The sequence below is a fragment of the Mesoplodon bidens genome (assembly GCF_964165515.1).
Source record: "Mesoplodon bidens genome assembly, chromosome: 10".
NCBI classification, from domain to species: domain Eukaryota; kingdom Metazoa; phylum Chordata; class Mammalia; order Artiodactyla; family Ziphiidae; genus Mesoplodon; species Mesoplodon bidens.
The window spans coordinates 102,374,535-102,662,892 of NC_138172.1; the positions used below are offsets into that span (position 1 = coordinate 102,374,535).

General features: G+C 45.7%; 1 protein-coding gene across 1 annotated transcript; it reads right to left on the reverse strand.

Moving 5' to 3' along the window:
- Positions 1 to 11,457: 11,457 nt before the first annotated feature.
- CDYL (chromodomain Y like) lies at positions 11,458 to 145,185 on the reverse strand. Its single transcript, XM_081245388.1, has 7 exons — positions 144,777 to 145,185; positions 61,186 to 61,852; positions 23,249 to 23,505; positions 21,808 to 21,980; positions 16,389 to 16,599; positions 12,648 to 12,791; positions 11,458 to 11,813 (listed from the first exon to the last, which is right to left on the reverse strand). Exons 1-7 carry the CDS (start codon positions 144,798 to 144,800, stop codon positions 11,655 to 11,657), a joined length of 1,635 nt encoding a protein of 544 aa, XP_081101514.1. The 5' UTR covers positions 144,801 to 145,185; the 3' UTR covers positions 11,458 to 11,654.
- Positions 145,186 to 288,358: the final 143,173 nt, after the last annotated feature.

Here is a 288,358-nt window from a genome sequence, read left to right on the forward strand (position 1 = left end):
ATAGAATGAGTTTGGGAGTGTTCCTTCCTCCGCAATTTTTTGGAAGAGTTTGAGAAGGATGGGTGTTAGCTCTTCTCTAAATGTTTGATAGAATTCACCTGTGAAGCCATCTGGTCCTGGACTTTTGTTTGTTGGAAGATTTTAAATCAAAGTTTCAATTTAATTACTTGTGATTGGTCTGTTCATATTTTCTTCCTGGTTCAGTCTTGGAAGGTTATAACTTTCTAAGAATTTGTCCATTTCCTCCAGGTTGTCCATTTTATTGGCATAGAGTGGCTTTTAGGAGTCTCTTAGGATGCTTTGTATTTCTGTGGTGTCTGTTGTAACTTTTCCTTTTTCATTTCTAATTTTATTGCTTTGTGCCCCTCTGTCTTTTTCTTGATGAGTCTGGCTAATGGTTTATCAATTTTGCTTATCTTCTCAAAGCACCAACTTTTAGTTTTACTGATCTTTGCTGTTGTTTTGTTTCTATTTCATTTATTTCTACTCTGATCTGTTTGATTTCTTTCCTTCTACTGAACTTTGGGTTTTGTTTGTTCTTTCTCTAGTTCCTTTAGGTGTGAGGTTAGATTGTTTGAGATGTTTGTTTCTTGAGGTAGGATTGTATTGTTATAAACTTTCCTCTTAGAACTGCTTTTGCTGCATCTCATAGGTCTTGGATTGTCGTGTTTTCATGGTCATTTGTCTCCAGATATTTTTTGATTTCCTCGTTTGTTTCTTCAGTGATCTCTTGGATTTCTTCAGTGATCTCTTGGATTTAGTAACGTACTGTTTAGCCTCCATGTGTTTGTGTTTTTTACGTTTTTTTCCCCTGTAATTGATTTCTAATCTCATAGTGTTTTGGCCAGAAAAGATGCTTGATATGATTTCAGTTTTCTTAAATTTACTGAGGCTTGATTTGTGACCCAAGATATGATCTATCCTAGAGAATGCTCAGTGCACACTTCAGAAGAAAATGTAATCTGTTTTGGGATGGAATGTCCTATAAATATCAATTAAATCTATCTGGTCTATTGTGTCATTTAAAGCTTGTGTTTCCTTATTAATTTTCTGTCTGGATGATCTGTCCATTGGTGTAAGTGAGGTGTTAAAGTCCCCCACTATTATTTTGTTACAGTCGATTTCCTCTTTTATAGCTGTTAGCAGTTGCCTTATGTATTGAGGTGCTCCTATGTTGGGTGCATATATATTTATAATTGTTATATCTCCTTGTTGAATTGATCCCTTGACCATTATGTGGCGTCCTTCCTTGTCTCTTGAAACATTCTTTATTTGAGAGTCTCTTTTATCTGATATGAGTATTGCTACTCCAGCTTTCTTTTGATTTCCATTTGCATGGAATATCTTTTTCCATCCCCTCACTTTCAGTCTGTATGTGTCCCTAGGTCTGAAGTGGGTCTCTTGTAGACAGCATATATATGGGTCTTGTTTTTGTATCTATTCAGTGAGTCTGTGTCTTTTGGTTGGAGTATGTAACCCATTCACATTTAAGGTAATTATTAATATGTATGTTCCTATTACCATTTTTAAAATTGTTTTGGGTTTGTTTGTTAGATCCTTTTCTTCTCTTGTGTTTCCCACTTAGAGAAGTTCCTTTAGCATTTGTTGTAGAGCTGGTTTGGTAGTGGTGAATTCTCTTAGCTTTTCCTTTTTCTGTAAAGCTTTTGATTTCTCCATCGAATCTGAATAAAATCCTTGCCAGGTAAAATAATCTTGGTTGTACGTTCTTCCCTTTCATCACTTTAAGTATATCATGCCACTCCCTTCTGGCTTGTAGAGTTTCTGCTGAGAAATCAGCTGTTAACCTTATGGGAGTTCCCTTGTATGTTATTTGTCATTTTTCCCTTGCTGCTTTTAATAACTTTTCTGTGTCTTTAAATTTTGTCAAATTGATTACTATGTGTTTTGGCATGTGTCTCCTTGGGTTTATCCTGCCTGGGACTCTCTGCACTTCCTGGACTTGGGTGGCTATTTCCTTTCCCACGTTAGGGAAGTTTTCGACTATAATCTCTTCAAATATTTTCTCGGTCCTTTCTCTCTCTCTCCTCTTTCTGGGACCCCTCTAATGAGAATGTTGGTGCATTTAATATTGTCCCAGAGGTCTCTTAGGCTGTCTTCATTTCTTTTCATTCTTTTTTCTTTATTCTGTTCCATGACAGTGACTTCCACCATTCTGTCTTCTAGGTCACTTATCCATTCTTCTGACTCAGTTATTCTGCTATTGATTCCTTCTAGTGTATTTTTGATTTCACTTATTGTATTGTTCACGTCTCTTTGTTTGTTCTTTAATTCTTCCAGGTCTTTGTTAAACATTTCTTGCATCTTCTAGATCTCTGCCTCCATTCTTTTTCTGAGGTCCTGGGTCATCTTCACTATCATTATTCTGAGTTCTTTTTCTGGAAGGTTGCCTATCTTCATTTAGTTTTTCTGGGGTTTTATCTTGTTCCTTCATCTGGTACATAGGTCTCTGCCTTTTCATTTTGTCTCTCTTTCTGTGAATGTGGTACTGATTCCTTCTTAAGTGTTTGATAGAATTCATGAGTGGAGCCGTTTGGTCCAGGCCTTTTCTTTGTGGGAAGTTTTTGATTACTGACTCAGTCTTTTGACTTGTTATAGGTGTATTCAAGTTGTCTCTTGCTTGAGTCAGTTTCAGTCCTTTGGTTCTTTCTAGGAATTAGCCCATCTCACTCACTCATCTAGTTTGTTGGCGTGTACAGGTGCTCATAGTGCTGCCTTATGTTCCTTTTATTTCTGTAAGTTTGGTATTACTGTCCTCTCTCACGCCTGCTATTACTAATTTGAGTATTTTTTCCTTAATCAGTCTAATTTTTTCAAAGAACTAACATTTGGTTTACTTGATTTTTCTCTATGTTTATATTCTCCATTTTACTTATTTCTGCTCTAATCTTTAATCAGTCTAATTTTTTCAAAGAACTAACATTTGGTTTACTTGATTTTTCTCTATGTTTATATTCTCCATTTTACTTATTTCTGCTCTAATCTTTGTTTCATTTCCTTCCTTCTGCTTGCTGTGGGTTTAGTATGCTCTTCTTTTTTCTAGTTTAAGGTGTAATGTTATTGACTTAATCTGTTTACTTTTCTTTTTTTTTTTTTTTTTTTTGCATTACGTGGGCTTCTCACTGCTGTGGCCTCTCCCGTTGCGGAGCACAGGCTCTGGACGCGCAGGCCCAGCAGCCATGGCTCACGGGCCTAGCCGCTCCGCGGCATGTGGGATCTTCCCACACCGGGGCACGAACCCGTGTCCCCTGCATCGGCAGGCGGTCTCTCAACCACTGCGCCACCAGGGAAGCCCTACTTTTCTTTTTAACATAGGTGTTTTGTTATAATTTATTGAATGTTTTTCACTTTCATTTATCTCTGAATATTTTCTAATTTCTCTTGTAAAAGTTTTATTCTTTGTTTAGGAATTTAACCTTTTAATGTCCTCTTATTTTTTACTTTCCTAAATTTGTTATTGATATCTAATTTCATTCCATTGTGGTTGAAGGACATAGTTTGTATGACTTCAATCCTTTTTAAGTTCAGTTTTAGAATATGACATAAAATTTAGGGGGAAATAGGAATTAATATTAAAACTCATTAGACCTTAGCCTTTGTTTAGTACAGGCATTTGTTTAAAAAAACAAGTCACCTAAGGATATAATATGGCTCTAAGATCATAAAGTCAACTTTTAGAAAAGTTTAGTCTTTCAATCACAGCAAAACCAATGTTCAAATCATCCACTGCCATTTTTACCCAGCAGATATTTGTCTGTATCTTCAGAGACACCATCATAATGTTCCCTGGAGGACAGGGAGGAGTTTTCTGGAATGTTGTCAGTCCTTCCCCTGTTGCCAAGCAGTGAAGCTGTTTATTTATTTATTTTTTTTATAGAGGGGTGATTTTTTTTAAATTAATTTTTTTTGGCTGCGTTGGGTCTTTGTTTCTGTGCACGATCTTCCTCTAATTGCGGCAAGTGGGGGCTACTCTTCGTTGTGGTGCGTGGGCTTCTCATTGTGGTGGCTTCTCTTGTTGTGGAGCACGGCTCTAGGCACGTGGGCTCAGTAGTTGTGGCTCACGGGCTCTAGAGCACAGGCTCAGTAGTTGTGGCATGTGGGCTTAGTTGCTTCGTGGCATGTGGGATCTTGCCAGACCAGGGCTCGAACCCGTGTCCCCTGCATTGGCAGGCGGATTCTTAACCACTGTGCCACCAGGGAAGCCCTGTGGGGTGATATTTTATTTTCATTTTTTAAATTGAGGTATAGTTGATTTACAATATTATATAAGTTTCATGTAGACAACATAGTTATTTATAAATTTAAATGTTTAAATAACTTCACTTATAGTTATTATAAAATTGGGTATATTCCCTGCACTGTACAATATATCCTTGTAGTTTATTTTATACATAGTAGTTTGTGCCTCTTAAACCCCTACCCCTATCTTGCCCCTCTCCCCACTGGTAACCATTAGTTTGTTCTCTATATGTGTGAGTCTGTTTCTTTTGTTATGTTAACTAATTTGTTTTATTTTTTAGATTCCATATATAAGTGATATCCTATAGCATGTCTTTCTGTCTTATTTCACTAAGCATAATGACCTCCAGGTTGTTGCACATGGCAAAATTTCATTCTTTTTTATGGCTGAGTAGTAGTTCATTATATGCTGATACCACATCTCCTTTATCCAGTCATCTGTTGATGGACACTTAGGCTGCTTTCATACCTTGGCTGTTATAAACAATACTGCTGTGAACATTGGAGTGCATGTGTCTTATCCAGTTAGTTTTTTCATTTTCTTTGGATATATACCCAGGAGTGGAATTGCTGGATCATATGGTTGTTCTATTTTTAGTTATTTGAGGAACCTCCATACTTTTTTCCGTGGTGGCTGTACCAATTTACATTCCCACCAGCAGTGTATCGGGGTTCCCTTTTCTCCACATCTTCACCAACATTTGTTATTAGTCTTTTTTTATTTTTGGTTGTGCCATGTGGCATATGAGATCCTAGTTCCCTGACCCAAGGGTTGAACCGGTGCCCTCTGCAGTGGAAGTGTGGAGTCTTACCCACTGGACTGCCAGGGACATCCCTTAATGGTCTTTTTGATGATAGCCATTCTGACAGGTGTGAGATGATATCTCATTATGGTTTTGATTTGCATTTTTCTGATTAACGATATTGAGCATCTTATGTGCCTGTTGGCCATCTGTATGTCTTCTTTGGAAAAATATCTGCTCAGGTCTTCTGCCCATGTTTTAAATTGGGTTGTTTATATTTTTGATGTTGAGTTGTCCAAAATACATAAAAAGTTCATACATTAACCCCTTATCGATCATACCATTTTCAAATAATTTCTCCCATTCCTTTTGGTTGTCTTTTCATTTTGTCAATGATTTCCTTTGCTCTGCAAAAGCTTTTAAGTTTAATTAGGTCCCATTTGTTTACTTTTACTTTTGTTTCCGTTGCCTTAGGAGACAGATCCAGAAAATATATTGCTATGATTCATGTCAAAGAGTGTTCTGCCTGTGTTTTCTTCTAAGAGCTTTATGGTTTCTGATCTTACGTTTAGGTCTTCAATCCATTTTGAGTTTACTTTTGTATATGGTGTTAGGAAATGTACTAATTTTATTCTTTTATGTGTAGCTGTCCAGTTTTTCCCGCACCAGTTATCGAAGAGACTGTCTTTTCTCCACTGTATATTGTCTCCTTTGTCATAGGTTAATTGACTGTAAGTGCGTGGGTTTATTTCTGGGCTCTCTATTCTGTTCCATTGATCTAGGTGTCTGTTTCTGTGCCAGTACCATACTGTTTTGATTACTGCAGCACTGTATAGTCTGAAGTCTATTACAATTCTTCCAATTCTGTCCTCCTTTGTCAAGATTGTTTTGGCTATTGAGGATCTTTTTGTGTTTCTATACAAATTTTAAAATTATTTGCTCTAGTTCTGTGAAAAATATCATTGGTATTTTGATAGGGATAGCGTTGAACATGTAGATTGCCTTGGGTAATATGGTCATTATAACAATATTCTTTACATCCATGAATATGATGTATCTTTCCATATGTTTGTGTCATCTTCATTTTCTTTCATCAGTATCTTATAGTTTTCTGAGTACAGGTCTTTAGGTTCCTTAGGTAGGTTTATTACTAGGTATTTTATTCTTTCCTGATGCAGTTGTACATGGAATTGTTTCCTTAATTTCTCTTCCTGATAGTTCATTGGGTGTATAGAAATTCAACAGATTTCTGTGTATTAATTTTGTATTAATTACAAATTTACTGAGTTCATTGATGAGTGCTAGTTTTCTGGTGGTGTCCTTAGGATTTTCTATGTATAGTATCATGTAATCTGCAAAGAATGACAGTTTTACTTCTTCCTTTCCAATTTGGATTCCTTTTACTTTTTTTTTCTTGTGTGAGTGCTGTGGCTAGGACTTCCAATACTCTGTTGAATAAAAGTGGCAAGAGTGGGCATCCTTGTCTTGTTCCTGATCTTAGAGAAAATGCTTTCAACTTTTTACCACTGAATATAATGTCAGCTGTGGGCTTATCATATATGGCCTTTATTATGTTGAGGTATGTTCCCTCTATACCCACTTTCTGGAGAGTTTTTATCATAAATGAATGTTGAATTTTATCAAGTGCTTTTTCTTCCTCAATTGAGATGATCATATGGTCTTTATTGTTTAATGTGGTGCATAACATTGATTAATTTGTGGACATTGAAAAATTCTTGCATCCCTGGATTAAATCCCACTTGATCATGGTATGATCCTTTTTATTTATTTATTTATTTTTGGCGGTACGTGGGCCTCTCACTGCTGTGGCCCCTCCTGCTGCAGAGCACAGGCTCATTGGCCATGGCTCACGGGCCCAGCCGCTCCGTGGCATGTGGGATCTTCACGGACCGGGGCACGAACCTGTGTCCCCTGCATCAGCAGGCGGACTCTCAACCACTGCACCACCAGGGAAGCCCAGTATGATCCTTTTAATGTAGTTGCATTTGGTTTGCTAATATTTTGTTTAGGATTTTTGCATGTATGTTAATCAGTGATATTGGCATGTAACTTTCTTTTTTTGTGGTATCTTTGTCTAGTTTTGGTATCAAGGTGATGCTGGACTCACAGAATGAGTTCAAAAGTGTTCCTTCTTCTGCAATTGTTTTGGAATAGTGTGAGGAGGATAGGTGTTAAGTGTTTTTTTTAATGTTTGGAAGAATTCACCTGTGAAGCCATTTGGTCCTGGACTTTTGTTTGGGAGGCTTTTTAAAAGTTACTGATTCAATTTCATTACTGGTAATTGGTCTGTTCATAGTTTCTATTTCTTTCTGGTTCAGTCTTGGGAGGTTGTACATTTCTAGGAATTTGTCAATTTCCTCAAGGTTGTCCATTTTATTGGGATATAACTATACAGTATAGTACATACTATAGTTCGTAGTAGTCTGTTATCCTTTTGTGTTTATGGTATCGGTTGTAACTTCTCTTTTTTCATATCTGATCTTCTTGATTTGGGCCCTGTCTTTTTTTCTTAATGAGTCTGCCTAAAAGGTTTATGAATTTTGTTTTAAAAGAACTAGCTCTTAGTTTCACTGATCTTTTCTATTGTTTTTTTTCCTCTACTTCATTTATTTTATGATTTCTTTCTTCTGCTAACTTTGGGTTTTCTTTGTTCTTTTTCTAGTTCCTTTAGGTGTAAGGTTAGGTTGTTTGAGATTTCTCGTTTCCTGATGTAAGATTGTATCGCTATGAACTTCCCTCTTAGAGCTGTGTCCCATAGATTTTTGGATCATTGTTATTATTTTCATTTGCTAGTGGGCCGAACCGGGGCCCAGCTGGTCCCAGGACAGCCGCTGGCCTGCTGGTGAGTGTGCTGAGTCTGCAGGTTGAGGGGCTGTGGATGTCCTGTGTCTAGGTCTGCCTGCTGATGGGTGGTCCTGAGGCTTGCTGGTGAGCGGGGCTGGGGATTCTGGGGCCGGTACCTGGCCACTGATGGGTAGAGATGGGCCTTGGGGTCTCTGGCCGCAGGGCCCTGGGTGTCTGTGTAGTGCCCGTGTGCTGGCGTGTGGGGCTGGGTCCTGGGCCCTCTGGAGGGGCAGGGCCGTGTCCAGGGATGGCTGTGGGCTCAAGGGGGTCTTAAGGCAGCCTGTGTGTGCACCCAGTTAGTCGCGTGGCCTGACGCACCTCAGTCCTGGTGCCTGCAGGCTGGTGGGGGGGAGGGGCTGGGTCCTGAGGCCAGTAAGCTGGAGGGAGATCCAAAGTGTCACTTGCCATCACCAGGGCCCTCGTGAGGTTTCGTGTGGTCGGTCCGTTAAGAGTGAAGTCTATTTCCCCCGCCCTCTGGGACCCTTGAAAGCCCTGCTGCCCTCAAAGCCGAAGGTTCTAGGGGCTTGTGTTCCCGGCACAGACTCGCAGACTGAGGAGCCTGACGTGGGGCTCAGACCCGGTATCCTTTGGGAGCATCTCTGCAGCTGTGGTTCTCACGTTTGTGGGTGGCCCGCTTGGGGTGTGGGACTCGACGACGTCGCGACTCGGCCCTTCCTACCTGTGTCGCTCGTTCTTTGTATCTTCAGTTGTAGAAGATATTTTCTGGTAGGTTCTGGGCTTTTTCACTGATGGTGGTTCTGCAAGTAGTTTTGATTTTAGGCCTGACTGTGAGAGGGTGAGCTCAGGGTCTCCACTCCACTGTCCTGGCTGACCTCCTTGAGGATGTTTATTTCTACGTGTTAGCACAGAGATCGCTTGGTGAACTGGTCCAGCTCGTCCAAATGCAGAAGAGTTTGTGGACCATCAAAATTCTGGGGTAGGTCCAGCCTCTGCTTGAAAAAGCCCTAAATCCCGAGCTGCTCAGCAGCCTCAGTCAACCCCCCCACCCCCACCCACCACTTCCACGCACAGGATTGTGGGCTCCCAGGGTGCAGAATGGACTGGATTCTCCAGGCCAGCCTCCTGCCCATCCCCACTCCAGGCACAGAAGAGCCAAGCTACTTGTCCTGGGCCAAATACCCTAGATGCTTGAGTCTCAGCCCTGAGGTGCTGATTTAAATGGTTTTGTGGGCATCCAGAGTTTTCCAGGCTTTCCAGATGATTCTAATATGCAACAAAGTCCGGCAGCCACCGCTTTGCACTCCCCATGGCCCGTTTCTACTTCAGTTTGGTGTTGGTGAGTCAGGGTGCTGGGGGCGGAGCGGTGGCGTCTGGGGAGCATTAGCTGCTCCTGGGCCCAGACACTCACAGGCTCTGTGATGCTGAGCGAGCCCTTGCCCCTTCTGAGCCTGTTTCCTCACGTATAAAGTTGAACAAGTGGGCTTCCCTGGTGGCGCAGTGGTTAAGAATCCACCTGCCAATGCAGGGGACACGGGTTTGAGCCCTGGTCTGGGAAGATCCCACAGGCTGCGGAGCAACGCAGCCCGTGTTCCACAACTACTGAGCCCGTGTGCCTAGAGCCCATGCTCCGCAACAAGAGAAGCCACTGCAGTGAGAGGCCTACGCACTGCAATGAAGACCCAGTGCAGCCAAAAATAAATGATTAGCTTTTTAAAAAAAAAAATTTAACAGGTGCATGCAATGTCGCAGATTCACGATGTCACTCAAGTTCTGGGCTTTGCTCCAGGGCCTAAAGGCACTTGGAGGATTGTTTAATGTGCCTGGAGTCTCTCCCTTACCGTGGAGGGCAGGGCTGGGGAAAGCCGGTTACAGAAGGGACAGAAAGGTGACACAGAGGCCACCAGAGGGGCTGATCAGACTAGGCTTTGGAGGAAGATGAGGGCAGTGATGGACCCAGCAGACAAGAGCCCTGTGCCCCCCATTGTCCCTTTCTCGTGATGTGTGTCACTGCTGGGTAGATGCCAATTCTCTAACACACAGTTTCCTTCTCTTGCATATATATACCATTTGTTGGTATTAGTGTAAGCCAAGTGGAGGACGAGCAGGTTGGAGGCCCTGGCCCTGGCTCTCTGGGCTCCTGCTGGGCCTGGAGGCCCTCCCCCTCTTCTGCTCTCTGGCCAAGAGGGGCAGTGGGGTGGCCCTAGCCAGCTGCCCTCCACCTGCTTCTGGTTACATTGTGAGCGTGGGTTTCCCTTAAACTGTCAAATGTGACATGCCTGTGTGTATGTTTGACACAAAAAGTAAACGTCTCATGAGGAACTTCAGAAGTGAAGAATTATCAGAGAAACATTTTGAATGTGTTAAGAAATATTAGTTTTATTTAACCAGTTTTCACAGCTGAATATTTATTCTATAAAAACTTTACAGATTGTACAGTTTATATATAGTTCAAACTACTGAACGAAAAAAGTAGGTCCCACAGATGCAAAAATATGCACCAGCCAATCCATGGTAAAGGCAGATTTACACGCTGTACAGCTCTCCACGAGGCCGGGAGGTGGTCGGTTCTAAGTATAAACTTCAAAACTGTACAAAAATAAGGTTTTGATTTTATTTCGTTCTTCATACATTCAATATGATTGCAAGCTCAGAAGCCTACCGAACGATAGGCGTCTGGAATCAGGAATCAGTCCCCACTCCTGGCGGGAATGTGGACGTCTATTTACACAGGGCACTCTCGGACAGCATCCTGTACTTGGTATATCGTGTAGACATGAAAGCAGAGACCAAGAACATTAAACGTCGATATAAGGTAGTTCTTTCTCTTAAAAAGGAGTTTCTGCATTTAATAGTGTGCCAAAAGAATTTTAACTTATTAAATAAAATATATTCTAAGTGAACCTAAAAATTACACTTTATAAACATAAAAATACTTTATTTTTGGTGTAATACATCAATCATATCTGCAAATAGAAAACCAAAACTGTATATAAAGTAGTTCTCACCCAGTAACAAGAAGCACTTATACAGTTATTTTTTCAAATGGGTCAGAAAAACTAACTATAAACCCCCTATAACTCAGAGACCATATTTGCTATTCAGTGATTCGCTAATACTGCAGAACAAGCTTCCCCTATAGAGAGAGAGGCTTCTTCCTGTTAACTGGGTAAGAATCGGACACATTTAAGAAAGAGGCAGAAACAGCTGATTTCTCAGCGTGAAGCCTAGGCGTGTTTTCGTCTGGGGGTATATTCATCAGTGGGTGTTTAATCAGAAATACTTATCCTAAAAGAATAAGTCTTCCTTTCGATTGAGAGTTTTCCATCTCTGAGGTTTTGTACCTTCCTGGAGACAAGGGCATGCCTCAGATCTTTCCATATTTCTATTTGGGGGTGGGGCGGGGGTGGCGGGCTAACATTACTCTTTAGATTCTGTTTTCTAGAAGGAAAAAACAAGGAAAACAAACATTATTCCAGACTTTTCTGACACCCAAACCAGGAAAACACTTCTTTTTATACAGTACTAGCCAAAGGTAACAAAAAGTAGAGCCTCAAAGAGCAGCCCAGAGCTCACAATTATACTTTTATACTTGTGTGTGTATTAAGTATAAAATAATGACGTTTGGACAGAGGAGCTTTGTAGTTATTTATTTTAAAGTTACAGTACTTAAAACTCCTTGGTAATAAATAGCTTGGCTGTTTCAAGTCCTGCTTCCAAGCCTGAGCTCCACATGAACCTGTTTCAGGCTGTGAGGGTGGGTCCGCACCCCCGGGAGCCCCAGCCGGCCTGTGTGATGCGACTCCAGGGTCGTCTGGGGCAGCCTGGCCGTCAGAACTCATCTATCTTCCTCTGCAGGTACTTGAGCATGGAGTCCATGCCCTGGGCTGAGCCCCAGATCTTCTTCAGCACCTCGCACTCCCGCTCATTGGCCTGCTCCAGCTCCAGCTTCATGTTGCAGCGCACCAGGGCCTTGGATTCCTCCAGCACCTGCGCCAGACAATGAGCTGTGCGTTAGCGGGGACTGTGGATGCAAGTGCTGGCTCTGTGCTGCCCCCCAGCTTAAGGAGGCAGTTAGCAAACCTGAGGAGCCACCTGGTAAGAAGGTGACCAAACATCTCACGATACGTGTCAGGCCCCGATACAGGTATAATGTGTATCTCGTTCGCTGTGGATACTGGACAAATTCTCCACTTCAAAGGGCTGTTAAGCTAATTCACAACAGAGCTGTGCTCCTCTCCACTCCCCAGTCCTGCCCCAGCAGCGTGACCAGCCTTGGGCCTGAGCTACGGCTGCGGGGCCCTGCCCCCAGCGTGGACCCTGTCCATGCCTGGGATACTCATTGCGAATGCCTGCCCCGGGAGTTTTCTAACCTGAATTTAATTTCGGTAATGAGTTGTCAGATGCCAGGGACAGCTTAGATGGGAGTTGTGTCAGTTAATATGAAATAACACTTCACCCTGTAATTTGCTAAATGCAATTTTGCTAGAAGACTGTTACCCAGCACACTTATTAAACAAAAACCAAAGTCCACTGAGGGAGAAATAAGTGCGGTTGTACGAAAGGGCTTTGGAAGCAGTAAAGAACTTTAGAAACGTTGCTTTTTGCAGACTTTCACGGGACGCTTTTAAGTGACTGACTCTCAGCTTGAACTGCACTCCTTGGCTCCCCGGTGTCTGCAGAGGGAGGGCAAGGTCAGCAGAGGCCCGAGCCCGGCCTCCGCTGTCGCACATGGAGGCAGCTGTGGGCGCCCCCTGTGCGTGCCCTGCAGGGAAAGGTCGCGGTGAGAGCACTGACACGCGGAAGAGAAGGAACTGGACGTACGACTGGGTTACAGGAGGCAAGCTCCTTGATGCGGACCATGACTTCCTGGGTGAAGGTCCCAGGCCAGAACACCTGGGAGACCAGGCCTTTGCCGCACGCCTCCTGCGCCGTCAGCTTCCGTCCGCTGAGCAGCATTTCATTCGCCTGGAAGGAAGAAGAGCGGAGGGTGCGTGAGACGCGGGAGGTCGTGGACTGAAAACTCAGCCCCTGAAAGGTCAGACTGTGAGCGAGTAAGACACGGGAGGTGCCGTCAGCGGGGGAAGTAACCAGCGGCCGGCAAGCCTTCAAGAAGATGTAAAAGGAGGAACAGGATCTCCTGGACAGAACCAAGGAATCTAAGTTAAAGGAGGTCTCTCTGCTATAGATCTGAAGTTACTGGCCTGTCCCTCCCCGCCTGCCGCCGCCCAGTGCCAGCCATTCCCACGTGTGGACTCATTCAACACACAAACCGGTTTCCCAGGCACCTGAGGCGTAAGCAAGGCTAATGGCAATGTGTGGTTTTAGGGACCTGCACCAGGCACAGACCTGCTGTGCCACGTTTCCTATGTCAGAGGCCAACGCCTGACTGTCCTCAACACACCGAGCCAGGTTCTAAGGGCGGGGATGTTTCTGCTGCAGCATAACTGGGCAGCCACACCTAACATCCACATGGTAAAAATGAACTCTGCAGGACCTGGATGACCACTTAGTCTGCTTAAGAGGGTCTGACCACAGTTACTTCATAGGACTTGATGGAAGAAGTTCACATCTGCAGATGTTAAAATCAATTTCATACACGTTTTTTAAAAACTTGGTCATGGACTTAGGTCACTTTCAGGTCTCAACACAACATGTATGATTTTATCTCATTCGAACGACAGGCTCGGATGCTGCAATGAGGAGAAAGGAGAGAATCCATCTGAAAGAAACCTCACCCTGTTCTGGTGTGACAATTTCCTCTCCGTAGTTTAGCCTGAAGACTGATGGTCATGAAGGAGACTTGACCACGAGCTTCTAGGCTCTGGTAAAACATACTTTTTTCCAGAAGAGGTAAAACCCTTATGAAAGGCCCTGCTGTTACTGAGACGTCTCAGCTGACAGACCCGTGCACCTCCTGGAAACCACCGGTGAGGCTGGAAAGCAGATGCCTGCGGATCTCCTGGCCTTTCAACGTAGGGTGGGGAGCCAGGTCCCGTTTCCTAGCTCATGTTTCTATGCACTCCACTGCATCGTGCAGACAAGACCACAAGCCAGTCACTGAGCGTGGAGCACGTTCTCAAGACCGACTTGAACCCCAGGGTCTGAGCTCGGATGGTGGACGCAGACACTGTGGGCCCTGGGCCGTCTGGAGTGGGAGGGACAGGGCGGGCAGCCTTCAACTCCTCGCCGTCACTTCCTTGAACCTTGTTTTCTACCACGTGGAGGTCCCCCCACCCCGTTTCTCCTTCCCTCTTCTGGACTCCAGACGGCCAGTCGTGAGCTGTCCTTGCTGCCTGGCTTCCTTTCCTTCGCGAGAACGAGCCTGTCCCTACTGGCCTTCCTACTCCGGGGGGCGGGATGGAGAGGGCAACGCGGGGCAGGTCTGCCCTGACCCACAGGGGAAGTGCAGACACCAGAGAGCGCAGTGCCTGGCCCTACACGGCTCCCCCGGGCAGGCCTGGTTTTGCGGGGGCATCCACCACGTGAACCTAGTGGCCGGTGCAGCCGCTGTCCTGCTGTACTTCCAGCCGGACACCAGGGCCGAGCTGCCAGGTCCTGAGGAGCCCAGCCGCCGGTCCTCACTCTGGCCTGGGACTGTGCCCCACCTGCAGGGCCTCGGGTGGCCCCAGACCAGAGACCCTCCTCATGCCGGCCTCGGGGTCCCCGGCCCAGCCCCGTCCCACCCCTCCTGGGGCTACCGGCCTGGTGGTCGGTGGGTGGACGTGCACTCTGAGAGGACGGGCACTGGCCTCTGCGTCCCTGCGGGCTGGGAAACAAGGGGTGGAGGCCAGCACGGCCGCGGCAACCCTCCCTTCCTTCCTGCTGATCCCAAGGGGTGCCATCTCCCCTCCTCGCAGCTCTGGGTGCAGCTGGTCCCAGAGGGGCCACAGCTGCCAGCAAAGGTCCTGCCAGCCTTCAAGCCATGACGGCTGCCCGGGCAGGCAAGGGGGGCAGGTGGCCCCCCAGAGCCACACGGTCCTCCCACCTGACTGCACCCATCCATGGACCAGGGCGGCGGGCACAGGGCCCAGTGTCCCCACCAGGATGGCCACTGAGGGCAGCTGGGGTGGGGGGGCTACAGCAGGAAGGGAGACGAGGGGGAGGGGCCCTGAGACCAGATGTGGCCACGGGGGCTGCGGCTTGTCCCACGTAACAACTACTCTTTTACACGTTCTGTTTGGGAGTGAGTTTACACTTATGGGGAGATGATAAAGCAGCACGGAGTGCCCCTGGGCCCCATCCCCCAGCTGTGCCCCATCCCCCAGCTGTGCCCCATCCCCCAGCTGTGCCTCACGGAACACCTCGCGATGACCAAAACCAGAAAATTACCATCAACACAAGGCTCTGACGACTGAGCCACGAACCCTCTGCCAATTGTGCCAGGTTTCCCCCCCAACGTCCTTTCTCTGACCCAGGACCCCTGCCCTGAGCTGTCAGGCCCCCTCCAGGCTGCAATTGTTTCTCGGCCTTTCAGCGAGTCGTCTGACCGGGCGCCCTGGAGGGTGCTGTGCGGTGTTTGCGGGCGGTGCCTGCTGCCAGGGCTGCTCCACTGTTACCCGGGTGCCCAGGACGCCTACTTCTCTCAACTGCAGTTACTCTTTTTCCACCATCACTGATGAGCGGATGCAACATCCTTTTCCTCGTCAGCTGGTGGCCCCCCCGAGGCAGCACCCGTCTCACCCTCCTCTGCGTCTCCCCCAGGAAGGGGGGGGAGTCCTGCACCCAGGCGTGCGGCCCTGCACACGGGCAGGAGGGGGTGGTGCCCAAGGGACATGGCTGTGCCGCCCAGATCTGGCTGCCCAGCTGCTGGAGACGGTCGGCACAGACGCCAGGAGCCCTGGGGACCCTCTGCTGCAGGGCGACACCACAGCCCGAGCTCAGAGACGACAGACACGGCAGCCAGCTACTCCAGCCCACAGCAGGGTGCGTGTCCCAGGCCACAGGTGCCCCAGAGCTCCCCGTGGGGGTGAAGCTCTGCAGGGCCCGGCCTCCCCCTCAGCGTCTGCGCCTGCAGCCCCAGGCCGGGACCCCAGCCCGTGCCCGATTACAGCTCAAGGAGTGAGGAACACAACGTGAACTTTCTACAACCCACAAGCTGCATCGCAAACTGTCGTTACTGGTGGATTCAACAGCTAAGCACCCCCGCACTACCCTGGGAAAGGCCCTCATCCTAAGCAGCTTTGCTCCTTCGTGCTTTCCCTTAAAAGTGCAGCTTTCAGGGTATTAGGCCAAGAACCTGTTGATTGCGAACTCTGGTTCGTCTGGGTCACAAACCGGGTGCTTACTACTCGTGGGTATCAGTGTTAATTACACAGAGACAGAGATTCCTCACGGCAGGAGGGCCTCTTCCATAAACAGTCTATGAACCAAACCATGAAAACCTTCCACGAGCTCCTGAATTAAGAGTGTGATTTCGTGATTTAAGAACAAGAGCTGAATTACAAGTGCATTTGATGCAAAGTCCCCCCCGAATGACACCTTGTATATATTTAGAAAAACACTAACCAAACTAGACTTCTTCAGGAAGTTTTCTAAGATGATTCTTTAAAAAGAGCTACTCACAGATGCTCCTCCCATAATCTTGGGAAACATCACGGTGGAACAGCCATCTGGACTCTGTCCGAAGGTAGTGTAGGGTGTTTGGAACCAAGCCTTCTCATTGGCCCAAACCACGTCACAGAGAGGCAGGATGGATGCTCCTAGTCCAATGGCTGGGCCATTTACGGCTACAATAATAGGCTTCTTAAACTGAATGAAAGTATTCACGAAGTTTCTAAAATGGAAAATAAATGGAGTTACTCAAAACCCTGCATATTTGAGCAACAGAAGAATCTATGGAACTCAGTACACCAAGATGTGACCTCTGGGGGCATCACCGTGACTGGAAATTCGCTGATGGCCTTCTCCCTGCTGCTGGGGGCCCTGGGTTTATGTACCCTGTGCTGCAAAGGCTTAACGGTGCCCTGGACGCCAGGCCAGGGTGGCTGTTGCCACAGGACCTGTGTGAATTCTGTGGGAACAACACAGTGGAAGGTGCTCCCCCTGATGGCAGGAGGAGCCCAGGTACCACAATAGGCTTCCGAGGACCAGTCCAGCAGCTCTCCCGGAGAAGGCCTGGCCTGGGGTCACTGTGGTAGCCTGGGCTGGGCAGGGATGCAGGGCCTGGGGTCAGGAACCCCAGGGTTCCAGCCCCCAGGTCTGGACTTGGTCTGTGATTTCAGACAGCTCACTGATTAACTGGAAACACAGATATTGCCTGAGTTTATACAGAACTAGATAGAATGAATTGGGGGACGTAGGAATGAGAAGCTCACAGGCTCGTGTGAGATGTGAGACCCGATGAGAGCATCGCACGGCCCGGACACAGGCCTGCACAGCTTCTCCTGCTGCGAGTTGGGGAGATGGCCAAGCAGGCCTCCCAGGACACAGAGGGTGTGGTTCTCACACGGCCCAGCCAACACTGTTGGGACCTGCTGGAGGGTCAGGCTGGGAAGGTGGGCTGCTCTGCCCTTTGGTTCAGGGCCAGATGGTGCATCTCCCTCCCCCACACTGGAAGCTAACTATGAGCAGAGGTCGTGTCTTGTGAAGACTTAACATGGTGAAGAGAAGGACAAACCCACCCAAAATGAATACAAGATAACGCCTTTAAGGCCAGCTATGTTCTAGATCAGAAGTCCAGAACTCCAAATTCTAAACCTGACGACCCCCAGCTTTAGGGCCAAAAACACCGGTCTGGGTGCTGCTCCCTACAATTCAGCAATTTAAAAATAAGGCAAATCTGTTCAGATCGTCTCTGAAAATCACAACTTAGCATCTAGCCTCCCCTCCTCCCCAAATCCTGACACGAAGGGTCATGTCTTCTTTGGATGGCGGGCGGGGGAGGTTTGGAGGGAGGGAGTGTGTGTAAAGTGGAGAGGACCCCAGAGTTTGGCAGCCTGCAAGCCTCACTCTGGGGACTCCTCTCAAAAGCCCCTGCAGTCAGCACAGGCCTCAGCCTCCCCCCAGGTTCTCAATCCCCCCCAAGGTTGGGGGGATTGAGAATTAGGCCACTCAAATGAATGAGCTGCAGAGACTTTTAACCGAGTGCCTGGGGTGCTGTTCGGAAGATCACACTGGGTTTTAAGGACGCAAAGAGCCAGACAACCTTTACAACAGGTCCCTGAAATAATCCTAGACCACGTGCATGAAGCTACTTCAGTTCTGCCACTTTTTGAGGATTCTGGGTCAACGAGTGACAGAAATGCATTTTCTATGCTCAGTTACCACTGACCCTTGCGAAGGTAACCGCTGTCTCCCTGGTTTAAAGCAGACGTTTTCCCCGAGTTGCCCCACATTCATCTGCTCCCGTGAACAGGGGCGAAGTGGAAGCTCTTTCAGTGCTGACATCTGGAAACCATGGATAGGATGGTAGCTTAACATGAAAGAGGTGATCAAAGCAATGTAATAAAGGGATTCTATAGAGAAAAGGTACAAGGAATGAATCCTCCTGCTCTATGTCAGTATAAAAGAAAAAAAATCTGCTAAAATACATATTGCAAAATCAGGCTGGAGAAATTGGAACTGAATTTTTCCCCCCTAAGATGATTTTATTTTTATTTTTGCTTGGATTGATAATCTAAGCCCGGGGCTCGTTCTGGGAGGAGTATGAATTAACCGCCTCACTCTGGAGTGAAGACCATCGCCCCTTCTCAGAGGACCCACTGCGCTATCTGATGAGCTCTGAGACGCCAGAGTGAGCACAGGCCACAGAGAAACTCCTCTCGTGTGAAAATAAAACCAAAAACCCCAAACAGAAGTTCACAGAACTACTTTTCTGTTTTGTAGAAACTTCCCTGAGCCAAGAAGGCTTAGCCACACAGCAGCCAGAGGCAGGAGCTGCCTTTGGGCCCCAGGATGGCTCTTGGGGGCCTGGCAGCCAGGGACCGTCTGTCCACTGCTTTGCGGGGTGTAAAGCAAGTGTATTTTAGAACTTAAAATGCATGAACGTTCAAGTGTGCTCAATGCAACATACTGAATTTAAACTTCAGTTTCCTCTGGATTACCTATTAATTGAGTGAAAGGCTGTGCTGGGAACAGCAGGGAAGGAAAGAGATTATATTTGCCACAAAAAGACTATTAAACAAAACCGGAATTCTCTCCATTCTTTCGAAGAACATCTACTACCCCACAGACCTCACCAAGTTAGAAAAGCACCTAAGAACAACAGTCTAGGAATTGTTTTGGGGAAACCAAGAACGGGCCTCTTAAGGGCCAGTTCACTGCCATTTCTCAACTGAGCTCCCCCTTCACGAGAGTGTCTGGAGCAGGACTGAATGGGGAAGAGGTCAGGTTCCAGGGGACGTTTCCTCTCTGGCTTTGTTCCCTCCCCAAATCTCTGCTCCTCTCACCCCCATTTGGGGAGAGGAGGCTCCTGGTCCTTCAGACCCGAAGCAGCAGCTGTTGGTCCCCAAAGACTGCAAAAGCCTAAGGTTATAAACTGATCCCTGATAACTCTGTTTTTATCACTAACGTGCTGAGTATTTTTGTTACAATTAATCTGCAAACTGGTTACTGCCAAGAATCCCAGCAACGGAATTAGCCCCTACAGATACTTAAGAATCTAATAGTTTAGACCTGACCTTCCTATTTCCCACCTTTCTTTCGGAAATTTGCTGTGATGTTCTTTGCCCAAAGTTTTAAGGAATTTGAGATGAGACACCACAGAAACAAGATACACGCAGTAATAGCTTTATGTGTATAAGCCAACCTTACACACATAAAAATGAATTTCAATGCAAATGAGTAAAGGTTAAGTCAATCTGGTGTAACTATTTTTGGATCCTGCCTGAGTGCATTCAGAAAAATTCACATTGGCAAAAATGTATCATTTAAAGAAGAACTGATTTCCTAAAGCAAGATTTGGCTTTCCCCTAGGATACCAGTTCAGCCTTTTGTGGGGAGTGAGGAGAGTCTGGAGTTTCTGAAATGGAGTGGGTGGCTGAAGAAAATAAGCATTGAAAGTTACCTAGAAGTTCAACACGTGAGATCGCTCTTGATCTATCCTTCCTCTACTTTGTCTAATCCCAACAATACAAGCCTTTGCCCCGCTCAAGGGCAACCCCACCCTGGAGGAGCGGGCCAGCAAGTTTATTAGTGGAACTCAGGGAACCGTCTACAGGGGGGAGTGAGCCAGAATGGAGGCGACAAATCCTGTCTTCTCACTCAGCAGAGCCCCCAAATCACACAGTCAGGTGGAAAGTCAGTGTGATCTTATGGAAAATACACAAAGTCACCACCTGAGGCATAAGCATCTGTATTTTAAAAATGAACATTAAGTTCCTGTAATTCATCCTGAAAGGGTGGGATGGGTCAATAATTAGGACTATCTACAAGTTATCCTAAAGTTACTGACGACTTGTCAAGGAATTACATGCATTGATCAAGCAGTTTACTTTGAAACTGAATAACAAGATGGTCCCATCTAGTACACTGCAAGTTTGAAATTACTTAGGAAGCCAGAAGCAATGCTTAATAAAATCAGATTATAAAATTTCAAACTATTTTTGGAAAAACAACTACCCTATGATAGCCTAAAAAATAGTAGTAATGTTCAAAAAGATTAACGAACAGATGATGCCTTGTGTACATGCACACATGTATATACAGTATGAGAAAACATTGAGAATTAGTAAAAATATTCTAAAAGGCCAAGGCAATGCCCTATAGTCCCAAGGTGTGGGGTTCCAGGGCTCCTCTGATGGGCTGTTTGGGGCTGCGTCCATCAGAACCATCTGGGGAGATCTTTTGGAGAGAGATGCCCCGCCTACTCCAGGCCAAGACAGGAAAAAGGCTTCCACCATCCTGCTGTGCAGCCCTCGAATGGTTTAGGGACCAGAAAGCCCAGTGCCCTCAGCGTCAGTGCTTAGAGTTGCAGCCACATGGGGCCCAATAATTATCAAAAGCAGCTCAACTTCAACTCTCCAAATAACTAAGAATTTTGGAGAAGATTCAACCAACGTTATTGCCACTTTGCAAGCCTGCATCTCTTTAAATGACAAAGACACACAAAGGGTTCTTTGGGGTCCCTTAGGGATATGACACTTCTAGGGAGGTAGGCAGGGCAGTACAATAGTCTTTCTGGCTGGTGACTGGGTTTCATTCACTTCAGATAAAACTAACCTCTGAAAAATCAGACACTTCTAATTATGCTTATAGTGATTAGCATGAAATATATACAAAATATGTACCTGCATATGCTTACTGCAGAATCATGTGGTTCTAAAGAAAGCTTCCTGCAACGTTGTGTTATAGGAGTAGAAAATCCGAAAACAGAGGAAATAGAAATGTCGGAAGTTATACTGCTAAATGGGAAAAGTTGCAAAACAACACACAATATAATTCCACTTATTTGATAGAAATAAAAATACATCTGTATTATTTGTGTGTGTGTGTGTGTGTGTATGGAATGTACATCTGAAAATGTTTGAAAAGGGTTGGGGAAGACATACAAACAAATAGTGGATGCCTTGCGGTGGGTCAAAGAAAGGGAACTCCGTGCATCTAGTTTTGTGTGTAGCTGGAACTCAGGATGAACTTGTGTGTTGTACTGAAACAAACCTTCTCATGTGATGTTATGGAACTAGTGTGTCATAAAGTCCAGCCGATTTATTTTAGAGTCAAGCAAATGGTAAGTTACCACGTGAAAGAGAGAGTGTCTTTATTCCAGGGCTGGCGGCAGAGCACATGGAGCGCGGACGGCCGAAACCCCCGCCACGTGCCACCCTGCGCTCTGCCCCTGGAGCGCCCCCCATCGAGCGTGTGCGGGGCTCCAGCCAACCTTGACGTGCGTCATCTGCTCAAGGCAAGTGGCCCACAGCAGAGACAGACCTGATCAACTCTGCTACCAGCGAGTCTCAGGGGAGGAGACGCTCGCAGGCCCGTCCAGACCCGCCCCATGGGGCCTGGGTCACGCTGGCGTTCACAGCGGACCAGGTGTGCTTACCTGATGGCCTCGGCCATCTTCGTGCTCTCTCTCTTCCGGTCGTCCGTCAGGCGCCGGATGAAGTAGATGAAGTCAAGGCCGCAGCAGAAGACGCTCCCCACGGCGCTGAGCAGCACCAGCTTGCTGTCGTCGGCGGCAGCCGTGCTCAGGGCGCCCTGCACTTCCTTCATCACCTGAAAGGCACCGGGAGTCACGGGCGCGAAGGGAACGCTAAGAGCATCTTATCACCGGACCATCTCGATCCACGCAAAGTGCATTTACAGCCTGATATGTTGCCTGTACCTACCAAGTAACTCGCAAGTTTCTTATTTTCTGAAACCAGGGATTGGGAATAACAGGGCCAGAGCATCATCACACGACACATTACGCACGGAGGATAACTCGAGGGACGTGTGAACCTGAGTTACTCAACGGTCCAGTCCTCGCGGCTCTCGGTGGGTGAGTTACGTATTATATCCCCTTGGCATTTCTACAGTTTGGACAGCAGGTGGCACATGCAACCAGTTCAAGCAAACGACTAGTTTGGTTTCATTTGACACCAGCCTCCATACTTGGGACAGAAACCCCAAGTTTAGTGCGTAAGGGTAATAAGTACAAGCACGTCAGCATGGAGGCATTTTAGAAGGGCACAAACCACTTAAAATGGCCTCTATGAAGGACTTACAAATAACCAATGGTCTAACGACATACCGGGGACCAGCCCTGAGCTAGCCTGTCCCGTGATCCTGGCCAGACACACTAGCTTTCTGTGGTTTGGTTTTCTCGTCCAGAAAAGGCTTGACCTAGCTGTTCACAAGCAGGAAACAACTACCAGAACTTACAATTTTAGGCATGATACAGTGCAGGTTCAAACACTTTCGATTTTAGATACTTCGCAGAACCAAGTTTATGAGCCTTTGCGAGCACCAGTCTCCCTCGATCCTGGGAAGCTACCTTTATCGGGTAGGATCGGTAACAAATGCATTAGCATCACTGCAGCTGTAAGTTCCACTACGTGGAGTGCTGGGACCGACAGGGAAGGATGGTGAGATACTCGGAAGGCTGGACCTGGGGCTCTTTAATCTCGTCTGAACAGAGAGCTCTGGGACCTGACGAAAGCTACAGGATGGCGTGTGCACACGCTTTACACGTGACTTCAGGGAGGCCCTCCGTCCCCCCTGATGGATGAAGAGCTCCTGGCCGGGAGGTGGAAGCACAGGGGCACCACCGCCACCTCCCTGTTCACGGCCAGAGCCCCGAGCACGAAGCCGGGCCCTCGGCGGACCACACTGTCCCCGCGTATAACGGGGAGCAGGCCTGCCGTGCTGTGCTGACTTCCACCGTCGGGCGAAACAGCCCGGGGCGGGGATGGGGGATGAGAAAGGGCGCAGGAGAGCAGGGACCGGGCCCCGCAGGCCCAGAGAGACGGGAGGCCCCGAGCGGCCCCAGGGACGGCGCTCACCTCTGGGTTGAGAGAGTTGTTCTCGGACGACTTCGTGGACAGCAGGATGTGGGTGAAGCCGTCCTGCTTCCGGACGACGATGTCCCTGTACCTGTAGGCGCTTTCCGTCTGCCTCACGCTGAAACGCAGCCGCTTGTCGAAGGGCTGGTCTCGTCTGTCGTCGATGAATTTCCTCTTCCCGGCCGTCACGCCCGTGACTGACGTCTGCAGGTTGGTCGTCCCGTTGGCCGTCAGCGCGTCCATGAACGGGGAGGAACCTGCCAGGGGGCCGAAAGCACAGCAGTCGGTGAGGTGTTGCCGTCAGCTTGCCTTTGAATTAGGGAAAAATGCTTGCGACAGACCCAGGATCGACCGTGTTAATTTAAGAAGCTTAAAAAGTAGAACCTTTGGAGAGGCTACTTTGAAAGGCGTCCGTTTGCCTTCCAAGTCTGACGAGGAAATCGCCCTCGTACTGGTCCCGCCTGATAAAACAGAGATGGGAATGGGAAGGAACGTGCTGAAGAGAAGCTGCAAAGTTTGAGACTTTTGAGGAACGGAACTGAACTAGAATGGGTCTCATGAAGAGGACATAATCCGGGCTTGAGAAGTTGAAAGAAAAATGGAAACTGATTCAAAGAAATATCTTATTATTAGAGCCGAGCTATCTGCCATTTTAGCCGAAATTTCTTCTGGATGAAGAGCCACTCATACAGACTCATGAAGCAGCCCCCCCGTTTCTGCGGGTCCACCACCCCCTCGGGCCACTCTGTCCCCTGGTCCCAGTTCTACTACGTTTTCAAACAGCCTTTTCAATGGCTGGAGACGGCGCGCTCTCCTGCCACCCAAAACGTCCCGCTAACTCTCCCTCCTCTGTCGGCTGTTGTGTGTCAGCCTGGCTGCTGTGCTTCACTCAGCCTTAAAGACACGGCCTTCCGAACTCAGTGTTTCTTATTACGATAAAGTCAAGAGTTTGATACTTTCTTAAGAGTTACCAGGAAATGTCAGGCTAAGGGTTCAAGTGTTAAGGAAAATAATTATGCTCCTATTGGTGTGAACTGTCTAAATATTATCTAACCTGGTAATGAATGTATAGAGCCTTTGGGTGGAGGAAGAAAGGGAAAGAAATGCAAGGAACTGGATCAGGCTTTCCTAATAAAAGGAGCAAGGAGAGAATTTCTCTGAGGAGAAGAGCAGGAGGAATTACGAGTCAGAAATACTTCCTGCAAAGTGAGAGAAGATAAGCTGGAGCCGCTAGAGAAGACAACAGGTTGACTTTCATTCAGTTAGGAGAACTACTTTGGAGGTTTTTAGAATTCAAAATAAATTCATTTTGGGGAAAATCTGGGAGAGGTTCTAATACATAAATGGTACAAGACTCTGAGACTATAAAAAGGTACATGGTGAAAGGCCTCCCCCATCAGCCCACGACCCCCTGCCCTCCACAGCCACTGTGTCTGGTTTCCAGGTGTCTTACAGAGTGCCCTATGTGTATATCAGCGAATATGAATTTAAATGCTTCTCTCTCACCCGCCTTTAACAAACACAATGGTGGCACATTAGACACAGCGCTGTGGGTGTCTGTAATGCATTTTACCAGCGATTTTTTGATACTGCAAATGATGCTGCAACGCATAACCTTGGCTTGTGTTGTCCCTTCCAATGTGCTGGCCAATCTGTAGGACAAGTTTCTAAAGGAGCATTTGCTAAGCTGTTACCAGCGAGACGGCACTGCTGAATCTTTCTGAGGAAGCCGGCAAGGATTCTTTCTGTTCCTTTTAACCTTCAGCCTCTCCCCTACCAGGTCCCCCCACCCTCCCGCCTGTGTTTACAGACGTTCTCCAACCTCTTACCTCTTCCACCCTGTGCGCTCTGAGCTGCTCTTCCCAGCACTGCCCTCTCTTCTCACGCCCGTCACAGCCCTGCCTGGGCTGTCCTTGCTGTCCCCACTTCTCCCTCTGCCCATCGTCCCTCCACCCGTCTGCCCTGAGCTGGAGTCTACGTGAACGGACAACTTCTCGGGTGCAGGGAGGAAGGGGCCACGGATGAGGCTAAACCACCGAGCCTGGTGCCCAGGAGATGGGGCATGTGCAGGGGAGTGTCACAGGGAGATGTGGTTTTCTCCAGTCACTGCTGAAGTGAAGAGTGAAGAGGCTCCAGAGCCCAGAAGCGGGGCCTGTGGTAAGCGGAGTGGGTGTCCAGAAACGACAGCTGAGCGGAGAAGTAGAGGCAGTGAAGGAGAGAGGGAGCCGCGAGCCTGCCTGGGTGCGGGGAGGGTCACGCGCAGGGCCAGGGGGCTGCACAGGAGCGGGAAGGCGCCCCGGGCTGCCCAAGGGGAGGGGGCGGTGCCACGCGACGAGGCCGTGTTAACAGTGGCGTGTGCCACAGAGAGAAGGAGGGGAATGGAGAGGTCATGGGGCGGGGGGGTGGGGCATGAGAGGCCACTATTAAACCCGGGAAGTTGTCTCACTGGAGGGCAGAAGCCAGAACGCAGGATTCAACGTACGACAGACAAGAACTGTCATGCAAAAAACATAAATGTTCAAACCAAGAATTCGTGAAAATGCAGTTTTAAGGACCCCAGAAGAACAACTGTGGGTAAGCGGGACCGGTATTTACGTGACGGACAATGATGATTCCCCTGCCTAAAAAGAGGTCCCATCAGGAATAAGCCCGTGGAGAGGCAGGCAGGGAGGCCACCCGCCCCGGGTAAAGGCGATGAAGGAGAACGGGCGGCCCGGCTGGGGCTCCGGCCCTTTCCGGAGGAGCAGGTTCTTGGGGACGCACTTGCTGGTGTGTTTGGATCTTGATGTTACCAACCCTGAGTGAGTTAATAGGTGTGTGTCAAAGCAGCAAAAATGACCCTGGTGACATGGGGAAGCCCTCTGCGTGCTGGTTGCCCGCCGTCCACCAGGGCAAAGCCGCTGGCTTTGGATCAGCCCTTCCACCCCGACCTGCTCCTGCTTCGCAGGGTAAATAAAGCCACACATCCCTCAACTCTCCAAGAGTTTCCCTGGTGGCTTCCTTCCACAAAAGCAGGGTTTCTAGACTATGGGTCTATGTAGGCTTGATACGTGAGCTTTGGAAAAAGCTCAACATATCTGAGGCAGCAAGTCCCCCGGAGCTCTCCGTGGTTCTGCAAATTTAGCCGTGGATTTCTGTTGGCTCATGCCAGCCAGCACTGCTGACTTTGGCCTTCGTGTCCCTGTTAGAGCTCTGCTGATTGCACAGGACCTGTAGGACCCTGTTCAGGTGGAGAAGTGCTCACAGCAGGACTGCCCTCAGACTCGCAGGCGCCAGCACTGGGCCACGCCCCTCGTGACGTGCGTCCCCCGCCCAGGTCTGTGCTCCCCCTTCCCTCTGCCTACAACGTTCTGGCCCTAGGGCTCCAGACGGCTGCTTGTTTCCGCTCATCTGAGCGGCAGCTCCTCGGGAAGCCTCGGTCCCCACGCGTGCGGCCCTCCCGGCAGCACCCATGCGGCCCAGTCTGTTTCCCTCGCAGCGCTCCGCACCCAGCTCATCCTGTCTCACCCGACTTTTACTTACGCTCCATGGCTGGACGTCACCAAGATCCTGAGAGCAGGGTCCCCATCTGTCTCATTCACTGCCGCACCCCCGGTGCTTGGAACACGCGATCGCCACTGACCAAGCAGATGAGGGGAGGGGGCACAACGCCCCTTCAGCCCAGCCCCCTGCAGAGGAGGAGGCCTGAAGCCCACCCATCCTCGTGACAATCGGGGGCAGCAGTGCCACACTTCAGAGCAGAAGCCACTGCTAAGGACTCAACTAAGAGGCAAACACAGATTCAGGAAAAGGCGTCCTCCACGATGGAAACCATCATGCGACACGCAGTGTGACCCAGGCTCTGAGGGAAACACAGGAGGCAAAAGCTACAAGGAACCGGCATGAAATCCAGCTAAGAAAAACTCACTCAGCGTCTCTCCCGAAAAACGGTTTTCTTTTAAAACATTCTAAGAGCAAAACAGACACCCTCAGGGGCCTCCCTGGTGGCGCAGTGGTTAAGAATCCGCCTGCCAATGCAGGGGGACACGGGTTCAAGCCCTGGTCCGGGAAGATCCCCCATGCTGTGGAGCAACTAAGCCTGTGCACAACAACTACTGAGCCTATGCTCTACAGCCCCCGAGCCACAACTACTGAGCCTGCAAGCCACAACTACTGAAGCCCACACGCCTAGAGTCCGTGCTCCACAACAAGGGAAGCCACCGCAATGAGAAGCCCGCACACTGCAACGAAGAGTAGCCCCTGCTCGCCGCAACTAGAGAAAAGCCTGCAAGCAGCAATGAAGACCCAACGCAGCCAAAAAAAAAAAAAAAGATACCCTCAAACATGTACTGCTAACCTGTTAAAATTCACGGCTTCAAGGGACTTCCCTGGTGGCGCAGTGGTTAAGACTCTACGCTCCCGGACGAGGGGAAGATGGCGGAAGAGTAAGACGCGGAGATCACCTTCCTCCCCACAGATACATCAGAAACACATCTGCACGTGAAACAACTCCTACAGAACACCTACTGAACACTGGCAGAAGACCCCAGACCTCCCAAAAGGCAAGAAACTCCCCACGTACCTGGGTAGAGCAAAAGGAAAAAGAATAAACGGAGACAAAAGGATAGGGCCGGGACCTGCACCAGTGGGAGGGAGCCGTGAAGGAGAAACGGTTTCCACACACTAGGAGCCCCTTCGCGGGCGGAGACTGCGGGTGGCGGAGGGGGAAAGCTTCGGAGCCGCGGAGGAGACCGCAGCCACAGGGGTACGGAGGGCCAAGCAGAGAGATTCCCGCACAGAGGACCGGTGCCGACCGCCACTCACCAGCCCGAGAGGCTTGTCTCCTCACCCGCCGGGGCGGGCGGGGCTGGGAGCTGAGGCTCGGGCTTCAGTCAGAGCGCGCTGGCGGCGTGAACACAGCCTGAAGGGAGTTAGTGCGCCACGGCCGGCCGGGAGGGAGTCCGGGGAAAAGTCTGGAGCTGCCGAAGAGGCAAGAGACATTTCCTTCCCTCTTTGTTTCCTGGTGCGTGAGGAGAGGGGATTCAGAGCGCTGCTGAAAGGAGGCTCCAGAGACGGGCGCGAGGCGCGCCTGAAAGCGCGGACCGCAGAGACGGGCGTGGGACGCTGGGGCTGCTGCTGCCGCCACCAAGAAGCCCGTGTGCGAGCGCAGGTCACTCTCCACACCTCCCCTCCCGGGAGCCTGTGCTGCCCGCCACCGCCACGGTCCCGGGCTCCACAGACCACATCCCCGGGAGAACGCACGGGCGCGCCTCGTGCTGACGCAACGTCACGCCGGCCTCCGCCGACGCACGCTCGCCCCGCCTCCGTGCCCCTCCCTCCCCCGCGGCCTGAGGGAGCCAGAGCGCCCGAATCAGCGGCTCCTTTAACCCCGTCCTGTCTGAGCGAAGAACAGACGTCCTCCGGCGACCTACACGCAGAGGCGGGGCCGAATCCAAAGCTGAGCCCCGGGAGCTGTGCGAACGAAGAAGACAAAGGGGAATCTCTCCCAGCAGCCTCAGAAGCAGCGGATTAAAGCTCCGCAATCAACTTGATGTACCCTGCATCTCTGGAATACCTGAATAGACAACGAATCATCCCAAATTGAGGAGGTGGACTTTGAGAGCAAGATTTATGATTTTTTTCCCCTTTCCCTCTTTTTGTGAGTGTGTACGTGTATGCTTCTGTGTGAGATTTTGTCTGTATACCTTTGCTTTCACCATTTGTCCTAGGGTTCTATCCGCCCGTTTTTTTTTTTTTTGGTTTTTGTTTTTCTTACTTAAAAAATTTTTTCTTAATAATTCTTTATTTTAATAACTATTTTATTTGACCTTCCTTTATTTTCTTTTATCCTCTTTCTTTCTTCCATTCTTTCTTTCTTTCTCCTTTTTCTCCCTTTTATTCTGAGCCGTGTGGACGAAAGGCTCTTGGTGCTGCAGCCAGGAGTCAGTGCTGTGCCTCTGAGGTGGGAGAGCCAACTTCAGGACACGGGTCCAAAAGAGACCTCCGAGCTCCACGCAATATCCAACGGTGAAAATCTCCCAGAGATCTCCATCTCAACACCAAAACCCAGCTTATCTCAATGACCAGCAAGCTACAGTGCTGGACTCCCTATGCCAAACAACTAGCAAGACAGGAACACAACCCCACCCATCAGCAGAGAGGCTGCCTAAAATCATAAGTCCACAGACACCCCAAAACACACCACCAGACGTGGACCTGCCCACCAGAAAGACAAGATCCAGCCTCATCCACCAGAACACAGGCACTAGTCCCCTCCACCAGGAAGCCTACACAACCCACTGAACCAACCTTAGCCACTGGGGACAGACACCAAAAACAACGGGAACTACGAACCTGCAGCCTGCAAAAAGGAGAACCCAAACACAGTAAGATAAGCAAAATGAGAAGACAGAAACACACAGCAGATGAAGGAGCAAGATAAAAACCCACCAGACCTAACAAATGAAGAGAAAATAGGCAGTCTACCTGAAAAAGAATTCAGAATAATGATAGTAAAGATGATCCAAAATCTTGGAAGTAGAATAAATGCAAGAAACATTTAACAAGGGCCTAGAAGAACTAAAGAGGAAACAAGCAATGATGAACCACTCAATAAATGAAATTAAAAATACTCTAGATGGGATCAATAGCAGAATAACTGAGGCAGAAGAACGGATAAGTGACCTGGAAGATAAAATAGTGGAAATAACTACTGCAGAGCAGAATAAAGAAAAAAGAATGAAAAGAACTGAGGACAGTCTCAGAGACCTCTGGGACAACATTAAATGCACCAACATTCAAATTATAGGGGTTCCAGAAGAAGAAGAGAAAAAGAAAAGGACTGAGAAAATATTTGAAGAGATTATAGTTGAAAACTTCCCTAATATGGGAAAGGAAATAGTTAATCAAGTCCAGGAAGCACAGAGAGTCCCATACAGGATAAATCCAAGGAGAAACATTCCAAGACACATATTAATCAAACTATCAAAAATTAAATACAAAGAAAACATATTAAAAGCAGCAAGGGAAAAACAACAAATAACACCCAAGGGAATCCCCATAAGGTTAACAGCTGATCTTTCAGCAGAAACTCTGCAAGCCAGAAGGGACTGGCAGGACATATTTAAAGTGATGAAGGAGAAAAACCTACAACCAAGAATACTCTACCCAGCAAGGATCTCATTCAGATTTGATGGAGAAATTAAAACCTTTACAGACAAGCAAAAGCTGAGAGAGTTCAGCACCACCAAACCAGCTTTACAACAAATGCTAAAGGAACTTCTCTAGGCAAGAAACACAATAATGAACCCAAAACAATTAAGAAAATGGGAATAGGAACATACATATCGATAATTACCTTAAATGTAAATGGACTAAATGCTCCCACCAAAAGACACAGACTGGCTGAATGGATACAAAAACAAGACTCATATATATGTTGTCTACAAGAGACCCACTTCAGACCTAGAGACACATACAGACTGAAAGTAAGGGGATGGAAAAAGATATTCCATGCAAATGGAAACCAAAAGAAAGCTGGAGTAGCAATTCTCACAGCAGACAAAATAGACTTTAAAATAAAGACTATCAGAAGAGACAAAGAAGGACACTACATAATGATCAAGGGATCGATCCAAGAAGAAGATATAACAACTGTAAATATTTATGCACCCAACATAGGAGCACCTCAATACATAAGGCAAATACTAATAGCCATAAAAGGGGAAATCGACAGTAACACATTCATAGTAGGGGACTTTAACACCCCACTTTCACCAATGGACAGATCATCCAAAATGAAAATAAATAAGGAAACACAAGCTTTAAATGATACATTAAACAAGATGGACTTAATTGATATTTATAGGACATTCCATCCAAAAACAACAGAATACACATTTTTCTCAAGTGCTCATGGAACATTCTCCAGGATAGATCATATCTCGGGTCACAAATCAAGCCTTGGTAAACTTAAGAAAATTGAAATTGTATCAAGTGTCTTTTCTGACCACAATGCTATGAGACTAGATATCAATTACAGGAAAAGATCTGTAAAAAATACAAACACATGGAGGCTAAACAATACACTACTTAATAACGAAGTGATCACTGAAGAAATCAAAGAGGAAATCAAAAAATACCTAGGAACAAATGACAATGGAGACACGATGACCCAAAACCTATGGGATGCAGCAAAAGCAGTCCTAAGAGCGAAGTTTATAGCAATACAATCCTACCTTAAGAAACAGAAAACATCTCAAATAAACAACCTAACCTTGCACCTAAAGCAATTAGAGAAAGAAGAACAAAAATACCCAAAGTTAGCAGAAGGAAAGAAATCATAAAGATCAGATCAGAAATAAATGAAAAAGAAATGAAGGAAATGATAGCAAAGATCAATAAAACTAAAAGCTGGTTCTTTGAGAAGATAAACAAAATTGATAAACCATTAGCCAGACTCATCAAGAAAAAAAAAGGAGAAGACTCAAATCAATAGAATTAGAAATGAAAAAGGAGAAGTAACAACTGACACTGCAGAAATACAAAGGATCATGAGAGATTACTACAAGCAACTCTATGCCAATAAAATGGACAACCTGGAAGAAATGGACAAATTCTCAGAAATGTACAACCTGCCAAGAGTGAATCAGGAAGAAATAGAAAATATGAACAGACCAAACACAAGCACTGAAATTGAAACTGTGATTAAAAATCTTCCAACAAACAAAAGCTCAGGACCAGATGGCTTCACAGGCAAATTCTATCAAACATTTAGAGAAGAGCTAACACTTATCCTTCTCAAACTTTTCCAAAATATAGCAGAGGGAGGAACACTCCCAAACTCACTCTACGAGGCCACCATCACCCTGATACCAAAACCAGACAAGGATGTCACAAAGAAAGAAAACTACAGGCCAATATCACTGATGAACATAGATGCAAAAATCCTCAACAAAATACTAGCAAACAGAATCCAACAGCACATTAAAAGGATCATACATCATGATCAAGTGGGGTTTATTCCAGGAATGCAAGGATTCTTCAATATATGCAAATCAATCAACGTGATATACCATATTAACAAATTGAAGGAGAAAAACCATATGATCATCTCAATAGATGCAGAGAAAGCTTTCGACAAAATTCAACACCCATTTATGACAAAAATCCTGCAGCAAGTAGGCACAGAGGGAACTTTCCTCAACATAATAAAGGCCATATATGACAAACCCACAGCCAACATCGTCCTCAATGGTGAAAAACTGAAAGCATTTCCACTAAGATCAGGAACAAGACAAGGTTGCCCACTCTCACCACTCTTACTCAACATAGTTTTGGAAGTTTTAGCCACAGCAATCAGAGAAGAAAAGGAAAATAAAAGGAATCCAAATCGGAAAAGAAGAAGTAAAGCTGTCACTGTTTGCAGACGACATGATACTATACCTAGAGAATCCTAAAGATGCTACCAGAAAATTACTAGAGCTAATCAATGAATCTGGTAAAGTAGCAGGATACAAGATTAATGCATAGAAATCTCTGGCATTCCTGTACACTAATGATGAAAAATCTGAAAGTGAAATCAAGAAAACACTCCCATTTACCATTGCAACAAAAAGAATAAAATATCTAGGAATAAACCTACCTACGAAGACAAAAGACCTGTATGCAGAAAATTATAAGACACTGATGAAAGAAATTAAAGATGATACAAATAGATGGAGAGATATACCATGTTCTTGGATTGGAAGAATCAACATTGTGAAAATGACTATACTACCCAAAGCAATCTACAGATTCAATGCAACCCCTATCAAACTACCACTGGCATTTTTCACAGAACTAGAACAAAAAATTTCATAATTTGTATGGAAACACAAAAGACCCCGAACAGCCAAAGCAATCTTGAGAACGAAAAACGGAGCTGGAGGAATCAGGCTCCCTGACTTCAGACTATACTACAAAGCTACAGTAATCAAGACAGTATGGTACTGGCACAAAAACAGAAATATAGATCAATGCAACAGGAAAGAAAGCCCAGAGATAAACCCATGCACATATGGTCACCTTATCTTTGACAAAGGAGGCAGGAATGTACAGTGGAGAAAGGACAGCCTCTTCAATAAGTGGTGCTGGAAAACTGGACAGGTTCATGTAAAAGTATGAGATTAGAACACTCCCTAACACCATACACAAAAATAAGCTCAAAATGGATTAAAGACCTAAATGTAAGGCCAGAAACTATCAAACTCTTAGAGGAAAACGTAGGCAGAACACTCTATGACATAAATCACAGCAAGATCCTTTTGGACCCACCTCCTAGAGAAATGGAAATAAAAACAAATATAAACAAATGGGACCTAACGAAATTTCAAAGCTTTTGCACAGCCAAGGAAACCATAAGCAAGACCAAAAGACAACCCTCAGAATGGGAGAAAATATTTGCAAATGAAGCAACTGACAAAGGATTAATCTCTAAAATTTGCAAGTAGCTCATGCAGCTCAATAACAAAAAAACAAACAACCCAATCCAAAAATGGGCAGAAGACCTAAATAGACATTTCTCCAAAGAAGATATACAGATTGCCAACAAACACATGAAAGAATGCTCAACATCATTAATCATTAGAGAAATGCAAACCAAAACTAGTGAGATATCATCTCACACCAGTCAGAATGGCCATCATCAAAAAATCTAGAAACAATAAATGCTGGAGAGGGTGTGGAGAAAAGGGAATACTCTTGCACTGCTGGTGGGAATGTGAATTGGTACAGCCACTATGGAAAACAGTATGGAGGTTCCTTAAAAAACTACCAGTAGAACTACCATATGACCCAGCAATCCCACTACTGGGCATACACCCTGAGAAAACCATAATTCAAAAAGAGCCATGTACCAAAATGTTCATTGCAGCTCTATTTACAATAGCCAGGAGATGGAAACAACCTAAGTGTCCATCATCAGATGAATGGATAAAGAAGATGTGGCACATATATACAATGGAATATTACTCAGCCAGAAAAAGAAACGAAATTGAGTTATTTGTAGTGAGGTGGATGGACCTAGAGTGTGTCATACAGAGTGAAGTAAGTCAGAAAGAGAAAAACAAATACCGTATGCTAACACATATATATGGAATCTAAGAAAAAAAGTGTCATGAAGAACCTAGGGGTAAGACGGGAATAAAGACACAGATCTACTAGAGAATGAACTTGAGGATATGGGGAGGGGGAAGGGTAAGCTGGGACGAAGTAAGAGAGTGGCATGGACGTATATACACTACCAAACCTAAAAGAGATAGCTAGTGGGAAGCAGCTGCATAGCACAGGCAGATCAGCTTGGTGCTTTGTGACCACCTAGAGGGGTGGGATAAGGAGGGTGGAAGGGAGACGCAAGAGGGAGGGGATATGGGGATATACATATACATATAGCTGATTCACTTTGTTATACAGCAGAAACTAACACTAACATTGTAAAGCAATTATACTCCAATAAAGATGCTAAAAAAATAAATAAATAAGAGTCAAATTTAATACTAATATGTCCCTCTATAAAAGAGGTAGGGTCTAAGAGAATAGGTCCCGTGGAAGTGTTCAGTACTTCACAGACTTGTGGATCTTAGACAGGCAGCCAAACCTAGACCTGGAAGGAAGCCCACTCAAGATCACAGCTGTCCATCCAACAACCCCAGATGCGTAAATAATAAATGCTATATGTCACTGAGTTTTTTTGTTTTTTTTTTTTCGGTACACAGGCCTCTCACTGCTGTGGCCTCTCCCATTGCGGAGCACAGGCTCCGGATGCGCAGGCCCAGCGGCCATGGCTCACGGGCCCAGCCACTTCGCGGCATGTGGGATCTTCCCGGACCGGGGCACGAACCTGTGTCCCTGCATCGGCAGGTGGACTCTCAACCACTGCGCCACCAGGGAAGCCCGCCACTGAGGTTTTGAGATCGTTTATTACAGCATTATGGTGATAATGGGTAACTGGTATGTCCGATACACAGTATTTTTAAACTCTACAGCAAACATTCTTAATGGTGAAATCTTGAAATTTTTCTTCAGAAAATTAGGACAAAGAGAACAACAAACAGAACGTGAAAACAAAAATTTAAATGATACCGTTTATAATTTAAACCCCCAAAGGATCAACTAATGAAAGACATGCAAGGTCTCTACTCAGAAAATCGTAAAACACATGTACTAACTGTAAAGATGCCAATTTCCCTAAATGGTCAGAGTAAATGCAATCTCAATCCAGATCCCAGTGGAGTTCTGTTCTCCTGGGGAGTGAAAACTGAAAGCTGACTCTACACTGTATGTGGACATGGACGTGCAAAGGGCCAAGAGTAAACGAGGCAACTCCTGAACAAGAGCAAGGGGGAGGACTTTCTCTACCAGATACCAGGACTTCAAGATACTGCAATTAAGACAATGTGTGACTGGTAGGATAACAGAATAGAAACCTGGAGACTGACCTGTATAGAGACAGTCCCTGGGCTTACACCAAAGGTGGTTATGCAGCAGGCATGAAAGTGGTATAGAACTTGACAGTTACACATCCTCCAAGGCAAATTAGAGATGTAAACATGAAAGCTTCTAGAAGATAACATAAGAGAATGGGGTTGGAGATCAGGAAAAGATTTGTTAAACAGCACAAAAAGCAAAAGCAAGAAAAGACAGATAAATTGGAGTACATTAACAACTTCTGATCATCAAAACACCATCAGAGAAAAACAATCAATCACAGATTGGGAAAAGGCCTTTCCAACACCCCGGACAGAGGGACTGTCTCAAGGGCTGCTTAAAGAGCACGCAGGGCTTGTACGTAGAGAGAATTTTTCAAATCACTAAGAATAAGCCATTGGAATATCACTACCTGTCCTGTTGCTATAGATGAGAGACTGCAGGCAAAGTGAGGGAGGGGGTCAGAGGTGAGGGCCCTGGTTCTACGACACCAGACTGCACCCCTCCAGGTGAAGGGGTGGTGAGGACACAGGAGGAAAGGACTTGGCGACCAGCCCACGGGCAAGACCAGGGACCTGCAAACAGTGCCCAAGGGCCAATCCGGATCAGAACCCAGCTACACTGCCTGATCCCTGCTGTCGGTGGCAACTTTCATACTCAACGGTAGAGCTGAGTACTGTAGCAGAGACTGTCTGGCCCCAAAGCCTAAAATACCATCTGGCTCTTTCCAGAAAAAAATGTGCTGACCCCGAAGCTGGAGTGCCCTCCTCTGTCCCTGTATTCGCCTAGTAAGGAACTGAAGAGAGAATCCCCTGGAAGACTTGAAGGGGATCATTGTTCAGCATCAGGCATATTTCAGAGCCGAGAATTATTTTTTAAAGTCTAAATCTGTTTTGTCAGTTGTGCAACCAGACTTTGTGTTCTCTGTTAAAAGCAAAAAGTATGGCAATGTCACAGAATCACCAAAGCAAACTACTTAAGACACAGAATCATGGCTTGTGTTTAAAAACTCTTCACTGCTTGAAAGAAACCACATTTGCTCCAAAATAGATGCCTGTAACTGATCTCTTTTCTTAATCAAAGCAGAGCAAACAAAGTCAGGTGCCGGCAAGGTTGAGGGATGAAGCATCTCCAGCTCGGCAGGTAATTCAGTGCCGTGTATCTTGACACGATGCTGGCTATACTCTGCACACATGCCTATCTGAGGGCAGGCATAAAGTTCTTGTTAAAAACAATCCCCTGTCTCCTCCACAGCCCCGCACCAAGGAAGTCATTCCTTCTGACGTAATCCACCACTATTCCTCATTCTTTTTTTAAAAAAAACAATCCAGGCTCCCCTCTGAGTTCTCTCTTTCTTGACTGTATTTGAAACTTCAAAATTAATATCATGATTAAAAACTAATGAAAGCAATGGTAAACTTAGGAGAAAAAAAAGTATCTTGAAAACCATATAATTTTGACTTTGATCATTATCAGTGCCAATACTTACTGGGTCTGCTTACTTTCCATAAACTTAGACAAAAAGAAAAACACACAAAACAAACAAACAAAAAACCTGGCTCACGGGCAGCATTACACAGACAATTTTCGAAATCAAATACAGTTTTGCTGTTTCTCCCCAACAAGATTCTGATGTCTCCTGGGAACGGAATAACTTCTATGCTCTCAAATGATGAAAACTAACTTCATACTCAAGACTCGTATACATCTTCTGGAAAGCTTCTTCTTGTATTTCAACTTTCTACCCACATTGTATGTATCTTCAGAGCCCTCACCACCTAGATGTCCATTCCAGCAATCTTATGACACATCATACCTTCCAAAACACACTGTGGAAGAGCCAGGCTTCCTTTTTGTACACATGGAAGTGAGACAAATCAAATCAGTGATTGCTTACCTCTTGATATTAACAGGCATGTGACCTTTGAAGATACAAAACCACTTCCTGAAAACTGAAACTATGAGTCGGTTTGATGCTTAGAAGAGGCTCTCCCACACTGATTACTAATAAGGACTTCTAAGAAATTAGGTACATGTCAACATACTTTATATAGGTGGCTCTAAAGCCCACTATGACTGGATCCTTTGATGGTAGAGTTCTAAAATCAACAACTTTGATAGACAGGCATGGCCACTATGGAAAACCACATGGAGGTTCCTCAAAAACGTAAAAATACAACTACCATATGACCCAGCAATTCCACTTCTAGGTATTTATCTGAAGAAAATAAAAACACTAACTCAAAAAGATATATGCACCCTTGTGTTCACAGCAGCATGATTTACAATAGCCAAGGTAGGGAAACAATCTAAGAGTCTATGGATGAATGGATAAAGAAGATGTGGTACATATATAAAAGGGAATACTACTCAGCCATAAAAGGAGGGAAATCTTGCTGTTTTCAACAACATGGATGGACCCTGAGGGCATTATGCTCACGAAATAAGAGAAAGACAAATACCATACGATCTCTCTTATACGTGGAATCTAAAAATAAATACATACATATGTAACCCAGCTCACAGGTATAGAGAACTGATTGGTGATTACCAGAGACCAAGGGGAGAAGGTGGAAGAGATAGATGAACTGTTTTTGCTTTGTTTTAGTTTAAATAAATTGGCTTAAAAAAATACAGCTGAGGGCTTCCCTGGTGGCGCAATGGTGGAGAGTCTGTCTGCCGATGCAGGGGATGTGGGTTCATGCCCTAGTCCGGGAGGATCCCGTGTGCCGCAGAGTGGCTGGGCCCGTGGGCCGTGGCTGCTGGGCCTGCACGTCCGGAGCCTGTGCTCCGCAACGGGGGAGGCCACAGCAGTGGGAGGCCTGCGTACCGCAAAAAAAAAAAAAAAAAAAAAAAAATACAGCTGACCCTTGAACAACATGGGTTTGAACTGCTCTGGTCCACTTAGATGCAGACTTTTTTCAATAGTAAATTCTACAGTATGACAATATCTTCAGTGTAATACTGTAGAATTTACTATGCGCAGATACAGAAGAATCGCGAATATGGAGGAACCGTGGACACAGAGGGCCGACTATAAGCTACACGTGGATTTTCAACTGTGCAGAGGGTCGGCGCCCCTAACCCCCATGTTGTTCAAGGATCAACTGTGAATAAAAATAAATACCAACCACCTTGAGATACAAATGCGTCTACGTCATTGTTAGATTTGAAAAGATGATTTAAAGTTTTATGTAAGATATTTTTATGTTAAAAGCACACATCTAAACAATATTTTTAAAACTAGCCAACTTTAAGCTGAGGAGCATGGCAGGCAGCTACCCAGCATTTATTACTTGATTCCAAAGCCCCCCAAGTCTCACAGCTCCCTCCCCCACACATTTATTCTCCCCCAATTTCATGCCATGCCACGTTTTTGGAAGGGATTGTATCATTTCTACTTTATGGTTTCCAAAACCCCACCAAGTCCTGTACTAAAGGGAAATACCTGCAGTTAAACCAACTCTTCATTCATAAAACAGAGCAGCACAGTTAACTTGTCGTCCTCCGTGGTAACAGGAATCAGGCATAATGCTAAGAGCCTGGAAACAGGAAAATAAAGATGAGCCTCCCTCCTGCCCCACTTCCCTTCTCCTTACTCCTTCATGGTTTTGCGAAGGCCAATGCCAGCAGGACTGCGGTGGTGCCACCATGTGTACAAACACCGTATTGACTGTCTCAGTGGGCCACCCATGTGTGACATGCTCCCACTGCTTGTATTTCTTTGCTCCCAGGACCAGGGTCTGCTCTGAAACGTGGGCTTTCTGTTTCATCCAAGTTAACCTCGGGTCGGGGAGGCCCTTGGTGAATCCCGACCCACCGAGGCAGGCGGACCCCTGCCTTCTTGCTCAGAGCGCTCTGGCCCTGGTGGCAGAGGACCTGGCCTCAAGCCTAGTTCTGTCATTTACCAGCTCTGTGACCTCAGACACCTAAGGGACAGTAACATTTATAACATTTGCTTCACAGGGAAGCTAAGACTTAAACAACAAAACAAAAGCGATTCAAACCATACAGATGTCAGTAACTATCACCAATATTACTAATAGATACGCTCTTCTACAGAACAAGGCAAAGGACACAGACGTGACGATACAGGTCTGCATGCGCACAACTGGCCCCGGCCCGCCCGCCCGCCACTCCACACGCTCCTGACGTTCACAGCATTTCTAGCCCACCTTCCTGTCTGACAGAGAGGCACTGAAGAGCTGCATGAGAGTCCCTGAAACCACGGACTTACGTACAAACATGACAAGCAGCCGAGAGACACACGCGCTCCTTAAAAACCACCCACAGCAACAAACACAAAACCTGCCACCCTGCTGGGCTCAGCTCAGGCTCTTTTTTTTTTTTTTTTTTGCGGTACGCGGGCCTCTCACTGCTGTGGCCTCTCCCATTGCGGAGCACAGGCTCTGGACGTGCAGGCTCAGCGGCCACAGCTCACGGGCCTAGCTGCTCTGTGGCACGTGGGATCCTCCCAGACCGGGGCACGAACCCGTGTCCCCTGCATCGGCAGGTGCACTCCCAACCACTGCGCCACCAGGGAAGCCCAGCTCAGGCTCCTTTGCCACCATGGGAAACTGCTCTGGTTGGGACTTAGGACCTGCTTCTTCCCAACAGAGTGACTTTCTTTCGTCACATCAGTGAAATGGAACCTGGGTGCAGCTGTCGCTTGGCTTTTCAAAACGTGAAATCACGAAAAAGGCCGGGCTGGACGCCGGCCCTTCGCCCAGGTTCAGGCCAACCTGAAGTGTCCTCAGGTCCTCCCAGCAGCGCAGACGCTGATGCGGGCCGCTCCCGCCCCTAGCTGCAGGGCCAGCGCTGCTTCCGCGGGACAGGTGCTCCTTCCATCGCGGCGGGCCTTTGCGTCTCGCTGGGGGGCTCCTCAAAGGGCGCAGGCTGGCCCGGTGCGCACCTGCGCTAAAAAGCTCAGGGACCTATGGTCTACGTGCGGAAAACCCTGGGGGGCGAGGCTCTCTCCTTGGGAAGGCAGATCCCGGGGGCACACCACCGCTGAAAGAAGAGAATTCACTTCTCCACCACCCTTCCACCCTGACCCTGCAGGGTCTTCTGATGGCATAGAATATGGCTGCCAATTTATATTATTTGCATAATGAACACTGTACTTTTGCACATGTCATCTGTGAGACGGCTTATCTGGCGCTTTGCTCGACAGAAAGCTTTACGAGATGGCATTTAAGAACAGCTCTCAAATAAACAACCCTAATTAACAAACGAGGAGACGTGTCAGGGGCTGCAGCCACAGTGAAGGGACTTGTTCCCTCAGAGGCGTCTGAAGCTCTGGGGGTGACGGGCCTCCAAAGATGCGAGCAGGGCCCTCCCAAGTCACTCTCGAGGACAGGGAGAAACGTCTTTCCTCTCGGATGGCCCATGATGCCTGTTCCCATGTCCAGCCACCACCGTCAACAGCCTGGACCCTGCAGGCCCACCTCCCCCGCAGTCACTGTCCTCGGGGCAGTCAGCGATCAAGGTCAAGATGTGAGACAGTCCACAGGCTTCCGCTCCAGCCCCCACTGGAAAGGGGAGGATCCAGCCTCCCCGCCCTGCCCGTCAAAGCCGCACACGATCCAACTTCAGCTCCTCCGCCAGCACCCCCGGTCCCTTTCTGGGTCAGCAGGATGCTACTCGCCCCCCCGCCGAAAGCGGTGCTGCAGATGAGAGAAGACCCTCAAGGCCACATGTGGGTGATGAAAGCGTGGAGCTGTCTGAACAAACGAGAAGTGACCCTGCTATCATCTACCCCAGAAAGGATGGGTTGGATAAAATTCACCCCAACCAAAGCCAACACTTTTTTCTAATGGTCAGGGGAAAAAAAAAATCTCTAACTTGGAAACAGGCTAAAGGATGCCCACGTACCATCCCAAAAGCCACACTGGAGCTCTGCGGGGCGTACCCGAGGGTGCTGGCACTCATGACCTACTATCCAGCAATGATTAAGTATCTTATCACTCCGTCAGGGCAGATGTCAGCTTTAGAAAACTGATAGCGACAAAAAGGAATAGCATTGTGGCTCTACGTACAAATGATGCCTGTTCAGGACAAAAGGTAACAGTCTCACGGCCTGAAGGACATTAACCAGCCCTGTGATTTACCTTTATTCCGGATTCCTCCAGTGCCTCCACATACTCAATCTCTTGAATTTGCTTTGAACCAACTTTACCATCCTTTGATTTCTTGACTGAGTTAAATATCTGACATGTATTCATTCTGTATTTATGATTTTACGTTTTGAAAATGATAACTTGACAGATGTCCTGTAGCACCTACCAGTTTAAAACTAACAACCCTACATAGTAAATCACTGCAACTGGGAAGCTGCTCAGACATCACCTAACACTAAATGGATTCTTCCCTAAGACTGTATTTATGTCTAAGGTGGGCTTTTAGGGACACCATCCTCTATGACACAGAACTTTGCTGCCTTGAGCTCTCGTGTATCTTATGTCTCCAGGCACAAACAAACAGCCCCATGACCCTCACATTTATTGTGAAGAAGGTGGTATGGAGAGATCTTGTTGACTTAACCAAAATTAAGGATTTTGATGACAATCCAGGGGAAAATTCCCTTTTATGTCTTATCACTGTGGCTACCTGCCCTTTTACTGGGCAACGTGTGCGTGCGTGTGCGTGTACACGCATGTGCAGTCACCGTGGATCTGACTCACTGGTTCCTAGGATGTGCTAAGAGCCTGAAGCCAACCTGGTGGTCTAGCGGCATCACTGACGTCACGGTGGGCACCCTCTGCATCATCACACCCTTGGCTTCATCAAGCTTCAGTTTCCACGTGTCTTGATGTCTTCAATTGGGAAAAACCAACCAACCTACCAACTCTGTAGTTCCAGACTGGAATCTGCCTCCAGTTCTTTGTCATGTAAGGTCTGAGAGGTGTACAAACCATCAGCAACGGTCCACTGTTGCCTCCTGGACCTCTGCTCTGCCCTTTCCACCCAGACTATCTCCTGCTAAGCCTTCAGGCCCACAGAGACGCCTTCTTACTCTTCACAAAGCCAGGTGTGCTCTCTCCTAGACCCTCTGGGCCCCTGCGCTAAGCCACTTGAGGCACTGCACACCACTGCGTGTTCCAGCTTCTTCTGTAACTGGGTTGTCCTCATCCTGGGAAACACCAGCCCTTGCAGGACGGAGACTAGCCACACGTGTGTGCGTCACCGGCTGGACCTTCGGACACTCAGCACACAGTGTGCAGTGTGCTTATCAATCAAATTGAAGGAAGAAAGGATAAAGGTAAATGGGGGCTTCCCTGGTGGCGCAGTGGTTGAGAGTCCACCTGCCGATGCAGGGGACACGGGTTCGTGCCCCAGTCTGGGAAGATCCCACATGCCGCAGAGTGGCTGGGCCCGTGAGCCATGGCCGCTGAGCCTGCGCTCCGCAACGGGAGAGGCCACAACAGTGAGAGGCCCGCGTACCGCAAAAAAAAAAAAAAAAAAAAAGAAAAGGTAAATGGTCATTAAATGCCAAGCATCTGTTCATCACTGAGCACCTCCTCTGACCAGGAGCACAGAGACAGAACCATGGAGTCTGCCCTAAAGGCACTTCATCTGGGAGGAAGATGGAAAGTCAGAAGCACCATTTAACAAACGTTGAGTGCAGGTGGCCACAGCCGGGCACTGTCCAGGTGCTGAAGACACAGGGGTGAATAAACATATGCGGTGCCTGACCCCCTGCAACTTACATTAATAAACACACTGAGTGTGCAACTAGGCCATGGGCGTGTGCTAGAAAGTCAGAGAACAGACTGTACTTAAGATGGTGGGGGAAGGAGAGGGGAGGAAGTGCCATGTAGGCTGAGACCAGGCGGATAAGGAATCAACCAGATAAAACAAAGAAGTACACGTGCAAAACCCTGGGAAAGGAGAGAACTTGGCAAATTCTAGCAACTGGAAGAACCCCCTGCATCTGAAACAGAGTAATGAAGAGCCGGCCCTGCAGGTCACAGTTAAGAAGTCTGAATCTCATCTCAAACGTCAGAAGGATGGTACTATGTGGATTACAACATCTACAAAAAAAAAAACCCCCGGTGGCCAAGTGAAACTGCACTGAGAAAAGACACTGAAGACGACGTGGGGTGCTTGGTCTAGGTGGTGGCACGGCCAGGGGCCGGGGAGCAGAGGGACGGGGCACATCTTGGAGTGGAGCGAGGGGACTGGCGGCTTGCTGGACGGTCAGGGCGGGGGAGGGGCGGGCCCAGACGACCCCTGGAGGCAACACTCACTGGAGTGGGGAGCCTGGAGCCCCTGCCAGGATGCGGGGGGCGACGATGAACCCGGTGTCCGCAATGCCCGTGACGAAACTGACCACTTTATGAAGCCCAGTACAAGGACAGAGGCGAGGACGTGAGAAACGATCTTCTCTCCCACTCATATACTCGCTTCCCCTCGTTCTCGGCAGCTTCCTCGAAAGGCCTTCTCTGCCTCATGAAACCACAGACCACATGTCTTCAGGTGGCAGAACGCACAGCTCCCAGCTGGGAATCACGAGGCGCGGCCTGCGTCTGAGAGGGCGATGCTCCGGCACACGCGAACCCTGTACCTCTGCGCATGGCGTGGACACGCAAACCCACGTCTGGTCTAAGCACAGAACCTTTTGTACGTTCATCAGGAAGCAGAACCCAGCAAAGAATAGAGCATCTAGACACACACAGGACGGGACCACGTGCCCTGAAGGTGACCTCCAGTTAGTACGTGTCACGGTCTTAATGAACGATGCGCAGCTCACTTCTACGTGGATGTAAAAAGCTGCTGGTTGGAGGATTTATAGTGAGTCAAAATGTCAAAGGAGTACGTGTGGGTTACCTGGAGACCCTGATGGGAATTAAAGTTTCATTTTTTCAAGGACTGAGGGGAGAAAATGAGGAAAGACAGTGGTAACTCCACAGGCCAGGCACTGTCATTAGAGTACTTAAAAGTAGCACAAGGTTTTGTGCTTAAGAAAACACAGCCCAGGGACTTCCCTGGTGGCACAGTGGTTAAGAATCCGCCTGCCAATGCAGGGGACACGGGTTCGACCCCTGGTCCAGGAAGATCCCACATGCCGCGGAGCAACTAAGCCCGTGTGCCACAACTACTGAGCCCGTGTGTCACAACTACTGAGTCCGCGCGCCACAACTACTGCAGCCCACGCGCCTAGAGACCGCATGCCACAACTACAGAAGCTCGTGCGCCACAACTAGTGAAGCTCGCACACCTAAAGCCCGCGCTCTGCAACAAGAAGCCCGCACACCACAACGAAGAGTAGCCCCTGCTCGCCACAACTAGAGAAAGCCCGCTTGCAGCAACAAAGACCCAACACAGCCAAAAATAAATAAATAAATAAATTTATTAAAAAAAAAAAAAAGAAAGAAAACACAGCCCAGATCCTTGGAGAGCCAGGGCTGAAGGCCAGCTGACCCGTCACTTGGGCCTGCCATTAGCAGACTACCTCGGGGAGAGAAGCCCCGAAGCCGTGTGAGGCTGGGCCACAGGAGGACAGCTGCTGGGAGCCCCGGGGCCGGCCCGCAGACACCGAGCAGCCAGCCTGGGCCACAGAGCCGCGGGCTGAGCAAACTAGCATCTCCTAGAGCACACTTCTAAGGCCAACGTCTAGCTTTGGCCAGGCACTAGATGAGGGCTTCTCAAACTAGGGTCCAAGGCTGCACTATTCGAGTCTATGAGGTGAAAAGCCAAGTTGTGAATCCTGTGCTTTCACCCCGGTGACCACCCGCAGGGCCGATGGCCTGCCGTGCGGCTCACAGGCCCCTTTCCCATCCGGCTGGATCAGGCTGTTGCCAAGGAGCCCCTCTGGCTGCGATTCTTTACCCGCTTCCAGGGCAATGCCAGAGGCGGGACCACACCCACCTTTGCGAGAGACCCAGGTATTCACCACGCGTGGCCGGGCACGTGTCTGCCCTTTAGAGGGGGCCGCCGGTGCACACTGAAGAGGGCAGCCCAGAGCCCCTGTACGCGGGCAGGCGTGTGTGTCTCTTCACTGTGGACCCCTGGGAGGGAGGCCTGGGACACGGAACTCAAGGGCGAGCCAGACTCAGAACTGCGTGCTCGCCTTACACAGACCAGAACCACAGGCTGAAAAGCAAGAGATCAAGAGAGAAGGTTTAACCTGACACATCATTTCACAGATGAGGACAAGAGCTACTCAAGGTGTCAAGAAGGAAAACTGACCTCAGCACAACAGACTCAAAATACAAAGCAAACACCTGAAAAGCACAACCTGCTCAGTTACATAAATACTGTATAAAAAATAACAGTAATTTCAGAATCCAGCTTTGAACGTTAAGACTCCGTACTTCGAAACTGTACTAGGGCCATCAACTCCCATAGTCAGCTTTTCTCTCCGTTCTCCCCGGAATCGGGCAAACAGACACCACAACTGCCTTGGCTTTTTCTGCATTTTCCAGTGGCTCCTTTTTGCAGCAGGACATCTGGGCGACATCCCAGCTCTCAGGCGGCACCCACCTGACCCGCTAGAGCCCCGGGTTCTAACGTGGGTCGGATACGTGGTCATGGCTGTGGCTCTGAAGACCCTGCCAGCATCTCCCCAGCCAGCCCAGGACCACACAGGGGCAGACCCCAGGACACCCAGTGTCCCCCTGCTCGTGAAACACACGGCAGGAGCCCCCCGTGAAAACTGGATTTTACTCCGCAAGCGGGGAATTTACTGGGGTAACTCCTCCTCCCCCACAGGAAGCCAACAAAGCAAAACTCAGACTAAGACCGTGCACACCACTCCCGTTCGTGGCTGCTGGCAAGCTGGGGCGACTGTAGCCCATCAGGTGAGGCTGGGCTGCAAAAGCGAAGCACGGAAGTCAACCTCCTGACAGGAGGACGGAATGTTTCCACTCTCCCTCTGGAGTCCACGAGGTAGTGTGAGCGCCAGGCCACGGAAACGCCGCAGCTGCGGTCACACCCTGCGTGAGACGTCACCCGGCCCACGGCTGGCGTGGGCTGCGGTCTGCCCTCTTCCCACAACCTTTACACCCGTGCTGTGGCCGGTGAGACCAGAAGCGATGTGAGCAGAGCGCTGGCGACACGGTAATTAAACAGCACGCGCTTCCGTAACCTGCTGATTGTGTTCACGTTATCGTAGGATTCCCTCCAAACTAAGATGTCGTGTAACCTTCAGAGCTAATGCCAAGTACAGGAAACAGCTGGCCAGCTTTGCTGAAAGTGTCGTCTGGAGAAGAAACGCTACAGTCAGGATGCTCACAGGGGTGCGTGATTTACAACTGTATCAGCAAGACAGAAAATCATCGCAGTCCAGCAGCGCAAGAGCTTCAGGTGATAACGTGTTACATTTCATAAAAATCACATCACACGTCCGTGGGACGGGTGGACCCACTGGATGAAAGGCGAACCCTTCACCCCCCGTTACCAACATGAAACTTAATTAAAACTGCGGGCAGGCCTCCTCACATACCACGTCTTATTACTTTAAGATTTAATTAGAACCGGTGACTTTTTTTTAAGGCTCCAACCCCTGTAGAGTTGCAGGAATTGCCACGAGAATGACACTAGAAATGGTCCTGTGGGCTGGAGAGGAAAGGCCTCCATCGTAAGGGGCTCAGCACTTGAGCCGCCAGCCCTGGGCAAGTGAGGGGCTTCCAGACACGAGACGTGGTTCAGGCTCCATGGTCTTTGCCCCCAACCCAGACGGAGCCCAAGGCTTCACTGATTTAATTCTCAGAAACAAACCTCACGACTCCCTTTATCACCTCGAGATGACACAGCGGTTCACCCGCCCCCAGGTGGCTCCCGACTGCACACGCCCTGGATGAAGCACGCGCTGGGATACTGTCCTCCTTGGTGACAAATCCTGTTTTTCACAATCGGCAACTAGTTTAGGAGACAATCCGGGCTTGTCCTGGGGGACGGGGGAGGCCAGCACCCACACTGGCATCAGATCCCAAGGACTAAGACCTGGGACCGACCCTGACACACGGGCAGGGAGCTGCCAGAGACCAATCAGGACGGTGCCGTCCATCAGCAAGGACGCCTCAGTGGGCTTCACGTTCCTCGTCTGGGTCTTGGGGTTGCAGAGGGCAGAGCCCACCATGCAGACTCAGGGTAGTCAACCTCCTCATCATGTGAGCCCAGAGTCAGCGAGACCGGGATGCACCAGCATTTCCACAACCGTCCTCATGGGCGCACTATTTGCTTGACCCAGTTTGACTTCTGGAATTCAGGTGAGGCTGGCGGTGGGCTGGGCTGGGACAGCGGTAAAGCCTTAAAACTGCAGCTGAGGACGGGGTGGGGCCTGACCTCCTGGGGCAGTGGACGACACAGGGACTGTGAGGTCTGCTGGTGACCCAACGTCTCGCTTCTCGCGTGTGGACTTTGTGATGGTGACCTCTCAGCACGGAGGTGGGAGAGCTGCGTTTCTCAGGGGCTGACGTGGCCCTAAGGCATCCACCTCTTTTCTCCTGACGTAAGAAAGAACTGCCCTCCCCTGGCCCGCCTCGTGTCACCCACACGTAAAAGAGAACTTGAACTGCAGACAGAAATGAGAGATGACTGTGACTGAGATAACTGGCCAGAAAGGGGGTTGTTTTAAGGTATCTTGAGAACTTACTATGTCCCCATTAAAAATATTTTTAAGCACAAACTCTTAACGAATGAAGTAGGGAAGGCAGACGAGAGGTTACCATAAAGAAACCAGATTATGACGCGCATCTTCCCAAAGGCGGGGGCTGGAGGCTGGGGGAGTTGTGCCCAGTGAACAGGAGAAGGGGTAACAAATCCCCTTGCCTCGAGGAGCACGTACACAGTTCAGAACACGACCTGGGACAAAAAAGTCTTTCCGATGTCTCGGCAGGTCCTATTTATGGTTCTAGACTGAGAGGCAGTTACATTAGCCCCTCATCACTAGGGAAGACAGGGATTTGCTATACGAGGGTAACTGTTTCTTTTCTTTTCTTTTTTTTTTGGTGGTACGCAGGCCTCTCACTCTCGTGGCCTCTCCCGTTGCGGAGCACAGGCTCCGGACGCGCAGGCTTAGCAGCCATGGCTCACGGGCACAGCCGCTGCGCAGCATGTGGGATCTTCCCGGACCGGGGCACGAACCCGTGTCCCCTGCACCAGCAGGCGGACTCTCAACCACTGTGCCACCAGGGAAGCCCGGTAACTGCTTTTTAAACAGACTGTTTATCCCATCAGATGTCATCATTCCAGCAAGCGCAGGTCTGTGCAAGGCTAAGTTTATTACCATCTCCTTATCGATGGTCTGGTTTGCTGCTCCTGCCTTGAGGAACACCACCTAGACCCCAGGGCTCAACTTTCAACACTGCGGCCTGGCGGTGGCCGTGCTCTGGCTCCATCTATCCTGGACCAGGGACGGAGCTACTTCCTCTGTCAACTGCCATGCCATTCAACGGAGTCCCGTAGTCAGAAACGAGGGCTCTTTCACCAACAACTGTCCCTCTGGGCTACGCGCTCCTGGAAGTCAGGGGCTGTGTTTTATTGAGCTCTGAACTCCCAACATCCAGCACGGAGCCTGCACACAGGAGATGCTCACCAAGTGTGTGATGAGGAGGCACGGAGCCTCCAGGATCCCCCCGCCCCCGTGCGGAGACAGCTGACCGTCAGCACGGAACACCCTCAACCAGAAACTGTGTCTGACCCCGAGTGAGACGAACCCAGCACAGCCGGCTCCAGCTTCAGGGCCCACAGCCATGGAGCGGGGGAGGGGCAGGTGAGCCAGGAGCCCCCCGGAGCCAGGCCCCGGGAGAAAGCACACAGAAGCCTTCTCCTCCCCGTAGCACCCAGATGACGGCAGGCACTTTACAGCTAGAGGGAGCGCGCTGTCCTCACTGCGCTTGTTTGTTGAAGTTGAGTGAATTCTTTAATTAGGTTTTTGCCCAGACAAAACAATACTCTATTAATATTCAAGAAAATGTTAGTAATGAAAAGCCATGTTAAGATGAACCAGGAAAAAAGAAAATGCTTTTATCCACTCCACACATTCAGCTCCTACCATGAGGCCAGGCAGGTGGTAGAAAAAGTAGGACGGGAGTCTTGGTTCTTACTCCCCAGAAGTCCCCTGTCCACCAGGTACAGCTATGAAGAGGAGGGTGTCACCTCCATTTCAGGGGACTGGAGCTCGGCCTGCTACCTTGGCTGAGCTGGAAGAAGGCCCCCGAGTGTAGGCAGCAGGGAGTGCCCAGGCACCGGAACCCCAAGTGATGCTCCCAGCACCAGTAGCTGCTCCGAGAGGGTCCCCTTGATGGCCCAGCACACCAAACAAACATCCCTCTGCGAACGGGTACCACGGCGAACAGCCCCGGGGACCGTGCCACTTAAGGGGGCAGAAGAATAGCACAAAGGCAACGAGAAGAAAACGAGAGGTAAACGGTGAACAAGGAACAGCAGCGCTCCAGAACGAGTATTTTAAAAACAAAGATGCAACGAGCGCTGGCAAGGATGTGGAGAAATGGAAACCCCTGTGCACTGCTGGTGGGATGTAAAACGCTGTGGCTGCTACGTGGTCCTCAAAAAATTAAACACAGAATTACCACGTGATGCGGCAATCCCACCTCTGGCTATTTATCCAAAAGAATTCAAGCAGGATCTTGAAGAGATGTCTGTACACCTATGTTCATCGTAGCATCATTCACAATAGCCAAGGGGTGGAAGCACCCAAGCGTCCGTTGACAGATGAATGAAGGAAGAAATACATACACGCCATGGAATAGTACGTAGTCTTAAAAAAGAAGGAAATTCTGACAGGCTATAACACGGATGAGCCTCGAGGACATGATGCTCAGTGGACTAAGGCAGACACAGAAGGACAAATGCTGTGTGAGGTCCCTAAGGTAGTCAGTGTCATAGAAACAGACAGCAGGACGGTGTTGCCAGAGGCTGTGGGGAGGGCATTAGCGTTTAATGGGGACAGGGTTTCTCTCTGTGAGAGGAAGAAGTTCTAGAGCCCCGCTGTGTGACAAGGTGAACGCACTTAACATTTCTGAGCTACACGCTTAACGATGTTTCAGATGGTAAACTTAGTGTTTATGTGTTTGTTACCACACCTGAAAATGAAAACAAAACTAAAAGACGTGATAAGCCATACGAAACATGTCCTCCGCTCCACATAAAACATTAAAAGGCTGGAACCGCGACTCCGTGGATGGGGTGGCCAGAGGTCCGGGTGCCGAGAGCCAGGCCGAGGGCAGAGGAGGAAGGAGAGGACCAAGAACGTGGACTACACTCTCCACTGTGCGGCCCAGAAGGGAAGTGAGGATCAGGGCGGCAACAAGATCATTTTTAAGAGGTCAAACCCCGAGGAAAAGGGGTTGTGAGTCCTGACGTTCTCTATCAGTCCAACGTTGGGACAAGTACCAGCCACTGCGTCGTGAGGACCAGGGACGGGTGGATGGGATGAAGCAGGGGACTGGCCGCAGAACGCCGGGCTGGTGCTCTCCCGGGGTCAGAAGTGAGATGTCAGGCTGTGTCCTAGGGTGGGAATGAAGGTGTGAAGCCCGTCTCTGAGGGATGCTGGAGCAGGACCGGGAGGTCGGAGCATCAGTCAGTGACAGGGGAGAAGACACAGACCCGGAGGAAGCTGCCTGGCACCGCGGGCCCCAGAGCCTGGGGGTCAGCACCTCCACCCCAGAGCCGAGGGCAGGAGGCCCGGGGGCAGGAAGGCGGGCGGACATCCCCTCCCAGGAGGCTGAGGACGTTGGGGAATCTGTTGAGGACACAGCAGTGAACGCTGCTAAGCTGGGGGCAGATGAGAAGGGAGAAGCCAGCTCCACAGCGGAAATGCATGGAATTGAACGCCGAGGTCATTTCCACCTCGAAAGGACCTGGGCCCGAGGCCCAGGACAGTCTCCACTGGTCTGAAGCGCACTCTGGCGACCCGGGGTTCTGGAAGTGGGTGCATCTCGGGAGAGGCCTGAGTCATTACCTATCGAGTTGCCTCCTGCATGCTGTCATACAAAGTGAAATTATTCACCGGTGTTTTAAAAAAGATGTTCTACACCATTAACCTACAGATGTCTTCTTCAGTTTTTCCAGCTCGAAGAATCACCTCTCACTCCATATTTGCACGCAAGCTCCGAACCTGCCCTGGCTCTCACTTCCTTGGCAATCTCTCCCATCCCCCCTGACAGATCCGCTGTTTCTTTTTCACTCACGCTCTTTTTAGAAGACAAACACCAAGGATGAAAGTAGAAGAGACAAAAGTTCCTCCGGCAGCTCGTCCACTCACACAAACGTTCATCAAGCACCTCCTCTCAGTAAACAACCGGACTGGACGATACAGAAGATTCCAGAGGAGACTGAAATGCTTTCACATACCACCATCTACAGTTTTTTTTTTTTTTTTTTTTGTGGTACTTGGGCCTCTCACTGTTGTGGCCTCTCCCGTTGCGGAGCACAGGCTCTGGACGCGCAGGCTCAGCGGCCATGGCTCACGGGCCCAGCCGCTCCGCAGCACGTGGGATCCTCCCGGACCGGGGCACGAACCCGTGTCCCCCGCATCGGCAGGCAGACTCTCAACCACTGCGCCAGCAGGGAAGCCCCACCGTCTACAGTTTTATCGACTTTGTCCACCTGTTCTGGATCTTCCCCACCAGACTTTCCTCTAGGGAATTGGCTCTCCTCCACCCAGCCCAGGTTCCCGGGCCACTGAAGACCCCTCCGCCCACAGCGAGGGCGTCCTGGGGAACTCGACTCCTAGTAAGGGTCCTCCTTCAAGCGGTGCCTGATAAACTGACTTGTGAAAATCACCTTTCCTCATGTGTAATTAAAAATGTGACCGACTTTTAAAAGGTGACATCAAATTAGGAGGAGATACACACAGTGACAGCCCCCAAGACAGGACTGCGAGGGCCACAACAGGCAGAACAGCACCCAACTTACACACAAAGCTAGGAAGTGACAGGGCAGCTCGGGTCCGCTTTCACGGCAAGCAGCCGCGGCCGGCGGGGAGAGGGCCACGTCCGCGAGAGAGGGCCACCCAGAGGCCGGCACGGGACAGTCACCGGAGCTGTTATTATTCAACGATCAGTATTTAACACACACGATTTTCTGTAGCCGAGGAGAGCGGAGTTATATTTTAAACGTACTCAGTAATCTTAAATGTGTCGAGACTCTCGGGGGCTCAGCCCAGCTCCCGTTTCTACTGCTCGTCGGCTGGGGTGTTCCCTGGGGAGCCAGACTCTGGGTGAGCTGTTCTCACCCACTGGAACTTCTGGGAAGGAAGAGACTCTTCTCTGCCCGGTTTGCTGAGAGGGTCGGCACGCCAGCCCTCACCCTCTGGACGAAGCAGAGAGCCTGTGGCGGGGAGACGGGGTTCTGGGGGTGGCTGGATCCAGCTGTGCCTGGATCCTACTCTGACCCAATGGAGGCATTTTTGTTGGCTTGTTTAAACCGATTTGAGTCATTTCACTCACTGGAGACAGAAAGAAATCTCGACTATTATAGTATGGCCAGTATTGTGAATCATGCTTATAAAAAGTCCCTTGTCGCCCGTATGACAGAGAAGAACCAAACAGGAGTCAGGAGTAGGTTCTATCATGGACCCTCCTGTCCCACCAACTCTACCAAATCACTTTCTCTTTCGGAACCAGCCTCGTCTGTAACACGAGATGCTCTGGAAGCCGCAGCAGCAGTCTGGAGAACTTACGACAGAACGAAGGCGACAGAGGGCAGGCTCGGCGGTGAGACTGGGTGGGTGTCCACACGCAGCTGTGCACAGCTGTCCGTCAAGGGTGTCACTGGTAGCATATCCCAGAAGCCCAGTCCCCCGCTGCGGGTGACAGCAATAAGAATACAGGATACAGAAGATGCGTGGGGTTTGGAACAGGTGTTCAGCCCCACTAGTCGGCAGCAACAAGAGCAAACGTTAAAAAAAAAAAAAGGAATTTCACCTGAATATGTGATTGTTCTCCTTCTGGCCATGTACGGCTCAGTTACAAAGTTCAAAAGGAACAGGAACTGTAGTCAGAAAGCTTCTTTCTTTGCATATGACCTAAGGAATCCAAATTCTTCTAAAATTATAAAACTCCAAGTTAATAAAATAACACACTTTGGTACATTCAAACCTGGGCAACGACCATAAAATTAATGCAAATTAATTCGGGCTGTTCTCTTTAAACTGCTGTAAATATCCCTTAAAAGGCAGAGACCAGACAGGCCCGTTCACTCTACCCCCTGGCGTGGGAGCCAGGAGGACGGGCACACACAGTGGCTCAGACATGAGATGAGTGTGGTCCCCGGGCAAGGGTGACATGCACGTTCATGAAGTCTTCACACTTTGGAAAAGCTGAACCACCCATCCCTCCATCCACACACCGCCAACACCCCCCCTCCCCGCCCACTGCAAAACAGGCAAGGGCTATGTAAAGGGGACTAACAGAAAAATAAATGCAAACCAGCAATTATAACCTGTAAAAACAGAGTTTTCATGTTTTAAAATTAAAACAATGATACCATTTTCTACCTTCTCATTGGGCAGATATTTAAAGGTTGATTAAGAACAGGTCAATGGGCACCCAGTCTTCAAGCTTGTTTAGAGAGCAATTTGCTAACATCTGAATCTTAGGTCAGTCGTAGCCCTTGCACTTACTCTTGTTCACAGCAGCGTGCGTGCCGCCTCAAATGATGCAGGGTAACACTAGTGTCTACGCACGCGTGTACGTGCGGGTATAAATACACACATGCACGGGGCCGGGGGAGGAGAGAGCGAATGAGGCAAAACGCAGACAATCGGTGAACGTGGATAAAAGGGGAGACGGGTTTTTCATGTACTGTCCCCCAGCTTCTCCATAAGTTTGAAATAGTATCAAAAAAATAAAAATCAAGTTTATGACTTCAAAAGAAGTGAGGTAGAGATGTGAGTCTTAAAATACAAAGTTCTCCAACACAGGATGTCAAATGAAAAAGACAAATCCTAGAACACTTATGGAGGATGATTCCATGTCGAAGAGAACAGACACCCAGAGAAACGTCTGCAATGACACACGTCAAACTGTTAATGTTCCCTCTGGGGAAGGAAATGGTATTCTGAGGGGAGGCGGCCATGGTCAACTTTCCTGTTTCACTCAATGTACTTGTAAATTACTTGTGTCAAAATTCACAGTATTTCTGGATTACTTGTGTTTAAGACAGGAGGTACGTTACCATTTCTGGTGTTGTAGCATCAATTAAATTTATTCATTTACGGGGGAAAAACTCACAATGCCTATAGCTGTGGTTCTCACCTAAAGGATGCGCCCAGACACAGGCCCCTGCGGGAATGCAGGTGTGCTGGCAGACGGAAACACGACACACTATGCCTGAGGCCACTCTAGTGCCTTAAGGGCAGGACCAGGGATGTGAAACCAGGGGAGAACCCAGGCACAGGCGCCACAGTGCCCCCTGCTGAGAAGCACTGACATGAAATCACTGAGGCCATGCGATAAATAACCACGACATCTCTGAAAGAAGGGAGGAGGGCTGTTCACGTGGATCTGAAAATACAGCCAAGACGTATCATAAAAGTAAAAAAGAAACCTAGGTGGTAGAACCACACGACAAGTATGAGCCCACTGATGTACTGAAAAGATGTACATGTTTGTACAGTTTCTGGAAGGAAAAACCTGTTAGCAGCAGTTCTCTCTGGGGTGGGGGGGGAGGAGGAGGTAGGGGTTGGGGGGGAGCTTTTACTTTTCTTTTTGTTCTTTGAGATGTTTTAATTATTTTATGTTTTCCTGTCATTAAAAATGTTTAATTATTAAAGCATTTATTTAAAAATAATTTACAAATGCCTAAAGACAAGTTCAAACCAAGATCTCAAGAGCGAATAGGAACTAGATCTGTCTAACTATAAGAAAGTAAAATATACTACAAACACAAGGATTTAGTGGTAGATAGTTCGTTCCCATCTTGCTCTACAAAACCACAAACTTACAAGAGAACACAGCACAGGATGGCCTGAGAACCACCTGGAGGGTGTGCTGGGCCCACCTGAAAGAGAGTCCGGCTCGAGAGGTGGGATGGGGCCTGGGGGTGTGCGTTCCTAGCAGGTCCCCAGGTGCTGATGCTGCTCTGGGCACCGCACTCCGAGAACCATTGGAATAGGAAGAGACACAAAGACAGTGGGAACGAAGAGAGAAAACCAAACAGTCACAGGGCTCTGAAGTGGGCTCACTGGGCCAACGCTGCCCCAAGTCCCAAGCACTCTTGAGCGTCCCTAAAGCCTCGCGGAGGAGCGAGGAGGCGAGTCTCCCAGAAGCAGAGGTCGGAGCTCGGCAGTCAGGTCGGGTTCCTCCTGCGGGGACGCGGGCTGGTCCAGAGCCAGCTGGGTGACTCCCTAAAACATCTTAGGCCCGTTGAATCTGTCACGATCACACTTAGTTCATTTTACACAAGACAGGAGATATGATTACGAACGGTGAGCTGATGCTTCAAAGAAGACAGTGACGCTCTGGAAAGTATATACAGCGCACGGGTAAGAGGAATGGTCAAATCAGGTGTAAGCAAGAAAGTGGGAGGAATGAAAAATTCTAGGGCTGTGCACCCAGGCAGACCGGTGAGTACCTGAGATCGTGTCCACTTTAATGAAATCCGAACTGGAAACAGGAGAAGAGGGTTTAAGGGTGTGAGTCACACAAAACCAGTGGGTCCACGTGTAAAGAAAGAGGCTCGCTCTTCAAACAAGTGGCAAGTGAAAGCACCCCTTTAAAGGCCTGGGGTCCACATCGGGGACTGGCGAAGAACCGCCCATTTATAAGTTTTCAAGTAAAATGATGACGGCCTGTATGTTTTCAGAGACTCTTGGGGGTGACCGACTTCACCCCACAGGCTGCTGCTGCAGGGCAGAAACCTCTTCTCCGTGGGGCCTTGTGCCTACAACTCCACTGGAATCTGAAGCACATCCAGATTTGGGGGCTGCCGAGCTCAGCTCAGGAAGGAAACGGGGTGACTGCACCGTTCTGCGGGGCCACCTACCGTGTGCTCAGGGTGGGCAAAGCTGAGCGCCCGCGAGCTGCCGGTGGGTCATTTCCCCCTTGCAGCCTTTCCGCGTGGGAGACCACGACAGACGCTTGTTGCTTTCAAAGGGAAATCCTTCGTGGTGAGCCCTCGTACACACATTCAATTGACGGTCTGCTACAGTGTGGTTTCAAACGTCCTCTTGTCCAGCGGACACTTCCTGCTGGGGCCCCGCTGACCGGCGACTGCCTCTGGGCACTGGTCTCCTGGCCTCCTAACCTTCCCTGGAGGTAAGTTCCAATGTCGGCGCCTACACAGCAAGTGGCCCCAGGGCCCCTCCTGCAGAGGAGCTCTGAACCGGGAGCCCGGGCAGCATCTGCTTCATATTCTTACTGGGAGGAACTTATGCTGCAGTTCCTCCTCCTCCTCCGAAGAAGAAGCCAGCTTTTCCTGAAAACTTCTCCTAGGAACTTCCTCCAACTGAAATGCTCACGGGGTGGAAGACATGTGGTGTGTTAAGGTATTTCTTCCATCATTTTCCTCCTAAATCTGTTAGCTTTGACTTAAAATCCAGCAGCCAACCCTACATGATAACACTGATAAGGTTTAGACCTCATTTCAAAAAAACAGTTTTTGCTACTAGTATTTTCTCAAATGTCATACTTGTGGAATGGTGATCAACTATATATCTGAATTCACGAAAGAACAAAGTAACAATAATACAGTTTTTAAAAGCAATTGCTTCTTTTGTAGGATTAGTTCATCAGGCAATTAAAAGAGCATGAAAACAGTAACTTATTAATAAAAAAGAGTGGAAACACAGCTGCATTGCCTAAATTTAAGATTTTTTCTATTTCTGAGTGAATCAATATACTCCTCTTTTTTTTTTTTTTTTTTTTTTTTTTTTTTTTTTTTGCGGTACGCGGGCCTCTCACTGTTGTGGCCTCTCCCGCTGCAGAGCACAGGCTCCGGACGCGCAGGCTCAGCGGCCATGGCTCACGGGCCCAGCCGCTCCGCGGCATGTGGGATCGTCCTGGACCGGGGCACAAACCCGCGTCCCCTGCATCGGCAGGTGGACTCTCAACCACTGCACCACCAGGGAAGCCCTATACTCATCTTTTAAACCTCTGTTTCATACTTAAAACAGTCAAAAACCAAACACACATATGGTTAGTCTGTAAAAGTCACTGTATGTGTGTGTTAAAATTCTCCAGAAACATTTACTCTTTTGGGTAACAGACATTTAAGTATCTGCTGTGCTTGGTGGCAAAAATATCCCCCCTACTCGATTAATGTTTTGAATAGGAGATGGTTCATTTCCCAATGACTCCGCAAGTATCTGCTTCAATTAGTTTTAGAAAAACAAATCAGGGTTCTGGTGTGGCACTAAAATTACCGTGGAAGGTAGAAACAAACATCTGTGTTAAGAATGTACGAACGTGAGGGGGCTTCCCTGGTGGCGCAGTGGTTGAGAGTCCGCCTGCCGATGCAGAGGACACGGGTTTGTGCCCCGGTCCAGGAGGATCCCACATGCCGTGGAGCGGCTGGGCCCGTGAGCCATGGCCGCTGAGCCTGCGCGTCCGAAGCCTGTGCTCCGCAACGGGAGAGGCCACAGCAGTGGGAGGCCCGCGTACCGCAAAAAAAAAAAAAGAATGTACGAATGTGGACCAACCACCCAAGAGGGCCTCGGTCCTCCTCGTCAGGAGAGAGACACACTGGAGGCGAGGATGTGGTTTTCCGGAAGGTTCCATGCTCTGGACCACGGACCTTGTCTTTTCAACAGCACCCGCTCTCGTTTAGTGTGACCCAGTGACAGGGAGAAAAGGACGTGTCACACAGCCTCTTCTCCAGCAAGCACTGTCCTACCCAAATCACTCCCGCTACGCACAGGCGCTGCTCTGGCCGCGGGGAGGCTCAGCCCTGCAAGACAACGTCCCTCCCGAAGCCCACAGTCCAGTGGCAGGAAGAATGGAAGCATCTTCCACACAGGAGGGTGACAGGAAGCAAAGGCGCCCAGTGGCCCTGACAGGTGTCCGGGACCCCACTGCAGGCCTGGGTCACCACGGCCTTAAAGACATTCCCGAGGGGCTGTCAGACTTGCTCCCATCTAAGTGGGGAGGAGATTCTCAACCTGTATGGGACCCGGGTGGGCAGGAGAGAAGGGTGTTACTCTCACCCCAATCAACTACCTCCGCAGAACAAGATAAAATAATTTAAGATTTTACACTTACACGCCCCCTGTGGTTTTAACCACAGACACCCTTATAGACACTGAAAAATTTCTGAAATGGCTACGGGTGATAAAAAAAAGGAAGTCACCCACTTTTTATTTAAATAGAAGCCACAACCCTCCTTATATACAAAATTGAGGGCTTCTGCTGAGGGCAGCCAACTCTGCAGAACTGTGCTGAGAGCAGAATGTGGGAACTTAAGAGTCAAAATAGTTTTGAAAATTATGGGTCCCCTCCGGCCAGAAAACACGTATGTACACACAAGCTCTGTGGACAATCAAAGGGGAACCCCAGGATCTGAGGCCTCTGTGCCCCACCCCCAGGACCAAGGCTTCCCAGAGCAGGGTGAGCAAACTTCTTCTGTTAAAAGCCAAACGGCCCACCTTCAGCCTGCAGGCTACACAGTCTCGTCACAATGATTCAAGTCTGTCCCTGAAGCTGGAAAGCAGCCAGACTGTAGGTGAACAAACGTGCCTGGGTTCCAATAACCCTTTGTGGAACAGAAATCTGAATTTCTTCTATTTTCACGGATCGTGAAATATTATTCCTCTTGACTTTTTCAAACATCAGAAAACGCAACAACCATTCTTAGCTCCCACGCCACACAGGGCTGGGCCCGCGGGCTGTAGTTTGGCGGCTCGGGCCCAGGCCTCGTCTGTAGCACCAGAGCCCAGGCGGCACCTGGCCCGAGTGAGCGGTGAAGCAGGAGACGTTTCTTTCCCTGGTGAAGGTGGCCGGCAGTGGCGAGGAGAACACAGGGTGGAAACTAAGAGACGTGCTGATTCCCGCCCGGCCTGAGCATCCAGCCTCTCCGGACCCGACCCCCGTCTGTAGAGTGGAGTCTCCTATTAGCGGGCTGTCAGGCCTCGTCTGCCTCCGAGCCTCTGTGCCTCTTCCTCGCACCGAGGTCAGAGGGCTGTATCTGTGGGCAGGTCAGCCACACGAGAAGTCAGCTCTGCGGACGAGCTCCAGGCGAAGGCCAAAGGCAGGGCGGAGCAGCAGCGTCGGGGCAAAGCCCGTGTCTGGGAAACACTGGCGAGAGGCCCCTTTACTGTGCAAAGGGGACCCTGACCTCAGTCATATCCCCCCAAGCCTGCGGGATGCACCACAGCAAGACGGCAGAGCAGTGTCTCAGGGGAACACGTCTCTGGAGGAAAAGAGCGCCCCAAACCAACCAACATCACTTTTCCTCGTGTCGTATTATTCTACTAAGCATGGGCTGAGGGAGATGCGCACAGGTACAGAGACCGTCCCACTCCTGCAACACGGACGGCGAGGGGGCACGAGTGACAAAGGGACATGAGAGTGGGTGGCTCTTGGACCAGAAGGAAGAGCAGTGTCCACGAGGCGAAGAAGCAACAGGGCAGAGAAGAGCCGGCGCCCCGACGTGGAGAGAGAGCCGGACAGGTGGGGGTGGCCGCGTGCAGACTCGGGGCCGCCTGCCCACCAGGTACAGCAGCTGGCGACCGGGGATCGCGCCCCCGTCCAAGAATCACAGTGAATGGATGGGAGCCGCCAAGAGGCGGGGAGCAGGGGGGCCAGTAAGACAGCAGGCAGGTACACCTACCGTGAGGTGAGGCATACGTCAGAGAAGACGTAACAGAATTCTAGAAGAAGTGGCGGCTCGCCAGGCACAGGAAAAGGGCAGGGAAGGCAGCTGTCTGTGCTGATCCCCAGGTGTGCTGTCCTGGGGTCGGGGAGGCCACAGGATGACCACCCAAGCTGCAGAGTCCGGGTCAGGAACAGGGTAAAAGCAGAACAGAAAAGAGCACCCACACTGAATGCACTCCTGCTCTGAAAAAGGAATCCGAACAGTTGACTATTTTGGAGACCAATCGAGGTCCCGAAGGCTCTCAGGTCATCAATATCCTCCTTGAGAGGCACTTCCGGTTACTTAGATGGGTTAGCACAATGAGAACCATGACTTCTAATCAATACCGGTCACACTCAGAAAATTCAGATGGATTCCTAACATGAGACACAGTGCCTAAGAGATGCATAAAGGTAGAAACGAGCTGTAAAAAACCAACCAACCAAACAAACAAACAAAAAACCCAGCCATCACCTACTCAGAGTGGGACACTGTTTAAGTCAAGCCAACGTGGCGGTCCAGCCTGTGGACGGCCAATGAAACAGAGACAGCCAGTGCTGACTTCAGACGCCAATGTCAAAGGCTTCAAGGAAAAAAAGCAGGGGCTGGCGAAACCTCTCCGGGGTTCCCGCAGACAGACATGTGTCAGAAGCGGAGCCCGCAGGAGCCCCCGGGCCCACACCAGACTGCCCTCCGGGGCAGGGACCCCACGCCCCTCCAAGACCGTCACTCACCTTTCCCGTTCACGGCTAGCCCCGTGGCCATGGCCGCGGTCACGGGGCCCGACACCTGCGGCACCAGCGGGTGTATCCGGGGCCGGCTCCCCATCCGCGCCCGCTCGGCACCGGGGCCCAGCAGAGCTCCAACCGGCTTTTCGGCCGCCACCTCCGGCGCCACCGTGTCCTCCTGCCCCTGCTCGACGGGGTCCAGTTTCTCGGGGCTCTCGCTCTGAAAGCCGTCCACCGCGGTCCTGCTCTTGATGGGGCTCTTGGGCACGAGGATCTTTATGCCTGACTTGGCCAGGTCCATGTTCTTCCGGTTCGAGAGGGACGGGGCTGGGTTCCTCCTGAACTTCTGGCCGGCGGCAAACAGCGGGCTGGCCTTGGGCTCGTGTTCCTTGCCAACCACCAGAGATTTCGGAGAGGCCTTGGAAAAGCTGCTGTTGGTGGACCTGGAGATCTGCTTCCTGGCGCTGTTCGGGGAGGCCCGGCTGGCCCTGGTGCAGGGGCCCTCCCTCTGCTTCTCGGTGTGGCGCCTGTTGAAGTCGTGGATGTACTCCTCGCAGTTCACCAGGTGCTGCTCCGGTTCCCAGGTGTCGTCCTCGCTGTCGTAGCCCTTCCACCGGACCAAGTATTCTGTCTTCCCTTTTTTGTTCTTCCTTTTGTCAACGATTCTTTCAACCTGTTTACAGAGGAAGAGAGAAAAGTATAAACGCACTATCTGAAAAATAAGGTGCAAGCGTAATAACAATGGACCATCGAAAATAATAAAAACCCCAACAGGTGATGCGCGTGATCGCCTCTTCCCAAGCCAAACCATCTGAAAACAGAACAGTAGGGCTTCCCTGGTGGCGCAGTGGTTGAGAGTCCGCCTGCCGATGCAGGGGACACGGGTTTCTGCCCCGGTCCGGGAAGATCCCACATGCCGCAGAGCGGCTGGACCCGTGAGCCATGGCCGCTGAGCCTGCGCGTCCGGAGCCTGTGCTCCGCAACGGGAGAGGCCACGAGAGTGAGAGGCCCGCGTAGCGCAACAAAAAAAACAAAAACTAAAAACAGAACAGTAACAGAGCATTCGGGGTTTTAGCGATTTCCTTGAAATTAAGTCAAACAAAATGCTAAAATGTTATGCTCAGAATATATGGATGTGTTAGGTAGCTTATTTTTTTGTGATTCAAGAGAGGCTATTTTCTATATTGAACGCCGACCACCTGAGCTGGTTTTCATGGTCACAACTGGACCAGTGCTGGGTATCTCCAGCCTCCTGCCTGGCCATCCTGTTACCAAGAGCAGGAGCCCAAGAAACAGCACGGCTGTGGTCCAGGCCGAGCCCTGAGGGTGGCACCGGCCCACGCACTGAGGAAACAGGGTCGGTACTGACAGCGTCGCTTAGAAGCACTCGGTTAAAATGAAAAAGGTCCACAGAGGACTTAATGCTTTACTGGTAATAAATGGTGCAGAATGGTCAGGTTATTTACCTTTAAAACCTGGTTTTAACTAGTGTGAACCAACATCTTTAAAGGAAGATGCTGTCAGTCTTTGAATCTGATGATCAACACATCCCGTATCAAATTTATGAATTTACACAACCTTGGCATGAAACGTACTGTCATTACCGTGACAAATTCCACTGCCTTAATTGACATCCTAAGTGTAGGTGGGAGAGCGTCTATGACTCGTGGGAACAAATCTGTTTCGCATAATGCCCCCCAAGTTATTGGGGAAATACAATCTGTGGCTACCTCTCCAGGCAACACAGAAACCACCAGCCTGCTTCCCCAGGGGCAGCAGGTACCTCGTACCTAGTAGGCAGAGGCCTGGGCCACACGGCAAGCAGCTCTTTAACTAAGGAGACAGGGTCTAGGCCACTATCAGGGTCTTCAGCAAACTTCTGGCAAAGCTACAGGTTAGGCCAGCTGACACAACGGTGTACCTAGTTCTCCAACATGCCAAAATAGCAGAAGCTGAGTACAGCTGCAGACGCTGGAGGGGAGTGAGGAACACCCTACACCCCAGCATCTGCCCTACTGTCGAAATACCCCCCAAACTCGCCAGTATACCTACCTGGGGTGTAGAGAATGAAAGCCCTGAACTACAGAAGAGCCTAAAGTTAAATGCGCATTACTGCCTCTGGGCGACAAGGATTAGGGGAAGGAAAGGCCTGGTTCCAGCAGAAGGCAGGTTTCACGCCAGGCAGACCCCGCGTCACAGCGGTGTCAGGCCTGCACGGTGGGCCCTCATGGTCCAGGCTGCAGCGTGGGGTGCTTTCAAAGTGATTTTCTCCCATTCCTCTGCTTGTGAAGAGTTGCGTTTAAGGATGTAAGTATTTCCATTTAAAACACATGTTTCTGGAAAATTCCACACCAATCAATTTTACGGCAGAAATAACTTAAAAGTTTTAGATACAAGCGGTAAAGAAATTCTCTCTTAACAGCTAACAACGATGTTTAATCCTTGGTTTCTTTCTAAATCAACTTCCACCCCAGCAGCATGAGGGAGGCTGGACCAGGACGGCCCATCTTCCTTTCGCCCGCTTCCTTCAAGCTGCACAGGGCTCTGGTCAGGGAGGACGGATCTCCTCCCCCGACCCCCGTGAACGGCTGGTGCTCCCTGCAGGCCGGCCCCCCACGGGCTGCACTGCGTGTGCACTCGGCGGCCAGACCCCGCTCGGCCACTGAGAGGAGCGGGGACGAGGCACACACGGGAGACCCCGGGGCTTGGAAGGGGCCACCTGGGGCCTGGCCATGCCACTGCACCACTGGGCACGAGAGCAGCCACAGGCGCCACGGAAACAAGACTTACACGCACTGAACTGAGGGTTTTGTCGTTTTCACATGTCCTAAAATAGGGAACTTCTGATTTCCTTCAACTATTTAAAACCTGTGGAAACCATTCTTCCGGCTGGCCTGCAGGTCCCAGATCACAACCCCACAGCAGATGGGGAAGGAGCAGTGGGCACTTGGGGCGCACGTGCTGCTCTAACTCTCGTGGGGACGTGGCTGCAAGCTGACAACACGTGTGGCCGACACGGGGACACAAACACGAAGTGGCAGGTCTACGAGAGCCACACCGGGCACGGGACACACAGTGTGGGAGGTTCAGGCCCCTAAGACCAACTCCACACCAAGCTGGGACCCCCCCTCCTTCAAGGACAGACGTCCTCCCTCCTTTGAAAGCGTTAAAGTAAAAGTCCTGTTCATCCCTAGTCTGAGTGGCTAAATTAATCTCCCACAAAAAGGCACATCACCTGGATTCAACGTGATTTTACTGGGATATAAGTCTCAAGGGATTTCCAGAGCTCTCCTGTGATGAGGGAGGAAGACCTGATCACAAGACAACGCAGGAAGAGATCTTTCTCTGGGTCTTCAGTCCCTTCTGCTTGAGAGCCGCCCCGTAACTGGTTCTGGAAACTAGTATCGACAAACGGTCTTTCTTAAAGTATACGTGAGTATCCACTTCTAGTTACAGAATCTTGATGTAAAGAATTTTAAAAAACAAATTCTTCATAAAAGCACAGAATTACAGACAAAAGTTCTTTTTGTTAGGATTTCCTTCTAAAACTCAATCTAAAACACCCCAAACATGAAAGAAGTAAAACCAGGCTTTCCTGAACATAGCAAAGTCCTCTGATGGTTTCCAGAGAAGTAAAATTAATCAAAAAGGGTCATTCCGAACCCCCAACGCACTCCACCGACCTCGGAGCACGCCACAGTCTCGGGGCCCAGGAAGGTGCTGGGATGGCCTGGGGGTCGCACAAGACAGAAAGACGAGCACAGACGAAGGTTCACTGACCTGTGAACAAAAACCCGCGGAGAAACCCCCGCGGTTAAAGAGCTCGGCAAGAGGAGGAAGAACGTAACTTTGCTACTGCTGCAGTTAAAACACCGAGCAGCCTGAGAAATAAGGCATGCAAACATATCCGCTCACAAGAAGAGGACCAGCGTTGCACCATCATCAATAACTGTGCCAGCGGCCCTGCTGGTGGCTAATACTTGCTGTGATCCCGCCCAGAACAGGGGGCTTCCAGCGTAACTTTGCAACCAGAAGCAAGGCTGAAGGCTTTTCTCCGGTTTGAGTCGTACACCAATGCCTGGGTAACCCGGAACACCAGAGCATCACCATGGAAACAAGAATACATAAAACCCTGCTTATGTCAAAGAATTCTGGTGGACCTCTGAAGCAACAGAGGAGGACAGGTGTTTCACCAGTCAGGTGAAAGGTGTGCTAACTATTAAGAACAGGAAAAGTTGCCTTAACTACTAGGAACAGTTGTTAACTATTAAAAACAGAGGCAGATACATTGTTCCACTGGAAGAAAGAGAGGAACATACACATGACTATCTGACGACACTGGAAGGAAACCAAAAGCCCACAGAACCGAGGGGATTGGACCCTTGAAACAAGGGACCCCAATGGCTCGTACATCCCTAGAACTCGGCAGAAAGCACAGTCTCTCTCTCTCTCTTTTATTTTTTTGCCATGCCGTGAGGCAGGCAGGATCTTAGATCCCCCAACAGGGCTCGAACCCGTGCCCCTGGCAGCGAGGGCTCGGGGTCCTAACCGCTGGACGGCCAGGGAAGTCCCAGAAAGCACAGTCTTAGAGGCTCCAGGTGCCAGGTGGTGGAGTCAGGAGTGGGCGGGGAGGAGATCTGTACAGACAGGAAGGCCCCCCAGAAGGGGCGCCACCCACATAACACCCAACCCCTTCACACCCTGGGCAGCCTCCTGCTGTGCCACCAGGGAGAGCAACACCTGGTGTGCTGGGGAGCCTCCCCGACCGCCTCCACCGCAGAGAACACCGGGCCTTTTAGTGCCACCTCCCACTGGACCCGAGGTCGGCATGACAGTCAGCGCGAGGGCCACCTATCCTGCTGTGCCAAGTCCCCACTCATCTCCCAAGGGAACCACCCAAGGTCCTAACAACCTGCCTGCCTTCTGCCCACGGTGGTTGTGACCTTCCTCTTTTCACTCTGAGAAACACTGGGCCATGTGCCACCAAACTGGTGAGCACATCCTCCTGCCCAGAGAAGAATCGGCCACCAAGAGGGCCGTGCTGGCTGCTGTGTCCGCACAGGACCGGGTGGTGCGCAGTCAGTCTGTGACCGTCTCCATGTCTCCCCATCGTCAGGCCACAAAGCGGGGCACCGTTTATTGCCAGGCCATGCACTGGTCAACACAGCGAGCCACTGATCTCCACAGATTTTCTTCATATCTCACCAAGCGACCCATGAGGCTTGCATCCTCTCCTCTGAGAAAACCACATCCTTGTCAGTTTCCCATCATCGTAAGTGAAACTCAAGAACCGAGACGTGTCTGTGATTTCACCCCATCTGCAAGCTATCACGCGAGTCTGCACTGTTTCACAGATGTGGCAAAGGCAAGACCCCTGATCGCAGACAGAGGACTCTGTTCCTCAGCAGCTGCGGCAGCCAGAGGACCAGCATGTCCTTGCTCCAGTGCCCACAGGATGACACAGACGGCCAGGTGAGACCCATGCACACAACGGGTGATGTTACAGGACAGGAAGCCAGTCTTTTATGATGGGCCGTGAGCATGCCTGCCCCGACCTCTGGCAGGAGAGACTATGGCTGTCTTCTAAACAAACATCCTTGGACAGCCCTGAAAGATGTTCACGGCGGGGGAGCAGGGGGAGAGGGAAGGAGCAACTGGATGAAGGTGATCAAAAGGCACAGACTTCCAGTTATAACATAAATAAGTTCCGGCGATGTACAGCACGGCAACTGTAGTTAACACTGCTCTATGGTATATTTGAAGTTGCTAAGAAAGTAGACCCTAAAAGTTCTCATCACAAGGAAAAAAACACTTCTCTTTTTCTCTTTTAATCATATGAGATGATGGCTGTTAACTAAACTCATTCTGGTGATCATCTGGCAACATATGTAAGTCAAGTCATTATACTGTACACCCTAAACTTACATGGTGTTGTGTGTCGATTATATATGATACAACTTAAAGGAAAAAATGATGTTCATGAATTCAGAGTAAATATTGTTAAAAATTAAAATTTCCCAAATGTATCTATAGATACAAGACAATCCCAATAACAATCCCAGCACGATTTTATGTGGAAACTGCCGAGATCTGATCGTTTACATGGAAAGGCAACAAACCTGAAGAACAATCCTGAAAAAGAACTGACTGGAAGACTCATAGAGCCGTACTTCAAGACCCTCTCCCGAGAACCAAGAGATTCCCAACAGTGTGGTACTTACACAGGACGTACAAGGGCGTCAATGGGGTAGGGGAGACAGCGAGCCCAGAAGGAGACCCTCACTTGAACTGGCCACAGGATTGAGGGAGTGAGTGATGTTTGGTGACAAAGGCTTCCAGAGCAATCCACGTGTCTTTTCAATAAGTACTGCTGGGGGTTTCCCTGGTGGCGCAGTGGTTGAGTGTCCGCCTGCCAATGCAGGGGACACGGGTTCGTGCCCCGGTCTGGGAAGATCCCACATGCTGCGGAGTGGCTGGGCCCGTGAGCCATGGCCGCTGAGCCTGAGCGTCCGGAGCCTGTGCTCCGCAATGGGAGAGGCCACAACAGTGAGAGGCCTGCGTACCGCAAAAAAAAAAAAAAAAAAAAAAAAAGTACTGCTGGAATACTGGCTATCCTTACGCAAAAGAAGTGAACCACAACCCTCATCCCAACCCTTACACACAGAAATTAATTCAAGATGTATTTTAGGCCCAACTATAAAAGCTTTTCTATGAAGTTTCCATAGCAAAACACGGGACATCATCTTTGTGACTTAGGGGCAGGCAAAGGTTCTTTAGGTCACAAAAAGCAATAACCATGAAAGAAAGAAAATTGATAAATGAGACTTCATCAAAAAACAATGTCGAGAAAATGCATAAACACGCCAGAGATTGGGAGATAATATCCATAAAAAATATCTTCAAGGACTGGTCCCTAAGACTAATAAAGAACTCCTAGAATTCAATAATGAAAGGACCAAAATGTAATTTAAAAGCGGGCAAAGGATTTAAGCATACATTCCCAAAAGAAGATAGACAAATGGCCAGTACACACATTAAAAAGTGATGAACATCACTGCTCATGAGGAAATGCAAATTAAATACACAATGAGATACTACTACATACCCATTAGAATGGCTAAAATGAAAACACACCAGGGATGTACAACTGGCATATTCATACAGTGTTGGTAGCATTTTCAAATGGTACAGCCATTTTGGTAAAAGGTCTTACAGCATTTCATAAAACTAAACAAATAACTACCCTATGATGCAGCAATTCCAATCCTCATTACTTACCCAAAAAGGAATGAAAACATACATCTACAAAAAGACTTGTACAAAACTATTTATAGCAACTCTGTTCATAATGTACCCAAACTAGAAACAGTCCAAGTTTCTGAGCGACTGGACAAACCGTAGTACGTACATATAGTAATCTCAACAAGAAGTCAACTGGTGATACATACAAACACATGGGTGAGCCTCAAAACATCACACTGAATGAAAAAGCCCTACTCAAAAGACTACTCATTGTATGATTCTATTTAAATGAAAATTCTTGAACAAGCAAAAAAAAAAAAAAAAAAAACCACCCAAACTATTATTGAAAAAAACCCCAAAAACAAAGGTTGGTAGGGAATTAACTGGGAGGGGCATCAGTGAAATTTCTAGCTCAATAAGCCTTTGGGTTGCAAAGGTACATGCTTTGTTAAGGTTGGCAACCTGTATAGTACTTAAGACCTGTGCAGTGCATCGCTACAAAATGTTACATCATTAACAAATGATGTATAAACAAATATGGAATTCAAGTTAATGAACTGCATGCTAAATGAAGTTTACTAGGGAGAAGTGTCCTGATGTGGGCACTTACTATAAACTGTGTCAACAAGTGAGATGGATGGATGGATGGATGGATAGATGGATGGCAGGATGACAAACAGAAGAATCTGCAGGGGGCCTATGAATGCTCACTGTAAAATCCTTTCGACTTAGATGTTTAAAATTTTCCATAATTAAAAAATGTTGAGGAAAAGTCAGTATTTATTCTTGATTTTAAAAACTCAGAAATAAAGGAAGCTACAATAACTACTAGGAAAAATAAGCAAGTTCAGTAAAGTCACAGGATTAATAGTAGTATTAAATAATTAAAATGAAAAATTTTAAATCTCCATTTACAGTATAATCAAAAAGCAAAATATTAGTGATAAATTTAAGCAAAATGTCTAAAACATCTATGCTGAAAATGACAAAACATGGCTGAGAGAAATTAAAGAATACCTATAAACTGAAAGAAACACCATGTTTATAAATCGGTGGTCAGTTTTATTTAGTTGTCAATTTTTCCTAAATTGATACACAGATGCAACAGAATCCCAATCAAAAATCCCAAAGCTCTTTTATATAAATTGACAAATTAACTCTAAGGTTTTGTATGTCAAAGTTAAGAATCTAGAATAGCCAAAACAACACTGAAAGAGAAGCACGAAGTTGGAGGGCTTATATTACCTAAATTTAAGACTTATTATAATGGCTGAAATTCAGACAACAAGAGTAAATGCTGACAAGGATGCAGGACTAGTGGAACTCTCATACATGCTGGTGTAAAACACTACTGAACAGAAACCCCAATAGAAGACCAGCAGGGGGAGCGCTCACCCCTGCGACAACAGCCAAGCGCAACAGGAAGAAGAAAGACTCCTGTTCTTTCCTGCCAGGACTCAGCCAATGAAAAGTCAGGCTCTGTTTACTAAGCCCGCCCCCTCCCCTGTCCCCTCTATAAAAGCGTCTCCTTCCCTTGCCGTGGGGGGACCTGCACGTGGTTGCTTCGGCTGAGATGCTGACTTGCAATTCTCTGCTCATCCCGAATAAACCCATCTCTGCTGGAGAAAACCTGGCTGTCTATTTGCTTCAGATCAACACTGGCGAGTATGGAAAACTGTGTGACAGTTCCTTAAACATACAGCCGCCTCAGCAATTCTACTCCTAGGTAAATACCTAGGAGGAAACCCAAGAGAACCGGGAACATACGTCCACAGAAAGACCTGCACGAGAATGTTCACGGCAGCTTTATCCTAACGGTCAGAGACTGAGTCGGCCCAGGTGTCCATCAACAGGAAAGCAGATGAACAAGACAAAGTATATTCACACCCTGAACACTTGCCCACAATAAGACAGCACCAGCACTGACCCCTGCAACACGAATGAATGTGCATCATCATTGCGCTGAGCCAGTGAAACGAGATACAGACTGTACACTACGTGACTCCACTTGTCGGAGGGTCCACCAGAGGCAAAACCAATCTGTGGTGAGAAATCAGAGCGGGGAGTCTGTGGATGGGGTTGGGGGGCACAAGGAGACTGAAGTGGTGAAAATGCTCCATCTCTGTCAAGATGGTAGTTACAGCAGTGTACACATCTGTCAAAACTACCGCACACTTAACATCTATTCACTTTCTGTATGGAAGTCACACCTCACTCAGCAAACTCAACAGAAAAACTCCTAAGCAGCTCTGAGGCTAGAATGAACCAGGGGATGAAGAGATGCTCCTGGCAGATGACATCTAAACCGGAGCTGGGTCCTCAGAGACCTGCGTCCTCCCCGCGGGCCGAGCTCCCTGCAGCACACGGCCCACCGGTTCCCCTGGCCACAGTGCTGGGGAGCCGAGTGCCGAAGCCGAGCAAGGTGCACTGGAATGGAAACACGGAGAACGTGTGATACATGTAAAAACAGGACCAGCGCAAAGTAAAACCAACAAGCTGTGCAAAGCATGGACCAAGAGGCTACTCGTCTTACCGCATTAAAACCTCTTTCAGAGCTACAATAGAGCACGGCAAGAACTGAGTAAGCAATTCATGATAGAAAATACAGGCCACCACCACCCCATGAATAAGGTTTAACTCACCAAAGGGAGACACCACGTTCCATCTGGAAGGCTCCCGAGGGTGAGGAAACAGCCTGACGGCTGCAGGTGGGAGCTGTGTTAGTCATGGAGGGCGATTCAACAAAGAACATCGCAAGGTTTAAAACACTCTTACTCTGTATTCGAGAATTCAGCTGAGGAATAAACTCAAGGAAATAACCGAGTGGATGCTCAAAGACGGTGGCACGTGCAAATGGAGAGCAGGTGAGGAGAAATGCAGGAGCCTGGAGAAGGCACCCGCTCCACTGCTCGGAACCAGGCTCAGAGCCTCGCTCCCCGCCCCGCCACCGTGCGTAACCATAGGCACAGAGTTTCAGTTCTGAATTCCTTCAGCAGTGACTGACTGAATTCTGCCCTTTTATATGTTCATCAATTTATTCCTGAAACAGGCTCGTAGAATGAAAGGGTAAAAATTTTCAATGGCCGTGTTTTCCAAAGTGTTAAACGCTAAGTGAACTTTCTAACCAAAAACGAAAGAGAAATGTTATGATTTAGGTTATCAGCAAATGTGGATTTCCACCTGCCCCATGAAAAATGCACAGAACGGAACCACCGTTATTCCCGTTTGCTCCTTCCATGAGACCACCAGATACTTGAGCAGTGATATGCCTCACGGTGTATATGCAGGAAGGTAGGGAGACTGTATATACTGTTACGGTCTCCCTTCTCAGTATGTGATCAGAAAATCTATATGCATGCACATTAAATGGATCCTGTTTGCTAAAAGTCACAATACTCACCCTCTCCATCTACTTTTTCTTACATGACTTCAACAAGTAAAAATGGATTCAAGTTGTTTAAAGGGTAAGGTGCTTAGAAATTTTACCAGTAAGTCACATTTCTGGTATTTTGTTCTGAATAAGAGTAGGATGGTATCTGGTACCAATGAAACCACTTGCTTCTTGCATACTTGACAGACAAATCACAAACTGAGTCAAATCTATGTATGTGTATTGTATAAACAAGGGTGAATCAGAACTTCTCCCGCACAGCTGCTACAACTGAAAAACTATAAAAACATATTTCATAACAACTATGTTATTCTTCAGATACCTCAAAATAGAAAAAAGCATTTGTTATTTTTCATTGACAACACAAACCAAAAATGCCAAATAGAGAGCTTGAAGAAATAATAAATTCCTGTTCTGAGTCAGAATGCTTTACTGTCTGGCTTTATTAAATGGATGGGGACAAAGATGGAATTGTTCAGGAAGTGAGAACAGATAAACTAGGATTTCTGACTTTGACAATTTTCTTTTTAGCTCTATTTTCATAACAAAATAGCAAAGTTAGAAACTACGGTCCTACAGGCAAGGTTCCATATATCTACAATTATAAAAACTTTGCCAAAGTATTCACTTTTAAACCTCAATGTTCCACAAAGAAAGCCAAACCTAAATGCCAAGACATGCCAAAATTAAGTTAAATAAGAATGTACCATACCAGGCGCACACGAAGGACTCAGTAAAGTAACGTTTGTGACAGACTTCACTGATGCCGTTTGATGAGAATCGTTCTCATGAATGACAAGCTGACTCACGGAGAGAGTACCTTTGTGTGGAAAACCCCCAAAGTGCTCCGCGAACAGGAATGAGTACATCCACCAGGGGAATAACACCCACTCCGGGGTGAAATGCGGCTGCTCTACAGCCCACGCAAATACACTTGCACACACAGGCTCAGACCGATGGCAAACAAATCACTTAGGAGCCAGAATATACCTGCTTTGGCCAGAAAATCAAATCTCAGCTCCTGCACGGAGATGCGGGATTGAGGCCACGCAAGTGATCCTCCAACGTCATCTGTCCCAATTCCACGGAGGGACACTAGGGGGCAGCACAGAGGCGGAATGGGAACCCATTTCTTCCCCGGTAACATGAACCTTAGAGACAGTGGGAGCCCGACCAGGGGTGCAGGGTAGTCTTTGTGAGAAAGCGCCCCTCTCTATTTCCTGCAGATGCCATCTCGGGGAGAACGCTTAGGGCGGAGGGGCACTGCCAAATGCAATTGCTACACAGATCCCCGGCGACCTGGAGACGGCCATGGAAGTGCTAAGTGGGGTCAGTATGTGCAGACACTAAGTGTGACGAACCAGCTCTGAGATCTGCCAGGTAGGAAGCTCTGATCGAGACCCTCAGGGTCTCTAAGATGCACCCTGAGTATCCATCTGAAGCAGATGGATTCTAAAACCCAGTTCTGCTAACCAGTCAGCACACTCACCAATTCCACCAATACGTACCAAGTCCCTGTGACACGTCAGGTTTCTGCTTTTTCTGAGGTTACAGGAAGAAACAGAAACAGTATTGCTTTCTTCTATTTTGGAAGTTATACTCAAGTGAAAGGAGTCAGACAAATTAATAAATGTGAAATACATTAAATATATGTAATTGCTAAGAAGAGAAAAACCCCAGGAAGAGGACAGGGTAACGGCAGAGAGCTTGGTCAGGAGGAGCTGAGCAAGCACACCTAGAAGGACGTCCAGCCAGAGAGAACGGCTGATCCAAACCCAGAGGGCAGGGCTGTGCCTGGAGTTTGAGAGGAACAGGAGGCAGGCGGGGGCGGGGGGGGGTGCTTAGTGGAGGTGACAGGGGAAAACGGAAAAGACGAGGTCAAGGAGGCTGGGGGCAGGGGGAGAGTTAAACTGAGTGCCTGTAGCCAAGCTTTATTCGGGGTTTGCTCTCACTAAGACGGATGCCGGGGAACGGCTCTGGGCAGAGGAATGCATTTCAGAATTAACATCTCCAGCTACTCTGTGGAATTAAGAACGGGTAGGCAACTGTGACAACCTCAGCAAGAGGAGGTGTGACTTGCACTAGGGTGGTGAGGTGGAAGACATGCTGAGAAGTGGCTGGATTTGGGGTCTATTTTAATGGGGTGCTGGTAAGATTTCCTGATGGACTGGATGCAGGCTAGGAGAGGAAAATGAAGAATGAAAGCTAACCAAGATATTTGGCCTGATTAACTGGAAAGATGGAGTTGACATTTACTGGGATGTGAGAAGATACAAGAGTTCAATTTTAAACACATTAAGAGGAGACGTGGAAGAGACCATGTGACTCACACATCTGGAATTTGGGCTAAAGATAGAAATTTGGAATTTGTAGGCATTAGAAGTGATTAAATCCATGAGATCATGAAGGGAGTTAAGTATGGATAAAGAGAAAAAGGAGTTTGGGGACTGGGCCCTGAGAGACACAAACATTTAGAAGAGGGAACGAACAGGAGAATCCAGCAGAGGTTGCAAAGAGCAGGAGTGACACTGGAGGAGGACTCGGAAGTAGCCCCCAGAAGCCAGGTGCCCTAGAGGGGGCTCCGTCATTACGTCTAATGATCTTACTAGATCAAATCAGACCCGGAAGAAAGGAAAGAAGAGGTTGACAAATCCTTTCCACTGAAGAAACAACTACAAAACTTGGCAAAGTTGAAGAACAACGACTTCAGGGCCCCAGAAATCCAACAAAAGGCAACCAGTAGATTGAGAAGCATTTACTCATGAAAACCCGCTGAACTCTGAGTAAGAAGAGAGGAAGCTGGTGACCTTGCTGTCTGAGGCTGTCCCCCACCACGGCTCTGACACACTGGTGGCCCTACCATTGTGGGGCTGGCCTGGAAAGCCTGCAGCTTAGCTGTCAAGGGGACTGACTTGATCTGAAGCAGAAGGCAGAAAACCCATGCCGGGAAAGGGCTGCAGCTCTCCCAGCCAGAGGCTGAGGTCCCAGCAGTGGTGACTGACAATGCAGGAACAGGCAGAAATTTATAGGGAGAGCCTGGAAATGAGACAGCCATTGAGGGGAGAGATGACCACTCCACACACCCCACATACAGTGGACACTCAAGGGGGCTATAGCACAGCAAAACCCGTGCAGCCCTGAAAGCTGTCTGAGCTTTGAATGCAACAGAAACAGAAACACAAACCCAGTGCAGAGGGTGGAAGCCTTATGGGCTCAAGGTGTCTGACCATGACCTCTGACCAAAACTTGACTCACAATCTACACAGACACAGGAGTGACTTCTATAAAGTCAGGCCAAAAATCAAGGTAAGAGCTGGGATGGAGGGAGCTGAGCAGAGAAATCTGTGGCCACACACGTAGGGCCACAAGATTCCTTGGATTACATCCAGGCAAGTGACTTAAAACACGCACACACTTGCAAAACAAAAGCAACAACAAAAAACTCAGGGAAAGAATTAAAATTCTGAAATACACATAAAACACCAGGAAAGTATGAGTCATACTCAGGAAATAAAACAATGAAAACTGTCTCTCAGTTTACTCATAATTTGGATTTAGCAGAAAAAGACTTCAGGTCAACCCTTACAAATACATTCAAAAAAACTGGATTAAAAAAAAAAGACTCCATGTTTAAAGAATTCAAGGAAAACATGATGAAAATTATTCAAACAGGAAATAACAAAGAAATAGACCCTATCAAAACAGAACAAAAATTCTAGAGTTGAAAAACACAGTAAGTGAAATAAAAAATTCACTAGATGGACTCAACAGCAGATTTGAGAAGGGAGAAGAATCAGTGAAATTTTCGAGAGACTGATAGACTTTACCCAAACTGAAGAACAGAGAGAAAAAATATTAAGAGGACATATATAATAAAGAGGACATAAAGAGAGAGAAGGCAGAAAAAAAGATACTTTAAGAAATATGGCAGAAAACACTCCAAATATGATGAAAAGCAATTATTGACAGATTCAAGAAGCTCGACAAAGCCCAATTAATATAAATCCAAGGAGATCCTTAGTTAGAGATACAGTTGTTAAACCTTTGGAAGCTAAAGACAGAGAAAATCTTGAACTACTAGAAAAATAACAAGTTAACATATATAGGGGAACAACAATACAATTAATGGTTGCCTTTTCATCAGAAACAATGAAAAGTAGAAAGCAGGAGAATGACATATTCAAAGCACTGAAAGAAAACCAACCAAGAATTCTATATCCAGCTAAACTATCCTTTAAAAATGAAGGCAAAATAAAAACATTCCCAAATAAATGATACTGAGAAAACACATGGCCAGCAAACCTGCCTGACAAAAAAAAACCAAAGGAAGTTCTACAAGTTAAAAGAAAATGGTTCCAGGCAGTAATGCAAAGGCAGGGGAAGAAAGGAAGAGCAGTGGGGGCGGTAAATATGTGGGTACACATAAAGACTGGTTGAATATTATTTCTTTTTCCTTCTCAATTTCTTAAATGAAACAAGATTATACACAGCAAAAATTATAGCACTGTACATGCTTGACAATTTAGATATAATGTGTATAACTATATCACAAAGGAAGGGGGAGAAAAGAGAGACATACTGGAGTAAAGGTGATACATTGACTTGAATTAAGGTAGTATTAACCTGAAGTACATTGTGATAAATTAAAATGCCTATCATAATCCTTAGAGCAATCACTAAGAAAATAATTCAAAGATATCATTTTAAAAAATCACAGAACTTAATATGATAAAGGCAAAAAATGTTTAACATAAAAGAAAGTAGGAAAGAAGAAACAAGAACAAAAACAACGAGATAAACAGAAAACAACTAGCAAACTGACAAAGCAAAACTATTCCAATAATTACACGAGAAATCGAAGAACTAAATACTCCCAACAAAGAGCAGAGGATGGCAGAACAGATTGAACAAAGCAGCTATATGCTCTACAAGAGACTCAAGTTTAGATTCAAAGATACAAATAGGATAAGAGTAGGAGGACAGAAAAAGATATACGACGCCCAGAGTAACCACTTGAGAGTGACTATATTCATATTAGACAAAACAGACTTTCAGCCAAGAAATATTATTAGAGGCAGAGAGGAACACTTCATAATGATAAAAAGGCGAACATTTCAGGAAGACACAATGACTATAAATGTATGCGTATACCTAAAGGAGTCCCAATATACGAAGCAAAACCTGACAGAAATGAAAGGTGAAATAGACAAGCCTACATTTACAGTTGAAGATTTCAAAATAATAATATCAATAACTGATAGAATAAAACAGAAAATCAGAAATGATATAGAAAACTTGATTGCTATCATCCAACTCACCCTCCCTGACCATTATGGAACACTCCATCCTGTAACAGCAGAATACACATTCTTTTCAAGTGTACACACAACATTTACCACCACAGACCATATTCTAGGCCATAAAACAAGTTTCAGTTAATTTGAAAGGATTCAAGACATACAAAGAGATCCTGACCTAGACACATCATAGTCAAACAATCAAAAAGAAAACTTGTTCAATGACCACAAGGAATTAAATTAGAAACCAACAATTTTGGAAAATTTCCGAAACTTGCCATTAAACAACACACTTCTAAATATTTCCCACTGGGATTCCCCGGTGGTCCAGTGGTTAAGACTCCACGCTTCCACGGCAGGGGGCACGGGCTCGATCCCTGATCAGGGAAGTTCGGCATGCCGTGTGGTTTAACCAAAAAAAAAAAGTTAAATATTTCCCACTGGTCAAAGAAAAAAAGTACAGGAGAAATTAGAAAGCATTTGGAAGTAAATGAAAATGAAAACGTATCAAAATGTATGGGATGCAGTTGAAGTAGTGCTTAGAGGAAATTTTATAGCATTAAACACGTATTCAGAAAAGAAGTAAAGAAGTTTAAAAAAAAATCAATAATCTAAGCTTTCCACCTTGGGAAACAAGAACATAAGAGCAAATTAAGCCCAAAGCAAGCAGAAGGCAGTAAGTGATGAAGATCTGAGCAGAAATCAATGCAACAGCAAAACAACAAAACCACCCAGAAAAATAATAAAACCAAAAGTTGGTTCTTTGAAAAGATCAACAAACCTGATAAACCGTTAGCTAGCCTGACCACAAAAAGAAGAGAGAGCACACAAATTATCAATAACAGAAATCCAAGAGGGACATCACTATCCACGTGGCCGAAATTTAAAGGACTACAAGGAAACAGTATGTAACATGAACAACCCTATGCTAACAAATTAGGCAACTTTGATGAAATGGAGACATGCCTAGGAAAATATCAGTTATCACAATGGACCCCAGAAGAAATGGAAAATCTATACAGATTTACAAGTAAACAAATATACTCAGTCATTTAAAGTCCTCCCACAAAGAAAAGTACAGGCTCAGATGGCTTCACTTATGAAATGTACAAAATACTTAATGAAGAAAAAAACAATAGTATACAAACACTGCCAGAGAATAGGAAAGACCACTTCTCAAATCATTCTGTGAGGCCAGTATTACTCTAACAGCAAAGCCAAACAAGGACATCATAAAAACAAAAGTAAATTTTAAAAAACCCTACAGAACAATATTTCCCATAAGCACAGACACAAAAATCCCAAGCCAAATTCACCAACATGTAAATAGGATTATACCCCATGTCCAAGTAGGATCTCTCCCAAAAATGCAAGGTCGGTTTCACATCTGAAAATCAATTAATGTAATACCTTATTAATATAGACTAAAAGCCACGTGATCATCTTTTTTTTTTTTTTTTTTTCCGGTACTTGGGCCTCTCACTGTTGTGGCCTCTCCCGTTGCAGAGCACAGGCTCCGGACGCGCAGGCTCAACGGCCATGGCTCACGGGCCCAGCCGTTCCGCGGCACGTGGGATCTTCCCGGATCGGGGCACGAACCCGTGTCCCCTGCATCGGCAGGCGGACTCTCAACCACTGCGCCACCAGGGAAGCCCCACATGATCATCTTGATGGTCACAAATAAAGCATTTGACAAAATATGAACTTATGACCAAAACTCTTAAACTAGAAATAGAAACTTCCTCAACGGGATAAGGAAATCTACAAAACCCTACAGCTACTATCACACGTCATGTGAAAGGCTGAAGACATTCCCCTAAATATCCTAGAAACTATAAGCAAGACGTTACTTCTCAGCACCCCTACTGACCATCACACTATAGGTTCTACATAGCCCCAAAAGGCAAACACACAGAGATCGGAAAGAAAGAAAAACTGTCTTTATTTGCAAATGATATGGTTCAGTATGCAGGGAAAAACTAAGGACTCTACAAAATAACTGTGAGAACTAATAGGTGGGTTTAGGTAGCTTGAAAGATATAAGACCAACATATAAAAATCTTGTATTTCTATATAAGAGCAATGGATAATCCAAAAGTGAAAATAAGAAATAAGAAAGCAATTCCATTCAACGTATCAAAAAGAATAACATACTTGGGAATCAACTTAATGAAAGAAGTTTAAGAGTTTTACACTGAAAACTTCAAGATGTTACTGGAAGAAATTAAAGCTCTAAATAAATAGGGCCCGTGGGCTTCTATGTGCAGGAACTGGGTAGATCTGTGAAGTGGTGGGTCCTGACATGCCTGGTTGGGGAGACAACTGGTACTCAGGGTGTGTCCCCACAGGGTAGGCGCTGGGAGAGGAGAGTTTAAGGTTGGGGATTAAGGTGATATGAAAGCCTCTCTAATACTTTATATGCACATACAATGTGGCGTGGGGGTTATGGGGCTGCTTGAAATGTGTGACTAGTTGCTAAGTGCAGGGCTACTGATTCTGGAAGAGAAAGCCACGGCGCTCTGCGTCCTGAAATGTTTCTTCAGACCCTTTGTCTCCAGATGTCTTCTCACGGATCAGATCCACAGGTAACACTCTGGGCCAGGTCAGTACTAACAGTTAGGGTCACTCAGAAGCTAAGCATAAAGCTTCCAAGTCCAAGTCTGGCGGTAAAACGGGGGAATAACATCATTCGATTTTATAAAACCAGCATGTTGACACACATGCTCACAACTTGTCCATTCACCAGCCTTAAATTTTCTCTTTGAGGTGAATTCATCTGACTTTGCTTACTTAGTTTGCCAACTTCAGGACCAAAGCCAACAGCACCGTAAGACTGGCTCTTGCTCTAATAGCACAGAGGATATATTCTCAAAGGGACCAAAAGAAAGTCCGAGTATTTTCATTTTCGCTTGTGTCCAGGAACAATTCCTGGCTGTGGAAGCCTGCTTTCCCATCATCCACCCCTTAGCCCTCGTACCAACGACGTACTGGCGTATAACTTTCCAGTTGCAAAGACTTATACACCCAGCGCTTGCTTTTCAGTAATGTTTTAAAGTCTGTATTTCATAAGGAGTATTTTCTACCAGAGAGATTATCCTTGCTTCATGTGAAAGCAATGCTTTCTCTGGCCTCCCCAAAAGAAACATTTCAATTACACAAAAAAGTAGGGGAAAAAAGAGAGAATTATCTGTATTCTGCTTGACCACCTAGCTAATCAACCCTAACATACTGCCATAACTGATTTGGGTATTTCTAAATAAAAAAGCAGTAAGATACAGTTGAAACCCACTGAGTACCCACAGTCTTCAGAGGTAACCACTATTCCAAATCTGATGTTTATCATTCTCACGTCTTTGAAAAAGTGTTCTACTTAACATGTGTGTATATCTAAGTAACACAGAGTATCATCTTGCATGGTTTCAAACTCTATAAATTTTCATCAATGTTTTTGAAAGAAATCCATCGTCATACATGTAGATCTAGCTCACTCATTTTAAAGGCTATATAATATTCCACAGCATAAATGATATACTCATCCACTTATCCATTCTCATGCTGATGGACATGAGTTGCTCCCAATTTTTCTCTATTAGAAACAATAATGCTGCAAATATCCTTGTTACTTTGGCTAAATTCAATTTTTTTCTTTATGGTTTTTGGTCCTAATGTCTTGCTTTAAAAAATCATTCCCTTCCCCAGAATCATATAGTCTTTTACTACACATGGAAATGACTTCTGTACAGTGTGTGGTAGGGAATTTAATTTTGTTTCTTTCTCACATGGATAACCAAATATCCTAACACCATGACCTAAAGAGCCAATCCTTTCTGTACTAATTTGTAACCTTAACTGTCAATTAACAAGTTTCTACATATGACTCACACTTTTATGTTCTATTTGCTCCCAACAGCAATATCATACTGTCTATAATTGTTGGCACACAATTGTCTGTAGTTCTCTTATTTTTAAAACACTTTTTGTACCTGTAGATAAGCCATCCTTTTCATTCCAGCTGCTATTTGTCTTAATCATCTTTTCTCATTTCTCATAAATTCTGCCACATTTTGTGTCTTTTCAAAGGATTAACCTTGGGACTTGTATCCTTGCTGGGGGGTTACTTTCTACTCTTGTCTTTATCATCCTTTGTTTTTCTTTGACTTTATTCTGCTGCTTTTAACTTCTACGTTGGGTACTTCACTCGTTCCAAAATTTTTGATAACCATTCATTTCTAGGTGTTCTCTTAATTCCATTATGAGTTCTTCATTAAACTATAAGTTTTTTAGAAATTTTTCAAATTTTCAAAAAGCACAAAATCAGAAATTCAGCTTCCAATTTAGTAAGTTATGATCACAGTAATGACATCCCAACAATACCAAGTTATTTGCTGCTTTGCGGCTTAGAGTGTGGGTAGTGCTGAACTATGCCTCTTATATTTCAGATGAACATATCTTCTTCTTCTTTTTTTTTTTTTTGGTGGTATGCGGGCCTCTCACCGCCGTGGCCTCTCCCGCTGCAGAGCACAGGCTCCAGACGCGCAGGCTCAGCGGCCATGGCTCACGGGCCCAGCCGCTCTGCGGCATGTGGGATCTTCCCAGACCAGGGCACGAACCCGTGTCCCCTGCATCGGCAGGCGGACTCTCAACCACTGCGCCACCAGGGAAGCCCCATATCTTCTTATTAAAGGCAGGGTTTTTAAAATTCATGGGCTCAGATAAAACTCTAGCTATGCAAATCTTACCTTCTAATTTATCTTTGTTCAATCTACTAGTTACTTACGGAGGAATCATTTAACAGTTCTCACTGCCTCTAAACCTGAAATCACATCAGGTTTGTCTTGCATATTTTGAAGCTATGTTACCAAAAGCAAACAAGTTTAAGATTACTTTAACTTCACGGAGAATTGTTCTTTTTATCACTATATAATGACCATATTTTGCCTTAAAATTATTTATGTATTCAATCTGACAATCTCTGACTTTTAACTGACACATAATCCTTTTTAAATTTATTGTGATTGCAAATTTTGTACTTACATTTATTTTGACCATGTCATTCTATTTGCCCTTGCTTTTTCTTGCTTGTTCTTTTCCCCTTCTTTCTGATAATTTGTGTATTTTAGTGGTTACCCTTACAGCTTTAACATGCTTACCTGTTTTACTAAAATCTAAAGTGATTTCCTCCCTCCCCAAAAATAAAAGGAAAGAAGAAACCATTACTCCTGAGCACCTATCTTCTTGTTGTTGCGACGAATTTTAGGTGTATGTAATTTATTATGACCAAATTCCTCAACATGACTATTACTGCTTTATACAACAGATATGTGTTTACCTATTTCCAGTTTCTTTGCTGACCAATCTTTTTTACTTCATGTCTTTCTGGGTTCAATTTCTTCTCTTTGAAGAGCTCCTTTTTTTTGTTTGTTTGTTTTTGTTTTTGCGGTATGCGGGCCTCTCACTGTTGTGGCCTCTCCCGTTGCGGAGCACAGGCTCCAGACACGCAGGCTCAGCGGCCATGGCTCACGGGCCCAGCCGCTCCGCGGCATGTGGGATCTTCCCGGACCGGGGCACGAACCTGCGTCCCCTGCATTGGCAGGCGGACTCTCAACCACTGCGCCACGAGGGAAGCCCTGAAGAGCTCCTTTTGATGGTCCTTAGCGAGAGTCTCCCAGTGGTAAGCATCTCAGCTCCTGTCTGTCTGAAAGCGTCCATTTCACTTCGTCTCTTGAATGTTATTTGCATTAGGAGAGATCCGAGGTTGGCAGCTATTTCCTCAGCTCCGTCTCCTGCCTTCAGTGACACTGCAAGAGCCAGACGTCGGCGTCACCACGGGGCTGTCTTAGGTCACCTGCCTTTCTCCCACTGTGCTTTTAAGACCTTCCCCTTGGCCTTCGCTGTTCCACAGTTTATTTCTAGGTCTGGACTCAGTTTCGCTCAGGTTTTAGTGAGCTTCGATCTGGGGACTTTTTAAAAATCAATAATGATACTTTCTAGCCATTAGGCTTTTCCAATACCCCTTTCTCCAGTCCCTCTGTTCTATCTTCTGACTCAAGTTGGATCTTCTCCGGCGGGAGACAAGGCCTTTGGGGCCCACATGAGGCAATGTCCCAACACAGACATTAAAAACCAAGTCAGTCTGAGATCAGCTTCTGCATTAAACATTTGTTTCACATACCCATAACAACTTGCAAAAGCATACTATTCTCCTGACTAATTCACGGGCTTGTGACACAAAACGGCTTTCTGGGAACGGCTCTACTTAACCTCACACCCGTGGGAAATACCACTTGCATCAGGAAGGGGCCTCACGAAAGCCAGGCTCACCTGTGGAAGGTGCCACTAAAAGGAACAGCGAGCCATGCCCGGTGCTGCTACGTCCTCTGGGACGCTCATCTTGGTGAGTGTGAAGCTGACGTTTCCTAATTCAAAAACAACAAGGAAGCGCTTGGCTCTGCTTTTCCTATTTTTGCCAAGAAGTAGGGGAAGATGTTCTTAATAAAGCAGTCCATCTGAAAAGATCTCGTGCTCAAACCATCAGCTGCTGATGAGCTGGGAGGAGCTGCCAGGTCTTTAGCACCAAGTCAAACCAGAGAGTTGCCACAGATAATCTCAAAAATTACTGCCGCAGAATTTCTCTTTGAAGCTATAAATGACGAAATGGTCTAGGAATTATAAACTAAGGATGAGCACATTAAAGAACTGTCCTGAAGGGAAAACTCTGCATACTGAGCGTGCTGCCGATGGCAGACACTCAAATGTATTAACAGAATGCCCGGGGGGTAGGAGACACTTTGGGATCCTTGCTCATTAGACCATGTTTACAGCTCTAAGCTGACTTTGTTGCAGGACATACTGTTTAATGGATATAACACTTATTATTTACTGGGTTTTTTTTTTTTTTTTTTTTTTTTTTTTGCGGTACGCGGGCGTCTCACTGCTGTGGCCTCTCCCGTTGCGGAGCACAGGCTCTGGATGCGCAGGCTCAGCAGCCATGGCTCACGGGCCCAGCTGCTCCGCGGCATGTGGGATCTTCCTGGACCAGGGCACGAACCCCTGTCCCCTGCATCGGCAGGCGGACTCTCAACCATTGCGCCACCAGGGAAGCCCTTACTGTGGGTTTTATGTTTATGTGGCTGTAGAGTAAAATAATTAGGGTGAGCTGTCACCAGGAGGAGCTGGTGTCTTGTTCACGGACGGGCTGAAGGCCTGCTGTACAGGCTTAAATCAAAACCAGAGTCAACTCCTCCTCAAAAGCCCCCAAACGCCAACACTTAACATTTCTTTCAAAGCTAGTACATACGGACTGTACCAGTGGATCAGATGTAATTACAGAGAAGGGGGACTTTCTACTTTTCAGCCTGTACTGCTTTGTTTGTTTAACATGAGATGCTGGGCTTCCCTGGTGGCGCAGTGGTTAAGAGTCTGCCTGCCAAGGCAGGGGACATTGGTTCCAGCCCTGGTCCAGGAAGACCCCACATACCACGGAGCAACGAAATCCGTTCACCACAACTACTGAGCCTGCGCTCTAGAGCCTGCGAGCCACAACTACTGAAGCCCGTGTGCCTAGAGCCCGTGCTCCACAACAAGAGAAGCCACCGCAGTGAGAAGCCCCTGCTCACCGCAACTAGAGAAAGCCCGCACATAGCAACAAAGACCCAACACAGCCAAAAAAAAAAAAAAAAATTAAAATAAACATGAGATGCTAAAACAACAAAAGACCAGGCACACACAGACCTGCTTGGTAACTCACTGAGGGCTGGCGACACACCAACCCTCAATAAGGAGTTCTGGGGCCACCTCCTCCCCAGCACCAGCCTGGCCCTGAGACAACTACACCAGGCCAGCCCCACGTGCACCTCTGTGCCTCACTGAGGGCTGGCTATCCAGCACTCTGATCATTTCTTGCTCCTGGTTACTTTCTTGTTTATTACCAGGGCTATGAATTTCTAAGAATGCTGTTGTGATTTAACAGGGAATATACACTTTGTGTTGGCTGCTGGATTTTAAGGAGATGGTCAAGATAACCAGATTCACAGGGCCTTGCAACCTAGGTGCTTAAAGGTTTGTAAGTACAGAAGTAGAACTGCTTGGGGATGAATCAGCACCAGGGAGCCACTCTGTGCTCAGCAGATCAAAGCCAACTTAACAGTTTTCGAGGACACCAAGTTTTCAAGAAGCACCCCTATAAAATTTAAAATACCTTCAACATAATAGAGCAGTAGCTCTACTAATGAAAACATATCCTTAGACATCACACTACACAAAGCATGGGCTATGTCTTAAGATGTAGGTTTCCATTTCCTACCCTACAAGTCTCCCATGACTCGAGAAGAAATAGGCCTGATGCACTGGCCCTCCTGGTCCTCAAAGGAATGTGAAGTAGGGAAGAAGAGCTCAAACATAGCCAAGCCCCAGCTCAGTTACACAGGTGACCACAAAAACCACCTAGGGCTGGGCCACACACCAACCCTCAATAAGGAGTTCTGGGGCCACCTCCTCCCCAGCACCAGCCTGGCCCTGAGACAACTAGGCGAGCCCCATGTGCACCTCTGTGCCTCTCAGGCCCAGTGCACACCTTGAGGATGCCCATCAAAGTATCACTGGACAAGCTGTAAACAGAACTAGAAAGAATACGCACGTGCTCCCAGAACATTTTGCTAATAGCGCTGCATTTTCCACTAGTACTTGTATGTTTTAAATTGTTTTATATTTTTAGATCCTCTGCATCAGAGAAACAAAAAACTGCTGTTAATGAATCAATCCCCCTCTCTCTACTATTCTGATTCTCAGTAACAAGCTCCTAGCTGGAAACTCAGGACCCATATGCTAACACCTGCATGCTACAGTATCATGAGCCACTGACATAGGCCCCAACACAGCACTGGGGGGACGGGGTGCGGGGGGCGGAAGAGGGAGGTCAAGAGTGGCGGTGGAAATCGTAAGCCATCACACCCGAAAGTTGTAGTCCAAAAGAAGAAACAGGAAGCGTGCACTCCTATGAAGCTTCTTATACATTACATCTGTGTCCACAGAAGTTCTCATGTCAGCCTGGCCCTGAGTTGGCCATCCAGAACTTGTCTGCCACCCACAGTCAGTGTACGGTGTTGAGAGGAACAGGGAAGCCAGACACGGAACGAGTGGTGCTGGCAGTTACTCTTATTCAGCAAACTTCCGTTTTAAAAGCTCTCTGGAATTGGGGGGCAGCTAACAAAACTCTCTCCTAAACAAGGCAGAGAGGCCCTAAAATGCAAGTGTGCAGAACCAGTGCTAATCAAAACAATCTTATTATCTGATAGTGAAATCCACAGTAAAGATGTCTTTTTTGTAATAATCCCGGAACAGGCAGCCACCATTAAATCAAGCTCCCCTTCCGGGAAGCATGAGTGTGGTAAAGGGGCAGGAGAGCTCTGGCGACCAGCACCAGCTCTGCCAGGGACGGTGGCAGGTATGCGACCCCACCCGTGTCCTCATCTGCAACGCAACTGAGGGGTTGAGAAGGGTAAACCAAGTGTATCCTACAGCGAGCAAGGCACCCAGAGCACCGCAGACCTGCAATACACGACAGCCAGGAAACCAAGGGGACCAGAATCGGGAAAAGACTAAAGTAGAAGCACTGAGCTCACAGGACTGAGCTCACATCTGCAAGAGAATCACTCTGATATTATAAAAAGGAATAGGTTTGTTCCAGAAACAGACTCACAGACACAGAAAACAAATTTACGGGTACCAAAGGGGAGGGGCGGGGGTGGGGTAATTTAGGACTTTGGGATTAACAGATACACACTGTTGTACATAAAAAAGATAATCGACAAGGACCTACTGTACAGCACAGGGAACTATATTCAATGTCTTGTAGTGACCTTTAATGGAAAGGAATCTGAAAAAATGTGTATGTATAACTGACTCACTTTGCTGTACACCTGAAACTAACATTGTAAATCAACTATACTTCAATTAAAAAACAAAGTTCGCTCCACTGAACACACTTTCTATTGTGAGACTCACTGAAAACATCATGAAACGGACACCATTAAAAGTATAACAAGACACTATGCAGCCATCAAACCAAGCAAAAACCTTACCACAAACAACCCTTAAGGGAACAACGTTATCAGTAAAGTGTGTACAAACGGACTCTAACTGGAGAACTGCTCCGAAAGTCGTGTAACAAATGGTGACTAGGGAATATGCCTAGAAGGCTCTAAGGACAGCAGGTAACTGACATGTAACACACTATTCATACACAGCTGGTAATTAGCATGTACGGAGCGCTCCTTTGGCAACCGCTATTTAAGTTCTTTACACGTATTAACTCATTTAATTCTTCCAAAATGCTGCAAGATCAATCGTCTCTATTACCCCTTTTCACAGAGGAAGTGAGCAGTCCTAATTCAAACCCAGGCAGCCAGCGTCTAAACTCTCCACCTTCATGCTGACTTAAGTCTATATATAAATGCTGAGAGAATTACAGCATATCCTTGAATTAAAAAAAAAAAAGCAGGTCACAGAAAAACATGCATGTTTACACCCTCCAACAAGGGGGGTGGTCCACAGACGGCGGCGTGTGCACCCCTCAGGCTCCAGGTGGTCTTGGCGGCCTGCTCGGTCCTCAGGCTCAGCAGGGTAGCTGGCAACAGTGGCACCTGCCCCCAAGGGTTGCTGAGAGAGGGAACTGATGTGCGTGGGTATGAAGCATGTTGGTGCCTAGACTTATATTAGCCATTATTACATACAAAAGGAGATAATAGGGAAGAAAGATCGATGAAACAAACAGTGGTTTGGGTCTGACTCAGGTTTTGAGTTTCCCGTCCTTGATGTAACTTACTCACTGCTTGAATTTCCTATGTGAGCATGGTTTTCTTTTTCTTTTTATTTACTTTATTTTATTTTATTTGGTTGCACTGGGTCTTAGCTGCAGCTTGCTGGCTCCTTAGTTACAGCACGTGGGCTCCTTAGTTGTGGCTCGCCAGCTCCTTAATTGTGGCATGAGAACTCTCAGTTGCGGCATGCGTGTGGGATCCTCACAATGCTTCCACAGCCATGGACCACGTAGTGCTATAATACGTATTTATTGAAAAAAAAAAAGTGCCTGTAAGTGGACCTGCACAGTTCAAACCTGTGTTGTTCTAAGGTCAACTGTGTTTTATTTTATAATCTTGTTTGTTGCCTATAGCCCAGTGCTCCTTATATATCTGGGTTTGTGAACACAAAGGATGCATGCTCACCGAATATACGAGATTCCTTTGATTTATATGAATATGTGGTTCAGATTTCAGTACTTTTAATCTGCCAGAAATTAAACTGTAACTTTTTCTTCTAACTGCCCAAGGTAAGCATTGAGCCAGGCCCAACCTGTCCTTAGAAACAAATGGACAATAAGCATTAAAACTACGTCTGAACAGGAGACACTCCGATATTGAACCTGACCACGATAGAGCAAGCGTTGTAAATCCTGGCAACTCCGCACGCTGGGAGTTACATTTTTTAAATTGCAGGTGGAGACTCATTAGTGTGTCATAAAGTCAATTCCGCTAGATGACCTTCTATAAAGTAAAACAGAACAGAGGGTGTTGCCTGTAGCAGGGTTAATGTTCTTTGAAACTTTATGTTTTAAATACTTAAATATGTGGAAGTGGGTTGTAACGTAAAATATGTTTCTACTAACTCTGGGTTGTGGTCAAGAAAACCTTTGAGAAAAGGGGCCCACAGAGAGCTTTCAGAGGCTCTGTGACTTCCTTGGCCCTCCCCCTGCCCCAAGGGAAAAGAGCTTTGTGGAGAAATTCTGGGGGCACACATGTATAATTTTCTCGGTGGAGAGTCCATGGCTTTTTGGTAGATTCCAGAAGGGATCCATGGCTTAAACAGGTTAAAAACTGCTGACATAAGAGGGCACTGATAGAGAAAAAAGTCAATTCTCTTTTACTTTACATCAAAGGGTTCGATATTGGGCTTTCAGTGGTACTTTCTTGAGAATTCATTACGAATCAATTAATTTATCTAAACCGTTCTTCAATCTATGTAGTTAACCCAAAATCCTAAGCTTAATATCCATGAAATAATTATTTTCTTTCATTTGATCTTAAACCAACCTTGCCTGGACACAGACTAGGTCTAGAATTCCAGTATTTGGTCAATAAGCTCCTATTTACCCTCTCTACGTATTTTATGGTTGCCACCAGGTCTGGTCAAGTTCCTGTCCATTATCAAGGGCCTCACGGAACTTACCCTTCCCTTAATCTTCGCCAGCTCTTAAGACAAGTGACCAAGAGTATGGGCCAAAGGAAAGTCAGTGTAGGGGAGCTTCAGGCTTACACAGCTCCCTGCTACCGACCCCGGAGGACATGCAGACCGGGGCCGGGGGGAAGGGAAGGGGGGCTGACAGTCCACCTGGCGCTGTCGCCGACAGTGCGGAACTTAAGTGCACGAATGCTACAGGGGACAAGCCCCCACCTGCCGGTCTTGGAACCTCTTTCTACTCACAACCGGCCACGAGACTATCCAGCATTTCAGCCCCGGTGCTTAGCCTCTCACCGTTAGACAACACTGACCACATCAGAAGACGTGGTGGACTTATTCCGCCTCCGTGCACACTTCTAAGATGGCAGCACGTGCGGGCAGCTCCCAGCTGAGGGCCCCCTCCCCCCACGTCACCAGCTGAAACGATTCATTAGGGGCCTGCGGGGTGCACAGCTCTCTGTACCAGGAAGAACCTTCAAGTTAAAACTACGAGATCTGGTGGAGTAAATATACAAGCAGCAGAACTATATAAAATCACATAAATAGGATGAGGGAACCGGGGATGCTGACTATTTAGGAAAACTGGGATGACAAAGAAAACTGTCTTGAAGATGAGCCCTGAGCTATGCCCTGCAGGATGGCCATGAATTAAATTGGAGCCCAAGCGGCAATGCCAGTGAGAACGAGAAATTAACGTGCTCACGTGTGTGCCGAGGGCCTTAGGTGCTGAGCACTGGTGCTGGGGGTGAATAACACCTTATTTGTTGGTTGGAAGAACTGGGCCACAGAGATGGGCTGCAGCCTGGGGGACACTTCAGGGGTCAGGGACACCTTGCACCGGGAACCAGGAAAACAGTCTCAGGAGATGCCCATCTGTGCAGAGTTTTTAAAAAAATAAAAACAAAAGTGGGAGGAGGATTCCAGGGAACAGAAACAAGGCACAGGAGTGCGTGTCACGCGGGGGCTCCGAGCACTGCTAGCTGTTCAGTTCTGCACCCACAGAGCTGGGTCGGGGGAGGCCTAGGGTTGGCCCGGGAGACAAACCTCGAAGGGCCAGCGTGACATGCAAAAGGGGCCGGACTTCATCCCGTGAGCAACAGTGATGTTTACCTCCTCTCCTCTCGCCCTCTCTTATTTAGGAAAGATCCCTCAGGCAGGAACACGGACACGGGAAAGAAAAGGGCAGGAGGCAGGGTCAATGCAACAGTGTGGAAGGGCCTGGAGCAAGGAGACGGTCAGGCTGATGAGAAGCCTGGCTCAAGGGATCCTGCAGAGCCAGCCCCGGTACTATGGGTGGGGTGGGTACACCGACCGAACCGATGAGTAAAACGCACTCCAGAGCTGGAAGCCTGGATCCCGACGCAGGCCCCGTCCTGTGCCAGGGGCTCTGGAGAAGGCACGCTGCCCTCCCTCGACCTCTGTGAGCTTTGGTGCTCATTCCACAGGTGACGATGAAAGCACGCATCCTCGGGGCTGGGCGAAGTTCGGACGTGGCGACACTCGTCAAGTACGGAGCAGCACCCGACAGTAAGGGCTCCGGGACGCTCGTCCATACGCAGTACCGCTGACAGGTCGCTGAGCCAAAATGCAAAGAGCTCAAAGCGGGGGGCGCGGGCAGCTGGCAAAAGAGCAAAGGGACCCACAGGAAACGTCCCCACTGGCTGACAACGGAACAATCCAAACAAGAAGAGCGACTGCCCTGGAGTCGCTCAGTAAGAAATCAAAAGCCCACAACGACACACACAAAAACATATAGAACCCTCCCTTGTCATCAAGGAAAGTAACTTTTACACCAAACCTCAACTCTGAAAATTGCTGCCAAGAATCAAGCCCTGCCTTTCTGGGAGGAACTGTAGTTCACCCCAGTTGACAGGAGCAAGCTCCTCTTTACAAAATAATTCAACTTACTAAACATGGAAGAAATGACAGAAAAACCATCATAGTGCAACGCCCACTGAAGATTCAGCAAGGACCATCAGTGGACGTTGAATTCTCACATTGAAACATGGAAACAGGATTTCCGCGTGTGCCGTGTCGCCCGCCAGGTTCCCTACTAAGAGAGGGGAATGCATCATCCCTTCACAGCGGAGACACCACAAGCCACGCCCGTGCAGCTCAGTACCACCAGTGGGACCACCTGCCACTGGGGGCCGGTGACAGGACACAAGACCACAGAGCAGCCAGCCTTCAACCCAAACCTCCAACTCCCAGGAAGTGCAAGGAATGATGAGATTAATCCAGGATGTGAGACATTCAACAAGATGTTGGGCCGGTCACTTCGAAGCATCGCATTAGGATGCACAGAGTAGGGGCTCTCCAGGGAAGGGCCTGAGACAGCGCCTGGTGACCATCAGTGTCAGTGTCACCATCGCCAGAGCTCAGAAGTCCAAGCTCATCTCAGTCACTGGCGCTTTCAGACCCTCTGCCCTGGAGTCGGATCATTCCCCCCCCGCCCCCCCGGCCATTTGACTGCTGGTCTCTCGTGGTTAAATATGAAGAATGACGGCCACAGGCTTGTGTTGAAACCAGGCTGAGGCGGCCTGACTATGGGCAGAACCACATCCGCAGGCCTGTCGGTACGAGCGACACCCGGAGGGTCTCTCACGGAGAGGCAGGCGGGTGCACATCCGTGAAGGCAGCGAAGAGTTACAGGGGCCGCTGCCCCCTGCTGGGTCCTAGGGGCGGGTGTGCACACCATCTCTGGGCTCCTACCACCTCAAAGACCCTTAGCCAAAGATGACCCCCAGACTCTAGCTTCTTGCGCCCACTAAGCAGGAGGAAGTGCATGGGTCTTAGCTGCCACAGTGAAGACAGTGCGAGGGCCCTCCCCCCAGCCCACCCCACCCCACCCCAGGGAGAACCAAACCTTCCCAGAGCAGGGACTCTCCAGTACCATAAAGTGCTTGTGCGTCTTCTAAAGAAACCTTCAGCTACTTCATCCACGTCAGAGACGACAGCTAATGATAACCAGGCCCTGCAGGTGTCTGTGTGCCAAGCAATGGGTTAGGTCTTCACATCAGTCACCTCACTTGAGCCCCACACTCTGTGATACCCATTTCACAGATGAGAAAAGTAAAGGCACCCGGAACTGAGCGACTTGCCCGAGGTTATGGAATTAGCAGCAGAGCTCACAGCGCGAGGGCCCACATCACGTTCCAACAAGGATGATGTCCTCTGCTTCGAGTCACCCTGGAAGAGCTGTGCCCACCCAAGTGGGTGCCGTCACTGTCCCCACGGGTGACCTCCTCAAACGGAAGGTCAGCATTAGCTTGTCAGTGAGGGGACAGCGCCTGTGGCCCAAAGATGAAACCACAAGTCCCAGTCAGTCTTAATCAGCCACAGACCCCAGGACTCAGTTTAACCAGTCACGGTGACGACGCTTGAGACGTATTACTTTCCCCCAATAATCAGAAGCTTCTGTTTTCTAAATCTGCAGGATTTTCTACTCATTAGTGCAATTAAGAACTCTGCATTGCTTATTAATGCAAATTACTCCTTTTTTTCAAATAATACTTTGACTCCCGAAAATTTTTGTTAAATATCCAAATATTGGTATCCCTCCTCTCACTCCATGCTCGCAAACGGAGGACTGTGCACCTCATTCACCAGTCAGCATTCCGCCAGCTTAGCTAAACCCCAGTGTGTGGTTTTCACAATCTAACTGTTCTCAGTTATCAAATGACATACTTCTACTTCCTGATCTGTACAGTCGTCACAAAATTTATTGTATGCAGTGGTCTCACTGAACACCATTATAAATTTAGAGCTATAGAATTTTTATAAGGAAAGGAATTCCACAGATACTTTAAGAACTGATATAGGGCAAAAGAAACGACTATTTCAAGTGGTCCTGAGACCATTAATGTGAAAACCAAACCACACTGAGTTTCCTATCACAACCTTTACTAAAATACAAACTTTCTTACTAAAATACAAACTTTTCTGGTTAACTGACCAAAGGCCACCACACTCAATTTTTTAATAAAACATACAGCAATTGTAAGAGGTACCGAGCACTACATCTTCAATTACACCACAGCTAGGAGGGCAGAGATGGTTTTGTCTGTTTAAAACCCAGATACCTCCCTCGTGCCCAGCATGACACATTCAGTAAGTATCTCCTGAGTTCATCAAGGCACAGCTCAAAATGATGGCATTTAGCTGCAGCATGATTGTGAAGATTCAAGAAGCTAAAACTAAAAAAAGCGAATACTTATCATTGTATGCACTATTTATAAGGCCTTTTTACTAGTAATATTCCTTTTACCCACACAACCCTGTGAAGTAGGCTGAACATGTGTTATGTTCACCAACTTATTAATGAGAACACAGGTTCCAGAATTAAACCACTGACCTGAAGTCACCCAGCTGACATACTCCGTGCAGTGGCCGAGGTGGGACAGGCCCTGTGCCCCACCTCCCAGTCCTGGGCCCTTTCCCTGCTCTTGTTTTCTCCTGAGCCCGCAGCACCGGCTCCCGCCTGTCGTGCCATGTTTTTTTTCCTTCTTGATCTTGTTGAGTCTACACGTGAGCTTCAGCAGGGCAAGGAGCTCATGTGTTTTGTTTCCTGCTGCATCCGCTGAACTGTTCAGGGCCTGGCACACAGCAAGTACAAAATAAATAGGAATTATCTAACCACTTAAACTTGTGGGGAGGAACTCTGTTCTGACATGACTAATTTTACCACTCGGGAAATTTTATATGAAAAATAAAAAATAAACTAAATGGACAAAGTCCTTTGAACAGTGAAGTTTACATTCAGAAGCACTAAAGGGAGAAAGAAAATAAGATCACTTAAGAAGAAAAAATAACACTTATTTAAATGACTGCCGCAAATAAACTAATAAGTCACATACCAAGCAGAGAAGCACGTAAGATTAAGAATCTTTGAAAAAATCATACTACATAAATATTATGCTGTTTAGTACTGACCTTACTTTCTATAACTTCTGTTTATAATTCTGTTAACCTCAAAAAGCACTTGGCAGATAATCACTAATGTATGCTTCCATAAAGACTCGTTTTGCCAAAAATTAGTATTAACCTGTTTTAGTAACTGGCCAGTCACTACACGTTTTTAACAAGCTTCAATACCATGACAAAGCCCCCATGCCCACAACTGTTGATTCTAAGAAACACTAACACTTGACTAGGGGAATTTAAAGGAGAGATTATGGACTAAAGCAAAAAGTTTTATATAAATAATCAGGACACTCTTAAATAAGACCGATTTTCTAAGGTAAACATGATTAAATCTAAAATTTATTAATAAAAAGTACTGACGCAAATTAATGACAACTGGAGCCTGATAAAGTACTGACTTTTAAAATCTTTGCTATTACACAAGAAATGTTTAGGAAAATTAGTCAAATATTATTAACAAAGTAAACAATAAGCTTCAAATATCCTATATATGCAATAATCTTCTGCCCTTTGCCTCTATCACCTTCAAAAAGAACAGACCATCCCAGTTCTGGGCATATATCCAGAGAAAACTTCGAATTTGAAAGCACCCCAATGTTCATATCAGCACTATTTACAATAGCAAGACATGGAAACAACCTAAATGTCCATCAGCAGATGAATGGATAAAGATGTGGTTTATACAAACAATGGAATATTATTCAGCCATAAAAAAGAATGAAATAATGCCATTTTTAGCAACATGCATGGACCCAGAGATAGTCATACGAAGTGAAGTCAGACAGAGAAAGACAAATACTATATGATATCACTTACATGTGGAATCTAAAATATGACACAAATGAACTTACCTATGAAACAGAAACAAACTCACAGACACAGAGAACAGACTTACGGTTGCCAAGGGGGAGGGGTGGGGAGAAATGGATTGAGAGTTTGGGATGAGCAGATGTAAACTATTATATATAGGACACATAAACAAGGTCCTACTGTATAGCGCAGAGAACTATATTCAATACCCTGTAATAAACCATAATGGAAAGGAATCTGAGAAAGAATATATATGCATAAATGAATCACTATCCTGTACAGCAGATATTAATACATTGTAAATCAACTATACTTCAGCAAGATAAATTAAAAAAAAAAAAAAAGCAGACCGACCTGCACTGGTGAGACCTAAGGGGCTTCACAGGGAAGCCTTAAAGAGACCATCTCAAACTGTCATCCATGCACTTAAGGCTTAAGACCCTCAACACTGAGCACATCCTAAAAAATCAAATAAAGACTAAGACACACATCCCATCAGGAAGCTATAAATAGCCACACAACTAAAACTGTCCTATTACTTCTCCAAGAATTCTTTCCTGATCAAAACATCTGCTTTTTCACTGAATTGAAAGAAAAATGCAGGTCAGCTGCTCATGATGTAGATTCCTTCCTGCCTGTAAGACCTTCACTGTCATCATTTTAAACAAGAAAGCTGTGATTTGTTCTTACATGCTTGCTCATTTATGTATCTGTCAAAAACAGAACATTTCCAAATCCTAACAGGAGGCATAATCCTAACAGGAGGCTCTGGGTACTAGCAGCCGATTTAAATTGATTGTCTGGTAAAGGATATCAAAGGTAATTCTGACTATGTTAAAGTTTTCACAAGCTCTCCAATTTCTGTAAAAATCTGTTACAGGAAAAATATAAAGCAGCAAAGAATCAATCTGCTGTACTTGAGCTTTACCCTAAAGTTAATTCATTCATTAAACAAATACTGAGTGCCTAGTATTTGTCAGGCACTGTTCTAGACCCTGGGAATACTATACGTGGGCTCCCCTGCCCCCCACCCCCCAAATCCTGCCTTATAGAGGTTACTTTCTTCTGGAAAAAGCCTGCCAAATTTTAAAGAATAATAGGTGATTACAGTTAAATTTTATTAAACTTCATTATTTAGAAACAAAAGAATAAACAAGTAACAGAATTTTTAACACTGGTCATTAACCAGACCTCTCCCAGGTCTTAAGTCAACGTGTGAGGCATGACCACTGGCAAGAACTCTCAGAAAAGCTTCAGCAGATCTTTCTAAACATCCGTACAGCAATCCCGACCTGCAGACAAAACCTGAGAACTCCTGCTGATACTTCCCGATTCCATCCCCAGAGAGCTGGAGGCTCCTGTATCTTCCAGGTTATAGAAAGGTACAGTTACTATTTTATTTTATTGGAGTAAAATTGCTTTACCACGTTGTGTTAGTTTCTGCTGTATGATGAAGTGAATCAGCTACATGTATACCTATATCCCCTCCCTCTTGGACCTCCCTCCCACCTCCCCAATCCCACCCATCTGGGTCGTCACAGAGCACCAAGCTGCACTCCCTGTGCTATACAGCAGGTTCCCACTAGCTGTTTTACACATGGTAGTGTATTTATGTCAAACCTAATCCCAACTCGTCCCACCCTCCCCTTCCCCCCAAGTCCACATATCCATTCTCTACATCTACATCTCTGTTCCTGCCCTACAAATAGGTTCATCTCTACCATTTTTCTAGATTCCACATATACACGTTAACATATGGTATTTGTTTTTCTCTTCCTACCTTACTTCACTCTGTACGACAGACTCTAGGTCCATCCACATCTCTACAAATGACCCAATTTCATTCCTTTATATAGCCGAGTAATATTCCATTGTATACATGTACCACATCTTCTTTATCTATTCATCTATCATTGGAAATTTAGGTTGTTTCCACATCCTGGCTATTGTAAATAGTGCTGCAATGAACACTAGGGTACATGCGTCCTTATGAACTATGGTTTTCTCAGGATATATGCCCAGCAGTGGGATTGCTGGGTCATATGGTAGGTTATATTTTTAGTTTTTTAAGGAACCTCCATACTGTTCTCCATAGTGGCTATATCAATCTACATTCCCACCAACAGTGCAAGAGGGTTCCCTTTTCTCCACACCCCCTCCTGAATTTATTGTTTGTAGATTTTTTGATGGTGGCCATTCTGACTGGTGTGAGGTGATACCTCTCTGTAGTTTTGATTTGCATTTCTCTAATGATTAGTGATGTTGAGCATCCTTTCATGTATTTGTTGGCAATCTGTATATCTTCTTTGGAGAAATGTCTATTTAGGTCTTCTGCCCATTTCTGGATTGGGTTTTTGTTTTTTTGATATTGAGCTGCATGAGCTGCTTGTACATTTTGGAGATGAATCCTTTGTCAGTTGCTTTGTTTGCAAATATTTTCTCCCATTCTGAGGGTTGTCTTTTCATCTTGTTTATAGTTTCCTTTGCTGTGCAAAAGCTTTTAAGTTTCATTAGGACCCATTTATTTTTATTTCCCTTTCTCTAGGAGGTGGGTCAAAAAGGATCTTGCTGTGACTTATGTCATAGAGTGTTCTGCCTATGTTTTCCTCTGAGAGTTTTATAGTGTCCAGTCTTACATTTAGGTCTTTAATCCATTTTGAGTTTATTTTTGTGTATGGTGTTAGGGAGTGATCTAATTTCATTCTTTTACATGTAGCTGTCCAGTTTTCCCAACATCACTTATTGAAGAGGCTATCTTTTCTCCATTGTATATTCTTGCCTCCTTTATCAAAAATAAGGTGACCATAGGTGCGTGGGTTTACCTCTGGGCTTTCTATCCTGTTCCATTGATTTATATTTCTGTTTTTGTGCCAGTACCATACTGTCTTGATTACTGTAGCTTTGTAGTATGGTTTGAAGTCGGGGAGCCTGTTTCCTCCAGCTCTGTTTTTCTTTCTCAAGATTGCTTTGTCTATTTGGGGTCTTTTGTGTTTCCTGCCACTCTTATTCAACATAGTTGAGCTATTCAACATAGTTTTGGAAGTTCTAGCCACGGCTATTGTATTTTAAAATAAAGCAGTGGCTGTGAATGTTTAAGGGGGTATTTTTTTGTCTGCTCTGAAGCACAATTTTTAAGTCTGAAATTAAAAATCACCACACTCTTGGGGAAAAGAAGTTTTAAAGGCAGAACTTGATGTATACAATGAACTTCATATAGTGACTACACAAATCCCACTTTCACTCTTAACTTTTTCAGTTCATGACAAGAGGAAAATGGAAAGATCTTTACCTTGAATCTTCTACCTATAATCATCACTAAACAGTCGCCATGAGTTTCAGGTGTCAGGTTAAGAACACAAAAGTGATTTGAGACCTAGACCCCACTATCACAAGATGCTCAGTCTGTAACAGCCTCTTGGCTGATGGAAGAATGTGGAAAAAAGACATTCTGGTCCACTCAACAGGACCTGCAAAAGATGGGTGGCATCAGACTGTGAAACTGGAGAGGGAATGGTACCTAATGAACTAATGAGATGGGTATTTCCATGTGCTAGTGTCTTCCCAAGACTTACTGACTCTCCATCTCCGGGACAGGAACCAGAAATCTGCAACTGCCCTCACACACAGAGGACGCTGGTGCACACGGTCACTGAAGGACCACTAGTGAATCATGGGTAGTCAAGGCTGGGTTTCAAGCACGGGGTGGACGTGACAGACTAGGGTCTTATCAGCTCGCCAGGCAGGGCTGTGTACAAGTAGAGCGGGGAGTGGAAATGAGGAGAGTCACCTACGTGGATGTGAGCTGTGGCTAAAACCTATTAGGTAGCTACTCTGCTGACCAAACTGGGAAATGGAAAGGAAAGTTACAGAAAAGCTTAATTTTATGGATTTAAGGGATAAGCACACGTCCTGGTTTGCCTAAGACATCCTGACTCACACCCGCTGTCTCAATGTCCACTCTGGTCTCACATGTGTCCTTTTCTCATTTTTAACTAAGTATTATGGTTCACCATCACATTAACATAAGCCAGTTTCAGTTTGGTAAACCTCTACTTTGTATATCTCGCTTCTGCCACAATTCGCTGTCGTGTGCAAGACACATGTGCAGTGAACAGGGCTCTCATTTTAACGGTGTGGTTGAATTGGAAAGTCAACCAGCAATAAACCACCAATTTTCCAGACGCTTTCCATTGTTGAATTCTATCAAACATTAAAAGTAGAATTTGCAGGACTTGCCTGGTGGTGCAGTGGTTAAGAATCCACCTCTCAATGCAGGGGACACGGGTTCGAGCCCTAGTCCAGCAAGATCCCACATGCCACGGAGCAACTAAGCCCATGTGTCACAACCACTGAGCTTGTGCTCTAGAGCCTGTGAGCCAAAACTACTGAGCCCGTGTGCCACAACTACTGAGCCTGCACTCTAGAGCCCTCGAGCCACAACTACTGAGCCCGCGTGCTTCAACTACTGAAGCCCGCACACCTAGAGCCTGTGCTCTGCAACGAGAGAAGCCACCGCAATGAGAAGCCCACGCACCGCAACGAAGAGTAGCCCCTGCTCACCGCAACCAGAGAAAGCCTGCACGTAGCAACGGAGACCCAACACAGCCAAAAATCAATCAATCAATCAATTTATATATATATAAAAGAAAAGTAGAATTAGCTCCAAACCTTCTCCAATTTTCCCCCCAAACATAAGAGGAATACTTCCTAATTCATTCTGTGAGGCATTAGATATCAAAGCCAGATAAAGATGTCACAACAAAACTACCCATCTGTATCTCTTACAAATACTGAAGCAAAAGCAACAGCTGGACAAGAAAAATAAATAAAAAGCATCCAAATTAAAAAGGAATTAGTAAAGCTATCACTATTCACAGATGACATGATCTTATATGTAGAAAATATATATAAAGAATTCACAAGAAGGCTACTAATGCAAACAAATTCAACAAAGTTTCAGGACAAAGGATAAACACACAAGTATCAGTGTGTTTCTATACACCCAGCAATGAATACTAGCCAAACTGCATTAATCTACAGATTCAATGTAATCTCTATCAAAATTCTAAAAGCATTTTTTGCGGAAATGGAAAAGCTGATTCTCAAAGTCATGTGGAATTGCGAGGGCCCCGAGAGAGTCAAAACAATCTTGAAACAGAACAAAGTTAGAAGGTGCATGCTTCCCAATTTCAAAACTTAATACGATGCTGTGATAATCAAAACACTGTGGTAATGGCGTAAGGGTAAACATACAGACCAACAGAATCCAACTGAGACTCCAGAAATAAACCTATATGTCTATGACCAACTGATTTTTGACAAAGATGCCAAAGTCCATTCAATGGGGAAAGAACAGTCTCTTCAACAAATGCTTCTGGGACAGCTGGATATCCACAAGAAAAAGAATGAAATTGGAAACTCATCTCACACCATATACAAAACTCAACTCAAAATGGATCAACAATCAATATAAGAATGAAAACTATAAAACTCTTAAAAGAAAACCTAGGAATAAATCTGTCTGACATTGGACTCAGTAACGGATTCTTAGCCATGACACCAAAAGCACAGGCACCAGAAGAAAAAAAAGATAAACTGGACTTCAGTTTTACAACTCTGTCTTTCAAAGGACACTGTCAAGAGAATGAAAAGACAGCCTACAGAACAGGAGAGAATATCTGCAAATCATGTATGTGATAAGGGTTTAATATTCAGAATGCATAAAGAACTCTTACAGCTCAACAACAACCCAATGAAAAAAAAATGGGCAAAGGACTAGACATTTCTCCAAAAATATACAAATGGCTAATAAACACATGAAAAGACGCTTAACATCATTAGTCATTAAGAAAATGCGAATCAAAACCACAAGATACCACTTCACACCTACTAGGATGACTATGCTTTAAAAAAAAAAAAGGAAAATAAGTGTTGGTGAATGTTGCTGACTGGAATGTAAAATGGAGTAGCTTCTATGTAAAATAGTTTGGTGGTTAAACATAGTTAAACACAGAATTACCATATGACCCAACCATGACCCGCCACACAATCCATACCATCCACTCCTAGATATACAGGTTCGCCCCGCTATCCAAAAATAGAGCACTCCTACGAAACCTTTCATAAGCTGAAACGGTGTAAGGTGAAAAAGCAATTGTCTTAGGATACATCTTGCTAACAGATGCACAAAATAAATCGAGATGAAGCACAGATGCTCATAGACACAGTTCAAAGCTTTGGTGGTCTGATGCTGAGTGCAGTTCCAGGGGAAGGAGTTTGCGGGCCACTCTTGCTGCTGGGGTGCCCGCTGCCTCTATGGCAGCTCGCTGCAAGACACACACGCTGAACACTTTGCTTCTCACCTTTTTTCAGAAAAGCAAAAATCCTCTTCCAATTTCTTTCAGCTAGTGAAAACAGATACTAATGTAGGTCTTTTGTAAAGGCAAACAGGCGTAAAGTAAACTTTTGAAAAGTGGGGGATGGCTGTATACCCAAAATAATTGAAAAGAGGGACTCAAACAGACCCTTATATGTTAATGTTCACTGTGGCATTATTTACAGTAGCCAAAATGTGGAAATAACCCACATGCCCACTAACAGATGAAAGGATGAATAAAACATACACTGGACTATTATTCAGCCCTGAAAAGGCACGCAGTTCTTACACATGCTACAGCGTGGATAAACCTTGGAAACTGTATGCTAAGGGAAGGAAGTCAGACACAAACGGACAAAGATTACATGATTCCACTTATATAAATACCCAGAATAGGCAAATTCACTGAGACAAAAAGTAGAATAGTGGTTTCCAGGGGCTGGGGGAAGAAAAGAATGAGGCGTTATTACTTAACCTTTACAGAGTTTCTCTTTGTGGTGATGAAAAGTTTTGGTAATAGACAGCGGTGATGGTTGTACAACACTGAATTAATGCCACTGAGCTGCACACTTAAAATGGCAGTAATAGCAAATTTTATGTTCTACATATTTTATCAGTATAAAGAAAAAAAAAGTATAGATAGGTTGGATACGATGCCCAATCAAGATTCCTGAACTTGGAATCTCCACACTATCAGTGCCTTCTTAGCAGTGATAGACCAAAAGTTACTCCTAGAAGTTGGCAGTACATTATTACATGTGCTATGTACATATACATATTATGTACAAGTATACATAATTGGGAAATGGCATTGGAGCTGTTCTCTGAATACTTGTTCTTTCTGTTAAACTTATCACGGATGAGATTAAGTGATTAAGAATCTTAAAGGTAAAGGTCATCATACAAATATGAATACTAGTGAGAACTTAGGAAATCTACTCCCTGTTTATACACAAGAGTAAACTCAAAATGTTAACATTTATTAAGGACCGATGCTGAATCCTCCTGTCTCTACTTTGTACAGAGACGGGGAAGGACTCCAGCTGTCTATAACCCTGAAACTCCAAAGCCTACACTATCATCTTCATTGCAGGAAGAGCTTCTTACGTGTGAACACAGACGTCCACGTCGGGGCACAGGCATGGTGAGGCACAGCGTCGTGGATTATCGTGTTCTGCAAGGACACTGGCTCATTTAGGCCATCCAGGTTCATCCTCACACTGCAGCTTTCCACAGGTAAGACGAAGCGAACTCCCTTGAGTGCACAAAAGTAGAGCTTTGGGGCTACAGATTGGTGAAAGTATATGGGAGTCTTTTTGTTATCTGCGTGATCTGGCTATCATTTGAAAGGTGAGAACGTTTTTGCACATTATTAAGATAACTTGAACGACATGAAACAGGTTTCGTTTTCCATACTGGACAGCAGCAACGAGCAGCTAAGGGACGCCCCGCGCTGTCTGAACACCACCCAAATAACTGGACCCGTTCTGAACAGTTTGTGGAGAAAGGCTTCTGGTGGCTCCTTGAAACCGAAGTCACTTCCATCACCTAAACTAGGAATTCCTGACATTCAACCTCATCAAGTGAGATGGTGAGATGTATCTTTTCCACTTGCAACTCTGTTCACAGAAAATTATAAAACGATGAATCAACCAACCAACCAACCAATCAATCCATAGTGTTACTGGCCCAAACTCATTCTAGCTCACTAAGGAGCATAAAGCATCCTTATCCCTTTATTACTGACGGATTAGAAACAACTATATTCCCACTGACAAACATCCAGGTATACATTTTTGTAAATCAATTTGCTACAGCTACTGCATTTTTTCCCCAAACTAATATTGTTGCTATACTGTTTCAGCTAAATGAGCCTTCCATTTATGGCAGTAATAGTTTACTTTTAAAAGCGAAGGTAAGCTAATTTAAAGAAAAAATTAACAGTACGGGTGATACTGTTCTTGATACTGCAAAAATCAAGAACTTAAGTTTGGGAATTTATGGTATGGCAGTGATTACCTAATAGAAAAGGGAGGTGCATATTTTAATCTATATAATCCCAAAGGAGTGTGCTTTATTAAGTTTTATAAAATTTTAAGAACACACGGAACCCCAAGGAATGCTTTCACATAAAGAATTCCTCTGTGACACTGATCACCACCTCCCCTCTGACGTGCATGCTGCACTTCTGAACCTTCACTCGGTCCATGAAGGCACCAGAAGCCACCGGATGAAAAGGTGAGACGGAGGTGAACAGTGATAAAGAAATGAGAATCTACACGACATCATTAATGAGATTAGAACAATCAAAAGTGAGATAAGAACAAATGAACTTATTTACAAAACAGAAACAGACTCTCAGACATAGAAAGCAAATTTATGGTTACCAAAGGGGAAAGGGGGGAGGGATAAATTAGGAGTTTGGGATTAACAGGTGCACACTACTATATATAAAATAGATACACAACAAGAACCTACTGTTTAGCATAGGGAACTATATTCATTATCTCGTAATAACCTATAAGGGAAGAGAACATGAAGGAGGATATGTATAACTGAATCCCTTTGCTGTACACCTGAAACTAACACAACACTGTAAACCAACTATACTTCAATAAAATAATTTTTAAATTGTTTTAAAAGTGAGATAAGAAAATTTTAAAACTGCTTCTACTGCTATTGATACTATTCTGTGCTGAGAGATGAAGAAGGTATGTATACAACGGTTCTCAGGGACTTCCCTGGTGGTGCAGCGGTTAAGGCTCTGCGCTCCCAATGCAGGGGGCCCCGGTTTGATCCCTGGTCAGGGAACTAGATCCCACATGCATGCCACAACTAAGAGTTCTCAGGCCACAACTGAGGAGCCCGTGAGCTACAACTAAGGAGCCCGCCTGCTGCAAATAAGATCTGGCACAACCAAATAAAATAAACATTAAAACAAAACAAACAAAAAAGACAGTCCTCTCTGTGGGCTTCACATGCCAGCAGTGAGGCAAGGCCTTGCGGATTATTTATTTACTTCTACAGATTCAAGCTGTTCCGTTACTCCAGCCCCTCAGTAATATTCCAAGCCTGCCTCTGTCTCCTACTGTTTACCCAACTTTTATGCTCACAGGTGTCTGGAGGATGGTTTCCATCCATGCAGGTAAGGTACGCAGCCATCCCGTGGACCTGGGTCCCAGTCCCTACCAATGCCACCCCGCCACCCCAGGAACTGGCGGTTTAATTGATCTTGTCTTCCTGCGTGTAGCTCCTCAAAGCTTCCCTGCCTATGCAGCCTCTCCTTAAACACAGCCTGATGGGGGAGAACAGGATGCACGTGCTCGAGAGGGGATGGCCACGAAGGTCAGACTCCCGCCTTTCCCTCACCGGCTGAACCTCAGGACCCGGGAAGGCTGATGCTACCAGAGAGGGCTCAGCAGAGCACGCCCGCCAGAGGAACGTGTGACCCGGGGCGCAGGCTGGGTGTAGAACACTGACGTAGTAACTGAATCACAACCACGTCACAGGGCTCTGAGAAGGGGACACCTCGGCTCTGGGGTCGTCCACTGGTGAGACTCTGTCCTTAACATCTTCTGTTTGACCCTCCAAAGAGTAAACTGGGCAGATTTAGTCATCACTTTTTTTTTTTGCAGCACGCGGGCCTCTCACCGCTGTGGCCTCTCCCGTTGCGGAGCACAGGCTCCGGACGCGCAGGCTCAGCGGCCATGGCTCACAGGCCATGGCTCACAGGCCCAGCCACTCCGTGGCATGTGGGATCCTCCCAGACAGGGGCACAAACCCGTGTCCCCTGCATCGGCAGGCGGACTCTCAACCATTGCGCCACCAGGGAAGCCCTAGTCATCTCTTTCAAGTCATGGAGCTGTACTCAGGGCCCTGAAACAGCAGGGAAAGTGCTACGGCTCGGTAACTTCTGATCTACCGACACTTGCAGGGAGTGCTTCCGCACTTCTAGGGAAAACCTACTACGGTCTTTACACAGACCGTGTGGCCCCAAGAGCTTTCTGAGCATCTGTACGACTGCAAGGACCAACCACCAGGGGGCGCAAGGGGGGGAGTGGATTGTGATCAGTCCACACCCCCCACTCTCCATCTAGGCAGCCCCTTCCTGCCCCGTCTCTTTGCTGCTCAGCCTTCCTTAATGCCCCCGTCCTGCCCAATCACCACCAGACCTTCCTCCACCAGCAGCTGGTCCTTTCCCATAACCTGGGTTTCTCAACTGTAGCACTGCTGGCTTCTTGGGCTGGAGAATTTGACACGTGGTGATGACCGTCCTGGTCCCTGCAGGATGTTTAGCAGCATCTCTGGCTTCCACCCACGAGATGCCGGGAGCACAGGCCCCAACCCGGGCACGACAGTCAACAGTGTCTCCGTACGTTACCAAATGTCCCCTGGAGAGCCAATCTGATCCACCTCCCTCCCAAAAAACCACTGCCTTAAATACCTGACACCAGATTATAAGGCAAAAAGAGAAATAAGCAGCAGAGATCAAGGAAGAAATGGCATCAGAAGTAAATTCTGACATGTAGGTGGTTATCTGTACGTTTCAGCCACCTCAACCCTCATGATGTCGTCATGAAGATACCCGTGAAGTGACGAACCAGGCCCAGCAAACAGCAAGTTCCCACCACCTGCAGGTCATCGATAAATCAGAGAGACACGGGGCAGAAGCCACAACTAGCTGCTGGACACCTTGGTAAGTGGACATCCCAGGAGCTGGGCTCAGGTCCCCGCCTGACCAGCGTGACTCCGGGCAAACCCCCCTCGACCTCCCTGCTTCAGAGTCAGCCATGTGTCCGACGGTGAACTGGGAGAAGATCAGGTCACCTTCCAGCTTGCACACTGAGGTTGTCTAGTCATCTTTGCAAAGGACGCTCTAGATGATTAAAAGTTATAAGTACTTCTATGTATTTCTATGAATCGACTATAAACAAAGCACTACCAAATCTCAAAATATGATTGAGATATACTGTAAAACACTAAATCCAATGCACACAAATAACACCTCTATCTTAACAAAATTCTGTAGAGCTATACACAAAAAAACCCCAGAAAACCTTAAAAAATCATCCAGGTAGTACTTGATTATCAAGGTATACATAGATTTAGATTTAAGGACATTACTCAAACTCCCAGCACTCCCTTTCCTGGGGGTTTGGGGGAAGCGTTCCTAATTTGTAGGGACCGACACAGAGAATGGGGCAACCACACAGCACACTCGGTAACCGTCACCACAATGTGGGACTTAAAGGCAGGAGGAGATCAGTCCCTGGGGAAAAATAAAAACAAACATAGTCCCTGAGCCTCTGTTCCAGCCACCTGTTGAGAGGATGACAGTCAAGGTAACATGGTTTTCAAACCTGTGATTGCAATGCTAACAGCCTGTAGTAAGAGTTGGCTCTGATACCTTCCCAGCTTAGTGTTTTTACTAAGGACTACAAGTCCTTCAGGAGGAAGAAGGAAAGTGAGTGTGGTGATAAAAGCCCCCAGGTAAAGTAGGAGAAACAGGGAGCCAGTGAAAGAAAGATCCGCTTACTCATGGAAGACAAATAAATTAGTGCTCAGGGTCAGTAAACCCTCCGGGTCTCACAAACACGCCTCCAACCTTCAGTTTATGCTGGAGAAAGAGAGATTCCCCCACCAGAGCCCCGCAAGGACAGATACGGCCGCCCAGCTCAGATGCACACCGTGCACACATCATACAGTGCACAGGAGTATATGGTCTCACACCTCCTTCAAAGGCTTCAGAAATCCCTCCATTCCTAGGAACAAATGATCTTTCTTAGAAAGGTTTATCGATATCATTTATATCACCCCCTCCTTTCCTTGGTGTTTTCTATTTTAAATGTTTATTTTTAGCTACTACACTACTCAAGGAGATGAAGGCTGAGAAAATGGAACTTCAGGAGTAGCCTTCAAGTTACCGATACTTAAATAAACATTTTTAATATAAAAAAGATACTCTTTCAAAGTTCCTTTAGAGGAATGCTTTGTCCCAAGAAATGGGACTACACAGATAAATCCGCCTTGGCTTGGTTTAGCACTGCGGTCCAGAAGAGACCCTAGTACACACAGAAATTTAAACTTCGATAAATGGGCACAATGAGTCATAAATAATCCTGAAAATGCCGCCTACCTGATTGTGAGATTCAGACTGTGGAGAAACAACACAGGGCAAAATGATTCCCAACACATAAATTATACATTTAAAGGTTTAAAATGATAAAAATGCTAACTCTGTACTTGGGAATGCACTGTTCAAATTGTAAAGAGAAAAGACCAACGGACCTGATTACACTTTAAAAAGTAAAACTCAGATAAATAAAAAGCACAGAGGTACAAAGAAAATAAACTGAGAAAACACATTTGCCACAAAGGGTGAAAAATACATTTGCCACTTTAATATAAAGAGTTTAAAAAAAGTTAACAGAAAGTGATTTTTTGAAATCTAACTACAAAAGGGCTATCAAACATTTCAAAGCCACTTAGCTACGAAACTCAAATTAAAAGATAACACTTTTCCATCTGTGAGCTATGTTTTTAATTTTATTTGGTGTGTAATACCCCATGCAGGGAAGGAAACACTGGGATGACCTTGGTGGGAGTGAACAGTTGACTCCAATAAAAGCTAAATTGTTCACGGCTTCTGATCCAGTAATTTCACCGTATATAAAAGTTTTTTAAAACCCTCTTAATAGGCGGAGGGTGATCAGAGAGTGGGTCATGATATTATTATAACTGTGTAACTGTAATTAGATATCTTTAGGGAAAGAGCACACAGTTCTATGCTTGCGTATTAGAAAGGCTCTTATCTTGTAATAACCTATAATGGAAAAGCATCAAAAAAAAAGGAATAGAGATGTATACATATACATATATATACATGTAAAACCGAATCACTGTGCCGTACACTTGAAACTAATACGATATTGTAAATCACCTATACTTCAATTTTTAAAAAAAGGCTCTAGTTGAAATTGGGTGGTTCTCATGTACTCCTGGTTACACCATATGTGACATCCTCTTTTTCATGTATCACTACGCTCATGATTTGTAAAAAGCAGGACACACATCTGTAATGCCAGCCATACTAAACATGGATGAATGCGACCTGGGTGTGTGCACGGCAGGGATGAATGCGACCTGGGTGTGCGCGTGTCGAGTGGTGGGAACCGTGAGCGGTCCATCTCAGATCCACGCTGTCTCTGCTGGTTACTGCTTTCTCACCACAGTCATGCGGGCAGGCTAACGTTTTGCTCACTGAGAAATGAAGGTATAACTGCTTCTCCTGTAACAATATTTGCAAAGCACTTAAAATGGTAAGTAGCACACGAAATAATAAATCTTGGGTAAGTATTAATTTCTCAGGGATCTTCATATTTTTACCTTTGTGAAATGTAAAACACAGCCCCTTTACTACATACAAAATCCAAAATAAAACTCTTAAAAGGAACCGACATACACAAAAATACCCAAGAGAATTTAGACCAAAAAGAACCAAGCTGAGGGAGACTTGCCCACCAGATTATCACGACATACTACACGTCTATCATCATTAAAACCCTGTGATGCCTGCTGCAGAATAGATCAAGTATTCAGTGGAGCTGAACAGAAAGTTCAGAAATTTATGGAAATTTACTATATGCTACTTGGTAGCATTTTCAAGTGGGAAATTCAATAGTGTTGGGACAACCGGCTATTTCATAGGAAAAAAATTTCAAGTTCAATCTCTACGTCCCCAATCTGTAAACAATAATATTCCCCAATAGGATAAACTAAATAAAACTATAAAATTTCTAGAAAAAATAGAGGAGTGTGTTTATAATGTCAACCCAGAAAAGGACTCCTTAACCAAGACACAGAAGTCAGCAGTCATTAAAAAAAAAGAGAGAGGGCTTCCCTGGTGGCGCAGTGGTTGAGAGTCCGCCTGCCGATGCAGGGGACACGGGTTCGTGCCCCGGTCCGGGAAGATCCCACATGCCGCGCAGCGGCTGGGCCCGCGAGCCATGGCCGCGGAGCCTGTGTGTCCGGAGCCTGTGCTCCGCAACGGGAGAGGCCACAGCAGTGAGAGGCCCGCGTACAGCAAAAAAAAAAAAAAAAAAAGAGAGAGAGAGAGAGAGAGTTGACTATCAAAATAAAAATATTCTGTAGAGCAAAAGATATGTATTTTTAAAAGTTACAACTGGTAGCAGACAAGGGAAAAGCACTGTTAACACAGGACTGCTACTTACAGCACGAAGAGTGCCTACTGACTGATAAAACATTAGCATGAGCATGCCTTGATAAGAAAAAGAATTAAAATGACCAAAGAAAGAAAAATACATTAAATCTCACTATTAAGACAAGTGTATACCAATTTTTGTCCGTTAGATTAGCAAAACTGAAAGGCTGATGATAACCAGTGTCGATACAAATACAGGCAAAAAGACATTCCATCCGAATGCAAACAAGCAGATTATCTGGAAGGCAGTCTAGTGACACACAGGAGTTTTAAATGTGTATACTTTCTGACCCAGTAGTCTATTTGAAAAACTGTAAATAATCTAAATGTCAACAAAGAAATGGCTAAATAAGTTACAGTATATCCATACTAAGGAATAAAAACCATAAGGCTCTCTATAAAAGAGATAGGGCAAGTGGATTATATACCAAGTGACCATGTAACCATACATAAAACATACTTAAATTCAAGAAGAAAAAGCAACATAGCCAGATTTATATGAACTTCTGGTGAACATTTAAAAGTCCTATCTCTCCAATACATACAGATGCACGTATGTTCCGAAAGGTCACGTGGGAGGCTGAGGAAACAAAGAGCCCCTCTTTTCCAGATGCAGTTATTTGTTATTACTGGCATCTCAGTGGACACTACTAAAACTCGAGTCCCTACTGACAGGTTACAAACCTGACCTTGAGATTGAGGACGCAGTGTGCCGAGTCACAAGCGGGAAAACTGGGAACGTTGGTGACGCACGGGGCTGAGAGAGCGGCCACCAAGCCTGGCTGGATCCCTTCTCCAAACGCATTCACGCCAACTCCACACGCCGACAGGAGCCCACAGGACTGATCTGTGGGACCTCTTCTCAACCCCAAGTCTGTCTGTTAACTCTACTCGTACAACTGCAAACCCTCGCAGCTACCTGAGGTAGAAGCTCCTCAAGTTACAAGTTCCTGTGACTTCTCTGGTTAGCTGTGCACATAACTCAACAGGACAGTCAAACGTCTGTCCAGCTTCCTTTTCTGAGAGATCCAAGTCATTTACTTAAAGCTTGTTTCTTCCCTCAGGATTTCGACTCTAAAATAATTTACTAAATATAAGAACAGTTGTTTACACAAAGTTTAAGAAAACTTATTACTCTGACATTTTCAGGAAATATGCTTTGTTCCCAGAAGTTTGCTAAGAATAATTTTAACTAAAAGTGGAAATGAAAATAATGTGAGTGCTGCACAGACCTGCCAGAAGTTACTGCTCATTGCTATTAGAAATAAAAAATACATCACAGCACCAACAATTCTGAGAGGGAAACTTTAAGAAAAACTCTACCAAAAAAAAAATCAAGAAACAAATAATTACATTCTAACAACAACTGATACCCAAACCAAACCAGAACAGCCCGAAGGGGGGTCAAAAAGGTGGGTTAATCTCACTTACAGCAGAGATTTGCACTTCCTAAACGAATAAGGGGGCAAACTGAATCCATCAGGGGCAGAAGAATAAAGGTGACCAAGGGGAGAGGGGTGTCCCAAGAGTGGCAGGAGAACTCGGTGTGAGAACATCCGCCCTTGCCATCAGATACAGGAGAAACAGGACAATATGAACAGATGCTGCAAAAGCACGCCAGCAAATTAAAGCTCATTCATGATTTCAGCGAGTAAAAAAGACCTCTTAGCCAAAAGAACTGCATAGGAGAATATCTACTGCAAGATATTTCCATCAACCATCATACTTTAACAGCGATGCATTAGAAGCACTCCCGGTCAGTAAAGAGGACGACAGCGGTGTTACCTGTCCCGCTGCCACTACTCAGCACTGCCCAGGAGGCCCTCAGCCCACCTTAGATGAGAAAATGAAATCCATGTATAAATACTAGGGGGGGAGTATAAAACCGTAATTACTCAGAAAATCCGGGTGACCTAACTGATAATCAAAACGATTAGTGTCTAGCAAAAGAACCAGGTACAAGGTTAACATACCAAAGAACCCCGGTGATTTTCCTACAGGCTGGCAGTCAATGAAAAAACAATCTTTTAAGAAATCCCATTCATATTAGCTAGAAAAATTACCTAAGAATAAGCCTAACAGAAAATAAACAAAACTACTACACACAACCCACACGTACATAAATGCACATACACGTACACAAACAACTATAAAGCTTTACTGAAGGACTTATGGCTAAAATAAAGAGAAATACCATGTTCAGGAATGAACAGCAGAAGGCTCCAACTTCTAATCCAAATTAATTAATCTAGAAATTCAATACAATCTCCTGCCATGAAAACGCCAATAGAATTTTTCACAAAACTTGACAGGCTGACTTTAAATTTCCTATAGAAGACAAGTGTGAAATTTCTTCAAAAGCCATTATAATTTTGAATCCCAAGAAAGATGGGACTTGAGATGAAAACATATAAAGCTGCAGTAATTAAAACAATGTTACAAAAAATGAAGGATATGCAAATTGGCCACCAAAACAACATCAAATTGATACAACCACTCTGGAGGGCAATCTTAAATTTAAAATGTGCACACCGTTCCATCCAGTTATTTTCCTGGCACGCATACATAAGACACAGCACCCTGGAGAGTTCGCTGCGAAGCTGGGTGTCTCAGGAGAACGAAGAGCTGCAAACAAGCTCAGGGCTCCTCAAGGAGGAAATGACGGGTGACCTGAAGGGTGGCACAGAAGGAAGGTTACGGAGACGGGCCTACTGGGCACCACGGCAGAGAGACCGTTCGGAGCTCCTAGGGCATCTTGTTGATGGAGAACAGTTACAGCACTACAACACTGGTGTACATTTTAAGCACACACCGGCAGCGTTTTCTACACTCATCATCGTTACATATACAAAATCGCATGGTACAGAAACCTAAGGGTTCTGTTAAAAGGCAGGTTCTGGCTCCAGGGTCGAGGTGTCTGCGTCTCTAACGGGCTCCACGAGATGCTGACGCTGCGCGTCCGTGGACCACCAAGCGGAGCGAGGGCACACATGCTCTGAAGGTTCCCGAGGACACTGACGCCAGGGGTTACCGAGCTGGGAAGGGGGCGGGGATGAGAAAACAGGAAGGAGATCGTGAGCAGGGGTAAAAGGGGTCTTCGGCCTTACTTACAATGTTGTCATTTATTGTCTAAGAACAACGCGGTTAAGTGCTGTGTAATTAAAAGCTGGTTTTAAAAAACCCACACAGACCACTTCAGCGTGTATAGTTACTGGACTCTAGGGATCTCCCGGTGGTAAGTCCACAGGGCAGGTCAACGCTGGCCGCGCTGCTCCTCGGACGATGCTCGGTAACTGGCCAGATGAGCAGCCGCGGAGGGAAATTAACTGTTAAGCAGGTGGTGACAGCCCATCCCTACTGCGGAGGTACTCCTACAAACGCTATTTTAAATCAGGTGTTCTGTAGTGAGGTGGACGGACCTAGAGTCTGTCATACAGAGTGAAGTAAGTCAGAAAGAGAAAGACAGATACCGTATGCTAACACATATATATGGAATCTAAAAAAAAAAAAAGGTCATGGAGAACCTAGGGGCAGGATAGGAATAAAGACGCAGATGTAGAGAATGGACTTGAGGACACGGGGAGGGGGAAGGGTAAGCTGTGACAAAGCGAGAGAGTGGCATGGACATATATCCACTACCAAATGTAAAATAGATAGCTAGTGGGAAGCAGCTGCATAGCACAGGGAGATCAGCTCGGTGCTCTGTGACCACCTAGAGGGGTGGGATCGGGAGGGTGGGAGGGAGATGCAAGAGGGAGGGGATATGGGGATATATGTATACGTATAGTTGATTCACTTTGTTATACAGCAGAAACTAACACACCATTGTAAAGCAATTATGCTCCAATAAAGATGTTAAAAAGATAAATAAATCAGGTGTTCTGTTTCTTTTGAAATTTTTTTAAGTCTAGTCAGCTTATTAAAAATAAACTGCTATTTTTATCTGAAGTAGCATCTACGCAACATAATTCAGGTGTTTTCGCATGGCCTACCGTGCTTCATCTCTACCGAATACTCCTGCTACTTAATCCTTCCAGAGGAAATCCTTTGTAACTATGGAAGAGTTAACGAGCATGCAGCAAGGCCCCTTCTATAATGACAACTAGGAAAATGTCTCCAGGCCTGGCCCTGGCAAGTGAGGGGACCCGAACCCGAAGCTCCACGAACTCCAGGTAAACTGGCCTCTACGGCCAGCCTCTCGGGAGACGGTGTGAGGCAGCCGCCGCCCCACTGTGTGCTGCCCCACTGTACGCCGCCCCACTGTGCACTGAGCAGCCGTCTCACTGCTCACTGAAGGAGCTCTCTGCGGTAACCAGATGTACGCAAGTGGCCACTCAAAAGTTAATACTGGGACTTGTCAATTTTATTCCATACTAGGGCCAAAAGAGACTTTGGTGGAAATGCATTCGTGAACTCTTAATAAATTAACTGGGGAAAAAGTCTCAAGTCTAGCGGTGAATCACTCTGTACAGACACGGCAATGATGAAATCTGAAAGAAACTCTGACTTACTCAACTGGTCCTGGTCGCAGTCACAGTCATTAAAGGGTGCTATGAGGATCGAACTTAAAAAGCAGCACCTCTGAAAAGGCAGACGATACTTTCATTCTTTAAACTTACTCATTCTAGCGGAGAAATCATCTGGGAACTGACCCTTGAGCTGAGTGTTGCTGAGTTGTTAGAAAGTGTTCACCGCAAACAGGGTACAGCAGAGGGTGAGCAACTGTGTGTGTGTATGTGCGTGTGTGTGTGTGTCTGTGTGTGAGAGAGAATGAGAGCATCATCCCAGGGGGCAAGAGGGAGTCATGAAGGCAGAAACAAACCCCACAAAGTCAAGACAGTGAGGGGGGCATGTGACAAAATATCACCGAGGGATGACACCCTTACCACACAAAAAACTCTTAAAAATTGAAGGACATAGAACCAAAATCCGATAGAAAAGTGGGAAAAATAATCTGAACAGGCAATTCACACAAAAGGATATAAAAATATCAATGTACACATTAAGATGTCACGAAAAGACACGAAACAGATCAAACATACGAAAACATACTGAAACTCACTATTAGAGAAATTCAAGTTAAAAACAGAGATAACATCTATCAAATTAGGGGAAAGGATGACAACAGGTACACGCAGTTGGCGAGACTGTGGGGAATCGGCCATTCTCATACCCTGACCCTGGGGTGCAAACTGGGACAAGCTTCCTGAGAGTCCGGCCAGAGCTGACGAAACTACGCCTGCGCTCCTGAGCCAGCAACACTCCACCTCCAGGGGCCCCCGCTGAAGGCAGACCCCCAACAGCGTAAAACCACACACACGTGCGGTTACTCGCTGCAGCACTGACTTTGGGTGCGAAATGCTGGAAGCATTCTAAACGCCACACACAGGACAGTGGTTTTATAAACTACAGTACATCCACGGTGTTGTTTTTGTGCAGCTATTTTTAAAATAAGGATGATCTACATGAACTGACTTGCGGTGATTCCCTAGACTGACTGGTAAGTGAAAACCGCAAGGCAGAGTGTGGATAACATGCTAGTCTTCTTGTAAGAAAGAAAAGGATGCAGGAAAATACACAGGTACCTGATTTGTACAAAAAAAAAAAAGAAAGAAAGAAACCTGAAGGACAAACCAGAAACTAAAGAGACTAGCCACCCACAGAGGGTGGGGGGAAAGGAGTGCAGAGCATGACGTGGGAAGGGGGCAGCGGGGATGAGGCGCGAGGCGCACTGTGTGGGCACCTCTTTGTACAGCCCTCACTGCTAGAGCCTAATGTTTTACATGCCCCCCAAAGAGACAATGAACTACTGATGGGATGTGGGGTAACCCAAATGGAACACAAGCTGTAACAAGTAAACCTACCTGTACTACAAATGATCAACCACCCAGGCGGAGGCGGAAGGAAAAGGTAACTTTGGAACACACTGTTTTACTGGGACTCCGTACGGCTAAAGACAAAAAGAACCGTACACAAAAACTACGGAGTTTACGAGTTGGCAAACTACTTCTACAAAGGGCCAGACAGTCAATATCTTCAGCTCTGCTGGCCATATGGTCTCTACTGCAACTACTGAACTCTGCCACTGAACTGAGCAAGGACCACAGGCAACACAGAAACAAATGGGCAGGTGTGTTCCAATAAAACTTTATTCACAAAAACAGGAAGTGGGTCAGATGTGGCCCGTAGGCCAGAGTCCACTGGCACCTGACCTGGTTAGTAAAGCTGTTCTCAGAGGGTTCCCGTTAGCAATTCTGAAACCACACGTATGTGCACATGAGAGTTGAGTAGACGTATAACAGACGATGAGGACCAGATTTCTCACCGTTGGAGAAAGAAGTTGCAAATAAGGAGAGGAGGACAGTTAGAAGGAATAGCTGCTGTTGGGTTGGAAATGGAGGTTATCACATGAACCCTTGCTTTGTCAGCACAGACACACACAGAACGACATAAAGATGTGTAGGTATGCGCGGGCAAGTACACGAACACACGTGTATTTCCACAGCTCTGTCCACGAGGAGGGGCCAGATGCAATGACACGTCGGTGGCAATGAGCACACCCAGTGGCCAGATCTGGGTTTCTAACTGCCATTAGCCAATGACACTAAGAGGGGCTCTTTGGAGAGGTGGCTGATTCCACGGCTGGGGCAAGGAAAATTCAAGGTGAGCCCTGAGCATGCTGTGGTGGCTGAAAATAAAGACATGCGCCCAAGAAGGGGTAGGGAACTTCACAAAAGGACACAGGAGTTTCCAGTGGCCAAAGCTAGAGCCACCTGATTAACAAAATAAGGGTATGAGATTATAACCCACTGAATTTTTTTAAACTGTGATTCCATAAACATATAAATCACTGAATGAGTGAATATACAAGGAAGAAGCAACAGCTCTTCCTTACAGAAAAACTCCAATAAAGAAATGGAAAAAAAGAAGCCACTATCAGGTAAACTCCTGCAGACAAGACTCACCAATGGAATGTTAAGAGTGACTGGGAGAAAGCTGAAGGAGAAAAAATGTATTTGGATTGTCTAAAAGTCATCTCCCCCGAGATACATATTAATTACAAAGCGGGGAAACCCGGCAGACACCGCTTCAACCAAGTGAGCGAGATTACGTCAGCAACAGTGAGATAACATGCCATCCCCCTCCTCCTGGTGTGATGCCCTGAGAAGGTGTTACGGGCTGAACCGTGTCCTCCAAAACCCATATGCTGAAGTCCTAAGCCCAACGCCTCAGAAAGTGACTGTATTTGGAAACGGGGCCTTTAAAGAGGTGATTAAGTTAAAATGAGGGTGTTGGAGTGGCCCTGATCCAGTGTGACTGGGGTCATCACAGGAGGGGGAAATCTGGACACACAGACACCGGGATGTGCGTGCAGAGGGATGACCCTGTGAGGACACAGGGTGGAGGCGGCATCTACCAGCCGAGGAGAGAGGCCTCGGGAGAACCAGCCCCGCCACCATCTTGACCTTGGAGGTCCAGCCTCCAGGCTGTGAGGGAATAAAGGTCTGCAGCACTCTGTGACGGCGGTCCTGGCAGATTAACACAGAAGGCCACTGCATCACTTCCATGGAATTCTTGCCCAAAGGGGTACTAACCTGAATTTCATCATGAAAAAAACACAGGAAACTCCAATTTAGGGCCATTCTAGAAAACAACTTACAGATGCTCTTCAGAAGTGTCTGGGCGATACAAGGAAAAGACAGAGGATCTGTCACAGATCAGAGGAGACGCCGGCGACGTGACCACTAAATGCAGCGCTGCACCCTGAACAGGAAAGGACACGAGTGGGGACACGTACAGCCTGAGGAGGGTCTGCACTTTGTCCCCACGGTAATTCCCTGACATTGACAACGGTGCTGCGGTGACAAGGTCGGGTGGAGGGCAGACAAGAACTCTTTCCCATTTCTGCAACTTTCCTGTATCATTTCCTTTATTCTTCCCAAATAAAAAAGTTAAAAGTTTTGGTGTTTTAATGTTGAGAGCCACTGAGCTATTTTAGTAGGAGAACGCTGGAACAGTTTTAAATTTTACAAAGGTCACCCTGGGAGCAACACGAACTGTCTCTCAGTTACAAACGACTTGGTCCCCTTTTGTGACCCTAGAGCTGGACCACCGCCCCACCCCAGCCGACCTGAGGTCAGGCTTTGCCAGCAGAGGGTGCTGGAGGGTCGCCGCCAGAAGCATTCCTTCCTTCTCCTCCCTCCTCCTGGAGTGTGGCCGGGTCAGCGTGCCCGGCAGGTCGGCCCCACCTCTTGTCCCTCCAGTGCAACCTGAGGGCTGCTGTGTGCAGCTGCTGCTTCGTGTTCAGGAGTCTTCGCTGAGCCCACCAGCTCGCACTTCCTGACACCTCTTGATGTGTAACGCCCCTGGCCCCCAACACCCGGCGGGTGGCTCGTGGCTCTTCGCCGCACAGTGACCCAGCCTGACGCAGGCACGTCCCGCCTGGCCTTCCTGGCTGGTCACACCCACCACGCTCCTGTCGCCTTGAACCAACCAGACACCGTCACTGCCAAGAGAGCGAGATGAACGCGAGCTAAGCTCGGGGTGGGGAATTTCTAAAAGTAAAGCAAACTTTACTCGTCAGGTTAGAGGAAAAAAAGCTAATTCACTCGCTGATTAGCATATTAACAGGTTTTAGAGTCTTGAGATAGACACTGGTTTATACGCATTATTCCCATTCAAAAGCACCGTTTAGTCTGGCCTAATTTTTGGTCCAGTGTGAAAATTTAATTTAACCCTTATTCTAGCATTGTTAACCGTGGAGCTCCTAGGAACAATTCCTCCCTCTTTTATCGGATTCAAAACAAATGTAACTAAACTCAATGCGCAAAACTGTGTCAGATGTGCAGAAACTAACTGTAGAATGAAGAGGAAACAAGGGGAAAAAAGCAGAAAAAGTATAAGAATGGAGAGTAACATGGAACACACAAGATAAAGGTACAGAAATGCTACAAATATTTATACTAAATGGGCCAATAGTTCTACAGAATTTTCTGATTTTGTGTTTTTATTTAAGTGATGAACTAAAAAATATAATCCAATCATTAAGTCTAATTACTACTCTTCTTAAGGGTTAATTTGCACAGAGAACAAAAGGTATTTCAAAAATCAAAAAGGTTAAGAGAGCAAAGAAAGCATGCTAAGCAACAAGAAAGACAAGTCATGGAAAAAGAGACAAGTTTCAAGAAAAAGAAATGAAATTTTCATTTTCACCAGTATGGTGGACAAAATACCCTAACAAGTCCTTCTAGTACAATAAACATAGAAACACAAAGCTGAGTTTAGATATTTTAAAAATACTTTTTAAAATGCATCACTCACGAGCAGGCAAGGAGGAAAATCTTTAAGAATATAAAGATGAAACTCCAACAATGAAGCAAGATAAGCAAAATCTGAAGCCAGGCACCCTACTGATGCCTGGTGATCTCAAGGTCAGGAGACAAAGCCCGTGAGGTGGGACGTGAGGACAGAGACCCACACGTACAGACGAGATGCCAGGCTTCACTCTCAAGCAGAGGAGTGACCAGGGAACAGGGTAAGGAAACGCTTCTGTCTTCACCGACCTTGGTTGTAGGCGGGAGCTGGTGAGAGAATGGGAGAGAATCCTCACCCACATTCCAGCCTTAGAAGCAGAATAAAGGCCCTGCCTTCTCTCAAGACCGGAGGAACTAAGGGAGCACAGGGACAGCAGGAGGCTGTCAACTTCCCCAGTGCCCTAAAAATATCAGAATCTTCAGTAAGAGCCAAGGAACCCCAAACCACAGGAAAAATCACCAAAAGCCACAAGACTCAGATGTACCAGGATCCGTGCAGGAGGGAAGCCACAGGGCATATGACGAATAAAAGCAGGAGAACGCCAACACCATCAGCAGGTCCCACTAGAGAACAGAGCAGGCCCACGAGAGCAGCAGCCAGAAGCAGCAGGAACCCCTGCACACTCGATCCACAAGTGAGCACGGAGTCCAGAGTCGGGTCTCAGGGGTCTGGAGCTGTCTAGGCCTTAAGAGTTCTTGAGACCGGGCTTCCCTGGTGGCGCAGTGGTTGAGAATCTGCCTGCTAATGCAGGGGACACGGGTTCGAGCCCTGGTCTGGGAAGATCCCACATGCCGCGGCGCAACTGGGCCTGTGAGCCACAACTACTGAGCCTGCGCGTCTGGAGCCTGTGCTCCGCAACAAGAGAGGCCGCGATAGTGAGAGGCCCGCGCACCGCGATCAAGAGTGGCCCCCGCTTGCCACAACTAGAGAAAGCCCTCGCACAGAAACGAAGACCCAACACAGCATGAATGAATGAATGAATGAATAAATAGATAGATAGATAAATAGATAGCCAAGCATTTGAAGCCCTTAAAAAAAAAAAGAGAGTTCTTGAGATCAACCAGGCAAAGCTCCGATGCTGGAAGTAGACTAAAAATTGAGCAGGAGAGGACAGCTGGGGCAATAGACAGAGGAGCTTTCAGCCAGGTGAAAGCTGAAGGGTAATACGGATGGCAGGACAGAGCCACGAAAGACAAGGCCATGTATCAAATACGACAGAAGAGGGAGCTCTGGAGCTGTGCCTTGAGAAAACCTCTCCTGACCCATCCCCCTTCCTAATGAACAGAGACTAATTTCAAATAAAAATGAACAACAGAAAAAGGATGGTGGTTGAATCTCATACAAACATATTGCAAGCAAAAAAAAAAAAAAGAATGATGAATACGATGATCCTACAAGCAAGGAAAGCACACAGGAAGACATGCTCTTGAAACAGATAAGCTGTTCCCTAATACTTCAAAACAAACCAAGAGTCAATTCTCTGTAATGGCAGGAAGACTGAAGGGGTCACGAGAACACACACAGATAACATTTATGAAAAATGAATTGAAAAAAAATAAACGACCTAAACACAGCACTTACAAAAGCCAGGGAAAGGGTTAAATCTCAAAAACTACAGCCCTAAGGTGTAAGAACTGCTTCCTGGCTTGAGGGCACTGCTCAACCCCCAAAGCTATGGCTGCAAAATTGGTGGCTGGAAAAACCAGAGCCTTACCAGCTAAAGGTGCCGGGTATCAGAGTTCAGAGTTGGGGAAGCAACCAGAAATTTAGAGTTTTCAGACAGCACCAGAACTGTAGAAGAAGCGACGCTCAAATTCAGGCATAAAATGCTGACACCCTGGCTGACAGCTGAACCACATATGCTCCAAGGAAACCACCAGCGGCCTGGGGAAAAAGCAGTCAGTGAGAAATCTTTTGAAAGAGGAACATGGAGCCAAATTTATGAATGTGATGCCCTTTCCCAGCTGTGCTCAGCCAGGGATGCAGAAGGCTCTAAACGTCAGAGTACAAAGCCCAAAGCTGGCAGATCAGCTAGAACCCAGAGAAATCCTCAGAAGAGACAAGAACAGGGAGAGAGAAAGTCCATTTCTACTGAGACGCCTGGCCAACTTCCAAATCTTACAGGCACAGGGCGCCAGAGTAAAGAAACATCCGTGGAAAGACAAAAGAACAGAGCAGCTATATATAAGCAGACACCTATCACAGCAAAAATGAAATTTATAGTTTGACTCTAAGCATTTAACTGTCTGCTACAATAAAACCCCAATAATCCTCAGAAGAACACAAGAGTCCAGGGTCATTACAACATGTCCAGTTTTCAACTAGACAAGCAAAACCACAGTAAAGTCTGACCCATATGCAAGTAAGAGGACAGTCAACAGAAGCTGACTCCAGATGAGCCCCCGGATGTTGGATTTAAGAGACTTCAAAGCAGCCAACAAACAGTTCCACGAATTTGGAAAATATGCTCAAAGGGTTGAAAGAAAATATGATACCAGTGAGTAAACAAATACAGCAATGTCAACAGAGAAACAAATGAACAATCAGTAAAATGAACTCCGTAGATTAGCTAAACAACAAATTGATGCTTTCTTCTAACAGCTGTGATGAACTTGAATATAGAAGAATCTGAAAAAAAGAAAGAAAAAGAGACGGTCGAAAGATGAATAGAATTTTCAAAGATGTGACAAGAGGAAGCAGCACACTAACTGGAATCCCAGAAGAGGAAGGAAAAAATTTTCTGAAGACACAACATCTGAAAAATCCCCCAATGCTCAACATACCTTAAGCAGAATAAAAACAAATAAAACGACTAAGACACACCTTAGTCATACTGCTAAAAGCCAAAGATAAAATCTTGAAATCAGCCAAAGAAAAATGATGTATTATACACAGGAAAACAAAAGCAATCATGATAAGAACATAAACTGACTTCTCGTTAAGAAACTATGGACGTCTGAAGACACTGGGACCAAATATTCAAATTGCTGAAGAAGGAAAACAAAACAAAACAAAAACCCTGTCAACCAAGAAGTCTAGTATCCAGCAAAACTATTCTTTAAAATTGAGGGTGAAATGAGGACATTTTCAAATGGAAAACCGTTTATCACCAGCGGATCTGACTACAGAAAATGCTAAAGAGAGTTCTTGAGTCTGAACGGAAATCACACTACATAGCAACTTAAGTTTACAGGAAGAATAAAGCCAGAAACAGTCATCATGTGGGTACAGTAGGTCCTCTGTATTCACGGGTTCCACATTCATGGATTCGACCAATAGTGGATTGAAAATATTCAGGGAAAAAAATTTCCAGAAAGTTCCAAAAGGCAAAACTTGAATTTGCCACACACTGGCCACCATTTACATAGCATTTACACTGTATTAGATATGTCATCTAAGAGATGATTTAAAGAGGATCTGCACAAGTTATATGGAAGTACTACACCATTTTATATGAGAAACTTGAGCATGTGCAGATTTGGGTATCCACAGGGGGTCCTGCAACCAATCCCACGTGGATACTAAGGGATGACTATATATGTAATATATAATTTCTTAGCCATTATAAAAGATGACAGCTTAAAGCAAAAATTACAACACTACTGATGAGTTTACAAGGTATATCAATGTAATCAATGTAATACTGAAGATAAGAGAGAGAAATGAAAATATACTACAGAACAAACTATTTAGATGAAATACGTATGACAATACTACTAAAGGCAAGAGGCGGGAAACTGAAATATACTATTGAAGAAATTCTGGGTTTTACCTGAGGTGATTCAATACCAATGCTAAGTAGATTGGGATAAAGCTAAAATGCATCTTGTAATCCCTAGAGAGCAACTGCCCTCCCCCCGCCCCCCAAAAAGCAAAGAAGTATAGCTAGAAAACCAACAGCAAAATTAAAGTGAGAATTTTAAACTTTGACTAACATGAAAACGAAAAAAAGGAAGAATAAAGACAAACAAAAATCTCTTCCTAAAAAAGTGCAAAATGGTAGACCTAACGTACAACCATACCAATAATTACTTTAACTGTAAATGGACTAAACGTTCTAATCAAAAGGCAAAGATTGGTAATTTTTTTTTTAAGCAAGAACCAACTACATTCTAGTTTCAAAAGCAGCACTTTATAAAAACAGAAACAAACTAAAAGGCTGAATAAATACATACCAAGGCTGGAATGGATATATTAATATAAAACAAAATAGACTTCAAGAAGTATTATTACAGACAAAAAGGGACATTTCACAATGATTTTAAAAGATCAACAGAACACTATATTGGTATACTTATACCAATATAATAAATACACACACATGTAATAACAGAGCATCAAAATGTGTGAAACAAAAACAGAAGAGAGACAAATGCATTTTCATAGTCGGAGATCCTAACATACCCCTCAATGATCAGTAAAACCAGATTTTAAAAAATAGTACAAATATAGGAGACCCAAATAACAGCATTAACCCTAATTTAGCTGATATTTATGAAACATTCCACTGATAACTGAAGAATTATATAACCTTTTTAAGTGCACAGAGAACATTCACCAAGATGGATCAAATACTGTGCCACAAAACAAGTCTAAATAGATTCCAAAAAAAATAAATCTACAGAAAATGTTTTGACTACAATGGAATTTAAAGATCAAAATTAAAACATCTAGTGAAACCTAAAATATCTGAAAATTAAACAACCTAATTCTAAACAACCCATGGGTCAAAGAAATCACAAGGGAAATTAGAAAATATTTTGAACTAGATTAAAATGAAAGCATATCAAATTTTGCAGGATATACTAAAGAAGAGCTTGAAGGAAATTTGTAGCATTAAATGTTCTTATTAGAAAGCAAGAAAACTCTTAAACCAATGACCTAAACTTCCACCTTATAAAGCTAAAAATAAAAGTAAATTAAGCCAAAATGAGATGAATAATAGAGAAACAATTATCTGCCAATGAATCCAACACTTTAAAGTAAATTCCTTTAAAGACACAACACCAAAACTCAAGAAGAAATACCAATTCTGAATAACTTCATATACATTAAAGTAGTGAATTCATAACCTAACTCAACAGAAGAAAATTTCAGTACCAGATGGCTTCACTGATAAATTCTAGTAAACATTCATGAAGGAATCAAAACCAATTTCAAAAAGTAAGAGAAGGGAATGCTTCCTAACTCCTTTTATGAGAACAGCATAACTCTTGACAGGAAACAGGAGAGAAAATTATAGACCCATTTACCTTATGAACACAGAGACAACAATTCCTCAAGGTATTAACATAGATTAAAAGGACCAAACATCCTCAGATCAAAAGTATATCATGGGCTCCCCTGGTGGCGCAGTGGTTGAGAGTCCGCCTGCCGATGCAGGGGACGCAGGTTCGTGCCCTGGTCCAGGAGGATCCCGCGTGCCACGGAGCGGCTGGGCCCGTGAGCCATGGCCGCTAAGCCTGCGCATCCGGAGCCTGGGCTCCGCAGCGGGAGAGGCCACAGCAGTGCGAAGCCCGCGTACAGCAAAAAAAAAAAGAAAGAGAAAAAAAAGAGAGAGAGAAAAAAAAAAAGTATATCATATCCACACTTAGACCCACTGTAGTAAAACTGCAGAACTGTCAAGGGTAAGAAATCTTAAACTACCAGAAACTCAGATGACTTATAAAGAGGGGCAGATTTTTTCATCAGCTGCAAAGCTAATAAATCTTAATTGTCAACCAATAAAATTTACACCCAGCTAAAAAGCCATTAACAGTGACAATATAATAGTAAGATTACCTTTAGACATATAAATATCAAGAATTTACTATCTCAAATCCTTACTAAAATAATCATTTAAAGTTGTAATAAAATCTACTCCTAAATATATACTCAAGAGAATTGAAAGTATATGCGCACATAAACACTTCTATATAAATGTTCATTGCAGGATTACTCATAACACACACCAAAATAGAAACAACTCAAATATCCATCAATCAGTGAATAGTCAAAATGTGGTCTAGTCACAAAATGGAATATTATTCAGCCATAAAAAGAAATAATGTACTGACACACTACAACATGGATGATCCATGAAAACATTATGCTAAATTATTAGCATATTAGAAAAGAAGTCAGACACAAAGACCACATATTGTATAATTCCATTTATATGAAATGTGCAGTATAGACAAATTCATAGAGAAAGTAGATTTAGTGCTTGCCAGGGGTGCAGGGTTACAGGGGTGGCGACTGACAGTCAATGGGTAAGGAGTTTCTTTCTGAGGTGCAGAAATGTTCTGAAATTAGGTAACAGTAAAAGTACAATTTTGTAAACATACTAAAAACCACGGAACTGTATCCTTTAAAAAGAGGAATTCTAGGGCTTCCCTGGTGGCGCAGTGGTTGAGAGTCTGCCTGCCGATGCAGGCGACACGGGTTCGTGCCCCGGTCCGGGAGGATCCCACATGCCGCGGAGCGGCTGAGCCACGGACGCTGAGCCTGCACGTCCGGAGCGCCTGTGCTCCGCAACGGGAGAGGCCACAACAGTGAGAGGCCCGCGCACCGCAAAAAAAATTAAAAAATAAAAATAAACAGAGGAATTCTAGGGCTTCCCTGGTGGCACAGTGGTTGAGAGTCCGCCTGCCAATGCAGGGGACATGGGTTCGTGCCCCAGTCCAGGAAGATCCCACATGCCACGGAGCGGCTGGGCCCGTGAGCCATGGCCACAGAGCCTGCGCGTCCGGAGCCTGTGCTCCGCAATGGGAGAGGCCACAACAGTAAGAAGCCCGCGTACCACACACACACACACACAAAAAAGGAATTCTATGGTATCTAAATTATATCTCAAAAAAGAAAATAGAAAAGCAAAGAAAGTAAGGTGCAATTCAGGAGCAAAAGTCAGCCCACATAGAATGAAAGGGATAAGTGAAATGTAAAGTTAGAAAATTTAAATAACCTGTGATTTAAAAAAAAAAACTGTTGGTTTATTTCTGAAAGATAAAACAAATACTAGAAAATAATCTTGACCTAGTGGAGGTGAGGTTGGAGATTTCAGTGAAGAATTAATAGTGAGCTATGTCCTTGTTATGTCCTCAAGGAAGACATATAAAACTTAATTAACTATTAAATACATATCCCATTTCTGGTACATTAAAAAGAATAGAAATATTCTCAATAAGCATAAGACACAGGGAGTAGATATACTCAAAAGGTAAACAACACATACGTCCCTGTCACATTTCAGAAGAAATCACTGAATGATTTGATCATTCAAATTAATAGTTAAGGAGAATCTAAAGAAATTAATGGCAACCCTGAGCTCAGACAAAGAACCTATATCATCCAACCAGCAAAAGAATAAATACCCAATCCATACAGAAAAATCTCTCAGACCAACAGACAATTGAAAAATAAATAAAAGGATAAACAACAAAGATGAACTCTAAATCCCAAAATAAACCCTTTTACAAGATCACAAGAGGAAACCTCCAGAATTAAGGTTTCATAAAGACCATTCTCTGGCCATGGTGTAACTCAATTAGAAGATACATAGTAAAGAAAAAGATTTTCATCTTAAAAATATTTAAATTTAAGTACGTTAAACTACTCAAAAACAAAAAGACAAAATCCTTGTGGCTGTAAATTTTTTAAATACTTCTTGGATTTTAAAACATATGAATAAATATCCTAAACAAAAAAATAAGTGAATTTATTTTAATAAACAAAGAAAAATCTAAAGATACTGAAGATTTAAAAAATAAAGCAAACGTATACGATGTGGCTAAAGCTGTACTTACAAGGTAATTTACAGCCTTCATTAAAGAACAAGATGAGCTATTCAACTCAGTAAGCTAGGAAAAGAACCAGATAACGTCAAGAGGGCAAAAGGAAATAAAGAGCAAGAAATAAAGTAGAAAGCAAAGATATAAAGAGTCAGTAAAATTAAAAACTGATTCTTACAAAGAATCAAATGAGATAAAATATCTGTAAGGAAAAAGGCACAAAAAACCAAAAGGCATGTTAAAGGTATATAATCATAGATCCAGTACAGGTTTTTAAATATCCTAAAATACTCTAATATAAAAAACTTTAGGCCATAATTGACTTAAGAAATAGAAAACATCGATAAAGAAACACAAGGTAATTCTCTAATGAATAATCAAAGAGCTCCTCTCCTATCTTAAAAGGAAACAGAAGTCCAGAAGATTTTATAGGCAGGTGAAACAAAACCTTCAGAAACAGAAAATCAAAACACAGAAAATCCAGGGATTCTGCAACTGTTCCATAATAGGAAAAAATATTAAGTTGGTTACCTTTTCAAGTGACTATTGTAAGCCTGATTATGAAAAGAATTTAACAATGTACATAATAACACACTGTGACTAAGTAGGGCTTATCCCAGAAATGCAAGGATGGCTTAACATCAGATGATATATTAATATACTACACATTAAAATATTAAAAGGGGGGTAAAATGACAATCTCTAATGAATGCAGAAAGCACATCCCATACAATTCGTTAACCATTCAGGATTAAGAACTCCTCACATGCTAGAAATAAGAGAACTTTAACCAGAAATAACAGAATTTTAACTTTAAAACAGTATCTTAGCAGGACATCCCTGGTGGTCCAGTGGGTAAGACTCTGCGCTCCCAATGCAGGGGCCCAGGTTCAATCCCTGGTCAGGGAACTAGATCCTGCATGCTGCAACTAAGGCGTGGCACAGCCAAAAATAAAAATTTTTTAAACAGAAGTACCTTAGCAACTATCTACAGCTTTTACTTAATAATAAAATTTTATAGAACTTTCAGAATTAAAAATAAAATAAGAATGCTTGGGGGCTTCCCTGGTGGTGCAGTGGTTAAGAACCCGCCTGCCAATGCAGGAGACATGGGTTCAAGCCCTGGTCTGGGAAGATCCCACATGACGCGGAGCAGCTAAGCCCGTGCGCCACAAGTAGTGAGCCTGCGCTCTAGAGCCCGCGAGCCACAACTACTGATCCCATGTGCCACAACTACTGAAGCCCGCACGCCTAGAGTCCATGCTCCACAACAAGAGAAGCCACCGCAATGAGAAGCCCGTGCACCGCAACGAAGAGAAGCCCCGCTCGCCACAACTAGAGAAAGCCCGCACACAGCAATGAAGACCTAACGCAGCCAAAAATTAATAAAATAAAATTCTTAAAAAAATCCTTGTTGTTAGTAACTGATATTCAACATCGTACCAAATGGTCCCAGCCAGGGCTTCCCTGGTGGCGCAGTGGTTGAGAGTCCGCCTGCCGATGCAGGGGACACGGGTTCGTGCCCCGGTCCGGGAAGATCCCACGTGCCGCGGAGCGGCTGGGCCCGTGAGCCATGGCCGCTGAGCCTGCACGTCCGGAGCCTGTGCTCCGCAACGGGAGAGGCCACAGGAGTGAGAGGCTCGTGTACTGCAAAAAAAAAACCCAAAAAACAAATGGTCCCAGCCAAAGTGATAAAGTAACAGGTACGAATTTGAAGAGGAAGAAAAATATAATCTCCCCTATTTGCACAAGATATAGTTATCTACATATAAACCCAAAAGAGTCTATGAATTTTCAACCAAGATAGTTTGACAAGGTTGCTAGATACAAACGTGAAGCATAAAAGCCTTCCTGTGCACAAGTATTATTAACTAGTTAGAAAATATAACTTTAAAGAGATCTCTCTAACAAGAGGAACAAGAAACTATAGTTTCTAGGAATAAATCTAAGAAAGACTGTGAAAAACTTTTAAAAAGTGAGTAGCAAAACATACTGAAGAACCAAAAGGTGGGGAGAGGGGGAAAGGATCCCATTTGAGCTCCTGCCCTCCCTTCCTCTCTCTCCTGATTCATTAATTTCCCCTTCCTATTAGCTTTCTCGCAGCATCACACAACATACTGTAATTTCCCCTATCTTAAAGCAAACAAACTCTGGAGCCTACCTCGCCCTCCTGGTTCCCTTTTCTAAAAACCGGTCCTGAGAACTGCCTACAGTCATCACCTCCAATTCCTCTTTTCCCATGCTGTCACGAGCCCACGCCCGGTGGAGCCCCTGGACGCCCCCAAACAGCTGCTGCCATACCTAGTGGTCAATTCTAGGTCCCCACGACAGCACAGAGCGCAGTGAGTCACTTCCTCCTTGAAATGTTCGTCTCCTGCTTCCAGCGCACCACTGTCCCTTGCTCCTATTTTCCTGGCCACGCCTCTTCTTTTACTGCATCTTCATCTCGTCTCAAGTTCTATATGAGAACGTCCCCACGATCGAGCCTTCACATCTCTTCTCTACCTACACTTAGTCCCTGGATGACTCCATCCTTCCCCGGCTTTAAAAACCAAGCACATACAGACATCTCCCGCCGGAGCATACTCCCTAAACTCTAAACTTGTAGACTCTGCCTGCCCACACCGCCACCTGATGTCCAAAAGGCATCTCGAACTTAATGCGTCTAAAGCCCAACTCCTACTTATCCACCCCCCCAGCCCTCCCCCGCGATAAAAACCCAAGCCGAGCCCTAAGCGGTCGCACCTGTCTGAACAATCGGCCGATCCCATTCTTCTCCTTCCGTCACATCCAATATCCAACCCACGCGTAAATCCTGCCCAGCCCCACCTTCAAAACAGACCCCAAGTGCAGTCACTCCTCACGACTCCATCACCCCGCCACCCGGGTTTCGAACACCAACATCTTCTGCCCGAGTTATCCTGCCAGCCTCCTGACCAATCTCCCAGCTTCCTTCCTAGGCCTGCCACGGTTTGTTCTCCATGTAGCATCCAGCACAACCCTTTAAAAATTTTAAATTGATTATGTCACTCCTCCGATGGCTTTCCATCTCAGTAAAAATAAAACTCGGAGTATTCAGCACATCTACAAAGGGCCTGCCTAGGTCCCACTACCGCCCTGACCTCAGGCACCATCCCTCTCTGTTTCCAGAGGCACCAGCCTCCTTGCTGCTGCCCAAACTCGCTAAGAACACGCCAACCTCTGGGGGCATTCCTTTGCTTTCGAGTCCCAGATGTCACCTTATCAATGAGGCTTTCTCTGACAATTTACATAAAACTAACCCACACCCCAAGCCACTAGCTGTATCCCACTGAGCTTGCTGCCGCCACCGCTAGAATCTAAGCTCCTTGGGCAGGACTTTCATCGGTCAGCTCCACTGCTGCATCTCCTGTGCCCCAGACTAACCCATGAATGCAACACAGCATCAACCCAAGCCCAACGTGGAAGCGGAAGAACGCACCACCAAGAACAGCTGAGCCATCTTTCAGAAAAAGAGAACAAGATCGAGATACCTGGCAGGGCAATTATTACAAAGCCATACTGATGGCAACAGTGTGCTGTGTGACCAAGAAAAGAAAAACACCAGGTGAGCAGAAGAAACTGACCCACACACGTAAATGAAAACTTCACGTGTGGCAGAGGGGCAAACGGGAAGGGGAGAGCGCGACTAGTTCAGTAAGTGGTGACAGAAGATTATCCAGTTGAAAAACAAATCAGATCCCGACGTCACACCAGGAAAACAAACGGCAGGCTTTTGCTACCGTTAGAAGCAAAACCTTTGGATGAAAAGATAGAAGATAATGATCTTGGTGTAGGAAGGACTTCCTAAACGAGAAACAAAATGAGGAAAATAAGACTGCATTAAAAGGTAAAGTTTCATTAATTTGGTGGGTGAAATATGTAATTGTGTGACAGATTTTAAAATCTTTAATGAAGAGTGAGGACACAACACAGATGAGAAAACATTTGCAAGATGAATAAAAAAGATGAGCATCGATTACAAAGAACTCCAACAAATCAAGAAAAAAGCAGAAGAAAAAGGGACCAATAAATAAAAGGTTTTTATAGAACACTCCACAACTCCTTCAGTGTTAACTTCTATGTGTCTTCTGTTAAACAGCATGGATATAATTCTATTTTTATGAAATAACTGTGACCTGTATAATGCACTCTTCTACCTGTATCTATGCACAAAGCTGTCCCGAATGATGGGCCTTGGCTTGTGGTAGTTAATCTGGGTGCTAGAGCAGTGGGTGACTTCTTTTTCTTTTTTGGCCTTTTTTTTTTCTTTTTTGACTTCCATCTTCTTTCCTCAATAAACATGCATATAGGGCCTTTACATACAAACCACGAGTAAGGTGATGAGACCATGAAATTCGAAGCACCTGCCTGCCAAGTGGATGTCAGCTGGTTCAAGTAGTGACCTTAAAAGGCTAAACTCTTTACTTCAAAGAGGCTGCTGAAAACACAAAACATTCTCAGAACTTTCTCCTCTTTTAGGATTGCACGCACAGTCTTTTGAATATCCCCCATGGTGCTAAAAGTTCACAAAAATGAATTTGGTAATGAACCGGGGTAATTCAAAATTATACGGTCTAGTGAGTTAAGTTGATGATATGGTGTACATCAAATATGGTTTCCCACAAACACAATGAAGTGTCCTGATAAAGAGCCCATCAACAGGCCTCGGGCTTGCTCCCTCTGCATCTCACTGATTCTCAAACTTCCTACTTTCTACTTGCTAAATCTACTCGGCCCTGAGAAATCGGTTATATGATGAACGATGCTACTGGTGACAAAACAACAGGCTGGTTTCTTTGACACTGGTGCTTCCTTGGTTCTTTGGGATGGTAACGCTGGCTACTGCACCTCAGACTTTCAATGCTTGTACTGGGCATGTCTTTCCCTTTAATATATTCTCCAAACATGTTTTTTTGTTTTATTTTTGGTTTTTGTTTATTTATTTATTTTTGGCTGCGTTGGGTTTTCATTGCTGCGCGCAGGCTTTCTCTAGTTGTGGCGAGCGTGGGGCTACTCTTCGTTGCGGTGCGCGGGCTTCTCATTGCAGTGGCTTCTCTTGTTGCGGAACATGGGCTCTAGGCGTGCGGGCTTCAGTAGTTGTGGCACACGGGCTCAGTAGTTGTGGCTCACGGGCTCTAGAGCGCAGGCTCAGTAGTTGTGGTGCACGGGCTTAGTTGCTCCGCGGCATGTGGGATCTTCCAGGACCAGGGCTTGAACCCATGTCCCCTGCACTGGCAGGCGGGTGCTTAACCACTGTGCCACCAGGGAAGCCCCCAAACGTGTTTTAGTTTGTTCTATTTCTTAAAGAAAAAAAATCATAGTAAATGTCAAATCATCATTTATATTCATCATCTTTGTAGAAACTTTCAAAATCTCTTTTGGACAAAATTTTGACAAATGGAATCTCTGATCTTTCTTCTCTTTTCATCAATGTTTTGTGCTTCATTATAGCCACCTGTTCAACCTAAAGTCTTTGGTGACAGTCAAAAATTGTTATCTGTGTTGACGCATTAAGTTCATGGCTCCTTGCAAATTTGCTTGATCTCCTACGAAGCTGATTCATTTTCTACCCTATAATTAGTCACTCATTTTTAGGTTCATACAAAAGATTTCTAGGCTGCTGTGCACAGGAAACCTACAGGCTACCTCAAAATTACAGGTAATTACTGTGAGCTCCCACAAGCTACATGAGTAAATGTCATTGTTTTAGTCACATCTTCTCTATGTCTGCTTAGTGATCCCAAGGATGGAGACCATGGAAGAAAAGGCAGGTGAGGATCCTGCTTGCTTTTGTGACTGAACTACCATCATCTGTTAACTTACACTACAAAGAGTTTAAGAAACCCTTATAACTCTAGCAAGAACTATCAGGGGGTTGCTTTTTCTTTTTCTCTGGTTAAGGTGTTCAGTGTGTGTCTTACAGAAGAGCATCTTGAACACCTTAGCTTTAACCCTAACCCAGCGAGGTGATGCCCCTGGACTCTGAGGACCCTTTATAAAGCACGTGGAAGGTCACCTACATATACTCAAATCCACTATTGTCGCATCATTATTCATTGCTCCTCAAAACTTAAAAAGGTTTTTTTAAGGTTTAAGCAATCTTCATGTTTAAAAGGTATGGTCGTAAACTTGCCTCAGGAAATCTCTCTAACGCCATGTTTAACAGACTCATAAATCACTTGAGAACGTTTACTAAATAGCTCCTACTAACTCCTGCTAACATACATGCTAACATACATCAAAAACAGGAGGAGAGTAAATCTTCCTACATGTTTGCTGCTCTTCTGTATCATCACTAACGTCTTACACATAATGTACAAGCCAACACCCGAGGGGATGACGTGTCCGTCCTACACTGATGATGAAGCTCAGCAGGGGTGAGAAATCCATTTTCTACCAAAGACAAACGAGCCACAGGGAAAGGGGAGGGAGGACGAATACAAGAGTAGCTTAGTTTATAGATTGAAAGTTGATTTGCTCTGGAAAGACAGAAGGATTCTATTGTTCGCTTGGTTTTTCCATTAAACTTCTGAGAACAGGTCAATTCCATATCATATGACGGAGGGCATCAAACAGGCGGCGGGGGTGGGATGAGACGAGTGGCAGAGGAGTGCGAGGTGGAAAAGACAGCAACAGCATCTCACTTCCGCAACCCAGAGCGAGAGAGGAACGAAAATGCAAGACAGAGAAAACAAACAAAACTTTTTGATCATTAACCCTACAACCATCTTCGGGGCCGGGAAGCCTGTGATACACACGTCTCCTCAGAGGCCCACAAGCCCCTGCACGCAGCTCTCAAGACCCTTTCTCCTTAGGCAGCAGGTGCTTTAGTTTGAATCTCTGGAGTTCCTGCCCCCGGGGATTCAGAGGTGCCTGAGGCCAGCCAGGTCACAGAGCTGGGCCAGCAAGAAAGCCTGTGGGGAGGCGTGGCCCCGGCATCTTCCCCGACCCGGGATGCTACTAAGGCGAGAAGCCTAACTGAAAACCAAAGGAGCTTCGGACAAGGGGTGATGCCTCGCTACTCCTTCAGCAAAAGGGAAGGCAGCCTTCACTTCCGCTGGGCCTCCATGCGGCTTCAGAGAGCACCCAGGGCTCTAGCTGACCTCACGTGGCCCGGCGATGGTGCCCGGCACGGGGCAGCTCCTCCAGGAGGGCGGAGGACACAGCCAGATCCCTCCTGCCCAAGACTGGTCCTCACAGGTGGGCATGGGAGCAGTGCCCCGTAGGCTGGCAGGATCCCAGAGAAACACGGTCACACTGCAGAGAGGTGGAAGGTGGAGCGAACACAGGAGGGATGGGAATTCCCACCTCGGTTTTGTTCCCACCCCAGTCCCCAGGCTGGGGAATGAGATGCGAGTCAGGGGGCAGCAAGAGCCCTCAGCTGCCTGCGGGGCCACGCGAGCATCCTGACTCTCTCCAGGGTCCCTCCTCCAGCACTCAAGGGGCACGCTTCCCCCAGGGGAGCTCCACTCTAGAGAAAGCTTCTTAAAAAGTTACCTAAACTCCAAGACACGACCCTCTACTGCAGCAGAAATCAGCCAAGCAAAGGGCTCGAGGGCTTAGCTTTCCTTTAGGTGGGGTCGGGCCCGCGACACTTGGATGTGGGAACAGCCCTTCCCGCACCCCACCCGGCCACGGGTGGTTCCGGCCTTTTTCTCTCCCAGGTCATCCTCTGGACAAAGCTGGGGGGGGCACTGCTGTGAAGCTGCCCACTCACCACCACAGCCTCTCTGTTGTTGATCTTGACCCGGTTCCTGGGTCAGCGGAACCTCCCGCCAAGGTGAACGCGCACGCAACACCCACACACGCGTGCACACAGTAACAAGATCTCATTTCCACCATCTTTCGCTCCTTCTACAAAATCATCACAGCCTCGTCATTTGTAATCGGAGCCAACCTGGTCCTACTTAGGAGGCACTGTTTCCCCTGGGAATACACTTTTCGATCTGTGCCTGTCAATTTAATCAAAATGTTCTCAGAAAGCTCATTTATGAGCTGAAGCTAGTGGTGCCGAATGGTGGCGCGTAAAATAATTCTGGAGACTTTTTCTGGAAGAGGCGATACACGTCCTGTTCTAGGTAGCACCCCTGCCACTACACACACGCCTCTCCTTCCTTAAAAATGATCACAACATAGCCCTGTACCTGGTGCTCTGAGTTCAAAAGCACACCTGCATGAGGGAGGGAAGTCAGAGGACAAAGCCAGGGGCCCATTACACTGGCCGAGAGCTGGAGAGCCGGCTGAGCGCCACCGCAGGTGTCGGAGGTGTCTGGCAGCCCGGGGCATTCCCTCTGAAGCGTACAGATGAAAGGCGAGGTGGGCCAACGGGGCAGCCGGACACTCCTTCCCAGAGCTTTGAGCAGAGCAACAAGCCAGCAGAGAAGCCGGGTCCAGAGACCAAATGGGATGAAGGAAGAAGCCTCGGCTCAAAGGGCACCTGGTGGAGGACGGAAATCAGGTTGGAGGGACCAAGCTGGACGTGGGGACAGGAAATCCGGGAGGGAGAGAGGAATGAAGGATGGAGATGCCCAGAAGACAGGACGTTTTCTAGGGGGCTCTGGCCCAGCCCGTGGGTTGGGAGGAGCGTGAAGCAGACAGGCCCCTCCACGTGCTCCCATGACCGACCAAGGACCAGCACCATCGCTCTGCTGAGCAGAGAAGCAGGCGGCAGACCTGAGATAGAAACAGCTCCTGCGCCTTCTCTTCAACTCCCAGCAATGAGACGCCTTCAGCTAGAAAATAAATCTCTTTAAACTTCAATGGTAAAAACAATGACTGAAACAAGGTTTTTCTAAAATTTTTCATCAATAACACAATTCAAATATTCTCATTTACATTTCAGCAAATCACCTAGTCCTTCCTTTACCCAGCATCATCATGGAAGATGACAGGGCAAGTCCCTGCTCTTAACCTGGCGGGGGGACGGGGACATACCCAGCAAGGGATGAAGAATTGTACGAAGACACCAACTTCCTGAAGCATCAACCTGACCCAAAGATTCAGGGAGAAGTGTTAGCTGGAAGTCACTCTTAAAACACTTGGTGTCAAACCAAAGATCATCCTCTGCAGGACGCGGTTAGCTCCACAGAGGTTTCAGGGTACCAGGAGGATTCAGAAACAGGCCAGGCTGTGACCCCCCCCCACTCCCCCCTCCATCCCCCTATGAGCACACTTGCTCTCTCTCCTCTGGAAACTCTGGAAAACCATAAAATTAAACTGAGCTTTGCCACTTACATCCCAAAACTTTTTACAAATTATTTTTGATAGCTCTTCTCAACATACCATTTTCCACTTTGTAAACATGGCCTTCACAAGCTTGAGGGGACTCAGGAGCCCCTATTATCCATGACCTGGAGGTGCCATCTCACGAGCAAACTTACTAATGTCAGCTCACCTCCCTGCGGCTGCTCCCTTTCCCTTACCAGATATCTGCTTCTAACAAGCTAAGGAAGCCGCATACTCGAAGCACATCATGCCGAAAATATAGGCAAACGGTCTCCAAGAGAGACCCAGAGTGTTCAGTGCGTATGGGGTGTGACAACTTTTTACAGCCAAGAGGACTTTTTCTGTCTTGGTTCTCACATATTCTGAACAGCTGAAGCTTCCAGATCAGTTACATGCTAAGATAAGACATGCTTCTGCCTGCAACTCTGGGATGCACTGAAATCCTAAACAGTAACCTACTGATGAAAAATGTTAACATTTTAACCAGAGACATTCACAACCTGCAACCAACACTGGGAGGCTTCATCCAACAAACACTGGAAACTACCAACCTCTTGAGGATGTCACATGGCAGAGACTGTTATAAATGGAGAGAGACGAAGAGTAAAGACATTTCCTAAGTATACTGAGCTGACTTTTCCAACTAGAGAACACTATTGTTAGACATCCCCCCCACCCCACTTTTCACCAGTGGGTAAACATAAAAAATGCTGCGGCCAACAGTTCAAATACTCTTTTCAGGAACACAATTTTCCTCCAAATTATTTGTGTCAGGTTTAGAAATAACTTTCCTCCAAAACACCATATGGCTTTTCAAACAAGATACCTAAATGCACAACTCTCACATATATGGTATAATTTCAAATAATGCAACTCCAGTCACTATAATATTTGTATTTCAGCTAGAAGTCAGCAATCATTGCTCACCACATTCCCGTCCTCAGATTAGGCACTACAATCAACCAAACAATAGGCAGCCAACCTTTCCAGGAGAAAATACACGTCATATTATTTAATACCTAGAAAAAGTAATAAATAAGCAAGTACAAATTATTGTAATACAAAACAAAGGGGAAATTAGTCACATGGAGTTTGAAGGGAAGGATTCCTGCTAACAGTGAACTCTGATGAGGTCCTGAATGAGGACCGACACTGAGGCTGGCAAGCTGGGGAAACCACCATGTACTGAAAAAATGGCAACACAAAGGTACAGAGGAGGGATGGGGTGTGTAGGTGTGGACCAAGTTAGGTCAACAACTATGGCTTCACTGGTCCAGACCAACTGAACAGGCCAACCTCAGGCAAAGGAAAGTTAGACAAGATATGCCTATAGGGCTTCCCTGGTGGCCCAGTGGTTGAGAGTCCGCCTGCCGATGCAGGGGACACGGGCTCGTGCCCCGGTCCGGGAAGATCCCACATGCCACAGAGCGGCTGGGCCCGTGAGCCGTGGCCGCTGAGCCTGCGCGTCTGGAGCCTGTGCTCCGCAATGGGAGAGGCCACAACAGGGAGAGGCCCGTGTACCGCAAAAAAAAAAAAAAAAAAAAAAAAAATATATATATATATATATATATATATATATATGCCTATATATCAGGGCGGGCAGAACGAAGATGTTCAACATTTTGCTTCAGAAGCATTTGTTGTAACTATTATATCCATTTTCATAAACAGTTCCCTTGAAATCTAGTTTACACTTTATTTGCATTCTCAGTATCTTTAGGTAAATCTCAAGCATCGGCTCAAGCCCTTGACCCCTAGTCAAGACACCACAAATTCCAATTCAATACGTTTCTTCAGATTCTGGGGAAAAAAGCAAACAAGGTTCCAAAGGGCACTGTCACTGCAAAATAACAGATCTTCAATAAAATGTAATTCTTAGCACTTCATTGGGCTTGCAGGAAGCAAGGAAAATATCCAAATGCCCCAGTAACTCCTCCAATCCAACCATAATGACTGAGACAATCATAAAAACAGACAAACATCAAAGATGAAGAAAGCAAGCCACAGACTAACAGCGTGGGGGCAGGGATACCCAGAGTATTTAGAAGTAAAAAAATGTAAGTGTTGAAATTAAAAACTCAATGGATGAGTTGAAGAGTGGATTAGACACAGCTCATTAGTGAATCAGAAGTGAGATCCAAGGAAATACCCAGAATGCAAACAAAACAAAAACAAGGAAATGGCAACAAGAGGGTGAGGATGAGGAGATCTAACAAGTGCCTCCTTGGAATTCCCGAGGGAGAGTTTAGAAGCACAGCAGGATCTGATGGTAAGATGGCCAACAATCTTTTACAACTGGCAAGGCACAAATCCACAAGAGAAGCGCAACGTATACCAAGATTATTAATAAAAAGAAAGTCACACAGAGATGCACTGTAACAGGACTAGAGGACACCAAAGTCAAAGAGAGGATCCCAAAGCCACCAGAGACAGAAGACAGACCTCCACACTGACAGCCTCCTCAAGAATAACGGGGAAGCCAGAGGACAACGGAATGATAGCTTCAAAATGCTGAACAAAAATAACCAAGTAACTAGTTTTATTTGGAATCAAGTCTATTTTTCAAAAATGAGGGCAAAAGAAAGGCATTTCCAGGTAATCAAAAAACTAGAGACTTTTCCACCAACAACCCCTCCCTAAAGAAATCTCTGAAGGATATACTTAAGGGGAAAAAAAAAAAGAATCCCAGAAGGAAGTTCTGAGATAGAAGACTGATGATCAAAGAAACTGGTAAAGACATAGGCAAAGCTAAAGAAATACTGTCTGTATGCAACAATGATGCTCTACTTTGCGAGGGTTTTTGCACGGATGATGATTAACACTGGAAAATAATAGTATGTAAATTCAGGGGTGGATCAGATTTAAAGTATCTCAAGTCCTTGCACTGTCAGAAGTGGAGCTAAAATATTAACTTTAGGCTTTATGTATGTAAAATTTCAAGAATAGCCACTTAAAGACTACAATCACCATGCATCTTCCAAACCCGATCAGCGAGGTTTGAACACAGTTTCACCATAGGCTCTGGCTGAAGCAGAACTGAGTTTGGCAAAAACAATGTCAAAGTCATCAATGAAGGGGAGTGAAACCCAAGTCTTGGCTCAAAGGTCTCAAGAACAAGTTTAATACTTTGGGGGTCATAGATTCCCCGAGAAACAGAGGAAAGCTGCTGATCCTCTTCCCCCCAAAAACACTCTTAATACTTGAACAAATTTTCACACCAAAGCAGAAGACTTTTCCCAGACTCCCTAGAGAACACGGGCCTCCCAGGCCTTGACCAGCTTAAAAAGCTGGAGAGAATTAAGTTGGTGTGGGAAGCAGTACAGTTGGAAGTTCCCCCATCCTCGCATTAAAACCACACATGTGGGTGAGGGACTAAGCGCTGGGCGTCATGTTTGGGGGAGGGGAAACTGGAAGTAAGTCATTCATTTAATTCACTCTTTCATTAAAATGTATTGAATAATTCAACAATTATGCAACTATCGAAAAATGTGAACTGTAGAAATTAATGACCAGAAAAAAGGTCCTAGTTTTAAAAACTGTACGCACCAATCTTACAATCTGGTGGACAAGTACACCATACGGTGAAGACAGCAAACAGACATTCCAGAAACAGCCCTATACCTAACTACCGAGTGTTTTTAATGCTCCCTTCCTGGAATGACTCAGATAAACACCGGCAACGGTCAACGGGCCCGCAAAGGACTTGTCTGGTCCACCTGGAGCCTGACTTCTTCAAAGGCACATCCCGACCCCTCAGTGTTGTCGCAAACAGACCAGTGCAACCCAGAGGCTCCTAACTCCACCCACATTCCAGAAAGAAGCTTTCTGAAGCGGAGATCCCTGTCTCCATCCAAACACTGAAAACTACAAGCTCATGGTCTGGGCCCCAGAATCTGCATGTGTTCTATCTTAACAGAACCCACAATGATGCTATGTGCCTACAGATACACACAATATACAAATGATGACTCCTTATTCACAGAAACTCGACCGGTCTAAGTGCAGTTCAAATACTCAGAACTGAATGAAGTATTTCCAGTACACCATGGAAATACGTTCAATGGTTAAAATCATTACAGAGCACGAGCAAAAGATTAAATGATTCTTAGGTATCACAGCAAGAAGATAAAAACTTATTCGAGTACACAGGACCTGGAAGCAAATTCAAAGGTGATGTCTCCACACTCCTGCTCAGGCAGGAGTATTCTCCGCAATTCACATTTAAGAGAGTGTGTTAATGTTCGACACACACACACACACACACGTGACTCTATTACCACACAATCAATCCCAGCAGTCAAATAACGCTTTCTGCTTTCTTATTTTGGGGGATCTCAATCTCAAAAGCCAGCCAACCACACACGGCAGACGCTGGTCCGTCTTGACCAACACTCACGGGGTCTCCTCATGTTTGTGACTAGCATCTGGACCACACGTGCGGATCTGACTTACAACTAAAATTCCTGCGGTGCGCGGGAGAGGCGCAATCTCATCCCAAAGTAAGGAGAAGGATCCGAAAGACTTAACTTTCCCCCAAATCCTGATTATCCTTCCAAACCAGTCAACTTGAAGACACGTTTTATAAGCCAGGTATAATTTCATTCTTAAAAGCTTACTTCCATTTTTGATTGCCTGAAACATGCATGTGTTGGATAAATATTTTCTCAGAAGGCCAAGACAAGATCACTGCGATCTTCCTGAATTTTAAGTTAAGCTACTACAGTAGTTCTCAGGGGGGGAAAAGCCCACACCTGATGAGAAAAGGGAATGATTAAGCTAAACAAGAACGCCGCTTTCATTGTATTCGATTCCTTTCTCAAAGCACATGAACTCACTCTTCTGGTGGTTATTTGGCCACTAGATAAATTAAGATCCTTTTGATCTTTTCTCTCCTTTGGTGATATAATCAATATAATCAAAGGAAAAAAGGTTTGGTTTCAGGGTTTGGGCGCGGTGTGGTTTTTTCTTTTCCTTTAAGAATGGAAAATAAAGATGTTTCATAGGGTAAACGTAACCACTTAACACCTGGCTATAGCGTTTTATCAACTCTAAACTGCTTTCACATGCTAATGTCATTCAGGCTTCACAATTCTTTGAAGCAGTGACTATCATTCCCATTTTACAGATGAGGGAGTTCAGAAGAGACAATTACTTAAGACATACAGCTCTTCCCTTCCCAACATAGAAGGGAAGAGTGGAATCCACAACGTCTGGCTCTAAGTCTAGAGCTAGGATTGGAGCTAGAAGGCCTTTAACTATGCCACGTCCCACCCTCCATACACCCAACCCCAGTAGAAAACTCAGCTCCAGAACAGTCGATCATCTAAAGCAGAGGCTAGCAAACTAAGCCCTGGAGGACAAATCAAGACTACTGCCTGTTTTTCTAGAATCCATGGGCTAAGACTGTTTTTCACTTTTTAAAAAATTTTTTTTGCAGTACGCGGGCCTCTCACTGTTGTGGCCTCTCCCGCTGCGGAGCACAGGCTCCGGACGCGCAGGCTCAGCGGCCATGGCTCACGGGCCCAGCCGCTCCGCGGCATGTGGGATCTTCCCGGACCGGAGCACGAACCCGCGTCCCCTGCATCGGCAGGCGGACTCTCAACCACTGCGCCACCAGGGAAGCCCAGTTTTTCACATTTTTAAGTGATTTTTTTTTAAAGAGGAAGACTATTTCATCGCATGTAAAAGTGACACGGAATTTGAATTTCACCGCCCATAAACAGTTCTACTGGAGCATGGCGCTCGCTCCTCTAGGGCATGGCCGATGGCTGCTTCTGGGCAACAAAAGCAAAGCTCAGCAGTGGTAACAGACTGCCTGGCCTGCAAGGTCTCAAGTATTAATAACTACCTGGTCCTTTACGTAAAGTTCGTGGACCCCTGATGTAAAGGATGCTTGTCTTTTTGTGACGACTAGAAAGTTCATAGCATGGGTAAATTTTAAAAACCTGTCTTCCCTGATCCCAGCTGCTGGAGATGCAGGGGGTAAATCATTTCTGTCCTTCAACGAACAGTAGTAGTTCTTCCAATGTGGGGAGGCTGATGCTCCATCCCATCTTCTCTAGGCTCTGTTCCCTTATTTTTTTATTCACAAGGCACAGTTACAATAAGCACTTAAACATTTACTAAGGACCTATCACCACATACCAGGAACCATGCCAAGTGTTGGAGATCTCACTTCTTTTTAGGTGAGAAAACAAAGGCTTCACAGTCAGGTAACTCGCCCAAGTTCACGGGGCTAAGGCAGACCCGTGCTCTTACCATGCCAAGTTACTTCAAAAACCAAGACTTTGAACTTCCTCCTCTGCCAGTATATCCCTCTGGAATTGTGGAGTTGGAGGCCAAACATGAAAGTTCCCCTTCGATTTAGGCATAACTGGACAAAACCAGGCAACTCATGCCCCAGGACCTGGCTACTAACATACCTTAGTGCTCCTGACCGCCCCCCCCCCGCCCCCAGACAAGCTGCCAGTCAGACGCAGCGCTTACTTAACAGCTACTATCATTTCTGCCTCACAAATAATGCTGCCTCGATTACAGCAGTGCAATTCTCTACCTTTAGAAGCAACACCAGGCCTCCAGGAGGCGTGTCAGATCAGGTAGAACACAGTAATAACCACCACTTTCTGAATGTTCTCTCCGGGAACCGCAGGTATGCTTTACATGTTTTTTTTCCTTTAGACTTCACAGCTCTATGAGGTAAGCTTTGATCCCAAGTTTACAGATGAGGACACTTTCAACGTTAATTTGCTCAAGGAGACAGGGGTGGATGTCAAGAACTAGGTTTTCTGACTCCAAATCCAGGCTCTCAATCGCCAGGCAGAGCTTTCAAATGTCAACTTTCAATTCTCATATAGTCACAGTGTTGCCTACAGGGAAAGGCGAAGTGAGAAAACCCACCGTGAAATATGCTGACCACACTGCTTACTGCCATCTCAACTCTAATAGCGTTTTCCCAAAACTAAAACTCAGAATCAAGAGCCCAGCTGTGCAGGTGTGTCATTTTCCTGCAATGTACTTAGTTCTTCCAACAGATGCTCTTGGAGGGCATGCACCGTTCCCGCCCCTCATCCCTCCCTAGCTCCCGACGGAACCTCCACAGGGTAGGCATTCAATAACACATTGAATGAACACAAACTTTGTACAAAATGTGACTTATAAATGGATGCTGCCGGGAGAAGGGAAAACCTGAAGATATACAGTAAGCAAAGAAAGAACTAAATTTAGTTCATAATTGGTAAATTGGTGGTAAAAGTGTTGTTTTCAGCATAATTTTTTACACATGAGATACAACCTATGTATAAGGTGCTACCCTCACCCACACACTAATAGAACAAGCTGACTTATGTATTTATAATCACAAAAATGAATGACGAGTGAATACTCAAGCCTCAACTCTCAAAAAATAATCTAATGTAGAAACCAAAATCCCTCATGCTCTCACACTACGTACTTTCCCAACTGCGTGCCTTAGCCTCTACTTCTGGGCCTTTGCCAAACACAACACTTTCCTTCTTAGAAGGGAAGCTTCTTGAGAACAGGGAGGTTTTTTTTTCCCTTTAGTACCCAAATGACCCAAGATAGTATCTTGAATACAGCAGGGCACAGCTAATGTGTGAAATGGTTGAACAGAATGGAACATTTTCAGTGCCAGCTGAGGTACACTGACCACGTACAATGTAAGGGGAGGCCAACAACCTTACCACTGATTCTCCAGAAGGCGGCCTCCTCCTGAGAACTTTGGCGAACACTTGCTTTTAAAGCAACAAAAACTTGCTTTATAAAAAAGCAACAAAAAGTTGCTAGAAGGCTATCACTGTTGGCAACAGAGCTCCATTCTGTGCCAACGGCGATAACATACCCACAAGAGAAGACGCCGCAGAAGGCTCACCTGGTCCTTATTAAGGGTTCACAGGGGCCAAGGGGCTCTACTCTTTACAGACGCTTCCTTAAGTCCCTAAACACCCAGGTCCCTAAACGCATCCAAGAGGTAAATCAAGAGGATGCAGAAGTTTTAGTCTCTTACGAAGACCTATTTACAAATACGTATACGCAACAGAAGGACCATTTGTCCAAAAGAACAGAGAGCCTTCCAAGCTTCTGTACTCCCAGGAAGTCGACTTCGCAACACGTCAAGAAGTTCCATCGAGGCGCACAAAATGTGCCTCAAGACCCAAACTGATGACCGCACCACTTGAAGTCGAAGCTGGCGGACCGATCGCCGACAACTCAGAGTTCCGAGGGTGCCCCTTCTCACTCGCACCGCTGCGGCGCAAATGAATGACGGTGTATCAGCGTTAAATTTAAATTTCCTGGCTCCGGCCACAATGCTAACCTAATTAAAGCATGTGGTCGACGCTTAGCCTTCTCGGTGCGATGTTGTGCATCGCTCAGGCCAGCAGCAGAGTCGGGAGACAGTTGTACCCCTCCTCTCGCCCCCCCAAAACCGGAGGCAAACCCTCCCCAGAGCGCTCCGCCGAACGGCCAGGAAAGCGCCCCCGCGCCGCCCACGGACCCCGCCCGGCGGCGCCGCGGTCTCCGCACCCACCGCCTCGCCGCGGGCACTTTGGCTCCGTCCGAGCAAGTCGCTCGCGTCAGCGCTCCTGCCCCGCGGCCGGGACCCCCGGCCCCGCAACTCGGACGCCACCGCCGGGCCCGGGCGCACGCGCTTCCGTCCAGCAAACTACGGCCGGGGGGGGGGAGGGGGCGGCGGGCCGGCCGTCGGGCGGGGGCCGGGCGGGGCGGCGGGGCGGCGGGCCGGGGGGAGGGGAGGTACCTCGTACAGCTCCTCGGAGGCCATGGTGGGCGGTGGAGCGGGGGGCGCGGGGCAGGGCCGGCGAGGCGCCGCGCAGCCGGCGGCCGACACTTTGTTTCACTTGGGTCCCTGCGTGGCCTGCGCTTCCTGCTCCGCTCGGCTCCGGCGCCGGTCGGGCGCGGACCGGCGCTCACTCCTGCCGGTGCGGGCCGCCGGCCGGGTTGTGCGCAGGAGCAGCTGCGCAACGCGCCCTCCGCGCCGCGCTCACTCCCCGGCGGGCCGGCTCGGGCTCGGGCTCATCGCGCCGCCGCGGGGCCGGGCCGGGCTGAAGCGGGCGCGGCGGCGGTGCACGGCAGCGCGCTGGCTCCGCGGCTCCCCCTCTCCGGTGTAGTGCAAAAAGCTTCCTACTTGCGACCGAAAAACCTGCCCCGGCTACTGAGCATGCCCAGTGCGGCCGCCCGGCCCGGCCGAGCCGCACTCCCGCGCTCCGGGTTTTCGGGCCGCCCGCGCGGGGGGGCGGGGCGGCCGGAGGGCGGGGCAGCCGAGGGGAGCGGGTGGGCCGCGCTCCGGGCGCGGCGGGCGGCCGCAGGGAGCCGGCCGGCAGGAAGGGGAGGAGCCTGGTGTGGGGGCGGGGCCGAGGGAGGCGGGGGCGGGGCTATGGGCGGGGCCAGGCTCGCCCCAGTGCCCTCCGGAGGTCCGGCCGCGCCGCGCCGTCGCCCGCACGCCCGCCTCGACGTGGGGGCCGGCCCCGGGCCCGGGGCGGGAGGGCGGAGGACGGCGACGCGCGCAGGGGCAGGCACCGGCGGGCCCGACGTCGGGCAGGGGGCTGCGGGGGCGCGCCGGCCCACGTCCGCACCCCGCCGCCCCGACGGCAGCGATGCGCAGCCTCCCTGCGGAGCGCGCGGAGCCCCCGCCCCCGCGCGCCCGCCGCGTCGCTTATCCGGGCCGGGCCGGCCAGCGGAGAGCCGGCGGCGTGGCCAGGTGGAGCCCCCTCCGCACCACGTGCCCACCTCCCCCGCGGCCGCCGCCAAGACCCGGAGCCGGAGCGCGCGCCCGCGTGGGGCCCGGCGCGCTCGGCACGCGTGCTCAGCGGCAGGCCGGGGGTGGGGGCCGGGGCGGGAGCCCGGCGCAGTCGAGGGCGGCGGGAGGGCGCGGCCGCCTCCGCTCGGCCCGCAGCTTTCCCCGCGCTGGGCCTCCCTGTTCCTCTCGGAGCGTCCGCCTCCTCCGAAGAGCAGCTGGGAGGAGGGGCCGGAATCCGGGCTCCAGGGAGGTCTGGGTTCCAATGCAACGAAGCTGTCAGTGATGGTTCTCCTTGGGGGGGAACGGCGTGGACAAGCAGGCGACCGGCCCTCCCGGGGCCACAGCGATGGTCAGGCCCTTCCTGCGCTTGGCAGGGCAGAGGGCCAAAGTGGGGCCGGCCCGCATGGCTAGCTCGCGGGGCATACCTGCCAGGACACTGGACGTTTACCCATCCGTGCGGAATGAGGAAGGGGCTGCCTGGCCCGACCGCCCCAAACAGCCGGCAACTCCGAACCTTCCTGCGCACAGAGCGGACCTTCTCTGCGGTGCCCCGCAGAGACCCTGCCTCACGTTGTCCCCCACCCCTAGGCCTGGAAGCCCCCGCCAAACCCTCATGTCTCCCAGGGCATCTCCGCTGCCACCCCGTTCCAGGTGCTCCCTCAGGCTCCAATTCGTAACCCAGCCTCTAGAAACCAGGCTCCTCCCACCATCGAAAACCCAATTCGACGGTGCCCCATACGCACAGTTTAGTAACCACAAGGCTTTTCACCCACCCCGCTGAGCTTCCTGCCCTCTCCAGGCCCACGAACAAGCGCAACGCTTGCCCGTAAGTCACTTCAAGTCGAATCACCATTGTCTCCACGCCGGCGCTTCTGCCTGCGATTCCCTCTGCCTGGAATGCCCCCTTTCTACTCTAAACTCCTGCTCCGACGTCACCTCCAAAGCAAAGCCTTCTGACTTCCAGGGCAAAATTAGTCACTCCCTCCCCAGCCACTGAGGCGCGCTCCACTGCGGAGTTTTCCTCGGTATACTCGGTTCTCTACACTCTTCCCTCCCATTTCTACACGATGACCTTCCCCAGATCTCGTCTTCCAATTCGACTCTCCAGCCCCCCACACCATTCTCTACCTACAAAATAAGTTTTTATTCAGTGAGTTGGAATTCCAGTGTCCACAGCAAAGCCCCTGACACATGATACACCTCCGATTCCCATTACCAGATGCTTCGACAAGAGAATCACAAATTAAAGTCCTCACCTCCTCAACCCGTCCAGGCACCCTCTCTGATGGCCCAGCCAGCTCTCTCTGCCCTCCTCCAAACATTAGCGCTTCTTAATACATTATTTGCTGCATCTGCTTCTCGTCTCTCTGGCACACAAATTCATCAGCCTAAGTTGTAAGCTCCTTGAAGGCAAGGACTAGAACTTTGTATACCCTACAAGTCTCAAAGCAATGACTGCTCAGTACTGCAAGTGCTCACAGGCTTGCAAGAGGTGGTTCAAAGTCACACAAGCACAATACAACATGAGTAAGAAAAAAGGGATCCTCAATATAAAACGAACAGACACATCTCACCTAGAAACCTATATACAATCCTAGACCGATGTAAATATAAAGTCCCCACTGTTACCAAGGGGAGGGGAGGAAGACAGGAGGATGTAAAGACAACCACAGCTCTACTCAGGTACTGAGCTAGTACATTGGCTATATATACAATCCTAACCTAAGGAGACTTCCCTCATTGTGGAAAAAATGGGAGGGGGGATTACAGCATAAAAAAAGGTAACTCCAAAAAGTCAATGTACACGGACCTTTAATCCTGATCACCTGGGTTATCCATGCTGCTGTGATTAGCTGTGAACATCAGGAGGAAGCGCGGGGTAGAACTCAGCTGCGTAACGAAGCAGGAGCCAGCCATTCTCCCAAGCACAGGTCTACCTTTCTCCTCCAGTGATCAGTCGGTTTCCATCTTAATTAAGAACAAGGCAGAGGAGACCTGTACTAAAGTACTCAACTAGTGACTGAGAACTTGAGGTCAGCCGTCCACTGTGTTCCTCTCATTCCCCCTCCACCTAGAACACCCACTGGTTTATTTAATGCTGTTTTGCTTATGTATATACTTCACCTCGTTAGTTCGATTTGTCTTACTTTTAAGCAAATGCCACTCCCTTCCCTCACTTTTTAAATATAAACAACGTTTTATCAGTGCTCATAACAGAAGCAAATTATGTCCAAGATTATTTAATAGCTTTGAATTCACACCACTTTTTATGAAATAGTGAAGTTTTGCAGTAGTTCCCACGACCACGCGTGTGGGTGCTGTGAAAGTCCTTTGAGAATAAAAGCGAATCACATCCCCTAAACACATCAGGGAAGACATCTCCCAGCACAACAGTTTGTACCAGTAAAATATACAGATCTTAAAAATTATAGAAATGGTTGAGAAGCAAGATGGAGGACACATGCGATTAAAATACACATATACTCATTCTAAGCTTCACTTACCTGATCTGAGTTAGTGGTGGAGACCAACATGCACCAGTTTACTCCTTTTCCAAATTTATTTGAACGATTGGTATTCGACAACCGGTACCACTCAAGACTCTTCAGATCAGGAGTTAGAGCCATTCCACATCTCGGCAGAACAATGACTAATATTTTAAATTAAAGGTCCTTTCCTTTCCCCACTCAACAGCCCAACCAATCACTTCTTCAACTTTCCCAAGAATCTGCATTTCATCTACATTTGAATCCCAAGGCTCCTGAAAGGAGGTGGGGGATGGGGCTGGAAAGACAAAAGAAATGGAAAATCTAGCAACTCCTCCTAGCAGAGTCAAAGGCATTTTAAGGTTGGGTGACTGGGGAAAAGGGCTGATAACAATCCCCTTCAGCAGTTCTGCGCCCCAAAGCGTAATCTATCTTGGCTACCTCCAACAAAACCTAAAATTTAACTGCAGGTTTTATCAAGAAGTGACCCGTTTGTGTCTTTGTGCACGCTGAGGCCAAAGAAAAGTTAAATACCATTCTGGTTATAGAGCGGTCACTTCATAAATCTTGGGGAAATTGCTATCTCAATCACTTACTCAAAAGAAAGTAAGAAAACTTCAGGCGTGACAAAGCAAAAGAGAGAAGCACAGAAAGCCAGTCATAAGATGAATTCGGGTGCTAGGCCCTTCTCCAAATTTGGAGCCAAACAGTTCTTCCTTCCCTGAAAGCTTGAATTGGATACCAATGCCCCCTTCTTTTCAAGACAACCAACAACGTCTGATTCCTCATTTCAGCTGCTGCTTCCTTCCCTGGCCAAATCATCAATTTCCCCATTTCAACCGGCAACTTCTCCCTGCCTGCATCCATCTTGGTCCCAGGTATTATTCTCTCTTTTTTGTGGAAGCAAGTACCTAATCCAGCTGCCACACTGCTGTTTCCTGGCCAAACACTATGACGACTTAATCTCTTTGCCCTAGTGATAGCAGTTCTGAGACTTCTTCACATTCGATTTCACCAATTTCCTCTTAGGCTGAGGTTCCACCACTGGCAAAACCTCATCAATTTACAATTAAGGGTTATTTTCTTTCTCAACTAGATTTAGTGTTTAACTGCAATTCCTTTTTCTCTTTAGCTAACGGTGATTCTACCCAAAGAATCCTTGTAATATGTCTCCGTTGTTCCTCCCTTTGACGGAAACAATCAAGACTAATGAAATTTTTCATTTGTAACTTTATACATTGTTCCACCTTCCGGAAGGAGAAAAATAACCAAAATTCATAAAGAGTAAATAGCCTTGAGACACTGCCATGACAGTCGGTTGACTTTATACCAGGGCAGTAACTAATTCATTCTGGATTCCTGAAAAAAACATCAAATGTAAATGTCCCTTGAATTATTGTGATGGGTCATTATGTTTGTCACTCAGGTGAGACCATCCCAGTAACCTCATTACCTTCTGGACTTTTCTAGAGAGAAAGAGATTATCAATCAGAGAGCAAGTGGGCAGAAGATGAGAGCAGACATTCTGGCTGGTAGCACCAGGTGCACAGGAAGCAATGGAACCCAGAATATGCCCAGGACCACAGCAGGTGGAGGTTGAAACCTAAAGCAAAGAGTAAGTGAATCTGAAAATAAAGCTTGAACCACACCAACATATGGAAGCAGGTACTGGGGCTTGATTGTTTTCAATCACTAGTATTGCTCAGTGCAGAGGTTCTCAAACTGTGGTCCGCAGACCAATAGCAACAGCTTCACCTTGAAACTTATTAGAAGTACAAATTCTCTACCACCACCCACCTACTAGCACCCAAGAATCTGTTTAACAAGTTCACCAGGTGATTCTGATGCACACTGAAGTTTGAGAAGCACTGGTTTAGAACAGTTTTATTTGTTTCTTTGTGGTGGTGGTTTATTTTTTTAATTGAGCTACAGATTTCAAACCAGTAGTGGATCTTTACATTATTTTAGTAGCTCTTGATTAGCATTTTTTTTTTTTTTTTTTTTTTGCTGAACTGCACAGCATGCGGGGATTTTAGTTCCCTGACCAGGGATCGAACCCGGGCCCACTGCAGTGAAAGCACGGAGTCCTAACCACTAGACCACCAGGGAATTCCTTGATTAGCATTTTTTAAGTGAGACAGGGTGGAATGGATAGAATGGAATGAACTTGGAAAAAAAATCAGAGTGCATCCATCACTCCACTAGGGTGGAACTACTGCTTCCATTAAATACACACATACTTTTAAATATATAGATATATATATGTATATATATACACACACATGCATATATATACACACACACATACATAAATACACGTGTATATTATTATACACTAGGTCGTAATGTAAAAGACATTTCTTACATTTTGATCAAGACCAAAAAATCTGAAAACCACTGTTTGGGAGATGGGTAACAAACCCCTGCAAAGTTGCATTGCTAATTATATGTGAATGGTATTGCCAAAGTGCTCTAAAACCATTTTCTTAAATGGCTTAATGATCCCTTTTTTGCAGTACAAATTATTTCTCCATAAATGCTACAAATGTGTTCAGACCAGGCTCCTTTCTGAATTATCACATATTCTAGATTAATATATTTTGAACTAAAAAGGATTTATAGTATATATTTTAGACCTTTTCTTTCTGAAGAATGTAAAAGCTTTTCCGAAGAATATCTGTAACTGACTGTGCAAAGGGAATGCAGTTTAATTTTGTAAACAGCAACATTAAAAAAATGAATAAACAAATGAAAAGCACTTGCCCTGTGCCAGGAACTGTTATAAACACTTTACAAATATTAGCCTCTTTAATTCAACAGCACCTAATAAAAATTATAGCTAACATTTACAAAGAACCCTCAGTAATCACATCTATCCATTAAATCACCTTTTGGAATAGGCACAATGATTGTCCCATTCCTAGTAAGAGGGGACGCTAAAATTTACACTCAGGTCCAGGTGACTCTAGGGTCTGAGCCCTGAACTATTGTTATAGTCCTTCATTCATTCATTCATTCAATAAATATTTACTGACCACTTATTGTGTGCCAGGCTCCTTGCTAATTAATGTATATACAATCATCCCTGGTCTCAGGCAGCTAATAATCTATTGCAATAGATAAGCATTAAATTATCAGGTAAAAAGTCACAGTTATAAATCAAATCAAGGAAAATTGCAGGCAGCTGTGAGCACATGTGACCTGGCCATGAGTCTGGTCTGCTGCTTCCCCAAAGACAGTGTCCCTCACCCCATGGACACTCTAGACATGCTTGGACACCAGCAGAGCAGGATCATTGAAAAATTATTTTCAAATAATTCGATATCCAAAAAAAACATCCAAATAGCCATCATGGGAGAAAGCAACATTTTGACTTCCCTGCAGTTGCTTTATAGTTTAACATTTAAAAAATGAAATATTAGACATTCTAAATGATATCAAGAATAATAAAACAAAAGCCTGTGTACCCACTCCCCAGCTTAAGAATATTTCCATACGCTAGCCAATACTTGAAGACACTGGAATAATTTATGGAAGGTGGGGAGTATACCATATCCTGTTAGTATTTAGGGCTTGTTTAGTTGTTGCTTTTTATAATGAATTTAGATTTACAGAAAAACCGCCAAGATAGTATAGAGATGCCCATATATCCCTCAGCATTTCCCCTAGTATTAATGCCTCACGTTAGTATGGTACACTTGTCACAATTAATGAGCCAACACGGATACATTATTATTAACTAGTCTTCATTTCAATCTCCTTAGTTTTTACCTAATGTCCATTTTCTGTTCCAGGATCTCATTCAGGACACTGTGTTACATTTAGTGATTATATTCCCTTAGGCTCCTCTCGGCTGTGACAATTTCTCAGATTTTCCTTGTTTTTGATGATCTTGGCAGCTTTGAAGAGTATTGGTGGGATATTTTGTAGAATGTCCCTCAAGTGGGATTTGTCTGTTGTTTTTCTCACCATTAGTTTGGAGAGGAAGACCACAGAAGTAAAGTGCCTTTCTCGTCACATCAAAGGTACAGACTATCAACATGGCTTATCACTGCTGATGTTGACCTTGAAGGCCTGGCTAAAGTAGCACTTGGCAGGTTTCTCCACTGAAGTTACTACCCCCAGACCGCCCTTTCTATTCTAGACTGTTTGGGAAGTTACACTGGGCAAAACACACTTAAGGAGTGAGGACCTGTACTCCTGCCCTTTGAGGACAGAGTATCCACAAAAATTATTTGGAATTCTGCACAGATTTATCTCTTCTCCCACAATTATTAATTATTCAATCATTTCTATTAATATGAACTCACAGATATATATCTTGTATTTCGGATTATAATCCATACTTCTTTACTTATTGTGTTACTCTGATTGTTCCAGCTTTGGCCACTGAGAGCTCTTTTGGGCTCCTGGACCTGATCATTGTTGGGGGGCGGGGGGGGGGCGGGTGTGTATGTGTGGGTGTGAGCACTTCTTTACTTTCTGACATTATTAGATGCTCCAGGCTCATCTTGTATATGTTCTGCCCCAGTTCTAGAACCAGCCAGTTCTCCAAGTAGCCCTGGCTCCTCTTATTTAAAAATCATATTAAAAGCAAGTTCTGGGTACTAGCTGTGCTTGTTGTTACTGGGACTTCTTTGGTTTTTGATTAGGTCATGACTAAGCTAGTGAGCTAAAATCTAAAGGATGAACTAGGTAAGAGGATGATGAAGATGGTCCCAGGCTGAGGGAAGAATGTGTGCAAAGCCCTAGATGTGGAAGGAGCACGTCTCTGAGAACCTGAAAGGAGCTAGTGGGGCTGGAATGCAGAGAACAGGAAGAGAGACATAAAATGGAATTAGGAGACAGGCAAGTCTGGTGGATCATGAAAATGTCCTGGGTTTCTTGAGCAATGATCTGATCTGTATTTTCACAAAGGTTGACTCTGTGAAGAACAGATGGTTGGGGCAAAGTAGTTAGGGAATTATTACACTATTGCCTTAACTTCAATGCTTATGTTTTAGATATCAAATTATTTCCAAATAAATTTTTGGTGAATACTTTGCTGATGTCTAGCATACTCAGCATGCCCATGAGGTGATGGACAATGCCTTTAGGACCTCCAATGAAACACTGAATAGAAGTGGTGATAGTGGACATCTTTTCTTGATTTTAATTACAAAAGGAAACTTTCACTATTAAGAATGCTATTTGCTAAAGAAATTTTATAGGCAACTTTAATCTTTAATCAGATTAGGGAAATTCCTTTCTAATACTAATTTTCTAAACTTTTTAAATTAAATTGTGAATGGATATTGAATTTTGTCATCTATGGAAATGACCATATGATTTCATTCCTTCATTTTGTAAATATGTTGGCTTACATTCATTATTTTAATTTTAAATCAATTTTCTCTTTCTGGAATAAACCAAAATTTTGGTTTGGTTGCATTGTGCTCTTTATAAATTGCTAAATTTGTTATGCTAATAATGTGTTTAGGATTTTGAATCTATGTTCATGAGAAAGATTGGTCTGAAATTGTCTTTTCATATGTTCTTGTCAGGTTTTGATATCCAGGTTATACATATCTCATAAGAGGAGCTGGCATACACTTCCTCCTTTCCAATTTTTAGTTTGTGTATAAATGCCATTATTTCTTCCTTTATTATCTGTATGCATTTTCTTGTAAAGTCATCTGGTCCTGGAGCATTCTTGTTGAAAGGCTTTAAGCTATAGATTCAAATTTATTAATGAAGGAATATTCAGGTTTTCTATTTCTTCCTATGTCAATTTATCCGTTTTATTGAAATTTTCAAATTTGATGGAATAAAGTTGTTCAGAAAATTTTAATATTGGTAGGATCTGTAGTAGTGCCTCATTTTTCACTTTTCAAATTATGTGTGACTTCTCTCCTTTTATCAGCCTTGCCAGGGCTATATTAATTTATTAGCCTTTTGAAAATACCAACTTTGTACTTTGTTGATTCTCTGTTTTGGAAATGTCTACTCTATTTCATTATGCTCTTACATTATTATCTCCTTTTCACTTTGGGTTTTATTTTTTGTAATTTTTCTAATTTCTTTAAATGCCTTTGTTCATCAACTTTTAGTCTTTCCAAATGTATGTATTTAAACCTACAAATTCCTCTGCATCCCAAAAGTCTTGGTGTTTTACATTTTCATTATCATCTAGTTCAAAATAAATTTCCATTTCCATTGTGGTTTCTTCTTTGACGTATGAATTATTAGAAGTATGTTTTTAATCTCAAAATATAGAATTTTTCTACTCTTTTTGTTGTTTTTATTTGATTTCTGGTTTAATGGCATTGTAGTCAAAGAACATAATCTGTAGAATTTCAATCCTTTGAAATTTGTTGAGACGTATCCCAAATATGCTCAAATTTTATTAATATTCTACATGGCACTTCAAAAGATTGTGTATTTTGCAGATTGTGTTTATGCAGTGTTATTTATATATATACTTTATATTATATGATTTATTATATGAATCATATACTAATATATAAATTATATTTTATCTTAATTATAAACAATAAATTTGGATATATTAATATGTTATAATAAAGTTTATATATAAATATATATATATTCAAGTTTAGTATTTATGTTATTCAAATCATCTCTCAAGATAGGTGTGTTAAAATTTCCCAATATGATTGTGAATTTGTTTATGCCTTTTTAGTCCAGTTAGTTTTTGCTTTACATGTTTCGAAGCTATTTATTAGGTACATACAAGTTTAAACTGTTATATCTACCAGCTAAATGAAGCATTTTGTCATTATAAAGATACTAATCATGCTTTTGACTTTATGTCTACTTTGGCTGATATTAAGATACCTATAACCAACTTTTAAAAAATTTATGTTTGTATGATAGATAAATCTTTCTCCATCTTTGTATTTTTTTGTTTGTTTGTTTTGTTTTTTTGATTTTTGCGGTATGTGGGCCTCTCACTGTTGTGGCCTCTCCCTTTGCGGAGCACAGGCTCCGGACGCGCAGGCTCAGCGGCCATGGCTCACGGGCCCAGCCGCTCCACGGCATGCGGGATCCTCCCAGACTGGGGCACGAACCCGTGTCCTCTGCATCGGCAGGCGGACTCTCAACCACTGCGCCACCAGGGAAGCCCTCCATCTTTGTATTTTTAAACTTTCTGGATCCTTATGTTTTAAATATGTGTCTTATAAGTAGCAATTTTGTCTTTAAATTCAGTATGACAATCTTTGTCTTTTAATTGGGGTATTTAGTCCATTTACATTTAAGGTGATTAATAATATGTGTAGTTTTGATTCTACCATATTATTTAGTTTCTCTATTTATCCTGCCTATTCTATGTTTTTTTTTATTGATTTGTTTCAGATTGAGAACTTTAAAAATAATTATTCTATCTTTTTTCTCTTTCTTACCTTGCAAGTCATATGTTCTTTTACACATTATATAGTGGTAACCCTAGAAATTATAACATACGTCTTTCTCTTAAATAAGTGTAATATTAATAATTTTATTTTTTTCCTGGACAACACAATAACCTAAGAAAACTTTACACATTTGTTCCATGACCTACTGAGCCTGTCCCAATACTATTTATTCCATGTTAATCCTTATTGTTGTTTTGTATCTTAATTCTCTATTTTACATGCCAAAAGTCATTATAATTATTGATTTATATAGCCAACATTTATTTAGATTCACCCAACATATTTAACCTTTTTTATTGCCCTTCATTTTTTACTGTATTTCTAATCTTCTGTCTGGAATCATTTTCCTTCTGCTTGAAGAACAATTAATATTTTATTTATTGAAGACGGCTGCTGATGAATTCTCTCATTTTTGTTTGTCTGAAAATGTCTATTTTACCTTTTTATGGAAGGCTATGTCACTTAGTATAGAATTCCAGGTTGGCAATTTTCTTTTTTTTTTTTTTAATTAAATCATCAAGCTTTCCCCACAGCATTATTAAGATATAATTGACAGGGACTTCTCTGGTGGTCCAGTGGTTAAGACTCCATGCTCCTAATGCAGGGGGCCCGAGTCCAATCCCTGGTCAGGGAACTAGATCCCACATGCTGCAGCTAAAGATCCCACATGTGGCAACTAAAAGATCCTGCATGCCGCAACTAAAGATCCCGGACGTGGCGATGAAGATCCTGCATGCCACAACTAAGACCCGGCGCAGCCAAATAAATCAATAAAATAAACAAATATTTTTTAAAAAGATATAATTGACATATAATATTGTATAGATTTAAGGTGTACAACGTGGTGATTTGATACATATATTTTGCAAAGTGATTACCACTATAAGGTTAGTTGACACCTCCATCACCTCTCATAAATATAATTTTTTTGTGTTTAGAACATTTAAGATCTACTCTTAGCAATTTTAAGGTATATATTACAGTATTGTTAACTATAGTTGCCATGCTGTATATTAAAGCCCCAGAACTTATTCCTCTTATAACTGGAAGTTTAAATCATTAAGATTAATTGGTTCTGGTGAGGTTCCAGTTTAGTTTGAAAAGGAAAGAGCACAAACACTTGGCCATTAATCAGTATATGAGGTTCATGAATCATATGTGTTAGGCATGTATAAGCCTAATGTCTGTAATTCATGTGTATTCAGTATTAAGAATATACAAAATATAAACTGGTCTAACTATTGTTATATAGTTGAGCTCTTTAGGAGACCTAATTTATCCGAAGCATTAGGATGTATAATTAGTGTATCAATTGTCTCAAATGCTTCCCTTCCTGTCAGGTTTCTTCTTGGTCCCTTTATGCTAATTTCCCCATAGCTCAGGTTTGGATTTTTCACACTGAATAGATCAGTTTCACATATGCTTTCCTCTATGCTGGAAATGGGTGGGCTGTCCCCTACTTTCCTGAGTCTTCTTATTCTTTCCGTATTCATTGCCAGCTCCGTGAATATTTCCCTAAATGAAGGAAGCTTTTTTCTGACCAATCTGTAAAGAACCAACGCCATCCGCATTTAGCACTAAACCCATCAACACTGCACAGCATAAACATTTATTCTTGGGTAGGTTTACTACTTGGATCATCATCTTTTCTTTTTAAATTGCCATGCTGGTTTTTGTCTTTGTCCTTGTGTATGTTTGATGCATCTGTACTCTCTGCTTTAGAGAAAGAGAGAGAGAGCTCCAAAAGAAACTAGCCAACAACACTGTGAACCCATGAGCTCCCGCTATATAGGGTTCAGAGATGATGGTGAGGTTAAAATACCATCAACTCTACCAGCACATTCTCTCTGTTTTTTAAAATTTCAGCTTTATTGAGTTATAACTGACAAAGTTGTAAGATATTTAAAGTGTATATCACATGATTCGATATATTGATACATACACATTATGAAAGGATTTCTCTTCAACTAGTGAACACATCCATCACTTCACATATTTTTCTCCTTCTCCTTCCCCTCCTCCTCTCCCCTCCCCCCTTCTTCTTCTTCCCCTCCTCTTCCTCCTCCCCCTTTTTCTTCTTCTACTTCCTCTTCTTCTTCCTCCTCTCTCCTTCTTCTCCTGCTTCCTCCTCTCTCCTTCTTCTCCTTCTTTGTGAGACCATTTAGTTTCTACTCATTTAGCAAATTTCAATTACACAATACAGAGTTAGCAACTATAGTCACCATGTTTTACATTAGATCCTCAGACCTTATTCATCTTATGTGGAAAGTTTGTTCTACCAGTGCTTTCTTACAAGAACCTTTCATGGAGCACTTAGCAGGGGGTGTTCTTTCTTGAGTATAGAGGATATAAGGTATCCAGCTGAGGTCAGTTCCTGTAGATAAAAGATTGTTTCAACCCCAGGTTGACTGACTAACTTCAGCAGAAGAAGCAACAGATTTGCTTTTGGGAATAGAGGTAAAATAAAACTAATGTATTCAAGGAAAGTTATTGTCAAAGTCTTAGAATTTCTAAAAGAAAAAGAACAATGCATTCTTTTAGTTTAAGCACTAGGATATACAAAGTTACTAAAAATAAAAAGCTGAGAACAATTTTAATGTCTAATAAGCATGACTAAATAAATTGTGGTACCTTTACATAATAAAATATTATGTGCCCCTTAAAAATAAGATTTTTTTAAAAGATTGGGAAATGCATACATCTTAATATTAAGCAAAAGGACCTGAACACAATGCATAAAATATATCTGCAAGGATGCAAATATCAAAAATTTTTAAAACTAGAAATATTAATTTTTGTTAGGGAGGAGAACAGGGTGACGGAGGGACAGAGGTCAGAGAAGGCTCTTTACTCAGCTTTAAATTATGTGAATGTATCACTTACTTCTTAAAAGTTAAAATGAGTAAAATGAAGAACCAGGAAATATAAAGCCTATGAAATATAATTTCAACTATGCAAAGATGGACATAGAAAAATATCTAGCAGGAATTCTACTAAAATATCAATATGATTCTCTCTGGAATTACAGGGTTTTATGTCTGTATTTTTGAGAGATTTTGGTAAAAAAAGTTATTTTTAATGAAAATAAATTTTATTTGAAAATAAATGGAAAATATGAAAAATTTTAAATGTAGGAAACCTATTTTAAAAATCTTTTAAAGAACTATAGCTTGGGACTTCCCTGGTGGTCCAGTGGGTAAGACTCTGCAGTCCCAATGCAGGGGGCCTGGGTTCGACTCCTGGTTGGGGAATTAAGATCCCACATGCCGCGGGGCAACTAAGCCCACGCTCTGCAGCGACTGAGCCCGAGTGCTCTGCAGCCTGTGTGCGACACAGCTAGAGAGCTCGTGCACTGCAATTAAGACCCAACGCAGCCAGGAAAAAAAGAAAAAAGTTTTCCTCATTTTCTTGCAGAGTTGTGCTTGGGAATCAATGGTTTAGATGAGCATCATTTCAACTCTAAAACTGTATGATTCTAAATATAGAAATAGGCAACAAACTTAAATAGTCTGAACTTGTAGTCTATACATTTATTCATGTCAATCAATTATGGATACAGTGGTGGTCCAAACCAGTCATTTATGCTCACATAGAGCTCACAAAGATGGTGACTCTTCAGTTATCAAATAGGCTTCGTAGTTTCATTTTTCAGTACACACTGATGCCACTTATTGGCCTGCATGCTCTATATGTCACTGAAAAGCATGATAAGCTATGAGGCAGACAAAAGTAACTCCATTTTATCAAAGAATTTGAAAGTGAATTCACACAGTTGATTGGACTGGAAATCAGGTATTCGTAATTTCAAAATCCATGATCTTTTCATTTCCTTTATCAGAGTAATTTGTTTCCTTTAATATTATATTGTTTGTAGATGATTTACATGATAACTCATTCCAAGCCTCTGAGGGACATAAAAGATGTTTGAAATCAATCCTTGCCCTCCAGGAATTTAAAATCAGGCCAAGGAGGCAAGATACAAACACACACACACACACACACACACACACAGGAATTTTCCTTACAACAAAGGCAACATACAATTGAGCTGAATGAGTAATGCGAATAATAAACACAGTAGTTGAGCTTTAGAGGAAGGTAAAAACCACAGAACCAAATCAGAAGCTTGAGTTGGGCATCTCAAGGGCAAGAGGTGGGAGAAAATATTATTTCAAGCAAGGAAAGACTATGAACAAATGCTTAGAAGGAAAATAAAATGCCTTTTCCAGGGAGCACGAAGACTTCTGGGCTGCCCGGGCTGATAAACTTGGATAAATAGGTTGGGGTCGAATTGTGGAAGCTTAGACTGTTAGGCTAACAACCTGAAGACAGTGTGGTCAGCTAAAGGACAGACAAGTGGTGCCCTCTGGAAGGTTCATCAGTGGTGATTCCGGGAAGGAGGGCGTGCACAAAAGTTAGAGGCAGGGAGAGAGAAGACAGCGGTTTTCTGGAGACTCTAATGAGTGTGTGAACTAGAGGAAGGAAGAAAGGAAAATTAGGAAGAAGCAGCATTACAGGACCTGGTGATGGATTCAGTATGAAGGGTAATGAGGGGGGAGGACCAAGCAGGTACCCAAAGTTTTAAGCTTCCATATTTAGTAGGAGAATTATGGTAGCATAGGCAAGAATAGGGACAGAGCAAAAGTTTGTTTGGGAGAAAATAAAGAAAATTTAACTCTAGGGATAAGTTTTGGGAGGCAGCGTAACCTGACAGGCCTGCGTTCACATTTTAGTTTTGTAATGTTGAAAAAAGCCCAGCTGAAATCAGGGCAAGTTTCAGTGCCCCCTCATTCCTAGTTTCCTAATATGTAAAATGAAGGTGGTAAAACCCACCTATACGATAGTTCAGAGGGTTAAAAGTGAGACCTGTTTTCAAAGCACCTGTTGTAGCATGCAGTGTATATAATCAATAAAATGACTTTTTTTTTTTTTTTTTGCGGTACGCGGGCATCTCACCGTTGTGGCCTCTCCCGTTGCGGAGCACAGGCTCCGGATGCACAGGCTCAGCGGCCATGGCTCACGGGCCCAGCCGCTCCGCGGCATGTGGGATCTTCCCGGACCGGGGCACGAACCCGCGTCCCCTGCATCGGCAGGCGGACTCTCAACCACTGCACCACCAGGGAAGCCCTGTGGACCTATTTTTAAATGGGACTTGTTGAATGAATGAAAAGATTTTGAATAAATGCACCAATAACAGACTCCCCCATTCATTCAATTAGCCGAATATTCACTGAGCACCCCCTACTGCATTACTTCCTCTGGCTAGAAGAAGGTTGAACATCCCCCTGGGACAGTGGAAAACGCACAGCAGAAGTGACACTGAAGCTTCATCTCTCAAATGTGTGTGTGACAAAGACCAAGGGGCCACTCTACCCTGGGAGCCCTGTCATTGCTGCCCCCCCCCCGAGCTTTTAATAACACTCCATTCTTGTTTTTATTTTCTGATGTGTATTTTGGAGTACGCGGGCCTCTCAGTGTTGTGGCCTCTCCCGTTGCGGAGCACAGGCTCCGGACGCACAGGCTCAGCGGCCATGGCTCACGGGCCCAGCCGCTCCGCGGCAGGTGGGATCTTCCCGGACCGGGGCACGAACCCGCGTCCCCTGCATCAGCAGGCGGACTCTCAACCACTGCGCCACCAGGGAAGCCCTAAAATGACTCTTTCGTTGTTGCTAAGCCTTATTATAGTGCTAATGAATAAGGTTGACAGTACTTAGTAATGGCTGACATGATGAATTTCATGTGCCAGTGGAAGTATCCAGTAGGTCATCTGAGTGGAGAGGTTGGAACTAAATGAGTATTCAGACCGGAGAGTCATCTGTTAACAGTGATAGTTGATGCTTGAAGAAGGATTAGTTAACCTAGCAAGGGAGAAGGGAGACGAAGTGGCCTGAGTGCCGAACTTAGGAAATGCCCCGAGTCAGAGGCCGTGAGGAGGAAGAGAAAACCTTTGTTAAGACAAAGGCTTAATCAGAGAGGGAGTGAGAGAAGAAAGAGGATGCAATACTACAGAACTCAAGAGAGTGGTGACTTCAACAAGGCAGTTGTGAACATTTCCAAATGTCGCTGAAAAGGCAAGTAAATATTACTTAAATTTTCGAGTGATCTCAAGAATTGGCATGACTGTCAAGATCATACATGTTATATACGGGAAAGAATCTGAAGAAGAATGGACATATGTCTATGTATAACTGAGTCACTTTCCTGTACACCTGAAACTAACACAACATTGTAAACCAGCTGTACTCCAATATAAAATAAAAATTAAAAAATAAAAAACGTGTGTGTTAAATTTTAGGCATAACCACTAATATAGTGGAAGTAGAATATATGATTTCTAACTCAGTGATGAATAAAAAGAGAATAAAGATCAAATAATCTAACAGAAGATGGAAGAAAGGAGGGGCAAGTAAAAATTATGGCAAATAGAATAAAAAGATCATACATGTTACAAATGATTTGAATAATATATTTTTCAAGAGTACATATTTATCACCTTCAAGGATAGACTTTCTAATTAGAGTAATCAAATATTAATTTAAGAAATAGGGGGCTTCCCTGGTGGCGCAGTGGTTGAGAGTCCGCCTGCTGATTCAGGGAGCACGGGTTCGTGCCCCGGTCTGGGAGGATCCCACATGCCGCGGAGCAGCTGGGCCCGTGAGCCATGGCCGCTGAGCCTGCGCGTCCGGAGCCTGTGCTCCGCAATGGGAGAGGCCACGGCAGGGAGAGGCCCGCGTACTGCAAAAAAAAAAAAAAAAAGAAATAGGAAGGGTTTGTAATCAGCTTATTAAAGTACTAGCCAGAACAGTGCTGTTTATGAAGATAATCTAATGACATTGTAATATACACCTAAGGATAAAAATTGTTGGGAAATAACTCTTTAATATTCAACTACTCCTTCTTACAAATTACACTCTTCCTTTGTTTAATATACCCAGAGAACAAAGAGTCAACTTCAACCGTTCTTTGTCCAAATTCCAAATGATACAGTCAGACTGATTGGGATTTTACTGTTTTGCCTGTTGATGAGTCCAAGAGCTAAATGTCAAAGATCAAGTGCCTTATCTACCCTTCAATGTCTGTCTATAAGTTTAAGAGGTCTTATGGCACTAAATACACCTTCTGAAGTAAAGACCTGTCAACCTTGTGGACTTAGAAATATGACTGGTTTACATTCATGGTGCCCATATGTCTCAGAAAAATCACAGCTGAGCATCATCCTCAAGGCCCAGCTGCTACAAGTACTTGGCGCAAAGACTTTGAGTAGCGGCTTCACTGGTAAATGATGCCAGGGACGCCATTCAATTCAGCTGAGATTTATGAAGTTAATACAATTGATTTACAAAAACGAGTTGGTTTACAAAACACAGGCAATACAAAGAGGTAGAAGAAACTGTCAGAGGGAAAAAGGGGTAAGAAGAGACAGCAAGGATAAGATTATTACAGAATACCATATTCCATTTGCTGAGCAAATGTGGCTCAAGTCTCCCAGTGGCCAGAGCAAAGAGGAAAGAGGAAACCTTCGAGTTAGGACGCTAGTGCTGTTGTTCAGAAGATTAAACGGTTGTTTAGTAAAAGCCACAGTTCCCCTGTACCCCCAGGGGAAATTCTCTTGTGGGTCCTCATAAAGAGGAATCTGGGGCTTCCCTGGTGGCACGGTGGTTGAGAGTTCGCCTGCCGATGCAGGGGACATGGGTTCGTGCCCCGGTCCGGGAGGATCCCACATGCCACGGAGCGGCTGGGCCCGTGAGCCATGGCCGCTGAGCCTGCACGTCCGGAGCCTGTGCTCCGCAACGGGAGAGGCCCCAACAGTGAGAGGCTCGCATAACGGGGAAAAAAAAAAAAAGAGGAATCTGGTGACATAGCAGATTGGGCTATCAATAAAATCCCTAAGTGAAAGGTAATGACACATTTCCTAGGGTTGAGTCTGATAGCACCCGTCTCTCTACGTACAGCTTAGTCAAGTCCATTGTGCAAGGAGGCAAATACCTGTGATCTAAACACAGAGTGCTCTGACGCCCAGATTTGATCCAAAGTTAAAGTTTAGGGTACCCAGCAGAATGGGTAATTTGCATACCCTTCAGGGAATTCTCACAAACGTTATTTCTCAAAAAATCAGTGTTTGCTAGAGGACTGGCCAGCAGACAGTTCAAGGCTGCATTCTCTAGTGAGAGCCCTGAGAGCAGGTCTTCTATGTGAGAGGGGAGGCATGCATGCCTGGACCACTGAAGACCACAGGGAAGGAGCAGGTTCTCTCCTGAAGGTGACCTAGTCCAGCTGGGCTCGCAGACGGGCAGCACATGGCCTAGTGACTGTGGACAAGTCACCATCTGACTCCTTTGAACCTGTTTTCTCAGTTTAAAATAATAATGATCTTTAAAAATGTACCTTCTTTTGGTTTACACTCATGTAACCCAGACCTGTAAGGGTTTTCAAATACAGTCTCTCATTTTGTCTGATTTGGTCCTTACTGCAATATGACCACACAGGATGGGATTCATCCTCACTTTATAGACAGTGGCCAAAAAAGGAAGAGGGGACATCTGAGGGTCTCTTTGAGGGCTAAGATTCCACAATTTTCACTATGAAACATCTCATCTCTCTGGTCTTCCAGGATCACAGCCTCGATTGTTGTAGGCTTCACCTGCGCTTCTTCTTGGACTAGGAACCCCTAGGAGGCAGGGTCAGGGCATTTGTTAGGAGAGCACCACGCAGGGGCTGAGTATTATCCTGAGCTCGGCCCACACGGTGCACTTCAATCTTCCCGGTTCTGAGTCTTCCTCCCCGAAGTTAGGATGAAAGCCTGTTGTTCGGACATGTAAATGTTTAAAGTTGTCATGCCAGCAGGCAAAAGAGACTCTGAATGCCTTACAGCTTTAAAGAGCTGTACAGACCTGTGTTTGGAGGCACTTAGGAGCCCCGCATTGCCTTTCATGACATTCACCTCGGGAAGGATGGTCGGTTGATGTCTATCCTCTTGGTTCTCAGCCTCGGGGACAGTCATGGGGCGTTAGCGGATTTCTCAGGACCCCCTCCCCCTCCCCTCCCCTCCCCTCCCCCTCCCCTCCCCTCCCCCTCCCCCCTCCCCTGAGGATATTAACACGGGGGAGAGGCTGCCAGGAAGCCCGGTGTCCCGTCTAATTACCCCACACGTCATTGTGCTTTCATTCTGCAGGGGATTCGTCGGGTCACGCGTGCCGCAGCACATGCTGGGGCCTGGAGGAGCTGTTTAATGGCCACAGAAATAGAGATGCCAGGCGGGCCAGAGGGCTGCTGTGGCCTTGCCCGGCGTTAGCAAATTCATACCGGCCGAGCCAGCAAAACAGTCCCAGGAAATCTGGGCGGGGCACCCCCATAGCATGTTTACAGTCCTGCAACTTGTAAGAGATAAAGACTTTTGTTCAGCATCTACAATGAATGAAAGTGGAGATTTCCTGGATTAGTTTGCATTTCCAAGTATGGTTTCTTCTTCTGTCATTTTGTTTTTCCTGCCCACTGGGAGAAGTTTTAAAACCAAAACTGGTTGGATAGAGTTAAAAGCTGGTCTGTACCAGAAAGGAGCCACTTATCGTGTGAATTTGCTTTTATTTTCTCTCCTCACCCCTGAATGGGGAGTGCATTTTGTGGGAATATCAGGGTATTTCATCCCCATTTTCGCTGATCTCTTGGTAAACAACAGTCATCCTCATTATCATCATTAAAGTTCTAGATGTTGAAATGGCCTAAAAGCCAAAGGAAGCAATACTTTGAATACATTTTAAAAAGGGGAGGAGGAGCAAAATAGAAGAAGTATATTTAAGTGTTTAAATAAATGTTGCTCTTTTGGAAGAAGTAGCGTGGCATGGAACAGTGCTTCCCAAACTTGAATGTGCCTGCACAGCACCCGAGGACCTCATGAACCGGCAGATTCTGACTCTGTAGGTCTGGAATGGGGCCTGAGAGCCTGTGTTTCTAGCACATTCCCAAGTGATGCTGACACTGCTGGTCTGTGGACTACACTTTATATAGGAAGTATAAACCGACCCTTCTTAGCAACATTTCTACCTTTTTTTTTTTTTTTTTTTTTTTTTTTTTTGCGGTACGCGGGCCTCTCACTGCTGTGGCCTCTCCCATTGCAGAGCACAGGCTCCGGACGCGCAGGCTCAGCGGCCATGGCTCACGGGCCCAGCCGCTCCGCGGCATGTGGGATCTTCCCGGACCGGGGCACGAACCCATGTCCCCTGCATCGGCAGGCGGATTCTCAACCACTGCGCCACCAGGGAAGCCCCATTTCTAGCTTTTAAAAGAATTTCTGGATTACCCTCATTAGATCATTAAAAGGGATATTTTGCTCAAAACCAAATATCTGTAATTAAAAACTCTAGAAGGACATGTCTGATTCGTGTGTGTGTAAGATAGCAAACTCATGTCTACAAACTTAAAACATGTACAGAATCTTTAAAAAAATTATTTCTCTAGCCTTTACGTTTACACACACTTTTCGTACCCATTTAATATTATTAATCATACTTATTAATTTAAGAAGAGTAAGTAGTCACTACCTAATTAGAAATGAGAACACAACTGTTCCAAATTGCGGGGAGTGGCATATGCAAAGGGCCAGAGTCTCCCCCCATAGAGAATTTGTTCTCTCAAATGAACTCCCTTATACCTACCTTGACCATAAGGTCTAGTTGGTTCCTGCTCTCTTAGTTTATCTATTAATAAGGCCCCCTTTCACTCTCAAAAGAGTCCCAGTTTCAAAAATCACAGAATCACTCTACATAGAGCCCATACTGCTTGTATAGTCATCTGGCATTTAACACGTTGTTGTCCTGGGTTGCTAAGTATTTCTACTGTGTCCATGTCTTAGGTATCCAATGAAATTATAATTTATTTTAGAGTATCAATAATCTCATTCATTCAGTTGATCAATATGTATGGAGTGTTCTTTAAAACAACCTGAAGGTACTGTCCATATGCAATTGCAAGTGGGCGTCTGAGCGTGCGTAAAATCAGAAAACACAAGTCTGTTCAATAATATCTGGGTAGCAGTGGCAGCCCTGGTAGAACAAATTTATCCATCCATCCACTCAGCCACACATCCACTCATCCACCAACCACCCATCCCTCCATTCACCCACTCACCCACCTGCCCACCTGTCCATCCACCCTTCCATCCACCCACCCATCTATCCATCTGTCTGTCCATCCATCCAAAAAAAACTGTATTGAGAACCACTCTGTGCCAGGCTTCGGACTAGGTCCTAGAAGTACAACAGCAATCAAAGCACAGCTCCTGCTCCTAGACTTCTTGTTCCTTCACACAGAAATGTTTATTGACTTATTTTTTAAAATAAACTTTTTTTTTCAGTTCTGTTTGGAGAAATGGGAACAGAAAATGAGTATCTACTGTGAATGAGCACAGATCTGGAAATACAGAGACCATGATTTTGGCTCAGGCTCCAGAATGATAGAACAGTATGCCTACAAGGAAGTCACTCCACCTCCTGTGCCTCAATTTCCTCTTCTGTAAAATGAAGGCGCTTGATGATTGCTAGGATTCCTTCTAGTCTTACAATTCTGTTACAGGAGTTAAGACGTTTTCTCCTCTCCCATTAAAGATTTCTGGGAAGAGGATTTTAGGAAAGCTTTGAATAGCAGAGGGAATAAGATTGTAGAGCCTTCAGGGATGGTTAATTACTTAGCTTTTGCACATTTTCCTTTTTTATCTTTCTCAACTCTGTCATCAGTTTTACAGTTTACCAAGATTTCCATTTTTGTTTCATGAAAATTTGTTTTTCATTTCTTTGACATCCATCTCTCTGTCCAACCACATCCTTTTTCCTTTCCTGGGTCCCCCGTCCCGTGTCTGTCCATCCTCTTGGCTTTCTTCCCTCATGTCTCCCAATGCCATCAGACCTCAGTTTTTCTCCCATCTCAATTCTTGCTTTCTGTTTACTCAGAGTTCTCTTTCTCGGGCACCATGGGAAGCCAAGTAGACATTTGCTACACAACCTGTGTTATTAATACACATTTTTTATGTTTTTTCTCAGGGGAAGATGGAGCGGCAGGAACCTTACATCTCTTGGAAAAGCTGCCCAGATGACCTGGTGTGTCAAGAAGTTACCTGACCCGCCCTGTGAATGGCATATATCTCTGCAGATTTGCTTAACAGATACTGATTAAACATCTGCTGTACACAGCATTGTGGCAACACACAGGAACAGAGAATCAAAAGAAGGGTAAAATATATTTCTCTTCTTGGAACTTAAAAAAAAAAAGAATTAGGATGCAGTGTGACAAATGCCATGCTGCTGTGGGAACATGAGGTAAGAGCCTCTAATGATTCCCGGGGGAAAGCTCCTCTGGGCTGTTACGTCTGACTTCCCAATCACAGTGGCTTCTTCTCTGCCAGCTGCTGCCGGTGCTCCTGACTTAGGGGCCTTGCATTGGTGGGAAAGAGACACACGTTCCAATTCTCTTGTCTGTGTCAGGCACTAAAATCACCACAATTTGAGGTTTCCATTTTGCAAATAAATGCACCGAGTGCTGGTACAGGTTCTTTAGACAAAAGAGAATCAGGATACGGAAAACCAGTTTAGACCTATGCTTTCAAAGCAAAAAATCCAATGCTTAATTTTGGGGAAAATCCATGGTTGAGGAAATGGGAGTTATAGTGGCAGAGGTGGGGCATTAAGGGGCAGTTCGCCTCAGTAAAAACTGCCTTAAAGGAAGGAAGAAAGCGAGGAAGGGAGGGAGGGAGGAAGAAGAGCAAGAAAGAGAAGGAAAGAAGGAGGGCTTCCCTGGTGGCGTAGTGCTTGAGAGTCCGCCTGCCGATGCAGGTGACGCGGGCTCGTGTCCCGGTCCGGGAAGATCCCACATGCCGTGGAGCGGCTGGGCCCGTGAGCCATGGCCGCTGAGCCTGCGCGTCCGGAGCCTGTGCTCCGCAACGGGAGAGGCCACAGCAGTGAGAGGCCCGCGTACCGCAAAAAAAAAAAAAAGAAAAAGAAAAAGAAAGAAAGAAGGAACAAAAGAGGAAAATCTGAGATCTGTATGGATTTAAATCCTATTGACTCTCTTCAGTCAAAATTCAGAAGTGTTTTAGGTAATAATCCATTAATGTCTATGAAGTTTTAGCATTAAATCATTCATCTGAGTACCTAGGAGGGAGATCCTGAGACCAAGGATCCAATTTTGGACAGGGATCAGGGCAACATCCAAGAAGGGGGTAAGACCCCGAGGAGTAGCCTGGGTAGGGCCCCCCCTGGTGGGAAGGTGTGGCCTGTGTGGCGCAGCGCAAGGTGAGGACGGCTGGGACCCCGTGCAGGGGAGAAGGTCCACCTTCTGGCCCCGACACGCTCACGCTTTCCCTGGCTCCAGGTGCTCTGGAAGGCAACCACCGCACACCTTCCTTCCCAGGCCGAGTCTCCAGTGAACGCCTAGGACCTGGCCCCGCACCTGCTTCTGTCCTGCCTGCGCGCGCCCCCACTGACCTTTCCAAACCACAGACCAGGGTGTTGGGCTTGGCCCCTCCTCCTCCCTCACCAACATGCCTGTGCATCCACTGCTGTCCAGTCCTGTTTTTGTACCTTAGCTCTGGCCAAACCATCTCAAGACTGCATTAGTGAGAGAGGCCACTCGCTGGGCTCTCTACTGAAAGTCATCTTTCCAACCATCTTCCGTCCTGGAGCGAGCTCTCCAAGCACAAATCTGAGGTGTTCCTCTCCTGTTACCCTCGGGATAAACTCCCAACTGGTCAGCGTGCCACACCAGGACCTTCGGGGTTTGAACGCAGCCTTCGGGCCGGCTCCTGTCACACCCCTACCACGGCCCCCAGAGATGCCCACAGCGTCCTGAACGCACACTTGCTCTGCTCGTGGGCTTTTGCACAAGTTGCATCCTCGTCTGCATGGCCTTCCTGCCCGCCTGCCTGCGCTTGGCTAACTTCTATTTATCCTTCTTGGTCTCTGCTGGGCATCATCTCCCTAAAGGAAGCCTTTTCTTCCCACCATTTCCTCACAAGACGGGGTGTGACATGCCTGGTATGTGCTCACACAGCACCTGACCTCACCCCACGAGAACCACCATCTTGATCTCGGAGCGCAGAGCTGGCTTTGAGTCCTGTGACGTTTCCGGTAACTGACACAGTAACTGACACAGAGCAGACGCCGTGTTTGCTGAAGGAAGGAAGGAAGGAGCGGGGGAAGGAAGGGGTTCCGGAGTGTAGGATGATACTCGGTCTCTTTACTCATTTTCCTAAATGCTAACGGCTTCTTCCTCTCCCCTGCCCCTTTTCTGCTCATTAGCACTGCAACACGTGGTTTAAAAATATTGCTTAATAATCTAGAGCTGGAGTGACCTTCCTCCTGATGAGACCAGGCTGATCATGCAGGTGATGAATGATTGTCTAGTACTGAATACTTAACATGACTGAGTCATTCTTTTGAGGAAAAGACCAAAACCAGAAATCTGTCACTATGAACAATAGACCACAGCACTTAAGAGATCAGCTTTGGTCTCTGAGAGACCTCAGTTCAAGTCTCAGCTCTGCCATTTGCTATGACCTTGGGTATAATTTGACCTCTTTAGGTCTTGGTTTCCCTATCTGTAAAATGGTATATACTAAGGAATGTAAAGAATGTAGTTCTAAAGTTCTGAGTAAGGATTTGATTGACATAATCATGAAATCTTTGGAGCTCTTCTTGTGAGAAACATCATCTCAAATCCTGTTCCAACTTGAGAAAGGCTTAGAAACTATGTAAGAAAAGGCACTTTTATCATACTCACTTATGGGTGTTTTATCTAAGTCATAAACTCTCAGGTTTACATGATTACTAAGAACTGTTATAATTAATAAACACTCATGTGTTTCTTATCATTCTATCATCTGACTAGTCACGTCTTTGGGTATCACACCTTGTTCCATGTTTTTTTTGTTTGTTTGTTTGTTTTGCGGTACGCAGGCCTCTCACTGTTGTGGCCTCTCCCGTTGTGGAGCACAGGCTCCGGACACGCAGGCCCAGCGGCCATGGCTCACGGGCCCAGCCGCTCCGCGGCGTGTGGGATCTTCCCAGACCAGGGCATGAACCCGCGTCCCCTGCATCAGCAGGCGGACTCTCAACCACTGTGCCACCAGGGAAGCCCCTTGTTCTATGTTTAAACCACTATTATTTTGCATTTTCATAGTTGATGCAGCTAAACCTCATCCTAATCAGTATAAAAATGTGACACCTGGGAGTGGGGTGATACAAGTAATAAAATCCAAGAGCGGCATTGGCTTAGTGGAGAAAGCCAGGATTTGAACAGTCACGAAATAGAGATCGTTAGTTGGGAAGTTAGTGACCCCTGTGATGCTGTAGCAAAACATTTGTTCCAACTGTCACCTGCTGAAGCGGCCAAAGAAAACGTGCAAACTGAGGGAGTAGCCAAGGGAAAAGGGAGCACATGTAAAATTTTGATTTGTATTGGTTGCTTCTTGTGACTTTTAGCCAAGATATGAGCTTGGGCTGGAACTATCCCTCCTGCCAGCACAGATGGGTGGAAAAACGCTTTTGCTATGGGATGTCTCTGCCTGTGATCTAAATCGACTGAGTCATAATTGGGAGTCTTGCAGGAGTGAAAAATCCAACCACATTGTCCCTCAATATCCTCGCAGAGGTTGGTTCCAGGATGCCCCGTGGACACCGACATCTCAGATGCTCAACTTCCTTATATTGTACAAGATGGCATAGTATTTGCATACAACCTATGCACATCCTCCATGCATTTTAAATCAACTCTAGATTACTTATAACAACTAATACAATGTACATACTATGTAAATAGTTGCCAGAGCGTGCCAAATTCAAGGTTTTGCTTTACTTTGTGGAATTAAAAAAAAAAAAGAAAATTTCCACCAGAGGTTGGTCGAATCCGTGATCCAGAACCTGTGGGTATGGAGGGCTGACAGTACTTTACCCAGACTGAAGCGGCAGTAAGAAGTGGCTGCAAAGCCCATCCTGCCTTGGCGGGAGAGAAGAAGGTGGCCCCAAGCCCTTCTCAACCATCGTCCCTGGGATTCGCTGCCAGACAATGGAAACAAGCCCAGCCATAAAGATCGGAGGAAAGGTGTTGCCTGCCATCCCACCCAGCTTTTTCTTTCTTAGTTTCAGATGGTCTCAAGGAGAGCCAATGTCAATTTGAGAGGGAAGGGATGGGCAGAGCCTAAAGAGCTCTAAATAAAAGATGCGACTTCAGGCTTAAAGAGTGTTTCTAGACACAGTTTTAGGCTGAGGTAACTCATGTTTGGAACTAACTGGAAGCAAGTGGGTTGGTGGCTTACTATATTTGGATAGAAACCTCCACCTTGGCCAGCAAAATCTTACGATTATTCAGCTCTCCAAAGAATCCCTGGGTCTCTGCACCTGCACAAGCAAGAAGTTGGCTGTGGAAACCAAGCAACTCCAAAGAAGATCACATCCTCCAACACCCACGGCTCAGAGACAGCCGTGCAGGCAAATGGACAAGAAAGAACCTCCTAGAGGGCAAGGCCAAAGGTCTGGGAAGAGTTCCCCCAAGGCAGCAGCTGCCAGGGGGCCAATCAAGGAATGTACTCCCTGCCAGGAACAGGGTCTTTGCCCCTCCTGTCCTCCCGCAGGGTTTGATCAGTGCTGTAGCCCATACTTGCAGTATTTCCCTTTCCTCCTTTTGATGACAGGAGTTTATCATGGTTATTCTGCTCCTACTTCAGCAATTCTATTGCATGTAAATGCAGATAACTTTTTAAAAAAATTACCAGACCATGAGGAACCACCTCTGAATGTGATGGAGATGACTTCACATCATCTAGAGATGCTGAACTTTGAGTGAGATGGAATAATTGGATGAGACGTTGAGGTCCTCTCCTCTGCAGAGGGAAAGGCATGGGTCTAGGTAGACGAAAAGGGGTATGCTTGGATATTTGGGGAGCCAAAGGGGCAGGCTAGAGCAGAAACTGATAGCTGCCTTCCAACTCCCACTCTTCTCTTTTCCTTTAATATAAGAATCCTGACTTTAAAATTGGATTGCCTACCTCTAGATGTCTTTGAACTGAGAAATAAATAAAGTTCTATCTTATTTAAACCTCTATATGTTAGCGTTTTGTGGTAGGAAGCTGAATCTCATCACAATTGATACACTGTGTGATTTGGCCAATTGAACATTAAGAACGTGCAGCAGTTGATTAGTGGTGTGGATCTGAGGTCTGGTCCACTGATGAACTGAACTATTTATTGCCTGGGAGCTTGAAAAGAATTACCTCTGTTGCTTCCTTTAGCTCTGGAAACGGTCAGAGTTAGACTGAATTAGGATGTAAGCCTGATACATTTTCAGGATTGGAAAAGATTCCATAGTGTTTTGCCAATTTAAAGTGATTCCAGAGTGGACACGCCGTCTGGCAGATGGCATCCTGCCTGGGAGACGAAGGGAAGAACCAGGGGTTATGGTTTGGGTGGGAGCAGCTCTGTCACTCACACTCTCTGATCCGGCCCCAGTGTCCAGTGTTAGCAAGAAGGGGTGGTTGGGCTTCCCTGGTGGCGCAGTGGTTGAGAGTCCGCCTGCCGATGCAGGGGACACGAGTTCATACCCCGGTCCGGGAAGATCCCACATGCCGCAGAGCGGCTGGGCCCGTGAGCCATGGCCGCTGAGCCTGCGCGTCTGGAGCCTGTGCTCCGCAATGGGAGAGGCCACAACAGTGAGAGACCCGCGTACCACAAAAAGAAAAAAAAAAAAAAGGGTGGTTTCTCATGTCTGGTAATTCAGAAGAAGGACTCGTTAGAAAAGTAGTCAAATTTAGCATATTAAATTCAGTTCAATGATGTTATTTTACTTTCTATGGGCTTTACATAGGGTTTCTCAAGCTCACACTCTTGACGGTTTCTACCATACAGTCCTCCACGGTGGGGCTGCCCTGTGCATTGTAGGATGTTCAGAAGCGTCCCCTCCCGACCCTCTACATTTACTAACAGTGCCCCCCGCCCAGCGGGGACAACCAAAAATGTCTCCAGACGTTGCCAGGTGTCCCTTGGAGGTCAAAAGTGCCCCCGGTTGAGAACCATTGGTCTACTAACATGATGCTCAACACTAATTTCATGTTGTTTTACGATATACAGAGCCTGCTGTGAGCTGATGTGCTGGGCGGGGAGAAGGTATCAGCTCGTGTAACCAGAACACAGGACCGAAAGAGAGTGTAGTCCCCTATACGCAATAGAAAGCTTCAATAATAGCTATAAGTTAACAAGACCTAATAAAGGCTATGCACTCTCCTCAGTACTTCACGGTCACTACTTTTTGGAAAAGTTCTTTAAAAGTGTATTATAGGGAAGTAGGGGGAGGGATAAGTTAGGAGTTTGGGATTGACATGTACACACTACTGTATGTAAAACAGATAACCAGCAAGGGCCTACTGTATAGCACAGGGAACTCTACTCAATATTTTTTAATAACCTATAAGGGAAAAGAATCCGAAAAGCAATCTATACCTATATCTATACATCTGAATCACTGTGCTATACCCCTGAAACTAACACATTGTAAATCAACTATATTTCAATAAAAAATGATTAATGTTTTCCATAAAATGTATATCAAAGTATAATAACAATTCTCCTATATTTCCTTCCCATCTGAACTTTGGTATATATCCAGGCCTTGATTTTATACTTTTACTGCAAAGATATGCATCTGTAAACAATATTCAGTGTTGCTTTGGATACTTAAGAACGTTTACATAAATGGTATCATATTGTATGAACCATCTACAACATATCTTTTACTCAGAATTATGTATTTTTGTGATTCCACCATGTTGCAACATATAAATCTGGTTAATTTATTTTGACTTGTGAGTGGTACTCATCCTATAAATGTGCTGCGATTTTATTTACCCATCCTTGTACAGATGGACATTTGGGCTGGTTGCAGTTAATTTCTGTTATGAAGTAATGCCACAGTAATCATCTTTATATGTGTCTTTGCACCCACATGCAAGTTTTTCTTCAGAAGTAGAATTGTTGGATCAGAAATTGTGCCTATTTTTAAGTTTTCTGGATGATGCCAAATTTTCTCCAAAGGGATTGAATCAATTTACATTCCAAGGAACAGTGCATGAGAAGAATCTCTGATTCCCCCAAATCCTCTCCAGCACTTGGTACTGTTAAAATTTTTAAGTTTTTCTAGTCTTATGGGAGTGAAACATCTCACTCTGGATTTAGGTGCATTTCTATATTTTTGGTGAAGTTGCACATCTTTTCCTATATTTGTTGGCTATAGTGGTTTCTTCTGTGAATTATTGTTCAGACTCTTTGCTCATTTTTTGAATGGGTTTTCATTAAGATGTTTGAAAGAATTTTAGCATGTTCCATACGAATGCTTTGTTTATTTTATATGTTACAAATATCTTCTTCTAGGTTTTTGTTTGTCTTCCCTTTTTAAAGTTGTCTGTTACTTTGATGTAGTCTAATTTAAGTATATTTTCTTTTATCGTTTGTCCTTTTTGGGCCTTACTTAAGAAATCCTTTTCTATTCCAAGGTCATAAAGATATTATCCTATATTTCTAAAAGTTTTAGTGTTTTTTTAAGAGATTCAAAATTAATTAATTAATTAATTTTGGGCTGCCTTGGGTCTTTGTTGCTGTGTGTGGGCTTTCTCTAGTTGCAGAGAGCGGGGGCTACTCTTCTTTGCAGTGCATGGGCTTCTCATTGCGGTGGCTTCTCTTGTGGAGCACAGGCTCTAGGCGCACAGGCTTCAGTAGTTGTGGCTTGCGGGCTCGTAGCTGTGGCTCGTGGGCTTTAGAGCACGGGCTCAGTAGTCATGGCACCCGGGCTTAGTTGCTCCACGGCATGCGGGATCTTCCCGGACCAGGGCTCGAACCCATGTCCCCTCCATTGGCAGGCAGATTCTTAACCACTGTGCCACCAGGGAAGTCCCAAGTTTTAGTGTTTTATTTAAACATTTATTTGTTTGAAACTTCTGGAGTCTTTTTGGGTGTATGGTGTGAGGTAAGGATCTCGTATATTGTCTCTCAACTTCACAACATCCTTACGAGCTCAGCATTATTCCCATTTCAGAGATGGGAAAACCAAGATTTAGATAAGTGACTCGCCCACGTTTCATAGATAGTAAAAGGCAGCAGAGCCAGAACTTGAATTCAAGTTTGTTTGGTCTCCAAAATCCATGCTGTTTCCCACGTGGCATGACACTATTCCAGAAGGCCAGGTGCAAGTGACCATAATATTTTATTTTTCAAAAAAAATTTCCTGCATCCTTATTGTGAGGGTATCACTTATCTCTAAGGATATCCTAGAATGGAGATTCTGAGGTTAACTCACTTTTCTTCCAGTATAGAATTTCTGGCCGTCTTTGGTCCAGGATCCTCCAAGCCTTATCTGCCCTGAAGCAACAGTGGTCAGTAACTGAACCTTGGACTGAACTGGGAATAAAAATGAAGTTGAAGTAGCCTCAGCCATCACTGACTCCTGGGATTTCATCTGTATATTTAGGATTCTCTCTCTCTCTTGCTGCCCAGCTGTTCTCTGGAGGTAGGTATGGTGGACTCAAGGACAAAAAGAATAAAGAGGGGGTACTGAACAGTCCAAAAGAGCTGTTTGAAGTATGTTACTGTTTTTCTTATTGATTCATAAGGTTGCTTCATAATAGAGGATTATTAGCTCCTTTTCTGTAATATTGGTTGCAAATATTTCTTCTCCATGTCTATTATTTTTCTCTTTTAGCTTTGGCTGTGATATCATTATGTTCTGATATATATTTTTGCATATTCAAATCTGTCCATCTTCCTCATCATTTCTTATATTACTTTTATGCTTAGAAAGCCCTCACTAACCTTAGATCAGTTAAAATCACATATAGTTTCCTTTAGAAAAACTTTCAAAATTTTCTTTAAAATTTGTTTTCATTATATAAACAAAATATGTTTTATTATTGTGACTATTTATCAGATCATACAAAAGAATTTAACACGAATAGTAATTCCCCTCCTCTCTTCCCAGCCTCCATCTCCACTCCCCAGAGCCAATCACTGTCAACAGTTTCTTGGGTATTGATTCCAGTATATTTTCATGAATGTAGAAGAGAAAATGAATTCACAGCAGCAGGCCGTTCAGTGCGTGTCCCAGAGCTGAAGACTCTTGGTTTTAGTTTTCTCCAGTCTGAAGGGAGCTAGAAGCTTCAGAGGCTACCAGGGAATTCCCTGGAGACCCAGTGGTTAGGTCTCCACGCTTCCACAGCCAAGGGCCTGGGTTCGATCCCTGGTTGGGGAACTAGGATCCCACGAGCCTTCCGGCGCAGCCAAAAAAAAAAGACGCCACTAAACTGGCCGTGCAGCCCTCTCCCCTGGCTGACATATAAGCAGAGACAGGAAGGCTGTGGACGAGAGTTCCCTGGAGCAGGGAACCCTCCATCTAGGGCAGGGGTTCTTGATCTGGAGTCTTCAGGGATTTGTGGATGGAATTCAGGGGGTCCATGAACATGCATGGGAAAAACAGTCCTTCTTTATTTTCACGATCTTCTAGCTGAAATTTAGCATCTCCTTCCATTATGAATGTAGGCAGCAAATCAGCGTAGTATTTGCAACAACTGTAACTTTGTCACCGATAGAAACCACAGGTGTTCCCATATCACATCCAGTTAGAAATATCTCAAAATGTCATTTAGACTGATCACTACTTAGAAATTACTGCTAGAACTTGTATCAAGTGTCAATAAAATAGCACACATATTAGAGGGCACATTTTTAAAAATGCTTTTGAGAGCTGTACTTCAATATAATGTTTCCATACTACATATTTTATTTTATCAATTTACAAACATTACCCTGAGAAGGGATTGCCTAAGCTTCGCCAAACTGCCAAAGAGATCCACGCATAAGAGAGATCTTGGAAGTGGGTGCGTGGTTTGGGGAGCCCCTCCTGTGGCCCCTCACGGCCAAATGAGGGGCTCCAAGATTGTCACAAGTAGTCTGGCCATCTTTCTGATGCCCCACCCAAAGTGGCTGGTTGGCGAGGAACCCCTTACCCTTACCCCCGACCCTCAGGCTGTAACGAATGTAGGTGAGGGGGGCTATGAGACGAGGTTACCCCGAGTGCATCTCCTGGATCAGACAATAGGGCAACAGTGACACCCTCCAAGGTCTCCGGAAGAACCAGCGCATGTGAACTCTCTAGGCACAGGCGCCCAACGCAGGATGCTGCAGCACTTAAGTCAAAGTACTTCTGCTTTGCTCTTTCGCCCTCCTTCCCACCCAGGCCCAGAGGGGTAAGAAGCAGCAGAGGGGGATGGGGTGGGGAATAGAACCCCAGGCAAAAGTAGCATTGCTCTCCTTCCCAGAGGACCCTCGGGCCGCAAGTCCTGCTGGAGATGGATGGAGGGGAAATGTCTTTGAATGGATGTGAAATTAATCTTTGACTTAGCGTGGCCTGACTTTTTAAAACCTGAAGTAGAATTGTAATGACCAGAATGAGGCTGCTCTTACAACCAGGCGACTAAAGAACTGTGTGCTCAGCCCAAGAGGTCAGGAAGAGACTGGGAAGGAAGATTTGAAGGCAGAGGTTGAAAAAAAAAAAAGCCATTTTGTGGTATACTCCACCCAGTGTAGACCACCCACTGTACTGGTCTTCTATACTTGTTAATCCTTTTGTTCTTTTTTTTTTTTTTAACACAACTTATATTTTTTACTTTACTTCTCTGAGTCACATATATTTTTATGGTTTCATTTTTTTTTAAATGTCACTCTTAACACAAGCAGAATTTTGCCATGCTGTGTGTGTGTGGGGAGAGGGCAGCATGCCTACTCCCCGAAGTCAGGGATCCCCAAGTGACCAAGAAAGGCCTGGACGGTCACTGCACACCTACCTTGCAGATTTCACTGGGAGGGTGTTGCTTTTCCTTCGGAGGCTTGTAGGGCCCCTGTGGGTTGTAGTTAGGCAGGCTGCTGCTGAGGCCCTGGGGGAGGGAAGGAAGGACAGCTGAGTCACATGGGGACACACACTGTTTATGGAGAATCTGTACCAGAGCTGAAACAGGAGGGAAGGGGGCGGGGCACAACCTTTAAAAGAATGACACAGCCATTGTGGACATGACAAAAACTGCTTAGAACCGACTGGGTCCAAGATGGTGGAAGATTCGACTTCCAGTGGACCTTGGGCCTCATTACATGCTCATTATAATACTTTAGCTAAATGACACACCCACTGGTGCCATGACATTTCCAAGGCTGGAAATGGGCCAAGAAGTGGGCAGTGGCCCAAGTCCTGGGAATCCCCACCCTTTCCCCCAAATAGTTGGAATAATCCTCCCACTCATTAGCCTATGAAATTTCCCAGCCCATAAAAACTAACCACCCCATATTTCAGGGCCTTCTGCCTTCTAAGATGGCCCACACTCTGTCTGTGAAGAGTGTTTCTCCCAGGGCCACTCTCGCCTTTTGAGACGGACTGCATTCTGTCTATGGAATGTGTATCTCCCTAAATAAATCCACTTCTTACCTATCACTTTGTCTCTCACTGAATTCTTTCTGCGACGAGATGTAAAGAACCTGAGCTTCATTAAGTCCTGAGACCAGGTGTGTGATTTCAATTAAAAGACAGTAGGTTTGGGCTTCCCTGGTGGCGCAGTGGTTGAGAGTCCGCCTGCCGATGCAGGGGACATGGGTTCGTGCCCCGGTCTGGGAAGATCCCACGTGCCGCGGAGCGGCTGGGCCCGTGAGCCATGGCCGCTGAGCCTGCGCGTCCGGAGCCTGTGCTCCACAGGGGGAGAGGCCACAGCAGTGAGAGGCCCGCGTACTGCAAAAAAAAAAAAAAAAAAAAAAAAAAAAAAGACAGTAGGTTCAATTCCCAATCTGGGTTATGCGGTTTCAGAGCTGGGAAGGAACACCTGGCAGGACCTCCTGGCTACGGGCCCCATCTGGACAAGGGTGGTAGGGTGACACTCTTAGATGGCTGAGGCCAATGGCCAAGGGGTAAGAAGATCTGCTGTGCCATTTCGAGGGTGTGAGGCAGCTCTCCATTGCCCCGTGTCCCCTGACCCTGCAACATCGTGGGTCCTCCCCATCTTCACTGGCCCTGGCTCCTACCTCCTTCCATGCTCCCCAGCTGGCCAGCCCTCCATCCGACCCTCCAATCCCACTTTTCCTACCTGTCTTCCCAGCCTGTATGTTTTTTCTCACTTTCATTCTTCTTTCATTCTCCTTCTCTGTCTTAAATCTTTTTTCCCTTCCTTTCCTTCTGCTTATTTCATGCCTTCTCTCTCCTCATTTTTCTCCATTACCTTTTTCTTTTTTACTCAAAACTCAAAGGATACTGAGAATTTTCTTCTCATTTTAAACCCACCTTACATATTACTTTTAAAATTATTATATGATTAAAATTTTTATCATGTAGTACTTTATACATACTAGAGGATATAAAATAAGATGGTCCCCTTGTATTTGTTACCCCAGAGAAATAACCATTACCATCTCCCTCTCTCCCCTTCACAGCTTATCACTACTTTGAATTTCTTACATATTAAGTTTTGGAGGAGGTAATATTCCAAGAAATATTTTGTGGATCTGAGATGGCAGGATGGGAGGTAGAGGGAGCCATAGTCAAAATGCTCCTTCTGGGACCAGTGCTACACTGTTGGTGGGAATGCAAATTGGTGCTGCTACTAGGGAAAATCTTTAAAAACCTAAAAGTAGAGCTACTGTGTGATCCAGCAATTCCACTCCTGGGCATTTATCTGGAAAACTCTAATTTGAAAAGACAAATGTACCCAATGATCATAGCAGCACTATTTACAATAGCCAAGACATGGAAACAACCTAAGTGTCCATCAACAGATGATTGGCTTAAGAAGATGTGGTCCATATATGTACAATGGAACACTACTCAGCCATAAAAAGAATAAAATCTTACCATTTGCAGTAACATGGATGGACCTAGAGATTATCATACTAAGTGAAGTAAGTCAGACAAAGACAGTTATTATGTGATATCACTTATATGTGGAATCTAAAAAATAATAGAAATGAATCTATATACAAAACAGAAACAGGCTAACATATAATAGGAAATAAACTTATGGTTACCAAAGAGGGAAGAGAGGGGGGTAGGGATAAATTAGGAGTATGGGATTAACAGATACACACTACTGTAGATAAAATAGATAAACAACAGGATTTACTGTAGAGAACAGGAAACTATATTCAATATCTTATAATAACCTATAATGGAAAAGAATCTGAAAAATCTGAAACTAACACTATTATAAATCAACTATACTTCAATAAACCAACCAACCAACAAGAAATCTCAAAATGCCCATTCTGCTCTCAAAGCATACTCCTTAGACTGAGGCCTGGCACAGTCCGTGGAATTCTTACCACTTGAATTAGATCATAGTGGCTCCCTTACAAAGGCATGCTGGTGGTTTATCTAGTCTAGTGTACTAGCCCCCTTTACTACTGCATAATTTATATCTTGACTACTCATAAAGATGAAGATAAGATGGGAGAGTCATGATTTAGCATCACTTCATGTAAAAAGACCTGGGGGCTTTAATTACAAGATTTATAGAAGGCAAAGGTGTTAAGTGGCTTTGGAGAAGACAAGCACAATGTAGACTATTACCAGAAGTGTGACATTCCAAACACAGGGGATACCAGCAATGCTGTGCTCACACCATAGCCCAAAGAGCATGAGCCACGTTAAACATCCTGATGAAATGACCGAAGTAATATGTGGCCAATGCCCACACTTTGGAAACACACAATGAAGAAGAAAACGCCCCTGTCCCTGGTAATCGAACCATTCCAAACAACCATGGCACATTTTCTGGAACTATCCTTCCAGTATGTTTGCCAAATAGAAGCTAAAAAGGGAGGGGCAGCGACACAGACCGTGCATGGAGGAAGGCGGCCAGGATGAGTAGTGGGGAGTGAGGGGGGTTAACTTCAGCGGTAGAAAGGGGTGTCAGTGGGTCGGGAGTCCAGCTCTGCGGCGCTTTCAGAGAAAACCGTGAGGGCTCTGTTGGTGGGGGAGGGGGAAGGGGAAGGGAGGGGCGGACCTCCAGACCTCCTGATGCGGAAAGGAGGTGTGTGCTGACGTCCATGGGGGTTTGCTGGGTCCGGTTCCCTCAGTGGCTCCTCACTCCCAGCTCCTCTCCATCCCCATCCGTCCCTAACAGGGTCACCAGGTTTTCTCCTAAAGCAGAGTGAATCACTTCATCTCCTCCTGAAACACAGGCAGTGGCTTCACTGTGTTCAAGGTAACAACCAGGTTTCTTGGCGTGGCATTAAAAGGCCTGCACAACCTGGCGTCAGATTTCATTCAGCCTGGACTCAGGGACAATGACATCTCACGCACACAGGGGCCCAATCACAGATACTTTCCTTCCATCCCGTAGAGCATGAGCTCCACGATGCTTTGCTCTCACAGTGCCCTGTGACTAGACTAAGCTTCCTTGCGTTCTATCTGTGGTGAATTTTTCTTATTCTTCAACACTGAACTCAAACAGTGCTGCGTCCGTGGAGCCTTCCTTCTCAGAGTCCTCTGGCTCCGCGATCATTCTCCTTTGCCCTCTCCCAGACGTCCGGCTTCAACAAAGGTATTGGATTGACACACACGGCTAGATCTTAAGATCCTTGAGGTCAGAGATCCTGTGCCATTTTTTCCTCCATCTCAGGATAGACAAGCTGTAAATGCATGACAGCTGATTTGACCGCCTGTAGGAAACCTGATCTATCCGTTTCCCTGAGTCATCACTTTGGGCCCCTGCGTAGTCGCTCCCAGCTCAGCTCATGACCAAGACTTCAACATTGACTTGCTGAGCAAGAAGACATTTGGTGCCAGTACTGAAGCCATGAAGCGTTGTCTCCCCAAGGATTCCCTTACCTCACTTGGGAACATGCAAGTTACATTATCTGGTCACACAGTCTCAGAAAAACACAGAATTAGGTCTCCATGATCAATTCTGTAGTTTACCTTCCGCAGACGCTTTTAATCATCTCAGGCTGGTTTCACTGTGCTACTCAGAGCTCACTTTGACCATTTTCCAGACTCCCTGGGGTTGTAGATACTTACTCTAAAATGACTCAAACATCATCAGAAAAATATATTTGTTGGAAGAACATCACCTGATGCTTTTGGAATAGAGAAGCTTTGGGATTTTTGGATGTTTCAGGTTCCCAGCACCAGTGTCTCTACCCTGTGATCCTAATACTCAAAAGGTGATGGGGTCCCTCATTTTTTGACGCTGGACTCCTAATTACGTATGAACTGAGCCTTCTGCATGTAGACATGACAGAACCCGTCAGATCCAGGTCTCGGTGTGACAACTACTGTCTCCGCTGAAACACAACAACCTGGGAGTAACCCCAGTCCATCTGAGCTTTAGTTTTATTTTATTTTTTAGTCGAAATCTCTTCGCCATACAACATTGTGTACGTTTAAGGTATACTACATGTTGATCTGATATATTTAGATACTGCAAGATGATTGCCGTTGTCTGGGCTTTAGATAGACAAGAGGTCTGAGAGGAGAAATGGTCTGGAAATATGGATGTGGGTTCTGTATCCTCAGCATGGCTTATTGATCCTGGTGTGTGTTTGTGTGTATGTGTGTGTGTGTACACACCCATGTGTGTCTGCGTGTGTGTGCAAAGTGAGGTTTCAGAGAAAGTAGATTCACACAAGACTTGAAGGAGGCCTGAGTAGAGACAGCAGGATCTCTCTGTGACCTTTGCTCTAGGCTGTGTGCCAGCAGGAGGGAAAGTCTGGCTTGGAGAGATTCTGGGGGCGAAAATGCTGCAGAGGTGGGGCGGATGTGTTTGGAGAAGAGGGCGCTTTATCCCACTTCTACAATTGTCCTGATCCTTCTGTGTTGTAACTGACAGGCGTGCATGGCTGACTATCAGGCTGGACTGAGTAGACACCCTGTAGACATCAAATAAAGTTTGATTTGAATTGACTTGATACGAAGAGGGGGACTGGGGCCTCGGAGGAAAGGAGAGCTCTGGGAGGGCACCTGCTGGGACCGGGCTTGGGAAAGAGAACTGAGACCGGGTCACAGCCCAAGTATGTGCGTTTGTACTAAATTAATGGAATAGCATGGAACTGTGCAAATAGTTTAACTTGCCTGTTGATTATACCCCCAAAGTATTCTGGATTGAAGAAAAATCGTTTTTCCACTTCAAATGGCACCTGCCTTTTTGAACTGGAGCTGACAAGACACAAAGCGCACGGAAAGGGCTATGACGCCTCTTTGAAGGAGCAACGCTCTCAGATCTCTCTGCAGCTGGCAGCAGAAAGCTACCCCAACACCAGAAGCCTCTGTCCAGGGTCTTGCTAGAATTCCTTGACAAGTCTCTAGTGACACTGGCGTCCTTCCCCTTCAATAAGCAGGAGTCTGAGACTTCTCCTCAGGAGTGGAGTGGAGACCGTCCTTTCTCAGGACCCTTGGACAGTTTAGTTAAATGGCCTCTCCGCCAGCTCCCCTTACTTTTCCATTTTGTAGTTCAGCCAATGATCAGCCCAGGAAATGATTGGAAGTGTGCTAGAGCCAAGAGGGATGGGGGTGGAAGTCTGTGCACAGAGGGGAAGTGAGCAGGGGCACCTCCAGAGCTGCGGCCAAGGTGGAAGGCCAAGAAGTGTGTGTCACTGAATCACTGTGCTGTACACCTGAAGCGAACACAACATTGTAAATCAACTATGCTTCAATTTAAAAAAAAAGAATAATAACAAAAAACGTTAAATGACATCTTGGAACAATTTGGAGAATTTTGTTGTATTTGGCATATTAAGTTATAGAATCAGTGGAGAATTGCTTAAGTGTGTGGGAAAAAAAAAAAGAAGTGACTCCAAGTAGGGAGGTGACTGCTAGGCACGGAGCCTGAGGCTAAGCCCCATCACCCTGTGAAGCCCGGGGGGATGTCTGGAAAGTAAACAGGGCTCAGATGCAGACCGGTCTGTGGTGAATCATGCGCCAGCAAGCCTAGTTTGACCGGGTGTGACCAGAGATAAATGAAGCAACCGCTTAGGTAATTTCATGTCAGTGGAGTGATAACAACTTAAGAAAAATTATTTTGCTAGTTGAAGAAAAAAAGAACTTCAGACAATAAACATAAATTCCAAAGCATGGAATAACTATAAAATCAGTACTTGCCAGGAGTCTAAACAATGAACCTTCTAACCAACCAATGGCTTCTGTCGACAGCACAAAGCTTGCTGCCATAACCCGGCTGGAGAGGCAGGAACCGACTTTAAATGTGGAAAAGATTGGTAACACAGAAAAAAGAGCCAGCAAGATTGAAACCAACTAGCCCTAAACCACAGACACGAGAAAAAAAAAGCCAGCATACCATTTGTCACCATTTCACCACCAGCCTTGCTAAATAGCGCTCATTGAGAGCCCTGAGCCCCCAGGTGGCAGCTGGAATCCTCAGCAAACACTGCATTTTATTGTGGTGGCGTCCCACCCGAGAGGGCAGCTGGAAGCCGTTTGTCAGTGAAAATTCAAGAAAGAGAATCCATGACTACTCAGGGCTTATGTTAAACACATATATACACTACCAAACGTAAGGTAGATAGCTAGTGGGAAGCAGCCGCATAGCACAGGGAGATCAGCTCGGTGCTTTGTGACCGCCTGGAGGGGTGGGATAGGGAGGGTGGGAGGGAGGGAGACGCAAGAGGGAAGAGATATGGGGACATATGTATATGTATAACTGATTCACTTTGTTACGAAGCAGAAACTAACACACCACTGTAAAGCAATTATACTCCAATAAAGTTGTAAAAAATAAAAATAAATAAATAAATAAACAAATAAATAAAGGAGGTACTTGAAAATGTTAGTTTCTTTTGGTGGCGTGGCGCTAGGGAGGATTGGAGAGAGGGAAGGAGGAAAGAAACGCTGGGCTTTGGAAAAGTAAATCGGACTCGGTTAGGTCGTGCCAAGAGGGGTGACTTGGTCGCTGTCTTGTCGCCACTGTTCTGTCCTAATTCACGCTCCCCGCAAGAGGTGGGCGGGACAAGGATGCCCATAGGAAGGCAAGTCCCCCCCACATGCGGGCAGGAAGTGCTTCCGGCCGGGTCTGAGAGGAGCCCTTAGGTTTCCTCTGTAAACATGGAAGCGTCGACCTTCTCCCTCGCCCGAGTGCACGTGTCTGCGATAAACCTCATTCTTTACTGATGTGGATGACAAGTGGGTTGAAACAAAGAAAACTCACACTTCTCTGGAAACCCTCTGTTCAACGGATGTCATGTTTGCCTCGCCTCCTGTGTTTGTGGACGGCTACTCAGTGACAAAGAGCGGACATGAGCAGATACATTTGGAGATTCTGTGACATACGTTTCTTAAGTTACGACGACTATGTATCTAAATGTATATATACACTAGGGTGAGGTGGAGCATACGTGGGTAGAAAACAACATTACTTTAGGGCTTACTCAGTGTCAGGTGGTTTTTGAAATTATATGACTTAAAACACTCAATGAGTTATCCGTTATTACCCTCATTTTACAAAGGAAGGAATGGAGGCTCAGAGTAACTCATTCAAAATCACTTTCTAGATAATAAGCACCCTTCCCGCGAAAACTTGTGGTCTCTTCAGTAGACTTTATATATATACATACATACATACATATATATATATATATATATATATATATACTTTAACCCTCAGAGTTCCTTCATTTTAAGTTAACTAAAGGTAACCAGGTCAAGAAGCATGAAGAACTAATAACTTGATTCTCTTCCGCACGGACCAGTTGCAGCTGAGCACTTAGTTTTGGGGACTGGCAACGTGTCTCGGGGAAATGTTCTCTATGTGCCTAAAGTGACTCTTCAAAAGTTCTCCTATTTTTAAAGTTAAGTCCCTTTGGGCCCCTCCAGACTTACTCCCTGTTCTGCTCTATGGCCAGGGTGCTGACGGATGACGACTTCTATCCACAGGCCCCCTTCCTTTGCCTTCCAGTTGGATTCAGCCAATGGGAGGCACCGATACTGCAGGGTAAATCCCACCCAGGGTGGGAGGAGGGAGGTGTGGGCTCCCTGACCGCTGGCTTGTGGGGAATCCGGGTGTCTTCTCCAGGTTCTGACGACCATTCCCGCCCCTTCCTCTCCAGGGGCTAGTGTCTCCCGCCATTGCTAGCCCACGATACCAGACCGCATCTGGTAGGTTCCCCTAACTCCGCCCACACCTCTGTGGATAGCCTTTTTATGAAACTCTCCTCAAATTGCTCCGTTTGGCTGTGCCATCTTTCTTCCGCCTGGACCCTGACTGATGCCTGTTCGGCTCCCTGCTTTATACATAGCAGGGCATTCAATAAAGGCTTTTTATTTTTTAATTTTTATTTTATTTTTAACATCTTTATTGGAGTATAACTGCTTTACAATGGTGTGTTAGTTTCTGCTAATAAAAGCTTTTTAATTTAATTAAATACAGCAGTCTGACTTTTCTGATATTTTCTTTCAAAGATGGCTTATAGTAGGGTGACCAATTGTCCTTGTTTGTTTGGGCCTGAGGGGACTTGGGACTTTTTGTTTTCAAATCAGGACAGTTCTGGGCAAACCAGATGAGGCGGTCACAGTAGCATGTACTCTTTTAACATTTTTAAATGGTTTTTGAAGAACATATCTTTCAAAAGATTTCTATGATCATATTTAAGCTAAAGTTGCCTTACTAAACAGTAACAGACTATTTCCCACTTGTGAGAAAATCTGTGTCTGAAATGCTTTTCTTAAAGGTACATTGTGTAATGTGAACAGATCATGCATTATTGTGTTTTGTCTGATCAAGTCTGTTTACTCTCCAGGGGAAGTTACCCAAGGAACTAGTAAGACATCAAGAAGTGATGTGTAAGTGCTTATTAGGAATTTTGGAGTGAATGGATTGGCAAAGTGCATCACAGTGAGAAATGGGGCTGCTTGAATGTGGTTCCTGATTTAAAAGGTACTTTCAGGCATTTGAACGGATAGTTTCTTGTTTTCATATCCTTCCAGTGCACTGTTATCCTGAGAACATAGGAAGATATTTACATGTTATGAAGAGCATATTTTATTTCTTTGTGTTACTAATTCTATTTACTGGTATATTCTAATTCCTAAGAGATAGATCAGTTGGGAAAAAAAAGCAGCAACTACAAACAAAGCTAACATTTTGAGAAGGAATCTTTATTTACATGTTGGAATGTAGTTTGGTTATTTTATCTTTTTCCATTAGAGATATGTTTATTAAAGGACAATATTAACAGCGATCACACTGCTCTAGTAAATAGGCTATCTGGGAGGAGAAAATTTAATTGGGTTAAAAATTTACCATGATTTGAATGCTTCTCAATTCAAGATATTATTTTCTGGTAGGAGAGCTTTTGACTATTCACTGCAGAAAAGCCAGAATTTCAAATATGTATCTTTTTACCCCTGCCACTGAATATCAAGTTTCTTGATCTACTCTTGCTCCCAAAACATTGTTCCCTTCTAAGAGCTGGATGAGATATTGTAAATTGGTGATATTGGTTGTGGTAATTTTAGAATTTAATAGCTCACCTCAGGTATCTCAGGATAGCTCCCTTTGGTATTATCTCTACACTGAAATGGTTGTTGTTAATATTGTTTTCCAACTATAAACTACCGCAAGGAATGCATGAGAGATATTGACCTAAGTGTATTAAATTTAGTTCCCTGTAATAAACATTTATTGAATACCTACTACGTGTAAGAGGATAGTAGAAAATCAAATTTCACATTGGGAAGGTACTAATTCAAGCATCAAACTAATGGACAGAAAAAATCAATAGCCACTCATTTTGGCTAGGGTGTAAAAAAATTACATTACATATATCATATATTTTTTAGACTAAATTTCCAAGACTCGATTCCCCTTTTCTTTTGTACCCTTGTGAAATTTGTAAGAATTTGACTCAATGTTTAAGAGTAGCAAATCTTTTTTTCTTCCGTGAACTGTGAGGGCATGAAATAAGATCTCAGGGTCCCAAAGTAAACTCTCCCTGACTTCTGCAGCTTGCCCACAGATGTACTTTTCTAGGGTAGTATGTGATGTTTGTGGCTGACAGTGTAATAGCATCTGAGTTCAGTGGGCTTAGTAATTTTGGGGTCATAATCCTGAGTTGCCACTACCACTGAAATGGGCTATAGAAAGGAATACAGAGGCCAAAGGACCTGTGACTTGGTTGAACACAGTGAGCAGAATTTGATCCAAATCTAAGTTTTCTTTGGTGGCAGAGACTGTTTTCTTTCTCCGTAATGGCATAAGAAGGTATATTGGGGAAAGCAGCAATAGATCTTCAATGAAAATTCTGGGGACTTTTTTTTTTTTTTTTTTTTTTTTTTGCGGTACGCGGGCCTCTCACTGTTGTGGCCTCTCCCATTGCGGAGCACAGGCTCCGGACTCGCAGGCTCAGCGGCCATGGCTCACGGGCCCAGCCGCTCCGCGGCATGTGGGATCCTCCCAGACTGGGGCACAAACCCGCGTCCCCTGCATTGGCAGGCAGACTCTCAACCACTGCGCCACCAGAGAAGTCCTGGGGACCTTTTTAATGAAGAGATTATGCTGATAAAAGATCAAGAATATTTCACACTGCACATGGCCAGATGAACTAATCTTAACTCAAAATGCCTCATCCTGGGTAGAAACGGGATGCTTTGAGGTCTAGCAGTCGGGGATCACCCTGGAACAGTTCCCTACCTTTGTTTTCTTTGTTACAGCATCCTTCCTGTGGCTCCAGATGTTACTCTAATGTTCATGAAAATGGGTCACTAAAAGTCAGGAAAAGCGAGTCTCTTATTGATTAAAGAGATTAGCCAATGGTCAGCTCAGGCCCTGCAAGAATGGGGGTCAAGACGGGTGTGTGGATGGTAGGGGGGAGCCACGTGATCGGTGAGAAGTATTTAAAAGGGAGGCAAGATGAGGCCAACGTTTAAACCACTGGATGTTAAATTCTGTCTAAGGACCGTATAGATTAATACAGTGAAACCCAGCTTTAATTCTCTTAGTTTTGTTTTAATACTCTTCATTAAAGGTGGGTTTCACCCTATTAAAAACATTTGTTTGATATAGATTAAACAGATCTGTGTTCTCTTGGACACTGTAATTCCACTTCTAAAAGTTTATATTAAGGACAAATACCCAGATACATGCATAAGGGTGTACATAAAAGGATGTTTATCACAACACTATCTAAAAGCAGTATAAAAGTGGAAATAACCTGAATATCTATGAACAAGGGGTGACATCTGCTTCAGAAATCCAGAATGATGCTATAGATGTGTATGTCAAATAAGGCCATGGTATATTATTTAGTTAAAGAGAAAATAATACCAAAAGTCATGTCTACCATTGCCCAATGGTTGTTTTTTAAAAATATGCAGGTAACAAAAAATCAATATGTAGATATTAATTGGAATTAATTACATTAATTAAATAGAGGAGTTTGGTACTCTAAACTGTATTATCTCTGGGCAGTAGGAATATAAGTGGCTTTTTAAAAGAAATTTTATACTTTTAATATTAAGAAGAAACTGTACAGGTATTACCTTACAAATCCAAAATAAACAAGAACAAACAAAAAAAACCCTTTCATTTTAAAAACTGAGATGCACCTTTGCCTAAGCAGAAGTCCTTGATCTCAGCTGCAGGAGGAAGTCTCTTTGCTGGGAAGTTAACAGCCCCAGCTGCACCTGGGGGTCTGGAAGCTACAGCAGCAAAAGCATCCCAGGAGCTCCAAACAGGAGTCGGGGAACTGAGAACAAACTCTTTCAGACGTGGCTTTGGACTCTACTTCCCAGACACACCCTGCTCTTCCTAATTTCTGGCTCATGTCCCTGCTGCCGGCTAGGGCTTGCACTTGAATGCCCCACTGATTGCAAGGTCATCATTCCCCAAACTGACTGGGACCTCCACGAAGTCTTTCCTGATGGCATGGAATCTCTCTCTCATTCCATCTTCTGTAACCCTTTCCGCCTCTCTTGGGGCATCCACCTCCTGCTACCTGTATCTTGTATTGATTGGAGCGCCCGTCTTTTTCCCCTTGCAGCATGAGAGCTCCTTGAGGCAGTCTCTGTCTTACTCACGGCTATCCACCCTGAGGCACCTCACCCCATGTTTTTCTGATGGGAGGCACCCAAAAACATATACAGGAAACAAATGAAACAAGGGACAGCTGACTTCTGTAGGTCGCGAGCTCTCACGACATCTGGACTTGCTTGTTATTTCTCAGCAAGGTAGAAAACCACTTTCCCATTCTATTTTGCCACGTCACGAATCCAGGCGTGCCTTGGTGAAGATAAGGCAGAAAGCATTAGGGCTGCCTTCTTTGCTATTTGTACACACAGGGTGTAGGATGTGCCATCATTTGACTTGGAGGAAGTGGAAAATGGAACCCAGCCAACTATTTCTTAGGTCATTAAAAGTAAATAAAGATGGCAATAAGCGACACGAAAGTAGCCATTGCAATATAATGGAAGCTCTGGCTACAACAACAAAAAAATAATTTAGAGAAGCCAGATGGAGGAAGATTTAAAGAGAACGGGAGAGGAGAGCCAGCAAGTGAGACAGTGTCGTCAGACAGCTGCGGGGTGACGACTGCGGATTCCAGAAGGCCCATGCTGAACATCTGAAGTCAGACCAGTGAAATCATTGCTTTTAAATAACAGGCGTCCCTCTAAGCATTCTGCCCTCCCGCATCACAGCCAGTTCAGTTCCCGAAGGTCTTACCATTGCTCCTCCTCAGAAATAGTTTCCGGCAGCCCTCCCTGCCTGTATTGCCAGGTCTTATTCCTGCTTTTCCTCCAGCCTGGTTGGTGGCATGTCTGGAACACCATAAAATTCTTCCGGGGTCTCTGCATTCTCTGATCACCACCTGCGACTACAATCCCAACCAAAGGAATGTAGTTACTAAAGCCAATGGGAGAACGGGGGCTCAAGGGATTTACCTCTTTCCCGAGGTCCGGATGGAGCTTGACAGCCAGCCGGCCCTCTGTGCTCAGGCAGAGGAAGCAACAGCATCATTAAACACTGCATCGTCAGGGGCATCGCGTGTAAAATGACAAAGAAGAAAAGACAATGTTTAACGTCGTCAAGCTGCTCTTCTCCGCAGCAGGTGTCAAAATCTTGCTTTCCCGCCGCGTGCAATGAAGTATTACAATACCTTAAGCAGTAAGTAAGCCAAGGGCCCAGTCTTCATCAGGAGGGTGGAAGGCTGTCATGTGTGGTCATGAAAACGTGTCTGCATCACACCTTAAGGACCATCTCCATTCCTCTCTTTCTTTGTCTTTTCTAACAGGCCGGGGGACAGAAAGATGACAAGGAGGCAGTCCTTGTCCTCAGGTGGCCTACGCTCTATTAGAGAGACACATCCGTAACATCTTATACAGAAGTTCCGAAAATGAAGAAGCAGTAACGAGATGTTCAGATGGAGCCTGGGGCGGGGTCCATTCTGAGGCTGGGGGAGCGGTAGCAGAGGCACGGAGGCACGGAGAGCGTGCTGTGTTTTCAAGGCCGGGAGTGGAGGCCAGGGGTTTGTAGAAACACGTAGTCACAGGTGGTGCCGCAAAGACTACCTCTTTTGGAATTTGTTTTGGATGAATCAAAAAAACTGAGGTCATTTCCCTTGGCTTATAAGACATTTACCTTGAAAACTGCTATAACTCATGTCCTATACTGCTAAGCAGAACCCTAGCTCAGAGGGTACATCAAGGTCACTGCTGCCATCTCGGGGGACAGGGACAACTGGGGCCTCCGTGAACCCATCAGAACGTGTGTGGGGCTGTGCAGAAGTCAGCGCACTCGTCCTCCTGCCGGGGGCTCAGGGTTGTTGGGGAATGTGGGACGTGACCCTAGAGGGCGGACATCCTCCCACCTTGTACATGCGGCCTCACCGGCAGCCCACCTTTTATGTCATAGTTTACTTTGAGACCAAATGTGCATTTCTTGGAAATTGCTTTTCTGCTTTAAGGCAGGGAACGCTCAGGGCAGCTGAAAAGGAGCACGTCAGTGGCCGGGGGAGCCTGACCTTGCTCTCCAGGGCTGACCTGCAGCTATGCTGTTAAGGGCCCAGGTTGGCCTTTGACCTCTTGAATCATCTTGTTAATATCTTGTGTTTACTGGGAGCTCATTATACACCAGGTTTTGCACGGAGCATTGTACATGTGTGCACTGATTTAATCTCCATAACAACGCTGTGAGACAGGTGAGGGCTTGCAGTTCACAGAAGGTAACTTCCCTGAAGAAGGCTGTAAGGGCTGAAGCTGGGACTTGAACCAGGCACTCTGCTGTTCTTACTCTCTTATCCCCCTTCCTCTGTCGAAACCTAATTTCAGAAGAGGCCTTAGAGCCGGGGTCCCCAACCCCTGGTCTGCGGACCAGCACTGCTGCGCAGACTGTTAGGAACCGGGCCTCACAGCATGTGAGCGGCAGGCGAGCGAGCGAAACTTCATCCGCAGCTCCCCGTCGCCGCCCCCCATCGCTCGCATTACAGCCTGAAACATCCTCCCCCTCCCCCTACCTTTGTCCGTGGTAAAATTAGCTTCTATGAAACTGGTCCCTGGTGTCAAAAAAGTTGGGGACCACTGCCTTAGAGGACTTCCCTGGTGGCGCAGTGGTTAAGAATCCGCCTGCCAATGCAGGGGACACGGGTTCGAGCCCTGGTTCAGGAAGATCCCACATGCCGCGGAGCAACTAAGCCCGTGCACCACAGCTACTGAGCCTGTGCTCTAGAGCCCACGAGCCACAACTACTGAGCCCACGTGCCACAACTACTGAGCCCACATGCCACAACTACTGAGCCCACGTGCCACAACTGCTGAAGCCCGCGCGCCTAGAGCCCGTGCTCCGCAACAAGAGAAGCCACCGCAATGAGAAGCCCGTGCACCGCAACGAAGAGCAGCCCCCGATCACCGCAACCAGAGAAAACCCGTGCATAGCAACAAAGACCCAACGCAGCCACAAAAGAAAAGGCCTTGGAGACATCTTGAGGCCAGTACACATGTCCGCAGAGAGGCGGTGTGGTGTCGGGTTCGGGCCACGGGGACGGGCTGGCGTGAGCTGGAGTCCTGGCTCCACACCTTCCCCGTGTGACCCGACGGAGGGCCTGACTCTCCAGCCTTCAGGGTCTGCACCTGCGAGATGCTGCCGACAGCCACACAGGCTCACGATGGTCATAAGTGAGAAGTGAGAGGATATGTCCAAGCCCCGGGCACGTGCTGTGCTGTCAGTGAACGGAGCCGTGACTGAGCTCCACTAGGAGCTCTGTGTGCATTCTCCACCACCGGGATATCCGTGTCTTACCAATCAACAGTACTTCAGCCAAAAGAAATGAATCTAACAGTCGAAGTTTTAAGAATCTGCAGTCAATTAATTTTAATTAAGTAATATGCAAATACCTACTCGCTTGCAAGGGGCTCAGATAATACAGATGGTCAAGTTGCCTTTCATCACCCACACGGTAGAATTGGACTCCTGGTCAGATCTGTTATAGAGCAGAGGGGTCCTTTCCTGGCATCGGGAAGTGACCAGGCGGGCAACCGTCCTGGGGGCCAGCTCTGCTCGGACCTTGTAGTTCAAGGATCCTGCTCTCACGTCTCCTGTTAAGAGCACGGCTGGGAATGGAGGTGCCTGGTGGGCAGAGAAGCACCAGATCTGGGGAGGTGGGTTCCAGCCCTGCTCTGCCTCTAAGAGGCTGTGTGAACGTGGCCCTCGCTTCCTGACACTAGAGACTGGTCAGGCCCTTCTTCACAGGTCACTCCGCTCGACCCCCTCGCTCGACAGATGTGGAAACGATGAACCACATCCACCTAGGCGAGCGGCCGAAGCTCACGTACTCAGTAAGTGGTAGAGCTAGGACTGAAAAGGCCCCACCCCTCGACCTCGTGGCTTGTATGTCCATAGCACACCAGCTGTGAAGGCATCTCTTCACCCACCCCTCGTCCTCGTGGCTTGGATGTCCATAGCACACCAGCTGTGAAGGCATCTCTTCACCCACCCCTCGTCCTCGTGGCTTGAATGTCCATAGCACACCAGCTGTGAAGGCATCTCTTCACCCACCCCTCGTCCTCGTGGCTTGGATGTCCATAGCACACCAGCTGTGAAGGCATCTCTTCACCCACCCCTCGTCCTCGTGGCTTGAATGTCCATAGCACACCAGCTGTGAAGGCATCTCTTCACCCACCCCTCGTCCTCGTGGCTTGGATGTCCATAGCACACCAGCTGTGAAGGCATCTCTTCGCCCTTTCATTCAATGTCTCGTAACTGGGAGCCGTTCTAAGCTCTCACATTCTCTGGCTCCACTGCTGTAACCCTCCCCCTCTTAGGGGCTGGCAGCGTTGTCCCAGGCATGAGTGAGGATATAACTAGACGGAGGGGTCTCTTTCCGCCCTGGCTTGGAGGTTCACAGTGTGACGGGACGCAGGGCAGGAGAGAACCCACAGCTGGCAGCTGTCCTGGTCGCAAGTGTCCGAGAGGGTGGCCCTCCCTGCCCGCAGCTGCCTGGGCCTCCAGTCAAAGCCACCAGCCACTGGGAGTGGGGACAGCAGCCACCCTTTCTGTCTCCTTCCATCTCCAGGTCACTGTCTCCACTTTTACCTTCTCTCAAGACCCCGCCCTCGGCCTTGCCCAGGAGGAAATTCAGGGCGATTTGGGGCATGTCTCCGCCCTGCAGGGATGGAAGTTACTTCAGTGTCTCCCAGTGACTTGGGGTAACAGAGTTATGATTGCAGAATTTGGATTCTCTCACTGCCACACGCTCCTGGCCTGAATCCCCCCCAGGCTGGTGGCGGCAGGGCCTGTTCCCACTCAACGCTTGTTATTGTTATTATTATTTTCATATGCGGTGATCACCTGCCCTCCGGCAGCTTCATTTGAAGCCTCTCATTGGCCAATTTAGATGCACACTTCCTCTGTCCAACCTAGAAGGCAAACTCACATCCACACAAAGAATGATCACCCAAGGCAGATTTTCAGAAGACAAGCCCGATGTCTGAACCACCTTGAGCCCTGCGGTTCTGTGCCAGCCTCTGGGCTCCGTCACCAAAGACACCAAGAGAGTAAGCTGCCATCGAGAAAGACACAGCTCCCAGGGCAAAGTCATAGAGGTGACTTCGGGAGAAATCTGAGGAGAGAACAGGGGAACAGCCTGCCGTGATTCAGCGACCAGACAACAAGCGCTTCGGGGCTCAGTACAGTCGAATCACTTCTAATCTCAGCTCGGCCGTTTACCAGGTATGTGGCCTCCCCTGAGTCACTTTAATGTTTCCTCATCTGCAGGAGGAGAGGGTTGGGGTCAAGGGCCCTTTCTGGAGCGTGCCTTAGCTCACCATCTCTTCTCCGTACAGGCTAGGACCCGGGGTCCAGGGAGGGGGGTCTTTGCTCCCAGGGAATGTGTGGTCTTGTTGGGGAGAGTGCTCCCTGGACTCACCGTGCTGATGAGCGCACTGTGTGGGGTTTTGTGCTGAATCCCAGGGCCTATTTCAACCACAGGGCTTTAGAAAGGGTGAGTGCAGAGGTCTGGAAAGCTGCAAGGAAGTGGTAAAACATGGGAAGGGCCTTGAAGGATGGTTAGAATGTGAGGAGGGGAGAGGAGGGAAGAATAAAGACCGGGACCGGGGCAGGGCCCTGCGGAGGGGAGCCGGCCTGCCTGGGGGAGGAAGCGGCTGACGGACCGCCCAGGTGGGGCCCATCATGCAGCCCCAGGGTTCCTTCCTTCTCTCCTTCCTCCACTGATTTATCTTTTTGAGTCGCTGCTGTGTAAGTCATCTAGTGTTTTTGGCTGAAGAGTTTTAAGAGTGAAGTGTGCACTGAAAGTTTTGTTTTAGAAAGATCTGTTTGCGGTATTAAGGTTTAGAGGTAAAATTGATTAAGTTAAGGAGGACCAACCAGACAGTGGTTCTCAACCCTGGCGGTACACTGAAAAATTATGGCTCCTTGGCCTTTTCCCTAGAAATTCTGATTTAACTGGTCCGGGAAGGGTTCTGAGCACAGTCCCTTCCTTTCCTTTTTCTCCCTCCTTCCCTCCCGCCTTCCTTCTCTTCCTTCCTTCCTCCACCCGCGACCCACACACGTCTCTCTTTCCTCCTACAGCTATTTGGGTGGAAGGTGATGAAGGCCTGAAATAAAATAGCAGCAATCACAGTCGAGAAGAAATTAAGATAAAGCGACATTTTTATTCTTTTTTTTTTTTTTTTTTTGCGGTACGCGGGCCTCTCACTGTTGCGGCCTCTCCCGTTGCGGAGCACAGGCTCCGGACGCACAGGCTCAGCGGCCATGGCTCACGCGGGCCCAGCCGCTCCGCGACATGTGGGATCTTCCCGGACCGGGACACGAGCCCGTATCCCCTGCATCGGCAGGCGGACTCCCAACCACCGCGCCACCAGGGAAGCCCTAAAGAGACATTTTTAAAGGAAAAACTACCAGCTACCTGGCTAATGAAACATAGGGCGTTAAAGAGAGATTCTATTCATTTCCTCAAAATATTGGTTGAGCACTTGCCATATGCCTCTCATACGGAATCAGAAGCGATGGAAATTCAGATGACAAGACCCTGGTCCTGCCTCCAGGGAGCCTGTGTGTGGAGATGACAAAGAAAATAACTACAGTACGGGCAGAATACAGACACTGGATGAAGGGTGTTTTTTTTTACGGGGTAGAGGTACAGACAGGAGAGGGGAAGAGGCTCCCGCCCGCAGAAGCAATGAAGGAAGTGCTCCGTGGAGGGACCATTTAGAGGCAGCTTGAAGCCTGCGCAGGTTTTCAGCAGGTGGGGATGGGGGAAGGGGCCCCCAGGGGGAGTCCCAGTGAAAGGTCAGGTATCAGGAATGGCAGAGAACACATGGCGAGGAGCAGCCTGACCCCTAAGATGCACACGTGTGTCGAAGGCTTAGTGGGGAAGGTGGATGATGGGTGCGTTGAAGTCATCAGAAAACAAAGGAAGTGCTGTGAGGGTAATATTAAATTTTAAATTAAGGCGTCATTTTATACAATACAATGCACCCATTTAAGAAGTCAGATTTTTTTAAGGTCTTGAATGTTCAGGTAAGGAATTTGGATGACCAGAGGTCATGTGAAGCAATAAAAAATCAATAGGTTTGGTATCATTTACTAACTATGCGATCTTGGACAAATTACTCAAGTCTCAGGGCCTCATTTCCTCATCGTCAGATGTGATAGGACTGGGCTTCCCTGGTGGCACAGTGGTTAAGAATCCACCTGCCAATGCAGGGGACACGGGTTCGAGCCCTGATCCAGGAAGTTCCTACATGCCACGGAGCCACTAAGCCCATGTGCCACAGCTGCTGAGCCTGCATTCTAGAGCCCGTGAGCCACAACTACTGAGCCTGCATGCCACAACTTCTGAAACCCGCGTGCCTAGAGCCCGTGCTCCGCAACAAGAGAAGCCACCACAATGAGAAGCCACGCACTGCAACGAAGAGTAGCCCCCACTCGCCACAACTAGAGAAAGCCCGTGCGCAGCAACGAAGACCCAACGCAGCCAAAAATAAATAAAATAAATAAACTTATTTTAAAAAAAGGTGATAGAACTGTACCTCCAGGGGAATGTGGGAAGCTCAAATAAAGTATTCAACATAAAATGCTTGGCACGTAAGAGGGATGTAAGGCTTATTAGTTCTCTTTCCATTTTACGCATCAGAATCCTCCAGGGTGGGACCACAGTCTCGCCACATTTGAGAAGCACCCTGGTGGTTCTGAGGCCCAGCTAGTGTTTCAGGTCATCTGTGTAGGCAGTGGGGGCCACTCGGGCTTTGGATCAGGGAGACGGCACGGTCAGAGCTGTACATCAGGACTGGGCCTGGCAGCCTGGGAGAAGGAGGGAAAGCAGAGTGTGGGGAGAAGGTGGATGACCTGAGATGGAGGGGACAGTGGTGAGACTGCTTTTAGTTGATCTTTGTTTATTCGCCCCCAGGAATACATTGGTTCGGGCCTACTTTGAGGAGGCCCTGTATTCTGTACAGAAATCAATGCGCCCTCAGTGCCCTGACGCATCTCGTAAGCAACGACTCTTGGAAGGCTTTCTGTGACCTCCTTCTGGCTGACCCAGTGGGCATGCCAGGCGCGGCGGTTCAGGAAAGCGTAGGGGTTTCCAGCTGACCACGGGGTACAGAGCGCCCAGCACAGGTGCTGCACTAGGGGCGTAGCTGGGGAAGGGTTCTTCTTGGGCTTTATTTTCCCTTTGGATCTTCCAGCCTGAGCCCCACAACCACTTCCCAGTCTAGATCTCCTTCCTAACACAGATACCAAAGGAGACGAAATCAATTAGATTCTCATTCTGAAAAGATCGTGTGGCTTCTGTGCAAGGACAAGTTACTGAAAGACCAGAGTATTTGGGGGAGCAGCTCAGGTGAGACATGACCGTAGCTTGGTCCATGTGATGTACTAAAGACAGACATGAACCGGAGATTGAGGCAGCCGACTCGAGAGTCCTTGGTGATGAAGTAGGAATGATGATGGGAGTCAGTGGATTGATTCACTGCCTATAAGCGGTGCCTCTTGTGTCCTGCCGTTAACTCCACAGGCCTAAAGTGGAATTCCTCGCTGTTCTCCACATCTCTCTCGCTGGCTTCCTAGAGACGAATATTTGTGTCCCCCCAAGTTCATATGTTGAAGTGTGATGCCCAGTGCAATGGTATTAGGAGGTGGGGCCTTTGGGAGGTGATTAGGTCATGAGGTGGAGCCCTCATGGATGGGATTATTGCCCCTATAAAAGGGCCCCCCCGAGAGCTCCTTCCCTCCTCCTGCCAGGTGAGGACACGGTCTATGAACCAGGAAGTGAACCCATCCCAGACACCAAATCTGCCAGTGCCTTGATCTTGGACTTCCCAGCCTCCAGAACTGTGAGAAATAAACGTTTATTGTTTAAGCCTCCCAGTCTGTGTTATTCTATTATAGCAGCTCTGTCTGCTCATGACACAATCATTTTCCAGTATTCAATCTAAAATCTGGACATAATTTTGGACTTCTACTTTGCTTCTATCCCCAAATCGAATTAGTCACCAAGTCCGGAATTTTCTCCTTTTGAAATGTCTCTTGCGTCTTTTTCTTTCTTTTTATTCTAATTCAGGCCCTTATTATATATAATACCTGAGGCATTTGGTGCTTCAGTTTTCTCTCCCAGTTGTGGTCCCCACCCCAAGCACTGTAACCAAGACTTAGTCTCTCTGAAACACCGCGTTCACCATTCTATGCCTTCCGCAGAAACCTGCAGTGATTCCGCGTTGACCAGACATGAAAACCTGCGCTGCTCAGTTTAAAATCAAGGCCTTCTGCGGTCTCTCTCCCAACTACTTTTCACTCTCTGCTCCCCTATGATAGTAGTTCTAAAACTCTTTTCAAGTTACAGAACTTTTGTTCCAATGGAAACTTTTGTTCAAAAACATGGCCGCTCCATAAGTCAAGCGAGTAGAAGCGGAGTTTTTGGTTGAAGCAGGGATGCGGTTTGATTTCCTCTCCCCTGCCATGGCCTCCTTTCCATCCTTACCTGCTGTGTCCCCTGAGATGAGCCTCTTCAGACTGTTGTTTGAAATCCATCGCCTTCCAGGAATGCTCTTAAGTCAAAATAGGCGTTCTCCTCAAGGAACCAGTGGGTCACTGAGCCCAGCGTGCGTTTCCCTGCACTGGGCCTCTGTCTGCCTCTCCTCTGCCGGTTTCCCCATCAGGCAGGGACTCTGTCTCATAAAAGGCCCCCTCCGTGGTGTAACGTGTGCATCCTCACCACACTTCTTCAGGGGGTGCAAGTGCGGATTTAATTGTACTGTTTCTTATAGCATCCTTCGAGAAGCTGAGGGCATCACGGCAAACACAGCCCAGACCAGCAGGTTTACAGGGACCATCAGTGTGGTGCACGCACACCTTTGGTCTGATGTGATCTAGAAAATATTATATGCAGAGCAGTGTTTTCCAAATTTTTTCCTCCAAGGACTCCATCGAGATAATCTCTGTCTGAAAGCCCCCTGGCTGCATTCTCACTCTTGTTTGATAAAGAAAATATTATTTTTGAAGGAATCCAATTACCCAACAAAGATTGATGAAACCCAGAAACACTGATTGTTACGGGTGATTCTGAGAGTTGAAGTCCTTCAAAGGAGAGATTTAACTCCTTTTTTGGGGGAAAAATTTACCTTGAAGAAGAGATTTTTCAACCTTTCAACCTTTACATGTAATTGAGGTTCAGAACCCTTCACTGCTAAATCCCTGTGAGGAATTTACCTCTGAACCTTTCATAGGTACCTTCCAAGTACCATTTCTTTCGATGTTTGCTTGCTGGCAAGAGAAGGAGGATCTCCAGGGAGCTCAGAATCTGGTTGGTTGTCCCAAACGACCTAGAAAGGCTTGAACACTGGATTCAGAGTAAGTTGTTTCTGCTATAGGAATGTGAAAATAAGTCCGTTTAGGAGTTCATGTCATTTTCTAACTATTGATAACTTGATCTCCCTCCCTCCATCCTTTCTTTCTTTCCCTCCCTCCCTCCTCCCTCCCTCCCTCCTCCCTCCCTCCTCCCACCTCCCTCCCTCCTCCCACCTCCCTCCCTCCTCCCACCTCCCTCCCTCCTCCCACCTCCCTCCCTCCCTCCTTCCTCCCTCCTTCCCTCCCTCCCTCCTCCCACCTCCCTCCCTCCTTCCTCCCTCCCTCCCTCCCTCCCTTCCTTCCTTCCTCCCTTCCTTCCTTCCTTCTTTCCATAGTACGTATATCTATACTCAGAACCTTCTTTCTAGGACAAATTTTATTTTCACATTGAAAATATTGTGTATATGTATGTGTCAAATATTGTTAAATTGAACAATTGTTGACTATTATTTAGCACTTTTATCATTTTTTTGCATTCTTATCCTTCATTTTTTACTTTGTCTTTTTATTGTGAAAAATTTCAAATAATACAGAAAAATAGAAAGAAGAGTATAAGAAGCACATATAATATATACTTAGATTGAACAATTTTTAATATTTTGCCACATTTGCTTTATATGTAATCATTCTATATATGCACATATATTTAATATATTTCTAAACCATTTAAAAGTTAAATTACATACACCCAAAATCTTCACCTCGAAATACTGCAGCACACCTTTCTAAAAATGACAATCTTTTACATAACCACAATATCAATATCACAGCCAACTAAGCTAATAATTCTGCAGCCTGTATTTGTTTCCTCAATTGTCCCTCAAACATCTTGTATACCTGGTTTGTTCAAAACAGGATCCAGTCAAGAACATCCCTCTTTTTCCAGAACAGTTGTTCCTTCCCCCTCTTCTCCCAAATATACTGACTTGTTGAAGGGATCAGACCACTTCTCTTGAGTGTCCACGGTCTGGATTTGTCTGATGGTTTCCTTACAGTATGGTTCATCTTGTTCCTCTTTCTTCTGTGTTTCCTGTATCTGAAAATTATAAAGAACTAAAGGCTTGATTAGATTAAAATTAAACATGTTTGGCAAGAACACCTCATGGGTGATGCTGTGCACCTCACGTTGCTCCCGGCTTTAGAACCACACACCCCAATACCTTCAGGATAACACATTTCCGATACCTTGACACCTCCTGTGCTTCCCTTTCCAATAACAGCACACCTGCCTTTTCGATTATCTTGAATGTCGTGTTGACTACTTCCTGTATTTCCTTTACAGTTTTATCACATACATATGTATCTCCAAATGATATATTGTTTAGTTTTAAACTTGTATAAATGAAACCATGCCGTATATATTCTTTTGTGAGTTATTTTCATTCAACATGGATTCTGCAATTTATCCAGGTTGGTATGTGAAGCTACAGGTCATTCATTTTCATATCTGTGTCCTATTCTCTTGCATGACTACACAACAACTTATATATCATTCTACTCTCAATTGACATTGGATTTTTCCAGATTTTTGTTATTACAAACAATGCTGCAGTGAATACCTTCATACATATTTGCAGTCTACATGTCCAAGAGTTTCTGTAGGGTGTATATCTAGGAATGTAATTGCAGGGGTGGATGGTATATGCGAGTACAACTTTGCTAGGTGTATCAGTCAAGGTACAGTTACAAAGCACACAGTAGCCTAGCTCATCAAAACTGAAAGGGATTTATTATAGGTTATTGATCATTTGCAGAATTGTTGGGAGGGTTGAAGGAACAGACTCTAGGCTGAGCTTCTAGGAATGATTCCCAAAGCCACACCAAAGGACTGGGCCACCAAAAAAGCTAGCACTTTTCCCTTCATCGGGAGGTTATGTTTTGAACTGGAAAGCTGCCAATGTATTTCTGGCTTCAAAGCCACAATGTCCTACATACAATTAGGAAGCCACTTAAGCTAAATCAGGAAGCCACTATTAGACCTTCTGGCTCCAGAACCAAGCTGCCTCTGCCCTGAAACTGACTTTTAAAACTGGGAAGCCACCATGATAATCCTTGCCAACAAAACGAATGCCCTGAGCCCTGCCTTGCTCTCCATTTAATGGAGCTCAAGTCTCACTGAGCTCATTGGACAGGCCAAGCCTTCATCATATCCAGGACCCTGGCTATGGGGGTGTCTTGGAAATGTAGACTTTAGTTTTCTGCCCTTTGAAATACAGGATAGCGCCCTAGAAGGAGGGTAGGAAGAACATTGAGCAAACTAGTTCAGAGTTAATGTCAAAGTGCTTCCCAGTGGGGTGGAACCAGTCTACGCTCCTGCCAGCAGTGTAGGGGAATATTTGTGGTTCTACATTCTCGCAGTGTTGGGTTTTGTGGGGTTTTTGTTTTTGAAAAGCTATTTTATTGTAATCTGAATTTGTGGTTCCATGATTAATAATAAGGATGAGCGTGTCTTCCTACATTTATTTGTAGGTATTAGCCATTCGAGTATCCTTTTCACAGCTAGGCCTAGGCCCTTATGTCTTCTATATATTTCCTGCTCTTTTTCTTTCTTATTAATTAGGATCTTTTACATATTCTGAATAATGATTCTTTGTTGGTTATATTTTACAAATATTGTCCAGACTGAAGCTTGTCTTTTCAATTTTCTTTTCTTCTTCTTTTATTTTTTGGTCTAGCCACAAGAGATCTTAGTTCCTGGACCAGGGTGTGAAGCCGGGACCCCATCACTGAAAGCGCCGAGTCCTAACCACTGGACCGCCGGGGAATTGCCTGGCTTTTCACTTTTCAAATGGTGATTTTACTGAACAGAAATCATTATTAGTCAGTTTTGTCAATTTTTTTGTTTATGATTTATGCTTTTCTCACTCAAAGTCTTACCTTATACACAGATCATTAAGATATTCTTCTGTATTTTTAAAAAAGTTTCATAGTTTTACTTTTCCTGTTTTACTTCCTGATCCATCTGGAATTGGTTTTTATGTATGGTGTGAGACATGAATCCATTTTCATTTATGGATAACCCCTCTGGTCTGCAAAGCCCGATCGATCATGTATCATTTTTTTTTTTTGCGGTACGCGGGCCTCTCACTGTTGTGGCCTCTCCCGTTGAGGAGCACAGGCTCCGGACGCGCAGGCCCAGCGGCCATGGCTCACGGACCTAGCCGCTCCGCGGCATGTGGGATCTTCCCGGACCGGGGCACGAACCCGTGTCCCCTGCATCGGCAGGCGGACTCTCAACCACTGCGCCACCAGGGAAGCCCCATGTATCATGTTTTGATTTAAGTGTGGATCAATTTCCGAGCTCTCTTTTTCTCTGTTGGTCTGTTTTTCATCCTTGTATTAGTAACACACAATCCTAATCACTGAAGCTTTATGATACATCTTGATTCTGGTGGAACATGTTCACCTTTTCACCTACTCTTGGCCCTTGGCGGTTCTCTATACTTTTTAGAACTAGATTGCAAAGTTCCACAAAATATCTTCTTGGGAGTTTTATTGGAATTTCATTGAATCTACACAACAGTTTGGAGAGAAATGAGATCTTTAAGGTATTCAATCTTCCTATCCATAGAAAATTTTTGTCATTCTGTTTATTTTGGTCTTATTTAATATCTCCCACCAAAGTTTTATAACTTTCTCCAAGAAGGTCTTGTATATCTTTTGTTAGACTTATTCCTTGGTACCTTATTTTCTTGTTGCTATTGCAGATAATATTTTTACACATTGCATTTCCTAACTTCTTTGTTTTTGTTGGTATGTAGAAATGCAGTTGACTCATATATTGATTTTATGTCTAGCAAACTTACTAAAATCTTTTATTAATTCTAAGAGTTTATAGATAATTGGAAGTTTTCTATGGAGAACATAATATCTGCAAATAATGACAGTTTGGTTTCTGTATTATTTTGAATCTGTATTATCCTTGCCTTAGTACACAGGTCAAGATTCCAATATAGTGCTGAGTAGAGGTAGGGATAGCATGTAACCTTTTATTATTCCTGATTTTAAAGAGCACGTGTTCATATTTCACAACTGAGAACAAGATTTGCTGTTATTATTTTGAAGAGACTCTTTATCATATTGAGGACATTCCTTTCTTTTTCTAGTTTGTAAAGGAATTAAACAATTTTTTTCTTTTTTCTCATGAATGCTCTTTTCATTTTTATCAAATGCTTATCTTACATCAATTCAGATCACAACATAGTTTTTCTCCTACTAATGTTATAAATTATATTGATATATGTACTAACGTTGACCTAACCTTTAATTCCTGGAATAAACCCAATTTGGTCATGATTTGTTTTCTTTTTTTTTTTTAATTGCTGGCTTCAGTTTGCTAATATTTTGCTCAGGATTTTTGCATTCATGTTTGTGAATGAGATTGGTCTTCAATTTCTTCTCCAATACAGTCCTTGCTGAGTCTGGGAAGTGTTCCTCTTTTTTCTGTTCTCTAAAGAGTTAGCATAAGTTTGGATTGTTGGGTTTTTACAGATGCTAGAGCCAGCCAGCTTAGTGGAGAGACCAGTATTTGGGGTTTGAGACCTGTTTGAACTCCCTTCTTATCATTTAGTAGCTGCAAGCTCTCGGCCTGGTAACTTAGATCTCTGGGACTCAAGTTTCCTCATGAGTTAAACGGGAGGAGTAGTACACGCTCTCCCTGCCTCAAATGGTTGTTGCATTACCGTGAGCATTAAATGGGATACTTTATGTATAACTGCAATATAAATCCTATAGGGAAGATAATCCCTGCCAAAGCCAGCTTTGGGGAAAACATTGTGGATTATTCTCTCTGTGATATTGTAAATCAGGTGAAGGAAGCAGAAATGCTCTTGGAGGCTTCATCTACTATGAGGTTAGGGTCAGAAGCACTGACGATATACCTCCAGAAGAGATGGTGTTAGCAGTTTCTGAAGTCAGATTTGTAGCTTTTCCTTCAGAGCCTTGGAGGGGGCCCAGGTCACTGAATCACTGACTGTCAGGGCTGGAGAGGGCTCACATCCAATCAATGGTGAACTGCAGCCAAGACGATATTAACTCATACCCAGGGATTTAGGATCTTAATTTTAAATTGAACACTAATTTTTGCATGTGTGTTTTAATTTATGAAAATAATGCCTTCTCACAGTAATGGGACAAGAGAGTTTTTAAACGATATGAGAGTTAAAAATAAAAAAAGTTTTCCTTTTTCTCTAGTCACCTCAGCCCCTTCTCCTCCTTAGAGATAACGTTTTAAACTTTCTCTTTGTAGTCTTTCTGGAAGTTCCTGCCACAATTCTAAAGGGTATGAATTGACTGCTATTCCTTGATTTGTAAGTTTTTAGACGGTATCTATTATCTCCCCACTACAACGATGAATTTATCTTTCTTTCACTCTTCTCCACTTTCTGCTAGTCACATTTTATTTTTAGTTCTTCTCTTAGAATTATATTATATACCACTATATTAATATTTAATAATATTATTAATAATAGCATTAATAATATTTAATAATATGAAATATTCAAATAACATTTTGGAATGTCTGCATCTTGACCTATCGATTTTAGTGTTTTCCTAGCATTCTCACTATATAATATGGGAAACTTGGTTCCTCTACATTTCCCTTCATTCTTCCACCTCCCTCTGCCTCCTAACCCCTGCCATCCATACCGTCATGTTTCAATAACAGATATTCTGTTTTATAACAGATATTCTGTTCTGTAACCATATATGTCCCTTGTGCTTTGCCTATAGTTTGATTCTAAAAACTAAAAGCCAAGTGTTGATAATTTATCCAGAATTTGTTACTAAGATAACGTAAATACGTGTTCAATGAAGACACGAAATGTGATTGCTAAACTAGAGAAGCAGATGAGAACCTGTATTAACTAACCTGGGTTCTTGAAGGAGGAAACTCTCAAAAACCAGCAGGAAGAGTGATTTCCAGGAGGAGGAAAGAGGCTCAGCATATTGTAACTACTTACCTTTATTACTACTTTATGCATTCATCTTATAAATAAAATTATCCAGCTTTTTAATTATACCATTTTTGCAGAGAATCAATTTCCTTTATGAATACATTTTTTTTTAGAGCTTGCTGAATTTTTCTAATTTTTCTAGGTTCTAATTTGGACCTATTGCTTTCCAGACTTCCTGCACAGCTATCATCCTGGGGTTTCTTTTCGTTCTCTCCTGGGTTAACTTTCTTGCAGGTTGTGTCTGTCACTTCTTTGCACTTCTCTCTGTTTTGCTGTGGTACATGCTTGATTAGTACTTTCAGAGAAGGTCACTATGTGATAGGTATCTGAGTCCTTGCATATGCATTAGTGTCTAGATTTTATTCTTATTTGTGATTGAAAACTCAGGAAGGTATAACATTTTGTGTTTAAAATAAATGTTCTTCAAAACTTAAAGGCAATCCTCATTGTCTAATGGCGTTGAATGTTGCTGATAAGAAATTTGATGCCAATATATGATTCTGGTTCCCTTGTAGGCAGCTTATTCTTTCCTTCCGGAAACTTTATATTTGGCATTCTAAAATTTCATGATGATGGCTCTAGGGCTGTGTGTGTGTGTGTGTGTGTGTGTGTGCGTGTGTATGTGCATGTGTATGTATGAGTGTGGTGTGTTTTAATTCATCCTTTCTATGACTTGGTGATGTCTGCAAACTGGCATCTTGCTTTTGCTCTGGAAAATTTTCATAATTTTCTGTCTTGTATGTTTCCTGTTCTCTTTGTCTTGAGCATCTATTAAGTGAATATTAGACTTCCTGAATTTATCCTCTTAAGTCTCTTAACTTTCTGAATGTTTTTTTGTAAATCTCTGCGTTTTTAATTTATCATCTGAGATATCAATGTTTTTCTTCTAGCTCTTCCATTGAATATTTTATTTCGTCAATTATATTTTTAAAATTCAAGAATTTTTTCTTATCTGATTTTTGGGGTGAGCATACTGTGCTGTTTCTTCCTCTTTATCCTCCTCCTCCTTCTAACTTGTATTCTTATTCTTCTTTCTTCTCCTCCTCCTCTATTCTTCTTCTGTTACTTTTCTCTCAGATGCTGATTAGAGTTTGGAATGTCTCTTCTGTGGCCCGTACTATCTGTATTTTCTCTAGGGTATTTTGTTTTTGTTCATCTTATTCCATCTCTCTTGGGTGGTTCATTTTTTCCCTCTAACTAATTATCACTTAGTTGATCAAAATAATATTTATTCAGTTCTTTCTCTTAGCCAGACACTGAGCAAGAATGGCTAGGCGCCTACCCCATGACGCTTGCACCGTAGGGAAGAGGTCAAAATTATCAAGTGAATAAATAGGTAAATAGGAATTTCAATTTGTGCAAGTGTCATGAAGGAAATAGAGCAGGGTAACTTGAGAGCAAGTAATGAGGTGGAGGCCCTTTAGAACGAGTGGTCAGAAGGCTTCTTTTAGAATGGGACAGAGATCTGACACCAGCAATGTGACAGAAGTGGGAGGTGGGGAAGGGAAGGGTCAGATTACGTCACATCTCTAGGTAGGCCCTGGTGTGAGAGGTTTGGCTTTGATTTAATTGCAGCAGGAAACCACTGGAGCATTTCAAGAGGGGGGTCATGCTCTGATTTATGGTTTTAATGATCCACCCTACCTGCTGAGTGGAGAATGACCAGAGATAGACGAGGACGGCCATCGGAGCCATGGGGAGCCTCTGGCAGTGTCTGAGCTGCGTGAGGTTAGGGCGGGGCTGACAGCAGCAGGATGGTAAGGCCTGGCCACCACGAGGACGTCCGTCCTGTAGGCAGGACGGAACGTGCTGCGAGAAGGAGAGAGCGGTCCATTGTGTGAACTGCCGTGGGAAGGCTGCGGAAGGTGAGGACACAGCAGTGAACATCGCACCTGGCAAGGGAAGGTCACTAGTGACTTCACAGTCTAGGAGAGTCCTGAAGCGGAAACTAGATGGAGTGAGCGTATGCAGCGTCTGGACCTAGTACCTGCCTAGTAAGTTACTCAGTGGTGGATTTGTCACTTCCTATTGGTAGCTTGGAATGAAAATTCCTTTAATATTTGTCCCTAACCCAAAACACTTTGCAGAGCTGTCCATATTTCTTCTAAAGTCCTCCCCTTCTCTGTACGTCTCCTTCCTATTCTTCTAATTAGGTCAGAAAACAGCCTCAGTGAGGAACAAATGGTTTTAAAATTTCCCTTTACCTCCATGTAATTCCTGCTCATCTGTGACCAGAAAGGGCACTTGAATTCCGTTTTGTTAACGGGTATGTGTGGGGGGACTTGGGCTTCTTTCGGGCTGCTGGTGTTGAAGCCGGGGAAGCACAGGGTAGAGGAGGTGCTGGGAAACTATCAGGAAATGGATGAAGTTATTGAAGCTGTGAAATGCTCTTTGGGTGCCCTCACTATCTGAAACCAAGAAATTAAACCACAAATCTGTAAATTTTCCTCTAAAACCCCCAAACAAAAAGCATGAGTTTATTTCCAAAGTTACCTAACACATACAGATGCTTTTCTCAAATTCCAAATTTTTGAAGGTAGGGATCAGATCCAATTGGTGAAGGGATGTGCGGAACTATCAAAGTGACTAAGATGTGCCTCCACTGTAAAGATATCACCTCATTTAATCCCATAACAGCCCTTGCAGTGGGTTATTTTAATTCCTGTTTACAGATGAGGAAACCTAGGACTGGCCACAGTCACACAAGCTAGTGACAAACATACTTAGTAGTCGTGTTTATCCATCCTTTTTTCCTCCTCCCCCCAGTGTAGCTTTTATTTTTGTTAAAGCTATAAATGCATAAAGTACAAATATAGAAATAATTCTACATGGCTGATTGTCAAACATAGCAATTCCGTGTCCCACTCCCCAGAAGCATTCACTTGCAATATCCACTTGATTCTTTGAACATTCACTCAAATTTGTAAGTAACATATTTTTTTATTTAAAAAAATTTTTGGACATTAAGTATTTGCTTCAGACATGGAATACAGGACTTTGTTCTCTTTCACCCACCTTCACTCAGCACACAGTTCATCTCCATTCTCCCCATATAGGTAAATTATGATTTTGGTTAGCTCATTATTCGAGTTTATTATGACAGTGCATGCTGAGTCATGCCGTACACAATTCTCACTTTTTCTCTCTGTTGTATCTTTTCATTTTCTCTAGAGTTAATCATTGCCTTCTTGTTTTAGTTGCATCGTTTTCTGATTACCTGTTGCTAATTCAGTGCCTACTCTTCCAATATACTCAGTTTCATCTTCTTGAAGAATCTCTTCTGGATCTTCTGATCTGCTCCAAACTGGGCCAGTTGCCCTGTATATACCAGTGACTTATCTGTCATCCTGAGTTCTGCCTGCATCCATTATGCTGGGTAATTCCTTCAACTCTCTCCTTGCAGGTCTGAACAGGTCTTTTTCTATCCTCTCATTTAACTGATAGTTAACTGAGTGTAAAATTCTAGTTTCAAAACATTTTACTTCAGAAATTGAGAGGCTTCATTCCATTATCTCCTGGCTTGTCCCATAAACCTATGTTTTGTTTGTTTTCTTCTCTTTTGAAGTTTGTAGGATCTTTTCTCTGTTTCTAGCATTCTGAAATGTCACAACGATGTGCTTTGTTGTGGATCTATTTTGCTTCCTCTCTGGCTTTTGTGGGCCCCATTTACTCTAAAAACATGTCTTTTAGTTCTGGGAGATTTTGCTTAAATTATTTTGCTGGTGACTTCTCTGTTTTCTCTTTTTGGAACGCCTGGACCAATTCTCTATTTTTTTTCTCGTTTATTTTCTATTTTTTGTGCTTTTTTGTTCTCTCTGGGAAATTTTCTCAAACTCATCTTCTATTTTAAGTAGTTTCCAAGAATTATGTGAATGTTCTTCTTTCATAGATTTAAAAAAACCAAACCAAACACAATGTCTTCCATTATCTCTCTAAGGATATTAATGATGGTTTCGGGGGATGTTTTCTCTTTTCTACCTGATTTTTCCAGTTTGTTTTGGTGCCTGGCTTTCAAATTAATATATTTTATTGACTCTAAGACCCTTTGATGCTAGTGCTTTCTTGACTCTACAAGAAGGTGTCCATGAAGTTATCTGGCACAGCTGTGTCGTGACTGCCTCATGGCTGACAGTGACTTCACAATACCACCAGTTTGTAAGCTGTATCTGGATTTCAGAGATATTCATTCAGTGATGTCAAATATTTGTATCTTAGAATCAGTGAAATGGAGTAAACATTTTCTTCCGATATCTGGGGATCCTTGCCATTCTGCTCATAGTTTAAGAGTGGTGTCCCAAAATCTGTTGGAAGCTTTCTCTGTGTGTTGTTGTTGTTGCTGGTGGTGGTGGTGGTGTAGGTATTAGTATTGGTTTGGTGTTGGTGGTAGTGATGGTGTTGGTGGTGTTGGTGCTAATATTGGTGTTGGTGTTGGTGGTGATGGTGGTGATGGTGTAGGTATTAGTATTGGTTTGGTGTTGGTGGTGGTGGTGGTGGTGCTAATATTGGTGTTGGTGTTGGTGGTGATGGTGGTGATGGTGTAGGTATTAGTATTGGTTTGGTGTTGGTGGTGATGGTGTTGGTGGTAGTGATGGTGTTGGTTGTGATGGTGTTGGTGCTAGTGTTGGTGTTGGTGGTGACGGTGGTAATGGTGTTGGTATTAGTATTGGTGTTGGTGTTGGTGGTGATGGTGTTGGTATTAGTATTGGTTTGGTGATGGTGGTGGTGGTGGTGATGGTGGGTGGAAGCCTTTACTGACAGTAGACTTCATTGGAAGGTGATTTGGCTTGGCTGTTTCATTAGGAAACCCTCTGATTATTATTATCTTTTGGGCTGGCTGGATTCTTGAGAGAAAAATTTTTGTATCTTTTGCCAGAAGAGGTAATCCTGGCTGCCAGTCTTCTGAGAGTAAAAAGAGGAAGGAAGGCTGAGGACTTAGATATTCGATGTGCACACTTCTGCTCAGTCCCCCTCCCCCTATATTAGTCCTGCCTCCCCTCTGCTTGCTGTTCCCAAAGGTGTTCAATTATACCTCTCCAGTGGGAAGAAACCTCCATGCTCTTCCCGTTGTGGAGTTGGGAAGGAGAGCTGAGGATCTAAATGTTTCTCAGACAGACTTGCAACCAAACCTTCTGTTTTCTGCTTCATCTTTTTCTCCACTTTAAAGAAACCTGGTGCTGCTCCTGAGCCTTTTGAAGGTCTGTGGTGTAAATCTTGACTTTCCCCACTGTTGGCTCAGGTTTGCTTAAATCAGTTTCTTCTCCTCTTTCAATTTATACCTTCCAAAAAATTTCTTTTTCCATCCTCTCTGTTCTTGTGGGTCTATGCCTTAAAAATCGCTTTACTGTTACTTTAGTTTGGTTTAGGGAAGAAATAGAAGGAAATATCAACATTTAATTTGTCACCTTTAAATGAAAGTCATCATTTATTTTTTCTCTATAATTAAGAGATGTAAGTTCAATTCAGAACACTTAGACAACAATAAAAACTACAAAGGGGAAAACCCCCGAGATCTCATCACCAGAGATTACCACAGATAACACCTTTGCACGTAACTCTAAATACTTTGTGATAAATTCTTAGTTTTGAAAATGATGAATAAACTAGCATGCACACTTTAAAGACTTTTGACATATATTGCCAGGTTGACCCACAGAAAAGTTATTCCCGTATACAGTCAACCAGAACCTGTATTTTAAAATATTGCCATCAACAGGGGTTAGTATTCTTTTTAAACTTTTGCCAATCTGGTAGGGAAAAAGTGTCTTCTTTTAATTTGCCTTTCTTAAATCCTAGTGACTTTAAGTCCTGTACTACATATAGTCCTATAAATTCTGGTATGAATTGTCAGTTTGTATTTCTTTTTTTATAAATTACATTTCTCATTTCCTCTGCCTATTTCTAATTAGTGTTTATTTTACTGATTCATAAGAATATATTAAGGCTACCCTTTAATACTTCAAATCAATTTTCCTATTGTCTTTCAATTTTTAAAGATCTCTTTTCATATTGTGCTGTTAAGCAATTGATTCTTTCTTTTATATGTATGTCTTTGTTGTTCTGTTCTTACCCCAAGGCTGTGCTTACCTACATGGTCTTTTAGTTCTTATGTGGTTTCATAAAGCATGAAATAAGGCTCTAACTTTAGATTTTTTTCTTATTTACCAATTATCTCAGCAATATTTGTTTAAAATATATTTTCCACATTGATTTGAAATGCCACTTTTATTTGGGTTTGTTTCAGAGCAAAGACCATGAACCTTTCAGTACCCCATGCTCCCCTTCAGAACAGGTGAATTCGTTTTTCTTCATCTATTTCTTCATCTGTCAGTGGTGCCAGGGAACTGCATTATTCTTCCTGTTGCTATTTTGCAGCCTGATATGCTCTTATTCATCAGTTCCAGAAACGTACCTGGGTCCTCTGTGGTGCTAGGGTTTGTGCTAAACACGGGGAATACAAAAGAAATGAAGGCAAGCCCTGTGTGGTAATCGTGTCAGTAAGCCAGAGACAGCTCCATCCAGGAGTCATTCCGCTGTCCTGGGACAGGTCTCTTCTACGCAGGAAAGTGCAGGGTTACAGAGAATCTGGAGGACGTTGAGCAAAATGGTCATGATAGTTGTTTCTGAGGGTGTGATCTTACTTGAATTTTTACTCCTTCTTTATTCTTTCCTGTAGTATTGCTTGTATGTTTCACAAGCATACACATTATTCCTTTTTAAATAAATCGTTATCGTTTTGAAAAAATGGACCTCTGTTTCATGGAGTTGGGTTAATTGCAACCCTTGGTTCAAACACTCTCTTGGGTCCCACATTACCTCCCACTACTGGGCATATACCCTGAGAAAACCATAATTCAAAAAGAGTTACGTACCAAAATGTTCATTGCAGCTCTATTTACAATAGCCCGGAGATGGAAACAACCTAAGTGTCCATCGTCGGATGAATGGGTAAAGAAGATGTGGCACATATATACAATGGAATATTACTCAGCCATAAAAAGAAATGAAATTGAGCTAGTTGTAATGAGGTGGATGGACCTAGAGTCTGTCATACAGAGTGAAGTAAGTCAGAAAGAAAAAGACAAATACCGTATGCTAACACATATATATGGAATTTAAGAAAAAAAATGTCATGAAGAACCTAGGGGTAAAACAGGAATAAAGACACAGACCTACTTGAGAATGGACTTGAGGATATTGGGAGGGGGAAGGGTAAGCTGTGACAAAGCGAGAGAGAGGCATGGACATATATACACTACCAAACGTAAGGTAGATAGCTAGTGGGAAGCAGTCGCATAGCACAGGGAGATCAGCTCGGGGCTTTGTGACCGCCTGGAGGGGTGGGATGGGGAGGGTGGGAGGGAGGGAGATGCATGAGGGAAGGGATGTGGGAACAGATGTATATGTATGACTGATTCACTTTGTTATAAAGCAGAAACTAATTAAAAAAATAAATAAATAAACTTAAAAAAAAAAAAAAAAAGAGTTACGTACCAAAATGTTCATTGCAGCTCTATTTACAATAGCCCGGAGATGGAAACAACCTAAGTGTCCATCGTCGGATGAATGGGTAAAGAAGATGTGGCACATATATACAATGGAATATTACTCAGCCATAAAAAGAAATGAAATTGAGCTAGTTGTAATGAGGTGGATGGACCTAGAGTCTGTCATACAGAGTGAAGTAAGTCAGAAAGAAAAAGACAAATACCGTATGCTAACACATATATATGGAATTTAAGAAAAAAAATGTCATGAAGAACCTAGGGGTAAAACAGGAATAAAGACACAGACCTACTTGAGAATGGACTTGAGGATATTGGGAGGGGGAAGGGTAAGCTGTGACAAAGCGAGAGAGAGGCATGGACATATATACACTACCAAACGTAAGGTAGATAGCTAGTGGGAAGCAGTCGCATAGCACAGGGAGATCAGCTCGGGGCTTTGTGTTCACCTAGAGTGGTGGGATAGGGAGGGTGGGAGGGAGACGCAAGAGGGAGGGGATATGTGCATGCGTGCACAGTGGGGAGGGCCTCTGATTGCCCTCCTCCAGGGCTGGACGCAGGGAGCCGGGAGCTTCAAAAAGCAGACGGCACCCGTCCTTCGCATTTCGACCAAGACACAGGCCCCGCCACTTACTCGCCCTGGATTATATTCTGAATCGAACCACTTGCAAGTCAGTTTAGGCAGGAACCAAGCCTACGTTCGGTGAGTTCAGCTAATGCAGAGATGGGCGCAAAGCTGGATCTCCGGTGAGTAGGTCACCTGCCTCGCCCGGCAGCCCTCACCGCCTCCTCCTCCCATTCCAGGCTAGACTTTTTAAAATAAAGCCTGCGGCCACGGTCACCTCTGGACTTTGCAGTGGCATTGGCCCCTCACCTTGAAGTTGGCTACCTTCACCTTCGTGTGTGTCTGCTCGGGCAGCCGGGACAAAGTGCCACAGACCAGGCAGCTTAAACAACAGACATTTATTCCCTCACAGTCTGGAGGCTGGATGTCCAAGATCAAGGTGTAGCAGGGCTGCTTTCCCCCGAGGCCTCTCTCCTGGGCTTGTAGACGGCCGCCTTCTCCCCGTGTCCTCACGTGGTCGTCCCTCTGTGTGTGTCTGTGCCCTCATCTCCTCTTCTTATAAGGACACCCGTCAGATGAGCACCCACCCTAGTGATCTCATTTTAACTTAATTATCTCTCTAAAAACCTTGTCTCTAAATATGGTCCCATTCTGAGGTGCTGGGGGTTAGGACTTCGACATATGGGCTTTTGGTGGCATGGAAAACAGCGCATAATAACCTCCTGCCCAGTATAAATTCAGTAGAGTTAACGATACCTGTCATTCATGCTTGGGGTGGGGAGATTACTCAGCAGGTAGCCCTCCTCCCAAGCACGTAGCTGAGATGAACCACATAAGGTTTTAGCCTTTTGGGGGAGTAAATGTAAGTGATGAATACTCTCAGGTAAGGTGCCATAACTGGGAATTTGGGAGCACTCTGGGCTTGACGGTGGTGGCAGAGATTGGTGATAAGGGGCAGGAGTAGCGAGGGAGCAGAAACGGAGAGATGCTGCCAAAGGGCAGCATTACCTGGAGCTGGGGTCACAGAAATGCAGACTATTGCAGCCAGAAGTGATCCCTGGAGGTCACTGTCCCCGCAGAGTTCCTGGACCGGAACTCTGTAACATTTCTCTCTTCCCAGCCCGTGGAGAAGGCTCATTTCCTGTTCTCCATTCACGTCAGACTGCCTGGAACCCTGGCACTGTCCCCCACACCGGACCCGAGAGGACAGGTCAGGAAAGGCGCATGCATTGAGGGAGGTGCGTATACAGGGAGGCCAGTACGGCAGCTTCTGTTCATTTTACCTGCTCACACCCTGCCTTCCTTTCTTCCGGTGGCAGACTCTCTTTTCTTGAGCCCGGAAATGGGCACGTGACCCTGGATGGGTAAATCATTGCACCACTTTGATCTCAGTGACTGCCCCAAGAGTTCAGTGAGGTTAAGCCACGCTGAGCTAACCAGGGTGTCCCTGCTGGAGCCCAGAGAAAGGCTCTTACTCTCTGGATAAAGAGCTGTCAAGGACGTAAGTCTGAGCTGCTGTTGTCAGGAATCCACCCATGGCAGAAGCTGGTTTGGCTAAGACGTCTGTGCACAGACAGAAACGGAGGCCGGGCAGAGAGGGTGGGCCCGGCGACTCTGGAGTCCCTGCTTGAGGCCCGGATCTGGCCGTCTCCGCCCCGGCCTACCGTCCTTATGCTGTGACCCCAGGACCCAATAAATCCTTCCTAAGCTTGGATTTCTACTATCTGTGACCCAAAGAGTCCACCTAATTCAGGTAGAGCGTGGAGTGAATTAAAAGTTGTGAAAGTGGAAAGAGAATTAAAGGGGTTTGACCGCTATGTCCTCAGCAGGAAGATGAGGAAGGGCCAGGCGTGCAATCTGGAGGAAATGGTCAGTTACCACGTGGTGACTGAGAGCAAGCAAAATGGTTCAAATGATCTTCGGCTTTTACTTTCTGAAAAGGAATCTTTGAATTGGAGAGGTGAAAAGAAGCTCGATTAACCCTTTGGGGAATTGAGACCCAAGATAAGAGAGGAGACAGTAAGAAAGGGCCACCTGCCTTGAGACGAGCTTGTCTCTGGTCCTGCTGAGGCTGGTAGTGGAGCAGACACCCTGCCACGGGAGCGGGAGGTGTGCTTTTGCAGGAACCGTGATAATGGGGCAACATGCTGTAGAGCTGGAATAAGTGTTAGATCAGTTTTCACAAGGTGTTGGGACTCGGGGTGCAGTTCTTAGACTCTGGGGGGGAGGTCACACCTTGAGTTCAGTGAGATGTTCAAGCTCTTCACGACATGCTGGCTGCCGGCCCTCTGGTCCCAGACAACTGGGGCTGGAGGAGCAGCTTTGCCTGGAGGGCGGCGAGTGGAGAGAGGAGTGATGAGAGAAGGGATTCTGTGTCGGGCAGGTGGCATCGAGGTGCCTGCAAGGACAGCTGTGCAGGCCGCTCAGATGGCACTTTGAACGCTTTGGTCTGGAGCTCAGGAGAGAAGTTAGGCCTGGTGAGGTCGTGCCGGGGCTCGTGAGCAGGAAGGCCGTGACCCGATGGTGAAGGAGAGTCCCAGGGATTCCGTGCTTCTAGAATAGAGAAGCCAGAAGCGTCGGGGTGACTTGTGTTGAGGGCCTGGTGGAAAGAGAAGAGCCGATGGGGAGAGAGAGGAAGAGGGTTCAGAGATGGGAAGGGCTGGGGAAGCAGAGGGACAGAGGGCGGGAGGAAGGGGGCAGCTAGCAGGGGTAGCCAGGTGATGGCTAACAGCGTCTAAGGCAGAAAGAGGACTGCGCTATGGCGGGACCTGCGAGAAATCCGTTCCAGTAGACGGGGCAGAACAGTTGAACAGGAAGACGGGAGTGGACGGGCTTCCTTCCTCACTCGGTCACTGCCTTTGCTTGCACCTCATCGCTCACCAGCCTTTCAAGTGGTTTCCAGCCAGGCGTCTGCCGTGGTTTGCTTCCACGTCCACACCTGCACCCGCGCCGCTACCTGCTTGCCTTCCTGGAGCCCAGCTCGCGGGGGCCGAGGGACAGCACGCAACCGCCCCTCCCCCCGGGTGCCGTAGCTGGAGAGATGCTGACTCGGCAGCTCACGCGGAGGGCCCGGACTCGGTGGCCGCTCGCTCAGCCCTGTGGGAAGGAAGCAGGGGCTGGGAGGGGTGTCACGCTCCGCGTCGCAGTCAACCAGGAGGAGGTGGCAGTGGGCCGGCCATCTCCACGGTGTGGCTCCAAGTTGCCGTGGGGGCTGCGGTCTGAACTACAGCGGCAGCAGAAGCCCCCGGACGGAGGCCCAGCCGTGGCCTGAGGAGGTGGGATTCAGGCCAGGCCTGGACGTGTGCACGTTACGTCACTCCTAGCATGTTCTGTGGGCAGAACTGAGTCACGTGGCAGGCCGTGGCTCTGCGAGAGGCCGGGGAAGGCAGTCGAGCTGAGTCACGGGGGAAAGGAGAAGCTTGCCAGACGGGTGGGCGTGGCATTCAAGGCCTCGCCACATTGCACCCAGCCCACTTCCTGTCCCATCTTCCTGGAGTGTGACTCCACTCCAAGGTACAGGGGAGCATCACCCACCGTTCCTACGTGTACTAGGCGCACCCCCATTTCCCCCTCAAGCAGGAACACTCCTTTCCCAGCCCCTACCTACTTCCTGGAATCCTACTCATGCTCTAAAGTACGGGGATAGGCCACCTCCTCCAGGGAGGACGTCTGAGTTGCAATTATTCCCTCCTCCTGTAATTTGTTTGCCTCAGACTCCAACACTCTTCATCTCCTGCTTGTATTAAAGCTGTAACAGTTATATAAATTCCTCTGTGGGCTGCAGGGCAGGGTGAACTCAGAGTTACCTTTGCTCACCCTAAACCTACGGAAACAGTGGGTTGTACGATCCCAAATCAGGACATGCGGTCTGAGAAGTCTTAGTGTACGTGCCAGGATCGAGTGGGTGACAGATTAGATGGTGGATTCTTCAGAATGTCCTGGAGGCGTAATAGATACTCAGTGAATACTGCTGGCCTGGGATGGAATCCAGTCGCTGTGATCACTTAGTCACATACGAAGCAAGAGAGAGGAACCTGAAGGGACTTTTCAAATCACAGCAGCACCAGCTGGAGACATTTTCTGGGGCCTCAGGGGACCCAACATACTCACCAGCCTTCCAAGACTCCCAGCCAAATGAAGTGCCTAGACACCTCACTGAAAAAGTACAAAAATCCAGTGAAGTGGAAACGTGATGTTTGAGGGTCACCGTTTTGCGCCAGCACGTGGCCACTTGAACTTGCATGCTTTTGAAGGCACCCTGGGTTCTGAGGTGATTTTAAGATGAATGGCTTTATCTGGTGTCTGCTATGGTTCATTTAGCAACTGGAAGCTTGTTTCCAGCTCCGTGGCTGCGGGCCTGAGGATGGCTTGTGAATTACTTTGTCAGCAAGTCAACCAGGGGTGGTGTTTCCAGTCTGCTTGTTGCTTGCATGTGACCCTCAATTATGAATGTTAATACAAGGAAGGCATTATTTTAACAGTAAAAATGTTTGCATGTATCCGTTCCATTCAGGGCTGAGATGTTATTGGCACTAACCTGAACTGAAGCAAAAAGGAGCAAATAAAAAGTATGGCTGTTGCCAAAGCAGAGCCGTCCGGGGCGGAGGGCTGGGCTACTCCCAGCTTGGTTTCAAGGGGTAGCATGTCCTGTGTGGGCTGTGTGTCTGTGGCACGGGAGACACCTCTCCGAGCGGCCAGAGGAGTGGGGAGAAAGGACGGGTTAGTCAGTGTGGAGGCAGCTCTTGCCTGCTCACTGGTCTTCCTTCTCCAGGTCTCCTGAGAGCTCCAGAACCTGTGACCTTGGCCTGCAGGGGAGCCCAGCCCAGCGAGACTTCCGTGGGGATTTGCTAGAGGACCCTCCATCCAGCCCAATCTCGCAGATGTTCCCAAGACACACCCCACATGCCTTTGCTCATTCTGTTTCTTCTTCCTGGAAACTGTGTGACCCACTTGGAATCCAAAGCATCCTTTAATCCATCTCCAGTGGCACTCCTTGCATTCCTCTCTTTGATGGCCTCAACCAGTTATGAACTCGGAGTTCAGGGTTCATCTTTTGTATCTGCTGCTGCTGCAACTTCTGGCTCTTTCTTGCCCCACCAGAGGCTTTTCACATCCTTGGCACTTTCTAGGTGCCGGGCACTGGCTCTGCAGTCAGGCTTCCTGGTTCACTTTGGAGCTTCCACCACCTCGGCTGTCGGATGGGAGGATGAGTAGCCCCTAGCTGATGGAGCTGATGAAGGACCGTGCAGGTAAACTGGACAAGCAGGTGCTCAGGTTCTGGCCCGCACAGACGCCCATGGGCTGGGAGCTCGTGATGCAACTAATCAGAAGAGGATCTTGCTCTGTACAGACAGGTGATAAGAGAGGAGAGAGCACGAGGTGCGAAGCTCAGAACCCAGACACAGGAGGAGTAGTTGATGGACCAGGGTGCCCAGTGGTCCCCCTCTGATACCTGGAGAGTGCAGTGGCAGGGGTAGGGAGCTTGAAGCTCGGCCAGAAGCCCCTGGTGGGGCCCAGCTGAGGTCTGAGGATGTGGGATTCAGCTTCGTAGGGAGAACCTTCTGACGGGGAGAGCTGTCTGCAGATGAATTGGGCTGCTTGAGGGGGCTGGCGGTGGGCTGCTCATCAGGCAGAGACCTGGCCAGAGCTTGGGAGGAAGACTGACCTTCAAGGGCCCTGGTGAGCCCAGTATGGTGCCTGGCTTGTCCCAGGGCCATTGGCAGCTCCACTTGTGAGCTGTACGGCGCTCTACAAACGTGACTATGATAACGTGGGGGTTATCTCTACTTGTAGAAATCATGGTCCCTTCTCTTCTAAGAGCAGCAGTCAGGTGTGGGTGGAGAGGAGATCAGATCCTGCCTCTGAAGCGGCTCTCACCTGAGTCGAGATGGGGTGGCCAGAGTGGGTGGGAGGCGGGCTGCAGGGCTACGAATCCCACACAGGGTATTTTTCTCTGGTGGTGGGGGGGGTCAGTACAAGGTGGCCATTGTGGGTTAAAAGATAAAATACGGCCACCAGGAGGAAGTGGGCAGGAGCTGAATCTGAGAGGCTGTTCCTAGCAAGGACTATTTATAAAGTCTGCCCAGCATCCAGCTCAGCTTGGGGGGGGCTCCCTCCTTCCCAGGACACGGCCCCAGGTCTCTGGGGAGGGAAACCTGCAGGGCACCCGGGCTGGGCTCCGCCACGAGAGACACGGCCGGTTCCACAGGCTGACTCTCAAACACGCTGGTAACCCGTGGCTGTGGTTTATTTTGTGTTAGAAGGGTTGGGTCGGGGGAAGTGGAGTTTGCTTTTTTCCATTTGCTGAAGATGTTATTTTCAACAAATATATGTTCACAGAGTTGAAAGAGACTCATGGAATAAAGCTGTTTTATTGTCAATGAAATCATAGCTATGGAGGTTAACTCAGGCTACTTGTAAAAGCAACCATGAAACAAGGGGCTGATAAGAGCAAACTGCAAAGAGGAAAAAAGAGCGAGGGAGAATAATGACAGGAAGAAATAAGGTACAATCTGAGGGGTGCGTCCCACAGACTCTGAGCCAGGGAGCACAGCAGGGTGGGTGCAGCCCTGGACAAAAGGTCTGGGCTTTGTCCCAGCTCTGTCACTTACCAGCTGTGTGACCTTGGGCCAGTCACTTAACCTCTCTGAGCCTCATTTTTTCCTATCTGTAAGTTAGCCTAATCATTCCTGCATGGCCAGCCTCACTGAGGTGCTGTAAGTCCATCTTTGTAAGCAATATTAAAACACAGATACTATCAGACTCCATTCCCTTTCCTTCTGGCTACGTGCACAGTCTCTGCTGACATGCTGCAAATTGGCTTCTTGTTTCTGCATCATGCCCATCTGCAAAATGCTGTTTCTGTGTCGCCTCAAACTGCCACCTGGGGCCTCATGGCTGACTTTGGGGTGATGGTGGTGAAGCCTGCTTTCCTAAGAGAGGTGTACCAGAATTTCTCTCTCTCTCCCACAGTGCTCAGAGTCAAAGCCTAGGTTGGCCCCTCATTTTCTACCCTCCTCCTCCTTGGCTGCCCAATCCTGGCCACCCTGTTGTCCATTCGTTCCTTGAACACAGCCGTCATGCTCCAGCCGCAGGGCCTTTGCACGTCTGCTCCTTCTGACTGCCCTGTGCTTTCCCGGTCACCCATGGATCTTTCTCTTACCTCCTTCAGGTCTTCCTCACATGGGAGGCCTACCTGCCCATCCTATTCTAAACAACACAAGCCATTTCCTGTTTGTCTTCCTTGTTTTATCTTTCGCTTCAGCAGTTACCACCATCTAACATACTGCATATTTCACTCATTAATTGTGTGCCCCTCCCACACCCACCCTGGAATGTAAGTTCCACGAGAGCAGAGATTTTTCTTCCTTTTGTTCATTGCTCATTCTCCTCCAACATCTCCCCTTGTAAAACGAGCTTGGGAATAATCTCTCTCTTTTTTTTTTTTTTTTTTTGATTGTCTGGAGGAATTTGTATCAAATTGAGATGATCTGTTCCTTGAAAGTTTGACCCCACCTGTAAATCCATCTGGGCCGGGTACTTTTTTGTCTGGGGGGAATAATTTTAGCTAGTGTGCTAGTTTCTTTGATAATTATATCACTGTTCAAAATGTTTTTGCTTCAGTCAGTTTTAGTAAGTTATATTTTTGTAGGAATTTGTTGAAGTTTTCAAAATTGTTGGCATAGCATTTTTGATCATACTTGTATTATTTTTTATGTACACTTTATGTGTACTTCCCTTTAATTAATAATATTGCTTATTTTGACTTTTATCTTCTTATTTTGATAAATCTTGAGAAATTTATATTGTTAGTTTTAGCAAGGAACCAACTCTTAGCTTTTTAGTTCTTCTTTATTGTGTTTTTGTTTTCTATTTTGTTGATTTCTGTTTCTATTTTTATTTTCTAATTTCTTCTAATTTCTTTGAGTTTTTTTTGTCCCCTGAATCTCTTAAGAACACTCAACTCACTAATTTTGAGATTTTCTTCCATTCTAATGTAAGTATTTAGCTATAAATTTTCCTCAAAGTACACATTGGCTGCATCCCAGAGATTTTAGTATATGGTTTTTTATTGTCAGTTAGTCTTAGGTATTAAATTTTTAAAATTTTGATATTTCCCCTTTAATCCATGAGTTATTTAGCAATACTGCTAAATACTTGGGCATTTTAAATTTATATTTTAAACTTCTGATTTAATTTCATTGATGGTCAGAATTCCCAGTCTGCTTTACATTGGGCTGGCCAAAAAGTTTGTTGAGGTTTTTTCCATAACACCTTATGGAAAAAACCCCAGCAAACTTTTTGGCCAACCCAATACTTAAGATTGAAATTTATTGAGACTTTCTAAATGGCCCAGTACATGATCAGATTTTTGCATATATTCCAGGTGTGCTTGAGAAAAATGTATATTCTGTATTATTTGGAAGAACTCTATGTTAGATGTTATTTAAGTGGGTCACAACTTGTAACTGAGTGGTGCATATTTTCTATATCCTTGCTGATTTTTTTCCTTTTGATCTATCAATAACTGAAAAAGCCTTGCTAAATTCACCCTTGTTCTATAAAATTTTACCTAATATATATGGGGTTATTTTATGTGCATTTATATTTAAAGTTGCTCTCTTCTTGGTGAATTAAAACTTTAATTATTTTATGGCAACCCTCTCAATCCCTCATAGTACTTGTTGTCTTAGAGTCTAGTTTAATGATACTGATATGCTACATGGCTTTCTTTTGGTTCATATTTGCCTACCCTGCCATTGTCCATCTTTTTTTTTTTTTTGCAGTACGTGGGCCTCTCACTGTTGTGGCCTCTCCCGTTGCGGAGCACAGGCTCCGGACGCGCAGGCTCAGCAGCATGGCTCATGGGCCCAGCCACTCTGCAGCATGTGGGATCTTCCCGGACCGGGGCATGAACCCGTATCCCCTGCATTGGCAGGCGGACTCTCAACCACTGCACCACCAGGGAAGCCCTGTCAATCTTTTTTTTTAATTTACAAACTTTGCATATCCTTATTTTTAATGAGTGTCTCTTACAGATAACACATACCTGTATTTAAAATATTCAATGTGTTAATAATTTGAGTGGTGAGTTTCATCCAAATATATTTATTTTACTTATTGATGTATTTGGACTTAGTTCTGTCTTCTTTGTCTCAAGTTTTCTATATTTGTTAAATCTTTTCTTGCTTTTGAAAAAATTATATCAATATCCCCCCAATAAGACAAGAACGTTCATTCTTAGTTTCTTCCCACCTCTGTCAGCCCCTATCATGTAGTTATTATCTACACTCTTAATTTACACTATTATTGATATTTTTATCTTTTTCTTTAGTCTTAGCTATTTATTTAAGACAATACAAATTCTTTCAGGTTACTTAATCCCTTCTCCTTTAGATATATATCTCTTGCATCATCTCTTGCATTTGTCTTTCTTCTTATTCAAATATTTTATATAAAACCATTTTTATGAGTCTTTGTGGTGAAACATCTGAGGGCTTGTATGCCTGAGAAATAAAAAAAAGTCATGCCTGTATATTTGGATGGCAGTTCAGTTGGTTACAAAATTTCAGGTTTAAAGTTCTTTTCCTTCAATACTTAAAAAATATAATTCTATTGAGTTATTGCATCTATTGTTGTTGTTTGGAAATGCGGTTTCAATCTGAATCTGCTTTTTTTTTTTCCTGGAAACATTTAAAAAGCATCTTTTTGGCATTCTTACTTTTCATAATAACATGGATAGGTGTGGGTTTTACCATCTGTCTTAAAAAAATTTTTTTTATCAGCTTAGGGGTTCCTTAAATTTGAGGTTTCTAATCTTTTTCAATTTGGAGGAATTTAGTCTATTATTTTTCAAAATTATTCTTACTCTCCATTTTTATTATTATTTTTATTTCTGGGACTTTTATTATTTATATGTTACCACTTACTTCTAACCTCTATATCACCTCAATTTTCTCTTATATTTTCTGTTTCTTTGACTTTTCTTCTTCCTTCTGGGAGAATTGGTCAACCTCGTCTTTCAAATTGTTACTTTGTTCCTGGGCTATTTCCATTTTGCCCTTTATGTCATCTAGAGGGTTCTTTATTTCAAATATTGCGTTTTTGTACCTATTATTTATATTTTGATGCTTTTGTATGCTTTCTTTTCTGTTTCATGTTGCTAGTATTTTTTAAATTCTTTTTAAAGAGATATGTGAATTAGGCTAGTTTTAAATTCTTGCCTCTGTGTCCTAATATTCTGGTGGAATCTTTAATCCTGAATAGTGGGTTGTTGTTTTTTTTTGAAGAGGCTGTGTTCTTCAATTGTCTTGTTGATTTGGCCTCTGAGATCGTTTTCTCGAAGGGTATCAGCTTTCCTCCAGTGATGCACCAGAGCCAACTGGTGCCAGTTTCTGGAGTTTAGGGAGGAAGGGGGAAATGTGCCCTGGGGGGCAGAGCTCCTTACTCCTCTCGAAGTCAGGGCTTTACTGTTGCCTGCAGGGAGAAGCAGCATTAGAAGATGCTCTTTAAATTGTAATCCCCAGCTCTGGGGGATTGGAGGAGGAGGGATGAGGAAGCAACTGCCTAAGGATTTTTTTTTTTTTTTCGGTACGCAGGCCTCTCACTGTTGTGGCCTCTCCCATTGTGGAGCACAGGCTCCGGACGCGCAGGCTCAGCGGCCGTGGCTCACGGGCCCAGCTGCTATGCGGCATGTGGGATCTTCCCGGACTGGGGCACGAACCCACGTCCCCTGCATCGGCAGGTGGACTCTCAACCACTGCGCCACCAGGGAAGCCCTGCCTAAGGATTTTTAGCCTCAAGTTATATATTTGTTTAGCTCCTCACCCATATTGTACTTCTGCAAGGTCTGATTTTACTCCTGAGGACAAACGGACCATTGCTTGGGGGGAGGAAAAGAACCCCTACCATCCCTTTTCCGTTTTTATCATTTTACAGCTGTTCTTTCTCCACGGAAAAGCCACCTTCTCCTACAGACACACAAGTCCATAAAAGCACCTCTGCTCATCCCAGGGTCTCCACATATCTTCTGCAGTTCCAGGGTTACTTTCATGGAAAGATCCTATATTTGCGATTGACAGAGTCTTGATACCAAACCCATAGGCCACTTTCTCTATGTTGAATGCTCCCTTTTTTCTGTCCCACGCACTTTATTCCAGCTGAGTTAGCCTTCTTCTCTTTTTTTAATTTTTCTTTTATTTTTGGCTGCATTGAGTCTTCGTTGCTGTGCATGTGTTTTCTCTAGTTGTGGCAAGCGGGGGCTACTCTTCGTTGCGGTGTGTGGACTTCTCATTGTGGTGGCTTCTCTTGTTGCAGAGCACGGCCTCTAGGCGAGCAGGCTTCAGTAGTTGTGGCACACGGCCTCAGTATCTGTGGCTTGCGGGCTTAGTTGCTCCGTGGCATGTGGGATCTTCCCTGACCAGGGCTCAAACCCGTGTACCCTGCAATGGCAAGTGGATTCTTAACTGCAACAGCACCAGGGAAGTCCCTAGCCTTCTTAAGGATCTCTGCTCTACAGCTTTGGGTGCTACAGCTTTGGGCTTCGCTTAACTGGCTCCACTTGGTTCATTTTCTCCGCCGCCCCCCCACCCCCCGATCTTTAGCTTTTCCTTTATCCTGGAAAATCACATTTCACACAACTCATGACTTATCTTAGGGAGCTTTTTCCAAATCACAACAATTTTTGATCTAATTTATCCCAGCTTCACCCGAATTTCTGCTCAGTAGGAGACAGAGATAAAGGGGACAGGGGAACAGAATGATTCATCTGTAAATGGAGTTTGACAGCTCCCCTCTGAATACCTATGTCCACCCTGCTCACCGAAGTGACAATCTTATTCCCATTATTCTGCTTCAGAGGAAGAACCATTTTCTTCAAAATCCGGATTTGAGGGGTTTCAGACTCAGGGACACAGGACACAGTGGAAGACAGTGATGAGATTTGGGCTGAAAATAGGAACATTAAATGAATGTTTGAAAAAGTGATGATGAGGCCCCCTACCAGCCTGCTTCCCTTGCCCTCTTCCTAGAACATTGGAAGCCAGAGATGTTTCTTTTACCCTTGGGTAAGAATTCATCCTTGAAGGAACTCTGAGTCCACAGAGAAAACATCTTCAGACACTGACATTTTCTGGAAAGAAAAGTCCACTTTCTACTACTTGATCACTTCCTGAAATCTACCAGTCAACAAGTTCCACCCTTGCATAGAGAATGAATACTCAGTTTTAAGACTTTCATATTTCCCGTTAAATATGGACCCACAGCTAAGGATCACCACACATTTGAGGACAGCCTTTAATATAAGAGACTGAAATTAGCATTGTCTCTAGAGGAGACACATCTGCAAAGATCAGAAGAAAAAATAGTTGAATTACAATAACATCCATAGAAAAGAGGAACAATCTGAGAACAAGGAAGAGCTCTTTGAAATAAAAAAAAAAAAGAAAGCTGAAACAAAATTTCCAGTAAGATTTTCAGGATAAAGAGAATCTCTTAGAAAGTAATGACAAGACAAAAAGATGAACTACTGAGAGAAAAGATGAGAAAATCAAAGGTTAGGTTTGGGAAGTTCAACATCTTTCTGGAGTTTTAGGAAAAGAAAATAGAGAAAGTAGACTGGAGGAATTTTAAAAATACATCCTGCTCGAAAATTTTCTAGAACTGAAGGACATAATTTTCCAATTTGAATAGGTCCATAAGAACCTAGCATAATGATTGAAAAAAAGTGGGTAAAAACTTTCAGAGAGATAGAAAAGGTAACAAAGGATCAGGAATTAAGATTGCACCTGATTTTTCAGTAGCAATGTTTAAAATTAGATAAAAATAGAATAATATTTCAAAAATCTGCAGAAAAATTATTTCAGTAAATATAGAGCTGAAATGATTATACTGAAGGATATGTAAAATACATAAAAGTAAAATCATATCTCCCGGGTGTAAGGCGTGTAGTCCCAAACTGCCTTCTACATTAAAAAAATCAGCTTTCTGGGGGTATAATTTATGTACAACAGAATTAGCTAATTTTAAGTCTACTGTTTAATGAATTTTGACTAGTGGTTCTCAACCAGAGGCAATTTTACCCCCCCCCCCGGAGATATCTGGCAATGTCTGAAGACATTTTTGGTTGACACAACTTGGGGGATTGGGGGGGTGCTACTGACATCTAGTGAGATAGAGGGCAGGGATGCTGCTAAACATCCAGGAATGCACAGACCAGCCCTGCACAACAAAAACTACACTGCCAAGAACGTCAGTGGAGCCAGGGTTGACAAAGCCTGGCTTTGAGAATAGCTATGTAATAGTCAGCATAATTATCCTACTGTGCATTTCTCACCTGAGAAAGTTTCTTGTACCCTTTTATAGTCAATTCTCTTTCCCCACATCCTGGACCCTGACAACCACTGATCTACTTCCTATCCCCACAGTTTTACTTTTTCTAGAATTTCATACAAGTGGAATCATACAGTACATAGTCTTTTGGATCTGGTCTTTTTTGTTCAGCATAATGTTTGTGTCATTCATCCATCAGAAATTCATTCTTTTTTATTGCTTTGTAGAGCTCTACTGTATGAGTGTACCACAATTTGTTTGTCTGTTCACCTAAGGAAGGAAAAGTTGGATTGTTTCCACTTTGGGGCAATTATGAATAAGGCTGCTATGAACATTGGTGAATTTGAATTTATGTGGACATGTTTTTTCATTTCCTTTGGGTAAATATATAGGAGTAGAATTGACAGGTCATAGCAAGTATATGCTTAACTTTATAAGAAACTACCAAATTGTTTTCCATGGTTGTACCATTTTACATGCCTATCAGAAATATATGAGTTCCAGTTTCTCCATATGCTTGTCAACACTTGGTCTTGTCAGTCTTTTCAGTCTTTTTAATGTATGCTTCTGTGATGAATAATTTGTTGAGCATCTCTTAATATGCTTATAAACACTTGTATAACTTCTTTTTCTAAGGTGTTTGTTCAAATCTTTCCCTCCTTACAAAAATTAAGTTTTTTATATTTATGTTATTTAATTATGAGAATTTTTAATATATTCTGGATGCAATTTTTTTCTCATATGTACATATTGCAAACATTTTCTCCCAGTCTGTGACTTACTTTATTTTCTTAACAATGCCTTTAAAAAGTGGTTTTAATTTTGATAAAGTTCCACTTATTAATTTTTTCTTTTGTGGTTAGTGTTTGTTGTGTCCTGTGTATGAGACCTTTGCTACTCCAAGCTTGCATATATTTTCTCCTGGAAGTTTTATACTGTCATCTTTTACATTTAGGTCTGTGACTTAGCATTTGTCTATGGTTTGAGGTAAAGACCATATGGATATCTGGTTGTTGTAGCACCATTTGTTTGAAAAGACTGTCCTTTTGCCATTGAATTACCTTGTTGTTTTTGTTGAAACTCAATTGATCATTTTTATATGAGTTCATTTCTAGACTCCCTAATCTGTTCCATTGATGTATGTGTCTATCCTTATGCTAATAAATAGTTCACTATCTTGATTACTGTAATTGCTTAGTAAGATTTAAAGTCAAGTAGTGTTAAATCCTCAAAATTTTTCTTCTTTTCCAAATCATTTTGATTATTGTAGGTTCTTTGAGTTCCCATATATTTTTTAGAATTTTAGAATCAGTTTGCCAATTTCTACAAAAAATGCCTGTGTTAAGTCTGTGGATCAGTTTTGGGACAATTGACATTTTATCTCTATTGAGTCTTCTTATTCAAGAATAGGTATATTTCTCCATTTATTTATTTGTTTTCTTTTTATTTCTCTCTGCCGTGTTTTTATTTTTCAGCATACACGTCTTTATTCATAGAGGTATTTCATGTTGTTTGTATTGCAAATGGAAGTTTTTAAAAAAATTCATTTCAATTTGTTTATTGCTGGTATATAGAAATATCACTTTTTCCCTAGCTTTAGTGAGATATAATTGACATATAACATTGTGTCAGTTTAAGGTGTACAATGTGATGATTTGATACATGTATATACTATGAAATGTTTACCACCATAAAGTTAGTTAACACATCCTTTACCTCACATAATTACCATTTTGCTGTTGTTGTAATGAGACCATTAAAGCTCTATTCTCATAGCAACATTCAAGTACAGGATACGGTATTGTTAACTACAGTCACTCTGCGGTGTGTTAGGTCCCTGGAAGCAATTCATCTTATACCTGAAAGTTTGTAACCTTTGAACAATGTCTCCCCATTCCACCCCCACCCCCAGCCCACAACAACCACCATTCTACTTTCTGTTTCTATGAGTCTGATGTTTTTACATTCCTCATATAAGTGACATCATACAGTATTGGTCTTTCTGTGTTTGACTTATTTTCACTTACATAGTGCCCTCCAGGTCCATCCATCCATGTTGCTACAAATGGCAAGATTTCCTTCTTTTTTATGTCTAAATCATATTCCATTTTGTCTGTGTGTGTGTGCGCATGTGCATGTGTCTGTTATACCTATCTATCTATATCTATCTCATCTTCTTTATCCATTCAGCTGCCAGTGGACACTTAGAGTGTTGCCATGTCTTGGCTGTTGTAAATAATGCTGCAATGAACATGGAAGTGTGGACAGCTCTTTGAGGTAATGATTTCATCTTCTTCAGGTATCTACCCAGAAGTGGAATTGCTGGATCATATGGTAGTTCCATTTTTAATGTTTAAAGAAACCTAATTTACTTTCTATGGGCCTCCCTGGTGGCGCAGTGGTTGGGAGTCCGCCTGCCGATGCAGGGGACACGGGTTCGTGCCCCGGTCCGGGAAGATCCCACATGCCGCAGAGCGGCTGGGCCCGTGAGCCTGCGCATCCGGAGCCTGTGCTCCGCAACGGGAGAGGCCACAACAGTGACAGGCCCACATATAGAAAAAAAAAAAAAAAAAAAAAGAAACCTAATTTACTTTCTAAAGAAAGTACTGTTTTCCATCTTGCCTGTACCAATTTACATTGTCATTAACAGTGCACCAGAGCCCCCTTTTCTCCACATCCAAATGTTAGCATTTGTTATCTCTTGTCTTTTTGAAATAACCACCATAAAAGGTGTGAGGTAATATATCATTGTGATTTTTTTTTTGTGTGTGTGTGGTATGCAGGCCTCTCACTGTTGTGGCCTCTCCCGTTGCAGAGCACAGGCTCTGGACGCGCAGGCTCAGCGGCCATGGCTCACGGGCCCAGCTGCTCCGCGGCATGTAGGATCTTCCCGGACCGGGGCACGGACCCACGTCCCCTGCATCGGCAGGCAGACTCTCAACCACTGCGCCACCAGGGAAGCCCTCATTGTGATTTTGATTTGTATTTCCCTGATGATTAGTGATGTTGAGCACCTTTTCATGTACCTGATGACTATTTGTATGTCTCCTTTGGAAAAAATGTCAATTCAAGTCCTCTGCCCATTTTCAAATAGGATTGTTTGTTTTTAACTGTTGAGTTGTTTAAGTTCCTCACATATTTTGGATATTAACCCCTTATCAGACATATGCTTTGAAAATATTTCCCCATTCTTTATGCTACCTTTTCATTTTGTTGATTGTTTCTTTTACTGTGCAGAGCTTTCTGGTTTGATGTAGTCCAACTTGTTGATATTTGTTTTTTGCTGCTTTTGCTTTTGGTGTCCTCAAAAAATCATTGCCAAGAGCAAAGTCAAGGAGATTTTCCCCTATGTTTTCTTCTAAGAGTTTTATGGCTTTAGATTTTATGTTTAAGTTCTTAATCCATTTTGAGTTAATTTTTGTGAATAGCATTAGATACAGGTCTAATTTCATTCTTTGCATTGATACTCAGTTTTCACAGCATTTATTACCATTTATTGAACAGAGTCTCCTTTCCCCATTGAGTATTCTTGGTTCCCTTGTCAAATATTATGCCATATATATGTATTTATTTCTGGTTTATTTCTGGGCTTCTATTATGTTCCATTTATCTTTGTGTCTGTTGTTATGCCAGTGCTATACTGTTTTGATTACTATAGCTTTGTGATACAGTTTGAAATCAGGAAGTAAGATGCCTCTAGCTTTGTTCTTTCTCAAGATCACTTTGGTCATTTGAGATCTTTAGTGGTTCCATATAAATTTTAGGATATTTTTTCTATTTCTGTGAAAAAATGTCTTTTGAATTTTGATAGGGATTATATTGAATCTATAGATGGCCTTGGGTAGCATGGATATTTTAATAATATTATTGGAATAACTCTTTCAATTCATGAACATGGGATATATTTCCATTTATTTATGTCTTCTTCAATTTCTTTCTTCAAAGTCTTATAGTTTTTGGCATATAGATCTTCCACTTCCTTGGTTAAGTTTATTCCTAAGTATTTTATTGTATTTGATGTTATTGCAAATGGAATTATTTATATCTGTTTCAGATAGATCATTGTTAGTAATACTACTGATTTTTTTCTTTCTTTTTTTTTTTTTTCTTTTTGCCATGTCATGTGACTTGCAGGATCTTAGTTCCCTGACCAGGGACTGAACCTGGGCCCATGGCAGTGAAAGCACCAAGTCCTAACCACTGGACTGCCAAGGAATTCCCTGATCTTTAAGTATTGACTCTGTGTTTTGCAACTTTGCAACTAATCACTCTAGTGGTTTTTTCATATTTCCTTAGGATTTTCTATGTAGACAGTCATGTCTGCAAATTACATTTTTCTTCTTTTCTAATCTGTATGACTTGTATTTCTTTTTCTTGCCTTGTTGCATTGGCTATGGCTTCCAGTTCAATGTTGAAAAGGAGTGAATGTCCTTTCTGTGTTCCTGATCTTAGTGGGAAAACAGTCTTTCACTATTAAGTATGATGTTAACTCTAAGTTTTTGTAGATACCCTTTATCAGAGTGGAGAATTTCCTGCTTGCTAAGAGTTTTTATCATGAATGAGTGTTAAATTTGGTCAAATGCTTTTTCCGTTATCTATTGAGATGATCATATGGTTTATCTTTTATTTTGTTAATGTGATGAATTACACTGATTGATTTTCAAATGTAAAACTAACTTTGAAGTCCTGTATAAGTCCCACTTGAACATGATGTCTTACACTTAAAAAATATTGTTTGGTTTGCCAGTATTTTATTAAGAATTTTTGCCTTTAAGTTCATGAAGAATATTAGCCATAGTTTTATTTTAGTTTACTTTATCTGGTACCTTTTAGTTTACTTTATGAGGCTGATGTCATAAAATGAGATGGAAATTTTCCTCCTCCTCTATTTTCTGAAAGTATTTGTATAGAATTTGTATTATTTCTTTCTTAAATATTTGATGGAATTTGTGGAGAAGCCATTTAGATCTGGCTATGTATTTTTGTGAAGGTTTTAAATTACAATTTTATTTCTTTAATAGGTATGGGTTTATTCTTACTTTTTAATTTATTCTCATGCCAGTTTTAGTAAACTGTATCTTTTAAGAATGTGGGGGCTTCTCTGGTGGTGCAGTGGTTAAGAATCCGCCTGCCAATGCAGGGGACACATGTTCAATCCCTGGTCCGGGAAGATCCCACATGCCGTGGAGCAACTAAGCCTGTGCACCACAACTGCTGAGCCTGTGCTCTAGAGCCCACGAGCCACAACTACTGAAGCCCACGCACCTAGAGCCTGTGCTCTGCAACAAGAGAAGCCACCGCAATGAGAAGCCCGCGCACCGCAACAAAGAGTAGCCCCCGCTCACCGCAGCTAGAGAAAGCCCGCACGCAGCAATGAAGACCCAACGCAGCCAAAGATAAATAAATACAATAAATAAATTTTTAAAAAAAGAATGTGACCGATCTGTCAATTTTTTGACATATCCTTGTCATACTCTTTCCTTATTACTTTTTTAAAAATATTCCTAGGATCTATGATGTTGTTTCCTCTTCGATTCCTGATAGCCCTACAAGGCCAGTATGACTTTGGATAGGATCTTCACTTTGTAGCTGAGTTTAGGATGAAAGATTTGCTCAAGGTCACACTGGTGCTAAGTGCCAGAGGGTGGACTCCAAACTCATTACTTCTACTAATAAGTCCATAATATGCATAGTCACATCACAAAACAATTTTAAGCATGTTGATTTATTTACCTGCATATATTCATAACCATAACCCAATTACTTGAATGGTAGGCAGTAGGATGGAACACATATTGACTTATAGGTTTGAATAAACGGTACCACAATTACCTGCTGCATGACCTCGGGAACGTTAATTTATCTGAGCCTCATTTTCTTTACCTGAAACAGGATATTCCTTCCTTCCTCATAGGGTTGTTCTTAAGAGTTAACACATGTAAAATGCTTTTAACAGTACCTGGATTTTGCTCAATGGTATGATCACTTTCGTTAACTATACTAATCCCTGTGAGATTATTTAATGATTCACGCTTTCTATTTTTTGGTATATGGGAACAGTACTATTGTCTGACTATCGAAATGACGATATTAAGTTTTCCTAGTGGACTGCTCAGTTTCAAAAATGAAGCATGCATAGGTGAGCGTCAAAGTTAACTGAAATTACTTTAAAAATTAATTTACTTTTGGAGATCATCTTTCCAGTAACATGAATCTTCTGGGAGGCAGGCTACATCTGTATAAATCCTATTTTGTAAAATAGTGTATATGCAGAGAAAAACGTGGATAAATCTGACAGTTAACGGTGGTCATCTCTGAGGGTTGGGATAATGGTGGAGGCCATTCATCTACTTATTTATATTTTTAGTGCTTTTAAAAAAATGAGACGATACTACTTTTATAATCTGAAAAAAGAATATGATTGAAAAATAATTATATGAAAAATAAGCCTTTTTATCAAAAAAGTTTGACATGACTTTGCTCCATGCTGCCTCCTCACTCACAGTCATTTCTTCCTAAATGCTCTGAAATCTTCCTCGCATTGACATCAGCTGAGAGGTCTCTAGAGCTGGAATTTCTGTAAGCACCAACGAACCACTTGTGTCCTAGAATTTGCACCTGGTTTCCATATAGCTGGGGTGTTCCTTAGTTCTCTCCAGGCCTGGTGGTCAAAACATTTTAGGATGAGAGAAAATGTGCTCACTTTAAAGGAAAGATTTCGCTACCAGTCTTGCCAGCCGTGAATACAACCTGCGGAGGACATCACTGCTGTCAAAACTGTTTTAATTGAACGTATTTATAAAGAGAGATTCAAAAGGGACTTGGGCTGTTATCTCACACCCCAAGATGGCATTCGAGCTTCGCTTTTTAATTATTCCTAGAGTTATTTCTAAAACCGATGCTGCACTCAGTTTTAACCTTTTTGTCCCTCGCTGGCCCTTCCGGGTCTGTCCAAGGCACCCTTCCTCAATTCCTTCTCTCCACGTTTTCCCTTTTTCCGTTCTTTCTGGAGCTCCTGCTTCTTCCCGGAGCTGGGAGGGGGTGGGGAGAGGCCGGCTTTGGCCCCAACAGCCGCAGGAGCGGCTTGGCTTCCTGCGTCCCCAGGCCGCCTGCTTCTTCCGAGGGCTCTCCGAGTTTGGTGTCCAGCAGCTGCCAGGAGGGCCCCAGAGTTTCAAATGCTTTCATATCTCACCTTATTACGGTCTTAAAAATGTCATCATTCTCCAAGTTGACAAGCTCTCTACCTAGGACGACGTCCAGGGAATGTTAGTTCTGTCTAGATGCTCCCTCTGTGACTGGTGGGTCCTTGCAAATGTAAATAAAAGCAATGCAGGCACCTATGCCTCACAAGGTGTTGCGCTAACTAACACCAGCACCGCTGCCCCCGCGCGAGTGTTGGGCTTTTGGTTGTTGGGGAACTGAACAGGTAGCAGGCTGTGCTCTGGTGGCAGAGCGCGGACACCCCGCCCCCACCCTCTGGGGAGCCTGTTGCCTCCATGGGGAGTTGATGAGCCCTTACTGTCTGTATTCAGGTTTACGACATACACGCAGCATTTCGTTCTCCACCTTTGTGCTGGCTTGAGTGTGACACTTCAGAAGAAATGACTTCTGGGATGACTGCCCTTTGGAAAGAGTTGAGAAGAGTTCAGAAAAGGATGTCATGTCAAAAAAGGCCATGTTCTGACCAAAGGGGAAAGTTGATGAGATTATCCCATGACTCAGATTCCAGGGAATTAGCTGAGGCTTTCTGATGGGTTCTGCCTTGTAGATGTGGATGGTGACAAATCCTGTTCTCAAGTCTTCCAGGCCGAGATCAGAGTAAGACTTTGTGTGTGTGTGTGTTTGGCATTTGACCCCATTCAAAGTTGCTTTCTGAGAGGTGTGGCCGTATGTAAAGGGACTCTTGTGATGTGGCTCAGGCTTTAATGCTTATAACCAAGCTGTCAATTGGCCACCTCTCTGGAGCATGTGGTTCTCCTCTCAACCAGCAGCCCGAGTCCTTACCCTCAGGCAGAGGCATGGAACCCTGTCTTAAGAACACAGTGTCTGGAGCCAGACAGCCTGGAGATGGACGTTCAGTTCTGTCATACACCAGCAATGACATTTAACCCATTCGTTCCTCGGTCTTTCCATCTATAAAATGAGTATAATAATAGTACCTCCCACAGGGTGGTTGTGAAATTGAGTGAAACAAAGACCTGGCTCTGTCCTGTGGGTGGTACTGTCAGTGGGTCTCCAACAAGGTCCTCCTGCCCGTGGTCACTTGAGCCAATAGAACGGGAGGGAGTTTGGTTCAGAACAAAGGAAAATGTTATCCTCTGATCAGAGAATCAAGAGGGGCCAGCTGGCTCTGCACATGCGCTCTCCTGCCAGGTGCTGGAAGGGGCTGCTTTATAGGGATCTGGGGAGGGGAAGGGCGGGGCTCTCAGGGGCGGGGCTCTCAGGGGTGGGCGCAGGTGCAGGCGCAGGCGCAGCATCTCTGCAGACGACCCCCCCCCCCCGCCCCACACACGCCGCCATCTTGAATCCCGTTGTCTCAGGCGGCCCTTCTCACCGCTGCCGGGCGCCGGGGTGTCCAAGCCGCCGTTTTCCACCAGGAACCCTGGACTGAGGCGCCGGGCGCGCGGCCTCTGCACGCGGCCCCCTGCGAGCCAGTGAAGCTACACTGAACAGAGAGGGAAGCAAGGTTAGACTTAATTTTATTACCAGATTCTGTCTTCATTTCCCGCGAATTGTTGACGAGCGTTGCTGGCACAGGCCCCTCCTCTGCCGCCTGTCCTGCGCCTTTGCGGCGAGGCCCTCTCCGGCGGCGCCTCCGGCAGAGCGCAGGCGCTGTGACCCAGGGCAGGAGCAGAGCGTGTCCTCAGCCGCCACTGGGTGTGCGTGGCTGTCCCCAGGCCTCGACCCTGGCGGACTGTTCACATCCCTGAGGGGCCCTCTTTCCTCTAACCACCCGGGGACGAAGGACACCAGACAGTTTACGAGCCGTGGCCCACGTATTAGCAAGAGAACAGGGGTCCTGAAAGTGCGGGCACCTGGGTCCTGGGCCCTGGCGTGAGGCTCCTGCTCGCACCGGGGTCAGTTTTCGGGCACAGAAGCGTCCGGTCGGGGAGGGGCCGTCCCCAAGCGGTCAGGGGCCGCGGCCCCGGGGGGTGTCTGTGGCGGTCGGAGCTCGGGGCCCCTTCCGTCCAGTGTGGCTGCCGGGCAGGACCGTAAGGGTCACGGGGCGGGCGCTGGGCTTGCGGCCAGTGGTTTTCCAGGGGTAGGTGCCCCCCGCTCCTGGCGGGAAGGGGTGGGGGCCGGGTGCTGGCTGTGGGCAGCACCTGGTCGCCGTACCCGGGAGGGCGGTCTTAGTCCCCGTCAGCTGGCGGCCGCGCTTGAGTTGTTCCATTTCCAGGGGGCTGAGGTGGCCCTTCTCGGGGGCTTGGAGGCGTGGGTCTACCAGCCGTGAATTCACACGCGCTTAACCTTGACTCGTTCCCTGGGGCCACCGCACGAGGCTCCGGGCGATGGGAAGCAGCTCGGTCCACTTCTCTTGAGTGTCCTGACAGCGCTCGCCTCAGGCTCGTTCCGAGGTCTGATGGGTTCTCTCAACTTTCCCCGACGACAGGGGGTCTCCAGGCTAAGAGCAAGGTCCCTCTTAATGTCCAGGGCAGTTGTTATCCCCTCTGTCACCTGAGACACAGACGCTGGACCCTTGTTACCTTGTAGGGATCCTGGGAGCCCATCCTGGGGATTCTTTCTTTCAGCAGCGCCTTAACCGCTGTGGCTGCCATTTGGGTTCCGGCAGGGAGTGCTTCCGGCCACCCCGAAAACGTGTCCACCAGCACCAAGAGATGCCTGGAATTGCCCGGTGGTCTTGGCACGGCAGTGAAGTCGCCCTGCCACTCTTCTTCAGGATATGTCCCTCTGGCCTGGACGGGCTTTATCCGCGGGCCTCGGGGAGCTCTGGTGATGGTGGGGCTCGTTGTGCAGAGGGGGCAGTTCTCAGCCATCCGACTCCACGCCGCCAGGAGTTACCGTGACCTCAGCTAACCAGTTATCCAGGGCTTCCCTCCCGTGGTGAGCGCCTTGATGCGCCTCTCTGGTGGCCGACAAGCTGCAGTTTGGGGAAGCTAGTGTCCGTGCTGATTCAGGAGCCACCCGTGACCTCCTAGCTCTCATTTTTAGGTTCGGTCTAATTCTTCCTCCGTGTAGACTAGGGGATAATTGGATGGATCTGGCCTTCGAGGTATGACGGGTAGTTGCCAAGTTCCTGGTTCTAGGGCTGCCCTCTGGCAGTCGCGTCCACCTCGTGGTTTCCCTTTATTACCTCTGCACCCCTCTTGGGGACCCCTGCAATGAATCACTGCCACTTTTGGGGACGCTGTACTGCTTCTGAGAGCTTCAGTATGCTTAAGCCATGTTTCACGTGTTCGTTCTGTGCAGTATGCATCCCTCTCCGTCCAGGTAGCCCCGTGTGTGTGTGTGTGTGTGTCGGATGGCATATGCCCACCGAGAGTCTGTGTAAAATTCGAGATCTTCCCTGTCCCAAGTTCTAAGGCTCAGGTGAGGGCTACCAGCTCTGCCTTTGGGGCAGAAGTCCCTGGGGGGAGGCTTCTTGCATCTGTGACTTGGGTCTGGGAGGTCACTGCGCATCCCACCAACCTCTTTCCCTCCCTTGTAAAACTGCTCCCGCCTGTGAGCCGTTCCCCTTCGGCGCTTGGGAGAGGCTCGCTTCCTGCCTCGGGGTGACTGGACTAGATCTTGTCTGTGGTTTCTATACAGTCATGCTCCAGGGTCCCCTGTGCTCCAGGGTTTCTGTGGGTAGAAGGGTGGCAGGATTTAGCGTGTGACAGGTGTTTTTAGTAGCCACTAGGTTGTCTTAAAGCATAGCCTGGACTTGAATCGACCTTTGGGGGCTAGCCATTCAGTTCCCATGGAGCTGGGGTCCACACCGTGGTCGGCTGGCCGCATGGCAACCTTTCAGAGCCGTAGCGGCTGCTACGGAGGCAAGGGGGCCAACCCCGAGCGCCTTGATCTGATTGCCCAAGTAAGGGGTCATGGCTTCTGAGCCAGTACCCCAAGGGCGATGCCCCTTCTCTCACGAATGGAAAGGTCCTCCCGCCCAGAGGACACGGAGGTGCCGGCACACGCTCTCCGGCCAGGCAGGCGCTCGGCAGGGCTGCCTTGCGGGGTCTCCTCAGGGGCAGGGGCGGGGCTCCCGCAGGGCAGGCGTGGCGTCGCTGCGCGCGGCCCCTGCCACCAGGGGGCAGCGCCGTGGCCTGGGGGCTTCTGCGCATGCCCCGGAGCTGAGGTGTGGGCGCCGCCCTTCCGCTCAAGGAACCCGGGTCTGAAGGGCCAGGTGCAAGGCCTCTGCTCGTGACCCCTGTGAGCCAGTGAAGCTACGCTGAACACAAAGGAGAAGGAAGAAGGTTAGACTTCCTTTTATTACCCGGAGTCTATTTTCATTTCCGGGGAACTGTTAATGGGCTTTGCTGGCAACAGTGCTACAAGGGAGGTGCAGTGAAAGCAGGGCTGCTTTTTGTTGCGGCTGCTTGTTAGTGATGGGCAATTTTCAGCCCCCTGCCGAAGTCCAGTAAGAACAGTGATCTTGGAGAATAACGGTAACAGCAACTGCCAGCATTTATGGGGCGCCTGCTACGTGCACGGCCACCCCGGAGGAGAGGCCCCCGGCACCTGTGTGCCCCCATCGCTCTGCTCTAGCGCCGGGGCCGGGTCAGTGAGATGAGCCCAAGGCTACCTCCGGAGCGGACGGTTCGTTCACCCGCTGGGATGCAGGCTTATGTCCTCAGCCTTTATGGAAGGTCAGCACGAGGAACAGCCACGTGTAAACACTGTTATTGAATCCGCTGCCTTTCATTGTCCAGCAGCCTTTATAGAAATCATCTGTCACGAATTGCCTCAGAGCGAAGAAAAACGTTGTCTCTCTTGATGTTTCCTTCTGTGAGACGGACACCTGGGCTTCACACCTGGAGACTCTGACCCTGTGAGTTTGGGTAGGGTCAGATAACGGTGTTTTTAAAATGCTCCCTCCCCCGCCCCCCATGGATCCGCAGCACAGCCGGGGTTAGGAACCCCTAGTGGGGCTCTTCACCCTTCCCCGCGTGCCCTGACGGTTTGGCATCGTGGAGCGAAGGTTTGTGGTCAGTTACAGCTCCCTGCGGTCGGCTCAGTGCTTGTGCCTCCACAGTTCACCCGTTGAAGCCCGGCGCCCAATGCAGTGGTGTTAGGAGGGGGGCCTTTGGGAGGTGACTAGGTCGTGAGGGTAGAGCCCCCGTGAATGGGATTAGTGTCCTTATAAGAGACCCCAGAAAGCTCCCTCCCTCCGTCCACTAGGTGAGGACACAGTGAGAAGGAAGTGGGCTCGCAGCAGACACTGAATCTGCAGGTGTCTTGAGCTTGGACTTCCAGCCTCCAGAGCTGTGAGAAATAAATTTCTGTTATTTATAAGCCGCCCAGTCTGTGGTATTCTGTTTTAGCAACCAGAATGGTCGAAGATACCTCCTTTTACTTAGGTTTTCTGATAGAATTTTTACTCCCTTTTCACGCCTCATCTCTTGTTCTTTAATTTACCTTCTTTTAATAATTTTATCGTTCACGTATCATTTATTGTAAAAAACCTCATATCTGTTTTCGGCAAAAAAACAAATTAGTGGGAGGATGAGCGTAATTGTCCGTCTGAAGTTTTCAACAGGTTTTCTTTCAAATTCTCTTCATTCTTTCCATCATGAGTTTGCCTACCTTTGCCATTTTAGGGTAATAGTTTGAAAAACTAAACAATTACAATCATTTGTTTTTAAAAAGCATTAATATGTTCTAAAGGGAGAGTGGCTCACTTTCAAATGTCTTGAGGTGCCGTAACTGTGAAGAGAGACTGTTCTAGGTGCAGGGGTTCAACCCAGAGGTAATGAGATTGGAGAAGCCATAATGAGTTCAGAGGAAGGTGCTGGGATAAGTACAGTCACAGAGGTTGTCAGCCTAGGGTGGGGCCTCTCTCATCTCATGGACCTCCCGCCCCATCCCACGGATGTAGCTTTAGGTGCACTCCTGGTTTACAGGAGTCAACATGCAGCAATTATTTCATGTTTGTCAACAATATGATACAGGACTTCGGTGAAGATGAACTTGGCCTGTGTCCCTGATAACGGCTTTTCCAATCAGCTTCCCTTGCTTTGAAGCGGTCTTCATCCAATAACAAGAGGCGATTTCAAAGGTCATTGCAAGATTGCAAAATAACGAGTCCAGACACGTGTTGTTATATGTGGGATGGCGACTGATTGGGGCTTGGATGAAATGACATTGGCTTCAATCCAGAGCTGGGTCTAGATTCAGAGAGTAATACACATGTGACTGCTTGCAGGCATTTTTCTGGTCTTATTTTCTACATAGAAAAAAAGAGCATGTTTTTTTCATTTAGTGTGAAAAATACTCCAATACCACCAGACTATTAAATTGATTGGATTGATGGAATGGTTTTTAAATTAAGTTTTGAGTAATACTGATAAACTTCTATATTGTTTCCTCAGCTATTATTCTGCATAAGTGATTTCCAACTAAGTTTAACTAGCTTTTCATTCCAGGGGTGATCATAACCCAGCTATTTAATTCGGGCAACCCCTCCCTGTTTTCCAGGAAATCACACTTTTCAAGCACCTGCTCTGTGTACACTTTTGCCCTAGATACTGTCACTGTCCTTTAGGAATTCACTGTTGAATTGGGACAATACATTATGAATACAGTACAGAGAAGAAAATGATGAGCAGTACAAAGCAGTGTAAATTAACTGTGACACTGGACGTGGAAACACAGGTTGGCAGGAATTCAGAGGCTGGAATAATCACATGGGTTGGTGGGATCCGGGAAGGCTTCCCCGAAGTGGTGTGAGCTGGTCTATGGGAAAGCAAATCTTTGGATATTCCTGGACAGAACCTCTCCCCTCCAGCCACAGTGGTCTGTGCACCCGTGGAAATGTCTTTCCCTTTTCACCGCCACCTTTGCCAATACCATTCCTCTCTCCTAGAATGTCCAACCTCTTTCTCCACTTAGCGTAATTCTCCGCAAGTTTCTAAACCCAGGTTGTGGGGCTCCTTGAATAGGTGGCTTAGGAATGTGAACTTGCTGTTAATGGGAATCGCTCCCTACTTTTGAGTAGGGTTGTAAAATGATAAGTGTGAACCAAGGCTGAATTCAACCTTGAATTGAGAAGAGAATCATTTCCAAACGTTCAACACAACAGGCTTATGCCTCCTCTTTATTAAAATAATTTCTTTATTGATTAGCCCTTATGTGAGAAGGGAGCTAAAGACAAGGCAACGTTAGCCAGAGCGGGAAATCTAAAGGTCTCTCCAGATTCTAGATCCCAGAGACAATGTCTGGAGGTATAGTTGGTTGTCACGATTTGAGGGGGTGCTACTAGCATCTAGTGGGTGGAGGCCAGGGACACTGCTAGACGTCCTGCAGTGCACAGGACACTCTCTCCACAACAAAGAGTTATTTGGACTAAGACGTTAATAGTGCTGAAGTTGAGAAACCTTGCACTGGAGGAAATTAGAAATGACTTACTGACACCCAGTTAAGAGGAGGTTGCTTGGAAAGATTTATCTCAGAGGAAAGAAAAAGTAGCAAATCTGTTCAGCGTACAACATTTTGACCAGAAAGTAAAGTCAAAGGAAGACTTCAGCTCGTTCATCAGATGCCCTTTTGCCGACCCCTTGCTGCCTGTACGGCTGTTTGGTACAGTTCGGTGCAGAGATGACAGTCTGCCTTTGACTACACAGGTGCCAATGCCAACAGGTGACTTCAGGGAAAGCACACCACTGAGTCATTGCCAAGAAGCACGATCATCCCTCCTTGGGCGTGTCAGGTGTTCCCCCCTTCCCAGGTGTGAGCAGGTTAGACAATTCTCCCTAGTTCCCGTTTCTCTCTGGAGGAAATGCAACTCGTTTGGCCAACGTTGGGGAGGGACAGGCCCATTAGAAATCTTGAGGGGGACCCTGAAAACTTCTGTCTGGATTCTCTTGTCATAGGGTTGTGGTCTTGGCTGAACAGAAGCTGTTGATGAACCTTAACTGTTGTTGTGCTTGAATACTTTTATTTGGGGGGAACCAGGGATCAGAGGTTGTTTTAACTTTATTTTGATGATTAATGTGTAAAATTTATGTTCATGTTTTAGTAATAGAAATGACTTGCACACTTATATGTCAGTTGTGTTGGTGAGCATGAAAGTGAATGAATGAATTAATGAAAATTATTAACTAGTCAACAGTATTTATTGCATGTCAGTTATGTACCGAAACATAAGTATTAGGTACAGTGTCATAGGGATTCATAGTCTGGTCTAGGAGACAGTTCAGTAAAAAGATAATTATAATACAGTGTGCTAAGTGCTGTGGCAGGACAGTTGTATGGTGCTATGGGGGCATGGTGAGAAGTCCCTTAAGCTGAGACCCGAGACTTGAAGGTTAGTAGGACTTAGTGATAAAAAAAATCTATGGGGGATAAACATTAAGGTCCTACTGTATAGAACAGTGAACTATATTCAGTATCCTGTGATGAGTCATAATGGAAAAGAATATGAAAAAGAATATATATATATAACTGAGTCACTTTGCTGTACAGTGGAAATTAACATAACATTGTAAATCAACTATACTTCAATACAATTTTTAAAAAGTGTATGGGAGGGCTTCCCTGGTGGTGCAGTGGTTGAGAGTCTGCCTGCCGATGCAGGGGACACGGGTTCGAGCCCTGGTCTGGGAGGATCCCACATGCCGCGGAGCAACTGGGCCTGTGGGCCACAACTACTGAGCCTGCGCGTCTGGAGCCTGTGCTCCACAACAAGAGAGGCCACGATAGTGAGAGGCCTGCGCACTGCGATGAAGAGTGGCCCCCGCTCGCCGCAACTGGAGAAAGCCCTCGCACAGAAACGAAGACCCAACACAGCCAAAAATAAATAAATAAAAAAAACAAACCAATGAACTGACATTAAAAAAAAAAAAAAAGTGTATGGGAGAGTGGAGGAGGATGGGGTGGGAGATGTTATTCCACTAAGAGTGTCCAGCATGTGCCAAAGCTCACAAGTTAGAAAAAGCATGGAGTGTTCAGTGAACTTTAAGATGCCCAGCAGAGCTATTTTGAAGATGCAGTTTAGGATTCAGTAACATTTGTAGGTGAGAAGTTCATTCATTGGACGGATTAACCAAGGGCAGTATGTATAGCAGGGAGAGGACAGGACCTGAGAGAAACACAAACAAGAGATGGGCAGAAGAAGAGGAGCCGAGACTCATGCAGTTTGGCCAGAGAAAGTAAAAAGATAAGCCGTAGCTGGTAGAAAATACGTGCAGTCCCAATATGTGAAGAACTTGGACAAATCAATACGGAAAAAATTAACCCAACGGATAAATGGACAAAAGAAAGGAAAAAGTGTTTCACAAACAAATGAAAGGATCCTCAACCTTGTTGGTCATCTGGGAAATGCTAAATAGAGCCACAAAAGATATCATTTCTCACCCATGAGATTAGAAAAGTTAGAGAGTCTGACAATACCAAACGTTGGCAAGAATGTGGAGCAATGAGAACTCTGATATCCTGGTGATGGGAACGTAAATTAGTGCAACCTTTGGACAAAAAAATTGGCATTAACCTAGTAAATATGACGATGTATGTATGTTACATATTCAAGGGTGCCAGGAGGCATGTGACAGTATGGTTTATAATAACAAAAACTGGAAATAAACAAAATATCTATCAATAGTAGAATAGAAAAAAATTTTTTGTCTAGTCACACAATAGAATACTATGGAGCAGTGAAAGTGAATAAACGGCAGGTCTGTGTATGTTATGGGTTGAGTTGTTCCCCCATAAAATTCATATGTTGAAGTCCTAACCCCCACTATCTCAGGATGTGACTGTATTTGGGTGTAAAGTCTTTAAAGAGGGAAATGAATAAAATGAGATCATTAGGGTAGGCCTTAATCCAGTGTGACCCATGTCCTTTTAAGAAGAGGAAGTAAGGACACCAATCCATAAAGAAGGAAGACCATGCGAAGACACAGGGAGAAGAAAGCCATCTACAAGCCAAGGAGAGAGGCCTCAGAAGACACCACCCCTGCCAACACCTTGGTCTTGGACGTCCAGCCTCCAGGACTCTGAGAAAACAAATTCAGTTGTTTTAAGCTGCCCTGTCTACGGTACTTTCTTATGGCAGCCCTAGCAGACTAATAACAATGTGTCAATATTAATGAATCTCAAAAATATAAGGTTGGATGAAATTGCAAGTCACAGAACACTAACAGTGTGATTCCATTTAGGTAAGGATTTTAAAAAAAGAGTAGTTTAGGACCACAGACACAGACACAGACACACACATAACACATTCTTACATTCTGACACTCCTTTAAAAGATGGAGCTTAATTCCCCTCTCCTTGAATGTGGGCTGAACCCAGTGGCTCACTTCTAATGAATAGAAAAGCATAAGTGATAGTGTGTGACTTTTGATACTAGGTCATGAAAGGCAGTGTGGCTTCCTTCATGCCCTTGCCTGGATCACTTGCTCTGGGGGGAAGCCAGGTGTCATGACACTCAAGTAGCTCACGTGGCAAGGACCTGATGCCTCTTACCAACAGCCACGTGAGTGTGCCATCTTGGAAATGTATCCCCAACCCCAGTGAGGCCTTCAGATGACTGTGGCCCAGGCTGAAGTCTTGGCGGCAACCTCATGAGAGATCTGGATCCACGACCACCTGACAAAGCTGCTCCCAAATTTGTGACCACGAAACCTGTGAAGTAATAAATGCGTATTTTTTAAGCTGCTAAGTTTTGGGATAATTTGTTACACAGCAATAGATAACTAATACATTACACTATAGAGAAAAAGCAAGAGAATGATCAACGTAAATTTCAGGATAATGGTAGCCTCTTGGGTGGAGGTAAGAAGATGCAATTAGGCAGGGGAACATGCACACTTCAGAGATACTGGTAATGTTTTTGTTTATTTATTTTTAATTTGGGTATCAAGCACCTGTGTATGCGTCTTGTTATTTTTTAAAAACTGTATAGATCCGTGTTATATACAAACATACATGTCTTTGGTGTATGGGAGCTATTTTATTAAAACAAACAAAAAACCCAAATAATTGTGGCCAGAGAAATAGAAAGAAAGCCAAGTGTTAAGCTTCATGGCAGCTAAGAAATGAATGCAGACACAGAGAGCAGGTAATGGTGCTTAAGGAGCAGGGCTGACCAGAGAAACCCAGGAGGGTAGCCAGACCGCACTGAGTTTGCAGACTGTAGGTGTGTAATACCAGCCACCTGACAGGCTGAGTGGCTTCCCTGCAGCCATGCCCAGCATCCCACACTAAGCCTGCAGAACACACACCATAAATAGCCCTGAAGAGCACAGTCCTGTCCTCGCTGTCACACCCCAGCTTGTGTCAGATCTTCCATATAGTTCCCATAGTCTGTCCTTCCCTCTGTGCTCAGCTGGGTAGATAACTCCTTTTCTTGTGCCTTTACCAAAATAACAACACCAACTGTTAACACTTACAGCACTTACCATGTGCCAGAAGCACCATATTAATGGTTCTCATGCATAACTTCATTTTATCTTTACCACCACCCTGTGGAGTAAGTACTCTTATTATCCCTATTTTACGAAAGAGGTTACACAGTAGTCATAGTGGGGCCAGGAGCTGTTTAACTCTAAAACGCCAGGGCACAACCAACACTCCACACCGCTGGTTAAGTGAGGGGTACGTACAGAGATCCCAGCCCGTGCTGCCATTGATGGCAGTGTTGAAACCCTCGCCTCCAGCATGATGGTATTTGGAGGTGGAGCCTTTGGGGGCTGATTACAATTAGATGAGGTCATGAGGAAGAGCCCTGGGAATGGGATTAGTGTCCTTATAAGCATCGCCAGAGAGGGTGCTTCCCCTTTTTGCTTTCTGCCGTGTCAGGACACGACCAGAAGATGGCCGCCTGCACCCCGGAAGAGGGCACCCTGATCTCGGACTTCCAACCTCCAGAACTTTGAGAAATCTCTGTTATTTATAAGCCACCCAGTCTATGGTACTTTGTTTCAGCAGCCCGGAGGGACTGAGACAGCCCATACCACCTGGGATCCCTCTCCAGTTTTATGCACATCTGTTCCCACATTGTTTTCAGTCCCGAGGGCCAGCACCTGTGTCTCTGTCACATGCATTGTCACAGGGCTGCCCCCAGCCTGCCAGATGCTGCTCTGTCTGCACTCACAGAGAGACAGAAGTGACTGGAAATTTGTGCTCTCCCAAGGGCAGCCTGAGGCCAATGACAAATGGGGGTGTGGGTATAAACAGCCCAGGTCCTTCCAGCTCCTCACGTGGGATGAAGCCAGAGGTGCCCTCTGTGGGCCTTTGTGCATGTGGCAGGCGGCAGTTTCAAAGATGACCACAGTGGTACCTCCCACCCACATGCTCTTCTGCAGTGTGACCTTGCCTTAGGCCCATTGAGGCTTGGAGATAATTCCCCTCCCCTTGCATCTGGGCTGGGCTCAGTGATGGCTTGTAACCAGTAGAGTGCAGCTGAATCAGTAGAACTTTGCTGCTGACTTCTGCACCAGGTCAGAAAAAGCCTTGCAGCTTTGGCCCTGTTCTCTTGCAAGTCTTCTCCAAGACTTTGCCTCTTGCAAGGCTTGCTCTTGAAACCCAGCAGCCATGCTGTGAGAAGCCCAAAGCCACAGGGAAGGCCACATGTAGACCCACTGGTTTGACTCATCCCAGCTCAGTCATACTTGCAAGTCAGGAAGCTTCTAGATGGTTCCAGTCCCTATTTATTGAGCCATCCAGCCTTCGAGTGTTCCCAGCTAAGGCCCTAGACACGACGGGACAGAAGCAAGCTGTCCCATTTGCTGTGTTCAGATTCCTGACCCGCAGAACCTGTGGGCATAATGAAAAGGGCAGTTGATGTCCACCACTAGGTTGAGATGGTTTGTCACGCAGCAGCGGGAAACTGCAGCACTAACTATTGCATCCTTGCTTGGCTTTCTTCCTTTCCTGGTCTCCTACCAACATCTTCTGGGAACACAGCCCAGTAAACCCCTTTCATACTCATTTATGTCTCAAGACCTGCTTCAGGGGAACCTGCCCTAAGACACCCCATAGCCTCATCTAGCCTGGACATCGGGGCTGGAAAAAGGAGTCACCAGGAACTTGAAGGAAGAGCACAGACACATCGGCCCTTCACGTCACCACTGAGGAAGTCTTACCTAGAAAACAAACACTTGGGTGCGTCCTCGGCCCTGAGTCAGTAGGTTGGAGTCTCCGGTAAGAGTGTGAGCGTATCTGGTTATGGATTCAAGGGACAGAGAGGAGCCAGGACTGAGAAGGTGGAGGACAGGGCAGGGGGCTGGTAAGAGCCGAGCTGGGCATCTGGATGGAAATGGTTGGTCCAGACAGGACGTGTGGGAAGGGTTCCACCATGAGGCTGGTGTCCAGGTGAGACCAGGTGAGGCAGAAAGAGGTTCATAAACCTGGAGAACAAAAAAACCCCAGAGACGAGCACCAGGGGACAGCCCAAGGTAGATAGTCAGAAATCTGACAAAGCCAGTTGGAGTGGATAAAACATGACACAGACATGGGGGCCCCCGTGCCCCTCGGAAGCCTTGTTGGATGAGGTAGCATTTTCTCCTGGCTAAAGTCTTCTCGATGGTTCCTGTGGAAGCGACTCCTGGCATAGCCAGGCTGGTCTTCATGGCACACATGCTGGGGGTCACCAGCTGGGAGTGTGGACTTGGGCTGGCAGCTGCTCCTCTAGCTGGTCTGCGAGCACAGATGTGGCCTGGGGCACTGGAGCACCGAGGTAAATATAGTCAGAAGACTTGGCACACGGGAAGTAGCTGGCAGGCAGGGCGCTGTGGCCTGCCCTGCAGAGTGCCAGGGAAATTGGTGAAGGGGAAAAGCTTACTTATTTTTTGCAGGAAAGATGAACAAACAGAGAAGAGAAGTCAGGGCAATGCAGTGGGACCAGAAGCCTTGAGGTTGCTTTCCAGCCAGGGTTTTCATCTGGGAAGAGAGCTGATTCACAGGCTGTCGTGCAGCCTCCAGGCCTCCTCGTCCCATGCACTTGAACTTCAGGGGGCGTGCCCTCCTGGACCCAGCCAGGGGTGGGGCTGTGCCAGAGCACTTCACCAGCAGTGCGCAGACTCTCCAGGGCGGGAGACGCAGGAAGGAGTGATTTAATAGCCCGCCTAAAAATGGTAATAAATTGGGTTTTTAAGGGTTACACAGGCATAAAATAATTCAAAAAGAATCTACAGTAAAAAATAAATCTCCATCTCACCCCAACTCCTAGACCAGTTGTCTACCAACGACTGTCCTCAGTTTCTCATGCATCTTCTGAGATATTCTGTGCACACAGAAGCATGTATGCTTGTGAGGCCGTGCCCTTGCTTGCCAGTTTTCACACGTTTGACTGTGTACCATGTCCAGTGGTGTGCTGTAGCCGGCCCTATCAGCTCATGGGAGACCAGTGTTCAATTTTCAGGAGTTTGGTGCACTGGTTGTCAAGCACAGCCATTATTAAAAATTAAAATATATGACCTTATTATTAAATAAGTCATATTAGAACAAATACCCCAAACTCACAGCTTCCTAATTATTTTACTACATGTTTCTGTTATCTATTTTATGTTCCCGAGGTCATTTACACCTGTCGTATCTGTAGAGTGGAAATACTACACGTCGTGTGCTGTTTATTTACACCCCTTCCCAACTCTGCGTTCAGTGAGAGTGTGTGGCTTGGAATTGGTCATGGTGGGAATATTTACACCCTGGAAATCAGCAAACACTACAGATGAGAGCGAGTTTTATTGTTCTGCTGATTATCTAGACCAGGGGTCTGCACACTTTCTCTGTGAAGGGCCAGATAGTAAATATCTGAGGGTTCACAGCTACATGGCCTTCTGTTGCAGCTACTCAGCTCTGCCATTGAAGCACAGAAGCAAGCAGCCTTAGATGATACGTAGATGAATGGATGTCCAAATTGCATTTACAGACCAGATGGCCGGCCAGATTTGACTCAAGGGCTGCCCTTTGCTGACTCCTGTTCTAGACTTCGGACAGTGGTGGGGAAAACGATAACAACACAGATTCAATGTAGAAGCATTGTGTCTGACTCTTATGTTTTGAAGAGTACCGAAAGGTGAGGAAATACTCTTCGATATTCAAAAACCGTGACCTGATTCAGCCAAGCAGCCCATGTCACTGATAAGCGGTGAAGTTCCAACATACATACATGTTTTCTGTTCATTTCACTCATGAATAAAAAGAATATCAATCAGTCTTTATGTATGAACACACTCATTGTCAATGATATGAGTGATTTCTTTGATGACTGAATAGTAATCAAGCTTTATTCAGGGTCTGATTTTGTGACATGATTGTTAGTAATAGAATTATAAAACCGACAGAAATAGCAAGTCACATGGATGTTATAGGATGGAATTTACAATAAAGAATATTGTGTATTATATTATTTATAAATTGTACATTAAAATCTCTTATATTAATAAAATTGATAATTATCATATGTAATATACATATACAGTTTTTTTTTACATTAGTATCCGCTCAGCATTGCATATAACTGTTCAGAATCTTACTTTTATTCACAATGTATTATGAAGAATCTTTCATACATTATTTTCAGCAACTATATTCTTTTTTCTTTTTTTTTGGCTGTGCCCTGCGGCTTGCAGGATCTTAGTTCCCTGACCAGGGATTGAACCCGGGCCCACGGCAGTGAAAAGTTTTAACCACTGGACCACCAGGGAATTCCCGCAACTATATTCTTTTTAACAGTTTGTACTGTTTTAGATATGTTCCATATTTGTTTAACCATAGCCCTACTGATGGGTATCTAGACTGGTTGTGAGTCTCACTGTTAGAAGCAGTGCTACAGTGAACATTCTCATGTACAAGCCACTGCACACACAGATACAAATGTATCTGTTGCCTAAAGTTTTAGAAGCAGAATCGCTAGGCTAAAGAGTGCATGCATGCATTTATAATTGTGATAGATGATGACAAATTGCTTTTCAGAGAACTTGAACCAGTCACACTCCCACCTAAACTGCAAGAGAATGCCTGTTTCTCTACACCTTTGTCAATGTGGTATATTATCACACTTCTGATTTTGGAAGTCAGATGACAAATTGCTTTTCAGAGAACTTGAACCAGTCACACTCCCACCTAAACTGCAAGAGAATGCCTGTTTCTCTATACCTTTGTCAATGTGGTATATTATCACACTTCTGATTTTGGAAGTCAGATGACGAATTGCTTTTCAGAGAACTTGAACCAGTCACACTCCAACCTAAACTGCAAGAGAATGCCTGTTTCTCTATACCTTTGTCAATATGGTATATTATCACACTTCTGATTTTGGAAAATTTGATGGATGAAAATGGTACCCTATTGAAATTTAACTTGCATTTCATTTGTTATGAGGAAGAGTGAACACTCTTCATATGTTTAAACACCATTTGTATTATCAGCTATGCAAACTCTTTATGGTCTTTGCTCATTTTCTATTTTTTTTATTTTTATTTTTTTACTAATATCCAAGATCCCTTTCTGGCCTTCCCAACAGAATATGAGCTCCAAGAGGCAGAGAGTTTTAATTGGTTTGAATCCCCGAAAGCTTAGAATGGTGCCTGGCACATAATAGTTACTCATTAAACATTTGTCGATTAATTAATTACTAAGGGATTTAGCCCCTTGTCTGTCATATATGTTGCCATATTCTCTCCCAGCTTGTCATTTGCTCTTTGACTCTGGTATTTTTTTCCCTTGAAGGAGTTTTTAATTTTTATACAAGTTTAGAAATCTTTTGTTTTATGCTTTTTGTACCTTTGCATCTTGTTTGGAAAGATTTTCATTTCTAAAACCAAATTCTCCTGTGTTATCTCCTAGGAATTTACAGTTTGATTTTTTTAAACATCTTTATTGGAGTATAATTGCTTTACATTGTTGTGTTAGTTGCTGCTGTATAACAAAGTGAATCAGCTGTATGTATACATATATCCTCATATCCCCTCCCTCTTGTGTCTCCCTCCCTCCCACACTCCCTCCCTATCCCACCCCTCTAGGTGGTCACAAAGCATGGAGCTGATCTCCCTGTGCTATGCGGCTGCTTCCCACTAGCTATCTATTTTACATTTGGTAGTGTATATATTGAAACATCTGGAAATTATGTTAGAACAAGTGATAAAGTCGGCATCAAACTCAATGATTTTTCCATTTGGCTGCCCAGTTGTTCTGACATACTCATTGAAGTATCTTGTTCCCCCCGGTGGTTTGAAATTCCACTTTATCATCCACCAAATTCCCATATGTGGGTGGTCTATTTCTAGTCTCTCTATCCCTCCATCTGTGTATTCACGTGCCAGCACCAGGCTGCTTTAATTATTAACGCCTACTCTTTTACATGGTGTTTATAGCGTCTGAGTGATCAAACTCACGTAAATATCACAGTATGATTAACCCATTTTTGGCATTAGGCCTAAACATGTAGTTTAAAAAAAATGTATAAAGTGCTTTTGCAGACATTGTCTCACTTGATTTTTACAATACATCTGAAAGGGAGGTAGTGGCGGTGTTTTTATTGTACCATTTTACAGATGAGGAAGCTGAGGCTCAGAGAGGTCGGGGGCTTTTTGCCCATGATCATTCACCTAATGGTTTGTGGGATGAAACTCCTGCTCTTTCCTGTAGCAAAATGGTGCTTAATGGAAAGATGCATTGTTAAAATAACAACTAAGACAGAATTACTCTGAGTCCTATAACCAAATCAAGTCAGTGATTTATTTCCACATATTTTCCTTGTTCCTGTATTCACTCCCTTATGCTGTCTTCCTCAGATTTAATGGAGACGCTCAGGTGAGTCAATGTCAGAGAACTTTGAAGAAGATAATGACTCATTTATTAAGAGATTCTTAGCACAGCTCCTGGCATCCAGTAAGTGCTCAATAAGGGACAGCCATATTTACATTCTTATTCTTATTTGTTTGATTAAGAGAATGAGCTTTCAAGTAGGACAGACCTGAGCTCCAATCTTTACTCTTCCATTTATTAGCTGGGTGACCTTGGGCAAGTTACTTAACCTCTCTGAGCCTTGGTGCCCTCATATGTAAAGTGGGCCTTGTGATAAAACCTCGGGTTTTGTGATGATTAAATGAGATAATATACGAAGCCTCTATTAGCACAGTGTCTGGCACATGCTAAACAATCAATGTTAATGGTTTTCTCATTGATTATTTTCTTCTGATGATCCTAAACTTATTTCTCCACCAGTGGGGACATTTCCATATTCTTTTTCCAAGAAAATCAGGGATAGTTAGTTCTTCAGTAATCTGTTATTCATGGACACACTCTTGCATACCTGATGACTCTCTGTTGCCTTCTCTGAAAAAATGGAAATAAAAATCAATGGAGGAAACTCACTTTAATTTAGACTCCACTTATTCTTGCTGGACTCCACTGGATCTGTTTGCCAAGAAAGGGTTTGTGAAATAAATTAATAGCGTACATAAGACTTGGGAAGAGTCTGAAATAATTGAGGGAACGATTTCCAAGCATGCTTAAATATTTGAGGAGTACTCTGAGTACAGTTTATCTGAGATCTCTGAACCAGCCGTATCCATTTGTTAACTAGTGATTACAGCTGACTGTGTACAGTTATGGACTGAATGTTTGTGTCCCCCTCAGATTCCTGTGTTGAAGCCATAAGCCCCAATGTGATGGTATTAGGAGGTGAGGCCTTTAGGGGGTAATGAGGGTTAGAAAAAAGTCATGAGGGTGGAGGCCCCACGATGGCATTAGTGCCTTCATAAGAGGAGGAAGAGACACCAGAGCTGGCTCTCACCCTCCCTCTGCCATGGGAGGACGCAGTGGGTAGGGGACACCCTGCAACCTGAGAAGTGGGCCCTCACCAGAACAGAATTGTCCAGCACCTACTTTTGGACTTCCCAGCCTCCAGAACTGTAAGAAATGGGTCTGTTTTTTAAGCTGTGGTATTTTGTTGCTGCAGCTCAAGCAGACTGAGCCATGTTCCAGTCTCTCTCCCCAGCTCAGTGTGTTCTTAAGGATAGGTCACACCGCGTCCATCTGTAAGACCACTATGCCCAGTATGGCGTGCCTGTCCCAGGAGCAAGTAACCTGCCCACGACAGGTGCTCAGAGAGTGTTTGTAGAAATAGCACATAGTCCAAGGACTTTTGCTTGGAGATACTTGGTTATTCTAGATTCAGTGATTTGATTTATCTTTAATAAGTTAAAGATATCTTATTGGACAGTCCTACTCAGGTATCCTGTGGGCCCCTCAAATTCAGCTAAATGCATTATTTCATTCTGTAAAGTCAGATCTCACCCCAGTTTCCTAATTTTTTCCCTCGGCACCATCATTTTTCCAGACTCAAAACTTGGAGTCATTTTTGCTTTCCTCCTTCCCCATCTCCTCTCCATTTATTAAGTTACCAAGCCCACGGTTCCTGCCTTCAAAGCAGCTCTTGTCTCTTTTACCTCCTTAATCCAGTGCCATTCTCTCCACCAGGCCCCTCACCTCATCTCTGCAGTACTGGAATGGTCTTACTTTCTTTAGCAGAAACCCCTTCCAATTCTGTGTTATTTTTATTACCTTTCCTTTCTTCTGAAATATAAAAGTTAAGCAGTCACAAAAGAAATGTATAATGAAAATATATTAATGTCCCTTCATTTCCCCTCAATCCCACTTCCTTAAAGGCAACGGAAGTTAACAATTTGATATGGATCTTTCCATATTTTCCTGTATAGTTAAAAAAAAAAAGGTCATACAGTACAAATAATCCAATGGAGAGAAGATAGTTCTTTCAAGAAATGGGACTGGAACAACTGAGTATCATGTGGGGAAAATGAACCTCTATCCTTATCTTGTACAGTAGGTGAATGGAAAACTTATAACTTCTAAAAGAAAACACAGGAGAAAAATCTTTGCAACTTGGGGTAGCAGCAGCTTGCTTGAATAGAACACACAAAGCACTAGTCATGAAAGAAATAATTGAAAAGTTGGGCTTTATCATCAAAGTTAAAAAATTCTGCTCTTCCAAAACACCATTAAGAAAATGAAAACTCAAACATCCAACTTTAAGGAAAAAATTCTCTCTCCATATATATGTCTAAGAACTTTTGTTTAGGTATTTAAATAACTCTTACAATTTAACAGTAAGAAGACAACCTAATTGAAAAATAGGCAGAAGACTTGAAAAGACAGTTTACAAAAGATGTACAAATGAGCACATGAGTAGATGCTTATCATTAGTTTTCATGGAAATGCAAACTAAACCACAACGAGATACCATTATACATCTAATTAAATGCTTAAAACAAAAAGGCTGACAATACCAAGTGTTGGCAAGGTTGTGGAGCAACTGGGAACCTTGGTGCTGGTGAGAAATTGTTTGGCATTTCCATATAACGTTAAACAGACACATGTGACGGAATATCTCTTGTAAATAGTTACTCAAGAAAAATGAGGGCTTCCCTGGTGGTGCAGTGGTTGAGAATCTGCCTGCCAATGCAGGGGACACGGGTTTGAGCCCTGGTCTGGGAGGATCCCACATGCTGCTGAGCAACTGGGCCTGTGAGCCACAACTATCGAGCCTGCGCATCTGGAGCCTGTGCTCCACAACAGGAGAGGCCGTGACAGTGAGAGGCCCGCGCGCCGCGATGAAGAGTGGCTCCCGCTCGCCGCAACTAGAGAAGGCCCTTGCACAGAAACAGAAACGAAGACCCAACACAGCCAAAAATAAATAAATAAATTTATTTTTAAAAAAATGAAAAGAAGTGTTTGTACAAAGGCTTGTATACAGATGTTCATAAGAGCTTCACATAATAGGCAAAAACTGGAAACGACCCAACCATCTATATAACAGGTGACTGTGGTCCGTTCCTACGATAGAATCACAATCAGAAATAGAAGGAAGGGGGACTTACCTGGTGGTCCAGTGGTTAAGACTCCACGCTTCCACTGCAGGGGGCACAGGTTTGATCCCTGGTCAGGGAACTAGGTCCCACATGGTGCAACTAAGAGCCTGTATGCTGCAACTAAGAGATCCTGCACACTACGATGAAGATCCCGCATGCCGCAACTAAGACCCGGCACAGCCAAACAAACAAACAAATAAATAAATGAAATAGAAGGGAGGGAATTGCTGGTACAGGCAACAATGTGGATGACTCTCAAAATATGCTGAGCAAAAGAAGCCACACACAAAAGAGTACACTGTGTATGATTCAATTTGCATTAGATCCTAAAACAGGCAAGATTAATCTGTAGGGTTAGAAAACAGTCAGTGATTGCATGGGGCTGGTGGAGGGGATGCAGGGTGGAGGGGATGCAGGGCAGAGGGGCACAAAGGAGGGGGGAGCTTTGAGTTCCTTGATTGAGGGGGTTGTGAACGGAGGTTTACATTTGTTAAACTCAGTGAATAGTACACTTAATAGGTATATTTTATTGTATGCCAATTGTAACTCAATAAATTGTGTGTGTGGTAACAAGAACATGCTGTACAGGTTATTCTGCTTGTTTTGCTTAATGATGTGTCATGGACATTGCTCTGGGTCAACACAGAGACCAGCTCATTTTTAAAAAAAAATGCATGTATAAGTTTTTAAAAAATATATGGATGAGTTCTTTTTGATGGACATTTAGAATGTCTCCTTTTTTCTTCCTGACACACGTGGCTGCTGTAAACATCTTTTTGTGTCTGTTCTTATATTCTGGGGCTTTGATTTCTGGAAGGGTAGATTTTCCAAGTCTGCACTGTTGGTTCAAGGGGGCATGGACGTTTTAAACTTTCATAGATGTCATCAAGTACTTTCTGTAACGGAAAGACACTTGCCAGCAAAGTATGAGAATACCTTATCCTGCATCATTACCAGAACTGAATATTATCACTCTTCTTGCCAGTAAAAAATGTTATCTCATTTAAATTGGCATTTCTCTTGCTACTATAGGTGTTGAACATCCTTTTTCTTTTTTCTTTTTTTTGATACTCAAATTTTATCTTCTGCAAATCACTTGTTCATATCCTTTGCCAAATATTCTATGGCGTTGTTTTTCTCTTTAAAAATTTAATTTTCCTATCAGTGCCTTAGCAGAGTTTTTGTGTATTGCCTATCTTGTTATTAGTAAATTATTTTTGTCACCTTCTCACCTATCTTATAATTTAAGAAACACAGTGTAGTCATTGAATGAACCTCTCTGAAATAACCCCCGAGGCCTAGCACCCTTTCAAAGTAAAGTCCCTTGGAAATTTATAAACTGATTAAAAGAGTTATCAGAAAAGAAATTTTCACTTTTTGACTTTACATAAATTTCTGATGATTCAGGTATGCCTTCACCTAAAAATGAAAATATACACGCAAGGTTATAAAAATCAAATGCTGTGTTCAGTAGTGTAGTTGCTTAAGTGTAGTTTATTGGTTTCTTTACTAAGAAGACATTGCCACATGGCACCAATGCTAGATTGGTGTCACTCCCATGTGCTATTCATTAGTAGTAGAATAAAGTCTTAATTATATATACTGAATATTTCTTGTGCTTCTGTAACTCCAAACCCCAGTTAATCCTTTTTCATGTTTGAATTGGAGATTGGTGGGCTCCTGAAACTTCATTAATAGGGGCAGTTTCTTCTCAAAAAGTAGTCACACTCATTACAGAACCTGGCAGTTTCTTTCTTTCTTTCTTTATAGATGGTCCATCTATAAAAATCCCAATGGGTTGCAGCTGCATCCCAAGACTACAAGAAGTAAGTGCTTGAGTTTGGGATGTTTTGCGTACTGAATTAGCCCAGGATTATGAACCATAATCCTCTCTCGTGAGAAGGAGGGTAGGTCTCTCCCTGTCCATTGACTGTTCGCCCGGAAACTCAGGTCCTGGTGCCCAGGCTCAGCTACACAGGTCAGCCCTTGGAAGGTGGAGAATTGCAGCATAAATGACCCCTCACACCGCCCCCAAGCCTGTGGGGAAGATGGACCCCCTCCCTCCTCAGCCAGAGTGTGGGTCCTAGTGTGGTTTCCCACACGGCCCTGTGAAGGAGGCCAGCCTGGCACAATGCCTCCACGCCAGGGTGACACTTCTCAGCAAAGAAACCCCAGGTGACAACCTCCAGTTCGTTTTGCACACCATTCCAGACCAGTCGTTCTAAAGCTTTCTCTTCAGCCACTTCCCTCCCAAACTGTTAGCAGTTTCCCACTATCCTCTGGATTAAGAGCAAATGTGCTCCACGGAACTTCATAGCCTGGTCCCCGACCCAACTCCCACTGTGCCCTCCTCGCAGACAGGGCAGCCATCCCAGCCAGTGAGGGCCGATCTCCCCTCGCAAGTGTGCCCGGCCTGCTCCTGCTGAGGGCCTCCTGCCTCCTCTGTCCTGACCCCCTCTCCCTGCCCTTCACGGTCTAGTGCAGGTGTGACCTGTTCACAGACATCCCAGATCTTCTGGGCTGTGCTGACCTTTCTTGCATCTGAACTTCACTAGACTCTGCGTTAGCGTTTCTCTGGCCTTTGAGTCATGTGCTGTCTTTTGGAAATTACCATTTTATGAGTTTTGTTTTTGTCTTTCTGCTTTAGCACGTGGTGCTTCTCTGTGAATTGCCGTTGAATCCTGGAAGGGAACAGAGACTAAGTCTTACGTCCTTTCTGTTCCCCTCCTGGTCTTTACTGTTGTAGTAATGCTGAGCCCGTAGAAGAAGCTCCATACAGCCCTGTACCATCAAATCATGTGCTTGTACTTGTTAGCAACCCTACTGAACTTCATGAAATACTACAATGCAGATTAAGTAATTCGGATCCACTTTCTTCCAGTTGTTCTGAATTCTTGCATTCATTCATCCAGTATTTTTGAGAATTTACTATTTACAAGGTACTGTGCTATGTGTGTAGGGATGTAATGGTAAGATAAAAAAAAGGTGGGGGGGAAGAAAGACACAGTGCCTGGCCTCATGTGGCTAAAAGTCCCATGTGGATGACAGGCATCAAAGAACCACACCCAAAGCACAAACCTAGCACAGAGTAAATGCCACAGTGAATGGCCACGTGGCTTTGTGAGAGCCCCGCAGAGGAAATTGGTCCAGTGGGAGCGTGACAGAAGTCTTCCCTCCAGAGTGATGACTGTACCGCATGTTGAGGGAAGCTGGACAGAGGTGGAGATGGATTCCAGCTGGAGGGTTGGTGCTGGAGGAAACAGGCCACAGGGAGTGGAAAGAAGCTGAATGTGACGGTGCAGAGAGAGGCGAGGCCGGGAGATGGATGGGGCTGCATCACAGGGGGAGGCCCACATGCAGGGTTTTTCCAAGTTGTGTTAAGAACACGGATATCATGGATGGTTTTAATGGGGAGACTGGAATACCACTGGTGCGGGGGAAGATCACCCCGGCTGCAGCATCAACAGAGGAGGGGAGGCCACCAGGGTGAACGTGAAGAGACCATTCAGGAGGCTATGCAGAGGTCCAGGTGAGAGACCGTGGTCCCTCGTGTTAGGATGGCAGGAGAGATGGAGAAAGGAAGGCCTCGTCGTTAAGAATTAACAGGGCTTCGTGATGAGCGGGGTCTAGGGGTGAGGGAAAGGGGTACGTGCAGGTGCTGAGGTTTCTGGGGAGCACAGCAGGGTGGACGGTGGTGCCATCCACTGCGATGACACACTGACAGAGGGCCAGACTGGGCAGGCAGGCGATCACGACTCTGGTTTTGGATACGTCAAACTTGAGGTGCTTGTGAGAAATCTGGAGCAGAGATGGCTAATACACAGCCATTTCCCCCTTATTCTTTGAATAGGAAGTCCTCCTGAATTTCACTGGGCATAGGGCTGCCCAGTTAGAGAAACTGTTTCCCAGTGTTCCTTGCACCTGGGTGTGTCCATAAATCTAACTTCTGCCCGTGGAAGTGATGTGCACAACTTCTGAGGTCACGCCCTTAAGGGGAATCCACCTGTGCTCCCCTCACCCTGTTCCCCTTCCTGCTGGCTGGGGTGCGGGTGTGATGGTGGGGTGGGAGTGACCACCTTGGACCCAGAGCTGGGACACTCGTGTGGAGGGTGGCAGAACGTCTGTCAGGCCGGGCCTGCCTGTCGCCTGGCTGTGATTTGAGTGGGAGCTACACCTCTGTTAGGACATTGCATTTTGGGGTCTCTGCCTTACCTTGTACAGTATCCAAGCGGAGATGGCAGGTAGGCATTTGGGCTCAGAGGGCAAGTCTGGAAAAGATGTACGAGTTTGAGAATTCTCAACATGTAGGAATAAGGAAAGCCGGGAGTGTGGAGGAGGCTGTCTGTGGGGGGAGAGGAGAGGCTGGGGGGAGGGGTGGTCAGGGTGGAGCCTGAGGAGTCCACACACTGAGCGCTGAGCGCTTGGGTTGGTGAGCATGAACAGTCAAAGGAGGCTGAGAGGACTCAGCTGAAGCAGACGTGGGAAGGAGCGGGTCAAGGGTCCAGGAGCAGAAGGGAGGAGGGAGCGCAAGCAGTGGCGTGGAGCTTGACCGGTGTCCGTGAGAGCTTTGGTGGTGCCCGGCCAGCCTCACCCATGACAGCTGGGCAAGTTGTCACACCAAGGGGTTGTTTGCTAATGAAGATTATTATTGCTAATGCAACTCCGTAATAACTGTGCACATCTCTGGCAAGAACACAGAGACATCTAATTACTATTTCTCAATCCAATTTTCATGATAAATTATCCAGAAAGATTAGAAATTGTCAAACTCAGCTTGTTACTTCATATAAAACGCTAAACAAACCTACATGTTTTAGTATCCTACCTCCAGGTTCCAGAAATTCATTTAAATTAAAACAAAAATATTTAAGTTGTGGTTAAAAAATAACACATAACATAGCATTTACCTAACAGGCAGCTGACCACAACTTTGCTATAACTGTTGTGGAGACAGCAACAGGGAAGAATCTATCCTAAAACAGGGTCAACAGTTGATTTAGGGAGGTTCTAACAGGGAGCCTCACTGATCAAATGTCCTTAATTGCAAAGTTGTACCACTGTCTTTCCTGATTCTGAAAGAGACTGGCCAGGAGATGTGAGAAAGGCAGGCAGCACAGATGATCTAATGTGGTCAGCTGTCCCAGTCCCAACCCTGGTCTTGTCCCAGACCTCAGCAGACCACCCTCACTTCCAGCAAATAAGTGGCAAGCCAAGACGGGGATAAACTTCCCTGAATCTAGAGTCCAGTGCTTCTTTGCTACATCACCATACCCGATTTTGGTCTTGCTAAAATAATTTTTTTTAAAATTACCATCTTAGCCTTTTTTTTTTTTTTTTTTTTTTTGTGGTACGCGGGCCTCTCACTGTCGTGGTCTCTCCCGTTGCGGAGCACAGGCTCAGCGGCCATGGCTCACAGGCCCAGCCGCTCCGCGGCATGTGGGATCTTCCCGGACCGGGGCACGAACCTGTGTCCCCTGCATCAGCAGGCGGACTCTCAATCACTGTGCCACCAGGGAAGCCCCATCTTAGCCATTTTTGAGTGCACCGTTCAGTAGTAAGTCCATTCACATTGTTGTGCGACAAGTCTCCAGAGCTTTTTCAACTTGCACAACTGAAACTATTCCCATTAAACAACTCCCAGTGTTCCCCTCCCCCAGCTCCCAGAAACCACCATTTTACTTTCTGTCTCTATGAATTTGACCATTTTAGGTACCTCACATAAGTGGAATCAGACAGCATTTATCTTTTTGTGACTGGCTTATTTCACTCAGCTTAATGTCCTCAAAGTTCATCCGTGTTGTAGCATTTGCTAAGATTTCCTTCCTTCTTAAGGCTGAATAATATTCCATTGTATGCATACACTACATTTTGCTTTCACAAATTCATTTTTAAAAAGTCAGCTTTCCAAATTACTGTATCCTTCTGGTAAAGCTTCTTGTTTACCTAGAAAGCACGTAGAAGGGAGATGGCAGATTAGTTACCAACTTTCTCCAAGAAAACGGACCCTCTAAATCAGGGGTGGGCAGACTTTTCCTGTAAGGGGCCAGGGAGTGAATATCTTTGGCTTTGGCGGCCATACAGTCCCTGTCACAGCTACAGAATGACTCTCCTCCCAGGGTGTCTGCCTGGCTCCTGCACTTTTGTAGTTGCTGATGTTTTTGTTTACTGTCTGTCTTCCCTGCAAGCCTCGAAGGCAGGGGCTATCCCCTCCCACCCCCGATGAATTTCTAGCACCTGGTACATCAAACCCATGGCAGGGACTTCACATATATTATATGTCCTTGGGGGAAATACGGTGTTTGTTGACTGGCTCGTCCCTGCAGTGTGTCAGGCTCCTTGGGAAGGAGTTTGTTCACACATATTTGCCTAGAGGACAATGTCTAGTCCTTTAAAATACCAGTGTTTGGGTGTCAGTGTGCCAGAACCAAAGATGAGAATTTAAGACAGTTTTGATAGCTCTGGGTAATATGAGAGTGAATGGCTTATGTATTAGCATGAAAACAAATGTTTTATCCTTCTTCTTTCTGTTCTTACTGACCTCGAAACAGCTGTGTATGGTCATGTTTGTTGATCGCTGCACTGGGGCCCTGGCTGGTAGGGCACGTGGGCAGATGCTCATCTTTGCAATCTAGGCCCTGTGCCAGCTGTGGCCTACGTCACCTGGAGGGGGTGTCACCTGGAGGGGGCATCTTTTTCTAGTTCATACTAGAACTAGAAAAAGAACTGCGCCACCAGGTGTCTTGTGGGCCAGCTGTGCCTGCACTGACTCTGCTTAGCTCAGAAATTTTCTGGCTTATACATTGGTCTCCTAACCTAGCTTTTCTGCCTCTGAGTTTTCCCTCCTATAATCTTTCCTGCTAGATTAATCTCATCATTCCTGTGCTCAGAAAACTTCAGTGGATTCCTAACATTCTCACGAGGATTTCCTAGCCTTCTCCAGGTCTGGCCCCATCCCACTTGTCACGCCTGACCTGTGGCCACCTCCCACCACACTCGCTGTGCTGGCTTCACCCCAGCTGGACCCTTGCTGGTCTCCCGGCCTCACAGAAGCCTTTACTGGCTTCTCAGTGTGAGCCAGGTGCTGCACCAGGAGCTTTGCACGCCCTGTCTCACCCGCTTCTCAGAATGGCCCTCTGACATGGGTCCTGCAGGACCCCCTCCTTCGGCCCTGAAATGCTCCACGTGCCTTTTCTCCTCTACCGAGAGCAGCTCCGTGAGACCGAGTCTCTAAAGCCACGTCTGATGAATCCCAGATCGTCTTACCATCTTTTCCGTCATTCACATGCATTATGTCATTTAACTGTCTCGAGGATTCTGGGAAGTATATTATTATCTTTGTTTTTCAGCTGAAAAAACTTGGAGCTCACAGATGTTACGTAATTTTCTCAAGGGCATGTAGTTAATTACAGGCAGAGCTGTTTCAGAGGCCTCAGCTGGTTTGATACGAAAGGCTGGACTTCAAAAAGGCCAGTGGTTCTCAAACCTAATTGCCCATAGGGATCACCAGTCACTGGGAACTAGTTTTAAATGGGCACTAACTAGAGATTCTGCCCCAGTTGACCTGGAGGAGGGCCCCGGAATGTGCATTTTCCATATGCAATTCAGGCGATTCTGCTGCGGGTGTTTTGTGGAACATGCTTTGAGAAACCCCCGTGCTAGACTATCCTGTCTCAAGTGATGCATATTAACCTCTTCTATGTGGCAGTATATGGTCAGTACATTCAGCTGCTTCTGAATCATGCTTACTGGGCTAGCTCATCAGTTATAGAGCAGGGTGCTTCCTTTTTATTTGTTGTGGCAGAGGAAATGCATCCATTTTGTCCCAGAGAGGCCCTGAAATCTTTGAATGTAGATTTAAGAGAAGCACAGATCTACTTCACACGGTTTGAAAGAGTAATCTGCGGGAATTCCCTGGTGGTCCAGTGGTTAGGACTCCATGCTTCCACTGCAGGGGACCCGGGTTCGACCACTGATCGGGGAACTAAGATCCCACACGCGGCCAAAACAAAGAGTAAAGCTAGTTTAAAAAGAAAATAAATAGTGATCTTCTTCAGAGGGACAGTGCCTCCCACTCTGGCTCTGGAGATGAAAGAAAGAATTCTCTGCAAGAGTGTTGAAAGCATTGGTTATACATTGAGATCCTGCAGCTTGGCCAATGAAAGATCTATAAATGCTTGGAAAATCCCTGATTTTCCTGATAGGTTTAACAGAGTGTGTCATTAAGGGAAATGGCCTTGCCCAATACTGGGATCGAGCACAGAGCATCGAGCCAAAGGGGATTTTTCTCAAGCCTGAAAATTTAATGGAATTCACCCTGCTGGGTTTCAGACTTTCTTGGGACCCATGATCCTTTCATTGTTTCCATTTTTTCCCTTTTGGAATGGGAATGTCTATCCCGTGCCGGCCTCCCTGTTGTATTCTGCAAATAGAAACCTTGCCTGGTTTCATAGGTTCATGGAAGAGGAGTTTTGCCCCAGGTTGAATCGTACCCCAAGTCTCACCCATATCTGATTTAGATGGTATTTAGATGAGACTTTGGACTTAGAGTTAATGCTGGAATGAATTAAGACTTTTGGAGATGCTGGGATGAAGTGAATATATTTTGCATGTGAGAAAGACAGGCATTAACTGTCCAGAGGGTGGACTGTCGATTGTGTCTCCTCCAAATTCACATATTGAAGTCCTAACCCCCAGGATCTCAGAATGTTATCTTATTTGGAAATAGAGTTGTTGCAGATGTAATTAGTTAGGATGAGTTCATACTTGAGTAGGGTGGGCCCTAATCCAGTATAACTGGCGTCCTTATAAAAGGGAGGAATTTGAACAAGGACACACACCCACAGAACACCATGTGAAGATGAAGAGAGATTGCAGGGATGCATCTACAGACCAAGGAATGCCAAAGATTGCCAGCAAACCATCAGAAGCTCGGAGAGAGGCATGGAACAGATTCTCCCTTGCAGCCCTCCAGGAGAAACCAACCCTGCCAACACCTTGATCTTGGACTTCTAGCCTCCAGAACTGTGAGACAATGAAATTTCTCTTGTTTAAGCCATCCAGTCTGTGGTACTTTGTGATGGTGGCCCTAGCAAACTAATACAGATTTTGGCATGATTTAATGCTTTCTGGACACACAACATCTTCCCTGAAGACTGTCTTTATCCCTGAGTTAATCAGTCAAGGACTCCATTTTCAGAAAACTCTAAGATACAGGGGAAATCTCATGGAATGGGAATTTAATTACCAAAACGTCAGTGAGGCTTGGTGTCTCCACAGTGCCACTCCCTGAAGCCATGGAACGAACAAGCACAGCCCAGAACCCACCCTCACGACTGGGCTCAGAGCTAAGCATTGCTGGACATCCCTTGCGACCTGCGGTAGATTCTCTTAAAAACAAGCACTTGAATGTAGTGACTTTCTGAGTGCGCTCCACTGAGCTCCCCTTACAATGCTCTCTTGTGGTCGGTGCCAAGATATTTTGGGCTTCCCTCCATCTCAGTCCAGCCAGGAGTCAGGAGAGCTGTCCCCCGGATTCCCAGTTCCCAGAGGCCAGGGCAGGTTTCCATCTGCCTACCACCTGTCGGTATCTGACCAGTGAGGGGCTGCTGTGGAGACAGCTGGGACAGAGAGTTGGAAACTCGTTATGTTAAAGATGGAGGAGAAGCTTTCTGTAGGCTTGTGTCACGGGCTGCCCCTTAACAGGGTTTTGTCACTGTTCGAGTTGAGGTTAAAAAAGTGTTTCTTCCTTTGATGAAAAGAGATATTTCTAAAGGAGAGGAGCATGGGGGAAATAATGTGGCCAGACCAGTTATGGAGCCATTCTGAATCCTTGCAAATATTATGGCAGCCATACTGAATACAACTGAATTCAAACAGCTGTCAGGTTGGTACCAGGCTCCTTGACAAGGGCAGTATAGGCATGGAGACTGAACTGGTGGCTGAACCGATTAGGGAGGAACACGTCCTTCTTGTGCAAAACCTGGAGACCCCCAGCTTTGCTGAGGTCACCGCTGTCAGCTTGCCCTTTTCTCAGTGAAGGTTATATTGTCAGACGGACTAAAGGCTTGGGGTGGAGGAAATTTACTGTGTAAAATCCAGATTCTCCAGGACAGATGATGTTTCCTTGTCCAAAGGAAAGAATGTCAACTCGGGTCTCGGTGTTTGGTTCTCTATCTTGACCCCTTGCCAGCCGGAATTCTTAGCTGCCATAACACACATCCCAGCGAGCCCCTGCCAACAGGTAGTGCATGTGGTTGTTTACTTTTGAAGGTTTAGCACGATGGCAGCTGTTGTTTCCCTCCATCACCGGAGCTGGTGGACTCATTTGTTCAGCCGAGTGGGCTACTTCTCCTGGTGGGAAGATGTTTAAGGCTTCCTTAGCCAGGGAAGGCTGGGAGGGGCTGGGTGAGGCGTCAGGCAGCTGTGCAGGGGGTGGCCTCTATCACGGGCAGAGGGGAACTGGATATGTTTGAGGGGTGGAGGGTCTGGAATAGCAGAGAGAGAATATGGTGGGGATCACACTCAGGGGTTGGGGGCGTCCAGTGAACTGGATTCACAGATGGAAGAGAAGGGAGGGGGCCCCTCCCTCACTCATGGTGCAGCCAGAAAAGTCATCCAAAATGTTTTCAACAGAGAGAACTTAATACAAGGAATTTATTACCTGGGAAGAGCTGAGAAGACGCAGTGGGTGGTGAGGCAAATTAGAGGTGAATAAAGCAAGAAGCCAGCTGTAGCGTCAGGTGTATTAACTTGGGCACAGAAGCTGGGGCACCGGCTGGAAATGGGAACCAGTTCAGGCCTGCCGAGTGGGAGCTGGGATGGTGAAGGGCGGGGCTCCTGGTGGGAGGTGGAGCCACTCAGAGACGCTGCCTGAGGTGAGAGGGTGAAGAACCCTGGCCCCTCCCCATCCCCAGAGCATTTTTCTGTCCCAGACTCCTGGGAAGCCACTTGGCAAGAGAGCCCAAGAAGAGGAAAGAAGAGAAAGCTCATGGATGAACTTGAGAGCAGACAGCAGGTGACCAGCATAGCCATGACAGACAGGCACTGGGTTAGGAGCCCGTCAGTGCCGTTATCGTATCTCTGGGGATCCGAAGGGGACCAGAGGGATCAGAGGGGTGCATCAGGTTGCCCAAAGGCACACCGGGGCAGAGCCAGAATTTGAACGTGGGACTCTCTGGCTCTCGGTTCTTCAGTACTGTGCTGAGGATAGGATCGGCCTTATGAGGATAGAGGGCTTCTGGGGATGCTTGGGCAGAAGCGCACAGAGTCAAGAAGACGTGCAGGTGCAGGGTTGTTAGGTGGGAGGAGGGCCCACAGGTGGGCCAGAGTTGGGAGGACAGTGGAAAGGCTGGGGTGATGGGGTGATGTCTGCCCTACTCTGCTTGGATTTGAGCATCAGAATTCTACGAGCAGCCACAGGAAAAATGAGAAAGCCGTTTGGCCATGATTTGGGAGATGGGGGAAGAAAGAGAGGGAAACTCCAGGTCATGCCAAGATTTCAAGCAGGGGGACAGCTCTGTGGTGCAGCTGCAGGCAGAGCGCTTGCTGCAGTGCTGTCCGCTGGGCAACCGGCTCCATTCTGGGAAGACAAAGGCCCCGGCAACCCCAGAGCTTTGAGCACACGCATCTTTTTCGGACTCAGTTGGATCTCCCCGTGACCAGCACCGTGCTGGAGGTTTGGAATGGATGTTTGTGTCGCAACAGTGTTTTCCAGCTGGTTGCCTAAATTAAGTGATGAGTCTGCAGAACGTGTGCCGGGAGGATTTGAACTCAGATGGTGAGTCCATGTTTACTGCAATGCTGACTAATTCTGGCAGTGCATCAGGGGATGGGCTCAGAGTCATTGAACGTGTTTTTAAAGTTCACAAACAGGTTACCCCAAGTACGCACTGCATGGGGTGCAGTCTGTGAAAGGTTTTGTGCTCTTCCTGTGTTCTCTAGAGTGATGACTCCAAGATGTTGTCACCAGGAGGTCAAAGCTCCTTTGCTGAGCCCTCCTCCCCAGCAGCTCCTTCTGAAAGGAAGGAGAAACGTTTTACCCCATGGCAGCATCTCAGCCACCAAGCCCCCTGCCCTCCATTGCATCCCGAGAGCGGGGCTTCGAAAACACGCAGTCCTGTGGAAGAGATCTTTAAAGTGGATGAAGGACACGCTGCCTTCAACACGCCCGCCTGGATAAAGAGAAAACTTCTGAAAGCAAGTGTTAACAACGGAAAGAACAGGGGAAGTTGAAATGATACCTTGGCCCCATGCATCTCACCATCCGCAGCCGTACTCCGGAAGTTTCCTTCTGTGGAGGGCATCGAGCAACGTGGTTCTTCATCGAGACTGAGTAAAGAGCAGCCGCTTTGAGTCTGAAAAGCTCAGTCTAGCAGCTCCTTTCATGGGACGGTTTGGCCCAAGGAGCATTTCATGAATGACACTCATCACAATAACACGCCCAGGAACCTGCTTCTGTGCTTGGAGAATACTCCCACTTTATAAATGGTCCACTTTATTTAGCCCAGTGTACACACGCATGACTGAATGCTCCCCTGGGAGTGAGGGTGGGTGAGATTGGAGAGGAGGAGGAGGGGGAACCATTTACTGGAACACGGCAGCCACGAAATCTGCCGGTGGCCTGGACCTCGTGGTCTAGGACGACGGGACCCTGAGGCCTTGCTCTGACAGAAGCGGCTGTGCCCTGATGGGTCCTGGGCCCGTGGTCTGCCCGCGGCAGCCACATGGACAAGTGTTGGTTGCATGGCTCCTCGGTGCCACCTTCTGTGGAGGTGCTGGGACTCACCAGCGGGCGGCTCTTGTCCCAGAGGACTGCAGAGTCCTACAGTAAACGAGGGATCATGGGGCCGCTGGCAGGGTGAGGGTGAGGACACAGGGCGATCCTTACCTTGGGGGCCGGATGAGTGGGGGCGGTTGGTGGCCGGTGCTCACTCTTTGGAACTAACCCTCTTGGCTGCTGCTTCTGTATTTGTACCTAGTAGCTTCTAAGTGAACTGTGAATTTGGGGGAAGACATTACCACAGAGCCTCTTTCTCTCATCTCTTTTCTCTCTCCTCTCTCCCCATTTTTCCTACCTCCCTGTGATGTGAAGCCATGAGCAGTGGTCATCTTTTCAAAGTTAGTCCATAGAATTGGGACCAAGTCCATCACAGCAAGGCCAGGGCTTCAGAGAAAGTGGACTGAGTCTGGAGAAACACTGAAATCTGATTGTCAGCTTCTAGAGACAGGCATGGTCAGGGCACAGAGCTGGTCGTGGACCAGACTTGGCTGGTGAGTGAGGAACGTGGAGGTCCAGGAGGACTGCAGGGGTGGAGGGGAGCAGAAGCAGGGAAGAGACCACCACCAACCAGAGCTCGTGGACACAGAGGCGACCTCCTGACCCAGTGGGTGGCCTCATATGCTCTTGCTGGTGGGCAGAGAGCTGTCTGGGAACAAAGGTCACCCGGGAGCTGCAGGTGGGCACTGGGCAGGGGGTGAGCTCGGTGGGGAGGTTACGGCAGCAGCAAGGGCAGGTCTGGCACTCGTCTGGATTTAGTCTGAGCCTTTCTTTTTTTTTTTTTTGCGGTATGCGGGCCTCTCACTGTTGTGGCCTCTCCCGTTGCGGAGCACAGGCTCCGGATGCGCAGGCTCAGTGGCCATGGCTCACGGGCCCAGCCGCTCCGCGGCATGTGGGATCTTCCCGTACCGGGGCACGAACCCGTGTCCCCTGCATCGGAAGGCGGACTCTCAACCACTGAGCCACCAGGGAAGCCCTGAGCCTTTTTTTTGTTTTGCTTAGTTTATTTCCTGGAGCGTGGACCCAAAGAAGTCCTCCTGACTTCTGAGGGAACTCTGCTTTGGAGTAGCTTCTGAGCGAGCTCTGCACGTCAAGAAGCAACATCTCGTCGGGACGCTGAGTCCAGGCTGGCTTTCACCTCAGCTTCCTTCAGCTGATTTTCCTTCCATGTTCTTCTTTTTTAAAGAGGAGATACTGTTTGTTGTGTCATATGGAACTGTGATTACTCACCCAGGGAAGGATGCCCCCCTCGAGGCGGTGGCAGGAGCAGGGGAAATTCCTTTCAACACTGGCCCCGAGGAGTTCTCGTGATCCTGGTTTCCGTTTTGGTCACAACCGAGATGAAAGGACTCGACCCTGCATCGGGGGGATCTAGACTTTTGACCCTGCGGGAGGCAGAGCTGGATGAAAACGTGCCTGTCTCTGTGCTGTGAACGAGGGGGCACAGCCTGCTACAGGGTGGACAACGGCTGTGCGTCAGACGTCTGGCCTGCAGCCCGTCCCTAAATCTAAGCGTCGGGCCGGGAGGAGGAGCAGCTGTGGAGAAGGGGCTGATCTTTTCCCCATCAGGGTGTTAGACGACACTATCTGACGTCAGCTTAGTCTGCTTGGGCTGCTGTAACAAAATACCACCGAGTGGGGGCTTAGGAACGACAGATAACGAACGTCTCACAGTTGTGGAAGCTGCAGGTCTGAGACCAGGGCGGCGGCAGGGTCAGTGAGGCCGCTCTTCTTGGTCACAGACCTCTCTGCGCCCCCACACGGAGGACGGGCTGTGGGCCCTGTGTGGCCTCTTTTACACGGACACGAATCCCACCGCGAGGCCTTCATTCTCACGACCTCATCACCTCCCAAAGGCCTCACCTGCCGACACCATCACCTTTGAGGGTTAGGGTTTCAACACGAATTTGGGGGCAACACAAACATTCAGACCATAGCGTCTACCTGCATTGTGACTTTGTGTGTTTGTAATAGTTATTAGAAATGCAATTAGAAATAGCAGGTTTCCTAGAGAAAGTTTCCAGTTGGTAAAAATGGGACAGCTTATCTTGGATGATCACGGACATTTCTAGTGGAAGGATTTTTTTTTACATCTCCTTACTTCCAGCCACTCTGATATATGTAACTCTGCGAACTTCATTACTTCTAGATTTCGTATTCTCTAAAAAATTAAAAAAAAGAAATTAAATGACTCACGTGAAGACGACTGTATTAACCATTTCTAAGTGTGCAGCTCAGTAGTGTTAAGTATATTCACATCGTTGTGCAACCAGTTTCCAGAACTCTTACTTCTTGCAAAACGGAAACTCCCCATTCCCCCCCGCCCAGCTCCTGGCAGACACCCTTCTACTTTCTGTCCCCGTGAAGCTGGTGACTCCAGGAGCCTCACAGAGGCCGCATCGTACTGTGGTTGTCTTTCTGTGACTGGTTCATTTCACTGAACATAATGTCCTCAAAGATTTGGTATTCTTTTATTTCATCTTTAAAATAATATTTCCACTTAACATCAGAGGGATAGCCCATTCAAACTTTGGAAAGGTCATAGATAGAATGTAAAAAATATTCTCTAAGCCTGGAAATTTTAAGGGCACGTATGTATCTGGAAAACAGCATGCTGCTCATAGCAGAGTGGGACATCTCGGAGGTGAAAGTCACATGGACTGACGCCTCCCTGATGAAGGCAGAGGGGCCGTATTAAGTGGTGCCAGCCGGAGACCTCGTGTGCAGCAGGGAGCTGAGCCTGCAGGCCTGGGGCCGGGGGCAGGGGCGCTCTGCAGATGCGCCTGCTCGCGGTGGGTGCCCGTGGTCACACTGCTCCCCCGGGGCTGCTGCAGCAGCTGCCAGCGGAGTGGGGCTGGCAGCCGCGCCAGAGGGGGACATCTGCCTGGGCTGTCGCCGGAACGGGAGGACAGGAGGCAGCTGCAGAGAAGCAGAGACAAGGGCAGGAGCGGAGGGGGTGGAAGGAACACCCTCGACCTCCGTCTCTGCCTCCCGCCCCAACACAGGCCCGCAGGTTGGTCAGGGAATTCCGAGGAAGCTGTTCCGGTCCTAAGCAGCTGTCCAGCCGTGTCGCACAAATGCCGGAACCAGGGGAACGGGAGGGGGCCACCAGGCCGTTCATCTCCCAGGCGGGGCCTTTAGACTTGGAGTTTCCATAGGTCTCGGCAGTCAAGCAGATAATCTCTAAGCACCGTGACACCATCTTTTTCAAAGAAATGTAATTTGCTACTGGCAGTAACACGGATTTCCCACCCCCAAGAGCCCATGTGTTTTCTCACTATTTATCAAACCTTTACACTCTGATGAGTAATGGAAAATACAGTGGCAATTTGTTACTGCTTTGGCATTGTTTGCTATCAGGAATGACACTGGAACAAAGAGGTAATCAGTTAAACGACTGCATTCAATATTTATTCTCTCTGGAGGGAGTATACAACACACTCACATATCAATAGGGTTAATGTGCGCAGCCTTTATAAATGATCTGGGTAGTAATTTTCACTTTAAAACACCGTGTTCCCATCCGTCGTCTCATTCGGGTGTCACGATAATGTCTATGGGTTGCTGCAGCTGGCAGGAACGAGGCTTAGAGGAGAAACGTTTGTCCGTGGCCGTATAGGAGGTCAGCTGGGGCTGAAATATAGGCCTCGCGACTCTTAAACCAGAGCTTTTCCCTCTAAACTGTACTTGAGAAGAAGAACGTGTCAGAACCAGAGCGAGAGACAGACTGTTTCTCCTCCTGACTGGCAGGGCTTCTCCTACGTCCAGCCCGAGCAATCCTGAGCTGTCCAATTAGCGATGACTTGAAAATCAAGGGGATGTAACTATGAGGTTGAACTGTGCAAAACTTCCATTTTTAAACAGGTTAAAGTAGTCAAGTATCAACAATTTCATGTTTCAAATGAATCGGTCTCCCCAGATTTGCATAGGTTGCATTTCCCATACAGCATCACATTGGTCCTTTTGTTGGTTACTTTGGCCCGTTGCTTTCCTCTCCATTTTGCTGCCCCTTGGTCCGATCTGCAGTGGCAGCAGAGCATTATTTTCGTGGCCTCCACGACCAGGTGGAGCCAGCCATAGGGGCAGCAGGCCAAACGGGGCGATTAAAGCCAAACCAGGCAATTCAGGGTCATGGAAATGTGACTCACGAGTGAAGAGCCCGCAGGAAGTTCCAACAGGTCTAACTGGCTCCTGGTTCCTGCACAGTTTACCTGAAAAGGGAACTGAATTGGTACTCTTTTCCATTCATCTGGCATATTTGATGTATGTGCTCTGGTGAGTGGGAGACAGCTGATTTCCAAGGCTCTTGCAGAGGGATGATGAGAAAAGCAGGAGGGCGTCTTGGCCGAATGTCAGGAATGAAGGAAGGGGCAGTGAGTCAAGTGGCTAAAGAGACGCACATTAGAGTCATTCATTCTTCCCGCTCGGCGGAAGCTGGAGCCTCGCACCGCTGGCCAGGCTTCCCACCATCTGGAGCGAAATCAGGACACTCCCACCAGGGCTGGAAGGGCTCCAAGTTGGGGCAGCTGACAGAAGGGCCACGGCCGCACGGCAGGAACACAGAGGAGGAGGACGGTGCTGTCTGCGTTTTCTTCTCTGGTTACGAGGTGCTTTTGTGAACCGCTTGAGATTGGTTACAGAGTGATTAAGCTGAAAAGCTTCTGGTGCTGCTGCCCTGGAGGCGCAGCGTTTTGAAGGTGCTGCACCCCAGATTTCTCAGGGCCCCTTTTCCGGCAATAAAGGCTTCATTTCTCTTGGTACTCCACGTGGTCAGAGCCCAGGCTGAAGAACCCTGATTCCCACGGCAAAATTACAGACCCAGCGAGCTAGAGTTAGAAAGACAGGGCCTGGGCAGCGCCCACAAGCCCAGTTCCAACGTGGCAGAGCCTGCTGGAGGGAAGCAAAGACTTCCATAAGCCAAGGGATAGAGGCGTGCAGGAGGTCAGCTCTCCGGGGAAAATGCACAACGACTCTGATTTGTAACATCTGCTGATTGTCGTGGTGTCAGAATACTCCCACTGTGACCAGTTTCAAACCACCAATAGTTTAACAACCAGCTTGCAAAATTTCTGGGTGTTTGATAATCTTTCCCCAGCCTGGACAGCTTGAACACAGCATGACTTGGTGGCATAAAAACTAGAGTTGGGCAAATGCACGAGCAGAGGTTTAACACGAGGGGTCCTGGCGTGGAAGCGTCTCAGGGCCGACTGTCCCCTCCGTCTCCTGCTTCCCTCCCTTCCTCCTGGACCAGTCACTGCTCAGGACAAAGGTCCTGGTCCCAGGCTCTGACCTTTAACACTGTGCCCGCCCAGTCACATCCTGGAGCACCCAGAGCCCCACGACTTCCTAGATGAGCTCACACAGGTGCTGGGCTCTCAAACGCTCTCCCTGTACTCAAGCCAAGGGCTTACCTGCCAGGAGGCTGCTGCAAGCCTCCTGTTGGGACACTGGTGAGGGGGTCCCGTAGCTGGAGCATGGGTGGTCTCAGATACCTCCCCTAGTGGTCCCTATGCGGAGTTTAAAATGGCACCTCCATGAGCAAAAATTCAGTTAACTTGTTAGGAAGGTAGAACCCAGCTTTTTATGTAGGATGGATTTATTCAGAAAGAAATTCCCATGACTCCCAACTGAAAGAATTCAGAGTTTAATGATAAATCTGTCTTCCAATTATGCACACTAGGGCTGTGTCATCTGCATTTTGGCAAACACATTTTTAGCTAAGCCTCAGGTTCCTTATTTGCAAAACTGAGTCGCCATAGTGAACTGATCTGTAAGGCATCTGTCTGTTCTGTGCTTCTGGGATTCTACTTATGGTCAGTGCACGTTTCTCTACACTTCTCTATATGGCTTTTGGTCCTTTATAAATTTTTTTATTAGTTTCTGCTTTATAACAAAGTGAATCAGTCATACTGTCCTTTATAAATTTGATCGTTGTTTTTTTGTGCTCCTGGGACATCTGGTATCCCACTAAACATCATTATTTAGCTGTGCCACAAATAACTGTTTTCTGGCTAAATGAACTCGGAGGGCATTCTAGGTTAAACCAGTACTTTGCTGAGCATCTTCCTCAGAATCTCTGATATTCTAGGGTGCATTGTGTACCTCCAAAAGGGAAACTTAATGCTTATGGATTCCCAGACTTCTTGATCTCAAATGGTTTTTTCTAAGGACAGTGTATCAACCTTCCAGGGCTGCTGTATCAAAATGCCACAAATTGGGTGGCTTAAACAACAGAAATTATTATTTTCTCATGGTTTTAGAGGCCGGAAGTTCAAAATCGAGGTATTGGCAGGGCTGTGTACTCCTTGAGGGGTGAGCCTGTTCCATGCCTTTTCTTCAGCTCCTGGTGTTGCCCGCAGCCCTTGGTGTTCCACGGCTTGTAGATGCGTCGCTCCAGTCTCTGCTCTGTCACACGTGCGATCTCTCTGTGTGTCTCTGCATCTCTCCTCTCCCAGGAAGGCTGCACGGACACCAGTCACACTGCGCTAGGACCACCCTAATTGAATACGACGTCATCTTAACCTGTTCACATCTGCAAAGGCCCCTTTTGCAAAGAAGGTCACGGTCACAGGTACCAGGGGTACAGATGTCAACATACCTGTTGGGGGACGCAATGCAACCCACAACAGATAGCCATTAAAATTGCCTAAAACTGGTGGTCCAGCAAACACATTTTGGGAAATGCTGTCCCAGGAACTTGTAATTAGGATTCACTCACCAGGTACGTGGTCCAACCCTTAGGTCAAGAGTTCTTAACGTGATATCAAGGGGTTTGTGCCCTTGGATGAGAAAAAAATTGTATCTTTATTTGTACTATTTCTAATTGAAATTTAGCATTTCCTTCATTTTTCAGGGTAGGTAACAAACCAAAGTAATATCACTAGTACTGTGACTTTGTCAGATTTTTCCACCTCATACTACAGTTGTTGCAGGTCTCTTGGGACATCATTTATAAATCATCACCATCTCAAAATCACAGTGGGCGTGAGACTCGGCACTAGATCTTATTTAACAAGCAAACACATAACACAGATCTGTTTTAATATTTTGATAACTGTATTTCAACCTCATCAGTTTCCTTTGTAATCCTTTATATTTTCTTCTATACACTTAAAAACACTATTCGGAGGAGACTGTAGGCTTCACCATTCAGCCAAAGGCCATCCTGACCCAAAAAAGTCAAGAGCCTCTGTCCCCACTCATGGCCCCGATGACCGAAACAACCCAGCTTCCGTAGAAGGGTTTAGCTGAGAGACAAAACACTAGCAGAATCTTTCCATTTTTACAGATAAAGAATTAATACATAAGCCAAATACAAATATTATAAAATACTTTATTTGTAAATGAAATACCCAATTGGGGCAAAATGTAAAAATGAAATAGACATAGGTACAATAAGTTATACAAGAACCTTCAATTATTGTCACTCTGTATTGATTATAAATAGATCACATTACCAAGGAAGGCATTGTCTAGGTGTTGGGATAATTTAGTTAAAAGTATCTGAATAACTTACTAGACACATGCCTCTTGGTGTGTGTACACATGTATCAAATAATTGAACATACTCAACTACATTCCCTGTGAAAACTGCAAAGTCCTGGTCAAACGAGGCTAAATCTCTGAGCTGCATGAACGAGCTTGGTCACATCGTGGTCCGGTCTTGGAAGAAATCACTGAGGCACATAACCCCTGGAGCACTTTGGCCTCGGTGAAAGCACAGGAGCATCGAGAGGCTGAATTCCAGCCAGGCTCTGCCCCTGAACATTTAAGGAACTAAGCACGTCGTCTGACTCTGAGCCTGTTTCCTCATCTGTGAAAAATGGGGATACTGGTGTGTGTCCTTTCTCTCCCCCAGGGCAACCAGTAGATTTGATTGAGATAACCGATGTAAAAGTTCTTTGTATGTAAAAGTGCTGTATGAGTATGAGACATAGAACTATTCTTTCATTCTTTAATGTGCCAACATCCAAATGGGCATAAATCGATGGCATTCTCTTGTATATAAGAAGAAAATTAATATATATGTATTTTTTTCATGGACACTCAAATGCCAGTGTCCCCCGCTCCCCATCATTAAGTGCCTGGAAAGGCATTGGAGATCCCAGCAAGGCCGCAGGGGAGTGGGCCTGGGTGCCCCTGGGCTTTCGTTTGCCACCTCCTTCCCCTCAAGGTGCCCCCCGACCTGTCTCCTCTCTGCCAAGCCCTCCCTTGTGTGCTCCCCGCACCCCAGCCTGTGCTTCCCACCTTCCTGTCCTTCAGAATGTTCCATCCTGCAGGCTGTTCCCACGGGGCAGTGGTCCTCACTGTTGGCTGGACGTTAGAACCATCTGGGGTGGCTTTTCTCTGTCCTGATGAGGGGGACCCCCACCCAGATGACTACATCAGGGTCTCTGAGGGAGGGCCTGGCATCAGTATTTTAAGGCACCCCAGGTGCAAGTGCCACCTGGGTGTTGGCCTGGAGGTTAATCGGAAAATTGGAGTCCCTATTCACCTGTAGCCAGTTATCCCTCCCAGGGAGACCTTGTTTTAACTCAGGCCAGCCATCTTAACAGTTTTCTTAAAGAAGGTTCCCCCAGTGCACCTCGGTACCCACTGCTTCCATCCACCCTCATGACATTCTCCGGGAGTGTTATCCTCATTCCGATCCATCCAGCTAGCCGTGGTTTAAGCCGAAGGCATGCACTTCCTCAGAGCATCAAGGTGCCTTTCTGAGGAATAGGGCCCTCCTGCTGAGATGGGCAGCTGTCCCAAGCCCTGCATCCAGGCTCACCTGGATGCCTCGCCTGCATCTCTGTATTCTGCTGCATCAGGGAGAGGATTTCAGAGAGGAGCTGTGACTTCTGCTCCCTTTACACTTCCTCGCGGCCAGTTCTCTCCACTGCTTTGCACATTCATAGGGAGGCCTGAGGGCTGGAGCTGGGGGGACTGTCTCCAAGCAGGCAGGTGCACAGCCCTGCAGCCTGCAGGAACATGCTCAGCCCAGGAGTGTTAGCTCTGCACCTGCAGTCTTGTGTCTTCCTCAACCTGGGCCCCTCATCTAGGTGTTCCAGGGGTCTGCATCCACCCCGCTCGGGACCCAGGCACGATCCCAAGACGCTGTTGCTATTACCCCGTGGCAGGGTTCTGACCTCCTGAGTCCTAGGCGGCTGCCATCACCATGGGATTTAAAGGCCATATAGAAAGGCCCCCCACTGGGTCCCTCTAGTCTTCCCAGGTCCCTGACACTCCCACCTTTGAGGCCGCTCCTTTGCCAAATCATTGCATCTCCGAGAGCCCTGGGTTGGAAGGTTTGCACCCTACGAGGACTCATCCATTCGTCTCTCATCTGGTGTTGCCCCTTCCGGGGCCCCGAGCTAAAGCAGGGATGTACTCTGAGGTCTGGACTCGCACTTGTGTGCTCTTGGGCAAATCACTCCTCTTCCTGAGGATCAGTGTTCTCATCAAAGAAACAAAGATTTTCATCTTTTCCCCACATATTTCTACTGGACTGTGGTTGGGATCATTGGAGATAACAGACAAGAAATTGATTTTTCTACAGCAAAGCCTATTTGACAACGTGTAAGACAGTTTCATTACTGTTATCGGAAAAAAAATGTGTGGGTCTGCTTTGTGCGCTGCAGCTCGCTGACAGTGAGGGGCAGAGTTTGGAGGAAAAAAGGTGCTGCAGTGGAAGCTCCTGATGTCCTGAGGGCGAGCCCAGGGTCATGGGAATCTGGAGAAGACAGCCTGAGTGGGGAGGAGAGAAAATTAATTGGGAAACGCTGGCCAGCTTCCCTTATTCCACACCGTGCCAGGAGCCAGCTCAGCCACTACTGGGATAGGTGATGAAGAAGCAGCAAACCCTCCGCCAGCTCCCATGTGCGTATTTCAGACTCAGTGGGAGGGTGGGCCACTGACAAGAATAATACAGACCAGCAGGCAGGGCAGGAGACACCCAAAAGGAAAACAAGGAAACAGGTTTGAGCTGGGCCTGGCCTCCTTGGCGTGGACTGGCTGACTGGCACCAGGCTTCTAGGGTGGCCCCGGGTGTGGTGCTTGATGGGGCCAGTAGGGCATCCGCCAGGCTCCGCACCCAGGCCTTGGGGAAGCTCGCTTGTGCAGGGGGTAGGACCTCCGCCTTGCACCCAGGCTGGGGGAGGCAGGCTCAGCGCAGAGCCCTTCCTTCTTTGGGGGTCGTGTGTCCCTCGTGATTGGAGAGGTTGGGGCACCTGCTGCTTCAGGACCACCTTCTGTGGTCCAGGCTCCGCCCAGACTGCCTCCCCAAGAGACTGTGCCTGTAGGCAGGTCACATCACCTCTCCGGGCTGTCCTGTTCATTCTGTAAGGCGAGGAGAGTGGCCTAGATGACCTCCAGGATCCCTTCCAGCTCGGCAGCAGGTTGCCCTGTGATCCAAGACTAGTTTCTAAGGAACCCAAGAAACAATATGGCATATATGACTGGAGCCCATGGATTGGGAGTTTAAATTTTTTCTGAAATTATAAGATCTTTCACATTAAAACCAATACTGAAGTATGGCATGCCTCAAAAAATTAAACACGGAATTATCATATGATCCAGAAATTCCACTTCTGGGTATATACCCTTAGGAATTGTAAGCCAAGATTCATACAGTTGCACACCAATGTCCATAGCAGTGTTATTCACAACAGCCGAAAGGTGGGAACAACCCAAATGTCCACTGAAGGGTGAATGGAAACAAAAAGTGATATGTACACACAATGGGATGTTACTCAGTATGAAGAAGGAAGGGATTCTGACACGTTCTACAATCTTGAGGACATTATGCTCAGTGAAATAAGCCAGACACAAAAGGACAAATACTGTATGTGTACCTATATGAGGTACTTAGAATAGGCAAATTCATAGAGACAGACAGTCGAATGCTGGTTACTAGGATCTGAGAGAGAAGAAAATGGGGAGTTAGTGTTTAATGGGTGCAGAGTTTCAGTTTGGGAAGATGGAAAGTTCTGGAGAAGATGTAAGTTGGGGGCTGTACAACACTGTGAGTGCACTTTACGCCCCTGAACTGGACACATAAAATGGTTAATTTTATGTATATTTCATCAGAATAAAAAAGCAAATACTGGAATATTTATGCATGTTAATGGTTTTAATTTGGTATACAAAATAATGGTAATAAAGCATAATTCTTGCTGGTTTGTGGCCCTCTTGCTGATAGGAAGAATGAAACCAGTCACTGAATAATTAACTTAAAAAATCAGTTAAAGTGGGGAATTACTAAAAATGATGCTCCTGTACTATATTGTAATTTAACTCAAAATTTCTAAATGTACATTTAATCATCAGTTTTCGGGTCTTTTTCTTTGGTGTAGGTTTGCTGAGTGGAGTTCAGCATGGTCTCCCTTGCACAAACCACACCCAAGGTATATCATTTACAGATTCTAGTTTCAGAGTGTTTGCAGTGGAATGAGGTCTTAGAGACACTTGTGAGTAAAAATGAAGGCAGAGTTCTCCTAGATTCTTAGGACTCTTCTCCATCGCCAGTGCTTTTATAATTGCATCACCTCACCTAATTCCTCATCTCTATGTCTGTATAACTCTCTGTCCATATAAACGTATTTAAATAGCTTGTCTTTATGAGGCTTTCCCAAGGCATTCAATGCATTGTGTTCTGGAACAACCAGGCTGCACAGCCTTAGGAACACACACCATTCCTAGTTTGCAAGCATAGAGCAGAAATGCGCACTTCATCATAAGACAAGTGAAAAGATAAGCCATAATCTGGGAAAAGATACTTGTGACACAAAAACTGACAAAGGAGTAGGATGTCAACCACATAAAGAACTTAACCAAATCCATAAAAAGAAATAACCCAGTAGGAAAATGAGCTTAACACTTGGACAGGCATGAAACCAAAGAGGAAATCCAAATGGACGCTCCTCAGAAGAGAGGTTCAACTTCATTAGTAATCAGGGAAATCCAAACTGAAACCCCAACAAGGTAACACTACATATGAGACAGGCAAAAACTAAGAATGCTGAAAATACTAATTGTTGGCAAGTATTTGGGGCAGAAGAAACTCTGGGGAAAGTTGTAACCTGCTAATAACCTCTTTGGGAAGCAGCTGTGTTGTCTATGGAGATTGAAGACGGCACACACCCTGTGGTCCCACACTTCCACTCTCAGGTCCATTCCTGGAGAAACCCAGGCAGAGGTGCAGCAGAGTGTACATACGGCAGGAGTGCTCACGGCAGCCTGGCTTACTCAGCTCAACCCAAACCACTCAACACCTGTAGGATAGGTACATAAATTCTAATACGGTGGAACAATGAAATACTATGTAACAATGAAAATGGACAAACTTTACACAAAACAACGGGAGTAAATCTTTAGGGCATAATATCGAGCAATAGAAGCAAGACAAAGAATACCTTGTGATCACATTTATTTCAGGTTGAAAAGCAGGTAAAACTAAGCTCTGGTGTATCATTTGGCGACGTATACATAGATGGTTACCTCTGGGGGTGTTGTGGGCTGAATGTTTGTGTCCCCCACCCCAAACTCATGTTGCAGTTTGAACCTCCCATGTGATGGTATTGGGGGGTGGGGCCTTTGGGAGGTGATCATGTTTAGACGAGGTCATGAGGCCACGTGGAGCCCTCATGATGGGCTTATAAGAAGAGACCAGAGAGCTTGCTTCCTCTTCCTCTCTCTGCCATGTGAGGACACAGCGAGAAGGCAGCCGTCTGCAAGCCAGGAATGGGTTCTCACCTGAACCAGACCCTGCTGGCACCCTGGTCTTGGCCTCCCAGCCTCCAGAACTGTGAGAAATAAATGTCTGTTGTTTAAGCTACCCAGTCTGTGGTATTTTAGCAGCCCAGGCAGACTAATACAGGGGCATTGGGTGTGTTTTCAATTGGGAGGGACATAAGGGAGGCTTCCAGGTATTGGCAGTGAGGCCCCAAGGAGGGTTACACAAGAGTGTACTCTCTGATTATTCATTAAACTCCATGTGTATGTTTTATTTATGTAAGGGTATGTAAATTTCAAAGCAATAATTCACACTAAGAATGAATAAAGGAGTATGTGGGTGTGCCAGCAAGTAGCTTCCTTGATGCCTGGCTTCTTTTTTTTTTTTTTTAATATTTTGTGACACTATGTATATATATATATATATATTTTTTTTTTTGGCAGTACGCGGGCCTCTCACTGTTGTGGCCTCTCCTGTTGCGGAGCACAGGCTCCGGACGCGCAGGCTCAGCGGCCATGGGTCATGGGCCCAGCCACTCCACGGCATGTGGGATCTTCCCGGACTGGGGCACGAACCCGTGTCCCCTGCATCGGCAGGCAGACTCTCAACCACTGCGCCACCAGGGAAGCCCTATATTTTTTATTTTTATTATTTTTTTAACGTGGACTGTTTTTAAAGTCTTTGTTGAATTTGTTACACAATTGCTTCTGTTTTAGGTTTTGATTTTTTGGCCATGAGGCATGCGGGATCTTAGTTCCCCAACCAGGGATTGAACCTGCACCCCCTGCATTGGAAGGTGAAGTCTTAACCACTGGACCGGATGCCTGGCTTCCTGATTGTGGCATGTCTTATGAGGGGACAAGGGGCCGTGGTTAATCCAGGAACCCGGTCAGGTGGCGCTGTGGTGGAGGAAGTGAGGGAGTGTCTGAGAAAACATGATAAAAAGGAAATACTGGGCTTCCCTGGTGGCGCAGTGGTTGAGAATCTGCCTGCCAATGCAGGGGGCACGGGTTCGAGCCCTGGTCTGGGAAGATCCCACATGCCACGGAGCAACTGGGCCCGTGAGCCACAACTACTGAGCCTGCGCGTCTGGAGCCTGTGCTCCGCAACAAGAGAGGCCACGACAGTGAGAGGCCCGCGCACCATGATGAAGAGTGGCCCCCACTTGCCACAACTAGAGAAAGTCCTTGCACAGAAACGAAGACCCAACACAGCCAAAAATAAAAATAAATAAATTTAAAAAAAAAAAAAAAAGGAAATACTGATACATTCAGGTTGAGAAAAGAGGTTCTGATGAGTTATAATATTTTCTTTTTCATTTTACATTATTACATAATCCACAGTATGACAAGTGAAATGCATTTTACTCTTTTTGGTGACAGTTCCGTTGAGTTCCTTCTCTGGCCCAGTCTTCATATCTGGGAGAAAATGAGCATTTTCTGGGTATTTGTAGGTATAATCTGGATAAAGGCAGAAAAAGGAATTGCTTTCAGAAGTATTGTGACAATATATAAAGCATAGTAAAGGGATGTAATCTCAGAAAATATTCAAAGCCTACCTCTACTTCCAAAGTGACCCCGTGGAACCTTGGCAGGATCCCACAGAAGCCTGGGCTTCTTGCAGTGGAGCTTGAAAACCCTGGTGTAGGAAGGAGGGACCCAGCCCTGGGCGTGTGGGGGAGAAAGGAAAGCTGAGTAACTCCTAACTCTAAGGGCACATTCTTCCCGACTCCATCATAGCTTTGCTCCGTCTCGGAGCCGTTGGCCTGTGGGTCTGATAACTGAGGTACTGCGAGAAGAGGACCTGCCCTCCTCTCCTCCCTTCCTTTGGCACCCGGTGTCAACACTCTCTCATTTCATTTGTGTTCAGTATGTGTTTGTTGAATTAAATTCTTGAAAGCATCCAAACGGAACTCAAAGAGCTTTGGGGATTCAGAGGGGTGAGACTTTCTAAGGGGTTATTTCTGCTTGGGAAATGGGGCGAGACTTCATGAGAGGGAAGGACGCCGAGCTGAGCTTTGAAGAATGAAGAGGGGCTGTGGACAAGGTTGGATTTGAGAGAGGAGGTTGCAAAGGCACAAGGCAACAGGGACAAAGCATGCTTGGAGATCGCGGTTGTACTTGTTTGGCTGAGCCTGTGGGAAATAAAGGGAGAGAGTTAAGCAGAGGTGGAAGTGAGCCGGTTCCTGCATGCCAGAGCCAGAGACAGTCACAGGCAATGCGGACGACGAGTGGTTTGGAACAGAGGTGTGCCTGGGCCACAGGGCAGTCTGGTGGCAGCACATAGGCTGGCTTGGACAAATGACTGGCTGAGGCCAAGGGAATGGGTTGGGGGGGCTGGTATAGGAGGTCTGGGCAGGAGGTGAGGAGGGCCAGACAGACAGGGCTGGTAGAGCACATGGGAAGTAAGGAGCAGCTAATGCTCAAAGAAAGAAAAACAGGTGTAATGTTAGCTACAGATGGGCTGAGGGGTGCAGGTGGAGAGAGATGGCTGAGGTTTGTAAGACCAGTGACAAGGAGTAAGACGGTGCCATGAGTGGAAAAAGAAGCTGGTGTGTGTGGGCACATAACGAGCTGTTTTCCACTTGCTGGGTTTGAGGTGCTGGGGGGACATCTAAGTGGAAACATCCCACAGCTGGAAATTTGGAACTGGAAGCCTGGAAAGAAGTTGGAACTAGAGCAACAGATTCAGGAGACAAGAGCCTGGAAGTGAGCCCTGGGTGTGCACTGGCCCCAGAGGGAAGCTGCGTGGAGCAAGAGAAGACAGGATTTGGTGAAGGTGCATATTTAGGGTGAAGAAGAAAGAAAGAGGCCGTGCGTCAGGATCAAAGGATGATGTAAACTTAGATGAAGACACAATTTGGCTGTTAGCTGTGTCCATTCACCTCTGCACTTCCCAGAGACAGAGCCGTCTGTGCTTCATTTGAGGATTGGACCAATCCTGGGTTCTGTGAGGAAGCTCATCAGTTTTGGTTTTAAGTGGTTCCAGGAAGTTAAACTTGCTTGTTGAATAGTCTCCGCTACAATACTTACCTTTGTTGCAGGTTGTAGCTAAAACCCACAAGAGCCTGGAGTAGGGGGGACCACTGTGAATGATGATGCCTATAACTCTACATGAGAAGGACCAATAAATAATCAACGCAGAGCTCTTAGTGTGTGGCAGTCTCTGCTAAGAATTTTGCAAGCATTATCTCACTTATTCTTTAATCCACTTGGCCAGATATTAACATCTTCCCAGCTAACAGAAAGGAGACTGATACTCAGAGCCAATAAGGTTACAAAGCTAGGAGGGAGCAAAGGGTTGGAGTCCAGGCAAGCTAACCTAACAGCCCTAATGAGAGAGAGAGAAGAAGCAGGAATGAGAGTCCAGATGTAAGAAAGATGAGAGTGAGAGAAAGTTCAAGATTAGTTGATAATGTTAATTACCAAAGATGCCTTGGACTGACAGTAAAGATTCCCCAAGTCAACGAAACAAATAGAAGGTCTTTATATTCTGGACAGTAAGGGGGGATTTAGGGTTTCCTAGAACTAATCATGTTTTGATACAATCTCCCCACCTCAAGATATGCAGAAGCCATCTCTGAGAAGACTTACAAGGCACTAGAGAATCATGAAATCTGAAATGAATCCTGAGGCGTGTGATGTCAGAAAGATGGCAGAATAGGAAATTTCTGCTGTCATCCCCTCAGAGAATGTTGATTTGACAGTCACGCATGGACAAAAGCACCTTTGTGGGAGTCCGGGAGTCCAGCGGAGAAGGTCCAACAGAAAAATCTGAGACTGGATGCATTGAAAAGGGTAAGAAGAATGGCTTCTTCTCTTTCACCTGCATCACTTCTCCCCCAAGGTGGCACAGCTTAGTGCCAAGAGAGACCCCCTTGGGCTGCATTTCTCTCACAGGGAAAAGTGACACTGTGTGAGTGAGCACCCAGCTTCCCGAGCTGTGCGGGATGCTGCTCAAGGGGCCCACTTCCTTCTCACCCCACCCAGAATACTGAGGCAATTTGCACAGTTGAGGAGTTGGGAGGGGCTGGGAGCACAGCAACTAGGACTCAGAACTCATCAAAAGGATGCTGCTAAGTGCCTTGCAGTTCATCCTATTAAATGCTTTGTGGCCTCTGTCAGGAAGCTCCCCCACAAGCCAGTGGGGACACCTCACTTGTGGTCCACCTAACTGGCCCATGGGCACCTCTAATGTTCTGTGCACTTCAACCTCCTCTCCCCGCATGGCCAGCTCCTGGCACATGCTCCCATGGATGGTGAGCACAAGACTTTGCAGATGGCTGTGTGATTGGGAGAAAGCTCACAAACTTGAGTGCTTCAGGGCACTGCTCTAGAGAAAACTGGGAGACTCTTAGAACCTGGCCAAGATTCCACCGAAAACTGTTAGAACTAATCAACAAATTCAGGAAAATTGGAGGATACACAATCAACATATAAAAATCACTTTCATTTCTATATACCAGCAACAAAATAGCTGAAAAAGAAATTAAGAAAACATTCCCACTTAAAATATTTAGGAATAAATTTAACCATGGGGGCTAGAGCCCTGTACACAGAAAACTATAAGACTTTGATGAAATAAATTGAATAAGACACAAACAAATGGAAACATATTCCATTTTCATGGATTGAAAGGACTAATGTTGTTAAACTGTCCCTATTCTCCAAGGTGATCTATAGATTCTTATCAAAATTCCAGTGGCATTTTTCATAGAAATTGAAAAAAATTGTGAAATTTGTATGGGACCACAGAAGACTCCAAATGGCCAAAGCAGTCTTGAGAAAGAAGAATGATGCTGGAGGCATCACAATTCCTGATTTTAAACTACATTTCAAAGCCACAGTAATCCAAACAGTATGGTACTGGCATAAAAACTCACACCTAGGTGGATGGAACAGAATAGAGAGCCCAGAAATAAACCCATATCAACTGACCTTTGACAAGGGTGCCAGGAACATACAGTGGGGCAAGGACAGCCTGTTTAATAAATGGTGTTGGGAAAATTAGATATCCTTATGTAAAATAATGAAGCTATCCTTATCTTAAACCACTCACAAAAATTAATGGAAAAGGGATTAAAGCCTTATATGTAAAACCCGAAACTGTAAAGCTCTTAGAAGAAAATATAAAGAAAAAGCTCCTTGACATAAGGTCTTGGAAATGATTTTTTGGATATGACATCAAAAGCACAGGGAAGAAAAGAAAAATAAACAAGTGGGACTACATAAAACTAAAAAGCTTCTGCACAGCAAAGGAAATTATCAACAAAATGAAAAAGCAACCTGTAGAATGGGAGAAAACATTTGCAAATCATATATCTGATGTGAGGTTGATATTCAAAGTATATAAGGAACCCATAGAACTCAGTAGCAAAAACACCACAAATAATCTGATGAAAAAATGGGCAGAGGGCCTGAATAGACATTTTTCAAAGAAGGCATGTAGATGACCAACAAGTACATGGAAACATGCTCAACATCACTAAACATCAGGAAAATGCAAATCAAAACCACGAGATATCTCCTCACACTTGTTAGGATGGTTATTATCAAAAGAGATATATATGGAATCTTTAAAAAAAAAGATGGTACTGATGAACCTAGTGGCAGGGCAGGAATCAAGAGGCAGTAGACATAAAGAAGGGACTTGGGGCCGTGGGGTGGGAGGGGGAATCTGGGCGACGTGAGAGGAGCACCGACCTTTATACACGACCGAACGTGAAATCGTCGGCTGGCGGGAAGCAGCCGCACAGCGCAGGGAGATCAGCTCGGTGCTTTGTGATGACCCAGAGGGGTGGGACAGGGAGGGAGGGGATATGGGGACGTGTGTGCATATGGCTGATTCACTTTGTTGTGCAACAGACACTAACACAGTATCATGAAGCAATTATACTCCAATAAAGATCTATTTAAAAAAATAATAAAAAGACCAAAAAACTGACAAGAGATAACAAATGTTTGCAAGGATATGGAGAAAAGGAAAACCTTGTGCACCGTTGGGGGGAATGTAAGTTGGTACAGCGATTATGGAAAAGGATGTGGAGGGTCCTGCAAAAATACAAAAGAGAATTACCATATGATCCAGCAAGTCCACTTCTGGATATACATCCAAAGGAAAGGAAATCAACATCTCGAAGCACTCTCCTATTCATTGCAGCATTATTCACAATAGCCAAGATATGGGAACAACCTAAGTGTCTTTTGACAGTTTAATGAATAAAGGAAATGTGGTATACATTTATATATATCACATTTTTACATACACACACACACCATAGAATATTATTCAGCCATAAAAAGAAGGAATCCTTGCCATTTGTGACAACATGGATGAACCTGGGGGACATTATGTTCCGTGAAATAAGCCAGAAACAGAAAGACAAATACTGTATGATCTCACTCCCATGTGGAATCTTAAAAAAAAGTTGAAGTTGTAGAAATACAGAGTAGAATGTTGATTGACAGGGGTTGGCGGGTGGAAATG

Excerpts from the sequence above, each read along its gene's own strand:
- CDYL (XM_081245388.1), bottom strand. The coding sequence starts at position 144,800 with ATGGCCTCCGAGGAGCTGTACGAG. Across the intron at positions 21,981-23,248 it reads ACAACTCTCTCAACCCAGAG|GTGATGAAGGAAGTGCAGGG; the intron begins GTGAGCGCCGTC and ends GGTGCCTTTCAG. Across the intron at positions 12,792-16,388 it reads AGATTATGGGAGGAGCATCT|GCGAATGAAATGCTGCTCAG; the intron begins GTGAGTAGCTCT and ends TCTTCCTTCCAG.